The 288,358-nt window shown below is 37.8% G+C and overlaps 14 protein-coding genes and 2 pseudogenes across 24 annotated transcripts; 9 read left to right on the forward strand and 7 right to left on the reverse strand.

Moving 5' to 3' along the window:
* Positions 1-440: 440 nt before the first annotated feature.
* Positions 441-19,715, reverse strand: LOC120112775 (annotated as a pseudogene).
* Positions 19,716-25,761: 6,046 nt separating this feature from the next.
* Positions 25,762-33,243, forward strand: LOC103719319. 2 transcript variants are annotated; one of them, XM_008808513.4, is made up of 5 exons: positions 25,762-26,378; positions 27,136-27,895; positions 28,002-28,245; positions 28,466-28,528; positions 32,870-33,243. In XM_008808513.4, the coding sequence occupies exons 1-5, from the start codon at positions 25,913-25,915 to the stop codon at positions 32,957-32,959; spliced, it is 1,623 nt and encodes a 540-aa protein (XP_008806735.2). In that variant the 5' UTR covers positions 25,762-25,912; the 3' UTR covers positions 32,960-33,243. The 2 variants fall into 2 exon arrangements, with proteins under 2 accessions (XP_008806735.2, XP_008806736.2); XM_008808514.4 differs by having other exon boundaries at positions 27,142-27,895.
* A 3,525-nt stretch (positions 33,244-36,768) lies between these two features.
* LOC103719320 (heat shock 70 kDa protein 16) lies at positions 36,769-56,732 on the reverse strand. Of its 2 annotated transcripts, none has more exons than XM_008808516.4 (9): positions 55,231-56,732; positions 54,601-54,813; positions 52,591-52,686; positions 52,332-52,487; positions 47,116-47,319; positions 46,892-47,038; positions 37,628-37,756; positions 37,416-37,546; positions 36,769-37,269 (listed from the first exon to the last, which is right to left on the reverse strand). In XM_008808516.4, the coding sequence occupies exons 1-9, from the start codon at positions 56,401-56,403 to the stop codon at positions 37,167-37,169; spliced, it is 2,352 nt and encodes a 783-aa protein (XP_008806738.2). In that variant the 5' UTR covers positions 56,404-56,732; the 3' UTR covers positions 36,769-37,166. The 2 variants fall into 2 exon arrangements, with proteins under 2 accessions (XP_008806738.2, XP_008806739.2); XM_008808517.4 differs by having other exon boundaries at positions 47,116-47,316; positions 55,231-56,731.
* A 4,793-nt stretch (positions 56,733-61,525) lies between these two features.
* On the forward strand, positions 61,526-69,347 carry LOC103719321 (1-acyl-sn-glycerol-3-phosphate acyltransferase-like). 2 transcript variants are annotated; one of them, XM_026809341.2, is made up of 5 exons: positions 61,526-62,310; positions 68,232-68,381; positions 68,575-68,673; positions 68,754-68,846; positions 68,960-69,347. In XM_026809341.2, the coding sequence occupies exons 1-5, from the start codon at positions 61,984-61,986 to the stop codon at positions 69,206-69,208; spliced, it is 918 nt and encodes a 305-aa protein (XP_026665142.1). In that variant the 5' UTR covers positions 61,526-61,983; the 3' UTR covers positions 69,209-69,347. The 2 variants fall into 2 exon arrangements, with proteins under 2 accessions (XP_026665142.1, XP_008806740.1); XM_008808518.4 differs by having other exon boundaries at positions 61,530-62,310; positions 68,936-69,347.
* A 2,198-nt stretch (positions 69,348-71,545) lies between these two features.
* On the reverse strand, positions 71,546-79,553 carry LOC103719322 (polyadenylate-binding protein RBP45). Its single transcript, XM_008808519.4, has 7 exons — positions 78,896-79,553; positions 76,671-77,130; positions 73,338-73,393; positions 73,128-73,258; positions 72,941-73,037; positions 72,703-72,849; positions 71,546-71,871 (listed from the first exon to the last, which is right to left on the reverse strand). Exons 1-7 carry the CDS (start codon positions 79,286-79,288, stop codon positions 71,869-71,871), a joined length of 1,287 nt encoding a protein of 428 aa, XP_008806741.2. The 5' UTR covers positions 79,289-79,553; the 3' UTR covers positions 71,546-71,868.
* Positions 79,554-83,187: 3,634 nt separating this feature from the next.
* On the forward strand, positions 83,188-85,961 carry LOC103719329 (photosynthetic NDH subunit of subcomplex B 1, chloroplastic). The gene is made up of 6 exons (XM_039132235.1): positions 83,188-83,810; positions 83,967-84,157; positions 84,410-84,667; positions 85,129-85,234; positions 85,342-85,427; positions 85,563-85,961. Exons 1-6 carry the CDS (start codon positions 83,232-83,234, stop codon positions 85,726-85,728), a joined length of 1,386 nt encoding a protein of 461 aa, XP_038988163.1. The 5' UTR covers positions 83,188-83,231; the 3' UTR covers positions 85,729-85,961.
* Positions 85,962-111,252: 25,291 nt separating this feature from the next.
* LOC103719323 (protein EXPORTIN 1A) lies at positions 111,253-147,386 on the forward strand. Its single transcript, XM_008808520.4, has 32 exons — positions 111,253-111,584; positions 112,198-112,314; positions 120,980-121,072; positions 121,197-121,268; positions 121,601-121,708; positions 121,790-121,872; positions 123,748-123,886; positions 124,026-124,094; positions 124,427-124,504; positions 124,601-124,663; positions 124,847-124,891; positions 125,316-125,423; positions 125,513-125,611; positions 130,889-131,092; positions 131,489-131,548; positions 134,377-134,487; positions 135,845-135,942; positions 136,026-136,134; positions 139,465-139,530; positions 140,498-140,596; positions 140,700-140,780; positions 140,925-141,014; positions 141,844-141,929; positions 142,191-142,271; positions 142,386-142,568; positions 144,392-144,458; positions 144,549-144,659; positions 144,811-144,918; positions 144,997-145,134; positions 145,215-145,352; positions 145,425-145,529; positions 146,722-147,386. Exons 1-32 carry the CDS (start codon positions 111,489-111,491, stop codon positions 146,842-146,844), a joined length of 3,228 nt encoding a protein of 1,075 aa, XP_008806742.1. The 5' UTR covers positions 111,253-111,488; the 3' UTR covers positions 146,845-147,386.
* Positions 147,387-150,545: 3,159 nt separating this feature from the next.
* On the reverse strand, positions 150,546-177,405 carry LOC103703468 (eukaryotic translation initiation factor 3 subunit A-like). The gene is made up of 14 exons (XM_039132236.1): positions 177,168-177,405; positions 170,673-170,773; positions 169,784-170,265; positions 163,093-163,308; positions 162,634-163,002; positions 162,514-162,543; positions 156,705-156,932; positions 156,429-156,590; positions 154,727-154,948; positions 154,427-154,633; positions 153,580-153,786; positions 153,406-153,486; positions 151,513-151,714; positions 150,546-151,268 (listed from the first exon to the last, which is right to left on the reverse strand). Exons 2-14 carry the CDS (start codon positions 170,716-170,718, stop codon positions 150,838-150,840), a joined length of 2,883 nt encoding a protein of 960 aa, XP_038988164.1. The 5' UTR covers positions 170,719-170,773; positions 177,168-177,405; the 3' UTR covers positions 150,546-150,837.
* Positions 177,406-187,398: 9,993 nt separating this feature from the next.
* Positions 187,399-198,406, forward strand: LOC103703470 (derlin-2.2). Its single transcript, XM_039132237.1, has 6 exons — positions 187,399-187,790; positions 189,091-189,190; positions 194,742-194,956; positions 195,097-195,180; positions 197,084-197,137; positions 197,773-198,406. Exons 1-6 carry the CDS (start codon positions 187,692-187,694, stop codon positions 197,950-197,952), a joined length of 732 nt encoding a protein of 243 aa, XP_038988165.1. The 5' UTR covers positions 187,399-187,691; the 3' UTR covers positions 197,953-198,406.
* A 1,138-nt stretch (positions 198,407-199,544) lies between these two features.
* On the forward strand, positions 199,545-203,861 carry LOC103703471 (probable serine/threonine-protein kinase PBL23). The gene is made up of 5 exons (XM_008786324.4): positions 199,545-200,117; positions 200,871-201,058; positions 201,144-201,333; positions 201,421-201,812; positions 203,281-203,861. The coding sequence occupies exons 1-5, from the start codon at positions 199,997-199,999 to the stop codon at positions 203,656-203,658; spliced, it is 1,269 nt and encodes a 422-aa protein (XP_008784546.1). The 5' UTR covers positions 199,545-199,996; the 3' UTR covers positions 203,659-203,861.
* Positions 203,862-206,364: 2,503 nt separating this feature from the next.
* Positions 206,365-208,546, forward strand: LOC103703472 (annotated as a pseudogene).
* A 2,718-nt stretch (positions 208,547-211,264) lies between these two features.
* LOC103703473 (FHA domain-containing protein DDL) lies at positions 211,265-225,807 on the reverse strand. Of its 5 annotated transcripts, XM_008786327.4 has the most exons (12): positions 225,675-225,802; positions 225,459-225,592; positions 224,210-224,813; positions 223,098-223,129; positions 219,871-219,937; positions 217,908-217,974; positions 217,496-217,588; positions 215,924-216,038; positions 215,801-215,848; positions 215,632-215,677; positions 215,437-215,507; positions 211,304-211,681 (listed from the first exon to the last, which is right to left on the reverse strand). In XM_008786327.4, the coding sequence occupies exons 3-12, from the start codon at positions 224,786-224,788 to the stop codon at positions 211,642-211,644; spliced, it is 1,158 nt and encodes a 385-aa protein (XP_008784549.2). In that variant the 5' UTR covers positions 224,789-224,813; positions 225,459-225,592; positions 225,675-225,802; the 3' UTR covers positions 211,304-211,641. The 5 variants fall into 5 exon arrangements, with proteins under 5 accessions (XP_038988169.1, XP_038988166.1, XP_038988167.1 ...); XM_039132241.1 differs by lacking the exons at positions 215,437-215,507; positions 215,632-215,677 and having other exon boundaries at positions 211,265-211,681; positions 215,806-215,848; positions 225,559-225,592; positions 225,675-225,807; XM_039132238.1 differs by lacking the exons at positions 215,437-215,507; positions 215,632-215,677 and having other exon boundaries at positions 211,265-211,681; positions 215,806-215,848.
* Positions 225,808-226,930: 1,123 nt separating this feature from the next.
* On the forward strand, positions 226,931-233,518 carry LOC103703474 (tryptophan synthase beta chain 1). The gene is made up of 5 exons (XM_008786328.4): positions 226,931-227,341; positions 229,996-230,352; positions 231,055-231,497; positions 231,601-231,695; positions 233,099-233,518. The coding sequence occupies exons 1-5, from the start codon at positions 227,015-227,017 to the stop codon at positions 233,272-233,274; spliced, it is 1,398 nt and encodes a 465-aa protein (XP_008784550.2). The 5' UTR covers positions 226,931-227,014; the 3' UTR covers positions 233,275-233,518.
* A 2,934-nt stretch (positions 233,519-236,452) lies between these two features.
* Positions 236,453-241,613, reverse strand: LOC103703475 (glucose-6-phosphate/phosphate translocator 2, chloroplastic-like). Its single transcript, XM_008786329.3, has 5 exons — positions 240,603-241,613; positions 240,291-240,516; positions 239,457-239,679; positions 238,636-238,849; positions 236,453-236,803 (listed from the first exon to the last, which is right to left on the reverse strand). The coding sequence occupies exons 1-5, from the start codon at positions 241,125-241,127 to the stop codon at positions 236,792-236,794; spliced, it is 1,200 nt and encodes a 399-aa protein (XP_008784551.1). The 5' UTR covers positions 241,128-241,613; the 3' UTR covers positions 236,453-236,791.
* Positions 241,614-243,653: 2,040 nt separating this feature from the next.
* LOC103703477 (polyadenylation and cleavage factor homolog 4-like) lies at positions 243,654-258,493 on the forward strand. Of its 3 annotated transcripts, none has more exons than XR_005514317.1 (9): positions 243,654-244,247; positions 244,674-244,775; positions 245,163-245,426; positions 246,486-246,602; positions 248,045-248,863; positions 249,595-250,596; positions 250,704-251,240; positions 257,128-257,672; positions 257,928-258,493. XR_005514317.1 is itself a non-coding variant. In XM_026803113.2 (8 exons), exons 1-7 carry the CDS (start codon positions 243,729-243,731, stop codon positions 251,235-251,237), a joined length of 3,357 nt encoding a protein of 1,118 aa, XP_026658914.2. In that variant the 5' UTR covers positions 243,654-243,728; the 3' UTR covers positions 251,238-251,240; positions 257,128-258,493. The 3 variants fall into 3 exon arrangements, 1 of the variants encoding a protein (XP_026658914.2); XR_005514318.1 differs by having other exon boundaries at positions 258,094-258,493; XM_026803113.2 differs by having other exon boundaries at positions 257,128-258,493.
* A 2,724-nt stretch (positions 258,494-261,217) lies between these two features.
* LOC103703476 (homeobox-leucine zipper protein ROC2-like) lies at positions 261,218-270,598 on the reverse strand. Of its 2 annotated transcripts, none has more exons than XM_039132243.1 (12): positions 269,993-270,598; positions 268,747-268,982; positions 268,109-268,226; positions 267,625-267,813; positions 267,090-267,536; positions 266,908-267,009; positions 264,975-265,175; positions 264,461-264,635; positions 264,058-264,329; positions 263,007-263,102; positions 262,407-262,788; positions 261,218-261,654 (listed from the first exon to the last, which is right to left on the reverse strand). In XM_039132243.1, the coding sequence occupies exons 1-11, from the start codon at positions 270,092-270,094 to the stop codon at positions 262,423-262,425; spliced, it is 2,304 nt and encodes a 767-aa protein (XP_038988171.1). In that variant the 5' UTR covers positions 270,095-270,598; the 3' UTR covers positions 261,218-261,654; positions 262,407-262,422. The 2 variants fall into 2 exon arrangements, with proteins under 2 accessions (XP_038988171.1, XP_038988170.1); XM_039132242.1 differs by having other exon boundaries at positions 270,488-270,560.
* Between the last annotated feature and the right edge of the window lie 17,760 nt (positions 270,599-288,358).

Genomic DNA, 288,358 nt, shown 5'->3' on the forward strand with positions numbered 1-288,358 from the left:
ACATTGTATTGAGCAGTTCCGATTTCTGTTTTGCAACCCTATTTTGAATTTTATAGGGTGCATGAATTATAAGCCCATAAGCCCACAATACATGTAGATGTTTTTTATGCTTATGTCCACATCAATGCTCTTTATGGTGAATTTTGGAGAGTCTCTTATTTGTTTTATTAACTTGAATTGCAACCATTAAGTAAAACCTTTCTACCACCAACTGGCAGGTTTCACAACAAGCACCTTTCTTGCCTAACTTAGCATTGGCCTAGAAAACCACACCCATTTCCAGAGGTTGACACCAGATCGAACTGGTCATTAAATGTGCCAAGTCCTTGGAGCCTTCTCAACTGACAGGTATGCTTTCTGCTCCATAACTTACCTCAAATTCAACAGGAAAAGGCTTTGACAATAACATCTCCTGCTTTTATAGTATGAAAAAAGCAGATAACATAATGGTATACAGAATGTTATACACGGAATCATAACCATCAAGCCTTATGGCAAATTTCTAGGGTCAACAATAAATTTTCCCTAGGACTTTGGTAGCGAAGGATATATTGCAGTAAGAAACCCCACCACAAGGAATTGTTACCAACAAGCATTACCTTTTTATCAAGGGCACGCGACAACTCTGCAAGGACTCTTATGTCAGCTTCTCTTTCTTGTATTTGTGACAATGTACAAGGCTGACTGTACATTGCCTGTTGTGCAGCAACTGCAACTTCATTTACAGTAGCTTTAGCCTGTACAATGGCATCAATTGTGTCCCCCTGTCAGAAAGGTTCGCCCGTTAGGATACTCCTTTACAAACCATCACTGTTCAAAACAGAAAAGGATACAGAATGAAAAGCAAAAAACCTTTGCCTGCTTCATTAAAGTATGCATCGGATAACTAGAAGAAGCAATATTAGAAGACCCATTTGTAATTTCCAAACTCTCAGCTGGAGCAAACTTCATGGAGCCTCCAATCTTCCACTCCTTGGATCCATCATCTAGCTTTGTATCTGAGAAGCTGGTGCAAAACTTATTCGCAACAATATTCTGTCTTCTAAGAGCTTCAGGAATATTTTCCAATGGGTTCAGTGGCATGCAGTCGATATCCTGGAAATAGTATTGGTGATTACACAATATCCAGGAGCTTGCTATAAAATTCAGAAGTCACAAATCACATTGAATCTTTTGTCAATAAACAGCAAAAACATTCATTTGGTAACCAACCCTTAGAATCCAAAACAAAACAAAAAAAAGAAGCATCAAATTGCACTTGAATAGTAAACAACAATGATCAAAAATAAACTATGAAACCCAAGAAAATCCAATTGCTTCAATAAAAGAGCACTACCATTTTAGTATTAAGATTTTCTCCACCAAGAGTTCAAGCATCGCTGACATGGGGCATACCAGCCAGCGGCCAGCCCTAGCATGTCTTCTCATGCCTACATGTGCCATACCATACCGAAGAATAAAAATCAAGAAACATACATTTTGGTTCCTAAAACAGTTAATAGACTTTACTTAAAAAACAGATAATATTTGCTTATAAACAGGTAATATTTAGGCATATATATGTATGTGTGGGTATCTAAAATACATGTACATACTATATGAATTTTGAGCCAGGGTGAGTGGGGCTATCAAGCTCATAAATCAGTGGCCCAAGCTCAACACGGTTTTAAATGGGGCCACAAATTTGAGACCCAAGCTCAGCCAAGCCAAAGAAACATTAGCCCAACCTACTTACAATACAAGCTGGGTTGAACAGCCATTGGCTGGCCAAGCCCAATTTGCATCTCTAGGTCTACCATACCATAAGTCCATAACCCAACCATCAATGCTAAGGGAGTTACTTTATCTTAGAGATACGATCCCCTTGAACTTAAGGGACATCCCCACCAAGAATTTGACATAAAAGTGACCGATGATGAACAAACAATAGATCTGGTGATGAAAAAGAAGCTAAAAAGATAGAATGGAATGAATAAGCTACAAAAAGTTGTATATGAAGATTAATGGAAGACTTACCCTGTGTTTCGTTGGGTTCATGAGAGGGAGGATATATAGGGTTGGAAGGATGGATGGCCCCCATCCACCATTTGATTCAAAAAAAAAGTTAGGATGGATGAAAATGAGGGATTGCCCATCCATCCTGACCCACCAATTTGCATCGAAGGATGGATGGAAAATGTGAAGGTGAGATTCTACATTGCCAAAATTGCCCCTCATTAATTTTTGACAAAACTCTAACACTTTCACTTTTTCATTCATTTTATTTATATTTTTTTTGTTTTACCTATACTATTAACCCTATACTATTAAATTTTATTACTAATTATTTTAGTTTTAGTGCATAATTTCCATAATTATAAGCAAAAGATTAGAATTGTCTTCTATTTTTCTATTTATATTCACTTATTTTTGGTTAAATATTTATATAAAATTGATTAACTATTTTAATTAAATTATAAATTAATTAGCCATTTATATAATTAATATATAAATAAATTAATTCATATATAACTAATTTATAAAATCATTTATTTAACGAGAATAAATTTAAATTAAATATTTATATAATTTTTTATATAATTATAAATTATAAAAACTATAAGTTTATATATTGTCCTCCTTTAGTATAAATAAGTGTTATAAATTGATAATAATAATACTTTTATTAAAGGGTAGTTAGTAAAAATGTCATATACATATCATCCATCCTGTCTTTCATTCCTTCTACACCAAATAAAGGAAGGAATCATTCCTATGCATCCTTCCATATTTCACTAAATAGACGGCTCCCTCCTCCATCCATCCATCCTCCAATCCGTCCTTCATACCAAACAGAGGATTAAGGTGCCAATCAAGGATGTATCTAAATGCATGGACAGATGTATGTATGTATTGCGCATGCTTGCGTGCATGTATGTATGTGTGTGCACACTGTGTATGCCTCTATGTATCTGTGCATGTAAATCAGTAAATGCTTATATAAATATTCGTCTCCTCACAGCTACAAGTTCGTCCTCAAATTGTAAAACAATAAATTTGAATTAGGGAATTTAATGATGTAATTTCAAAAATATAAATAACAAGGTCAAAGATTCCAAAAACAATAAGAAAGAACAAAACTAATTAGCTAAGCAGCAGCTGTTTTATAACGCAATTACCATCACAAGCTCGACCCCTAATTCAGGCCGATCAAATTGAACTCTGCACCGGTTCCGGTCAACAGTCAGAATACTTCCATCATGAATTTCTCTTGTTTTGGGATGACAAGCGATAACACGTTGCCCAACTGATAAAGGCTGAGCCAGATCTGTTGGGAGTCCTTCTCTAACACCAGCTCGAAGTTCAGCATAATGCTTCCTTACTGATTCCCGATATTGCTCAAGCTTCTCTCTTTCTTCCTGCAAAAACTGTTTTGACAACCTACGTGGCTTTCCAAGAGAACTGCGATAATGAACAAACAAGCATTTAGGTAAACAGTCTCAATAAAACATAAATACGAAATATGAAAATACCTTCGTATGACACCCCACTCGATACGAGTTAGCCTTGGCACATGGCCCAATCTCACATGATTTAGGTACTCTACAAACTCACTTTTGGCAAACCAAGGATAATCTATCGCACTGTAAAACCATTCAAACATACACCATCTACGCAACATTCGAGAAGACAAGCTGTGAGAAAGTTTTTGCTGCAAGAAGTAACATCAGACTTTGTTAAAAACTTCTAGCTGAGTAACACTTGGACCATAGAAGATAAAATATATCAAACCTTGAGATCAACCACCCTGTTGATAGGATGTGAGTACTTATCAGGACGATTGCCTACAGTATTCTCATTGGACTTAAACTCCTTCGATCTCCATGCTTTCTGTAGACCTACCTTGCGGCGGCTTCTACTTTTGGTTAGCAAGCTAACAGGACAAGTACTAGAAGCCTGTACAATTGTTTCGTTTGAATCTGTGACTGGTCTAAGTAGATCAGTACTTGAAGAAGAGTTCTCCTGTGGTTTAACCAATTTTGCTTGCTTTGGTGATGAACTAACTTGACTAACACGTCTAGTTTTACTAATCAATCTCTTCCCTTCTTCTGGTGAGACCTGGAAAACAAGTGCATCAGAAGAAATATTAATAGAAATCCATAACTAGAACTTCGTGCCATCTTATTTTCAGAAGGAATTCATCTATCAATTACTCCATCAGAGAAAGAAAAAACACAGTCAGCATAAATTATTCTCAAATTGCAAATAGTAAATAAAGTGAAATATAAATATAAGGCAAACAAAGAAAACTAGAAAACTAACAGAAAAGATGAAAATAGATTGGCATGAAGAATTTGAATCAAAATTTTAGAAAATGAAGTTCTTCTTTTTTATATTCTGGTTTTTGTGTGTGCGTGCCTTTTTTTTCTTTTTTGCTGGGGGGGGGGGGGGGGATGCATCAACTTAAATGTATTATTTTAATCAGTCAAACCAGATATATATCAATTTTGAGCTTATTTTTGTGGTTAATGCTTAAACGTAGTTATGAAATGTTAGCTTGAGCAACAATTGCTTAAAATTATTTTAATGCACATTTTTAACAACAATAGATAAATATATCAAGGAAGACTGGTGTAATCCTAGATAAAAGCAAAACTAAAAAATAATGTTCACCAATAATAATTAATATAAGTTTATTAAAAAATATAAATATAGAATAAACCTTGACAAATGTGAATCCTTTTACAGATTTGTGAATCTTTTTGCAATGGGGTGTGTCAAGTATTAGAATCATATGGCACAATACCTCTACCGTGCCAATGTTTAGCTGGCACCTACATAATATGTAATACTTAATTACGCCTCCATGGCAATCGCTTAACCATGAATATGTGATACTTAATTACGCCTCCATTGACCTGAGTTTTGAGAAGTTCTAGTATACATGTATGGTTACTTTAGCAAAATTAGCACAAAGAGTTGTGCATCTCTTCATGTCTACCACTTTCTGACATTTAATTACTTAATACTGTTGTTTATTCTTTTTTTAATCATCGATTCTTTTTCCAATTTTTAACCTTCTTAGTCAAAACTAGCAAAAATAATTTAATGTCCTCTTTTGAATGTATTAGGCAGAAAGTATTAAGGGGAAAATGTTCCTCCTACTCCCCATCTTTACCACATGTGAATTTGGACCTTGTGATGGTTAAGAAGTCCACAAAAAAATTTCAACCACTAGCAAGACCATCGACCAAGACATCTGAGCCTTTTCATGAAAGAAGGGTACAAAGGCTATCCAAGAAGCTTTAAAAATGCCACGTCATGATTGAAGCCTGAGGGTGAACCATGGCCCAATGGCACCGTTCCTCCATGGTCGCAAGTTCGAAACACAGAAGCAGCCTCTCCACATGCAAAGGTAAGGCTGTGTAAATTTGAGCATCCCTAGACAAAACAATGGCAAGAGCCTTGTGCACTGAGCCGCCCTTTATGATTGAAGCCTCTTTTATAAAGGTTCTTTTTGCATTAGGATTTCAAATTGCTAAGTCTTATTATTCACAAAAAGACTGCACATGAACAAGCCTTGCTAGAAGGCCATAAGTAGAAGTCATCAATAATGGCAACGAGAACAGCATAGGGCTAATCAAATCTAACAATTATGAAACACACACAAACAAGACCAAGAGCTCATGCATACCAGGCAGAATCAAAGTTATCTCCTCACATTGGTGCTAACTAACAAAATAAGGTACAACCCGTTTTCATTGTACAAGAAAAGGGGGATATAATAGAGTTTATTTCATGCATTATATAATATATAGACTTACTAAAAGAAGCTAAATATCAATGTATCGATTTGCATATAGTACATTTGACAAGAAATAGCCAGCTGAAATTCAACTATAATAGAAAGAAAAAAAGGTCAATCAGAGTCTTTAAAACTATTCCAGAAACATTTTTTAGCCATCATAATAAGAAATCAAGTTATGAGGAAAAAAAGGAAGAAAGATTAAGGCACCTCTATCTTCTGTGGTTCACATTTCTGAGAATCACCATTAAATTCACCTTTTGAAGCCTGCAAATGGTAAAAATAAATAGGTAGAAGTCATAAAACAAAGGCAGCTCATATCCTGCCTGAAAAAGACATCTCATACACTGAACAAATGACGGTAAGTGCAAAAAATGAGATGGCAATATCATGTTTATCAAAACAGTTGCATTAGAATCTTACTTTTCCAGTCGAAGACTTCCGTTTTTTTTTCTGCATCTTACTGGTGCATGCACAAGTTTGCTGCTTCACTTCAGAAATGGCATTTACATCATGACGTAAACACTTTGCAGGCTTAGCACTTTTCCTGGTAACAGCATCAGTACCAACACTTGTCGAATACCCTGTCTCCTTTTTCACTGAAACTTTGGCCTGATCTCTCTCATGTGTTGTTGACATTGATTCAGGTATATTAGGCTCCTCAGCAGTGTTGATGTTTTTTTCTCTTCTTTAACTTGGAAAGATGATTCTAGAATTCATACGAGAAAGACATACATATTAGAAAAACGGAAGATCAGTTTTTAAATGAATAACATGTAGATAAGGTCAGAAAGGTGAAATTAAAAAACAAAAAACACAGTGCTAGTAAATTCATTTGGCTAATATCGACAAATTTCATAAATTAGACATTAATCCTTTAAACAGTTCATGATAACCTCTGAAGGAAAAAAAAGTACAGTACTCAGACATGTCGAAGCAAGATCATTTAGTCAAACTAACTAAAAGGACTTGTCTCCAGAAATGATTAAAGGATCATGTCTTGGTTTTTGTTCTTTTATATATGCAATGATATTGAGCAGCTAAACTCCAATCTGTATATGATGAATGAACTCTCTCACTCGCATGCGCATGCGCTCATTCGTTGCATTAGTATGTGGGTGCATCTGCAAGCACCAGCACGGAAGATAAAGGTTTTATCAGGAGTCCTACAGAGAGTGAGGAATGAGCAATTATCTTTTGTATCCACTAGTACTAATAAAAGTCAAGAAATGTTTGATTATATTAATATTAACTACCATTTACTTTAGACACAAAATGATCATTATTAGACCCCATAGAATCATCATCAAGAAAGTTTTAGAAAGAGAGAAAATTTTTTCCATGCTATACCACAAATAACCTCCTCAACCAGCCACCATGGAAATATCAGGCTAATAGAGAATCTTAGACATCATCAAAAAATAAAACTCTATTTACTGAGAATTTATACCTTATTAATCCACTTCAAGTTATAGAACTTCTTCGGTAATGTGCATGAAAGTTTAAGCAGGACTGACCAAAATCATGCCCAGTATGTAGAATTTCAAATGATTAATTAATACAATAAATGCTTAAGAAAATTTAGTGCCCTAAACTTCTAATAAACTAGAACTTAACATGCCTTTGGCAACAAACTCAAAAATTATTAGTTGAGATAAAAATGCAACGTTCTTCCTAGAGGTTCTGCAAAATAAGGCCTTTGGCCCTTTAGCCTTAGACAAGATAGGGTTTGCAAATGGGCTGAAATTGCCAAACCTCCAAAATCAAGGTCAAATTTTGACATGTTTAGACTGAAAATCTGAAAATTTAAAACCATGGATGTAATAAGATTATTGTGCCATGTTGATTAATGATAAACAATCTACGTTCACCTTATCTGGCATAACTTCCTGTTTTTCTGTATACATATATTTACAGATAAATGACAGTAAAATGTTCTTAGGCAGCTCAGATCTAAGTTGATACCAAACTTCAAAAACCAAAAGACATTGAATCCAATTTCCAATCCACAAATAGTGAGGTTTACAAGTTTAATTCACTTGAAACAAGTTTCCTGAACATGTTAGTAATGTAACAATTATGAACAATGACCCACTTTACAAATTGTAAATACATCCCAACAACAATTTCATACTAACTTTTGGGTAATAGTAGTTCTTCAAAAAAGATCTAGAATGAAAGGTCATGAGAATGTGCATTCTTAATCTCTGAAAAGGAAACAAAAGGAACCAAAGGAAGTACTTCAATAATTCAATACGAAAAAAGAAAGCATTGCAAACTCAAAAGGATGAACACTAATTCTGACAACAATGACTTGTTATGTATCATACTAGAGTAGTAGTAAAATTAAAAAATACAAAAAAAAATCTGAGACATATGAACAGGAAAACTAACCCAGATTCAACGGTAGAGGTAGGCAGCAAGATATTACAGACCAAATCTGCAAGTGTCTGTAGAGCATCAAGGGCGGAAGCTTCATCTACATGAACAAACAGTGAACAAGATAATATTTCGTAGGCATTGATGTAACAGACAACAAGACAAGATGGCATGTGCCAAAAGAAAGTGAAACAACATAATTGTTATAGCATCATGCACCAATCAATTTAACATATTCTCAATGTCAAGCTTGAAAGGAAACAAAATTAGCATTATGCACATTCCATAGAATATATTATATTATTCAAGCTGGAAAGGAAACAAAAGGTAAAAATCACATACAAAGAACTAAACGAGAAAAATTGAGAATCATGAAAATATTTCAATGACCAACATACCGAATAAGTAACCAAAAATTATTCAAATAATTCATCTTTAGAAGATTAGAATATTCAATATAAAAGATTTGGTCTATCACCAGAACTATGAAAGTTCTTTTTCCTTTTTGTGTGTGGGGTGGGGGGTGGCGCAATCTTGCTCATTTGTCTAGAAAGGGATCAAAGATGTGCTCAATGTCAATATGACACTTGACCATATAGTACATGGAATAAGCAACACAGTTAAATAAAAGAAGATGGTAGTAAAGAATTCAATTCCCAATTTGTACATTGTTAAGCTAGAAATAAAGGAACAAACAATAAAATGTCGTCACAGCCACAAATAAAAATATTCAAAAGAAGAAATGATAACTACCTTTTAATCATATTGAGAATCCTAAGAAAAAGCACAAAATTTGACACGTACCTCCAAAAAATAGCTGGCGGGCTTCTTTTCCTTGAACTCTTGGATCCTCTTACAGTTTTACCCTCCATAGTCTCTCCGTCAATTTTCATCTTTAACTTTTCTAATATTGATGCCTTCTTCAGTACCACTGCATGCTTCCCTGTCATCATCAAGTTGATCATTTTCCATGTCTGCTGCTGCTTTTTTCTCTTTTCCTGAAGTTTCTTCACCTTCCTTCTAGTTTCAACTGCTGCAGCCCCGTCATTTTCTATCAGACGAGTGACATCTCTAACAAAAATCTCCATTCTCAGCTTCTCTACTTCCTAAACTGCCTTCATGACAATCGCCCTCAATTTGAACACCAACTAACTTTGAGCTGTCCATCTCCGACTCGTTCTACATTTTGTATTAGGAAGAGAATTTTTTATTATTTATAGCATTATGGCAGAAGAAATAAAACTCCAGAACTTAAGATGCTCACCTTTTTTTCACCACTCTTAGCAGGAGAAGATCTCCTGTGATCAGCTCTTCTTCCAGGGGTTCTAGAAAGCTGCGGTGAGCCTCCTCTCTGAGAAGCCTCTGCTAAAGCCAATGCAGGCCACATGAGCACCTTCATCATCAGCAGTGTTTGAAACAGATTTCAATGCTTGTTTATTTGGGAAAGTATTTTATCCCCTGTCGTCTCTGCTGTACATATTTGAAACAGGGATGCGGGGAGTCCTTTCCCAACCGCACGAGGTCGGCTACCTGGAAATAGATCTGGCAATGTTTCAAGAACTCAATTTTATTCAGCTGAAAAAATAGAACATTAAATTTTGTGTCTGTATTTACGTATACAAACATCAGAAGCATGAGAACATCCACAACAGAGGTTGACTAAGTGAGACTCATGACATTCACATTAAACTGAAATGAATTAGATTCTAACATTGATAAATAAAAAAGCTTCCAGACCAGATGAAGTATAGTGGCAACTAACAAGAATTATAGGCAAAGGAATAAAGCGCAATGGTTAAAATTATGATAATGACAAGAACAATGTGAAATGAAACATAAGAATATCATAATGTACATAATTTCACCACTACTATCAATCCAAAGTCGGAAGCCTTGATATAAAGCTATACAAGAGGGTACTTGAACAACAGCCGAACAATAAGCCATGTCAAGAATTTCGGAAAAAACCAATCTGGCTATATGCACAGAAGCTCTGCAACTGAAGAGTTTCCTTCGAGGCAAGTCATAGAAAATTTTAAAGCAAAGACTAAAATTAAAAGATATTAATTTCAACAAAATTACATAAATAAATATAAACAGCACTTGGCAGTTGGGAATGATGATAGGCGCACTGCCAACTTAACAGATACTGCAGCTCTAGATATTACAACTGGGAGTTATAAAATATAAAATGGGAGTATTTGACACCAGTATTTCTGCATGTTTGTGCACATGTCATGGTTAAAAGTGCCAGCCAGCATATACCATGCTGGGTAAGTATCAGCACCCGGCAGGATCTGCGCTGCACCTGTTAAATCCATATTTTAACACTTTTTAAGTACTTTTAGTTTTTGCTTTAGCCAAGTAAGACAAGTGCAGGCATTAACTGGTTTAGAGTGCCAACCACATGTACCTTGCTGGATTAGTACCAGCACCCAGCAAGTCTGCACTGCACCTATTAAAGCATATTTAATATGTTTTTATTTTTTAAGTTTTCTAATATGCTTCAGCCAAGTAAGACAAGTTCAGGCATGAATAGCCATGCCATGCCAACTTCCGATTGGCACAGGTACTCACACTGATATCTAAAACCCTGGTGCATGTGCATGTGTGCTTGATTGAAGCATCTATAAATGCATATAACTGGCCAAAGCAAATGTCTAAGAAATTCATGATGCCAAGCTGACAGCCGACTAGCAAGGGTACTCACACCAATATCTTAATCCTTGGTGCATGTGAATATGTAATTGAAGCATCTATAAATGCAACTGCTTAGATGACTGGTCATCGCATATGTCTAGAAGAAAATCATGGGCATGGAAGAATCAATGTATTGTACTCAGATCCTTCAGAATTATATAAATGCAACCAGAAATGTTTCCTTTGTTTAGTTCTACTTTCATCCGCTGCTACCTCAAATTGATAGTGATAAAGAATTAAAAAAGTTCTTGGAAAGTCTAAATGTTGATTTCTTGAAACTAAAATAAGTAGGCACTTGGAGATGACAAGATCAATCTTCTGCATCTATATCTCCTGATCTTCTAAAATATAAATGCTTTGCAGCGAACTTTTCGGCCATATTAAGTCTCAGGTGGATTGTCAAATGAAGCAGCAATGCTTCCAATAAAGGTATTCAGAAAAATTCTACAGAGCCATTATGCTGAAACCTTGAAAGTTACCTCCAGATCGCTTCTTCTTTAATAATGACAGGCATCCTGATGTTGGACCTGACTGATACTGCAGTAGATCAGGATAGGGACCATCGGAACCTTTTGACATGAGTCGAAATTTTCCCCGACCACGCTTTTGAGTCTTGCGAGATGTTCTAGACACATCATTGCTTTCACGACCACTGTCGCTCCCTTCCTGTCAGTTGATAGTTCCTTGCTTCAGATAACAGCCAAGTTGTCCAACCAAACAGTAACAAGATCAAAATTAAGGTTGACCGTGGAAAATTTCAGAAGCACAGCCATGAGATATTTAGAGCATATTGCAGCACTGAAAGAACCAATTCAGTTGTAGCATAGAATATATCTTATAAGTCGAGCAATACCATAGCTGTCCAGTTAAACAGCCACAAACATTAGATATTTGGAAAATTATAAAAAGAAACAACTATACAATAAGCAATAATATCATACAAAACTTCATTCAGTGCATCCAGATAACAAGGTCATACTGATTGTATTACCATATATCACCTTAGAGCATCCAGCCTATAGATTTCTTTTCCTTTTTTACAACAATAGAAACTAATACACTGTTAACTTTGCAAAACTTATATCCCTAAATAACTAAAGATTTATCAGTGGGAGGTGAAATAATTTGTCAAAACCATGGCAAACATCTTTGCAATCCAACTCAATATGTTTAATTGTGAATGATAAGGAGGTCCTTGAAAACTCAAATTGCTCTCCAGGTTATGGGACCAGTGCATGTTAAAAAGAATTTACAGACTGAAGAATAATGGACATAGGGTGGCCATTTTAATGGAAACACCTTATCTATTGTTAGAAGTCCATTTCAAGTTGTGTATCAACAATAATATGACTTTTAAAGTCTAAGTACCATAACTGTGTTCTTCTTCTATGAGGTACAGTTCCAACAATTTGTTCTTGTGTAGTAATGAGAAGTTTTAAGCAGAAGATTTCCACCTATTACATAGTTTTAAGCATGAAATTTGGCAAATGAGGATCCATGAAACCAAACCCAACTAGTTCGAACAAGGCTTGATGTTTATGGTTATGGTACGTAATTTAATCTATCATCCATAATTTAAACTCAACTTTTTAGATTACTGGCATAGAGCAAACCCAGGAATTTTGACAGTGTTCAGCAGTGGGTATGGACTTTACATTATCAATGGGCAGCAATGCTTATCAGTACAGGCGCTTTGACAAATATAGACATTTTCATTGTTAACACGTTTTGTAATTATATAGACAAAACCAATTTTTAAATTTAAAATCCATATTATTTTGTCTATTGAAAATGTCAATTATTTTTAGTAATCTTGCCTTCATCAGTCTAGTTTATATTTCACCAAGTCCAATGACTTCATGAAGTTTAAAAGCAAAAGCAATTTTTTACTACGAAAGGAGATTTGCCAGTTGCACTTAAATAAAAACCTCCGAGTCTGGTGGAGATGTACGACACTTTTGTAGGCATAATTGTTATGGAATTATAAATCCATATAAACAAAGAGACTACACTTTTGTGTTGGAAACTTGGACCAGGCACATCCTTTATGGCACCAAGTACATGAAATATTTACTCAGGTGCTTTACCCAAGGTTTCAAAGATAGTGACCTTTACACTATCAACTTCACTATGTATAAAGTCGCTCGCTCGCACGCATGCATAAGGTTCCAGATATAGTGCTCTCTCCATGATCCAACTGATGCATGCACACACGCACACACCCACACATATATACACAAATACATGTACATATGAGTGCATATGTGTGTATACATGCATGTCCGTATGTACCAAAAAAAAAAAAGCAATTGAGCACCAAATAAGCCTATATAGTAACAGTAACATCAATATGAAACTCAATATCCAATCTCACCAGAATATTGTAGTGATCAGTCATCATTGCGATTAATCCAGCTGCAGTAGCTGTTCCTTCTGGAGGGATAAGTATGCCTGAGATTGCATAGTGACCAGTTATAGTCATGAAGAAAACACACGACTTATAAGGTCAGCTTTTTCTCAAGACATCATTATAAAAATTAAGAGAGTAAAACAACAACAGTGTACTCTAAAATGGTTATAGTAAAATTATTGGGGAAAAAAACATAAATCAGTAGTATGCAAGGTATGCTGATACAATATACATGTGATCGAATCCTGTACCTCTATTAGCCAAAGAAAAGAGTGCTCAACCATTCCATAGGTCAAGTCATGACACATAGCCCAAAGGCAATCAGATAAGGTTGTCAACTGGAATACTGGAAAAAAAAATTCTAAGCTGTTCTTCTATCTTATCTGCCACACTCTGATTTACCCTGAAGTACCCACATTGACACAGCATGATGTGGGTGTAAATATTACACTAGGAACGAGGCCACGAGAAAAACTCTTAGGCATTAGAAGGATCCAACACAGACACACACTCCAACCAGCATATCCATGGCAACATGGTTCATCATAACTTCAACCTTATCGGAAATAAATCAACTAAAAAATTTGATCTCGTTCTGGAAATTTCAAGGTTCAAGGTTGTTCAGAATACAACTTTGGGTGGAAGAATCAATAATCATGTGGTTAGCCTCATTTGCTCATCATTAACTTTGAATCTAGTGCATCGAAAGCTGACTACTAGCCATTATTGCAGTGTTCTGAAGTTCATAGCTGAGATATATGAAGAATTTTCATTGTTTGCAGGACTACATAATCATAAAACTTGTGACCTGTGCAACAGTTCAATCTGAATTTCAAGAATCCCAGAAGCATCTTGAAGATAGTGTTAGTAGGGTTTAAGTCATCAAGCTGTTTGTGCAGATTGTCATGTTTAAAGGTAACGCTTGATCCAACAAAAAAAAAAAAAACTTCACTAGGAAAAGGAAAAATGAGCTATCGAAATACAAGTTACAATAATATGGCTTGTACTGGTATTTGAGAGCATATAATGGTATATGTAGGGAAAACATTAAAGGTGAATGGTGACCAAACAAGAATGATACAACTAGCGAGAGAGTAACATAAAACTAGAGGGCAATAGATAAGATACTCCATGCAAACTACATGATAGTGTTAGTAAATACCAAAAATAGATACATCAAGAAGCCAAAGCCATTAACTTTATAGAACCAAAAGCTCACATACATACATTTAAGGAAAACTTAATTAAAAAAAGAAAGAAACAGTATAAAAGTGTTGAACCATATATTATTGCAGCAGTTAAGATAACTCCACTGATCATAACATGCAACTTCTATCAAAAGGTATCTACTATTTTGTTTCGGTATTAGTGTATGGATCATAATTTCTTCCTGGTCAGGATTATATTAGTTTGGAGAGAGGAAGTTACAGTAGTTTCGCAAAAATTTTAGGAAACAGAATAATTGACAGATTGTTATACGTGATAAATGTACTTGTATATATGTATGTGTCTATATGGAGAAGAATGTGAACATCATGTAAATATAAAGGTTAATCTAAACTAAGTTTATTAAAAGATCTATGAACAACATGCACAATCAAGCAAACAGATGTATGTGCAGGCAAATTGCACCCTTCAAAATGTAGGTGCATGTCTGTGTTTTTTTTACCTCTCCTCTTCAAATTTCTGATATGCATGTCTGTTTTCTGATAAGCCAGTAAATAAAATTTCATACTTCAAAGTTTTTTTTAGTTAACATTTATTTCAGAAGCAGAACCTAATTATAGGATCAGGAAAAGGTTGCACAAATTCAAGGAATAAAATATCACATCAAGAAAATACACTTTACCCTATTCATATTGTAAAGAGCTTCCACCATGTCTGACGATCTATTACGTACTGCACCAGCCACCTGGTAACCCAAAAGAGTCAATACGTTTAGAAGATTATTAATACATGCAGAGATTTTAATACTTCATAACTTGAGAAAAGGAAAAGGAACCCCAGTATCCCACATAACATCCATTTCAACAAATCAAATAGCAACAATTCATTTGTTCAATAACTACAGAACTGGGGTAAAACAACATATATCACAAAGAAACCTTCTCAAAAACAAAGCAAGTTCAGAAAACAATATAGGCAAACCTTTCTCCAGTCCTTCCCATATTTTCGATAGGCTTCATAGAAACGCTCAAGCTCTTCTTTGCTCCATTGAGTGCCTAACATGTCGGACAATTTCCTCTTCTGCATAGACATATTACCAGAAGTTTGAAAAAAATAATAACAAGTAATGTGCTAGTTCAGATTACAGAATAAATCTGTACTACTAGTTCAGTTATACAGACAAAAATCAAAAACATTGCATATGCACACTTCATTGCATTAAATCAAAATAACTTAGCTGCAATGGCATTAATGCCCACATATATCTAAAAATCTAAGAGCAAGAGTCTGATAGGCATCCATTTGATAGTCTATTTATACAATGAGTAAATATAATACAAAGATAAAGATTAACTATAAAAATTTATAGAGTATAACACAAGGTCCGCTGTCTCAGTACCAGACCCTGTACCAATGCTACACTAGCACAGTGTCGTACGATACAAAATGGATTTTTTTTTTTGAGCATACCGAGTGTCAGTACACCACCTATATTGGGTACCGGTATCGGTACGGAATACCTCTGTCTTAATCGGTAAAGACAAACCCAAATACTCATATTATGTCTGTTTCAGCAGAACCAAACATTTTCAGTGCATCCCCAATCTTCTTGGAAGATTTCAAAAGCAACCCCAAACACTTATTTTATGTACTAATTAGCAGCAGCAGCATTCAGTGCATCCCAAATCTCCTTTGATGATTTCAAAAGCATACAACTGGAATTATCATAGGTGACATCCTGCTCTATAACCATGTCATAATCCATCCATCCATGAGAGAGATGAAAAATTGAGCTAACACCAGCGTCTCACCTGACCAACAAAATAGAATTTGCGAGAGAAGAAGCTATGAAGTTTGCCAAGGCCACATATACTTACGCGTGTCTTACTTTTGTTCGCAATTGTCGCATCTTTATCCAGCCACTCATCATTCACTTTCGCAAAGCGCTTGTTCACATTTCTCGATTTCCTTGTTGAAGCCATTGAAACATCTATGTCCCTCCTGAACAAGATGAATGGGCAGAGTTTACCATTGAATAAATCTCAATCTATCACAAAGGCCCAAGAGAAATGAAGGGAACCATAAGAAAAAAGGATAATTCATGTGGTGATGATTAAAAGTCCAGTATAGCCTCAGAAAGATATGCAATTCAAGTAAATATAAAGACAAGCTAGTGAATTAATAATTGCATTCTAATAGTTAACACTATAGGTTGCCTCAAATTAATGACAATCATAAGAACAACCTTCAGAGAAGACTGATCAGGCAATCATTGATAATTGAATAATAACAAAACTTGATCATTACCGAATGGACCAAGCTTTAAAAACTCGGTTTCTGTTTCAGAGGCCAAGCCTGTGGAGTTATTGTGTTGGCAGTTTTGGTCATTTCTGCAGTTGCTCTCAAAGTATCAGAGTTTGTCAAAAAAAAAAAATCAAAAACAAATCTGAAAAGTTTGAAAAGTACAAGAAAAATAAAAGCCAGAAAAGTTATTACACAAATTTTAGAATATTTTACGTTACACAATTCTTTATGGGTGTTATATTGGCAATTCTATGCTGAAGTTGATGTTGTACATAATAAAATTCATTGAGCAGGCAAGTCATGGACTGCGATATCGTCCATACAATGCGTGCCATACCGCACTAGGTGAGAATTGGTACAAAATCAAGTTCAGGTAGGTGAAAACACCATCCCGTCCCATACTAAGGTGTATCGAGGCATATCAAAGTGTATTGAGATTGTACCGAGGTGTGTACCGAGATGTACCAACCCGCACCAAGGCAATATTTGAAACAACATGTAGGTAAAATAATCATAGTAATGCATACTATTTCATGATAACACATAGCAACCATCACGACAAGTTATGCAATTATGTTTTGAAAGGAAAATGGAACTGGGCATAAAGATGAGTATCATAATGCCCAAGAGCCTACTGTCTTTATCCAAAAGAAATTAAACAAAACAGTAATTTTAGAAAATAATTTTTGTAAATGAAACTAGTCTTTAGAGCCACTTCCAATTGTTAATCAAATCAGAAAAGTCCAATGAGTTAATGTTGAATTACAGTACACCTTTTTTTCGGACAACTGTTAGGTGCTCTGATTAGTCAAACCAGACTTCTTTTCCAAGAAACCGTTAGATGCTCTGATTTCTAAAAATTACTCCAGAAATAAAAGTAATTTAGCATTATTCTGAACCATATCCCACTAAGTTGAAATTTCTAAGCGATAATCATTTCATAAGAACAGTGAAGGGAAATTTGGTGTTAGACTACAGGCATATGATATTGAGATTACAGATTATTATTAGAAATGGTAAGAAAAATTATTGAAGCTTAATGAACTTTTGAATTCAGGAACATTTTCCCCTAAGATGGTGTTGGTTCAGTCCCCTCCTATATTACTACTATCTTTCAAATCAAAACTTCAAAAATTAAAGCTTCTACAGCTATAATCACTGTTCTCCAGCAAGCAATATGAAGTACTCAATTTTTAAGGAAATCTGAATGGAAACCTTTTTGTCAAGACCGGGTTCAACCGTCAAAAAAGGAGAATTCCATACCACATCCGGACTAAAGCAAGCTAGAGAAGGCTGAGAAGATCATAGATGATTTCAAGGTCAAAATAGAACAGCTAAGGGCTGATGAATCTCAGCTGCAGATCAAAATGATGATCTAAAAAATATCAAATGGAAGCAGTCATTCTGCAGCTGATCTGAACAAAGAAATTGGAGCTGGAAAGAAAAGAATATAGTAACCTCGCAGCAGGCTGAGGCTAATACTAACAAAAAAACGAAATTGAGCTGGAACAGCTAAGGAAAGAAAATTCCATGCTGGAGAAAAATAGTTATAACCCGCACAACCAAGATACCGATCTGGAGAGAAGACTGCAAAAACAAGAGGCAAATTGTCACCTCTCCGGCAAAAGTTTGAATAAGTATAAATTGCAGGTTGGTTTTAATTTTCTTTCAGAATACTTGCTGTAGTAGGTAGCAATTCCATGAAAATATCAGTTGGTTGAAACTTGGGACTGACTGGGATGACCCTAAAAAAATTATTCTAAGATTTTGATTTCTGCAACCTATCAATAACATCTCTCACAAATCCAAAGTCCTCAGTAATAACAAATTGCTTATCTCATCATCCTTCGTGGTCCTATGATTTGCGCCCATACGATGCAATTTCAAATATTTTTTTTGCTCAAGCAGTAAGCTGCTACATCTGATATACCTGCATTTCCATTCACATGAAGCCAGCGATATTTTTCACTTGTTAGTCAGGTTGTGTCTACTTTGTGTACATAACAGAATGCATTCTATCATGCTTGGACAGATCTAGCCTGCTAAGTGATACTGGGAAGGGGTAATTAATCATTATGATATATAACGTTTTCAAACCTCGGACGAGCAGAAACTCCAATACTCAATTCAAGAGAGCTTAGCGCCTAGAAACATGTAGCCTGCTCATGTTTCAGAGGAGATAGTTTATCTAGCAGAAGGATTTTGAACTGTGGCATAAATTTTAAAAGAAAAGCAAGAAGAACACCCACAGTCAAGTCCATTGTTAGCAGGTAGAAAAATTCAAGTTCATGAATAGTTGCTCAAGAAAAGTTTAAAAAATCAAGGATATTCTAACAGAGAAAACAGATGCAGAATACTCGCATTATTGTGCAGCAAGAAATCAAAGATAAGTGAAATCGTTTAACCAATGAGAAATTTGCAAGGGGCTGCAGATTTCAGAGGTCAACAACTTCTAAGGTTTTAAAAAAACCAAAACGAAAGAAGCAGAAATAAGCAAACATGACAAATCCAACACGAGATCAACCAGATAAAAACAAGATCAGAGCAAATCTAGGTATATGTATACAGATCCGAGCATGAAACAGGGTATCTGGCTTGAATGGGATTAGGGTTTGGGTGAGGGTTAGAGATCCGGCCAAATCATGGGCAATCTTCATGGATTCAAGCATCATAACCTTGCCGGAATCGAGGTTCCAGTGGAAAAGAAAGCTGTAGCGGGAGATTAAGACGGTAGCAAACAAGAGCGAAAAAAAAAATTTGCGTGGGAGGAGGGCGGGGTGAAGAGGAGAGGAGAGGACTTACCGAGGTCGGCGTCTTCGAGCCTCCTCCTAAAGGGAAGGATAGGCAGTAGAGTCGCCGCCCGTCAGTGTGCGGGAGCCGTCCGCCTTTTGGTGCCGAGGCTCTCGTCCGTCCGGGGGGAAGAGGGGAGGATGGCTATCGCCCCGCTCTTTTTCTCGAGCGAACTGGGGAGGGGTGGCGTGTCTCGAATCCATCGGCACTTGGCACGCAGATGGACGCGAGTCCGATTTGCTGAGCTGGCGGTTTCTTCTCTTTTTTTGAATTTCTTTTAAAATTTTTCATTCCTAGCGTGCCCATCAACCCCGCCAAGACAGATCCGTAAGTACCAATCGTGCAACGCCCGGCCGACTTTGACCGTGGGCCTGGGCCGTCTCCTCCTCAAGCTTGACTTTTTTTTTTTTTCTCTTCTTTTTTTTACCAAAGCATATGGCCTATACACATCTAGTATAAATAAACCCAAAATAGTTAAAAAAAAAAAGTAAATCTCGAAGTACTCTTGGCATCTTCTTTTTTTTTTTCAACCCACAAAGCTCCAAAGTGGTCGGCCACATACGAAGTCATCCAATCCGTAGCTCCACCGCTAGTCAAGTTCATTTAGTTTGCGAACTAGACTTAGTAGGAATCGAGATCGGACAAAAGGCTTAAATCCAACTTATGGAATACCTAATGTAACCTCTTTCTATTTCACTATTCATCCTTCTTTGGTTTAGCAGTCAGAGGCCTTTTCTTGTTTCTATCTAAAGTGAAAGGATCTCTTTATGATTTCGAGTTGACCTTGTGGTATTCTGTTTTAAAATCTCACGCATTGTAACGTCAAGGCATCTCAATTAATGGACCTAGGACTAGAGCAATCCATATGAATGCAAAAGAGAAAACCTCGAGAGAAGACCAATTTTGTAATTAGCTCTAATGCCAATAATATTCATCGCTTTAACTGGGTCGTTACTAAATTTATTTTTTTAACGTACTGTCGCTGGATTGATTGCTACAAAACTGTCGTGACGTTAAAAAGATAATGACGTAGGAAATTTTTTTTTGCCATAAATCGGAGGGTACGTAGAAGGTGGACTCCATCATCGCCAACTGAGCCACCGGCGGCCATGAATGCTGCCTGCGCCTCTTTCTATGCTCGGGCGACGACAGCAGCAGCATTCAACTGCAGCACTGTGCTGCTTCTCGTTGAGAATCGGGGTTCGATCCAGTTCGCGGAGCGAGCGAAGGCGGAACTGACGTTCTTGCCATCCGTGCCGCCAACGTCGTGGAAGCGGGCGGAGATGAAAGGGCACACACGGCAGTGCTGTCGTCGGTGCCGATGACGTCCAAGGGACTGAAAAGGGACGGAGGGTTATATGGCGTCTTCTCTTTCCCGTCGGCGAGCTTCTCGTTGAGGTTGCTTGGGTTCGGGTCGTTCTTCCGTTTTCTCTTTAGTTTGGTGTTTTGGAAGGTAAATGTTATCGTTTTGTTTTCTTGAGAGGATGATGGATGTACGTTTTGTTCATATAATGGTTTGGGATTTTTATTCTCCCTCAAAAAAATTTAAATAAAAAATGTAAGCAGAGAATTAGGTCCTGTTATGAATTCTATTTCTACAGATTATTGCCATCTAAAGTTTTGATCCTGAGATTAGATGTGTTTTTCACTGGACTTGGGTAATAATGTGATGCTATGTAAATCTTTGAGTTTGATCTTGTTTGCACATCTCTAGGCAGAATCCAACGCTATGGAAAAAAGTCGGTTCAACGACGCTTTTCACAAGCATCCGCAATTTTCGGTCTAGCGTCATAATTTGCTGACATTTTTAAAAGGCATCGTCAAAAGACGACGCTAATAAATATCGCCGTACTTCCGGATCTAAGATGACACTTTCAGATAGCATCGGCAAAAACTTTGACCACTCCTATATTACCGACGCTTCTGCGACGTTTTGTTTAGCGTGGGTAGAACTTTAACCGACACTTATAAGCGTCGGTAAAAATTGTAAAAAATGCCAAAAAGATGTATTTTTCTGTAGTGTAATAACATTCTGTTTGTTGCTATATAAGCGCCGGTAAAAGTTATAAAAAAACGTTAGAAAAAGTGTATTTTTCTTGTAGTGTAATAACATTCCTTTTGTTGCTTCTGCTATTTGTTTTTTCTTTTTTATTTATAGTTCATATCCTCTCATGCAAAGATCACAGTTGATACAAAATGTTTTTACCAGAAGCAATATGTTTTAATTGAGTGATTCATAAGCGCCATGTCCATCCCCATGCAGCCACTGAAGGTTAGAAAATATCAGCACGTATTGCATTATGTTTTTGCTTTTCAATATCATTTACTTTCCTCCTTATTTTCAATGTATGTCTTGGAGGTCGTTAGGTGTGGATTCTTCATCACAAGGGAAGGAATGATAAGACTGAGAGGGAGGTAAAAATCTTACTGAAGCCAAACAAGCCTGAAAGAAATTTGTTTATACAAGGATTCTAGTTATAACCTCTTTATTTTCTGAGTGTTCGAGTAAAACATTCGTAATATATTCCCTTTTAAGTAGTGCAAGTATGGATTTAGTGTTATGGTTTTTTATGTTTTAAGTATTTGCTTGAGATAAGTTGACGAGTATGGGCATTTGTGTCTTGAACGCACTATGAAGAGAACAACTTAGACCAATTTGCCATTCTGAAAAAAGATAGTTAAAATATTTGATCTTCAAAAATCCACTTGGAAACTTTATAAACTCCTTTATAACAAATCAGCAAGATACTTTATTGGGCAGGATTAGCTATCCCTCATAAGATTCCATATGATTATGTATGTTTTTGGTACAAGATCATTTATATCTTGTGTATAAAATAAGTAGTGCTTGACATGCAGTGGCACAACAATATACAAAAAAAATATATGTGTGCGCACACACGCACTTGTAAGGATCCGTGCAGGTGTGTGTTTAGTCTCACATTGTTTTTTATTGTGTGGATCTTGGGTACGTATATAGGATCAAAAAATTTAAATAATACCTTTCGGCTATGCATTTTGGATAAGGTCCTGACTTATTACAAAATGGTATCGGAGCAGATGTGGCCTATAACCTATGTAGACTAAGGGACACTATAGCACGGATCCATTGGGATTGTTATAGCAAGATCAATGCTTGCATGTTCTGAATAAATGTTGTTTATTAGATCAAGTAATATTTACAAGCTAGAGTTCAGAATTAGAAGAATTCGAGTAAAACAAAGGAGATGTCGGCATATTGACAAGAGACTCCATGAGAAATTTTATCAATCTAGATAGAGACCCAACCCCATTGTTTCTTGGTTATATTGTTTTTTATCCAAGTTTGCCAAAATAATGTGCATTTTTTTATATTAAAGTAAATGTATATAGAAACAAACAAGTGTTGTGTTAATTATATTGCCACATCCCTTGTATGTTTCCTAATGGCGCAAATTAGTGCGAAGCACACTGCCGGCATGGAGTTCCTTTTCCAAAATAAAAACAAGTTATGAGAGTGTAATGTTGAACTTTTAATGTGTTAAGAATCTGTAGGCTCAATTTTCACTGGTTATTCTAACTTCATTTCATAGTTTAAAGTCTAGCTAACCACAATCAGACGAATCAAAACATTAGAAATATATTTTTTTTCAAAAAAATTGAGGCAGGAGCCTTTGTATTTGATATTTGAATCAATTTTTTCTTTGTCGCTCTTGTGAGAATGGTGCTTAGGGCATTTAGTTATGCACCTTTCAATGTGATTTTCTAAAATTACATGAATGCGGTCGCGCATATGAGACATGCAAGACCATATGCTGTCGCATTTATGAATCAATTTGTTTGCAGTAGCTATATCTCGAGCCTATATCAAGCCACATACTAAGGATCCATGATTTGAGAAATTTGTGAGAATGTTGAAACCGTATTCTTCACTACTTGATGCATACCGATGATTATGGTTTTTATTTAACCAAAGGCTTATAATTTTCTCTTCATGCCTATTTCGACACCAATTGGGCCAGTGATTATGATAACTGGCATTCTGTAGGTGGCTTTGATATTTTTTCCCTAATCTTATATCCCAAAATGCTAAAAAGCAATGCATTATGGTTCATTCAAGTACCAAATCTGAATATAAATAGTTGGCCAGTGTTACCGCTGAACTAATTTGGATTCAATGTTTATTATAGAAGTTGGATATCTCACTTTCTCAACCCTCTATATTTTGGTGTGACAACTTATCTGCCATACATCTCACTGCCAATCCCATGTTTCATGCTTGAGCCAAGCATATTGAAATTAATTTTTATTTCGTTCGAGAGAAAATAAATATTATACTATATTATATATTCACGTCCAATTCTTCTCCTCCAATGACTAATTGTTGATAACCTCCCAACGCTTTCAATAGTTGCATTTCAAGCTCTCGACGATACCCATCTTAGCTTGTGGTGGGGGGAGGGTGTTGGCAGTGTCTCTATCTTAACCCTATATTGAGCCACATATCAAGGTCTTATGATTTGAGAAATTTTGAATAGCATAAATTCAGAATTGATCATGGAGATCCATTGATTATTTTTTTCTATCTCTATAGTACCCTAGTTGTAATCTCTTGCGTATTTTTAACTATAAATATATATGATAATCACCTCATAATAGTGAGATAGAAAAAGTTTTCCACAATATTTTTCTTTTTCACATATTCTTTCTTTTCCATGCAATTAAAGATTTTCCTTTCTCCTCGGTTGGACTGTGTTAAAAGTGAAAATGGTAACCAATTGAATAGACTTCTAATCTTTTGTGGTTTCATATTGACTAAGGACAACAAAGCAATATGACCGTCCTTATTGCACATATCGCTACAACACAAAAGAGGTTCATAGCATGCGGCACGTAAGCTTCTATGGTTAAATCTCAACAAAACCACAAAAATGCATAATTATTAGGAATGCACAAATTTTTCTCAAGCCCACTAATATTACTCAACCATTGTTTCTGTGCAGCACTAATTTCCATAAGCGACAACAATCTTTCTTTATCATTAAAAATTATATCCTGCACCGTATGTACCATATGGTCATACATCACGCCAATCACCTTCTTTTTATTGTAGGTTGGTCATTAAGATGAGCACGTGGTGAATCGAGCCCATAAGAAAAAAGATAAGGTGATTAGCATGGTGCACAACGATGTTAGTGCATGCAGTGTAGAATATAATTTCTTCATTATTATACCATATTAATTCTCATCATAGGTACCAACCTCTATATATCTCATGATGGGATGAAGTGTTGCATGCATGAAACTAGTGCCTTGCAGCATCACTCATTTGGATGCAATCCTTTCGGATAAAAAAAAAAAATCAAAAATAGGCAGTATTCTAGCGCGCGCAAAAAAAAAATGAAGAAGAAGATTGTCACTTGTTGGTCCCTTGCCATGATGGTCATGGTAGCATCACTCATACTTGTTAGTTTCTTTTACCTTCCAAAATCGAGAATTAATTCTGTTTTATAGTACAATTCATGTGTTAAGGCCCTATTCGGTAGAGCTACTAGCAATAGAGCTTTCGGAAGTAAAGATTTTATAAAAAAATATTTGCTGTTTGGTAACTATATTTCTAAAATATTGTGAAACTTTAATACGTGTTTGGTAATAAATTGAAAAAGTAATTTTGGTATGACAAAATGACCAAAAAGACATTGCATAGTATTATACAACAAAGCATAATAAAATATAATATTTATTAATACATAAATATATAATATAATATAATATTACTGTAATGTAATATAATATTATTATATATAGTAATATAATATTGTATACTATAGCGTAATAACATAACATAATATTAAATTATTTAATGTAACATATCAATATATTATGATATAATGTAATATAATGTTATATTTATAGTATAATATAATAATAAAGGTATAAAATATTATAATTAGGTTTTTTTTAACTTTTGCATATTTTTATAATTATAAAAGGATATTTTTGTAATTATAATATTTATTATAACTATTTTGATCAAAAAAAATTTATAACTCAAGATAGTTTTTCAATGGAAACTAAAAGTATTTTTTGTTCAAAAATCAAAGTTAAAATAGTGTTTTGATTTTTTACCAGATTACTTCGATTCTACCTTAAAAAAAAAAGAAAAAAGGAAAAACCCTAAAACACCCACCGCCCTCTTCGACAATATAACGGCGTCTATCAAAGCTTGATTTAAACCTCCCTCCCCCTCTTGCACTAATTTTCTTTCCCCATCCCAAAATCTTATTTTTCCCGCGCATACAAATTCTCTTCCAAATCCCAAAAGTTTTCTTTTCCCCTTTGTATGTAACTCTCCGCTTCTCCCTCTCGAAACCCTCTCTCCCTCTCTCAAGATTCCGATGGATGACTTCTCGGCTCCCTCCTTCTCCCTCGGACTCGATCTCGACATCGCCGATCTCCCCACCGAAGGCGAGGAAGACAAAGAAGAGGAACAACGAGAGCTTCCTCTCCCAACGCCGACGCAGGCAAGAGGATCTCCAACCTTTGATCTCCTCAGCGACGAAGAATTCGAAGAAGATCTTGGCCTACGAGAAACCCTAATTCCGAATCCTGACCAAGATCCTCCTCCTCCTCCTCCGGCCCTCAAGCGTTTGAGAAGAGGCCCTCCTGCTCCTCCTCCTCCGGCCCTAAAGCGATTGAGAAGAGGCCCTTCTCCTCCTCCTCCTCCTCGGCCTCCTTCGCCAGCTGCTCCTTGTCCTCCATGCGATGGCGGCGGCGGAGGGAACCGTGGACCCACGATCTTCACCGACGTCGATGATGAGATCGAGGAGTTCTCGCCGCAAGAGGAGCGCCGGCATAGCCAAGGTAAATGGTGCCCTATTGCAAGAAACTGTTCCTTAGGGTGCAAATGCCTTTGATCATCTTGGTTTGTTCTTCCGTTTGTCTATATTTCAGAGAAGGATGCACAGAAGGCTCGATTTTTGTATGTTGGGCTCTCAGACCCAGTATAAATTAAAAGTTACAATTTTCCCATCAAATGATGATTCTAGGGTAACTAATAGGGATGAAGGTATTCAGTATTTCAAGAATATCTATTATTCTGGGTTCAACGTCGGTTGTAGTAATATACCTCTGTGTGTTGTTTTTTGATTCAGTGTAGTTGGAGGTATAGTTCATGATGCCCGTGCTAATTTGCTTAAAGGAACATAAGTTCCTTCTTATCAGAAATCATACTTTCAAGTAATTTTGGATTTTCTGGCTTCACTAATTATTTGTTAATATTGGTAGAGGTAGTAAAATATGCATTTTTATGTTTTAGGATTTCAACTGGTGATCCCAGAATTTCTAATCGTAAACCACTAATTAGTTTGATAAAATGGTAATAAAAATGTAAACCATTCTGTTCAGACTTATGAGTATGTAGTAAATCTTATTTGGTAATGTTCTCAAATATCTATTTGGTACTTGTAAGTGAATTCTTGCTGAATCTGATTGCCCAATGGACACAGTTTGTAATGAAATGAACTTTGGTGAACTGAGTATTGAAAGGGGATCAAGGTAATCTTAATGTGGATCTTCTCCCTTCTGATTCTTAATCATCATAAGATTTTCACTGTTTTAGTTGTAGGTGGATGTTCATCAGTACAAAGCTGCAATACTCGTAGCAGTTCAAAGTTTCTTCTACATAACCGTGGGATCTTGACAAGTCAACAAACAAGCAAATTGAAGACTCCAAAAATCTCACCAGCTTCCGATGCCTCAACATCAACAATAGTAGAGCAAAGCAGCAATAAGAAATTGTTCCCAAAATTAACCATCAGCCCCCTTAGGAAAATTTATTTACTGGATTCAGATTCAGATGATCCATCTCGTGAAGATGAATATGAAGATGGAAAAGAAGTTGATAAATCTCAAGAAAGGAGACAAGCTACTACCATGACCAGGAATAGGCAGGAAAAGTCATCATTGCAAGCCAATAAAGTCCATGGGGAAAGTTTTTGGAAGGACTTGAGCTGTAAGAAGAACATGAACTTGGCAACACCTGCTTTAGATGAGATCTGTGAAGAGTATTTCAGGTCAATGAAGGATCAAAATTCAGTTCAGTCTAAGGAAGAGAATATGAATTTTTGCAGTTCCAGAATTCCTGATCCAGACAATTTTGTTGAAGACTTTGAAGATCATCATCACCAGAAACACATCAATGGAAGAACTCAGCAAAATAGGAACTTGCCCAATTCTCAACCTCCTTCATATCGGTACTTCTACCATAGCGATGCAAGTATCCGAACATTAGTTCAGAAACGGTTGCCATTCTTTAATCCTCTAGGTGCAGAAAAATATAGAGGAAATCAGGAGTCTGGAGCAGAAAATTTTGATTATATGTAAGACATATTATACCACATGCCTTGTGACTTTTCTTTCTTTCATTCATTCTTTTTTTATAATGAAATTCGCAAGCTTTTTAACACTGTCTTTTTGTTATTTCAGGGGTCAATTTGGCTCCAGAGATGTTCCCAGGCAAGCCCGCAGATCTTGCGAGGGGCGTTCTGAAGTAAGCTCAAAAAGCAGAAGAAAACCAAACAGTGATAATCTTAAGGAGGCCTCACATGCGAATGGAAGTTGGGTGAACCCTAGAAGCTGTGCTAACATTCCAAAAGATGCTGCAAAAAGGCGAGTTCGTGCTGATGGCCGTCAATCTGGTCATTGGTTTACTAGCGAGGATGGAAGAAAGGTAACAGAAAAGTTACATTCTGCCAAATTTTGTTGTGTGGAGCAGCTAAAAAATTTCTTAACTTTCATGTTTGTTTTTTCTCTTGAGAAATTTTAGTGGTTCCTTTTTATTTCTAAAATTCTTTCATGCCTTTCTGTGTCAGTCATGCTTGATTATGCCTCCCTTTATGATTGCTAATAGGTTTCTTTTCTTTGAACTTCTTTGGTTTTTTTTCTTGCAGGTTTATGTCGCTAAAAATGGTGAGGAACTGACAGGTCAAATTGCCTATAAACAATACAAGAAGGTGAGATGTCCATTTTTGATTAACATGACTAATTATTCTCATATTTCTTTATTTGGATTTTTGTAAGTAATGCAAATATTGTATTATCCCTGTTCTCATATCTGGCTGGGTTTAGATTTAGCTTTCCTAATTCTTACTTCTTGATGAAGTACCTGAATGAATTTTATCATCATTTCTGTATTATTTCGATAGATCATTTATGCATGTGTTGAAAAGAGATATGTTTTCAATGTCGTACACCATATTATCGTGCAAATGAACCTTAGGGCTTTACTGGATGGATGTCTGTTTTGTAGAATTGCATGGAGTACTATAGTAAGGATTTATTTGAAATTTCATTGTAATTTGTGGGACTATTAACTAGGTCAGTATTATGGTCTTAAATATGGCTATGATAGTAGCAGCGGCCTTGGCTCTATGCACATATTTTTTGGCCACATCAGTAGATTCTGAAATTATGAGAACCTAATTCCTACATATTATTACTTGTATAGTCTTTCGTGTGCATGGAATATAGCCCAATTATTGTTTGATATGTAAACCATAATGTTCTTTTGGTATAAACATCTATTTTCTCATAAAAAATGTTTTGCTGGACATAATTCACTCATTTGACTAAAAATAAACAGGCTGACTATTGAAATGCTCTTAAGAAAAAAATGTTGGATGATTGTGAGCTTCTTAGTGATCCACCTGCTTTTGTCAACTTTTTTGAAAATTTTCCAGTCTGTCTGTGATTCTTGCTAAACTCTTGCACCTTTTTCTGTTCTACCTACAAGGAACAATTAACTGCACTATCTGCTAATACTCTTTATAGATTTAAGTTGCTTTGATGCTGATTGGGCTGGTGGCATCTTGAATTGCCACATCATTTTTAGCAAATTTGCTTATTTGTGAATTATCTCCCAAACATAGTAACAAGTCTGATTTTTGGGAATTTTGTTAGAAGAAAATATTTGAAACCAGAAAAATATGTAAAATTTGCTAGAAGTTTGGAAAGAATTTGGACGGTTAGGAGTGAAATTTTTTTTGACAAAAATAAAGTATGTAAGATTACTGAAATACTTGAATAGCACAGGAGAGGCAAGAACATTAACAATAGCGAAAATGTCGCTCTTGCCACCAACATATAGCACGTTTACTCTGTAATTATAAAAGTTTCTTACATTAGTCATGAATTATTTCTTAACTGTATTGAACAAATTGTTACATCTATAAAAGATTTGTAAAAATAAATAATCCTAAATTAGTTTGCCTATCTAGATTAGCTCAGAGAATCATTTGGCCAAGGAAAAAATTCAGCATTTTGCTGTAGCATGGAGCATATGCTCGTGATAGGATGTTTTGCACTTGACTTTTCAGTTGTAGCATTGTGGCCTGCCTGGCCCTTAGTTTGTTGTTGTTTGAGTTTATGGCTTACCGAATCTAATTGGAATGGGCTTACCAATTTCTACTTCTACTCCTCTGTGCTATGACAAATAATATGTTATTGAGATTGCTGGCAATCCAGTGCTTCATAATTGCCCAAATCACATATGGATTGATAGCTTAATTGCTTGAGAACAATATTTATGAGTAACTCATTTCCCCACATCTCATACAATGTACCCTGCTGACTTTGTCAATATTCTCATTCTAAGCAGTGTTACTTCCTCCTTGTTCTATCTGTCTGATTTATTGGGTTTGAAGGTGGTGTTGGTGCTAGTGTATGGATGTTCCATAGATTGTATGTTCACATGCTATCATTGCATTCTTTATCCTTTATCCTTGTAATATGAGGTTTTCAAAATATCAGGCTACTGGCCTAATTATGGATTAATGTGCATAATCTTGTAAGGTAGGATCAAGCCAGAAATTGTAGAAGGGGTCATATTGGATCAAATGTGGATCAAATAGCAGATTGTAGGGTCCTTTCTGTTCTATTTAGAACAATAAAATTGTGAGAATTGAATAATATCAAAATACAACTAAATTTTAGATTAGATGATTGATTTTTTTTTAAATTCACATTTAAATGTAAGAAATCTTGTTTGCATTATGAAATGCTTATGCTCTATGATATAGACACCATATCTAGTTGTTCAACATCTATATACCACCATGTAAGCTCATATGCTTTTCTAATTTGTCCAGAAAAGTATGATGACCTGGGTCTGTAGAATGAATAAAAAAAAGCTAAATTGTTATATGATCATCATCGTCATCGTTAGAACTAACAAGGTAGAACCATTTCCTTTCCCTTTTCTTCTGTAGGAGGAAATATAAATTCCTCTTTCTTTTAAAAAATAGCTATAGTTCATTATCTGGATATTCTAATAGCTCTCTTAACACAGGTAAGCCCTAAAATGGCCAGATAAAGTTTTACTTATAGTCCTGACAACTTAATTTATAGACCTAATTAAGAAAAGGGATGCAGTTAATTTCTTATCTGAATTATCAGAGTGAGAGACACTTAAACCTTAAAACAAAGTCTTGAATTCAGAATTCATCACAAGACTGAAAACAACATCCATAAGACTCACAAATAGCACCTAAAATTGGCAGTTTTACCTGGATGCTTGGCACCCATGGCAAGTGTTCAAGTGTCCCCACATGTTGGATATATCTGCCTCTGAAACACAGGCACAGAAACAGGAACATGACATGTACATAATATACATGCATGCATGCATACACATATGTAAGTATTTATGTATATGTATATGTTGTACACAGATATGTATAGACGCAATACATGCATATGCACAAATACAACACATAAATACATGCACACATGATGTTAAGATATCTTGTGTGTATTTTAGATAAGTGAGTTATTTTAAGTTATTCGCTTAAGTATGTTTAAGATTAGATTGTGGTAAGTTAATAAATAGTCGTGATAACTTTGTATTAAAAACTTTAGTAATGCTTTGGTGTCAAACACTAAACTAGAGTTTTTTGCATGACACTCCAAAGAAAAATGAAGTGTTGGATGCTTCTTGCTGATTTTAGTAGTCTAGCTGTGTCATGCTATATCATATTGTATCCAAGTGCCCAAAAGTGTCGATGCTTCTAAAAACCTTAAAAATGAAGTGTGCAGTTAAATTAGAAAATTGGGGCCTTGTCATTCATTTTCTCTCTCTCTCTCTCTCTCTCTCTCTCTCTCTCTCTCTCTATGTGTGTGTGTGTGTGTTGACACTGGCTCACAAAACTCAAATAATTTTATAGGGTTAATATCTTGGACTAATGCTTCAAACAAATGCAACATTTTAGGGCTTTAGAGATCATAATATCTCAACAATGACCTAGAAGTTTCACTGGGTTGCAATTGTGGGAACCATTAGATGTGACCATGGTGAAACCAATGTTACTTAGTATTTTGTGCTAAGGTTGGCCATGAAATTATTGAGCTGGAGAAATACAGGTACAGTAACTTTTTATGGGTGAACTCTTGTAGAAATTTGGACTTTAGGTATTTTCAGAGCAAAGAAGTATTTTTACATCATGCTGGTTGATCACCAAAAATAAGTTCGCTACAACGTGTAGGTTGCAATTGGCAATGCTATTATAAATTTGAACGCAATTAATATTTAATTTGAAGTTATTTTCTTTTCCAAACATGAGAATAGAAATTCCAGCTCCAATGCTGATTGACATGGCCTCGTAATAACTTTGCTCTCTCTATACTAGATCAGCCGTGCAAATTATCTCAATGTATTCCTAGTCACCGAAATCCATTATCTAGCTGACAAGGGGCAATGTGGAAGGGCTCCAGCGTCGAGAGATTCATTTATCACCTAATGCAGAGATTATAGGTTCCACATCCTAGCTGATTTACCTTAGTCCCTGGAAATTACTGATTCCTTGTCCCAAGTTCTCCCCAAGATTTTCTTAAACTCCTCTATTCCAATGCTCATCCTCAACATAAACTCATGCTAATGGTACCTTATTACATCGGCAAGGTTTTCTGGCATCCAAACAGACCCTAAGGTCAAGGGTTTCTCGGACAAGATTTTTGTTTGTTCTCTAGAACATGCAAAAAGAAAACAGCAGTAGACAATCTTTCATAATGGAGCTTATAAATGAGTGAAATTTCTTAATAACACCAAATATTTGCTTATGTGGCTCGTGAGAGTGGGCAAATAAGCGAATTCTAGTCATCTTTGCTGATGAGTTTCTGCTTTGACTGGTTTTTTGAGAGAAGTTTCTGGCTATAGTCCAGAGGTTGGTTGTTTGTACTGCCTACAGACTTGTTACCCATGGCAATCTTCTACAAATTATTTGCGCAACAGTTTTGACAGATTGAAATGACAGCTAGTTATAGATGGATGAACCTCTGACAAAAACTATTGTCTGTTACAGGAGAGCGGTCTTGGGTTCCGAAACTCAAGAAAGAAAGGTGCTGTTAAGAAGAAAAAAGGGGACGTTGGACGAGTCAGACGTGGAAAATGAGTTGGTTTCTTCTGGATAATGTTGACAGAATTGTGCTAATGATGTTGTATGATGTAATGAAAATACCGAGTGTTCAGTGTATTCAAGTCCATGCTGCGGCTACAACAGAATTGGGCGCGAGTTTTAGTACATCCAAGTAGTTAAATTTATGGGGAAAATGTGTCACTATCATTCTCACCTAACATGTTTTTCTTTCAACTTGAAAACTCTGCAGGTTAACGATTATCTGAAATGTTTAACACAAATTAAATGCTATTTTGGAAATTAATTTTGTCAGATGCTAATTGGAGAGTAGGGCTGAAATTGATTGCTACGGATTGGATGTAAGTCTATTCATATTTGTATTCATATTTTTTTCAATGAATACAAAAATTGGTATTAAAATTTGTTCGGTATGAATACAAATTGGATATTATGCTATGCTTGTTTAAAATTCAAATATGGATATATGTCATATTATTGGGATATAAATTAGATTTTAAGTGAAATTCAATTATGAAATGCTTACATATTCATAAAAGATGAGAATAAAGTTTACCATCTAGAATGCATGTGATGCATAAGTAGCTAAGTAATAGTATAGCGCATAGTTATTAAATCCACATGGAGATTAATTTGGTCAAGGGTCTAGATAATTGGTCTAACAGGGTTTTAATTATAGTATAAATAAAAAATAATCATGCTCTATTTGTTTAGAGAACTTCTAAGAGAAAATTTATATAAATGTAGGATTACATTACGGTTTTCAAGTTGTCTATATAAATTAGAAGCATGATAATTGTGTGTATATGGGAATGTGATCATTTTGAATAAATCTCATTTATCATGAAGAAAGCAAAACGCTTGAACTATGCTTGAGAGTTTGTTTAAGACTACAGTAAGTGACAATTTTGAGTCGGTTGAGTCCGGGAACTTCCTAACCATGATTAGGACCTGTACGGGGTTCGCATGTACATTTTAAACCAAACCCTACTCATCCAAGAATTGGGTCAAGTGTGGGTTTGGATAGGATTAGGACAAATATGGTTGGATCAGGACTGGGTCTAGGTTGCAAACAGGTAATATTATTTGGAACGCGCTTCCAAATCAGTAACTTAGCCTAGGGATATAGTTGGATAGGCTTGCTTGACCCAGCTTAGCCTATACCCTTGTGGAGGAGGAGAGCTTAGCTCACAAATTTTGGGCTAGATTATAATTAGATTGAGCTTGGGCTAGCGATTTATGAGCCTGATAGTTCAATTTTGCTTCAGTCAATGCGTGCGTTGCATGGTTGCAGAGGAAAATGACAGGATTCATCACCTTTGGTTTGTTACTAAAACCAGAGATCTGGAGCTTTTGGTGTATAATTAATCTTTCTTGATGCAGGCATATAATTAATCTTGTATGCTATAATGGGTGAGACTATTTAATTTGTATAATTTAAATTGATCCAATTGCAATTCGGATAGCTCAGATTCATAAGTACTTTGCATTCCTCTATAAACCTTGTCTGGCCAAGTGGGCAGCCTGTCCAAGCTAGCATTGGCTAGTCTGATTTCAAAGTTAGGACTATAAAATATGGTTTCTAGAGCCTTGGATCGCAGACACTTAAGATCAGACCATTCCTCTCAAAATTAAGTCACTGTGGGGACTCCCATCAGCTACTTATCCAATGAGCCGAACACCCACAGAACGCTCTTGCAGAGCCAGTAGAGTTCAGACGCCCAATTACTTGCAACCAAATAGACCCCTGTGGTAATCCCTATATCACAAATCCTTATAATAATGCAATTAAAATTTTAATGAAAACATATGACTGCTTCCATGCGAGACATAGGAAGAATGTCAGATGACAAGTTGATGTATATTGGATTATGTTGTGTTAAGAAATAGAATTTACTTATGCAAAAAAGCGAGCAAGCTATGTTTTTGTGGCACAAACTATGATGGAGAGAAGTAGAAATTCGGTATATGAGTAAACTAAAGAACCTACACTAAGGAGTTGCATGGCCGAGAAAACTTTCAAGTATTTTTGGTTGGGATTGTTTCAGATTTCCGGCAGAAAACTTTGCTGAGTAACCGCCGATACCTCGCTGAGCCGTTGTATGGCCTATAGATCTTTTTCTCTTCCTCTTTATCAGTCTTCTAGTCGTCATCGCCACCTTTGTTCTTCTTCTCGTCCAACTGACCAATGTTGCTGTGAGATGTTGCCGCTTCTTGCTTTCTCTCTTGCTCTCTCTTTCTTGCTCTCTTTTTCTCTCTCTAGATGCTTTAATGGGCTTGCGAAAAGGACACCACCTTGTAGGGCGGTTGAACCTTGGAGGGATCCCAGGCTAACCATGTGCTACTAGGGGCTCCGAGCTGGTATTGCATAACCGAAGATCTCGTACAGACATTGTACGACCATTTATTCATCCATTTCTAATAATTTAATATTAACTATGTTTATTTATGATTAATCTGAGAATGAGATGTAATCTTGTATGAAAACAACTATCTGGGCAAGAAGGCATTGAATAGAATACCCAGCCTCCAAGTTCAAAGATCAAGTGGATCGGTATCCATTGTAATTGAGTCTAAGATTAGTAAAGATAAAAATTCCTACACACAATCACCCATATGGATAATATGCATTTTGTAACATGTGTCGATGATTGTGAATTTTGCATCATTTGTCAAATGATTGTTGACTAATTTCTTATATGAATATATAAAATTATAAATATATGTTTCTTTATTGTATGGGCGCATCAAATATCAATGATTTGAATTATTTGGAATATAATTTCGTTTATTTGGAGTATGATGATAATTATTTTGAAATTTGGCAAGCAATATAATATAAAATTATATTTTCTCTAATTAGAATGAAATTGAATAATTTGATTGTTGAGTAAAAAAAATTGACTAACCATGTTATCGATTACCGGTCATGGGCTGAATCATGATATATTGATTTACCACCGCAGACCGAAGAGCGGATATTACGGTTTGCCACCACGGACCAAAGCATATATATTATGGTTTGCCGCCATGGATCGAAGTATGAAATTATGGTTTGCTAGTCATCGAATGAAGTATCACCACGGATAGTCCAAATCAGAAAGATAATTGCTGAATGAAAATCTATATAATAGTGAAAGATAAGATCTAACAAAAGTTTTAGACTAATAATATATATAAAATTTTTTCTTGAAGCATTGTATATTAGATGGTGTACATTTATATATACATATTTATATAAATTTATTTGAGCTATGTCGAATAATCAGTATGAAGTTTTATGATTTTCTTGCATTTTGACATGATTTATAGCTAATATCTATTTTAACTTTACTTTAACTATACTGAAGCGAATATGAAAAATTATTATTAGATTATAAAGTTCATACCACCTCTTCTTTTTTTTTTTTTTCTCTCGATTAGATTGGATATAAAGTTCGAGCAACGGTGTTATTAATGTAGATAGTTTATTTTTTGGTATCAGATGAATGCTCAAATTTTGTAATTGAGTAAACTTTACTATTTAATAATGATGAATTTATTTAGTACATTATGGTTAAACTGTATGATTGATTATTCTAGTGTTATTGCATTATCTTATAAGTTTTACATGATTTCTAGAGCATTGCTTTAAGGTTCATGCATCTATGTCACGACCTAGATGATGAGTTTGGGGCGAGACCTTAATACATCCAATAAAAAGTGGATACAAGAGAAAAGAAGGGACCATTCGTTGAATGATTAGCATAATCAATCTAAATGATAATAAAATGACTAAATTTAAGCTGATTTGATTAACCGAAGCAATAAAATTGCCAAAGAAAGCATGCACAAGCTGTCCAGCTCTATGTCGACCAACTAGCAAATCCAAATGATGAACACACCCCATACATTAAACCAGCTATCTTCAACAAGAGATCTATTAGTTCTTATTTTTATCTGCATATGGAATAGGGTAAAAACTAAAACAAAATAGACCAACCATGTGGTAATTATACAGGACACACAAAAGATACAGAGAATAGTGTTAGGTATTTGGTAATGAATGAAGAAGAAAAATGCCTTTACTAGGAAACGAGCGGGCCCTGAAACCACTCGTGGAACTTGGCCCCAGGATATTTGTAAAGATTTGGAACCGTATACTCTGAAAAATATCATGTTAATATGACCACATAACCAATCATGACAAAAAATTAGAGTACACCTTACGGTAAAATGAACCAAGTCAATCAGTATGCATGTTGTCTGGAGTACTAGAGTGATCCGAGCCCCTGGTATCTTCCATTCTTGATGGAGAACCCTTGTGCCTCATTATATTTCTAAAGAATCTGGTAAACATCGAGATAAACATGGAAAGAATACATGAACATGAATAAAAGATAAACACAGAGAAAAAAAAATCTGAAAAAAATTATAAGAGCGAAAAATGATAAGTATATTAAATACAGTTAGACATTGGGGACAGAATACATACATGTCCAATTCTTCTGTCCTTTTTCTGATTTCATGGGACCATAATACTGGGTCTGCATTCTTCGGCAACGAGTCCTGTTGCTGAGACATCTCATGTAGCCACTGTTCAGCTTTCGTGCATTCATTTATGACCTGAAATGCCAAATAACAATAGGGTATTGGAACTGCAGCCTGCAACACAACCAACTATCGATTGGATTACATGGAACTTACAGCATCTCGTTCATAGGTCACCAATGATTTTACAGCCATTCTGTGCTCAACTATGCAGTTTAAAAGCTCCCTTGTAGCTTGAGCTCTAGCTTCTTCATCTTTGAATCGGTTTTCAACAGGATCTACCAACTATTGTCATCAAAATACAGGGACTTATGTAAGGTTATCAATGGCAAAACACCAATCCATGGAAGCATTGCACAAGTTTATACAAATGAATACAGACTAGATGATGACTAATAGAATGTAGAAAGACACACCACAAATATCAGTTAAAGAAGAACAGCACAACAAAGATATCGCTCAAACAGTGGAACCTATATCAACGAAGTCAAAAGAATTTTCTTGCTCAGACAAACTACTCTACCCCAGAATTCTAGTCTGTCTTGAGGACTATCTTACAACATGGGAGTGGATAGTTTCTTTGCTTATTTCTTTTATCATAAAACTGTGTCTGCTCAAGAGTATTCGTGTCTATGGATTGTATTTAGGGCCTATTCAGGTAGAGAAGTAGCTATTTATCCCATAAGACCAACATTTAAATATAATTACAGTTTGAATTCTAGACAGTAATAATATTGAGGTTAAGAATCAAATTTGACATTCTTATATATGCATTTGGAGTAGATTAACAGCATAACTCAAAGTATTTAAATATTGTAATGCTATAGGCTCGTCTTTCACATGGCTGGATGACCAACCAGTATGTTTTTTCCCTCTTTGAGCTGCTCCACATTTGTTCGTTCTTCTGCTTTTCTTCTTTTCCCTTTTTCTACATCCTTCAAAGATTAAAGTACCTGTCCAAACTTAAAGAGCTCTTAGCTCTTCCTGATACATGCTCATACCATATTGTTGATTCTCCATCACTTTGTCCCTAATTCGAGCAACTCCTACAGCTCCTTTTATTTACACACTTCTCATTCTTTCATAGTTTTTACCACCAATCCATCTTAACATTCTTATTTCCACTACACTCAACTTATTTGTTTGGAGCCTCTTTTCTTCACAATGTTCTAAATCATATATTGCACACCTTTTTCCCACTCACTAAAATTTCATTTGAATTTTGAAGGCATGGCGTTGATGACATAATACTCCAGAAGCTCAACTCCAATTCATCCAACTAGCTCTTATTCTACTACATCCGTTCATTCTCAGATAGTGAAACTAATTGCTTTGAGGTACCTATTTTCCAACGACCATGACTGAATTCCATTCCAGTTTATCTTTGTTCTTGCACCAATACATATCAAAGTGAAAATTAGATAGGAAAAGATGATAAACACTCCTATAGGCCAAAACAAAGCAGTAATAGCATTGGCTCTACTTTCCCATTTTAAACCATGCTCAATTACACAAAACAACAACAAAAAAAAAGTCAATTCCAATTGTTCAAAGGTGAAAGGACGGGGAAAATATAATAAGTTTCCCACACTACTACTAGTATATAGCTCCCTACAATCTAATAGTGTAATACAACCATAATGAACTTTTAAGATGTAAACATAGTTCATGTCCCCTTAGTTTCGTTCATGATCCTTTAGCTTGTTTATGTTGCTGATATGAAAAAGAAGTCGTATAATACAAGAATTTAAGTGTCCCTAGCACTGGACATTTTGGCTAGAGACCACATTGTGCTCTGCTATACCAAACCAAAAATATAAAAAGGGCTTGAGAGCCCTTTTATCTAGGTATGGAGCAATATCAAGATGTACCAAATTTGCACCAGTCACTACTGGCTTGATAATAAGTGGCTCGCTTGGTATCCATAGCTGATCAAGCACTAGTATTGGCTTGACATGTGCTGGAACTTGAAACCATATTATGATACTAATTTGTGAGAGAAATTACTTGAATCTAATAAAAGAATGTATTAAAAGTAATCAACTCTACTATGCCAGATAATTATAAAAATGTTGAATTTTAAAGATTAGCCAAACAATATTTGTTCATTTAACACAACTCTACTCACGAGTATAAAGTAATCGCATTCGATATACACTTAATATTGTAAAATAACTAGTGCATCTAAGTGTACTAGTTGCAAATCTTTTTATAGACTTGCATATCTTTTTGTAACAAAGGCTACAAAAAGACGAAAATAGAAAAATTGATTGGACATGATGAAATCCCTAATGAGTTTGGAAGTGTTTAGGTGATGTGAAAGTATTTCGGTTGACTAATTTATCTAATAAGATTTTGAAAACCAAGAAAAAGCTTGATGAATGGGAGAAAAACACTATTACTGATTTATAAGAATAAAGGTGATATTTAAAATTATTCTAAATATCATGGTATTAAACTCATGAGCCTATGAAACTTTGGGAGAGGGTGATTAAGCATAGATTGAGGTATGATACAAAAGTATTAGAGAATAAATTTGGTTTTATACCAAGAAGCTTTGACTTTGAAAACCATTTTTCTCTTTCGAAGGTCAAGGAAAAAGTATTGAGAAAAGAAACAAAATATTCATATGATTTTTACTGATTTAGAGAGAGTCCTTTGAGAAGTCTTATGATGGATTTTAGAAAAGGAGTTTCCGTTAGACATCAATGTGGTTAAGGCCATGAATGATGGAGCGATAACTAATGTAAGAATTACTAGCGCTAATACTAGTAAGTTTCCAATCACAATATATTTACATCAAAGATTTGCTCTAAATCCTTACTTTTTTGCGCTAGTTATGGATGGGCTTATTATAAAAATTCAAGATGATATTCTTTGGTGCATATTATTTACAGATAATATCGTTGTAGTGAATGAAACTAGGGTCGAGGTTCAACATAAGTTGGAATTACAAAGGAGTGCATTAGAATCCAAGAGTTTTAGGTTATGTAAGACCAAACATTGAATGTAATTTTAGCAAAATTAGAAATAAAGATGAAGATGTAGTAAAAATTGATAATCATGAAGTTCTTAAAAATAATCATTTTCAGTATTTGGGATCAATTATTTATATGGATGGATTGAAGAAGATGTCATCCATAGAGTTAAAATAAGTTGGATGAAATGAAAAATACAACTATGATATTATGTGATTATAGGATACTTGTCAAGTTGAAGAAAAAAATTTATAGGACAACATACGACTTAGCTATACTTTATGATATACAATGTTGAGCAGTTAAAACCATGTGCACAAGATGAGCATGGCTGAAATGAGAATATTGAAATAAATGCGTGGTCATACAAGAAAAGATAGAATAAAAAATGAAGTCATTTGTAAAAAAATGGAGGTAGCACCAATTATGGACAACTTCAGAGAACGACTTAGATAGTTTGGACATATACAATGTAGGCCGAGGGATACATCAATATGAAGAAGTGATTTGGTGCATGCAAAAGGAATGAAGAGGTTTAGAGGTAGACCGAAAATCACATGAGATGAAGTGGTAAGAAAGGACTGTTAGATGTATGCCCTAGAAGCCAATCTGGTGGACACATTATTAATTCTGGAACATAAATTTGTACTTGACTTTATTATTATTGAATAATAAATGAGCATCTTTTCATTTATATTGTTTATGTATCTATGAATCGTCCAAGGAATTAATAAGATGATGATACATATTCTCAAGAGTTGAGAATTTGAGCCATGTATTATTGGTGATTAATTTCTAAATGCTTCTGGTCAATGGATCATCACGAGGACGGTGATCAATCCGATCAGTGCACAGATCGCTTTTCTTATGGATGGACGAGACTCGAGTCCACAGTGTAGGGACACTGAAGTGATAGTGCAGGTGCTTGTTAGAGAACAAGGGTATTGAGCGTGACCAAGACAAGAAGTCACTTGGATGACTATCCACTCGTCAGTGACTTGCTTGATGTTGCAGTAGTGTGACTGGTCCTTTGACCTGCGGTGCTTCGGCTATTCACAGTGAGGTTATTGTAGTTTGACTGCACATATACATGGTCTCTAGTCATATGGATCCTTGTTGTGTAGATTGGCTGCAGTAGGTTCACTATATGAGTAGGATATGCACTTACATGGAATCTATCGACCTTAATAGAAGAGGAGTGATGATTTATTAGACTGAGTTCTAAGACCTTGGCCAAGGCAGTAATATAAAGTGGAGAAAGAGTTTTCCACTATCGAACTCAAGTCGAATAAATCTAGACATATGACAGACAACGGGGTTTGACGAGTTATCCATGACCTCCGGTCTGTAGGGATCCACGATAGAAGGACTGTATCATACGATAATTACACCTAGAGGTTCATCATTCTATTCTGCTGGGTAGCCACTATATACTGCTAGGTGTCACTGGTGGATGGTGAGACTCACAGGGATCATCTCGATGGTCGATAATCCCTGGTGAGTTGAGTTGAAATTGTTTCAACCCATTGAAAGGAGTTTTCAATGATATTGTGATAGAGATTGCAATATATCTCACTACCAGTCAGAATAGAACCTAAGGGGTCACACACATTAGAGGTATTGACCAATCCGATGGTTGAATTGTGATTAAGAATCACATATGATCAATTAGATTGATAAATGGTTAACCCGCTAAGAGTTAGTGGTTAGAAGAAGGAACAATTGCAATCGGATTGCAATTTAATTTAATTAATGGATTTAATTAATTGGACTTGATCATGAGTCCTACTTGGAGTGGAATTCATGAAGTCCTAATTGGATTAGGATTTTAAATTAAATTAGAGTCCTACTTGGAATAGGATTTCTAAAGTCCTAATTGTCTTAGGGCTGAAATTTGAACAAGTCCTAATTAGATTAGGATTTTGTCAAGTCCTAATTAATTTTAATTTTAATCTAATTAATTAAATGACTCCTAATTTGATGAGGATTGAAGAGTTCAATAGAGTCATGGTTCGATTAAATCCTAATTAGATTAGGATAAGGAGGAAATTGAAATGAGTTCATATAAATCCCATTTTGAATGGGATTAGACCCATGCATTAGACCCAAACCATCTTACCAATTAATTTGATTAAATGGCTAATTAAATGCGATATGAGGGAGGGGCATGGGCCCCTCCCCTTGGGAATTGCGTGGAAGAAAAAGGAGGGGCGTAAGCCCCTCCTTGCTGCCGAACCAAAGTGATAAGTGTGAGCTCCTAAAAAATAGGAGCTCATCCTTATCACGTTGAGAATTAAAAGGAGGGGTTTTGGCCCCTCCTCTCATGCTATTTCTGGGAGTTCACGGCAGCAAGTCCCCATCTCCATTCCTCCTTTCAGCCGTAAGAGCAAGGGAAGAAAATAAAGGTGGTTTCATCTCCTTCCTCTTCTTCTTTTGGTTCTAGCGCAAGGGAAAGTAAAAGGCTGCGAAGAGCCTTCGTTTCTTCTTTCTTGGCATTTCCTTCTTCTTCCTCCTCTCAAGCCAATCAAAGGTTGATTCAAAGGAGAGGACTTCAGCCATCAATAGCCTTCTCTGCAAGGGAGCTAGCACCCTGAAAAGATCCAAAGGCTTCGATCGACTCACTACTTCGTGTGGATACCTGTAGAGGCCGAACGCGTGTGCGGCTTCCACTGAACCTTCATCAAATACCACGTAAATCAGATTTGCGGAGACCATCTACCCGCACAAGATGAAAATCTGATCTTCTTAATCATGATTTTAAAATGATTTAATAAGAATTTAATCCTGATCTATCTACAAAAGGTTTTAAAATACGTTCATGCGATGAACGGGATATGCACATGTCTTTCCGCTGCATATCTGAAAATTTTTGAATTTTCAGCGGCATGTGACAGATCCTAACAAGGACTTGAAATCTAACATGTTTTATATAGTAATCTAATATTATTTAAATATTTCCTAATTACTCAAATTATTTCTTGAAAAGTTTTTTCAAGATTCTATCCCAACGTTTCTTTATAAAAATAAGCCATCATAAACTTTAGGCAGATTTAGCATGTATTCATGATCCTAATAAACCTTTCACAAAATATAAATAATTTTTCTACTGAATTCTGCTTACTATAACAAGAGGTTTCCAATATTTTCATATATATTTGTTCAATTAACCTATTTATCGCTGATATGCTTCTTTTAGTTTCTCTTAATTCTTTTTTTACAAAATCAAAACTTTTAACCCTAGCAAACAACCCATCTGTGACTTTATTGGGAATAAAGTAAGAAAGGGCCATGAATGATCTAAAATAACGAAACAATGCTTTAATAGAAATTTAGACGTTTGGAGCACAATTATAAGGGTGACACATGAGAATATGCCACAAATCTCAAATAATAGAAATTTTCACGCATCACTGGAACCAAAAACCTTGGTGTGTTTGGAAAATTACTGACGAACAAACCATAATGATATAAACTGCAAATGTGATAACACAAAATTAGTGTCTCACATGGTACATGAGGTGAGCCCTAGCAAAGCAAGAGAAAGTCATAAATAAAGCATATGCAGTATATGACCCTATAAAATGAGCAGAAATGAGATTAGAATACATAACCAAGTCACCAGATCTAAACAAAATAAAACTATGAGCACTAGAACCTGACTAAATATAAAATGCAACAATCTTCAAAGACAAAATTGTAGCATAAAAGGAAGAGAACCATTCATGAAAGACAAGAAAGGGGCGTGCAAATGCCTAAACTGATATTTACTAAACTGACATGACATCCCAGTAGTATGAACCAAACAAAGGTATAATAAACACAGGAAAAACATGGTGAAAATGACTTGTAGACTGGTTAATAGTGATAGGATAGGGTATAATGGAATCATATCAAGAGAAAGGCAAAAAAAACCTGTTAACAAATTGGCCACGTATAAATGAATCAGAAGCCATATGGTGGCTCGTCTCACAGTCATTATCTTAAGCTATCAAATCCATCTGTAGCTAGCCTTGAAGGTTTTGAAGAATTATAAGCAAACCTTCGGTCCAGTAGAAACCAAACGTGATTTTTCTCTTCCAAAGGGAAAAAAGAACAAAAAAAAAAGGAACAATAAGCAGATGAATTTAGACTAAAGTTGAACAAGACTCATAACATAGGGAAGATGAAAGGAAGAATTTAAAGGAGACAAAAGAGGGGTTTGGAATGTATTAGCTAGCCAAACACATTCATGATGACAAAAAATATCCTTTCATTAATGCTGGCTCCTAAGTGCTCAAAATGAATCAATAAACCTTGTTTGCATGTAAATAACAGTTCTGACCATTAACATTATGGTGCACCAAATAATGCAATAAAAAAATGACCTGAATATGACATACAACAAGTGCATGTATTATGGAACAACAATACATCATAATATCATACGGTGGTCAAACCTGGAGCCTTCTAGAGGATGGATATAATCCAAGGACAAAATTAGACATTGAAAATATACTTCATTAAAACTAGTGGTAGGATGGGGACATCGTATAATTGACAACAGTTTGCTCAATGAGCTAAGCACCAGTGGGTTTGAGATTGGTATGAGTGGAGCTCTAAAAGGTCATCTAGGGGTATTATCGGAACAAGGAGTCCCAAAGTGTGGGCTTGCTTCTCCCACAGCTTCTAGAAAAGCATCCTTATGAAATCCTAGGGATACCAAGAATTTGAAGGGGAAAAAGAAGTTATGAAACAAGAATAAGAGGATGACATAGTAGAGGTAAAGAAGCCTGATCAAATGCCATAATATGAAGGCAGGTATTTTTCAACTATGTACTTGATAACATTATCTCAGAGGAAAGCAGTTGTTTCATGTCTAGGACACAAGGTAAAAGGTGGACAAATAAATACTAGAGGTAGTAACATGTGATCTTAGGCCAATTAGTCATCTTTGCTAAGAGAATTCATAGTTATAGAATACCTACTACTAGCAACCATGCTAGACTACACGTAGAGCTTGATAAGAAATCTAGGTTCCACAATATCTGATGCCTAACAATTTCAAAGATGCATGGGCATAATAATCTATTCACTGACTGATCAGATGCCAAAGTGTTAATAACTAAGTAGCATGGGGAATAGCAACCTCGAATATTAGTCAGCACTCAGCACCACAGAGAAGGGGCATTAGACCAAAACCAGCATGATGGTTCTACCATTTTCATCGTTAAATGAGGCTTCAAAGGTAACAAACCATGCCACCTAGTCACTTGTACCAACATACCAATGTTTAGGAAGAAAAGGTATTCCTAAAATATATCATGATACAAGAAAGCAATGAGAGGAAAACAATTCCAAAGCCACTTTCGAAGGAGAAAAAGTCTCAAGGAGCTGCCACTAGAACAGTCAGTGACTAAAGGGAGCAAGAAGAAGCACTCAAAAGAGACTAAAGATGAGCAACAGAGAGGTAATAATTTCCAAAGAAAATCAAGAGACGGCATGCATAAAGGACTTAATTGGTAAGAACTAGCTGAACTCAATATAAATTAAAAAGGGGAACCATGAAAAAGCATAAGAAAAAGTAGCAAAAATAATAATCCATCACATCTCTAATATTACTCAAATATGAGTGCGCATGGATTACTGGAGAGCAGATGAGACTAAGGGAAAAAGGGCCTAGAAAAGAAAAGTTTGCTAAAATAAAGAAGAGACATTTAGGAAGCCAATAAAAGAGTTCATCGATTGATCGAGAAGACCTTAATGTACAGTGGATTTTAAGTTAAAAGATATTTAAAAGGCATGTACCACTTGAAATGCTACCTAGGATCTCTACAACCATCTCCAAAAGAACTGGCTTCCCCATGCACTATTCACCTACTTGAAGCTTTGGCTGAACTAGGCAAATAAGTCCAGCAAACAATCAAATAACACCAACAAAAACCTATCAAAACAAAACTAGCGGAATGCAGAATTGAAGTTTAAAATTAAAGTATACAAATGCAACTAATGCATAACCTATATAGGTCTCTAACAGAAAAGAACAAAAAAAAAAAAATGAATATTGATCTTTAATGTGTATAAGAATGCTTTGGTACAAGGATGATGAAATGCACAAAAAGAACAAAATGCAAATTTCTGGAGGAAAACAAACTCAAGAAAAACCAAAAGAGAGTATTTACAAGTTGGCACGGCAAGCACCATGTGCGTTCATGAACGGGTGAGAGGATTAGATATAAGACAGTGAGAGGTAACAGAAGGAAAAGAAATACTATGTTGATGCATATGGAGCATGAAAAAAAATTGATCAGCCACTTCATTTATGGATATGTCCCCGGAAAAGAATGAGTTGAAGAACAAGTTGTACTAAATTAGACAGTATATAAATATGCTCTTGGTTATTATTACAACTTGCAACTGTATAAGGTAGCAAAGAAAACAATCAAATGGAGGATGTGCTTATTACCTTCTTTAGTTCTTCAAGTTTGCTTGTGTAAACTTTTTCCGTCTCATCATCCCCATCCTCATATAGCCATTCTTCAGTTTGTTGTAATCTAACCGAGATTCCTTCCCTTTCTGAATCAGTTGCAAAGCAGCGATACTTGTCGAAAAGCTAGTGGCAAAAAAAAATATATAATTAATATTCTACCCATAAAGAAAGTTGAAGAGGTGCTCTGAATTTGATTTTACCTTATCACGAATCTCGTAGACATAAGCTTCCAGTGAATTCTTTCTATCTTTTGTTTGCTCCATAACTTTGTCCTGGTAGGCCAGTGCCTGTTCTTGCTCTTGAGCTTCTAATAGTTCTTCTTTAGTCATTCCACCATATATAGTCTCAGCAACTGCCAACTCGTTCCTTCTACGGGTTCCTTCTCTTTTTATTCTGTCAGCCTGCTATGACAATTGTAATCTGGGCATTACTACTTTTGATATAATCAACAAACAGTATTAGAATAATTTAGAACACACATTTACAAGACAATATATATGTTAACATCGCACCCTTCCATGCTTCATAGAAAACACAAACACTTGCCCATCTTGAATCAAATATTAGTGATTTGCAATTAAATAGTTATCTCAACTTTAAATTCTATACCAATTATGTACATGCAATTACATAATTATCTCAACTCTTAAATTCCATAACAATTATGTACATCATGTTAGTATTATTAGATTACCAAATATTCAAAAAAAAAGAGTAAGAACAATGGATGCTGTACATGAGAAAAACATTTTAACGTGAATTATAACTTATCAAACTTCATCCTGTTATATTTATTGTGCCAGCAGGTTATCAGCTTGGTGTAGGTATTGATACCTGTGAAACATCCATGCCAGCCTATAAATATGAAGCCCGGACCAATATTTATCACTCCAACAAACATGGCACACCCTAATTCATAATGATACAAGCTCATGCTCTGCTTTACCCTTTTTACCAATGCATGATCATCTTGATCAGCTTTTATCTAAGGCAGTTTAGATCCTTTCTCAATTGGAAATAACCTCATTTTGGAAGCCCTAAGGCCTGCTCCATCAAATGAATGCAGAAACAATGCAAAATTCCATTGTATATGAGATTAAACGCTAGAAATTAAGGTAACCATAAATATTAGCTTCCACAATACCAACAGTAGTGTAAAATATGCAGCATGCTGTTAATGTGTAACCATTATTACACATCTCCCCAGTTTTTATCATGAATTCTAAGCTTACTTGTTACTAATCTGTGATATTGTTTAATCATATTAGTTTGTATAATAAATACTTAAGATTGTGCAATTCAAAAATTAAAATCATTACATATAAGGTACTCAATTTCTTTAATTGGCCAAAAATTATAGGGGTGAGATCAATAAGAAACTAAAGAAACTGGAACAATGATGCAAACTTTTGGATAGACTGGTTTGCCTTTACATGATGATGCATGCTGAATGTCAGTGCAATATGAGACAATTCATGGTATTTAGGCCTTCCCCTTCAGTCCAAATATACTTATTTCCAACCCAGAACAACCAACCTCCCCAAATCCACTCATGAAAGACCGGATTTATGTCAGGGTTGCTCCAAACTGCAAAATTGACGTGAATCTAAACCAACTCAATTGTACATGGATTGGGTTTCTCTGTCTTCCAAATCAGGGGAGGAGAAAAAGAGGAAGGACATGGATGCAAGTGGAACAGCACTGGAGGTGGTGTAGCAGAAGAGATGCAGGAAGGGCACAAGGTCAAAGGCAGGTTTGTCAAAAGGAGAAAAAAGGGGCCAAGGCTGAGAAGCAGGTGCTGCTGGGGATAATGATCGAATAATAGGAAGGGATAATAAGGGGCTGAGGCAGACAGGCAGGAGCTAAGCAGCAATAGAATCCTTGATGTATGGAAGAAGACCACGGCCATCCTAGGAATTATTGGAGGGGGTACGGGACTTGGGAGTTAGGGCCTATGATAGGATTCTACGATGGGGGTAGCAAGGAGGGTTCAAGAGAGAAGAGGACCTGACTGCTGAGAGCAAGGCGGTAAGAATAGAGAGGAGGGCCTCACAGCTATGTTTAAGATGGGAAGGAATGAAAGGCGAGAGAGGGTTAGGGCCACACAATTGACTAGGAGTAGGTAGGTAAAGGACTTCAAAATTTTAAATTATTTTATATCTTTATTTTATCTTTTTTTATGGTAGATCGTCGACCAAAACCAACCAATATCCAAGCAAGTCAAGAATAGGCATGCATTATCCAAACTCGATCAAATGCAGGGAGGTGAAGGTTCAGTGGTTTCTCTAACCTGATCCAAAGTTCAACCAGTGTAAAATAAAACCTAAACCACCTGAATTGCCAACACTATTTTAATCAACAAGAAATTCCATGCTTCAATCAATACAAATGGCTGAACAGTGTTGAGCATTATAAAAGAAACTTTATTTATTAAGTTTACTAAGAAAGAAATATTATTTATCAATGAAGAAGTAAAGAAAAAAAGATATTGAAGCAATATGAGGCCACATCCCATTGCAACATGCAACTGTGGGCCCCAAAATAGTCCCACATCATAATCAGTGCAACCAACATCAAATAATCAAATGCTATCCCTACGGTCAGAATAATTTTGATGCACCCAAGAACAAAGTTAGATAGCTGACATCAGAATGGCATTAACAGTTCAAAGTTCAAGCTCAAAAGACATAGGAATTCCCTATGCATCACTTTGTGCAACAAAGTGATAAATAGAGTCAAATAAACTGTGCTTCAAAGTCGAAGTAGGATCGAAGGCACTGCAAAAATATTAGTAGGAGACCACTAAAAGTCTATAATTTCCTTCATAACCCCTCCTTTAAATTAATGTATCGATTTTATCTAACTAGTTTGCATGCACTCTTAAATTTTCTCTCTTTCGTGGTGCTCTAACTACCACAACCTTGGTGCAAATCTGAGGCAATATTCCAAAGAAGCGACTCATTGAGGCCCGATCAGTCTTGATCTCACTTTCTTCACTAGCTTGGAATAATGAGCAACTGAGTCCAAGAAGGAAAAGTAGTTAAGCGCTTGGATTCCACTTTTGATTTCTCTTGATCTGGATACTAAAGAACTAATGGCTTATGGATGGTAACGACGTTCTAGCTTCTTATGTCACTATTCAATCACTTTTCACCTCTCGCTTGCTTTGTTAACTCGCCTTTTTGTCTTAAAGTCATATTAAATTCACTTTTTGTCTGTCACCCTGGTATTGGCTATCCCCATTCTTTTACTTAATTTAATTCAATAACCTAGTTTCAAGATTTTGGAGACATTCTTTTAGCTTCCTATTTCATTATATTGCTTAAACCCAAATGATTCTTAATCCTAGTGGAAAATTGTGAAGAACCATTCAAGTACCTATATGAAGTAGTAAAAAAAAAAGACGTCCAGAAAAGGGAACCACAAGGCAGAAGTATAGCTTGCCATAGTACAAAGTAATATTGTTGATAATTTGATACAGACGATATTTTAGGAGCATGATGCATTTAAACCTTGACATTTTCTAACTGTTTTGAACCATGATAACATTACCGATATATTACTTTGATGATCATCCATGAAACTGACTTCTTCGTGTCCTTGAGAAATTGCTTAGTGTGCTACTCTATATTCCCGAAAAGGCCAAGATAGCCTTCCATATTAACTTTATTTAACAAAAGGTAGGAGAACTAATGTCAAAATAAAGTAATGAAAAAGGTTAGTTATCACCCAATTCATATTTAGTCACTACAAACCAGATCACGTGCTCAACATTTCGAAAAAAGTTGATTAGCCTCTTTACGACATCAAAAGCAGACACATTTGTTCAGAGTAAGCTAAACTAAGAACTAATTCATGACACTAATTAAGGCATAAGCTTGCAGAAGAACATTATGGTCAGAAAACCATCCAACCAAATGCACTCAATTTTATCCTAAACTAGATTGCTTGATTTTAAAATTCACTCTTCCTAAACTACATTCCAAGGAGCATGCCTTTAGACAGCTTTTAACAAGTATATTATTCATTACATCAGCTGCATACTTTCCTAAAACTTTTGGTTCTACTACTGCATGCTTTGAAATATCACATGGTTTTATCTACAAAACTCATCTCAAAACTCATGACCATTGTTTAACCAAATTTCTTACTACTCAACCTAGTGGCATGCCTATTGAGTTGTAAAGGGACATGATGTACAAGCAAGTCAAAGTTGACTACAACAAGAAAACATGCTTATACTCTTGTTTTTTTAAACAACTTCCTTCCAATATCCAAAATAAAATAAATCACAACCATTTCCCCTAACCTAAATAACAGCTCCTTATCCACAAATCCCATGAAACCCTACGAACGGGATGAAGAAGCAAGGAACAAGAGGAAAGAAGAGAAGCATACCACACTTAAAAAGCAATTTCTCTTGATCTACTCCTTTCATAAATCATAAGATCACCTAGTTTCCCCTAATATTGCCTTTACTTCTGTCAGAACCAATATTTCAAGGCACGCACTTGGTGTATTCCTGTCATGTATCCAAAGGACTCTATCCCAACATCGCTTTATGCATATGTTCTCAATGCAAATTCAGAAGGCAAGTGCAACCTCATTTTTCAGGGAAAGCCGGAATAGTCAAATGGCCCTATGCATCATATTCTCTTCTCGATGAATCAATAACATCATGTTTGTCTTAGCTGAAAAAACTACCACAATTTACGTGTTACCTTCAGCAAAAACTATTATCATGGCCTTAGTCACTACCTATTGGAGTTACTTTAAATTCCACTTCACAATTTTTATTAGTGCTACTAATATAGAGATTATTACAATAATGAGAATATATGAAGAAGATGAATCACATACAAATGCAGATACAAGGTTTGCCATATTGGTTTGTACTGTACAATACCATACCATTATCAAACCGGTATAGGGTATGGTACCATACTGATACTTGGTACGCTCAACTTTACTATACCGTACCACGTACTGATACTGTAATAGGATGGTACTGCTATGGGGTTTGGTACCGAAACGGCGAACCTTGTGTAGATTGGTACATATATGACATCAAAGAATTTTATTGAGAACAGCGAAAGATGTAATAAAATCTATTAATTTAGCCACGGGCATCTGTTAGTTCCTTGGTTTTCTAATTTGATAGGTGGTTTGATGCTTCCTGAGATATGATGAGAGCATTCTGTAATAAGAGAAACCAAACAATAGATATATAAAGAGATTAATTTTTTTTTCATGCAGCATAAACCAGGGCAGTAAGAGTCCATATTATTCATGTGAAAAAAATGCAGAAATGATGATAGACTTAAATATTTTACCATAAGAGAAAGAAAACAGCTCACTCTATATGACAGTAAAAATATATTTATACAAGATAATCAGGACAAAACAGAAAACTCACAGAAGGCCTGGATCCAGGTTCAGTCTCTGCAGATGTTCCATTTTCAACAGTATTTGCTGCCGTATCATGTGGGCCACCAGAAGCAATCTCAGGCTCCACTGTGTCTATGCGCCTAGTATCTCTTGAAACTGGATCATCTATGTCATCTTCAATCAACTGAAGCAGTTGAATTATGGCCATTGAATGTTACAAAGATGCAAGCTGATGCTTGATATATTTAACATATTTAACATAGCAACAGATACAATTCTATACTCACCGAAGCTGATTCTACAGAAACTATGCCATGAAGATTTAGCCGAACTCTAACTTTAACTTTGGGTTTTTCACTCCGAGAAGCTTGAAATGGCCCAACCTGCAGGAACATTATAAACCCATTCAGATGGGTCTTCAAAACTGATAGAACAAGAAAAGCCCCAAAGAAATATGTAACACAAGTTAAATATAAGCATTATAGCAAGAGAGATCTATCACAGGATTAAAATGTATAAAAATAGATCCATTGATCAGATGTATAAACAATGTGGAACCTATGTTAGTGCTTGAACTTAGGGTGATAATCACCATACCATTGTTTTCCTTCAAAAGTTCGCACCATAGCAGAAGTTTGCCCAACATTTTAGTATGATTCAACTTAATCGGACAACCACAATCTGGAGCTACAGAACTGCTATTTACCATTTGACATCACAAGAAAATGTTCCTATTTGATAAAAAATGTCTCCCATAATCCAGAACCAATCTCTCAAAGGATTGCAACTTGCAAGTTTGTCTCCAAAGATCTGATGATTCTGATCCAGTGGTATTAGTTTGTGTAACTGATTTACTTCTGCGACTAGTTGATATGGCCCATTGGTATGTCACAAGTTTCGTGCATCGGAAGCTATGGTTATAAGCCCAAATACACTAACATGGAACATTTTCTTTTCAAGTGAGATCCCTTAATTTCAGCATTGTGGAATATAGATTAACTAGAAAATTTATTTCATGTATACCAGAATGGAGAAAAAAGTAGTACATGCCAAATAAAGGACCTCCACATTGAAGGAATTCCATCCATTTGAGTTTATTAAATTAGTTTGCATGACACAGCACCTCTCTAACTATGAAGTTTTCACTTTCTACCTCTTCGTCACCCTGTGTTTCGATGTTTTAGAATTATCTGTCCCTTTAAAAAGTGGAAGAAGACTAACAGTGGAAAAGGATATGGGATTGAACTTGGTAGCTCTCAAGTGCTGGCTGACAAGCCTATAATGGTTCTTATAGATAATACCTTGCAACAAAGAGAGAATATAAAGATAACAACAGATTTATTAAGTGATGCACAACTGTGAGCTGTTTGGTGCACATCCATGTTGACAAATCCCCATTTATGAGTTGCTATGGTGACAAGAATGTCCCAGCATCAACTATGCAAATTGTCTAAAATGTTGGCATGTCATCAGAGCTCAAGTCATCCAAGAGTTCAAATATAGCAGTCAGAGAAGCAAATATAAAATTTGAATTTTCCTAAGACATTGTTGAACGAAAATAGTTTGCACATGATTAATTTCTAAAATATGTGTTAATTAGTTTAGTATTATGGTCATAAAAATGATGATACAGCACTAAAGTGATCCAACTACCTACATAAGCAAAGTCAATAGTCAATCTCGCTGATCCAGATATTCACCCCTAATTTCTTGTGTAAGTTTTCCCAATATATATTAATACAAGTTGAGGGTGATCTTGGATAGATCGAGGAAAAACTTGCCCTGCAAATCTCAAATAAACTTGTTAAAGCATAATAACGACATAATAATCTCAATAACAAATAAAAGCTCTTTTGCAATAATTGATGTTCAATGGGCACTAAATATATAGATACAAAGATAAGATGAGAAATAGATCGATTCATCTTGAATAAGAACTATGACTAGTGTTATCAAGGTGTTAAAAGGGATCACCACAACCAAGAATAGAGAATGGAACCTCTACAGCAAATTAGCTAATGAATGGGGAAGTCAAAACAAATATTCTGAATTATCATACCTTTACTTTTAAAACGTTAATGTCTTAAACCTAGAGAAATAAACAGGGCCAACTATTAGATAAAAAATTCTGCATGGCATAGAACAAATAGTTCTAACCGCTCACACATGCACAAACATATCTATTTCTATGTCGGTACAACTGTACAAGTGCTTGTTTATGTGCCAGTCCAACTAACTATCAAGCAGCATGATTTGTATGTCCTTGAACAAACAGAATGTTTCGAAAATAACCACACCTGGAAGCAGCTAATTTTTGGAGAAGCACCAGGTGGCAGTTCACTTTGGTTAGCATAAAAGGCTTCCAAAGTGAAGGTGTTAGTCCGGTGGAAAGTAAGCATTTTAACACTTGGGAATGGTTGGCCTTTCCGGAAAAGTATGTTACTTGACAATGTGGAAACAGGACCTTCATCTGAAGCAAATCCTATCGAAAAGGGAAATGAGTCTTGTACCTACAAAAGACGAGACACGATACCTTTGTGATTAATAAGATTAAAAGTACAAAAAGCAGTAATATGATGCAGAAAGAAATTTGCTAACACGCTTCTTATGCAAATTGCAATAAAAGCAGCAGAAAAACTGTCAGAAATCAAATCAAAATAAAAGGAGAAAGACACCTAAATGCCTATTCAAAATATAACACGGGATCTCAGAGCAGCAACAACAAAGATTTGCAAAATATGGTTTAAACTTTAAAGAATAAATTGGGGTGCAGTACTGATTGATAGGTCTGATAATAATCATTGCATCATTAGAACAAGAAAAGTTGCTCCTTAACCATAAGACAAAGGAGGTAGCAAGTTTTCATATCAATGAAGCACTAAAAGATGGCTGAAATCGGAAAAATAGAAGTATAGTAAATATCAAACCTCATATTCCCTAACCCTGAATACAGGGCTCAGCATGGCACACTGAAGAGCACAACCACGTGCAATGCATTCACTCGCATTGAGGGTCCGGCTTGGTTCCCTCCTGAAAAACCCAGCCAATATCCTCATTATAACCGGTATCCGTGACCCTGAACCCACAAGTTCTACAGAGTGCATCATATCCACATTCAGTCCCGCATCCATCAAAGCTTTCTTGCATGGTTCCAAGATCCTCTCCAGCAAATTCGCAGCAAGCTTCTCAAATTCTTCTCGCTTTATAAAACCCTTCACATCTTTCTCATCCATCAAGCACTCTATACTCAAAGGCGCTTCAGCATTTGCACTAAGAACCTTCTTCAGCTTCTCACAGGCCATCCTCAACCTCATGCTCGCCCGCAGATTGGAACCCACGTCAATCTTATACTGTTCCTTGAAGTGCTCAGAGAAGTAGTTGAACAAAACCTCATCAAAATCTCTACCACCCAAGTTCGCATCAAATGCGTGTGAGAGAACCCTCATTTGTCCAGACTCGAAGGCAGCTACCGAGACCTGGGTGTCGCAATGGCCAATATCAACAAAAGCAACATAAGTGGCAGACCCAGGCGGGGCAAGATCAGTCTTGTAGATGCCGTAGCCCAAAGCAGTGGCGGCGGAGTCATGCATCAGCCGCAGGGGCTTCAGCCCGGCGATGGCGGCCGCATCAAGATACGCACGCCGCTGGAGGTCAGTGAAGTAGGACGGAATCCCGATCACACAGTCCGAGACCGAGGTCTCGAGGCTCTTCTCGGCGACGTCCTTCAGGTGGGCAAGAAGCATTCCAAGGATCTGGACGGGGGTGAAGGTCCGGTCTTCGTTGAGGTACCGGATGTGGATGAGGATCCCTCCGTCGGAAGCCTGGGAGGTAGGGAAGGGGAGGCGGCGGAGATCGGACTGGACGTCAGGGTGGCCGAAGGCGCGGCCGACGAGGCGCTTCACCTGCGAGACGGTGGAGCGAGGGTTCATGGCGGCGGAGGCGGCGCCAGTGCTGCCGAGGAAGCGCTGCTTCTCGCCGAAGGAGACCACGGCGGGAGTCTCCCGCTCGGATTCATCGTTAAGGAGGACGTCGATGCCGCGCTGCTTCACGGCGGCGATCACGCAGTTGTCGTTGCCGATGTCGAAGCCCACCACGCTCATCTTGGAACCAAACCTATGGTTCAAATCCGGAGAGCAACAACCCTAGATACGATTGGATTAGGGATAAAGAAGCCCTAGGAATCGAGGTTTCGATCGGAGGAGGGGATCCGGAGCCCAATAAACGGCGGATTTGGGTAGATTTGGGGACCGGAAAGGAACCCCAGGAGGAGGATCGAAGAGGAGAAAGGGAGGCGGAAGAGAGCTTCGAATGACGAGAGAGAGAGAGAGAGCCGCGGGAGACGGAAGGGGCGAGCGGAAGAGTGGAGGGGCGTGAGTCGCTGAGCAGTGCGCCACGGCGCCCGTCCGTTCCGTTGCGGGAACCGCATCTGTGAAACGATGAAATAAGACCACCATCTGGTTTTTTTTCTCTACCTGCTACATTTCGGATTTACATGAATATCTTTTTAAAATTAATATATATATATATAACATTTATTTTATTATTTTTATTTATATTTATATATATACCAATGCAATCTAATGCCATTAAAAAATTAAAAATTTCAAATTAAAATAACTAAAAAAATTAAGAAATAAATTAAAAAAGATTACAATAAAAAAACAAATAAATAATTTTAAAATTTTATTTATTTTTAATTAAAATAAATAGGCATTTTGCGAAAAAAAGTATTTTTGAAGATATAAAAATAAATATAATTTTAGAAAAAATATTTACATAAACTTAAAATTTTAAAATGATATTTATAAAAAAACTTTTTATTTTTTTTTTTTTTGCTAAACCAAAAGGGGTAGGGGGGAGGAAGGGACAAGCCCACCCCCGCGTAGCAGCCCCCACTGGGCCCCCGCCCCGCCAGGAGAATGTTCGATGCGGGCAGAAATGGCCGTGTGTTGGGCACCCCGACCGGTTTTACTCATACCCTCCCCACCCGTGAGCCCGGCTCAGCTACTCCTCTGAGCTCTGGCTCGAGTCCCACGTGTGAGTACGTCACATCCGGCACCACCCCGGCTACTAGCAGTTCAAGAGCGGTCCTACACCACAAGTCCAAGCAGTGGCCAAAGTAGTAAGCTCCGGTCCACAATTTAATCGTCGCCGCAGCGATTCGAACTTGGGACCTTGTGGTTAGAATTGCTGCCCAGTACCACTAGGCTACCACCTTGGTGGCTAAATTTTTTATTTTTTGGAAAATGGAAGCTGTAACGTGGAAGAGTATATATTATTCAACTCAAATTTAAAGTAATATTATACCACGAATGCAGCTTCAAGTTTGCAAAGCTTTTCTTTCTCGAAAAAGGTTAATGACCTACCATCCTTGTAATCAAAGAGTGAATGAATAAACAAATAGATCAAAACCAGTTTTTTTTATTTTTTTGTAGGAATTGAGAGCATGCTGCAACGCATTGGGGCAAACCTGAACCAGGATCTAAAACTGGACAACCGAGACCCATAAACTTCTTCCACCATGAATGAAACCACGGCATGGCGACTTGATGGGTTGTGGCCCACCCTAAACCACCGGGCGGTAAGTAGCCGCAACCCCTAAAACATCGATTCAGGCGGAAAGCTATGACCCAAGTAAAATTTTTATTATGGCTTTCGGTACCAATACTAAGGCCCTATTTCTATTTGGTAAAGCGGTTGACAGTAAAATTTTTAGGAATAAAGTTTTTTTAAGTAAAATTTTTGTAAAAATTTGTTTGCTGTTTGGTAACTACATATTGTAAAACTTTAACATGTATTTTTTTTTTTTTTTTTTTTGCTAAGGTGGGTGGATTATGTCTGACGAATATGGATACACCGAATAAAATCGAAAAACAAAATACCTCGCAGTGCCAGGAACAACTCCCTATCTCCAGCCCACAGGGTACTACCGAAGTGATTGGCTATATAAGCAGCTACCCAGTCCATAGCCCCATTAGCTTTATAGAACACGCGCTTGGAAGGCCCCTCCAGCTCCCACCATTGTGCAGATATCCTGGAGCAAAGGGTGGGCACTACCATTATCCCTAGGCCCCTCCGGATCCAACTGATGATCGTGGCCAAATCTCTCTCTAGGACAATAAAATTGGCCCGTAAAACATACCGGGCGTGATGAAGGCCCGCCCAAGCGGCTCTCAGCTCCGCACCCAAGATCGATATGTCGAAGAGTTGACTGCCCCCTGCAACCACGATCTTGGCAGACGGGTCCCGAATAACAAAACCCACGCAACCCCTCATACCTCCGTTCAAGATAGATCCATCGAAATTGACCTTGAAGAAACTCGGGGGTGGGGGCTCTCAGGTGAAAAACACCATACGGGACTTTAACATGTGTTTGATAAACAAATAAAAAAATATTTTTTGTATGACAAAATGACCATAAAGGACATTGCATAATATTATAAAACAAAACATAATAAAATATAATATGTATTGATATATAAATATATGATATAGTATAATATTACTGTAATATAATATAATATTATTATAATATAGTAATATAATATTATATAATATAGCATAATAATTTAATATAATATTAAATTATTTAACATAACATATCAATGTATTATGATATAATGTAATATAATATTATATTTATAGTATAATACAATTTTTTAAATAAAGGTATAAAATATTATAATTATTAGTGTAAATTAATTTTTTATAATATAACATAATATTAAATTATTTAATATAACATATTAATGTATTATGATATTATATTATATTATATTATATTTATAGTATAATACAATAATAAAGGTATAAAAATATTTTCATGATTTATAGTATAACATAATATTTATAGTATAATATAATATTATATTGTTTGTTGGGACTCCTGCAGATTTTTATGATTATAAAAGAATATTTTGTGTAATTGTTATATTTTATTATGAATATATTGGTTTAAAAAGGAAAAAATATTATAACTCAAAATAGTTTTCCGACGGGGCCTAAAAGTATTTGTCTGAAGAAGCTCCTTAAAAGTTGTTTTTAGCTTTCTGCAAAAGCTAAAACAACTTTCCAAATTTTTTACCAAATACTCCTATTTCATCTAAAAGTGTTTTTGGAAGGGTAGAAAGTGCTTTTTGGCCCTCGAAAAGCTCTGCCAAAAGGAGCTTAAGTAGCTAACGACCGATTACCCTTTGTGCAATATATAAGAGATTTGACAAGCATGCTGATGAGATCCAAATAATAAAGATGCATTATGCGATATAGATCATTGGATAAGATTCAGATGTAAGGATCCGTGCGGGCATACGTTTAGTCCCACATCTGTTACTTGCCTAATAGATCTTTAGTACTTATACAGAATCAAGAAATCTAAATAATATTTTCCAACTAGCCATTTTGGATGAGGTTCCAGGTTGCTATACAAGATATAACTATTGAAGAATTGTCATCAATGTATAAATCAACCTTCAACCTGACTATAATCCATCACATTCATTATATTGGATGGGAATTCAAGGATTGTGACCAGTTGGTTAACCAGACCGATGACCCAATGATGCTCATTCTCTTATCTTAAATATTTACAATATTAAGTTCTACTTTCATTCTTTTCTGGACCATCCGTATATCTTAGGTTCTATTCTTTGGGATTCCATCTATTGAATGGGCTTTGTGATGTGATCTAGTGAATGTATTAATATAAGTTTTGTTTAAAATAACAGTGGTATATATATATTTTTGAGTTTTTTTTAATGAATATCTTTCTAAAAATTTAAATTTTTATGAATACCCTTTTAAAATTTATATTCATTTATGTACACTCATAAAATACTATTTTTAATACAAATGCCCCTAATATAACGGTTCTTCTAATACTATTAATAAAAATCATATTTATTTTAATTAAAAATAAAATAAAATTTTGAAATTACTTTTTTGATCTTCATCATGATTGTTTTATAAATATTGCTTTTTGCATATTTACCAATTAAAAATATTTTAATTATTTTAATTTGAGACTGTTAATTTTTTAACGGCATTAGATGGCGTAGATATATATACAAAATAAGGATAAAAAAACAAATATTGAAGCAAAAACAAATATTGTACAATGATATATATATATATATATATATATTATTTTTTGAAGGGTATTAAGGAAAAATTTGATATTTAGGGTAATATTTTTTAAAAAATAGCAGCTAGCCTCTGTTCTACCCAATATCTCGTGTGGGGCCCAAGGCGGTTTGTATGTCCAAGTCGTGGTCAAATTTTTTGTCCGCTAGTTGGTTCGCCGGACTTTAAGCCACATACGACTCCTCTAGATGCCGCCAATCCCACGCCACCCAGTCACTGCCTGCCACGACGACGAGGGGCCGTCGTAACGCCACCAAACACATGCTCCTGCAATCCACGTGGCGCTTTGACAGACCACAGGCTTTCACACACCCACAAAGGCCCGGAAAATTGGGACTGCAATTTTTCTACATGGCGTGGACACGTGGCTGTGCAGGCCACCAATCACGATGCACCTCGATCGAGCTGCTCATTAATCACAATCGTTTGTTTTTATAACGAGGCATTTTGATGAATAGCGGCCGTGGGCTCAACTATACGATCCCCTTAAAAACTAATATTTTTCTCAAAATATATTATTTATTAAATTTTTTTTTTTTTTGAAAGAAAGAGAGGAGGGGGCAGGAAGAACCTCCCCGCATACTAATCTCCACCGGAGCATGTTCGATTCAGATCGCAAATTTCTACGTGCCCTCTCCATTCGTGGTTACCCACATTTGAGTACGTTACTCTAGCACCATTTTGATTGCAGCGGACTAGTAGCACTCCCACCAGTGGCGTCCAGGCGTGGGGCATCTAATCTCCAAATTTAATCGACGCCCGCGCGTTTCGAAGCTGGACCACCCTGGTGGAAGACCGGCTTCGTTCAGCTACCATCTTGATGGTATTTAAATAAAAATAATGAATAATAAAAAAATATTATTATTATTTTCCAGACAGGCAACCATTGAAACAATAACTGCTATTTATGTTAGAGCCAACCAATATAATACTAGTCAACATATTATAACATTATTTTTCTTTCTTAATTACATTTAGTAACATAATAGAGGGGCTGAAACTATTATAATAGGCACTATAATATTATATCGGCTTTTATTTTAAACCTTAGTCGCCATCAGCCTTGGAAAGGGTGTGACTTTTGGTGTCGCTAAGAAAGTATAATTCCCATCTCACCCACTGGATTAAAGTGCAATTCCTTGTGCATTCGATCGCTGACCCAAGTCTTTCTGAGTCCCTACATATCAGTCGGAGGGTCTAGAATTAGAGTTGTCAGGGCGAGTGCGTCTAAAATTTTTTTTCCGTCTCAAAGGCAACCTCACCCTTCTACTTCCCCGTCCCTCTATCCTCTCTCTCTCTGTAATCTCCTCTTCTCTCTGAATAAATTTATCCTAGATTCCGATTTCCACCGATCCCCGCAGTTCCTTACTCTTCAACAAATACTTATCCTTGATACAGATTCTTTTTCAAAATCTGCTCTTTAACCAAGCATTCAATAGTTTATAAATATTCCTACTATCGGTATATCCGGTATATCTTAATCCTCCTCCTTTCTCCTTCGTCTTGTTGTTTGGTACCGGAGTGGTGGATGGTACTCGTAGATGGACGGTTCAGGGGGCAGCTCGTTCTTGCGGGGCCGGCGGCTGGAGAGCTGCTTCGAAGCGAGCGTCCGGTCGAGGGGACCGGCGAAGGCCCGACCGGAAGATGCGGTCGGGCAGCCGGGTCCCAGGCGGGCCGCGGCGGCTGACTTCGTGGATGATGATAGATGGATTACTGTCATCCTGTCGGTCGTTAGGATTGTCGTTTGCTTTCTGTCGATGGCGGTTACAACGGCCGTGTGGGCCGTGATCATGCTGCTGTTGCTTCCTTGGCCATATGCTCGGATTAGGCAGGGGAACTTGTATGGGCATGTTACCGGGAGGATGCTGGTAAAGAATCTTAGCTATTGTTTCTTTCAAGCTTCTTCTTTCTTTTTTTCATTATTTTGCTGTGTCTTGTTATTGTGTGAACGGTTTATTTAGTGATTTATATAACCGGGGCGTCCCGAGAGCCGTGCCGGCGACGGACCGGCGATGGAGGGGGAGAAGAAGGGGGGGAGGGAGGGGGAGAGAGAGAGAGAGAGAGAGAGGAAGATGGAGGCCAGCCGGCGGAGACCGGAGAGCCGCCGCGCAGAGGAAGCGGAGGCCGAGGAGCCGCGTAGGAGGGGCTCCGCCTCCGGTCTCCTGTTTTATTCGAAACAGGGACCAGAGGGGCCTTTTATTTTTGCAATTTTTAAGTGAAAGTCAGCAATGGAGCTCCCGTTGGCCGAAGGCGGAGCCCCTCCTCCGCGGCAGCTCTCCGGCGTTCACCTCCTCCGCGCGGCAGCTCCTCAACCCTCCACTGGCTCTCCGCCGGCCTCTCTCGGCCTCCCCCTTCTTTCTCTCTTTTCCTCTCTCCCGTTCTCCCTCTCCCCGCCTCTTCTACTGTGTCGGTACAGGTCTGGTACAGCATGACGCGAGCCCGTACCAACCCGTGCTGCGGGACAACCAGTCTAGAGTCCGGTACAGGCACAGAAGGCACTGGATATACCTGTCTGAGTTTGGGCTACAGGACTGTTGGGTAAATGAGAAAAATATATGAATGCAGTATGTAGTTGTGGATACATGGATATTTCACCACATTTTTAGAGCAGCAAATAGATATAAGTTGATGTTGTTTTGTTGGCTGATTATTGCTCCGTGAGAATCTTACTTTCAAATAACATAAATTATTGCTTCTTATCTACTTGTTTTTAAGAATAAAATCTTGATGTTTCTTCTTCAGAATGTTGGTTGGTTGGTGGCTGGTTGGTAATCTCATGTTCATGTGATGAGTTGTACTGCTCTGTTCATTGTTCGATGCTACCAAGTCCTGAGCATATTGCTGTGCACGCTGGCTTGGTAAACATTATGTGATCATCCTTTGTTGATTTTCTTATTGTGGAAGAATTTGCTAAAAAGACCCTAATCCGGACGCATCCTTCGTTTGCATTAGCAATAGATGGTATTCTTCTGCGGGGCTATATTTGTAGATAAATGTCGAATGGCAAAACTCTGCTTTTTAATTATTTCTGAACTTTTCCTAATTGGCCATTTCTTTTATATAATTGTAGTTATCATTTAGTTGATTTTCTTATAGTTGAATTGACTATGCAGGTTGGTCTCGTTTAACTAATTCACTTGCAGGATTTTCCTGTTCTATTTAATTTTCCCTTCATTTATCAACTAGAATAAAAAATGGCTTGCAAACTGTTTTAATTGATATTTGGCATCATTTTGGTGCAAATGTACACTTGAAGTTTTTTTTTCGCAAAAAATATTCTTGTTATTATCTTAAACCATTAGGTGTAAAGATTAAGATATCCTTGTAGAGGACTTCACCTCTGTTCTGAACACTATGCCTGCAATACCTCTTCCAAAATGTTGCCTGATTTTTTGCATTTCTGAATTTATAGAATTTGGTCATGCATACTATTTACATGAATAGAGAATTATGATACAGTTTGGCACTTCAGTATGTAAGTTGTGCCAGAGAGATGAATTTGATTCCATCTGTTGAACATGCCTTATTTCTTTTCGTATAGGCTCTTTCCAAGTCCATGAGAACCCTAGAGGTTTCCTCTTTTTTTCTTTGACAAGCTTAAACTATGTCTTGTTCACTTACTAATCTTTTAGCTTTCATATAGGCCCCACTTCTGCCTAGAGTTGTATTAGCTTGAAATTTGGCTCTGGTTTAGAGGGTCCGCATCAAGCTAACAGCTGGCCATAAAACTTTCTCAAACTTTGATGAATCGTTCCTTGGATCATAAAGTAATCCCATATAGAGGTGATTGTGCTTGCTCATCAAGATTAAGGTTATTGTTGGCACCAATATTCACTTCATGTTATCTGATCTCTCACTAAGATATACATAAATGAACTTACATTCTTTTTCTTGGCTGCCACAATTATATGCGGGAAAGTGGAGTGTGGTGTAAATTTCTTTCCACATTACTTGAAAAATGAATATCAATGGAATTTTGACGCCATCAACTTTTTGACGCTCTGGTCTACTTGAAGTCCCCATGAATGTGTTTCCTAGAGATGCTGCTGGCCTTGGTAGGGTTTTACATTTTTTATTGTTGTTTTTGTACTTAAGGTTTGCTACTTCAAAAAAGTGACATTAGATTGCTTTTGTATGGTTATTTGTTTCTGTAGTAGTTGCTAGTGGTGCATGGAAATATGGGGCAAAATATGAAAATACTGACAAAAAAATGATGGTTGATACTTGGTACAGCAAAGTTTGGCTTCATAGTCAAAACATGGACACACTGGCTTTAACAATCTCACCCTAGCATTCCATGTTTTGATGTAGCTTTTCAGCTCTACTTGTTATTCTTATTTCAAGTTTGAAGTCCTGTATATCTTTGTTTTTGAGAAAATTTAGTTTGTTGTTTCAAACATGAAAGTTGTTCATTAATGGTGCAACAAGTTGACCACTTAACATAAAGAAGTGATTTTTTTTCATTCTTATTTAACTAATAATAATGTAAGCAAATTCAGAATTACTTTATTTTGAAAGTTAAAGTTAGTTAACTTTGTGCAAGATTACATGCCTTATTGTCCACAATACACTTATACATATTTATTTTTAATCTTCAAGATCACATGGAAGATAAAGCTGGGAAGAAAGGCAAATTATCATCATCTAGATAGGAAAGAGTGTGTCTTGGAAAGAAGGTCGGCAACTTGATTTCCTCATATCCAACCATGCGAGACTCTAGCATCATCCAAGAAAGAAGCAATGCTCTCAACTTTCATAGAAGATTTTAAAATCTTACAAGGGTTCAAAGCTTATATTTATCCATCCAACTTTGTTTGAAAGTCCATTTCAAGCCGCATTCTGCTGTATTTACCCATCAGTTGAACGGAATGAAAAAGGCATTGTTGCTCCTCTTAGGAGTCCTCCTTAGCTAGCTCGATTTAGGCTGATAGATCCATCACTGTTTAATTCATTCCAACCATGAAGAGGGATAAGGAACTGAATTGATGGAATAATTGCTATTTTTTTCATCAATTTATCTGAAATCTCTGCTTTGAATTTATGTGCATCCAATAGATCGTAACATCTGCAACACTTCTTTGAAAGGAGTTCATATATGCACTTAAGTTTGCTCATTCCAGAACTACGAAACAGCAGATGAGAGAACGAATGTGGATGGGAGTAAGTCCAATCCCTGCATCTAAAATGAAGTGCTCATTCTCATGTAGATTATCTCAAGAACATCTTGGCCTCAAACCCATCTACAAGCAGCATAGCTTCCAGTTATGTCTTTCTAGGCAAGTTCTCTACAGGATCAGTACTAGGCAAGTTAAACATGAATGTCATAAGCTAAAAGGAGCTCTTTTCCATCTGTGGCTAATGAGAATATGACCACTATAAGGGAAATTTTTTGTATGGTCATTGTACTCTACTAAATTTAACTTAAACGGTCATCAAGCGTCTTTGGAAGGATCTTCTTCTTTCCATTTCTTCCTCTTCTGTTTGATTCTTTCCCCATGAAGGTGCAAGGCTTCTGCAGGAACTTTTGTTGTTATACCTTTAACTCCGTTGTAGACATATAAGAGCATAGGTAAATCTGATCTTAAGAGATGGACAGCATTTGATGGTCCAGGTGCAAATACTGAGGTTTTTCTCAGAGTCATTAACTCTCTTTTCCTAATTCTAGCTTACATGCTATTTGATGCTGAGAGCAAGTCACAAGTTGGTCATCCATAGATGCTAACCTTGATGACCTAGTGGCTCATCAATGTCATCAATGTCACCAACAAATGGTCTGTTACCAAGAATAGGTATGGCATCTTGTTCCCACATAAGCTAACTATAGGTCTCTCAACTCACTTTCTCAATCTTTGGTCAAGTGAAGACAGCAGATTCATGATTAAGCTTCTTTCTTAAGTTTTTCTTCTAAACAGGTTTAAATGAAATAACAAGTTTAATTGTAAATTTTGCTAGTTTATTGATCCATATTGACTCAATTAGCATCGGTACCAATACTGACTCTCCAGTATTGCACATCCATTAAAAATGCAACTAAAACAATCCTAATAGCTTGACAAGCCTTAGAAACAAAAAAAAAAGAAAAAAGAAAAACAAAAAAGGACTGGTGGCATCCCGATATGATACTAGGATGGGGTGCATCGGTACGGGGCAGATTGGTGCCATATCGGTCCAAACAAAAACTGGTACTAGCATCGGCGCCAGTTTTTAAAAACTTGATTTTGACATAGCTGTTGGAAATCTAAGAGATTGAAAATGTTTCAAACTTCGCATGGAAGTGAATAGGAAACGCAAAGGTATAATTTCCATTATCGATTTGTAAACAAGTGGGAAGCATAACAATATTTTGCCAATTATCCATTTGGAAATGAACAGGATATTTCTTATTACCCATTCGGAAACAAGGTCATTGCCATCATTCATGTGGAAAATGAATGGGGAGTGCAACATCATAATTACTATTAACCATTTAGAAATGAATGGGCCGTGCAACAAGATATTCCCCATTATTTAGGAAAGCTTGGGAAGTGGAACAAGACATTGGCAGTTGATGTGAATGAGGATGTATCGAGAATGAAAACAATTGAAAATGGCAGGCAATTTTTTTGAGAACTCATGGACATTTGGAAGATAGAAAATCATGAACGTGAAATTCTGTTGGAAAATTTAACATAATCAGTTACACCGCAATGTTAAGAAGTGAGTAATGCTCTATTTGAGACAAAAGAACAATTATATATGAAAAAGCTCCAAATATTTAGTGACCAGAAGATCAACTTGAATTAGTTTTGACAAAAAATATGAGTGCAACTGAGTACCTAAATGCCAACAATAGCGGAAACTTGTCAGGATCTTTGGAGAAGAAAGGACAACAATTGTAATAGAAACTGTTGTCATGATGGATAAATGATTCTTGCAATCAGTTGAGGAACTAGCTAATATTAGGATCCAATATCTGAACCAAAACTTGGTAGGCAAGATCAACCCCTAAGGATTCTTGGAAACAAATTACCAATTAAAATGTTGTCCAAGAAGCGAGGAATTGCAGACTAGACAAGGGGGAAAATGTGATAAACTATGACTAGGCTCTGGTTACAGTTAACAATAAATAATTCAGCATTGACTTATATCATGAGCAATTTATAGAAAAGTTTGGAAAAGGATGCTCCATCTATTCTTGATATCAAAAGAACAACAAATAAAAGGACTAATCTCTAGTACAATAAAGTGATGATGGAATGTTTGTGAAGCAGGAAAGGGGCTCTGCTTATGGCATCAATGACATCCTGTTGTACTTCACTTCCAATAACCGACTAAAGTCATTTTGGTTCAATTTCCTCAACCATCCACCATCTAATAGTATTTAAGATAAGAAGTTTCTATGCTTCTAAGACTGCTGAAATCCAGGTTTATGAGTCATCTTAAGCTATGTAGTATTAAAATTCAGTTAAGTACGATTGTTAGCATAGTTAAATGATTTTTTTTTTGAGGAGAAGTGTAATCAAATGGCCACCACAATATGTGGGTACATAGATACATACATGCACGCATGCATGCACATACATATGCCTATGATGGAATTAGAGGTAACAAACCTTGATTTGAAATTGCGATTATGTTTGTTTAGTCTAATATCCACATTGCAGAGGTATATAGCCTTTAGTTAGTTTATTCTCAGTGTATGGAAGTCCAGTTTTATCCAGCTGCTGCATCTATTTTTATTATTAGTGTTGAGTAGTAGATAATATTTGTGCATCTTTTTCTGGGACTTTGATTCATCTTATGTCTACAGATGTGGATTTTAGGGAATCCAATAACAATAGAAGGCTCTGAATTCTCTAACACAAGGGCTATCTTCATCTGTAATCATGCATCACCTATAGACATTTTTCTTGTTATGTGGTTGACTCCGACGGGCACTGTTGGCATAGCTAAAAAAGAGGTCAGTGATATACATTCACTCAACTGCTATAATTTCATAACCCATCTGCTTTTGAAGAATGTATTATCTCATATACCAGGCTACCTTCAAACCCTTATTTGTAATTTTCAAAAGAAACTTAAAAATAACTCTTCTCCGAGCACCATTAGCTTCTATTTGGATACTGTAAACGACAGTGATTTTACTTGTCCAGATCATTTGGTACCCACTCTTTGGACAGCTCTATATGTTGGCAAACCATCTCCGAATAGATCGTTCCAACCCCACTGCTGCCATTGAATCAATTAAACAGGTTATCTTCACATCTAACAGTCCCATTTTTTCCCATGTCTTTTGATATATTTCTAGCTAATTTTTTGTTCTTGAGCTCAGGTAGCTCGTGCAATAGTCAAGAAAAAATTATCACTGATCATTTTTCCAGAGGGTACTCGATCAAAAACAGGAAGGCTGCTCCCATTTAAGAAGGCAATGACTATAATGTGCTTGCAAATTTATATGTTCATCCATTTTATTTTGTCTGCTTGTTTTTGTCATTTCTTCATTTTCTGATGCAGGGTTTTGTTCACATAGCACTTCAGACAAGGTTGCCAATAGTTCCAATGGTGCTGACAGGTACTCATCTAGCTTGGAGGAAGAACAGTTTGCGGGTCAGACCAGCACCTCTCACAGTGAAATACCTCCCACCCATAAAAACAGATGATTGGGAAGCAGAAAAGATCGACGATTATGTAGAAATGATACATGCCTTGTATGTGGATCACCTGCCTGAGTCTCAAAAACCTTTGGTATCAGAGGGGAGAGATGTCAGCAAAAGGTCAAATTCATAATGTTGGTCTCCTCCATGAATTATGTTGGTTATTATATTTTTTTGGTGAAAAAATATGTTGGTTATTATATGCTGCAATGTAATGAACATGGTTGTAAATTTAGAAATATAACTGTGCCTTCTTTTTTTCCCGGGTACCACCATGTGGAGTATAGAGACTTGAATACTTCATAGTGTATGGTTGGCAGCCAGCAGCAATAAACAGGATTCAGATAAATATTTCATTTGAAGGTAAATTTTGTTAAGCCTTCATGCCAGACATTTTAAGATCGATGAGAAATTTATAATTTGCAGTTCCAGAACAGCTGATCCGTCTACGATAAGTTCATTGCAGGAGAAGACCATGCAATCATGTTTCTTGTGGACGTTGGGTTAGCATATTTGTAGAATTTTCGATATAAGAGATCGCCTAAGAGTCATCTTTTTCTCTTTTATAGCATAGCTACAACTTAACCATGATGTCTTGTCTTCAGCCATAGAGCCAGCTTTATAAATCTTGATGCGCCAATCTGTGTAGTTGCAACTTTGTAAGCTTTTCATAGTTCTGATTGATATTAGTGAACACAAGATGCAGATCAAACATTTGGCATTCCTGCTGATTTCTTTATCAGCACAAATATCATAATCCCGTAAGCTTTTCCTATTAGAAAGAATCTTAGATAGGATGGCACTTGCACCAAAATAGGAGTTGGTTTGCTTAAAAGAAATGCCAGATGTATCCAAATTGCTTTGAGGGATGAGAACCTAGCTTGTAAGAGATGAAATGCTGTTCAAACTCTTTAAAAGAGCTTTGTTTGGTTACTATAATTAATTCAATAATGACCCTTGCTGAACTATCACTTCCAGAAATTTTTCAAAATGAAATTACTAAACAAAATTTGAACTGTAAGTTTCTGTGGACCATGTGAAGTGCTACTTTCGGTCACTTGCTCAGAAATATTCTTCATACATGTTTTGGATATACTCTCAACACAGCCTCCAAATTATTAGTTAAAGGAAAAAGTTCGCCATTCATGGGTTGGTGAAGTGGGTCTGAGGGGGAACGTTAATGGCAAATCCAGCATGGCACTGCCATAGAGGTGGCTTTGGATCAGGTTGAAACAATTACGGGTGACTTTTTTTTTTTTGAGAAACAGATATGGGTGAGTTTAGTTACCAACCAAATTATAATTCTAGATCCTGTATTCATATTGTTTCTAAATAGAATTTGTAATTGCCTTTTCATTTGTTCTTTTGAGCAATCCTTTCATACTTATGGGTTTAGTATTAGAGGTTATTTCCGGCTTTAGTGTGTAATTGTGTAAAATTTAAGCTCCAAAAAATATTTTTTGAATAATCTTGCCATTGAAACCCATTTCTTCCAAATATTATGCTAATTTCTTAGGTAGAAATAACGAAGAAAAACTTCCCTATCCGTTTTTGTTTTATCACTTAATTTTCTTTGATGGACCATGAGTGAGGCCAAGGAAAAGAATTTAAACATGGAACATTCTCATGGATAACCAATAAATGTTAATCCTTGCTTGATGAGCATGTCTTAGTGTATGCTCGTTGAAATGGAGCATTGGTCGCAAAGCTGGACTTCATCGAGCACTTCTAGGATTAGCGAATCCTCAATTCCAATAAGAAAAGGAAAGCGTAAACCTCCTGACTGTGAGAGTTGACGTCCTCTGGATTGAAGAGGAAGTCCTAGACTCAACAAAAAATGAACGAACTTGCAAGGAAACATGCTCCAAACTGATAATTTAATTGAAGGTTAGATTTTTAAAATTGAAGATCGCATAGTTTAAATCTAAATATGGTTCACTTATTTCTGATGACACTGAATTTCTTTACAGCTCCATTTATGGAAGAAAAAGGATTAACCAAAGAGAACTAAAAAAATGTTGCAAGAACAAGCACTTACATCTTACAAGAACAGCCATCTTTACTGGATTTGCAGCAAAGGCCACCAAAAGCCCGGAAAAGGCAAGAGCGAGATGGCGAATTTCTAACCCTCACCACCATGTCATCAAAGAATACGACTATACGAGTAGAAGAGAGGGAGAAAATATTCAGTGCATATGAAATAAAACATGGCAAAGGAAACATAAAAGTATAAAAGAGAAAAAGGGAGAGAACCCTATTTCCACCGCCCCCTCCCTAAATGTAGCCACAAGGGAGAGAGAGAGAGAGCGGTTTAAATTTCAAACCGAAGAAGGGAGAGAGAACCCGATTTTCTCTCGCCTTCCACCACCGCCCTTCAATCCATCAACCATCCACAGAGGAGAGAGAGAGCGGTTTAAATTTCAAACCGAAGAAGGGAGAGAGAACCCTATTTTCTCTCCACAAAACAGACTAAGCATCAAAGATCACACAGATTCTATATCATAGTTCAAAATAAGAAATAGTCATACACAGCAAAGCATATATTCCCATCTAAACTTCAACAAAGCAGTCATCACAACGCCGAATGCATAGTCGTTCCACTAACAAAAGATCCCAAAGATTCAGCCAGCATTACAAAGTTGAAAGATGAAACAAAAGAACCGAATCGGTCGCATTTGTATATGAGAAACCTCATAAATTGCAAATACCAACCATCCGGGTCGAAGAAAAACTTATCCAATTGCTACCATCGCTAACATCCAGATCGGAACTCAGCTTCATGTCTCTGAAAGTTCACTGCAAAATCCAGATATGAATTGGTTAGCTCCAACATGTGCCAAAACATAAAAAACAATCATATAGACAAGGATGCAATAAAGGATAAGTATATATATATGTGTGTGTGTGTGTGTGTGTGTATGTGTATATATATGTATATGTATATGTGTATGTGTATATATATGTATATGTATATGTGTATATATATGTATATGCATATGTATATATATATATGTATATGTATATACGGCACCCCTTCAAGAATTATAAGGGCCGTCAATTTGGTTTTGTTCGTTAGTGAATGACAACCAGAAAATGGCCTTCCTTTTCCATGCATCCCTTCATTTCCTGCCTAAATAACAGAATCAGAATGGCAGTTCTGATCTTCAACTTCCAATAACCATTCTGAATTTTTTTTTGACTCTTACGAACCAAACATAGTGCAGGTGCTATCATGACATACGAGGACATCACTCTCGGAAAAAATCAGGGAAGGAAAACAGATATTCAGTTCCTATAGATATCATGAAATGCAATTCTAAAACATTGAGATGGCATTCCTGATCAATTAATGCCTAGGAAGCATTAAACCATGATTCTGAAATGGGTGTGCTGCTGCCGGTGGGGGCACGCACATTTGCATGTGCCTGCAGCGCATGGACGTGCATGAGCCTGTCTAGGATGCACAGGACCACGCTTTCTAAAGGGGGTGGCATGCATACTTGATAGAAGCCCAGATAAGGCATCACAAAAGAATTAAGCAGGAAAAGACAATATGCATTAAGACAACATTCAAAATACAGTCATATAAAAAAGGTCAGGAAAGTAGGCAGCAAGGAGCGCCGTTACCTGCTGTTGCTGATAGTTCCCGTACCCTGGATAGGCTCCATAAGCATACATGTTAGGATCTTGGGGTGGTTGGGCATAATTGTACGCTTCATAGCCTTGTCCATAGCCATAATAGCTACCATTCCATTGGTTGGGGTCCGGTTGTGGCTGAAAACATCCGCAAGACATGTTTTAAAACCAGCTAGATTTACTGGAACCAAAACAAATATGCTTGGAGGTGAGGTGAGTAACACTTAACCTGTTTGTTAGTAGGACTTCGACCCCATGAGAGCCGTATATTTTGCCCCCCCAACTGAGTTCCCTGCAGCATTAGCAGGGCCTCCTCTGCACATGGCCTGAGAAGTATCATAGAATATATTAAAACGTAAAACAAGCAGTTCTGATACTTCTAGCATGAAGTTGGGTCAAATTTGAATATTGCAAACCTGTTAGCAAATTGGACGAACCCACAATGCTTGCCAACAGGTATCTTTACATGGACCAACTCGCCATATGGGCTAAAAACCTGCCGCAAAACTTCTTCAGTAACATTTGAATCCAGCCCACCAACAAAAATCTGCACCCAGCATGGAAGCTTATCAGAATACAGGGAATAAGTCGCTGTTATCGCATAAAAAATAGCAAAAAGTACGCACGGTTGTATTATTTGGATCATTCTCGGACTGAGTTCCAGTAGCAGATTGAAAAGAAGCTGCAGAAACAATATAAGAAAAATGCCTACCGTAAGACTCTCAGAGAAAAAGTAGAGGTAGAATCTAATCGCACCTGATGGGTTCAGTATACAGTCTGCTTCCAAAAGGTGTAATAGATTTTACCACAAATAAAAAAAGTGTAACAGATGCAGAAGATCCGAGTTACATACTGGGCATCCTTCATTATAGAGAGGTCAAAAATAAAGAAAAAGCAAAAAATTTCAAATATAAGAGCCACCAGATGCTACTTTAGTTTGATGATTCCATTAACACAAATGCAACCAAATACAATACCATAGGCCATAAAATTTGAAGATAGCAGCAAATCACTTTGCACCTGTGATAATTTACCCGTAAGTTCGTTCTTAGAGATGAGATTCCCTGTTTATGCTGAAAAAGAAAATTGCTGGGGATACACACCAAACCACTCATAAAATCCTCTCCGCCTATGAAGAGAATGATATAAACAGCTGGATCAACTCATTACTAAGATATGAAGAGAATAATACACACCAAACCTTCTCCGCTCATAAAACCTTATCACATATCGCCACTAAGATATATGCTCCCTACTCCCTAGTGTGTTAAAATGTGGTGCATGAGGACATATGCAGCAGCATATGCACAGGAGGTCCCTTGACTGCACCGTGGTCCTTATATGCAGCTACTATATATAGTTGAGCCACATGCCACCTGAAAAGGCGGTTTGCTTAGCACTATGTTGATGCTTATGTGGCAGGATTATCATTATGCAGCTGTCTATGGGCTACCATATATATGATCACTCTTACACAAGCCCATGCTAAACCGGCTAGTTAATGGTTTGGTTGGATGTGTATATATTAATAACAACAATATGTTAACTATGTTATAATTATTTCTATCAAGAATTATGTACTAATTAGTAAGTTATTAGATGGTATTATTAATATTACTATTACTTTTTTTTTTTGGTGAAAAAGATATGGCTACTATCATTTTTTTCATGTATTTTATTTATTTTTAGATATTTAAAAACTAACTACATATGTCCACAAAATACAGCCCACATGACACATGCACAACACAGTGCTTGACTGCCTGCATAGCCATTTAAAACACTGATGTTCTCGGGTTAGATTTAGATCTCTCCACCATTCAGCAATCACAAAGACTATTTGAATATTACACAGGCTCCAAGAGTGTGCAACCTTCTAAGTTTTAAACAAATGAGTAACATTTTGCCCATCTGATACAAAAAATGTATTCGTCAATGGCATGTGGGTAACTTTTGCAGATGCAAGGCAAACAACCATTATCCATATAAGGGAGAAGTACTCAATAGAGCACTGCATTACCTTAAAATGCAGGCTTGAATATCATTCACCGGGAGATGAATGTATCCAATTCCCAAAAGTATAGTACCATCTGTTCTCAACAGTTTGGATGAGAAGTTACAGAACTTTCAAGGTTAGCTGATTTCTTTTATTCTGTGTCAGAAGCCGCAAAAGTAGTTCTAAAACCAACAATAGTCAAATTTAGTTGCTGCAAAAAGATATAGACTATAACTGGGAGAACAGCTTGGTTCAAAACAAATAAAATTAATTCATTCTTAATAATAGATTAAGGCAATTAAATACTCATAGATCAAGAAGAGTTTTCGCTAGAACAATCATGAGTAAACTGGATCACCCACTATGTGAAGATCAATTACAATGAAGAATTTCAACAGTGTCATTATTATCATGCAAGTCATACAGGCTCTACATCAAAAACAACAAAACAAAAAGACCGTGATCTTTTACATCATATGGTGGGGTCAAACAATAAAGATGAAGGACAATGGCACTTCTCTATGGAACATCTTTTCTTCATCTTAAAATATCAATTTACAGCATAACAAAATTTTTTCTTCCGCCTTCATTAGCCTTGAGAAGCAAATAAAGATAAACCAGCATGAGAAAGAATGCAGGTAATGTAGGGCAATATTTTGCAATATTACTGTAATCTGAATAAGAAGCTACGAGCAAATCAGGTGTAACCTGAAGTTAGCCTTCAACTCAAATGATGCTGAAAGCATTCGATCATGCTATCATCCAGGGCACATGCTAGATAAGTTCCTCATCTTTGCATGGGTGCCCAACAGGCTTAATTTATCAGCTATTGAATTTATAGTCATTCCGTCTAAAGACGTACAAAGCTTCATATAGAGAGCTGAATAAAAGATGGGGTAGATGCATATAGATCATCAAAAATAACTTTGTCCAGTCCCATGGAACAAGACTTAGTACAGTCAACACAAATAATGAGACTGCTAGTTGAAAGATCATGAAAACAAAAAATTCATAAAGGAATGCATAAACATGACACCAATTAAAAAGGGCTAAATATCGCATATCAGTCACTCTGGAGGCGACATAAAATCGATCATCAATCTTGAAGAGGAGCTCCCATAAAACCAAAACCTAAAACACGAACCCCAATCAACTATCAAAAACCCCAAAGGAAACAGTTTCCTGCACAGATACAGAGTAATGCAAAGGAATTTTCTAAAAGATCCAGAGCAGCATCTCAAATGAATTAATTCAAAACTTAGAAGGAGATTGAAATTGGAAAAAATATAACTTGGCTGGGAGCTCTTTAAATGTAACAAACTGGGAAAAGGAGATGAAATGAGGAGCAGACAACTCTTTAATTCTAAGGAACTGACACAAAGAATTGAAAGTATAGAAGCACTAAAAATGTAACGAACTCAAATGTTTAAGAAGAATGAGCAGCATTGGTTGCCACGAAATAGCTAACAACAAAATTATGACATAAACAATAACACTGACCTAACCGAGGCCACGCACTAAAGAAGATATGCATCTCAGCTGAATTCAGTTCCAGGCCCCTAAATGAAGAGAGCCTCTTGGCATCCTGCTTCGAGACAACATGAGTTTTTATAAGTTTTTTTTAAGTTTTATTACTCACAACTGCATTAAATTAGCCCAATTCACAAAGGAAATGATAGGAAGGAAATGACTTTGTGCATGCCGCTTATCTTGAAGTGTATGACTGGGAAATAAAACAAGCTAAGGTAGTAGATTCCGCTCTATGAAAATCTAAGAACTAAACATTCAAAGGATTACTCCAAATGTAAATACAGGATATATGAACATTGAATTGAATAATGCCTCAATGATTCACATCAGTAAGTGAACAAATTGTTACTAGTTCCTGCAAAACAGTCTCCAATTAATGACATAGGAAGAAATGTGTTATAATAAAAGTGAAAAAAAAAGTGTCTTTGCCTACCTTTTGGTTGAACTCCCATAGTTTTCTTGGACGTGGCAGGACCAATCCGCATAGGCCTTGTCGAACAGAACATCCCATTCATTTCAGCCATGGCACGTGTTTGTTCATTTACATCCCCAAACCTCACAAAACCATAGCCCTTTGACCGTCCAGTAATTCTGTCTGTTACAACTTTTGCCCCTTTGACAGAGGAATAGTGACTCCTGAATGTCTCTTGTAATATATAGTCTGTAACATCTGCAGCTAAATCCCCAACAAATATTGTATAATCAGGAGTATCATCACGTTTCTCTCCAGCACTAGCCCAGTTCAATCGGAAAACTTGCTCTACATTAGGCATCATTTGTCCATTATATGTCTGAAGAACTCGTTCTGCAGAAGCACGGTTTGCAAACTCGATAAAACCATAACCTTGCAATTGCCCAGTCAGCTTGTCGCGGATGAGTTTAACTGAAACAACCTGCAATGTTGAATAGCCATGGAACAAGTTGAAGAAACAAACTCATTCGTAAAAAAAGTACGCAATCAAAATGTTTGGAAGATTACATATATCTCGAGAAAATTAAAATACTTTTCATTCTACAAGTTCTGCAATCACATACGACCATGACCAACAACAATCTCATATACTTAGTACATTCGGACATAAATTGTCATCTTAATGAGCACAGAAGAGAGGCAAAGCACTTGCTCAAATAATAGAAGGAAAAAATAAATAACACACAGCTGGTATACAAGAGTGGCCAAAATTGTTTCTATTTATCTTAACAATTCCATCATATATTGGAGTAAATAAACGAACAAAGGAAACCATATAAAAGTGAATAGATATTAGAAAAATAAAAAGATAAACGGATCAAATGGGAAAATTTATATTAGAATAAATTTCTGAAAGCAACATAAAAAATGAAAATGAACAACAGCTCAGCTATTAGAGAAAACTTATTAGAGGAACGTAGAATAAGGTTGTGGACTTTTTATTGCTCAGAAGAGTAGTTCATCTATTAGAGGAAACTAATTTAGGATGCCAAACTATTCCTTTGTGTAGCTCTCTTACTTCCTAAGATATATTTTTCCTTTCCTCTTTCATCTACCTTTCTTCTGCTTCCCTCATCATTCCCCATCATTAATTCTAACTGCCTATATTTTAACCATAAAATATGGATGCTCCTTAAAGCTTTCCGTAGCCTACTATCTAAATCCTGAAGCAAGATCTAAGCATCACCTACCCTATGAATCTATAATTAAGAATTAAAATTCTCCATTATTTTCTTTCAGAACTTCTTGTTGGCACATCACACTGGTCATCCCTTAATATTTCAAAGCAACCCTTCATTCACAATTTTTGCACCTCCTGCCAAATAACATCGACTAGGATATAAAGAATTCATAGTTTTTTCTTTCCTTTTACTCTTTCCCCTTTCTAAAGAGAGGCCTAAATCTCTTAAAGTAACTTTTCTGGTAGTAAACAAATAATCTTTTCAAACCCTCAATTTCTTTGGCATAAAGCCTTCCTAAGTCCATGTGCAAAAGCCTTCTCTTAGGGATCATCATGGAATCATTTTCGATACGCCCTACAAGTGTTTATGACTTTACAGTGTGCAGCAATAAAATAACAGGGGTCTAAACAATTACTAGCTAGAGAAGCATATCATCTGAATTCAAGTGCATGAACCGAGATTTAAGAGAGATGAGATCTAGAACCAGATTGCTTTTTTTTTGAAATCAAGCAATCCAATCTTCAAAAATACCATTCTCAAGGAAGCATAATTCTTTTATAAAACAAACATACAGAAATCTCCAAGGAGTATTTCTAAAATTCTTGAACCAAAGAACAGGAACCCAACCTCGCATAGCATCCTTAGCTTTTGAACTCAACAGAAAACATGCACACACGCCCATGAAAAGACGTAAACATAGGCATGAAGCAATCTCCTTTCCAATTCGTTATCACAATCTCACAGATAAAACAGTATTGCAATATCTAAACCTTTTTACCCAGTTTACGCAACGAATTATACTAAGAAATATGTATCTCACTAACCAGAACAATGATCAGATGGTAAATACCATGAAATAATCAACGTACACTAATTTCGCATCAGAAATCCATATAAAGACGCCAATAAAAAAGACGTAAATTTATTGACGACTACAGGCATATATTTAACACAAGAATCACAGATGACAGCGATAAGGTAAAAAGAGAACTGATGGAGTGTCACCTCTCCAGTGTGAGCGAAGCAGCCGTGGACGTAGCTCTCGTCCATCCAGTACTGCAGGTCGCCCATCCAGAGAGTGCGGATCTCGTCACCGGAGGCTGGCTGGGGCGCCGCGACTGTCACTGGGGAAGGCGCAACGGCCGGGACGGGGGTCGGGACCGGGTACTGGGGCGGGGGCTGGAGCTGCGGCGGCGGCTGCACCGGCGGAGGGATCTGGGAGGGCTGCTGGTTCCACATGGGCTGCGGTTGGGCCTGGGGGTACTGCGGCGGCGGCATCATCGCCCACTGCTGCTGCGGCGGCGGCGCCGCCTGCTGCTGCGGCGGCATCTGGTGCTGCTGGGCCATCGGGGGCGGGACCATCGGCGGCTGCACCATTCCTCCGGCGGGTTGCATCATCTTGGAAGAAGGGGAAAGAAGGGAGACGAGATGAGACACGAACCCTAGGAAAGAGAAGAGAACAAACAACCCTAGCCCTAGCCTTGGGTAAGATAATAGGAGGGTAAAGAAGGAGACAAGCTCTAGGAGCGGAAACCCTAACCCTAGAGAGTAGGGAGGGATAGGGAAAGAGAGGGAGTGGATAAGGGCGGGGGAGGAGACAACCCTAACCCTAGATTAGAATCAGGGATCGAGCACCAGAAAAGAGGGATTTGGGATGGGAGTTGGGACTGAGACGCGGTTGAAAAGGAGAGGAAGAGGGTCCGAGATATTTTGTTGCATGTTAAATTACCTTGCTACCCCCATAATTGGTGCAAAATGGGAAGAGCTTTCGATAGAGCTCTCTTCCTGTTACCCTGCATTACATATCAATCCATACATACAAATACTGCTCATACATGGAGCAAATGCACTCCAGGAAAGAGATTGCCCAAGTATGAATGGCTCTTTTACTCTTAATAGAATTGTCTGCTTTGTGTTTCTCTCTATGATAACTTAATCTCGCAAGAGAATTGGTTGTATTTTGATTCATAACACTATTCTTGTGGCCATTCAATTAACAATATGTCTGAACCACTGGAGAATTGGATGGTCGACTATTGCTAATACCCACCCTATCCAATCTAGGTAGAACCTAGTAGAACCTAGACTCCTAGGTAGACCAAATCAAAACTCATGGAATCATCATGGCTATGTTTTTTTTTTTTTTTTTTGCTAGATCGGGTGATTCATACAACACGTGTATGGATGCACCCAATAAAATCAGAAAACAAAATATCACAGAACTTCCGAGGCAGCTCTCCATCCCTCACCCACAGGATGCTACTGGCATGGTTAGCAACGTACGTGGCCACCCAATCCGCAACCTCGTTGGCTTCTCTAAACACATGTTTCACCTGGACAACCCCTCTGTCCCTCATCATCATCATCCAAATACCGTGAATCAAGGAATGGTCAGCAACAACGACCCTCGGATCTTCTGGATCCAGCTGATGACCGTAGCCGAGTCACCCTCCAAGATGACTGAACTAGCTAAGAGCATACGCTGAGCGTGTCGAAGATCTGCCCAGGCAGTTCTCAGCTCCACACCAGAAACCGTGCAGTCAAATAACTGACAGCCTCCCGCTGCCACAATCCTGAAGTTCGGGTTCCTGATGACGAAACCCGCTCCACCCTTTGTGCCTCCATCCAACACTGACTCATCAAAATTGACCTTGAGGAAGCTTGGAGGTGGGAGAAGCTGCCGAGGCGGAATGGGAAAGGCTCTCCTCGAAGAGATAAGCCCTCTGCCCATCGGAGGAGCTCCCCAAAAATGAGATCACCGGCTAGAACCAGCTCATTCCATAAGATCATGGCTATTTTGATCGGAGGTCGAGGTAGGGGATGAATGCTATTTGAAATGGGAATCCCCATCTCCAGAAAATGTTTGATCATAAAATTGGAGAGCATTTTTCCTGAATGGAGATATTAGTTATTTCTTGCTTCAATCCTTCCAGGTATTGGATCACGTACAACTCTAGTAGCTCATTTTTCTCTCTTGTGCAGGTTTGTTGGGTACCCCCACCCCTTGGAACTTTGAAGATCGACTTTAATGGCTTCCTTAGAGGTAATCAAGGTGCTACTAGATTTCTCATTGGAGATCATCATGGCCATCTTATCTATGCTAGTACCAAGAGATTTTCAGCTATATTTGTCCCTATGATTGAGCTAAGAGCACCAAGCATGGGAAGGGTTTATGGTTGCAACTTTCACTCTACAATGCAAAAGTATCTTGCTTGAAGGTGACTCTGGTAGTGTCATTAATTGGACCAGTGGGAAGACTCCTACACCATTAAGTCTTCTTCTTGATATCCCCCATCTATCTACATCTTTGGATTTCTTTGTCACAGTTCATGTATTCGAAGAGGCCAATTTCTATATGGATTTGTTGGCAAGCAGAGATATTAATTATGATATTTCCTCAAATAATGATGTACATCCAGAGTAATCTTTGTTACTACAAATTGATTGCATGGGACTTTCTAATTTATGGTCTTGTTAAGGCCATTTAAAAGTACTCTTTCCCTTTTTTTTAAAAAAAAAAGAGTGAGAGATAGTCTCGTCCTGCCAATAACCATATCTAGAGCCAGCTAATTTCGATATGATTTCTTGGAGGAAAAAAAGGTTGGCCGGTTTGAAGGGTGAAATCTTGACCCTAGCAAGTAGATTAACATTGATTAACATGGTGATTAGGGCATTGCCAACATATTGGAGGTATGTATTGTGTATTCCATTAGAAGCAATAAGAAAGATAGAAAGAAAGAGAAGAAGATTTTGATGGAGGAGAAGCAAGCTATTTGTGAATAGTTATTATTTAGTTAGTTAGGAGTAGGTATGTCGCCCAAAAAGTCTGGAAGGGTTACGAATTATCAACCTAACTATTTTCAACAAATGTTTACTAATGAAGTGATGGTGGGGAATATTAAGAGAAATTATATGCCGTGAAATATGCTCATACAAAATCTGCAAATTAGGAGCAAACCTCCAAACCAGCAATTAAAAAAAAACTATGGAAGAGCATCGATGGTTTGGAGGAGTATTTTGAAGGTACAAAATTGGTTCTTTGTCAGCTTTATTTTCACAGTAAGAAGCAAAATGCAAACGGCCTTCTCGCACGATTCTCGGTTAACAAACGAATCGCGGATACATATATTTCCATCACTATTCCTCATTTATAAAAAATCAAAAATATCAGTGGCAGAATTTCTCTAAGCAATAAAAAATGGTTCGAACTTTATCGCTGCCCCAAACACTAAAGGTATGAAAGGGCGGGGGAGGACACAACCCTAACCCTAGTTCAGAATCAGGGATACAGTAGCAGAAAAGAGGGGCTTGGGGATGGGCCTAGAAGTGGTTTGAAAAGGAGAGGAAGAGAGAAACCGTAGATATGAGCTACTTTGTTGCATATTAGATTACATTACTACCTCTATGATGCTAGAATGGAAGGAGCTTTTAATACAGATCTCTTCCTGTTACACTATATCACAACTCAATATATACAAATACTATACATACCTGTGCAAACTATCAAACATCGAGCCAATGCATTCCAATACAAACAATATACAACAATCGATCCTAATAATAGGAAGGATAATATGAAGTAGTCATTAACCACTGGTTTGAGAGAATTTAGTGGAAGCAGAAAATTTATAAATTCATTTTGTTGGATCAATACCATCAAACCAAGGAACATTCATAGAGATAGCCCAAGTATGAATCATATTATTACTTCTTATCGGACGACAACCATCCTCTAAATTAATAGACTTGTCTGCTTAGTGTTCTTCTCTGTTATCACTTAATCTTGCAAGGGAATTGGTTATATTTTGATTCACAATACAAGATAACCCTACGATCAATTTCACAAACTACCCCATGATTATCCAATTTGAGTTCTAACATACCGCAATAAACTCAAATAACTATGGGTAAGAAACTAAGTAGAGTGCAACTCAGCTCCTTGGTACCAACCCTGAGGAAATATTTCAACCACACTAGTTTGGCACCTCAGGCAACAAGTCAGCAACTCAACATTGAACCACAAATAACACTGAACAAACTCCCAAACAGGGAAAATTCCCCACAAATATACACTTAATTAGAGAACAATAGTAGACCAACTCAAAGTTGCAATCCATGCCCATGCGAGATGGCATCACAACAAGCAGTGCAGCAGAAGGCACAAACCGAGTAATAAACTCAAGAAATGATTGCCGAATAAAATACAAAGTTCGGACCCCACACTTTTCATGCAAAGTTTCCCATCAAATCAGCGAAGGAGATATGAGAATGCTTTATCCCACCTCCTCCACCCATTCAAATCTGAAGCCTAGTTCTTTCAACGGTCACCAAGCTCCCTCCCATGGCTTCACCTCATCTCCTTCCCAAATCCCTCTCTTCCTTCCTCCCCTCTCACCCTCCAATCCCACCAACCCACCTCCCAAACTCCCTCTTTACCCCACCCCGCAAACCTCCCCATCCAAATAGGCTTACCTTCGCCACCTTCGCCAAGAAGAAGAACCCGTGGCTCGACCCCTTCGACGACGGCGAGGACCCAGGCGCAGAGTACACCTCCCTCTTCGCTGATGGCAAGCAGGAAGAGGACCCGAGGCCACCCGACGACCCCGGAAACCCATATGGCTTCCTCAAGTTCCCAGCTGGGTTCAACGTGGAGCTCGCCTCCCTCGCCTCCAAGGTGCGGGGGGATGTCCGGAGGTGCTGCTGCGTCATCTCAGGAGGGGTTTATGAGAACCTCCTCTTCTTCCCCGCCATCCAACTTATCAAGGATCGGTACCCGGGCGTCCTGATCGATGTCGTCGCATCGCCGAGGGGGAAGCAGACCTACGAGTTGAACAAGAATGTGAGATTGGCCAATGCTTATGATCCTGACGTTGATTTCCCCGAGCCAGACGAGTACGCCGACATGATCGGCATGCTTAAGGTCGCATTGTTATTCTTCTTAATTCAGCCTTTTCTAGCTTCATCATCTTATGAGACCTTACTACGTTCTTTGTGGTGGCTAGATGGCTTTGCTTTAACTGATCTATGTGCAGTTTTCAATGTTTTTTCCCTTCTCTTTCACTCTTCCTGCTGGCAGAATAGGTATTATGATCTGATTTTATCGACGAAGCTTGCGGGGCTCGGTCATGCGGCATTTTTGTTCTTGACATCAGCTCGAGACAAAGTAAGCTATGTCTATCCTAATGTGAATGCAGCTGGTGCAGGATTGCTTCTAACAGAGACATTCACCTCACCAGGGATGAACCTCTCGGAGGGTGGATATAACATGTGAGACCATCATTAGCTATACCTTATTCATTGGAGCCTTTGAGTTTTCTAATTGTTTGTTGTCTTCCTTTATGATTCCATTGTTCAACATGTTTGCTATGTTGAACAATTCATCTGAAGCTCTCCATTTCATGCAGCTCTAGTTATGACAATTTAATTGCACCATCTTGCATGACTTGTAAAATAAATCAGATGGAGAAAATCAGATTTCGTATTCTAATTCTGCTGCATATTAATGATAATATAATACAGGTACCATCAGATGGAGGAATGGTTGGGGAGACCAGCTCGTAACATCCCAAGGCATCCTGTGCCTCCACTGAGGGTTTCGGTTTCGAAGAAGCTCAAGGCTTATGTAGAAGAAAGATATAAAAAGGCTGGTGTGGAGAAAGGGAAATATATAGTTATCCATGGAATAGAGACTGATTCTGTGGCTTCAATGCAATCAAGGGGGGACAAAGATAGTTTGCTACCTCTCCAACTGTGGTCTGAAATAGTGAAGGAGATAAGGTATGCATAGCCAAGCACAGTAACAGAATGACCAAGAATTTTGAAATTGAGTGAACTTAAGAGAGATAAGAAAAAAACCTTATATTATCACACAAGACTGTATCTTTTCAGGTATTTAATTTTTTTTGGATATTTTCGGTGAAGTTTGCATTTTTACAATTTTGGATCACCTTGTCGTGTTTTTACCATTCTAGTGAAATCAAATTTAGCAGATAAAAATCTGGGTTCAAGATCAACAGGCAGAACATGTGTACATTAGGTGCTTAATTGGTAGGAACTAGTAAGGCCAGCTTATAAAAAAAGTTAACCTGGAAAATAATTATATTTGTTACACTAATAGTCATTAAGTAATTAATGCAGCTATAAAGATGAAATCAAATCATAGGCCTTGGTTCTAATGAATTTATGGCAATTAAAAGTTTTTGCTATGCATGATATATCTTTCTTGAGTATGGAAACAGGGGTGTGGAGCCTCTTTTTGTAATCCCACATGAAAAAGTGAGGGAAGATGTAGAGGAAACGGTAGGAGAAGATTCAAACATTTTATTCATCACCACACCAGGCCAGGTCTTTCTTCTTTTCACTCTAGTATCCACAGCTGTGTTCTGTTCTTGATAGATTAATCCCATTAGAACCTACATTTTTCATCTCTTCTATTTCAATCACTGCATCAGCTGGCAGCTGTCATCAATGACTCGGTCGGAGTAGTAGCCACAAACACAGCAGCAATCCCACTCGCAAATGCTCGTGATAAGCCAAGGTTCAATTTCTAATTAAATGCCCGAGATAGTGCGAAATATTCATTGTTTGTTGATTACTTTGCATGCTCTTGAGTAGCAAACCTCGGATATTTACTTCCATCAGGCTTAAGATGTTATTTTGGTCCTGTTTGCAGCATTGCATTGTTTTCTTCTAAAGAGAAGGGGAAACTTTTTGTTCCCAATGCAGAAGAAAAGAGATGCCAAATTATATCATCAAAAACAGGAAAGCTCATTGACATTGATGTTGAGGCTGTAAAGAATTCAGTGCAAATGTTTGAAGGATCTCCTGTGTTTGCTTAGAGAAGGATGGTTCTACTGCGCTTCATTTTTGATGAATCTGTAGATAGTATATTTCAGTGCAGCTATCTGAAATACAAATTGTTAATTAAGATAGATGATGTTAGAATTCGAGGCTTCAAGCTCTATCTACCACCATCTTTATGCTAAATCTTCATTTATGATGTTTGAAAAATTTGTATCACATTGTTCCCAACTATCTCAATATATCTAGTGCTCCAATGACTTCACAAGCATGTGTTCTATTGATAGCAGAAAAGCTCTACTGAAGTTTGATACATTTTTGTTAGCTGGATGGTCTCATGTTCCCATAAACAAGAAAATTTTGGTTGGGGAACTCCTGGAACGAAAAATGGATAATAAAGGGTGATCTCTTTGCAACTGTTGATGACTTGCATTCAGAATAATAAAGATTGGTTATTTGAGATTTCTTAGCACATATCAAACTTATTTTGTCAATTTTTTTTTAATAACCACTCCTCTTGGGCCATGGCTCAGGGGCCAGATCAGCATAGTTTTCTGTGAGCCAATGGTGGCTCCGATTGAACTGCAAAACGTTAGCCCGGCTTAGTCCAACAGGCTGAAGCTCCCTGACTGAGCCTGTCCAAAATCATGCAAGGATGTATCAAGATATCTTCATCTACCTTAATTGCTGCTCTACAAAGTAAAATAGAGGGAAGGATTACACAAGATAAATTCAATAAATCTGTCTCATTGGCAGCATCTAAAAGGCTAAGTTTGAATAAATACTTCTAAAGACTAAAATAAGGCAAATAGACTTCCATACTCCTAGTAAGAATCAGAATAAAATTATCATATGCGAATGATTTCTGTTTGTCCTGCAGAAATATAACAGAATGTTCCTACTCACTTGCTATTTGCTCTAGATCATTGTATGAATTACCATTTGTCCTGGTAGATAATCAACAAAGTAGGCCTCATGGATACCATTTATCATGCTATTTACACTGTTGTTGCATCTGTCCATGTTGCATATCAGCTAGGCAACTAGCCAAAAACAAAAGCTATCACTTAGAAGTATGGTATGCTATGCTGGCCCAAACCGGATGGTACGGAGCGTACCATACCATACCGGTTTAGTATCAGTATTCGGCATGGGTGGTATACCAACTCGGTATGCCTAAAAAAACTCCATATTGTACCATACCGATATTGTGCCAGTATGGCACCAGTACGGGGTCCAATATTGAGATGGCGAATCTTGCTTAGAAGTACCAGAAGGATTGAATATTAGAGTATAGCTTAACCTGTAACTACGCTGAATTGGGTATACCAATAACCTCTGAAAAAACTTAAATATTGAGGAGGTCATACCATGTGCAGCATATAAGCCATAAACCTTGCAGGCTCATCATTCAAACCATGCATCAAGTAAACTTATTTCTTTTATGATTCTAACTCTGGAACATTAAAAACAACGATAAACTATGACATAGGGGGGATGCATTAGGTAGATAAAGTATATAATAAACACACATTCTGGCATGTTGGAGGTCCTGGAGATTGTTCAAGTCCCTGTTTGCATCATCTTTAAAATATTTGAATGCACTGTAGAACCCTATGAACAGCCATAGCCAAAAGAAGGGGAAGAAAAGAAGATAAAAGGATCTGTTTAACCTTGGAATAATCACTATAAGGCAGTCAATACGGCGGATGTTACTTGATTAGAAGCTTCTACACCTCAGTCTGAACTTGGGATGCTATCATCCTAGCAGCTGTGAACTGAGAGGTTTTGTTGGTCCGTCTTGTTTCCCAATTCCTCAGGCAGCTGTCAATTTTTGGATGCTTGTGTACTAAGTTGCGGCACCTCACCTGCCGAATCCATCTCTGCACCTGTCTTGTTGCCCATCAAATTCTTATTGGATAGCAGCTTCTGGCGAGTAACATCTGAGCTGCCACCACCTTTCTCACCGTCTATCAAAGTCTTATCGGACTGCAGTGTCTGGCTGGTATGATTCTACTTTCTACCACTTGTCTCACTGCGTGTCAAGGTCTCCACTATGAGAGGATCGTAGCCTCTTGTTACCTCAACCAACTTCTCAGTTTTATCTCCTGAAGAAGCTTCAATGGTGGCTGGCATGGTCTTGTTCACTGCATGAGATGGGCCTGACAGAGGTCCGGTTTGCACACTCTATGCAAAGATTGCTGAGGCACAGCAGGTTGAGATTTCTGGGGGTCATTGTTTGCCTCTTTCCTTAGCAATGTATCCAGAAGTATGCCTTTTAAGTCAGTATGTAGAGCAGGGCGAGCATCCTGAGGGAGATGGTTGGCATCGTTCTGCACGACTTCCTCGGCACTTGGAGCAGTCCGAGGAGTACTACGTTCTCTTATCCGAAGAGGTTGTGCAGCTGCAGCCGTTTTCGATGCAGGATGGATTAGTGTTGCAACTGGTGCTGGCGGCAGTGCTTGGGATACTGGATGTGGGATTTCACTGCTTTTCGACATTGGAAGAAATGATGCAATATTGTTCTCCTTTGTAAGAAGAACGGCTCAGCGCGGATGGAACACCAAACCCCTGAAGACAGGTCCAGTGTCACCCACTCAGACAATGAGAAGATATCCAGCATCAAACGTCCCCTTTAGAATACCACAGAATTTCTGGCCTATGAGGCCTTGAGGACCATGACTGGAACTGGAAATTGGATCAGCATGCGGAATGGCTCGAGTTGCATTAGCTTGAGACGGTCAGTTCCTCCTACGTTGTGAATAATTTTCAGGGCCATCATGCTTTCGAGGACGACCACGCTTGTGCCACGAAGGAAAGCTTGCTGGATCAGCAGGGATGGTTTCTTGATTCCGCTGAGCCATACTGTCATTTCAGGTGAAGCTATGCTTGTTGCAGTAGAGGTGGTTAATTTATTACTGCAAGAGCAAAACCATTTTTTTTCTCCTGTCAGCCCCATTTCTTGAGAAAAAAAAAATGAAACTCAAATCTTGCACAAAAAAGAAAGCCAAAATTGATGATGGTGGAGATTCAAACTGAACAATGCCAATCGTAAATAGAGAGATCAGAAAAAAGAACATTAATAAACATAGATGCTGGACAAATACTTTGCACAAATAATGTGTCTTCAGTACATTCATCCATATAACTATAAATTTTGTAGGGGTTATTTTGTTAGCAGAAGAAGGTACATGGAGAGGATCCTTCCTTATAATAAGAATACCCCTATTAATTAGGCTCACAGAAAAGCACTCAATGATGTTGCAGCCACGTATATGGTTCAAGCTCTCTTCTTCTAGCGGTTGTTTATTTGGTTTCCCATTTGAAAAATCTAATACCGATAGCTATAAGACGAGATAAGAGATGACGGTACTGATGTGGTAACAAATATTCCCTTTTACCAAGCCACATACTCTCAGATGATTGCAGCTGATGATTATAAAAAGAAATCTTGTAGTAACTATAAAAAGTCCAGAAAGTGCTATTTAGGTGGTTATTCTAGAAAGGAGTGAGCTTTCCATCAAATCCCCATGTTCTCATTAAATCTTCTAAATCATAACAAAGGCCTGAGCATGTAAAGGTTGATAGAGTGGATTTAGAATTAAGATGGAGGACTTCATAAAGATGATTGCCTGTGAGGTGGTTAATCAAGAGGCAACTGTCGAACCAAGATGAAGGATCTACATCAATATTTCCTAATGATTTACCGGAGTCCACTCATCTGATGTTGATCAACAAAAGTCCACCACTCACAAAGACCAAGGCAAGGTACGCCGTCTTAGTATCGGGCTCCGTACTAGTGCCACCCTGTCACTATGTCGGTACGTCTAGTACAGGAGCCGATTTGGCACTGAGTATTGGTATGCTTTCCAAAATGTATAACGGTACCGAACTGATACGTTACGGTAAATGCCCCATAACACTTGGTTCGGTACGATATGGCATACCATGGAGGAAGGACGAAAACAAAGTCCAAAGAGTTGAAGTCATCAAGAAATCTCCAGATCAAGGATATGCTAGTTTAGAAAGATGACATACAACCAATGGGACATGAACTACAACTAGCGAACAAGCCAACCTTGGAAGAAGTAAAGGATTCAACTTTTAATGGGAATACCAACATCCCTTTAATGAACATAGTTGACATGATGTGCTGAAGTGATCCTTTTTCTCAACAGCTTTCAAAATTTCTGCAAAATGAAGTCCATTGACCAATCAAAACCATTATGAGTAAGATCATGGCATGTCAAGACAAACAGCGGACATATATGACTGCAAGGAGCAAGATTGGAGATCAACTCTCGATGATTCAATGATGGATTGGATGCATGAACATTGTTCAAAGATCACATGAGCATAATAACATGCAGCAGAAGTAAATTGATGCAATCGAAATCTCATTCAGATGGATAAATTTATTTAATTTTTTTCACAATACTTTCACGTTGTCTTTTTTATTCATTTTTCTAGGGGTTTTTGGAGTCTTGTTCTCGCTCAAATTCTTTATTATGATTAAGTCGGCTGTCATTAGTTGGTTTATTACTTGTTGAGGAGACAAATATGATCCAAATTTAGTTGATTGTTTAGGATTAGTTCAGTATGTGGAGTTTATTTTGAGATCACATTTGCTCTTCTTTTCAACTCTCTGCCACACTGTTTTTAGGCTTCTTGCATTAGATACTGCTGCCAAGCATCAGGGTTTTTGCTGATAAACAAATCTGAGATCAGATTAGGGTCTCTGATACAAGAGTCCTTCTAAACTAGCAATTGAGAAGAAAACTTCAGAAGTTCCAAAATTCATGCCTAGCATCAGATCTCGATTGAATTTTGTTTGTTTAAATCTTATAGACTCTTATCTTCCACGCAGCACTGAGAGGAGGGGGGATGTTAAGAGAAGGTTGTAATTGCAATAAAGTCTCAGTACATCAGCAAAGATTCTACCATAGATAGTCCAAATCTGCTTTCTCAAATCTTGTATAGTTTAGTTGTAGATAAGCCTACTTCCCTAATACAATCTTGGGTTGCCATCTCGGTACCAGACCCTATACCAGTACCATCCTCTTACAGTGTTGTTACGCGGTACGTATGGTATGCCTAGCATGGTACAATACCATACTGGCTGGTACAACAAACATTATAGAGAACCAAAATAGTCGATGCAAGTCATGTAATCTTCATATGCATGTAGTTTATTTTTTTTTTTTAAATGGAGGAATCTAAGCCTGCATATAAAATTTTCCCTCTTGAGTAAAAATATTATTAGACAAACTCCAACAAGAAACAGTTAAATATACATGCATTGTTTAGTTATAATCAACAAAATTGCGTAGGATACAAATTAACGACTAAAATGACCAGCAAACCTTAACACATAATCTAAGAATATTGAATCAGAGCTAGCTATATGGACCAGCAAGATATAGATTCTCATTGAGAACCTAAAACAAATCAAGAACTATAACAATACAATGAGAATAGTTTTTCACTAGAGCAACATCGAAGAAGATCTCAACTTTCAAACCAAAAAAGTTTAATCTGTGATACAGATGATACAAACCAGAAAAATGTGTTGCATGCCAGAACAAAGCCTCAAACACAACCTATATTCAAAGTCCAATTATCACGACATTTATGAAAAGAAAATGCACACAGGCATAGGAGCACATCAAGATCAAGGTCTTAAAACTCTGTTTCAGTTTCAATTTCAGTTTGCTAGGTAGAATTTTGATATGGGCAATTTTAGCAATTTCATGAGTTTCACTCTGAGTTTTAAAGTTTCAGTCAAAAAATTCAAGAAAAATCCAAAAAAAAGAAGAAATAATCAAGTTACTCCATCATTTCATATATTTTGAGTTATCCAAGATCATGGTTTGGGCGATTTGGGTAGTTTCAGGTCAAAACTAGATTGTTTTAAAGCTAAATGCATTAAAATATTATGCTTTTTTTTTTCTAATTTTAATAATCATTGTACCCTTTGTCCAATTTTTATAATTTTTCTACACTTTTAACTGATATTTATGATTTCCCATATTTTCTCTAATTTTTAAATTTAACTAAACTTTTCTCAAAGCATACTTCATTTATTCTCTAATTTTAATAACCATCCAAACAAGGAACAGACTATTAGACCAATTTTCATTATAATCCATTTTAACAATTCATATGAGCAAGAAAAGATGCACCAAATAAGAACCTATTTTATTTTAGTATTTCATTTTAATATATCATTTTATTATAAAAGAAGATAAAAGAAAAATTAATTAAATATAAAAAGAAGCACAGGAACACACACTGCTTTCTAACTAGTAAAGACCGACATTAAGATTGCATCTTGCACGCTATAATAACAAAGCATAGACAAAAATAATAGAAATTAGATCATTAGACCATCAGATCAATATGATATTGAATAATTCAACAAAATTTAGAAATATTTTAGAAAAGTATCAAGCATATATACCTGTTAAAACAAAGAAGATAGAAAAAAAATATCAGTTTCATTCAACTTTGAACCAGTATCTGCCGAAACAGACCTTATTCGGCTAAAACATCAAACCTTGATCCAGATCAGCATCATCAAAATAATCAACAGATGATATCAGCACTCAAAAACTACAGCATGTGCATGTTTGCTAGGTCCTTAGAGACATTGCAAATGCACCTGATATATATCAATAATTGGATGGGTATCTTTTCCTTGACAACAAACTTTAACATGTTAGTTTCATTTAGCACTATGGAATTACATTAAATATGCAACTCAGACATCATATCAACATGTCTTCCTGTCTCCAGCAAAGAGTAGATCTCAATTTCACCATCCAATGTTACAAATATCATAGTTGTATATCAAAAGAATCTACTCTTTTGACAATTGATAGAAAAAAACTAAAAAGTTTAACCATCAACAGCTTTTCTCTTTGGAAACTGAAAGTTCATAAAATCTCACCCAAGGTTCGCCGTACCGGTACCGAACCCCGTACCGGTGCCCACTAGTATAGGCATACCGAGTGTCGGTACGGTACCGTACGCTCGGTACCGATCGTACCGACATTGGTGTACCGATACCGGTACCCATCGGTACGGGTACGGTACGCTCGGTACCGACCGGTACAGCGAACCTTGAATTTTCTCATCCAATACTGATCTAATGAGCAAAGTAAGACAAGAACAAAATAAATCAAGGAACTACCAGCAAATCCTTCCTAACTTGCTTATGACACAATTTCCCAGTAAGTGGGAACACATTCCATTCGTATCGCTCTGAGTAACTAAATGATGAACCAACCTATAATCCTAAACTTTAGCTCAGCTCATGTATCAAGAACCCAATAGCAACTCAAGCTTTTTGGAAAATAAATCTCACTTTCCAAAGAGAAGTTTTTTTTCTGAAGGCATTGTATGTTCAATCAAATTGCAAAAATAAAAAAGGAACATTCCTCGAATCTTTTTAAATTGATTTCACAAGGCACTTCCATCTTTAAAGAATAAAGTCGCCTGATCTGTAATCCACCTCTTCTCTGCATCTCTTAAATTTTTAAGACCTCATGCACTCGGTCCATGGCATTCCTTCATAACAGTAGGCATGAAACCATACCATTCTCAGTTCATCACATCCATTGCTATCACAAGCTGAAGTACCTGACAAAAACCTCTTAAAAAAACCACCCATCAAACAAGTACTTTCACCAAAATCTCTCCCTCATGCCACCATTCTAAGTTGGCCTTCATAGTTAGGACATCTTCACCACTAAAGATTCCACTTTGAATAGTCAAAGCCCATTTAATAGGCTTAATGTGATGAAATCCATCCCCCTAACGATATGCACTCAAAATTTAACCCACTCAAGTAAATCCAATCTCACCAAAGGATTCTATATCCAGTCCTTTAACGATAAGGAATCCATGCTTGTGCTCTTTCAATGCCAATAGGGCTTAAAACTTCATCCCAAATGAGAAAAGATAATATCAACCGTTTATCACTTCTCCATCATGGAGAACAAGGTTAGAGGATCCTAATACATGAAAAATCAAGTAGTCCTGGTTGATAGCAGCTTGTATGAACCAGGATAGTGACCAGGACAACTAATATCCATTATACCAACGCATGGACAGACTAATATCCCAATAATTCACCAAGATGCCAGTTTTCTCTTCTTTTTTTCTTTTCTTCTTATTTGTTATTTGTAATGGTTGTTTATAGCCTTTTTAAGGTTTGTTTATGCCATCATTTGGGATTAAGGTATGTGTTTTAAGTAATCGTTGTGCTTACCGCACCAATATCAAGTTTTTCTTTTTAATTTTCAGAAATTACCAAAAAAAATGTGGTGGGGGTTATAATTTAGATTTGGATTTGAAGGAGGCTTGATCTAAGCAATAGAAGGGGGGTCTGCCTGTTCTCTCCCTCTGTTCCACTCTTTCTCCCTTTTCTCTTTTCTCCTCCCACCTGAGCAAACAAACAAAAGAAACATGGTTTCAATTCTACTAGTATTGGCCCCATGAACTCGCTTATTACATCGATACTTGCCTTAATCTTAAATTATGACATAAACAAACCATAAAAAGCCTCTAAACAACCATTACCACAACAAGTATGAAGAAAAAATTAAAAAGCAAAAAAAACCTAGCATCCCAATGAATTATCGAGATGCTATGCCATTCCAAGTGCCGGTATGGTATAGAACCTATAATGTGCAGACCCTCTACCCAACCGATAGAAGGTCCTAGACTAGGATTCGAAACTTTGAGAGAGTTTATCATTTTTCCTTAATTTTCTTAAGGCTACCTACCCTTCCTAAGGAAATATGCATATAAAGAAGTAATAAGCAGACTACGTCATGATTACAAAAATTAAGTTCTGCTTAACCTCCCTAATATTCTGTACCTCCAAAACAAAAACTTTCCTAATATTCTTCGATGCTGCTTGCAATGCAATTTTCTGCATTTACCAATACCTAAAAGCAGTATCACTTATCTTAGCATCGGTTTCTCTAATTTAAGCAAACCTAGCCTGTCAAGTTAAATCATCATTGTCAGATGCAATCTCATAGAAGTTATTAATAAATTTCGCATTCTAACCCAAAGGTAACTAGGAAGCACTTCTTCAAACCAAAATGTTACAAATGGACAAAAGTCATATGCATACAGAAATAAGTAATCATGTTTTTCCATAAAGATGCTCAGGGCTCATCACACATTGTACGTGATAAGTATAGAGGGAGAGGTGGGAGAGACGTAGAGGGAGAGAAGAGAGAGACATAAAGGGAGAGAAGAGAATCTCAGAGGAGGGAAGGATCACACATTGTACTTAATAAGCATAAAGGGAGAGGAGGGAGAGACGTAGAGGGGGAGAAGGGAGAGACATAGAGGGAGAGAAGAGAATCTCAAAAGAGGGAAGGATCACACATTGTACTTGATAAGCATAGAGGGAGAAGAGGGAGAGACGTAGAGGGAGAGAAGAGAGAGACATAGAGGGAGAGGAGAGAATCTCAGAGGAGGGAAGGATATGATCTTTATTCACTTACAAACAGTGTCATAACCCACCTTTTATAGTTGAAGGTGGCTATGTATAGCTCATATATAGCTCATGTATACAGCTCATACACAGCTTATATACAGGTAACATTTTTCCTCAAACTCAAGATGGTAGCGAAGATGCCAACTTGAGTTTGCTACCCAAATCACGATGACACTCCGGTAGATAGGCCTTCGTAAAAATGTCAGCAAGCTGATCCGCAGAAGCAACATGTATCAACTGAAGAGTGCCTTGCCTGATATGATGTCGAATGAAGTGATAATCTATCTCAATATGCTTCGTTCGTCCATAAAACACATCATTATGAGCAATCTGCATGGCACTCATATTATCACAATGAAGAGAGAAACTGCTAGTCAAAGGAACATCCATGTCATGTAGTAGCCATCGAAGTCATAAGAACTCAGATGTAGTATATGCCAATGCACAATACTCAACCTCTATATTGGAGCGAGAGATAATTGTATGCTTCTTGCTTTTCCAAGAGATAAGAGAAGAACTAACCAAGAAATAATAGCGAGTGGTAGAGCGACGATCTGTAGGGTCACCAGCCCAATCAGTATTAGAATAGGCCTGAATATCCAAAGTGAGTGGGTTGAGAAATAAATAAAGGTCGTGGAACAATGTATCCTTAACGTACCGGAGGATATGTAGGACTACTACATAGTGTATAGTGCGTGGTGCATGCATAAACTGACTAACCAGAGTGACTGCATAAGAAATATCAAAACGTGTAACGGTCATATAGATGAGACTACCAACCAACTGCCGATACAAAGTCGCATCTGTCAATGGTTCACCATCAATGGGAAGAAGCTTAACATTTATTTTTAGAGGACTATCCGCAGTCTTACTATCTGTCAACCCAACATGAGACAGCAACTCGGAAGCATACGTAGCCTGAAAAAGATAGTATCCATTTGAGTTGGATGTCATCTCAAAACCAAGAAAGTAGCTGAGGGATCATAAACCCTTCATCTTAAAATGCTGTCCAAAAAATTGTTGAAGTGCATGAATTCCTGAGACGACATCTCCAGTAATAACCATATCATCCACATGTAACAAGAGATGAACAACACCAATCTCAGATCGGCGAAGAAACAGTGTAGAATCATATGCACTAGAAGTAAAACCCTCCTGAGTTAGGACTGAGCTAAACTTAAAAAATGAAGCTCAAGGAGACTGCTTAAGGCTATAGAGAGCCTTACGAAAACGACAGACTTTCCCAGGTGGATGAACAAAATTTGGAGGAGGCTGTAGATATACTTCCTCAGCTAAATCACCATTGAGGAAAGCATTCTTAGCATCCATCTGATACATTTTTCATCGCTTAACAACTGCAACTGCAAGTAAAGAACGAAAAGCGGTAAGACATGCTACTGGAGCAAAGGTCTCCTCATAGTCAATACTATACTCTTGTGTGAATCCTCGAGCCACAAAATGAGTCTTATAGCATTTCATTGAACCGTCAGCACGAGTCTTGATCTTATACACCCACTTGCATCATACTGAATCTTTCTAGGAGGCAAGTCAATCAGATCCCATGTATAAGTTTTACTAAGGGCTTGGAGTTCATCAGACATGGCCTTCTGCCAAAGAGGATTAAAATTGGCTTCACGATAATTGCGAGACTCATAGAGGGTAGCAAGAGCATAAAAATAGTGGTAATCACTAAGATGAGATGGGGTGAATCTTATCCTACTAGAGCGGCGAAGGGTAGTATTGAGGATAGGCTCGGATGATCCGGTTGTGATGATCGAATCAGTGGATGATCTAGACCTAGTGGAGTTGGACATTGAGAGATTACCTGATGAGCTCCCATCACCTACAATAGAAAAGGAGTCTGGGAAGAGATCAACAATGGGGTTATTAAAGATAGGAGAATACTAAAGAGGACCTGTGAAGAGCGGAGAGATGCTAGTAAACATTTTGTGTTCCCAAAATTAAACATATCGAGATATACGAAGTCGCTTAGCTATAGGACCATAACAACAATAACATTTATGTTCGATACCATAACCAAGGAAGCGGCAGAGACATGAGCGTGATTCAAGTTTAGAATGCTCATATGATGGAAGCAAAACAAAATAGACACAACCAAAAATTTTAGAAAAGAGTAATCAGGGACCTTCTCATAAAAAACCTCATATGGTGACTTATTTGAGATCATGGAAGAATATACCCGATTGATGGTATAGACTGCAGTAAGAACAACCTCTCCTTAAAAGGACTCAGGTAAGGCAGCAGAAAGAAGGAGGAACTTGATAGTGTTGTTTTAGTATTTCTTTACTGTGATTGCTTTATTATTTCTTTACTATTCTAAATGTACCAAATCTAGTTTTTGCTTAGTAAGAGGTATTAAACTATATCATTGACCTAATACATGTCATTGGTGAGAGGATAAATAAAAATGATGCACATCATGGATGCAACCTTTTATATGAGATTTTTGTATTGCTTTAGTATTTTTTTACTATGACTTCCTACTACTCAGTACATGTGATTGCACTTATTATGCAAACAAGGCATAATATTAGTTTTGGGGCTCTTAGATAAATATCACATTTGGTCGATGAATAAGAAAAAATCTCAACAACTATGTAAAAATGTCAATGTCCCGAGTTTTTAAATCATTAAAAGGCATTAGCTCAATTCCAAAATACCCATAGTTGAATATCTTGGCATTGTACTTTTTTTTAACTTTTGACATGCTTTTTTTTATATTTTCAATCATATATCAGTTAATTTCTTTAGCTCTCCTAATTATATCTAAAATCTAATAAAATAAAAGACTTGATGAATGGTACTCTTTCATGCCCAATCTGTAACAAATCAGGACCACACCCAATATGGCTAGCCAGAAGATATTATTTAGGTTTCTTGATCTTGTATAAGTACTCATGATCTATCCGCAAATAACCGATGTGAGACTAAACACACGCCTGTACAGGTCCTCACATACTTCTCTCGTTTAAGCCCTCACGCCCTTGTTAGACTAAGAATTCAAATTCATTCAAATCTAATCACAAACACTATGATCGGCCCGTGGTCTGCCCCATGGATATGTGCTACAGTGTCCCCTAGTCCACATAGGTTATTACTAGGGATGGCAAAATATGATCCGACCCGCCAACCCGATCCATGTTTGACCCGCCATAAACAGATTTGGATTTGGCCTAAACAGGTTCGGATCGTAAACAGGTCGAGCCATCTAACCTGTTTATTAATTTGGTCAGATACGGGTTTTAGATATCTGATCCGTTTAAACCGTTTAACCCGTTTAACTGTTGGGCAGGTTCAACGGGTCTAAATAGGTTAAATGGGTTAAATAGGTTTAAACAAGTTAAACGGGTCTAAATAGGTCTAAACAGGTCGGGTTGGGCATGTTAAACAGGTTGGGTTGGGCAAACAGGTTAAATAGATCGGGTCGGGTTGGGCAAACAGGTTACCTGTTTATTAAACAAGTTAAACGGGTCGGGTTATTTGTTTATTAAACAGGTTAAATGGGTCGGGTCGGATTACCTGTTTATTGAACATGATAGGTTTAGGTTATAATTTCTGACTTGTTTAATAAACAGGTCGGGTTCAGATTTATGATTTTCTGACCCGACCTGCATGTGACCCGACCCGTTTATGACCTGACCTGACCCGATTGCCATCCCTAGTTATGATCCAGGTCTGCACTGCTACCATTTGTAACAACCCAGGACCTCATCCAAAATGGCTAGCTGGAAGGTATTATTTGAATTCCTTGATCATGTATAAGTACCCAAGATCTACCCTGCAAATAATCGTTGCGGGACTAAACACACGCCCGTACGGGTCCTCATACAATCTTTGTGCTCCTGAAGAGTATTCAGTTTAGGTTGGAACCTATTTAATCTTGCTAAATTTGTTCAAAAATATTTACATCATTAGATTTATTGGAGATCATCATAACATGTGAACTACACAAATCAATCTACCTTGGACATCCATTGGCTTGCAACCATTCAATAATAAATCAAACTTGGCTTTGACATTTGAGTTAGAGGAGTTTTTGTTAGAATTTTATATAATGGTTTCCTCATTTAATATTAGTCTACCATAAGTTTTTTTGAGCAAATTAATATACAAAAAGTTGAAAAGCAATCAAAATATGTTTTAAGGGAAAGAGTTTGTAGTTAAGTGAAATAAATAATATAATGTGATGAGGAGTAGCAATAATTGATATAGTTTTCTAGACCTGCCTCTCTAATTTAAAGATTTAATTGTAGTTCTAACATCATAAGGAGAATAGCTATTCAAATGAATCTTACATTGATAGAGAACAATTGCACACTTCCTAATCATCACTCCATAGCTATATATTAGTTATTTATTTTAACATATTAGGACAAGAAAAAAGAACAACCTAATTGTTATCGAAAATTTACCGTACCGAATAAATATGTTATTAAACTGAAACTTGATCAATGATTTACTTTTCACTATTTAATCATCTCATAATATCTTCTCTAAAGTCCAATAGTCTAGTTTTTGGGACTATATATTAGAACTTGTTAACAAGCCATTGGATTTCAAAAATGTTATTGGACTCATCTAAATATTCATTACGACCCTTCTACCATGAACCTGTCCCATTTAGGAAAACCATGATTTCCATTTGCAGGCAGCATAAAATGATAGTTCAAGGCAAAACCACACTGAAGTCTATCAAACAATTTCTACTCAAAAAGAAAAAAAGAAAGAAAGAGAGTTTATTAGATAGTAATCTAGAAGCACAGCATCGGAAAAGCTTTCCTCCCCCTCCTGATAAATTATACAATAACTTGGAACTATAACAATTGAGGATAAAAATTTCATAGCGTATCTATTATAAAATTTCAACATAGATACATTCACATACAAGGTGCAGAAGTGGGCCATGGTGGTTGTAACGTAATATAATGCATGAAACCAACATGACATAGTTTCTGATGCTACAATCTTATGGACTGTGAAATACTCTCTACTCCCATTGGCCCACATCAATAGCACTTCATTGTTAGTAGATTTCAGATCAGGCCTTTAACCTGGTTGAAGTATGCAAAGTTCCAGCTAAATTAGCCATCCTTTAGAATGGCTCGGCCAGAGATCACATCAATTGAGACTTTAAATTTTTGAGCAATGGGTGATCTCTTGTGGGTTATCCATCTATAAGTATTGAAGTTTTTGCAAGAAACATGAGAGTAGGTTTGGCATCCTTAAATTTTTGGGGTAATTGATGGGCGGTCCCGTGTTGGACCAGAACCTAAGGAAAAGTCCCTATTGGCTGGTGGTTTAACTTCTAGTCCTTTACGATTTTGGATTTACATCTGGAGACAAAATACCCTTTACTCCTCCTCGCTAGGTCAATCAATTCCCCCCCTTTTTTTTCGTGGGTATTCTCTCTCCTTCACGCCTAGGTTTTTTTTTGGGGCGTCCTCTCTCTCCCAAGCCCCTGTTCTCTCTCCACCGCCGGCCATAGCTCGCCCCCTCCCGAGCCCAAGCCGAGATTATCCGTGGAGGAAGGGCAAAACCCCGTCGCCGACCGGCCACGATCAATACGGAAAGGAGATCCACCACGCCGTCGTCGACTGCGCCCCGATCCGGCGGAGAGATGTCTTTCCCGAGCACGACCTGCCCCTCGAGCGGAGAAGAGGTTCGTGGCAGGATCCAGAGGAGGAGGAGGCCTCTGCTCGCCAACCGCGCACCGCTGCCGGCCATCGGCCGACCCCCTCCCACGGCCGCCACGGCCTGCCCTCCTTCCGGCGCCGCCGACCTCGCGGGAGGAGAAGAACAGAGGAGAAGAAGCGAAGAAAAAAGAAAAGAAAGAAAGAAGAAAAAGGAAAGAAAAAGAAGAAAAGAAAAAAAGAGACAAAAGAACAAAAAATAAATAAATAAATGCATAAATAAATATATTTACGAATGAATGAATAAAAAATAAATAAATAATTAAGATAATAACTAAATATATTTCAATGAAATAAAATAATAAATAAATAAGAAGGGAGGGGAAGAAGAGAAGAAAAAAAGAAAAGAAAAAAAAGAAGAAAAAGGAAAGAAAAGAAGAAAAGAAGAAAGAAGAAATAAATAAATAAATAAACAAATGCATATATAAATATATCTATGAATGAACAAATAAAGAAATAAATAAATAATTAAGATAATAACTGAATATATTTAAATGAAATAAAATAATAAATAAATAAATAAGAAGGGAGGAGAAGAAGAGAAGAAAAAAGAAAAGAAAAAAAGAAGAAAAAGGGAAAAAAAGAAAATAAAAAGGAAGAAAAGAAGAAAAGAAAAAAAAATAAATAAACAAATAATTATATCTACGAATGAATGGATAAAGAAAGAAATAAATAATTAAGATAATAATTAAATATATTTCAATGAAATAAAATAAAAATAAATAAATAAGAAGGGAGGAGAAGAATAGAAAAAAAGAAAAGAAAAAAAAGAAAGAAAGGGAAAGAAAAAGAAGAAAAAAAAGAAGAAAAAGGAAATAAAAAGAAGAGAAGGAAAGAAAAAGAAGAAAAGAAAAGAAAAAGGAAGAAAAAGAAAAATAATCACTGAGTGACAGCTAGGTTAGTAAGCTTGGTACACATGTAATATAGTATGATACATATTTAAGTAAGCTAAGCACACAGTTAGTCAATATTTGAATACTTAATCTAGTCTAGCACACAATTAAATCTTGCTTAACTGTGTGCCGAGAAGATTTAACTATGTGTCATGCTAGATTAAGTATTCAAATATTGATTAACTGTATGCCAAGCTTACTTAAATGTGTGTCATGATATATTACCTGTGTGCCAAGCTTATTTATGCATCACATTTCTTTCCTTCTCTTCATTTTCTTTCTTTTTTCTTCTTCTTTTTTTCTTTTCTTTTTTCCTTTTCTTTTTTTCCTTTTCTTCTTTTTCTTTCCTTTTTCTTCTTTTTCTTTCCTTTTCTTCCTTTTTCTTTTATCTTCTTCTTTTTCTTTTCATTTTTTCTTTTTTCTTTTTCTTTTCTTTTTTTTCCTTTTCTTCTTTTTCTTTCCTTATTTGCTTTTTCTTTCTGTTTTTCTTTTTCTTTCATTTTTCTTCTTCTTTTTCTTTTCCTTCTCTGCACACAGTTAAGTGTTCTCTGCATCACACAATTAAGTATGTATAGAGAAAATTTAATTGTGTACAGAGAACACTTAACTACGTGCATCATACAGTTAAGTATTTTTTGTATACAATTAAATTTTCTCTGCACGCACTTAAATCTTATATACACACAGTTAAGTGTTCTATGCATCACACAGTTAAGTTAAGTATTTTCTGTACATAATTAAGTCTTCTCTGCACACACAAAATCTTCTCTGCACACAGTTAAATGTTCTCTGTACACAATTAAGTCTTTACTGCACATACTTAAATCTTTTTTGCACACAATTAAGTGTTCTATGCATCACACAGTTAAGTTGAATATTTTCTGCATACAATTAAGTCTTCTATGCACATACTTAAATCTTCTCTGCATACAGTTAAGTGTTCTTTTTCTTTCCTTTTTCTTCATCTTTTTTTTCTTTCCTTCCTTTTTCTTCCTTTTCTTTCTTTTTTCTTCTATTTCCTTCCTTTTATTCCTTTTTCTTTTCTTCTTTTTCTTTCCTTTTTTCTTTTTCTTTCCTTTATTCTTTTTCTTTCCTTTTTCTTCTTTTTCTTTCCTTTTCTTCCTTTTTCTTTTTTTTCTTCTTTTTCTTTCCTTTTCTTCCTTTTTCTTTTCTTTTCTTCTTTTTCTTTTCTTTTTCTTCTTCTATTTCTTTTCTTCTCTTTTTTTTCTCTGCACACACTTAAATATTCTCTGCACACAGTTAAGTGTTTCTTTTCTTTCATTCTTTTCTTTTTCTTTCCTTTTTTTCTTTTTTTTCTTTTTTTTTCTTTTTTTTCTTTTTTTTCTTTTCTTTTCCTTTTCTTCTTTTTCTTTCCTTTTCTTTCTTTTTTCTTCTTTTTCTTTCCTTTTCTTTCTTTTTTTTCTTTTTTTCCTTCTTTTTCTTTCTTTTTTTTCTTTTCCTTTCCTTTTCTTCTTTTCTTTTTCCTTTTCTTCTTCTTTTTTCTCCTTTTCTTCTTTTTCTTTCCCTTTTCTTCTTTTTCTTTCTTTTTTTTCTTTCCTTCTCTTCTTTTTTTCTTTTCTTTTTCTTTTTCTTTCTTTCTCTACACACAGTTAAGTCTTCTCTGCACACACTTAAATTTTTTCTCAATACAGTTCAGTATTCTATACATCACACAATTAAGTTAAATATTCTCTGTACATATTTAAGTATTCTCTGCATACAATTAAGTGTTCTATGCATCACACAGTTAAGTATGTGCGGAGAAGACTTAATTATGTATAGAGAACACTTAATTGTGTGCATTGTACACAATTAAGTCTTATCTACACACACTTAAATCTTTTTTCTTTTTTTTTCTTCTATTTTTTCTTTTCTTTTCTTTTTTATTTCTATTTTCTTCTTTTCTTTTTTTTTCTTTTTCTTTCCTTTCCTTCTTTTTTTCTTTTCTTTTTTTTTCTTCTTCTCTTCTTCCTTTCTTCTTCTTTCTTCTTTCTTCTCCTCCCGCGAGCCGGCGGCGCCAAAAGGGGGCGGGCCATGGCGGCCGCAGAAGGAGGCCGGGGGAGAGGGCCCGACCGTGGCAGCTTTATTTATTTTTTTTATAATCATTTTATTTCATTAGAATATATAATTTATTTATTCATTTATATTTATTTATTTATTTATTTATGCATTTATTTATTTATTTCTTTTTTTATCTTTTATCTTTTTTTTTCTTTGTTTCTTTTCTTTTCCTTTTCTTCTCTTCTTCCCTTTTCTTTTTCTTCTCTTCTTTCCTTCTTCTTCTTCCTTCTTTCTTCTCCTCTCGCGAGCCGGCGGCGCCGGAAGGGGGTCGAGCCATGGCGGCCGTTGGAGGAGGCCGCGGGAGGGGGCGGGGCCACCGTTGGCAACAGCCGGGGCTGTCTAGCGGAGAACACCTTTCCTCCCGCGAGGCCGGCGGCTCCGGAAAGGAACCGTGCCGCGGCGGACGCAGGAGGAGGGCAGGCCGCGGCTGGCGACGGCCGAAGGAGGGGGCTCGTGAAGCGGCGGGGGCATTCTTGGCGGCACGGCCGTGGGAGGGGGCGAGCCGGGGCTAGCGGCGGTCACGGGAGAGAGCTCGAGCGGGGGCAAAACGTGGGAGGGGGCTCGGGAGGGAGCAAGGCCGCGGGAGGGGGATCGGGAGGGGCGAGCCAGGGTCGGCGGCGGCGGCGGGAGGGAGCTTGGGCGGGGATGGGCAATGGTCGGCGGCGGCCGTGCGTTTTTTCTTGTTCTTTTAGGAATGGGAGATCAAAAGGGGCGGAGGCATTTTCAGTATTTTTGGAAAAAAAGAAAGGAGTTAAAGGACCGGGAATTAAAGTTGGGGAAGATATTGGATGGAAGATTTTAAGATCGGTCAACAGGAATTTTTTGTTATAGGGCGGTCTTTTGAAAGATGGGGAATTAATTATCTCTAAATTTTTCTAGATGTAGCGGGAGATGGAACCCAAGAGAACAAAGAATGAGAGACTTGGGGTGATGGATGACAAGTTGACACTAAACTCAAGAACGTCATTTGAAGAGAACTAAGATGATGAAAAGAAGGACATGCCACCTCCCCAATGGCTATCAAATCAAGCTTTCATACTTATCTCTCGTGGACTCATCTACTGCTTCCCTGTGAGTCCTCTGAACAAGATTTCACCTCATCTTGTCTACTCCAATTCAGAGGCGATGGAGCTTAGAAACAAGTCCTCTGAATAGGTTCTTAGCTTATCCTATCTACATCAAGTTTTAATGCTAATCTAGGCTAATATCAACTGCTTCCAATGATAGATATCCTATCAAAATTACGTAATTTTCTCTAGATTGCTGTGGGATAATTGACTGGGGATTTCTCAAAGAGCAAGTGAAGTACGAAAAAGTCATATCCGAATTAATGATGGCTTGAAGGGGCACGACGGCTTTGATGGAGAGGATAAAAAAAAGTATTTTTGAGAACATGGGAGAATCCATGAAAATAAAAACAGGATGGACAAAACAGTGGGGCCTCTTCTCTTTATATGGTAGTATTAGTAAATAGGGTATACATTCAAAATCAATAAACATGGAGTAAGGTATGAATCTTAACAAGATAACACTTGAATTGAAAGTCTGATGGATCCTTTAAAATAATCTCTCTTTTTTTAAAAAAAATTAGGAGTAAGGCTTGGATCAAAATTTTTATCCAAAGATTTTTTTTAACTATAAATTATTTGAATTTGAGTTTGCAAGCTGACCTTAGTGTGACGATGTTCTTTCCATATACGAGGTTAAGGCTGTGTATAGTTTATACCAAGATATACTATTTTGGTATGAGGTTCTGTACCAATTCTATTCTATCATTGTGTTGGTATGCACCGATGCAGTGTATTGAGTGTCAATATGTCCTATATGGTACATCAATACTGAACCGATACAATATGCTTCATACCATCTAATTTGGTATGGTGTGATGTACCATATTTTATACTCTTCGGATATATAGTGGCCTCACTAGTGTATTTGAATTTGAGTTTGGGACAACACTTTTTAACTATTGAACTTCCCTTGGAACTGAGAAAGACCATGAACATGTTGGTACATTGGCTTTGGGCGCACCAATGCAGTCGATCATCCGAACCACCATTGTTTCATTTCAGTCCTCTCATTTGATATCTTCCTTAAAAAAAAAAAATCATGGTTATTTCAAATAACAAAACTAGCTAGGGGTGCAAATGAGTTAGGTCACATCGGGTTATGAGTGACCTGACCTAACTCGGTTCCTTATTTTTTATTTTTATTTTTTTTGCTGAAAGCGGGTGCTTTATACAGTGTGTGTACGAATACACCCAATAAGGTCAAAATACAATAACTCGCGGAGTGCCAATGGCAGCTCCCCCTCTTCCGACCAAAGAGCGTACCCCGAGTGGTGGGCCACGTAGGCAGCCACTCAATCGGCCGTCCCATTGGCCTCTCTAAATACACGCTTGGCCTGGATGGCCTCCCGATCTCTCATCATCATCACTATGTCGCGGATCAAGGGATGGTATGTGCTCTCACCCCTCGACCCCCTCTGAATCCACCCGATGATAGTGGCTGAGTCGCCTTCCAGAATAATCGAGCTGGCTCGCAGCACCACCCACGTATGTCGAAGATCCGCCCAGGCTGCACGCAGCTCTGCTCCTGGAACCGATGTATCAAACTGTGGAGTGATTGATTAAAACCCTATGTGATTTTGATGAGCTCGAAGCATTTGAGTATATCTTTTGTTTACTAATGAATTCAATTGAGTGTTTCAGTGAAAATCTTGTCTGAGTGTTTCTAGACTTGGTTCAAGATATTTTGGATAAGTTAAGAAGTCAGTTTGAACCAAAGTCTGAGACTCGAGTCGACTCCGGGATATTACGAGTCGACTCCAAGCGTATCAGAATCACTGGCACGGGCTCGAGTCGACTCCGGATCATTACGAGTCGACTCCGACTGAGAACTGACAGACGAACAGAAAGACTCAACTCAAAACCTGTCAGCGAGTCGACTCCTGAAGTGCTCAAGTCGACTCCGATGATTACCGAGTCGACTCCGGAGTAGTATGAGTCGACTCCAAGGAGTTACAGACAGAAAAGTCAGAGAGCGATTTTCGACCCTGAGATTCGAGTCGACTCCTGTGGAACGCGAGTCGACTCCGATGGTTGGCAGGTCGACTCCAAAGAAAGCGAGAGTCGACTCTCAGTGGTACACAAGGCAAAAGTCAGAGAGCAGTTTTCGGACTCTGAGATCCGAGTCGACTCCCGCAATGCGCGAGTCGACTCCGAGACAGCGCGACCCCAAAAAGACAGAAGACCGAATTATTGTCTCTGAGAGCCGAGTCGACTCCCAGACAGCTCGAGTCGACTCCAAGGCAGCGCTACATCAAAAAGGCAGAAGGCTGTGTTTCGGAAACTGAGAGCCGAGTCGACTCCGGAACAGTTCGAGTCGACTCCAAAACTGGACGAGCCAAAAGACAGAAGATCGGGAGTTCGGGCTCTGAGCGCCGAGTCGACTCCCAGGATTGTCGAGTCGACTCGAGTGGGCCAAGTTGAAAAATTAGCTCCATGGACTTCATGGGATGAGCCGACTCCGAAAATGGCAAGTCAGCTCCAGAAGTTGGCGAGTCGACTCCGGGTTAAGTCGAGTCGACTCCCAGTCGCGGAGGTCACTTTAATTCAAATCCGGAACAGTTGCCGAGTCGACTCCAGATCGCACGAGTCGACTCCGACCCCAACGGACATATTGTCAGGATGTGCAGAGTGTGCAGAACGGGCAGAAAAAGGTGTCTAACGGCTAGTTTCCGTGGGGGATGGGTTAAATAGCCACAGAGGACTGTAGCAAGGCAGAGAAGCACTCTTCCACTCAAAGAAATCAAGCATCCTATCTCTGCCAACTGGTTTTTCAACAGAAAAGAAGGAAGAGCGCCATTAACTCCATCCAGCTACCTCTTCCCAGCATTTAAAGAAGTCTCCTCCTGCCTTCAAGTCGACCAGACATTCAAGAGGAGACTCACAGTTCAAAAAGCCCTACTCTACTCCAACTCAAACGTGTTTGAGGGCTCTTAACTTCTCTCTAGTTTATATCGCTGTATATCTGCTTTTTAGAAGCTCTGTTTTTCGGTTTGTGTCTGTTCTTTGCATCTTATCTTTGCTTGATTCAATCAGGGGATTGAATCAAGAGTGCGTAGAGGTTGGTTGGTGAGCCGAGGGTAAAACCAACGTGTAAGGGTTTGATTGTGATCCCGGAAAAACAATCGGGGTGGTTTTAGTCGGTGAGCCTGGGAAAACCGACCGAGTTCGTTGTGAGCTCGTAAAACAACAAATTGGGTTGTGAGCTTGTAAAACAACCGGCTGTAATCCGAGGGGTTATAGTGAATTCCCAAGTGAGACTTGGGGAGTGGACGTAGGAGCTAGGGTAAGCTCCGAACCACTATAAACATTGTGTTTGTGATTGCTTGTGTCTCTTTCTCTCACTCTCATTTCACTCACAGCACATAGCAACTAATTATTCATCTTGCAAAAGTATTAATCAGTCATTCACAAACGTTTCAATTGCAAAATTATTCTTAAAACCCAATTCACCCCCCCTCTTGGGTTGTCTATTTGGGCAACACAAACAACTAGCAGTCACCTGCGGCCATTGCCCTGGAGTGCGGGCTCCGTATGACAAAGCCTGCACTGCCCCGCGTAATGCCATCCAGCACCGACCCATCGAAGTTAACCTTGAGGAAGCTCGGGGGTGGGGGCTCCCAGGTAAAAACACCATCTGAGGAGCTCCCGGAGCAGGGGGAACCTCAGGTGTCTCGAGCTGTCAAAGATCTATTTGAAAAAGGGATGGGCCTGATCTCCGTGGCCCATGCTTGAGCAAGCTCTGCAACAAACCTCGATGACACCCTGCGCTCGCCGAGAGTACGAGCATTCCTTGCCAGCCAGATCTGATGTGCTGTGCAAGTCGCTCTGATGCCCTCCTCATGAGTCCGTGAACTAGCTAGCCACTGTCGTATCACTCTAAGGAACTGTAGCCGCGCACTCTGAGCCTCCTGCGGGATTCCAGTCCACTGCCATGTCGACCTCGCCCATTTACACTAAAAAAGCACGTGGTCCATCGACTCCTCAGCTCCACACGTCCCGCACTCTGCGGGGATCCCCCAGCCACGTCTGCTCAGCACTGCTCTCGTCGGAAGGCGGTTTCAGAACACCTTCCATAAGAAGAGAGCTGCCCTCGGGTGGAGTCCGAACCTCCATATCCAAGTGCAATATGGCCCCGGCTCGTGCTCCTGCTGAATAACACGGGAGAGATCTCCCAGTCTAACACTAGCCCGGCTCGAGGTGCCCCACACCCTGACATCTGGCCCCCACATCCTGGTAACGGAAGGGACCGAATCTTCACAGCTAGGTGTACCCCGAACAACAGCCGGAGACTGGCCTTGTCCCACTCTGCCCCTCCTGGTGCTAGGAGGTTGCAAACCCGTAGCCCCTCCACTGCCTTTGTATCAACCATGGTCGACCAGCATCTCAAGGGAAGGGTATCCACCCACGAATCGCTGGTCACGTCAATACTCCGGCCATCGCCAATTAAACACCTGGTGTGTGCCGATACTGACGGTAGGTACCTTCCGATCTCGCGCCACATGAAAGAGACTCGACGATCCCTCCGTGCCACCTTTGAAGCCCCTCGATATCTGGCTGCCATCATCTGACTCTAGAGGCCGTGTGGCTCTAACATAAACTGAGCCGCGTGCCGAGCAATGAACGCCTCGCACCTCTCTATGAGGGAGTGTACCCCTAGACCACCCTCACTAGTAGGAAGGCAAACCTGCTCCTAAGCCACTAGGTGCACTCCATGGCCTCCACAAGAAGCTCCGAAGAAGGCACTCGATCCTCAATAGGATCGTCTTCGGTACCACTATGTTGGCCATAAGATACACCAGTATGGATCCCAACACCGATCTGACCAATGTCACTCTTCCCATCATGGATAGAGAGGACGCCCTCTATCCCTCCAACCTACTCTGGACCCGCTGCACCAAGCCCGAGCACTCTACCACCCGTAGCCTCCGGCCAGTGATAGGGATGCCTAGGTAGGTTAGCGTCCTCTCCTGCTCCGGTATCTGCAATATCCCTCTGATTTTCTATCTGACTCTGCTCTCCATGCTGGGGTTGAAAAAAATGACAGACTTAAGCAAGTTCACTCTCTGACCGGACGCCGCGCAGTAGTCCGCCCCCACCCTGCGAAGGATCTGAGCATCTGGAATCCGTGCCCTGGTCAGAAGAAGACAATCATCAGCAAAAAGTAAGTGGGAGATAGGTCGGGCCCCTGGTGCTGGGACATAGGCCTCCAGCTCCCAGCTGGCGCACACTCTCTGCAAAGCATGGAATAAAATATCAGCACAACCCGGTTCCTTATTCAAAACCTAATTTTGGACCCAAACCCAATCTAATAGAAAATCGGGTTGGGTCGGTTCAGGTCTATGGCTACAATTTTTAACCCAATGGGTCATTTAGATCGGGCTGGGGCCATGTATAGCTCGGACCCCACCACAAAACTTCGGATCCAGGTCAAAAACTGTGATCTCCTTGCATCCTTAGTTCCTGTGCATCACAACAAGGAGTCAGTGTCTATTATAAATGTGGGTTATGATATCTAAAACCTTTGAAGTTAGATAGAGAGGTCAACTAAAACAATAATATATGATAAATTAGAGTTTATGGAAGGTTAACTCGGTCTTCATTCCTAGTAAACCTATTAGAAGTTTGCCCACATTTTCAATTAAGATTCTCTACATGCTGGCCCATGAACTGAATGGATAAGCTCTATGATTAATAAATAATATACGGTTCCAATAGAAGAAAAATATAAATAGAATAAATTGATCAAAGAAAGAATTTTAATATTTGTTAAATAAGAATTGATGTGAGATATATTCTCTGTAGGTCCAGGCTAACTAACTTATTTGCATTCCTACAGGCTGCGGCAAGTGAGCCCAAATAATTTTACAGGTTCGGGTCGAAGTGGGTGGTAGGATTAAAAATCCAAAATTACCCAAATTTTAAATAGATCAAGTCAGGTCTGAATTCAATAAATCCAAACCTAATCCAGAAAATGGAATGGGTCCAATTTTAGGACCTAACCTGGCCCTACAAATCCTCCAAAATAGGTTGAGTTAGGTCTAAGTGGGTCGGGTCGGGTCATGGATCAATCCGACCCATTTGCACCCGACCTTCGTGAGCTTTCCTGAGATGATATTACCCGCCGAGCCAAAGGGCAAATTCGTCATACAGCAACTGGAGCCCGAACCAAGCGCCGTTTTCGTATTTCCCCCCAAAGCCTCAGTGGCACTTCCGAAATTTAACCCCAACACCGAGCCCCTTCTCCAATTCCCCTAAAACCTCAGGCCGGTTCCCTAATCTCTCTCTATTTCTTTGCCCCCTCGCATCTTCTCGCGACCTCCAAAGAGGAGAGAAAGCGAGACAGAGAGAGAAAGAAGAGGGAAAGGACGAAGGAGAGAAGAGAACCGCCACTCCCTTCGAATTCCCTTCGCAACCGAAAAGCAGAGGACCTAGGGTTTCCGAGGTCCCTGTCGCTCTTCTCCCCTTGTTCTAGATTGTTCGGCAACTCGAGAGCTGTTCGCCCGTACTGTTTCTAGGGTTTCTGAGCTTGATCTGAGGGGCCGCGCCATGGCGGAGAAGCTGAGGGATTTGAGCCAGCCGATCGATGTACCGCTCCTTGATGCCACTGTGGCGGCGTTCTATGGCACGGGATCTAAGGAGGAGGTGAGCCTCTCGCTTCCTCCGTCCCTCCGTTGGGTTCTTTTTCTCTCTCTTTTTTTTGTGGAGCTGGGTGGTATTTTGGAGTCTTAGTCTGTCTTCGTGCTTTGGTTTGGGCATTCTGGGCGGGAGCTTGGGAACAAGTAGGGTTTATGCCTGTTTTTAGATGGAAGAGGGAGTTTTGTTTCCTCTGACTTCTTCGTTTATCTTGCTTCAAGTATGAAGATAGTGTTTGGAGTTGATACAAGATTGTTTTGGGGGAGTGTAACTTTTTCGCTGTTTGAATGTTCCTCTTTAATTGCGATATCAGCTTTTCTTTCTTCTTTCTTTCTTTTTTCGAGTGGGATTTTCTGGAGAAACTTTCTTTCTTTCTTTCTTTCTTTCTTTCTTTCTTTTGTGTTGGATCATTTAAATGCCACTGGAGGGAAATTCTTTCACTTAGTTAAGCTGGTGTCTGATTAGGTGTTTGAAGCTCTTGACGGTGGCCTCACTTTTCTGGTTAACATAGAACAACGTGGCTAGAAGTAGTAGTCTTGTTTCGTTTGTAAGAATATCCCTGAATTTATTCGCACTTTCTTTCTTTAGGTGACCTTATTTACGTTTTGCTTATTGGTGGCAGAGGACAGCTGCAGATCAGATACTGCGGGAGCTGCAGAACAACCCAGATATGTGGCTACAAGTCGTTCACATTCTACAGAACTCGCAGAACTTGAACACAAAGTTCTTTGCGCTCCAAGTAAGCTTATCTTAGCTGTTTAATCTGTATTGCTGTAGTCACACAAACAAACAAACATTTGAATGAGAAGGTGGATCGTAATTTTTCATAGTCGTGCTCATCTTTTATTTGAAAGTGTGTCGATATTTTAAAATCCAAAACCATGCCAAATTTCAGTGATTGGAGGGTTGAGGTTTAGATGGTGGCATTTGCAGTTTTCCGGAAACTGTAGGCATTTGATTTGTGTTCTCTTTAAATACTCAACATGGTCAAGATGGAAAACATTTCAAATAGGTAATGAATTTGTGAAATCTTGTGTCTTACAATTAACTACATTAATTGACTAGTGTGAAACCAAACACACGTGGAGTAGAAGACAATTGCAATTTTTTTAAAAAATCTATGATAAAATAAATGTATATATTTCTTATCAAGAAGGATATATTGATTTACAATAAGTTTGCTGACTACTCTTAAATCCAAAGCTGATATTTGTTTTCTAGTATTATTTTGTGGCCATTAAACTAGGTTGATGGCTGAGATTTCCCATTCTGTATTTCTTGATGATTATTTCTCAAGTCTTCCTTTCTCCTTTGTTTTCTTGATCCTTTTTTCTTTTCTTCATAAGATAAATCATCTTTGGTGTTACTTCCTGATTGAAAAAGAAATAGCTGAAAAATGAACTAACACCTGATCTCTCTTTCTCTCTCTCTCTCTCTCTCTCTCTCTCTCTCTCTTTCTCTCTATCTCCCTTCTTCATCTACCTTCTGTAGTTTTGGTTGGGCATCTTTGTCATAGGTCTTGATTTATTGCCTTCAGGACAATTATCTTCCTTAACCTTGAAAATTTTCACCAACATACTGAGAAAATGAGGTCTAAATTTTATTTAAGATCTAGGTTTTCCTCAAGAGATCTAGTTGAGAAGATTACCATGTCATATATGCTAACTAGAGTTGCACTTCGTGGTCTTATGTGATGACATATGGAAGATGGTTGGGAGAATGGGAAGAACTTTTATCGGAATGGGATTGTGAATATGTAGTTTTTTGATTTGGACAGTGTATTAAATGTTTGTTTCTGTTTTAAGGGGTTTGCATGGTTACTAAGTGGAGAAGAGGAATTGAGTTATGTTTTGGGTTGGTAGATTATGTAGAAAGGTTCATTTTTAGGTATAGTTCATTTTTCACATAGCTAGCGATTAAAGTGTATAGCTGAAGGTTATTTGGTAACTTGGTTCAAGTGGAGCAAAGGTGAAGCTTGGTGTCCTATCTTTTGGTAGAACTTTTTCAGTAAGGAAGCTGTTGTGATGTCAATGATTCTTATGTTGATCAAGATCGGTAAATTGAGGTTTCATGGCTAAATTTGGAGATTAGAGTGCATTTGATCTTATTCCCTTTTTTTTTTGAGCAAGTTTATCTATTTTGGTAGGAACTACATGATTCAAAGAGCATTTGTGGAATCCAAGCCCTCATGGGTACTTATCTAGGAAGATTTTGCTAATGAAAATTATTGCAGAGTGATATACATTTGATATGAAAATGCTTGTTTTTAGTTACATGGAGGATGATGTGTGGATTAGCTTTACCTAGACACTTGGCATGCCAAAAGCGGCAATTTATGACCCAACCTGCCCACCTGACTAGCAATCGACTTGGTTTAAATGGTTTTTGGTTTGGCATAATTGGGGTTGGATCGCGAGTGGGTTGACTGTCTTGACCTGTTTATTGAACGAGTCTAGTTCAAAGAGCTCTGACCCGTTTAACTCGTTTTGACCCATTCAATAATTAGGTCGGATCATTACCGGACCATTCAATACTTGTTTAACCCATTTAAGACTTGTTTAATCTGTTTAATGAACCGGTTGGTTTATATTTTGACTCAACTTGCATTCGATCTAGCTTGTATCTGACCCAACTTGACCCTGATTACCACCCTTAGGCATGTGGGTGAAGAGTCTAGGCATCCCTTGGTATTTGACTCTTTGATTTTGGACACAAGGACACTTTTGTACCTTGTAAGTGTACCATCACCAGAACTATAAAGTATTGTCCCAACTAATTTAAGTTGGGTTTATGAATTCTCATATGTCAATTGTTCCTATTTAGGTGTAGTTGTCTACTTTGTTATTCAAATCATTTTGTTGACAATTTCTAGCCCTTCTAGCTTGTGTCTTCCCATCTTCTTCCTACATCCACAAAGGTTGGAGTACCTCTTGTTATTGAAGTCTCCATCATGGTCCACGTGTGGAACTTCTCCAACAATCACTTTGTCTTGAACCGGTGTAACTCGACATGCATATACTCATTCAATATTTTTTTTGGTTTTACCGCATGTCCCTCTCAACATTCCCAATTTTGTTACCTTCGACTTGTTTTCTTGGATTCTTTGTATTGTCTAATATTTTAAGCCATACAATATGTAATTGATTAAGAAAATTTAACTGTAGATAGATATATAAATATGTAAAAATAATTAAATATAAATAAAAGTCGTTGACCCAAATCGATAAGTCAGTGGTATATCCCTTTTTGAAAAACTTACAGGCATGCCTATAATACGAGAGACAAAAGAAGAAAAAGGTGGACATTATTGTGCAAGTTCACTTTTAGAGGTTTTTATTACCCAGATAGCCCAGACCTGCCAGAATTTACATGGAACTAGCTTTGGAGGATGCACCTGTTTTGTGTGGACATTGGATTTCAATGATCTTGGACTTGTTGGAAGATCTCTTTGAGATGGACAATTAATATTACATTGGTCCTTGGACAAATTCCAATGTTTTCAGTGCCAAACATTGGTGCTAAGCTACAAGTATAGGCCGGTGACAAATTATTCTGATTTCGTATTAGGAGTCCGGATAGGGATTCTCTATGGTTATTATTGTTGGGAATCTATATAAATAGCTTACCAATGGATTGGAAGATGTGATGTAGCCTTGCTGCTGATTCGGGGGCTACAGAAAAAAGTACCAGGTTTTTTGGGTCATGATCTAGGTGATTTTGGATAAAATCTCAGCTTTTCTAACTTCAAAGTAAAGTAGATCTATATTCAGATCTAAATTTCAATAATCTGCTGTTGTACAGTGTAAGTTTTTTCCTACATATCTACAGGCAAAAGGAAAAAGAAAGGAAATAGTGGAAGAAGGAGAAGGATAGAGAAAAGTAGAAGAGAGAAGAGAAAGGGGCCTGCAGTTATCAGATAAAACTCATTTACAATTGCAAAGACTGCAGGTCTTTCTACTATGAAAGGTTTTTAATAGGCTAAGCTATTTACATCTCCTACTCTAATTTGGACTCTTTAATAAGGAAATAATTCTAGTATAAATTAGAGAAAAAAATACTTTTAATAAATCACCAAATGACCACTCTTTTGACGAATTTTGGGCTCACACACATGACAAGCAAATAGCACACTTTTCTATCTAATTATAGCTTTATCTGGCCCAGTCCAACTTGAGTCCTTTTAGGATTCTCCAATGCTGAATCTGAGTTGTTTTGAAAAGCCTAGCAGGCCACCTCTTTGGGCTTTAATTACTTCTGTTGTTATATGAATCAAATCTGTTATATGGAACCCCTAACAATAGATCTAGCAGCCCACCAGCTAACTATCCTGAGACAAAAAAATTATATTACATAAACAAAACAAAAATCTATAATAAAATAAAAACATGGAAATACTTTAAAACTCTATAAAAGAAGCTCATGAATTCCCCAAGGATTGACCTATTCATTGACCAGCAATGACAAGCGCTAACACCCTATATGGTTGCTCCTTTACTGCCCCTAGATGGGCCGAAATGGTTTTGAGATTTGAAAATGATAAGATTTTAACTTACCATGGTGGGTTTGGCAATTCCTCATCTCTTCATTTATATCCTCTCCTGAACTCTTTACTTCTATCTTTTTTAATCTAAACTTCTTTCTTAGTAAAATTTTACATGTTAAAGACCTATTAGAGTATTATGGTTAATCACTTCAAATGTTAATGATAAAAGTGCAATCATTTAATATGAAGTTTCTTTTGATAGAACACTTTAAAAATCATTGGCAATTGCTAACAATTTTGACCTACTTAGCAATTTTGATTAATCTAAGCAAAATTGACCTGCGTAGCAATTTTGATAGGACACTCTAAGTTCCAACTGCCATGGCGAGTTTTGCAATGATATGTCCTAGTTTTTAGTGGTGTTGGCACTCTAGGACTTTAAGTGCCCAAATAACATGAGCTATATCATCTTGTCATGTGCTGCAATTTCACTAGTGCCTCGTGACACTCTAAGTTCCGACTGCTATGGCGAGTTTTGCAATGATATGTCCTAGTTTTTAGTGGTGTTGGCACTCTAGGACTTTTAAGTGCCCAAATAACATGAGCTATATCATCTTATCATGTGCTGCAATTTCACTAGTGCCTTGTGGCGATTTTCTCCAAATATTGTTGCCCATTTGTTGGACTATATGTGCAAACTCAAGGACTACAAAACTGAGTCGAACTGCCTAGTTTGGGGCATACTGTATCGAATCGGTACGGAATCGGGTTGGTTTGTTGATTCGGTACAGAAACGAGTTTATACTGGTCTAACCAGTCTAAGCCGAGCGGGAGCTATCTTGGTAATGTGGTGTGTACCATACTATACCATACCAAAATGGTAATGAGATTGCAGACCCTGTATAGACTTCTTGATGAGGAGTTGCCTTCTTAAAATTTGATGGCTTTGAGGAGTGAGATGATGAGGTTTCAATTGCTTATGTTGGTATGCCCCATTTAAGATAGGAAGAGGAAAATTATTGAACACAATGTTAGGAGGAAGTCCTAAAGAAGTCTTAGGACAATGATGGAGGGGGAGGAGGAGCTCGACAAAGATAAAAGGACAAGGAGAACTAAGAGAGAAAGGGGCAAAGAAAGAAAGAATAAATAATGAGAGGGAATGGGTAGGATGAGTGTGGGCAAGGAAAATAAAAACAAGGGAAGCTATGGATGTGATTTAACCTTAAGAAGGATTTTAGATTAGCTGCATTTTGAGAAGTAAATTCGTTGATGGACACATACACGCAGAGTTGGGCTTCAGTACACATAGTGTAATTTAGAATATAAGTCCTGCTATCACAGGACCTGTCTAGCAATATGGCCATGCAAAGGCTTTATAAGCACTCTACTAAATGGGCTCGATGCTCACCCTAGGTGGATTGGGGCCTTTGAGAGTCTTTCGTGCATGGCGCTTTTTAGAGGCCCAGTCTAAGGCAGGTTACTCGATGTGCATCTGCACTAAGTCATGTTTCCAGGTGGTCAGGTTGTGCTTTTAAATGGGTTGGTTACTCATACTTGGTACTTGACATTTGGTCTTTTTAGTTACCTAGCTCCAGTTCACTGTATTTTTGAGTTTTATACCCTGAGCCTAATTGGTTCAGAGGTATGAAGGGAGGAAACAAAGGGGATCACCAGAGATGCGGTGGTTTGTGGTCAATGTTTAAGGTTTGCCATGTTTAGCGGCCTCTCTCTCTCTCTCTCACACACACACACACAAAGCTTGTGTGTACATTGATTCATGTTTTTTTCCTCACATCTCTCTTTCATTCTTCTTACATATATGTTTTTTCTCTTTTGTTTGGGTTGTTTCCTTCCTGTTGGTGGTGTGCTGTGGGGCCGTCACCGCCAGTGGTGGTCATTTCTGCTGCTGGTAGGGCTGTTGTTGGCAGTAGGTGTTGGCATATTGCTGCTTTTGTTGCTAGTGGCCGCATTTGTCAGCAGGATAACTGTCCTGTGTTGAGACCACCAACTTGTTGCCAAAATGCCAAATTATCCATGAATTTGATTGTTTGTGATTTTTGTAAATGAGTGTGGTTCATATTTTAAAATCAAGTGCCAAGAAAATGTTGGAAATTGACTATCTTATTTGATTGTTTATACTGTATTACTTTTTAGTATTTGATTGAAGGGCGAATTGATTGTTTATACTTTATTATTTTACATTTCTTCACAGTTTATATTCTTTTTATTCTTTCTATTTTCTTATGGAGTGCCTTGAAGTCTGAGCACGTGCCTAGTGCCTATGCATTGGGCAGCTCTTTTATTGCACTTCTCCCATCTTCGGTTTCTTACCATATGCTTATTTGCTGTATTTTTTATGTAGTTGAGTAATTAAATAGTTTCATCTTTTTTTTCTATCTTCTCATTCTTTCTGTTTGCGCTACTTTCTCCATGTCCTGAAGGGCTCGTTGAGCATTGGTGTCTTGGTGATGGTGGTGTTGATGGTTGAAGTACCATTCAACTATGGTATACAGTTTTGAGGTGCAGGAGTTGTTGCCTGAATAACTGGCTGGGACTTCGGTGAGCTATGAGAGAAATGGGAATGAATGTGACTTGAGTTCGTTGTTTTTTTCGGTACACGTTGACTCGAAAGGGTGCACTTTGTTTGTTTCCCATTAGTTCCTTACACAAGATTGGTTGGTTTATAATAGCAGAGATTAATGATAAGATGGAGATGGCATAATTTCAGATAATTGTACTGGTCGATTTGGTAATGGTTGTTTTTTAGGGGTTCATGTTTATCATCATGATCATATGGTGTGAACGAATATATTATAAACCTGTAGCTTCAGTATTTTGGATCTCTCCCTAACATTTTCGAATGTTGACAATTGAAATTGCCATGATGCAAGATAACTCATGTTGTGATGATACTTTGCTTTAAATATCAAAAGATTCCTGATAGCCGAGTATGGTCACTTGCATGACTCTGCACTCTGCAGCAATCTTGGCCATGCCATTGATCAGGAAGTTTGATCACAATCTTATATAATGTTAAGTAACTGCTCTCCATGATACAACCTGTAGTTTTAGGATGTGTCTATTGCTTGTGCCTAATACCATATAAGTTGTAAAGCCGGTCGTAAGGATGAGATCATTTTAAATGAGATCATATAAGTTGTCTCGATGATAAATAAAATGGAGTTCCCTAGATTTTAAATGGCAGTTGCAGTATGTGAACTATCAGGGAGTTCATATTGTGCTTTGGCAGGAGGTGAGTGCTTAAATAAGCGCAGGCAGATTTTATTAAAAAATAGCAAATAGATGAAAATAATTCTAAAATTAGAGATATAAAATTTTTAAAGAAATGATTTTCCTTTTTATTTTATTCAGGGACCTGTCTCTGTAACATGTTAGGTAAAAGGTGACAAACTTCCTCACAATATTTTTTGATCATTCTGCACTATAAATGACTTTTCAATAACACAAGGAAGTTTATCTGACAATCAAGTCTAAAGATGATAATAATCAGAAACAAACATTAATCAATAATATGTGCAGCTAGTTCAACTAGTAAGTTTTATATAAGTCGTTTGGTTTTTGCTGAGAAAAACAAGGGGGATCAAAATATGCCTGCTTAAAATGTGTATTATCCTGGCTTGGCAACGTGGGCACCCTGGGTTTAGGAGGCTGTCTTTGATAACCAGTCGGCAATCAGCCTTTGTAGGTCTACTTAGGCAGTTGGGTCTTAGCTGTGTAGTTGGGGAACCACCTAAGACTAGGCAGCCTCGTTTAAGGACAATTGATTTCTCTAGTATTGTAAATTATTACTAAACCGACTCGTATCCCATTTATATTTAATGTTCAAATCTTTCCGAAGAACTTGATTTGTTGTGTTCCTTGTAATAAATATCCCAAATGTTCCTTATAGTAACTATCATCTTCTGATACAGAATTGTACATTTTTTGTAATTTCCCCTGTGTAAATTCCAACATTTTTTTCTACGTTATTTTAGTTGCGGGTAAGCATTTGTAGAGTTTGAGTTGGCATGATGTTGATTCAGATATTGCAACTGGAAATGCTATATATAGTTGTAATGTTTAGTTTTCACTTAATTTACTTGTGTGAGCCTCTGTTACAAGCTCAGAGGCATTTGACCATTGACTTGGTGTCCCAAGTCCCAATTAATGTTTTGGTTTGGAGAAAAGCCGTAAGATGTCTGGTCAGATTATTTATGGTTAGAGGACCTCTCCTAATGTCATGAGCATTGAAGTCTTTTCTTTTTTGTGATAACTAGGCAGTCACATTGATCATATTGATGGGAATCTTCACAAGGGACAGATATACTCTTCCCATATGCTCAATAATGAAAAATGAGCCCGCAGGTTCTATAGAAAGGATCAAGAAATAAACTTTGCTTAACCAAATGTGTTAAGCATATGCTTTCACTAATCTGTCATTATTTTTTTTGATTATTTGCTTATTTGCTCTTTCATTCTTTGCATATCCTGTAATTTTTTTTTTGTAATTTTGTTTTGAGATTAAAACAAATAATGAGTAAAACTTACATGAGATTTGAAAAGCTCCATCCTGATTTCTAGTTGGATTATATTGCTTGGGCTGCTTTAACCATACAAATTTACTGGTTGTCTATGTCACTTAATCATAAGATATAGACTTATGTTATTGATGATGAGTTTCATGTTGCAATGTAATTGAGCTTAAGTTTTTACATGTTGTTTTTTTTCTTTTTATCTTTTTTTTGGGTTTGGAAGTTGGGGAGAGGAGAGGGAACCTTTCTTGCGGTTATCTGTTTAATGTTACTGGGAGATATGTAAGATTGTAAATATAATCTTTTGTTTTACAATTTTACTATCCTCTGTTCTTTGTCATCTTTGAAGTCTTCTGACCAGTAAGATTTTTTGCCCCATCTCCTTCTAGGTACTAGAAAGTGTCATCAAATATAGATGGAATGCTTTGCCAGTTGAACAACGAGACGGCATAAAAAATTACATATCCGATGTTATTGTACAGGTAAAGAGTTATTCTCTCTCTCTCTCTCTCTCTAACCATTTCAAACAAATGTTCAATTGGTCAAGTTCTATGCACTCCTATTTATGTTGATTCTTTGCCCAATATTGCTTCTCTCTTTCATCAGCTTTCTAGTAATGAAGTCTCTTTCCGGCGTGAGAGGCTATATGTCAATAAGCTCAATATTATATTGGTGCAGGTAATATCCTGGTTTTCTGATTTTGCAATTTCTGTACTTCTTTACTTTGTACTCCATGCCTCTTAGGGTGCTATGGCTTACAACATCTGGAGCTTGATTCTTTTCTCTTTAAATTGCTTACCTTAAATTATATTCTCATCAAACCATAAATACAATAATACTCGGGTCCCTTCTCTCATGTTGAACTCTTAATATCATGTTAGTTTTTTCTCTAATATTTAGAGATAGTTACTTTTGTCGCTTATAAGGGGCTAGGTTTGAAAGGCTTGTTTCATGGGTTACTCATTTGCTATTCTATCTCATTTGACCACATCCATTTCCTGAAACAATAGGTTGTGAAGCATGAGTGGCCAGCAAGATGGCGAACCTTCATTCCTGATCTTGTTGCTGCGGCAAAGACTAGTGAGACAATCTGTGAAAATTGCATGGCTATATTGAAGGCATGTCTCTTTCTCCTTTGTAATGCTGGATCATCATTTCAGAATAGGTATTGTATTTTAACATAGCGTTTAATTGTTCAGCTTCTGAGTGAAGAAGTTTTTGATTTTTCAAGAGGAGAGATGACCCAGCAAAAAATAAAAGAACTCAAACAGTCGTTAAATAGGTAAGTTTGATACTGAAGTTTCTGCTTTGATTCTATAAAAAATGCTTTATGAGATGGATACTGATGATGCTACTGATCTTCTTTTTGCTGGTATTGTGTTGTAGACAGATATTCTCAAATCACCTGAATTTGTATTGCTTCTCATTGAATGCCCTTATTAATTGGAAGTGGGTTGAGTTATTTTTTTGTCCGTGTGCAACTTAAAAGGAAAAGTGTTATCCATGGATAAAATAAATTCTTGCGAACTGTTTGCTGAAAGAAAGATTGGCATCTTGCTGTTTCCATCATAATGTATATTACTTATGTACTTCATGGGTAACGCATGTGATCCATGACAGTTTCAAGCTTTAACCCTTTATGGTTTAAAGGTCCAAAGTATTGATCCATCAAGGTAGGAAAACATATAAAGACCGGCTCTAAAATCTGATATCTGCCTCTTGTAAGTTGGTGCCTTAATGTTGACCAACGTAGCTCCGGGAAGGAGAGGAGTCTGTAGGGAAGATTAAATCAAGAGTTGGCAGGAAGGAAAGTTAACCTTATTAAATGCAAATTAAGCTCAAGCTACTGGTGAACATCCCTTGAAGATTTATCTAGACTTGGAAAGAGTGGCAAACAGGCAGGACACAAGGTTTGATCTTAAAGATTGTATTCGTGTGAGTAACAAACTATAAATCAAAGACCTAGATTAAAACACAGAATAAACATAGACATCAAGCCTTGCCCCAACCTTTTGGGTTGGCTTTCTGAATCCTCATTTGCCAAGCAAATGTCAAATTTAGATCCATTTCATAGTTTGATTTTGTTTTTATAATCGGCTGCTGATATATTGTCAACCGTCCAGCTTTTTCATCTAGGCTTGGGATTGGTATAGGTGGTGTTGGGACACAATATTAGAAAAAAGTCCTTTTCTGGTAGGTTTTTTTTTTCTTCCTTCAGAAATTTGTAGTGTTTTAGTATCTTTGAGTTGCTTTATTGTTACATGCTGTTGTTCAATGATATGTTTAACATTTAGGAGGCTGTTTGAGCGTGCATAATCCTTTATTTATCTTTCTTTCCTTATTATTATTATTATTATTATTATTATTATTATTATTATTTTTTGTTTGGGGGGGGGGGAGGCGGCAAGGGGGTGGTCAGATGGCTTTCCAGTGCTTCTTAAAAGCCAAGCTGAGTTTTTTTAAATGAACTTGGCTATTGAATATCACCTTTATGCCTGTTTGGTTCAGGGATGGAAAAACTCCCCTATCCCAGTTTATTCATTCAAATGGCCATTTACACACCTGAGTTAAAGATGGTCGAAGGATTGGCATAAAGTGCACTTTAGGAGATTTGGCATGTGATCAACTGCCTTTCTTACCCACTTAATCTAGTTACCGAGATAAAACTACATGCCAAAAAGGTGGAGTTAATTTATTCTGGTTTATCTCTCCATTTGTTGCCTCGAAATTATTCTGGTCAACCTCATTAGCCTGGTTTCTAATCTTGAACCAGACACAGCCTCGGCATTCCTGGGTGTCAATGCAAATCTCATGAAAGCGGTGCCATCTACTATTTATTGGGCGTCCAAATTTGACATATGCATGAAATTTCAGTTAATACCATAATTCAGTAGTTCTCATCATATTTTGTCTATCTGATCTTTCTTTGCATGAAATTACTGAAGCCCTTATGTTATCTGTTCTTTGTAATGAAAGTAAGGTTCATCTGCTCTGCTGAGTACATTAAGCATAATTGATGTTAGTGGTCTATGTACTCACGCATCACGCCATCTTTATGATAATATTGCTGCTGTATGTTTTATTATTTTCGTAATTTCCACTTATGTATTTTTTTAACATTTGAAACTTAACAAAAGTTCACCTGAATATTACACAGCGAGTTTCAACTCATTCACGAGTTATGCTTATATGTGCTATCGGCATCACAAAGAACAGAGCTTATACGGGCTACTTTGGCAACACTTCATGCCTTTTTGTCATGGATTCCTCTGGGCTATATATTTGAATCTCCACTGGTTCGCTCTTTAGCGATCATAAGTTTGTTCTGTTATTAATTGGTTATCTCATTGCTCATTTTTTCAATGATTCAGTATATTTATCATTTGAACTTAAGTCTAAACTTATTCATCTATTTTTTTTTTATTACTATGTCAGCTGGAGACGCTTTTGAAATTCTTTCCAGTAGCATCGTATCGGAATCTGACACTTCAGTGTTTAACAGAGGTACATTTATGCTAATTGCTTCTTAAGCTTAATGCATGATTGTACATGTTTTCCTATTACTATTTGGTCATCAATTAATTTCTGCATGGACTTGTTTGCTGAAGTTCTGTGCATGATTTTCATGTCACCACTCACAAGGGGCACTGGTCTTTAAATTAGAAACTTATTTACTATTAACCACTTTTCTCTCCAAGATAGGCCCTAGGCTTATGTATGTCTTTGTGATTAGTGATTGTTGCATCTATTTGGTTCAGGGCCTTCGTTACACTTGCTACAACACTGGTTTCATATCCTTGGTATGTGCAGTCACTCTGTTTTCTGCTGATTGACAGGTTGCAGCTTTGCAGTTCGGTGACTTTTATGACATGCAGTATGTCAAGATGTATACTATCTTCATGATGCAATTACAGGTATATTTGTTATGATATTGTGTTATAGATTTGAAAATTAACGTAAAATCCGAGTTTCTTCTGCAATGTGCTTAGCCCATCTCCAATCATTTTTAGACTATTCTCCCACCTGGAACAAATATCCCGGATGCTTATGCAAATGGTTCGAGTGAAGAGCAGGTATTCCTTTTTTGATCTTCGTAAGTGTTTCATTCTAAGAGTTGGCGTGTTTTGTGTTGGATCATCTTTCTTTCATACTTGTGACTAACTGTGATGAAGGTTATCAATATCTTGTTTTCTATATTGCTTGATACCATGCCAGGGAACTCACTCTAACATTTCTCTCTGTCTCTCTCTGGATAGGCGTTTATTCAAAACCTTGCACTGTTTTTCACCTCATTTTACAAGGCAAGTTCTTTCCCGTCGCTTGTTCAACACCCTAAAAAAATGCAAATTTATGTATTCATAATTCTTAACATGTGGGATCGGTAATTTGTAGAAGAAAATGGTTATTAATGCATATCATGAATTTGGAAAGCTCTATAGCTTGAAAGTTGCTATGGCTACAGACATATTTTTCCATGTACAACATTCTCTCATGCTGATAAAAACTGTTGGTTTCTCTTTCATGTTTTTATAACTGAAATTTATTCATTTTTTCTCCCAAGCTTGATATACATGTAATATGGATCAGTCTTCCCTGTTATGTTGGTTTGAAATCATTGTTGGGCCACTTAAATCAAGTTCTTGGATAAGAATAGACTTCCATATTTGGGATTGAAGCCGCCTCATCCATCAAACATTGTATATCTGACTAAGACTTTCTGTGCAGTCTCACATACGGGTATTGGAATCTACCCCTGAGAATAGAGCTACATTGCTATTGGGTCTTGAGTATCTTATTGGTATCTCATATGTTGATGACACTGAGGTTTTCAAGGTACAGATGTTACTACATACTTATATGATGGGAACATAGATGATGCTAAATACTGTAATGATTTTTGTTTATGTTAAATCTGTGAGCAGGTTTGCTTGGACTACTGGAACATTCTAGTCCTAGATCTGTTTGAAGCACATCACAATGTGGACAATCCTGCGGCTACTGCAAGCATGATGGGACTTCAGGTATCTATAGTTTGACGCATCTGACTGCTATTTTAGAATGTCTCAAGTCATGAGTTGTTTTTTGTGTCTAATATGTTGCTTATCCAATTCTATAGCAAGTTTCTGAAGAATTCTTTATTTATGGTATTTTGGTTAAGCTGCATGAAGCATGTTAATCTATTTTTCTATTATATAGTTGATATTACCTAATTCCCTCTTTATTACAATATTATCTATGCCTTGCTTTCTACAGTGATAACAATGGGTCTGGTAAGATGTTCTGCTCTCGAAGGTCAATTACTACATCAGTTGTTGATATAGGTTCTCAAATGGTGCCCATCCTCAATTGTTGACTGAAAGGGCTTATGAGTGAGAAGCCTGTTAAAATCTTGCAGAACTTCTTAGTTTATAAGAGGAGGTGGATTTCATTTCCTATCTGATTTCCTATGTTACCATTTGCGATGCAGTTTCATGGGTAATAAGAAATGCTAATTGCTCATGTTCTTAGAAGGATGTATTGAAGGTTAAGTGGCTTTGGCAGATCAATTCATCATAGACTAACATTTACTATACTAATGGTTGATCATTCTGATGTTTAGCTTAGACCTTTCAGAGGTTTTTGTTCTTCAACTATGTGTCTTCGGCATTGTGGGGGAACTAGTAATTGGTTTTTGGCTAGATAGAAGTCCTGGTGGCTTTATGGTCACTCTTTTAAATTTTTTGGATGATTAATTCAATTTTTTTTACTGCAATAAACCCCTCAGGAGAAATATTATGTGAAAGGTCAATATATATCAAAAGGTCCTTTCAATTGGGGTTGCTTCATGCTTGTTAAATACGGGCTATCTACATTTTGAATGCATCACCATTGTCTAACATGCCCATCGTGGCGATGATTAGTGAAAACACTTCTTTAGTGAGGCATGGATCAAGACAAGTTGCATCTTTCTTGCGCAAGAGTTGGATTTGCAACATGTTAACAGACTACGAGCTTGTCACTTCAAATTTTAGAGCCCATGGCATTATAACAAGCCTCTTTCCAACATGGATATGTTATTTTGATGTTGAAAGTGCTATTAATTTATTTTCTATTTTCAAAAATCACTTCAGTTATTTCTAGAAAAAAATGAAAGTAAGAAATCTTTACTTTCATATTTTTTTTTGAATATAAGAAACTCATGCTTTTTACTATCACCACTAACACTACCTCCACCATTGCTGTCGCCTCCGCCACCACCATAATCGTCACCGCTACCATCACTGCTGCCACTGCCGCTACCATCTTAGTTGCCTTCACCACACCACGGTTGCCATCATCCTCACTTTCGTCATAACGCTGGCAACCATTACAGCTGCCACCACACCATCGTTGCTATTATTGCTATCTCCACGTAGCTAGCACCTTCACCACCACCATCACCTTCACCACCTCCATCACACCAATGCTGCCATCGCTGTCGCTTCCGCTACATCGTTGGTTCCTTTGCCACCATTACCGCCGCCACCACCATCACTGCCACCTCGATCATACTGCCATTGCCCCTGCCATCAACACCATCGGCACCTCCACTACCTCCATTACTACTGCAATCACCTCCTTCTTTATATTTTAAAAATAATTAATTATACCAAACATGTTTATGTTTTAAAAATTTAGAAAATATAATTGGAGTTTTTATTTTTATGTTTAAAAATAAAAAATGAAAGTTACGCCAAGTGACACCTAATAGTTTTTTTTTCATTTTATAAACTAAGTGCTAGCGGTGGGTTGGGAGGATTTAAGGTATCATCATTTGTCGTTAGTGGTTGAAGTTTCAGAAGTTGAACAGACAATTCCTATGATCAAAAGATGATGATCAACTTTGTATCCATGTGCTGCATGTGGATCACCGTTTGCTGCTCAAGTTGACTTACTTTTTTTTAGCTACAGGTTCTTGATTTTGGGTCATTTTAATGTAATCTAGATTAGATGGGCATATGTTAGGGTTCTATTACTTTCATGTATTTTTGGATCTCTTTTTCAATTTTTAGGAAGAGTTCTGAGGAATGAGAAAAGTTTATTAAGGTTATTGTTGCTCTAAAAATAATTATTGTCAAGGCTTGCCGAACCGGTATTGGCGGTTGTACTGGCCGGCTACTGATTTGGTAGGGCATTAATGCATATTGTACCAACCTGCGGTGTACTGGAAGTTTGGAATTGAGGGGAGGGAGAGGGTTAAGGAGAGCGAGGAAGAGAGTGGAGAGAGTGGGGTGGGGGCAAAGCTGCAGTGTCATGTCGTCTTCAAGTGAGAGTTTGAGAGAGACGAGAAAGAGAGAGCAAGGGACGATTGAGGGTTGTTGTCATCTTTGAGAGAGAGAGAGAGAGAGAGAGAGAGAGATAAAGAGAGGAGGAAAGAGAGAGAGGGGGGTGAAGTTGTAGGGGTCATTGTATTTGGGAAAGAGTGAGTGAGAGAGAGAGAGAGATAAAGAGAGGGAGGAAAGAGAGAGAGGGGTGAAGTTGTAGGGGTCATTGCATTTGGGAAAGAGTGAGTGAGAGAGAGAGAGAGGAAAGAGAGAGGGTGAAGCGCATATCTATGGTTGTCGTTGGAGGTAGCGGTGGTGTCGAAACCTTGACCCTAGCCAAATGTGAGGGGGTGGAGTCATTAATGGGCGAGGTGACTCGGGATCGGGTTGGGGGGGGGGGAGTCATTAATGGGGCGAGGCGACTCAGGATCGGGTCGGGGGGGGGGAGGGTGTTTATAAAGGCAGCGAACCATCCGGACTGCTCTGATCGATTCTGGATCTGCTCGGTTTGGGTCGGTTCAGACCAATTCGAGGCATGTTCTGAATGTATCTCGACGTGGTTTCCACTCAGAATAGGTTGGTATGCTTGAATTGGGCGCTTTCGATCGAGATAGTCGACCTTAATTACCACCAAGGTCCGTCGTACCAGTACTTGTCAGCGTATCGGTGGCAGCCCAGACCGGTACATACCGGTTCCGTACCGGTCTGTACCGGTCCATACCAATTTTTTAATGATAAGCTACCGATACCGGATTCCATGCTGATCCAGTACCGGTCCCAGGCCGGACCGGTACGTACTGGCCTGTACCGGACCAGTATGGTAGACCATGATTACCACAGTTGCTCTTAGGTTAACTCATTAAAGATATTTTAGGTGCGTTTTGGGTTTGGTTTGTATATAAACAACTGAAGGGATGTATGAAAATTGGTAGAAATTTAATTAAAGAATGTAGGATTTTAGCTTTTGTTTTCTTTCTTCCTCATCTTCTTTACCTCTTTTCTTTAACCTCTGAACCTTGAAATCTTGAATCAGGGATACACATACATAGGCTTTTTGTGTCTGAATTTGAATCCATTTTCAGAGTTAAGCTACATACTTAACCTGACATATATTTCAAGTCTCTGCTTTTGTGGAATCGACAACAAGTCATTTTCCACACAAAATTGATATATGATTTTGCTAAAATGGAAGCCAGGTTATGGCCCTACAATGCTATAGGTCCAATTATAGTCAGATATATGGGAAAATCAAAATTAATACTTTGTACAAAAAATGCTGGGTAACCCTAGATATGTAACACTTCAGAGTCTTTAGATGTTTAGTACGTTTTGCTTTCCAATCTTTTATCATAGATTACTTGTCACTTTGGTGACCACACTATCCTGTATCTTGTGCATGCACTGGGCAATTGCTTGCATTTGCATTATTTTAGGTTAACTCTTGTTCTATATCAACAGTTATTTGTCTTTTTCCTGTTAATTTTATCCATTTTAGTGTCAAAGTTATGAGAGAATTATCACATGGCTTATGTGAAAAAAAATAGTGTTGCATGGATGCTCACAAGAGAACCAGTTTGGGACATATGTCCAAGCATTTGACTTAGCAATAGAAAAAAAAGGAGATATGGGGAACACAAAAAAAAACAATACATATATAGTTAAAGAAGAAAATATAGAAAAATATTATTTGTTAACTGTTAAGGTCTTCTAACTTTCTAATTAGTTTAAGAACTTGAGAAATGGGATTTCATGAAGTTGTTTTAAAGTTTAAATGCCTGCATTCTTAACCAATCTCTTAAAGAAGAAAAGCTTACTTTTAACATTATCATAGTGAGTCAAACACATCATTGGAACTTGGAAGAGTCCAACTCTTTACTAGTCCTAAATCTGCACCTGAAAGAACTTCATAGCTGTCCAGGTGTCGGATGCATTTTGATGGGATACATATCTGACCTGGATTTCAGGAGCTGGACACGAGCATCCACATAAGGAAAAAATATGGGTTTGCACGTTTGAGGAGGTTGGAATGCAAGGCATATTCATATTATACCTGATGCATGTAATATTGTTTTTTTTTTAATAATTGAGGGCTACTTCCAACAAAGATGACTGTGCCACCCTTCTGTGTTGTACATATGTTATCCTATTACCTCATTAATAGATGATACAGTAGCATGTTTCTTTATATCTTTTGTTCTCCATGTAATAATTGTTTTTCTGGCTTGGTTCATTCTAGTAAATGTTGTCTTGTAAGAAGACCAGTTGGCTTACTTGAGGAGACTTGTGTAAGGCATTTCTTAGTACAATAGCAAAGTGGCGATAATATATATATAATGTGATTGGGGAAAATTAAAGGGTTGACTGGACTCTCTCCCTTTGTTTACCCAAGGAGTAATTTTTTATTCAGATTGTTCGTATGCTTCATATGATGGTTGAACTTTCAGAAAAACAAAGGTGCTTTTCAAGTTAATCTTTTTAGAGACCTGCTGCATGTCTGTAAACTTGTCTCTCATGGCAACTATCATAGCTGTGTCTATGATGGCACCTAATATGGTATTAGATGAGACTAAAGGGCTGCTTTTTGGGCAGTGACCTTAAGGCATGTGCATATTATCACTGTTGTTCGAGCAAGCAGGTACATCACCATGAAGTGTGAATACACTGAAATACTTTATTCTGGTTGTTAAAAGTGCAAGGTGAAAACACCTTTCTTCATATTTGAATTTATTTATTTATTTATACAAGCATCAAATTTTCGTGAATTGATTCTACTATGCCTCTCTTATTTGACATCTTTATGCAGTTCATCCATGGCATGTAGAATTTAAAGTGAATTTTCCACGTGTTAATCTGTATGTATGCATGCATTGATTCTTGTTTTTTATGTTTCTGCATCATACTTGATATTTGGGTTTTGTCAAAAAAATATTTTATTACCAAGTTTGTGCTTGAACAGCAATTGCTTAGGTCAGCTCTGATTGTTTCTGTTATCACATGTTCTACTGATTTCTTCAGACTCCATTGGTCCCGGGGATGGCTGATGGTCTTGGTTCGCCACTTCTACAAAGACGGCAGCTTTATTCAGGTCCATTGTCAAAGCTAAGAATGCTCATGATTTGTCGTATGGCAAAGCCTGAGGAGGTTTTGATTGTTGAAGATGAAAATGGGAACATTGTTCGTGAAACTATGAAAGACAATGATGTCCTTGTCCAGTATAAGGTGCGTGCTAGATCTCTCTCTCTCTCTCTCTCTCTCTCTCTCTCTCTCTTTCTGGAAAAGGTCATGGATGCATTCTGTTTTGTCAGCTCCTTTTATGAATGATATCGGAAACTGATTATGCCGAATCAGAGAATCCTATTGATGCATGAGCCCATAGATGTGGCTGTTTGATTAGTAGGTCTACTTTTACCATATGAAAAATTATAAAGTTGATCTCACAGAGTCTCTAGATATGATATTTATTAGTTTACTTTTTGAAGAATCAGCTCTGAACTATGCATTATGGAACATGACATAATGGAGATAAGGCAAAAGTGCTTGAGAAACTCTTACACATTTTTATTTTTTTAGTTCCGTTTTAAGTTGCCTATCTTTGACTTCAGTTCATTGCTGCAGATCATGAGGGAAACTTTGATCTACTTGTCACACCTTGATCATGAGGATACAGAACAGCAGGTATGATCTAATTGTTGTTCTTTGCTGATTTATTGTAACGGGAGTACATAGCTAAGAATACTAAGAAACATGCATGGCCTATGGTCTTCTCATGCCATTGTTGGATCTTGATAGGAATATTTCAAGTCTTTTAATCAATAAAAGTCATATAGTATGGTTATGGTGTTGCCATTATGTTGGGGGTCGGTAGTTTTAGAAAATAGAAGATGGTTTTGGACCTTGTTGTATACGTCATAACTCACGACTATTCGAATAAGCAAGGCAGGCCATGTTCATAACTGCAAAACCCATCTAGGTAGTTTTATATTGTCAGTAAGCTTCCAGTTGTAGCTCATATTCACCTTACTAAACATGCTACAACAGATAAAGCAGTCTTCTAGATAAAGGGCCTATTTTAATCTTTGGGGCATGTGCCTTCAGATCTTTGATTACTAATTTTACTGAGACATTATAAATATAATCACAGATTGGAGATTTAAGATGGACTCAATGAGGAAACAAAATAATATGGGAGAAGATGACATGGACCCTGTATAATGTCAGCTTAGAATGAGATATTGAGAGGAAGAAGAACTAGAGATGCTAGTATTGCACGTCATGCAAGTGAGAGGAAACATTTATGGCTTGATTCCCATCTATGAAAGATTTTTATTGTTCATTTCTCTTAATTAATGTACTCACAGTATTGACTGGTGCAATTCTTCAGTTCTCTCCATCTGAGCCAAGAGGATGTACTTGGTAAAAATAGAGTTGGTCACATGCTATGCATGTAAGAGGAAGTATGGACTGCTGTGATCCATCTGAATTGCCCTTTGTTTACGATGTATTCAATGTGATAATTACACTCATTTTAATTGGTATACTTTCCTTCTTGTTCTTTCGATCTATATTTTTGTATATATGTATGTTTGTATATGAGCATATATATATGTGTAAGTATGGAATGCCGTACCGGTCCGGTCCTAGACTGGTACCTGAACGACAAAAAAATCGGTATTTCCCGGTTTTTTATCCGAACCGGCCGGTACCAGCCCGTACCGGTGCGAACCGGCCGGTTCGCACCGGTACGATTTTTTTTTTTTTGAACCGGCGCTGTGGTTTTTGAAACCACCGCGAACCGGCCGGTACGGTACCGGTACCGGCTGGTACGTACCGGACCGGTACCGTACCGGTACGCCGCCGGTACCGGTACAACGGACCTTGTGTGTAAGTCTAATGCATGGAGTGCAATTTTCCAGGCATATGATTTTTTTTAGAATAATATTAGAGGGCATTCATAGTAGAGTGTGGTCCATGGTGGAGTCAGGATTGGGGGTGGAGAGCACCCTAGAGGGTCCATTATAAATAGAATATATATATGGTCTTATAGATGTAGATAGGATGGAATAAACAAACACTAAGTAATTAGTCATGACCTATTCACACTCACTGCAGACATATACAAAATGCTAGAATATGAAAAACTATATACTCACTAGATTCTGAGAAATGGTTAGATGCGAGCTTGAAGTTCGCCAGAGCTTTTTTTTGTTAAAAAAGTTAGGTTATGCTAAGCTGATTGTGAAATGTCCCGATCATTTTACTTTCATGATATTTTAAACATATGATGAGGTAAGATAATGTTATGCTTATCGGTAGCCAAACACATGTTACAATTATTTATGGTTTTAACTGTAATGACTGATCGATCAGTTTGGCATCTATTAAACCATTCTAGTATATATTGACCAATATATTCTTCTTTTGTTCCTTCCATTTATAATTTTTTGACAAGAACCTCATGGTTCATTAAGAAAACTTGTTAAAGTCGGTTTAACTTAGATTTTAAAGACATCTATCTTTCAATTCAAGTGAACCTTTTGTTTTGAATTTTGTCAATCATGAGATTGAGAAGCTGCGCTTCAAACATTTAAGATTCTGTTATGTGTTAAACAATACAATCAATGTATTAAACATTTAACATTCTATTATGTGTTCTTCTGGTGGTATTTCATTGGCATTAGATATCCAAAATCAATAGCATATCATGGCTGTCTAGAATCTTCTAAGTTATAAATTAAATTAGCACAATTTTCAAATCAATTTTTAGGAACTTATGTTAGAATTTTAAAACATGGATACTATTTTTTAATTTTGGTGCAGTCAAACTTTAAAAATAATATCTTAAATCTTTTTATGCATGGGTATCCTTTCCCATAGATGTTTGTTGGTGGTTATAGATTAAACTCTTGATGAATTTAAATTCAGTATGTATATACTTTAATATATAAAAGAAATTTATAGTTATTGGTTTCATCAAGGTTCGCCATCTCGATATTGGACCCGTATCTGTACCATGCCGGTACAGTTATGCCTTATATAGGGGTCGGTTCGGGGTATCGAGGCTCAATTCGATATTGGTATGGTATGGTTACTATGGTATGTCTAGTATGGAGCAGTACACATAGGTATGGTGAACCTTGAGCTGCATCAACTCGGTTACAATGTAATATAGTAAGTTGAGGACTAATTATATTGTTGTGTTAGGTGCCTTCTTTTTGGCCTCCAACATTGGAGTATTTTTTAGACTGTTCTAGCCGTTATGGTTATCTTCTCTATTAATTAAGCCTTTGCAACTTCGGTGCTTTTTCCTTTCTGTCTTTATACGAAACTTGAGGAGGCTATGTGAAGTTCTTATCTTTGATATTGTCTCTTTTATTTGTTGTTCACTCATATTGTTTAATGTTCTTGAATCTTTTTGATAATTTTCACATAATCTGAGCATCTTTTTTGGAGCAGAACCTAAGCTAAGCATGTTAACTAGTGCATGGTTTCTTTTGGTGATTTAGATGTTGAAGAAGTTGAGTAAACAATTAAGCGGGGAGGATTGGAGTTGGAATAACTTAAACACTTTATGTTGGGCAATTGGATCAATATCTGGTTCTATGATGGAGGAACAGGTAGTCTTTTGCAGTATCAAGCTAATTCTTATGTGCAAAAACATATGTAAAATATTTCAATTCATACTTTTAAGTGCATGTTGATGATGGGACACTTATTTTCATTGATTATTTGCTAGTTGCTTGCTGGACATGAGTGCTTTTTCTGTTTTTTTGGGAAAATGTGGGTATAAATTTTTCTGCTGTAGTTTGATTGCTAGGTTTTCATGTTGGTTAAATGGTATGTAATTTATAGGATCAGCTAATGACTAGTTGATAGCAAGACAATTCCAGTTAAGGCCAACCATTAGAATTCTCATGGATTAATAGAGGCAGAGGTTGCGGGTTAAGAGAACCCCAAAAAAAGGAAAATTAAAAAGGGGGCAAAGGAGTGAAACTACTATGAATGCATCCATAGAGCAAAAGAAATTTAAGGGAAAAAAGAGTAAAGAAGGGGCCTATCCCTTCTAGGCCTTCTTGGAAACCCAAGAACTAGGAAAATGGACACTTCAAATTACATGCCGTGTCCATATCAAATATATATCATATACCGATACTTACCGGATACGTCTTGGATACATATTCTATACTTGTGTAAGTATTCTATTTTCAATTTTTTTCTTTAAAAGCATATTGGATACTTTCCAAAGACACTCAAGATACTTTCCTAGTAACTCAAAATTAAGAGGGTAGTTTTTTTTTGTTTGATATTGACTTTTAATGATGAATAGTCATTTTTGTAGTCCACGCCTCCACGGTGTTAATATTTAAATATGAAGTGTGGATTGAGGTTGGGATTTGAATGATGACTAAATGACGAGCTTGTAGAAAATGGTGCTATCGTATAAACTACGAACTATGCTAATATGCTCTATGTATTCTTTTTACGTACATCTGATGTGTGTATGTGTGTAAATGTTTGTGCATCTTGGCATGTAAGAATGTATAGTTATGCGCACACACACACCCATACCTACACACACACACACACACACATATATATATATATATACATACATACCTACATATGTATGTATTTATGTATGTATGTATGCATGTATGTACATACAAATATACATATACATACATACATACCTACGCACGCACGCGCGCACACATACACATATATCTTTCCTTGTTTTATCATTATCTTTATTGAACTTTTAAACCTCTAAGATATCCAATGGCTGACGCCTGGCATCATTAAAACTTGAAACGTCTTACCTTAGCCACCGCCTCCGAAGCACTACCTTCATCTCCTCTAGATATTTTTGATTTATTTTGCTCCTTTTCACTTTATTCTATATCTTCAATTTCTCTTTTTTCATAATGAGTTTTCATGTGCTTGTCTCTGTGGTCTTTGATTTATACTTGGCAGGAAAATAGGTTTCTAGTAATGGTCATCCGCGATTTACTGAATCTCTGTGAAATCACAAAGGGGAAAGATAATAAAGCTGTTATTGCAAGCAACATCATGTAAGCAAACACACATCCTATTATTATATGTGTTTAATTAATCTGCCTTATAACTCTTTGACTGTTCATGGTGTGATTATTAGGTACGTAGTGGGACAATACCCAAGGTTTCTTAGGGCTCACTGGAAGTTTCTGAAAACAGTCGTGAATAAATTGTTTGAGTTTATGCATGAAACACATCCAGGAGTTCAGGTGATTAACTTTGCCTTTTGTTTCTTATTTTATTGTATAACTAGAAATACAGGACATTGTTGCAAGATCATGATTGAAAAGCTGTATAATTTAAGATTTTTTATTAGGGTTATAAATATCATCATAGCTGCCTTGAAGCACTCACTTCGTCATAGCTGTCATGAAGCACTCACTAAATGTTTTATTTTTAGCAAATATGGTCTGTAAATTTGTGATCTTTTTTGCTACTGTTGAAAACAATGTCCAGACATCTTTAAGATACATTATTAAAATGATCTTGTATTATGCATGCCTATTTGTTCAGTAATTAGTATCTCTAGAATCTAGGTGCCTGTATCCTTTAATGTGTCTGTGTAGTCTGGTTGGTGCTCCTTTTGTCTTTATGCTCTCAAATGATGGTGCATTTCAAATCTGGCCTCATTAAAGGTTTTTATTTGTTTACACTTCATGATATCAATAATCAATAAGTTACAATTCTCAAAAAAAAAGGTTATGAAAATCCTGGCATCTTTTTATTCATGTCTGGAATCATTTGCAGTCATTTATGTATTTCTGATGTTCTTGCACCATCCATAGCTATCATGGCTTCTGCTGTGGTAATAACTGATAACAGAGAGTTCAGGTTGAGGGATGTACTTTGCATAATAAACACCTTTTCTATTTAGTTATTAAGTAATTTTACATGGCAGTCTGAATGTCTCTGTAGTGTTCTTACTTTTTCCACTTTTATTGGAACATATTGTTGATTTTTTTACTGGGACTTCAGCGATGTTCACTGCACTGCCATGTAATTCCAGCCATAATCTTTTTCTTTTTCTTGTTCGTTGTGTATTGGTGACATAATTTTAATTTTGGATTAGACTGGTGAGCTTTGTGCTGTAACTTTGTGGTCATTTCCATAGTATTTAGTTGTCTTTGGCTTTTTCATTTCTTGGTTTGTAATCTGATTTTATTGGTAGCCATGATTGAGGCTGTAGTTCTGACTATGCATTGGAACAAAGGTAAAAAGATTTTTTGATTTCAACTATCAAAATATTGACCCTTCTCATTAAAGTTTCAATCATTGCTTTTGCTTGTACTCTTCCCTTGCTTATGTTGCAGAATAAAATATTCCGAACAAAATTTTTGTTTTACCAGGAGTTGCTTGTCTTGACTTGGAAGTTCAGATTATTTCTTGAATGATGTCGCATTCCTTTGTAGAAGTTACATCTGTTCATACACTTTGCATGGGCAAAATATGAGAGTAAACCACCACTTCACCTATAACTGTGAAACTGACTGATTCCTAGATCGCTGACATTGCTTAACGCTGTATTTTTCATCAAACCTTCCTGTTATGAACCCCTGATCATCATCCAAGATTTAATAATTCATCATTCTGAAACGATCCATAAACATCTTTTTACAGCTACGAGCATCAAAGGGCTGATATTGTGAGATCAGATGGTTACCAAGGCCCTGCTGCAATGAACAACTGTGAAGCGGGAGGTCATTGCAACCTTCATCCAATGACATTAATTTGATTGCTGATTAATTGGGTTCTGGATTTTATCTTTTAAACAGTGTTTTACTTGGTTTTGTGATAAATAAAGGGGCCTGTTACTGTTCGTTTCACCGCAGCAGAACAGTTCATGCTACAATAACCATGGTCGATTAGTTGCCTTAATGGGATTGAATAGTGGGATTTGAGGAGATTTGTTTTGATATCTGTAAGATTCCTAAAGAGCTCAAACTTACTTGCAAATAAATTCAAGTTAGGGTTCAAATGAAACCCTATGGGGTAATGTATGCTGGATTTTGAGGAAGAAAAGGATAGTTCAGTAGGCTCTCTCTTTTCGTCTCTCTTCTCCCCTCTTTATTATCCATTCTTCTCTTTGCTGGTTCTGTTCTTTCTACTCCTTGACTCAAACTTTCTTGCAAACTAATTCAAGTTAGGGTTCAAATAAAACCCCATGGTCAGCCTCCTAGGGGTAATGTACGCTGGATTTTGAGGAAGAAAAGGCTTGCTCAGCAGGCTGTTTCTTCTCCTCTCTCCTGTACTTCTCCCTTCTGTTCTTTCTACTTTTTTATTCCATTGACTTTTTGCTGCTAGTAGTACCTGATTGTTATCAGATTTCAGCTATCCTTTTAGAGCTCTATTAATATTTACTTGCTATATTGAAACCTGTTTTTCTTGATGTCTAAAGTTCTTCAATATCATCAGGGGTTTGATATTACTTATCCTTATAGATCTGTGTGCATTATTTGATCAAAGTTGGTGACAGGTTCATATTGGATTGTTCGATTAAGACCTGAGAAGCCTTAGATTGTAATCAGCTCATCCTTCCATATAAAGAAACCCTAAAGAAAATTTTTAATGCCTAATTTCAAGTTATGTTGTTGGCTATCTTCTTTTCAGACCCTGGACAGCAAGTAAAGGAAGTATTTGTCATCCTAATCCAACCCTATTTTGGGGACCTCACATCCATTCGGCAGAATCCCTAAATTGTCCAATTCACAGCAATTCGTTGATTTGAGGATAACTGAACCCACTTATTGGACCTGTGTTTAACCTGCAGATCGTACTTTTTTTTGACAACATAATGTTCTTATTCTTCTTTTCTATCCCCTTATACGAACAACATTGTCGAACTTTTTCGTCATCTATCCTCAAATAGAGAAAAATGAACGATGTAATATCCTTATATGTTAATTCCACCAACTCTCTCTCTTTCTCATCCATTACTTGCATCTATCCTTGTAGCATCGTCCATTGCTTGCATGAGAGCTTGAACTGTGATCAATATGGTAGATCTTCCTATCAGCCACAAGCTTTTCAAGGGAAGTCCTCCTGCCTATATTAGCCTTTGCAAGAAATTTATCCCTAGTTTTAAAGGATTGGCAGCAGGCTGAAAGCTGGATGTAAGATGTGATCAACTCTTCTATAGAGCCTTCTACTTAGAGTGGTGCTCGACAGCTAACCCCTTATTTGATGAAAAAAAGACTTTGATGATGATTGTAATGATCATATATGCATGCCATAGTGTCATGCTTGTATGCTGCTTGTAGTCAGTACTAGTTGTTTTGTGTTTTCTTTTTATACTGTTCTTCCTTTAATGTATATTGCTTTTTTCTTTCGAGAACTTATTTTCATGTTCCTGTCAATCAATGCTTTGTTTTTGCTTATTGTTTCATTTTCCACTTACCTTTTGTTGAAGCAAAGTTTGTTTTATATTGTAAGCCATGGCTGCATTTTGTGATGCTGAATATGATGTGGAGTATCCGAGCTTATAGTAAAGGATGGACTGGGACTGCTTATTTCCATGACTAATGGTTTATATCTTTTTCCAGGACATGGCTTGCGATACTTTCCTCAAAATTGTTCAAAAGTGTAAACGTAAATTTGTAATTACACAGGTAAAATTAGTCTTTAATTTGTTGTTATTAGAACTTTGCTGGCTAATTTAACTTGGTGTTTCTGTTTTTGTGGGAATGCGCATGTGCATTAGTAAGAATAAACATTATCAGTTGCATATCATGATTCCATTCATTTGAAATGATTGTTGCTACCTGAGGAAAGATCTACATGCCAAGAAATATTAGAAACTTATTATAACTCTATCATTCTAGTAATAAACACATAATAATCACCCTAAATTAGGATGATATATTTGGACTCAGATTGTCAGTCCGACATCCATTTCACTGTAAAAGCTTGGTTGTGCAGTTTGTCAAGGACTTACGAGGAGCCACAGGAATTGTCAGTAATTGAATACTAACTTATATTACATTGCTCATACTTCAGAATAATTGATTATTTGTTGTGATCTGTCATCTCTAAGTTACTGATAACATATGTAATGTAGATTCGACCTCAAGCCATCGATCAACTTGAAGGGTTGCATCTAGAGTCAATCTCTGGCAACACTTCAACCATGTGGAACTGCTGGCAAGACCATTTTGTATATGTCTACAAACTAGTTGCACTTGAAAATAGTTAGACCAATGTCATATTGTAATAGCTCGAGCACTTCTAATATCATAATTTCCAAATTATTTCTTCACCTAAGCGTAAAAAATGGCATCAGAGTTTTAGCACTGCCCTGGGAGTGGGTATCATCAAGGACCTGTTTATTTTTTCCCTATTACCTTTTGATTGCTTGTATCTTGATAGGCAAATTGCTGATGTTGGTACAATAGGTTTTGTCGATCAAGTCATTTTGATAAATTATCTGTAATCAAGAAAGGAATCTTCTCTTTGTTTCTGGATCAACGACAACTGAAAAATGCTAGTCTGGCATATTAGAGAATCAAGTAGATCAATATGAACGATAGTCAAGTTATCAGCATCATTTGTTGTCGACAGTACCTTTTGATGTTTCAGGTAGGTGAGAATGAGCCATTCGTATCTGAACTTTTATCAAACCTTCCCAGCACAGTTGCAGATCTTGAGCCTCATCAGATTCACACATTCTATGAATCGGTAAAGAGATAGATCTTATTATGTTAATATCTGTTCTTAATTCATACATCTTATATGATGCCATCTCTTGGAATACATTGGTCATTACTTCAAGTTCCTGCAGGTTGGTAATATGATTCAAGCGGAATCTGATCCTGCTAAGCGGGATGAGTATCTTAAAAGGTTAATGGACCTTCCAAATCAGGTAGTGTATTTTGCTGTAGTATCAACTCTTGTGCTCTGGCTCTTGTTAATGTTCTTTCAATCTTATCTGGTCATCTGTTATACCATATGCTCGACATGGCTTTACTTGCTGATGACTTTTAATGGGTATTCATAAATTTTGCAGAAATGGGCCGAAATCATTGGACAGGCAAGCCAAAGTGTTGCCATCCTGAAGGATCAAGATATCATAAGAACTGTTCTTAATATATTGCAGGTAAACTTAGCAAAGATTGACTAAAAATTTAAAAAAAATCAAAAGAACTTCTGATTAATTACTCTCTTTTTTATCACAACAATCGGAAATTCGGAATTGTTCTGCTCAAGTCAGAGCTTGCTATATTCTGCACTTACCTGTCATTTTTATATCAGCTAATTATTGTGTGTGCACACATTGGTGTGTGTCTTGTCATTTTACAAAGCTACCTAAAGATTTGCGATGCAACTTCAGGTGGATGTAGCACCTGTTGGCATGTAGCACCTGTTGGCTTTCTGGTGGCTTGGGTGTGGGTGTGTACAAGGTATGGGCAAATTGAAAAGGAAGGGAAGGGAAAGAGAGAGAGGGGGGGGGGGGGGGGGGCACGTTTATACTCAGTCTAATTTCCAAATTGCATCCTTACATGTGTTCATAGCAATTATTTTATCTCAAGTAATTGACATAAATGCTGTTCCTTTTTTTTTTTTTGCCATGCAACTCATGGCGGACATAGCATTTGTTTGCTTGCTGGTGGTTAGGCTTCAGGTGGGTATGGGCAACATGGAGCACTTTTGTGCTCGGTATGAGTTTTAAATTGCTGCCCAAATGCATCCATACATGTGTATAGCAATTATTTTATCTCAAGTGTATTGACATAAATGTTGCTCATACTTTTTTCTTTCTTTTTAAGTCTGGTATGATGGGAAATTTTTGATTGGTAGTGTATCAACATTTGATGTAGCAGTGTTGTAATTGTATTGTATGCATCTTGTTTTCTAGTAATATTTCTGACTTATTTTATTTAATTCAGTATGGATACTAAGTGGTTCTGGTTGTTGATATTTGGCAGACAAACACTAGCGTTGCTAGTTCACTTGGAACATATTTCTTTCCGCAAATATCATTGATATTTCTAGACATGCTTACGGTATACAGGTATGCTTGCAAACAAACATCTTTTCAGTTCTGTTTAGTTTATCCGAAACTAAGAGACAGGAAACAAAATAGAGGAAGTTGGTGGTGGAATATTATTTATTTAATTCCCAGCCTCCTTTTCATCCCTTCTCTCACATCAATACAGGATCCAAATGTAGCCGTAGTGTTTGGAACTTGTATGTCCTGAAGATTTTTTTTTCTTCTTAATTTTCTTTTTTTTTGGCGGGATGCTGATTTCATTATATATGGTTCTCATAACAGAATGTACAGTGAGCTTATATCTAGTACCATTGCTGAAGGAGGGCCCTTTGCTTCAAAAACATCTTATGTAAAACTTTTACGGTAAAACTGTGAATTGGCATTTCCCCCCCTTTTTCCTCTATTTTAACATATTTCTTCTAATTGAGGGTTTGAGGAATAATTCTAGCAGTATTATGTACTTGTATGCATTAACAGATCTGTGAAGCGGGAGACTCTCAAGCTAATTGAGACATTTTTAGACAAGGCTGAAGATCAACCACATATTGGGAAGCAGTTTGTTCCACCAATGATGGATCCTGTGCTTGGTGACTATGCTAGAAATGTGCCCGATGCTAGGGAATCAGAAGTCTTATCACTTTTTGCTACCATTATAAACAAGTATGTATAAATTTTTCTATTCTTTGTTCTGTTATGCCTTATTCAGCATGTCACTGATTTCTGCTTGACTATTTTATATCTGATTTTGTTTATTTTAACTTCTCTATAGAATTAATTAATCATAAAGTATAGCCTAATTATCTTTATTTCTCCACCCAAAAGGGTCAAAAACCTAGCCCCTTCTAGTTTTGAGCTAGTCGTAGCTTCTTCATGAAATAAGTCATAACTTTCTCTCTCTTTAAGAAATAGTTTGTACTATAGAAGATTGTTTAAATTTTTTGCCTTTAGATAGCACCTACACCATATATTCATTTTCAGAAAAGCCTAAGGTATCATAAATAAACATGTGATGTAATTAGTGATAATGTTACATTGGTGTGTGATATCATTAGTGTTTATGGTCATGACACACGAGGAAACTTTGCATTTGCTTTTAGTGATCATAACAAGAGATCATATTTAAATAGTGCCATAATTTTAACTTTACTGATGTTCAGATGTTTATCTGTCACCATTTATGCTATCAATGGTTAAATTCCCAATAGATGTCTCAGTTCTCAGATCCTCATTTGGATAGTCCATTTTGGTACTTTTTAGGCCTTGGTTCTCACTTCTTGATTTTTATTGAAATTCAAGATTCTTGTTGTTCAATCTTTCAATTTATATTTTTTTTAGACATGATAATATCATCTCAATGTGTTTGCTGGTGTGCAAATTCACATTAACGATCTTTTGCTTTGACTATTGCATCTGCCCTTTGTGTTGCTCAATCTTTTGATAAAAAACTCCCTTCTTAATGCTTTATGATAATGAAAGAGCGCCACAGTCCATCCCACTTAAGTTCTTTATTGATTTTTGCGAGTCTGAGATAAAGCGCCGATGAAAAGTTGTCAGCTTTGAGACAATTAAACTAAAACTACTTTCTGTTAATCTTAGGGATAAAGTTTGTTCTTGTTGAAGTCAGTTTGGAAAAGGACTTCTGTGCAACTGACACCATGATTGCGAACTGATTTTATGTTTTACTAACCAGTTGTCATACCAAATGAAACGAAAACAATTAGAAAAATTTGCAACCATCCTTAACTGAGCAGCATCCATAAATGAGACTGTCGACATTCACATCACCATCTTGATTGTCAATAATCACTCCTAGAAACTGTTGTAACTGAATCATGCATTAGTTGTTCAAAAAGTGATTCTGCGATCATTCATTCTTGACATGCAGATGGTTAAATTCTATCACCACCTTGAAAAAGAAGCAACAAATATCATTGTTGGGCTTGAATGGACCATGATGATATGATTACGATGAGTGTCTGACATGTTTGTTGGACCACGCCCCAGCATGTACTTGCCACATTGTAGTTTATGTTTCATGGCATTTGATAATTTTGAATATTATTACGTCACTTTTCCTTGTTTCCTTATCTGTAGAATAAACCCTTTTCCTTGATTCTTTATCTGTAGAACAAAATTACATGATCCCTTGTTTAATTCCGGTATGTCTGATAAACATTTTGTGGCATGAAGAATGACAAAACAATGAAGAAATCTTTTGTTGCTAGCTAAAATCATTGTAAATGGGTCCAATTGAATTTCTAGGTTTTTGCATTTCGTTAGAACCTAAGAAGCCAGCTGTTTTTCTTCAATACTTTAAAAATTTTATAGACATACTTTGGCATAGCAGCGTGTATAAGGTTTGAATCATTGCCATAATTTTGCCAGTTTTGGTTTGACTTGTCATTACTCATGGTGGTGTTTTCAACGTATGGTTATATACAAATCTATTATTTCTTACCATATGATGGACTCTATGCATGTAGATATAAAGGTGTTATGTTGGAGGATGTGCCTCGCATATTTGAAGCCGTTTTTCAATGCACTCTTGAGGTAAGGATTATACACGCTTTATGAACAAAATGTCTGTCCTCGAATGTTTTTGTCTGATTGTATTATGGACTTCACTTGTTTATACTGCAGATGATCACTAAGAACTTTGAGGATTATCCAGAGCATCGTCTCAAGTTCTTCAGTTTGCTGCGTGCAATTGGTACCCATTGTTTTCAAGCTTTAATTCAGCTGTCAAGTCAGGTTAGTATTAAGATAATGCACTCTGGCATCGTATGTAATGCAAGTGCAGTGAGAAAACATGCCATATTATATAATTTCCTGAGTTATTTTTTCTTTATATATCAATTTCTTTATTATTAATAAACTGTTCTTTTATTTTTGTGTATGACAGCAATTGAAACTTGTCATGGATTCCATCATCTGGGCTTTTCGGCATACTGAAAGGAATATTGCAGAGACTGGTCTAAGTCTTTTGTTAGAGTTGCTGAAGAACTTCCAGGTGTGACCTCAAATGCAAACCTTGGTTACCTGCCATAAAACGTGCAATGTCTTACCATTCAACATGGTCCATTGACAGGTTTCGGAGTTCTGCAATCAATTCTATAGAACCTACTATTTAACAATCGAGCAAGAGATTTTTGCTGTCTTGACAGACACATTTCACAAGCCAGGCTTCAAGCTGCATGTTCTAGTGCTTCAGCATTTGTTTTGCCTGGTACGAAGCAAACACTGCTTATTTTGGCTAATCCATTGTTCTTTCTATGTGCTAAATATTATGCATCGATGAATATTCAGGTAGATTCTGGTTCACTTACTGAGCCCCTGTGGGATGCTGCTACGGTACCTTATCCATACCCAAATAACACAGTGTTTGTGCGTGATTACACCATAAAACTTTTGGGATCATCATTTCCAAACATGACAGCGGCAGAGGTAGGAACTTGATTTATCTAGTCCTTTCTTTCATCTAAAAGTTGGCTTAGTATTAAACTTTACTTTCTCCAGGTGACTCAATTTGTTGATGGATTGTTCGAGTCGAGAAATGATCTTCCTACTTTTAAGAACCATATACGGGACTTTCTTGCGCAATCAAAAGAGTTTTCAGCTCAGGTAATGCAGTTGATTTAATATGCTTCTACTTTTCAGTTTGTATGATCTAGAATCATACCATGTGCATATACTTGATGGTGGATGGCCTTTCAATCTGGGTGTTAAAACAACAAAACATGACATTATCCATCTGCCTGAAGTAGCAACCTTGTAGAGTATTTTATGGGATACTGCTAAAAAAATGTGGCAACAATAGGACGACCTTCAGAGACAACCCTTACAAAACTGGGTAAGTTTGTGAGTACCTGCAGAAAGAGATGAGTGTTTGTATGTCTGGGTGGGTCATCTATCTGCAGGCTTTTTGGGTAGGCAAACCTTGTTTCATACTTTCATATGGGTTGTCTTTGAGGAATTTTTTGTTTGTTTAGCATTGCCCAGAAATCAAGTCTAAGTTTCCCTCGAGGTCATCAAAGAACAAAACTCTTATATATTATTTTCAATTAAATTCCATTTTCTTCCAATCTCCAGAAAACTGCAAAGTTCTTTTAAAATCTTGAACCACAGACCTCCTTAAGTTTTATTCTTTATGTTCTAACTGTGACTTCTAGAGCGCGCATCTTTATTTTGAGGTCATTGAAAGTGGATGCCTTCAAGTCTTGTATGACATTGTAATGTAAATGCTGATGGCATCATGGTCTCAGCCTGGCATGCATTAGATGGTTTGAGTCTGATGTTAGGTTGGGCCATCTTCTTCTAAGAACTGGGTGCATTTGGAATGTACGTTTTTTATTTTGATATAGAGATGAATCATCTCTTTTTTTTTCCATTTTTTTGGAGGCAGCTGAAATCTATATTATGAGGGAAAGTGAAATACAGTATAAGTAAAAATATATTAGTTGAAATCAAATACATCTTATTATGTCTAAATTGAAAGCTGTTACATGCAATTATGATCTTTGACTATCTCTGGCATTTTGAATATGGTGATATCTGGGAAAATGAGGGGAAGGTTGTTTGAGATCTAATTGGATAAGTAGTAGTGTCTCCATTGATATAGTTTTAAATGTTCATATATGGTTTACCCTGGGTGGTTAGCACTAAGTTGATTGACCGTATGCTTTCAAATTTGAACTACCCAAGTTGAAGTGTGAATTAGTTAAATGGGTTGGTTAAGACTGTTGGATGGTATATATTCTTTTGTGGTGAGCTTTCAGGTCTAATCTAACTACAATGCCTTACCACTGATCTGCAGGACAACAAGGATCTTTATGCCGAGGAGGCTGCAGCCCAGAGAGAGAGGGAGCGCCAACGGATGCTCACCATCCCTGGGCTTATCGCCCCAAGTGAGTTGCAGGATGAGATGGTAGACTCGTAGCGTTTGATGACGTGCAGTGCTAATTCCACAGTTTTTCTTTCTCCGGCCTTCTAATTCCAAGGGGTGCTTCACATCATTTACCAAAGTTTATGGAGCGATAGGAGAAGTCCCTGCTTTTTATTTTTTCATTTTTATCCTGCTGCTGATTTTTCTAAATTTGACCGGAAGATGGTGAAAGGCGACCGGTCTGTTGCAAGAGTTGTTTGGACTGCTGGTGATACTTGCGGGGTTGTGGGATGTCTGGTTGAAGTAGCAGCAGCTCTTGTGCAGAATGTATTTTGCTGATACAGTGTTGGTGATGTGTGTTGATCCAACCAGATTATATTAGGGCTCACAATGTTTTTATCCTTGCACCTACGGAGCAAGTTTCAGGCAGCAGCACTCTGCTGATACTGCCCATCCATCTTAGAATGAACAATTGCCTGCTTACTGTATTCTAACTTGTGCGCTTTGTGATACAAGTGCTTGTTCTGTTTAAACTCTATTCGTGTAACTTGATTGTGGAACAAGCTTATTCTTTTTTATCTCATTCTTTTCCTTCACCATTTTGAGTTTGATGCTGAGAGCCTAAAGCTCTATAATTTGCTCATACTAAATGAAGAGCAAGGTGCTGGAAGAATTGCAGCTGCAACACAATAAAAAGCAGTATACGATTTTTTAGCTGGACTTGTTTTGGAGAACCGTACGTGGTGGCTACTTTACCATATGTAGATCCCATGGCTTTACTGGATGCACCATTCAGTTACCTTTTTTTTTTCCTCTAAACTCGTTTATTAAAATAAAATGTTTAAGCTAAAAAGTATCGTTACAAGATTCTGTCTGACAAAAATTTGGGGAAAAAATATATTTAGACCTCGCAGTCATCTATCTTGCTGCGTGCGTGGGATGGGCTTGGTGTAAAATTTTTACTGTTGCTCCTTTGCCTCTTGATCCATCAGGTTGCGGTGGAGAACTAGATGTCTGTTGGCAATGCTGGCAAAAGGAAATTCGAGCTTGAGCTATGCGTGGCATTAGCTTTTTAAGCTGAGCCCGCCAAGATTGGTGGGAGATACAATTCTACCCGACGTGATCTGAATTTTTTTTTTTTAATCTTTTGGTACATCGGCTTCTCACACCATTAAGTATAAGTATCCTCAATAAAGAAGCTGGCGAAGAGAGTAGAAAAAAACGAGTGGCGTGCTGGAGAGGGAGTGAAATAAAGCTTCTTTAATCCGCGCACCAGGATTCACGTGTAGCCAATCAACCTCTACGGTGACAGCGGTGGAAAAGAGTGGCGCGCTGAAGTTTATTCCCCCCAGAAAAATATATATTCTGAGGGAGAAATAGATACTGGAGAAATAAGTAAAACCACCTTTTCACATAGCCCAAAGCAAGGTATTCTATTATTTAGAAGTCAACCTAGGAATGAAATCACCTATTTAGACCGAGCTAGCTTACTTTGAAGCCTTGTACATCCTAATATTTTAAGTTTGATCGACTCTGTTATCGAATCTGCTCTAAGATGATCACGAGAAGAAGTCTCTTCTTCGTCCATTCTTCTCTGTTAAGCTAAACTTTTTCTCCATATTTTATTTTATATACCGTATATTGTCATTTCACTCCCTCTCTCTACCCATATTATCAAGTGACAAGTTGAGAGGCATTTCGGTACTTTCATTCTTGGGTCAGGTAAAGGGAGGATCCGATACGACTTTCATTCCTTAGTTCGGTGGTGGAACTTTAGAGTTAGTAAAGAGTAAAAAGATATTTGCAGACTGCATCCTTAACAACAACTTTTTAGCTTATAGTGTATAACTTTAGGTAGAATTTTTATAAAAAGCTATTTGCTATTTGGTAACTAAATTTTTAAAGTACTATAAGACTTTAACATGTATTTGGTAAACAAACTGAGTAATTACTTTTAATATGATAAATGACCATAAAGAACATTTCATAGTATTATACGACAAAGCATAATAAAATATAATATAAATTAATACATAAATATATAATATAGTATAATATTATTGTAATGTAATATAATATTATTATAATATAGTAATATAATATTATATACTATAGCATAATAATATAACATAATTTGATTTTATATAATATAATAAATCAATGTATTATGATATAATGTAATATAATATTATATTTATAGTATAATACAATAATAAAGGTATAAAATATTATAATTATTATCAATATGTATTAATATTATTATTTTTTGTAATCATTCATGATCGTGTCATGGAACATTTTGTCGAGCCAGAGGTATTCGATCCTTTGGGAGTCTGTCCAAGCAATCGAGCAATTACACTTGCAGTTGGTGTGAGCGCAATTGTCCTCGCACTGATGCTTACGGAATCAGTCACTCCGGAGGGCATCATCCTCTTTTAAAATTGGCAAACAAATACTTTTTTTATATATCTTTCCCATTTATAGACAAGTCCGATTCCCCCACCGTAGCAGCTCTTCAGCCGTTTAACAAGCGTCATAGAGATTCCCCGATATTCGAAGTGAGCAGGCGATTAATCAAAAAAGTACGGGACCTGCGCTTGGAATAGTGGGTTTCTTGTAGTAAATGAATCAGAACATATAGGTAGCAACTATCTCGAAATGATTGTAATTAAGCAATCATTTCTTGCGTTATCCGCTTTTTGCGTATAATAATCGCTGAACGTACGGCTTGCGGTACGGACTGCTCTTCCTGCTGTTAACAGCGCTTTCCTTATTATATTTTTTCATGGGTATTTTGGTCCAAAGAGAAAAAAATATAACTTGAAACAGCTTCCGATAGAGCCTAAAAGTACTTCTCTCGATAAGCTCCAAAATAAAGCTTCTTCCAAAAAACTGTTTTAGTTTTCTCATAAAACTAAAACAGTTTTTTGATTTTTTTATCAAACTCCCCTATTCCATCTAAAAGTGCTTTTGAAGGGCCAAAAAGTGCTTTCTAGCCCTCCCAAAGCCCTATCAAATGGAGCTTATAAAAATTATCAAAATCAACTACAAACATCAAAGTAGCTATATAAATATGACTATATTTTTGTTGTTTCTGATACTTATTCATTCTTTTTAGATAATGAAAAAAAAACAATAAGAGGCTCGTGTACTTTGAGTTAATAAAACGCAAGGCAGAATAATATCCCACCCACAAGTAATATGCTATCCACAAAGCTCATCTATCTAATTTATATGCATTTGTATCCATTTCTTAATATTTGATTTCTATCTACATTTTTTCTATATATGTTTTATTAGGAAAAAGAAAAGACACCGCTTCTTGGCTACCTTGATCTACCGTTGCTTGCCTATGCTGGATCGATGCTTTGATTGTAAGGTTTCGGGGACGGCGGTCTTCAACATTTTCCAAGTTAAAAAAATAATAATAATAAAAAGACCAAGTTTCCAACAGCATTATTTGATAGGATGACAACGAAGAAGTTTAAAGCTGCTGTGGCCTTGTTTAATTAAAAATTACTCAACTTATTAATATGTTGAGATACACCGTCAGCGTAGGGCATAACTAGAGACGTATCAGAGTTTTAGAACTAACGTCAGGCTGTGAGAGGATAGATTACATGATAAGGATTGGCAATATTAATTTTTGAGAACAAAAAGTAAAGAGCTTTCAGAATTTGCAACAAAAAGCCTCCAATATTCTTCTGCAATTTTAGAATGTCAGCACGAGAAGTTTGAGACCAAGAACTTTAGAATGTCCCAAACAAAGGCCATTAGCTAAACCAGAGTTCATTCAAAGGGGGCTACAAAAAACAATCAGCATATAAATTCAGTTGGGTGCAGCTTAAGGTATCAATAAACAAATTCATTTAAACATGATTGCAAAAATTAGCGGCAATATAGATAGCCTCCAAATTCAACTTGCCTTTCTAGATGATCCGCACTTTTTAAGTTATGATAAGATGCACAACCTCGATTCCCACCAAAAACTTAAAAAAAACATCTAGTTTCACTCCTTCAGCTGGCATGCACCTAGGCTCAAGCGCATCAACTGCGCGACCTTGATGAAGACCAGGAAGACGATGAGGACGGCAATCTAGAGCCACTGCCACCAAATGAGGGTCGACGATCATCACTCCGCCACCTATCACTGAGGTGGGGTGGCCGATCATCCTGCCTACCCCATCGGTCGGCCTCCGGTGGGGCTGCTTGTAGGCTCTCGGCCCTCTCGCGTCGGAATTTTGGCACATACTTCCCGGCACTTGATGCAGCGGCGGCAGCAGCAACAGGCTCAGAAAGGCGTGGCCCAGAAACATGATCAGTTGGTCGAGATGGCGGCTCAGCAGTCTTTCCCAGTAGGGCATCTCTTCTCAACCTTTCTTTCTCTTCCAATTCCCTCTCCCTCTGCTTCTGCTTTTCTACAATTGCATCTAGCTTCGCTTTCCGCTCTGCCTCTTCCTTCTTCTGCCTCTCCTCTTCTGCAAGATAAAGAATAAGAGAATTCAGAGCCAATCTAACAAAGATCCAAATAAAAAAGCTTTCTTCCCCATTTAAGCTCAGCCCCAACGAGATTGTTGACAAATTCTAGAACATTAAAACATTGTTTTACCAGAGTGGTGTTTTTTGGGTACACTATCTTATCCAATGTGCTTAAATGATGTTCATGAGTCTGACATGGTGTTCGGTCATAGGGGCTCATGTAGATTGAGCAACAACAAATACCTTCACGTTTCCGAGCTTCCTCCTCTTCTTGCAGCTTGGTCAGCCTCTCTTCCTCGGACTTAATATAGAAGAGCAGCTTACGTTTAATCTCCTTTTCACGTTTCCTCATTGCTACAAGCTGGTTGATACGATCCTCCCCCTCTTTCCTTAATCGGTTATATTCTGCTTCACGGCAACTAACTATTCTATCCCGAAAGATAGCCTGGCAACAAAAAGAGCAAAGTATTTGCAAAACAGTAGATAGAAAAAGAAAAGGAAAAAAAAATTATAACATCACATAGACGGAGCAGTTCTGAATGTTTCCTCCGACAAACAGGAAAGTTATTTGCTATTACAACAAGTTATTTTCTATTACATTCTTCATGGCAAGCAAGATTGCTCGATGATAAATGAAGAAAAAATTTTAATCTCTGCCCTAAAGCACAATTGGAGGAAATTAGGGCTTTCTTGTATAATGTATCTAACATTTCTTCAAATTCTTCTAATAATACAAAACCTTGATAGTCCGCCGTATCGGTACCGGACGCCATACCAGTACCAATCGGCGTACCGGTGGCAGCCTGAACCGGTACGTACCAGTTCCGTATCGGTCTGTACCGGTACGGCAGTCGTACCAGCCAATTTTCAATGAAAAACTCCTGATATCGGATCCCATACTGATCCGGTATCGGTCCTTGCCCGAACCAGTTCGTACCGGCCGGTACGGCATACCCTGCTTGATACTATTGTTACTTGTCAGGTCCCAACTGATATCTCCTACTGGGTACCCACTATGTAATGCAATATATTACTGGGCATCAAACCGTAAAATCCCCAGTTATGTGATAACTAAGGTAGGAATATTAGTTGCTCAATCACTATAAGCAACATACTAAATATATATTGATCAAGAAATCCAGCAGTCAGGATAAATCACCTCTGGCTATCAAAATAGGGTACCAGCAAAGAAATAGCAGATCTGCATTATATTATATTAATTTAGAGACAGGATATAAAAAGTAAAATGATGATAAATTATGGTAATATTTTTCGAACTGCTATGCCTGAAGGTATTCTAGTATTAGAAGTTTAGAACCACAACCATCAAGCTTTGGTCCCAAGATCTCGGTATGGTGAATCCTCATTCACCAAGCATTCCTATTAGTGCTACTTCTGAACTTGCTACAAGATACTATGTGGTGGGACATCCCATCAAACAAGGATGCCCTAGTATTCACACATAATGAACTTGTTTTTGTTAACATAGTTTAACAAGCTTTTTATAAATGGCTGTCAACCTATACAGACAACCCCCATTTCGGACAAGCTTCGGAGGTGATGACTCATGGCAATCCTACGAATGCCTACAACTAAAAGAACATTTTGAGCAATTCCTTGATCATTCAGTTAGATGTAATCACAGTGTCAAGTCATTGATCAACCAGCAAGGTCCATTTCATAGAGGGAACAGGGTATGTATGATGCTTAGTAGACCATCAGACAGTAGAAGACAGTGTTGGCCGTCCATCCTGACTAAAGATCTGCATGATGCAGGAAATATCGAAAGCTCTAGGAGAATGCCGGACACATATCATGCATATCATGTATCCCAAGATGAGATGGCACAGCCAACTCTTGTGGTGGAACAATCAAATATCCAATGAACATCAGGCCTTGTTTCTTATTATGGATTGGTTTTAAACATCTCTCTTTGCCATTAAAATTTATAATAGCAAGACTGGAAAAAGGACAGAAATTCCCTTTATTAATTTTATCTTTGAACATGAAATATTAATTTAGTACTTCAAAAATCCACAAATTGGTCTAATATCATTTCCATGGAACACAATTTTCTAATTCAAGAGTTGCCCAAGAATCACAAAGCATGAGGATTTCATGGTAGGATAAGCAAACCTTGTTGTCCAACATCCTCGAGAGTCTGTTCTTCTCTTGGAGATCACCTGCATGGTGCTGCCTGCTCAGCTCTATCTCTTTCTGCAAAAAAAGCAATATATTTTCATAAACAAGAAGAAAACTCCGAATATAACCTATAACATAGACCACAAGAAAAGTTATTGCAAAGCAAACCAGTTGTTCATGTTCATGAAGAATTTTCTCCTCCACCAAGCGTTGTTGGTATGTCTGCTCAATTAGAGGGGTCTCTTCTTGTCTCTTTGCCCGCTCCATGTAATCCATTGTTTTTGCTAGTTTCTGCAGTTTCTTCTCCATCTCCTGACGCCCTTTCACTTGCTCACTCACAGCATACTCAAGCAAGTCTTTCTTTGTAAGCTTATCCTGCAGGTCATAAGAACATCTCAAAACTTTCAGAGAAAAACCAATAAATTTCATTCACTGTCACGCGCAAATAATGCACAGGCGCGCACATGCACAGAGAGAGAGAGGGAGAGAGAGAGAATGGAAGAGGGCCAATCAGCAATAGAAAAACACGCATAAGCTATAGTAGACAAACAAATTGAAGAATAAGCCTTGTGAGGCAGAGAAATGACATGACAAATATATATAACAGAGATTTCGTTTGAGTTCTAAAAAAATTGAGGCCAGAATGGCTGCTCAATAAAGATAAAAAGAAAGAAGTTCTCGTTTTAAATACCAATTAATCAACAATGGCTGGAAAATATATAAAATAACAAAGGAAAGAGTAAAAATTAAACAAGAAGGAAATTTAAAACAGCAAACAAAAAGATCAATCATCTGGTGATGTCACAAACATTAGCCAGTCCACCTTTTGCCTCCTTTAGCATGCAAAGTTTTGCATTATTTAAAACTAGCATAATTGTTATGACTTATTAGAGTTTCCAATAAATATGATCAACAATTAGTTATTAGAATTAATAAGTGTAGCCCGCAAGTCGCAGGATTCCTGGTAATTGTATATTTTCTATTGTACAAAAAGAACATGGACAAGCATATATACCCCTTCAAGCAAAGGTTTCTTTCCCTTCCTTTTAGCAAGTTTTCCCGTTTCCTGAAGTAAGACCTGAACTTCTTGAGATTCTCTTTCCTCTATTTCACGGCGAATCCTCTGCTCCTCCCTTCGGGAGTACTCAGTAGCAAGCCGCTGCTGTTCTGCTTGTTCAGTTTGCTTCTGAAGTTGTAATCTCCTATATTCTTCCTCCCGTTCCTTAAAAAACAAATACCATCCATAGCTATATATTAGTTATTTGGGCATCATAAGAATAGATATTTATTTGTAAATAAATCATCTGATATATACCATTTCCAGCATATGGCGTTCATGTTCTTCCTTGCGTTTCTCAATTACTGATTTTCGGGCAAGAAGCCTCTTGTGTTCCTTATCCACTATTTCTGCTAAACCATGTAGATTTGCACCCAGTTTGGATTGCTTTTTCACTGGTGGATAAATCAGGCTCCTTGCTCTATTAAGAGAATCAGTGAGAGTGGTCAGGTGATCACAAAGCCTGTCGGATTCAAAATCCTGGAAGGATGGAAAAGCAGGTCATAAGTTCATCAAATCAATTCGTATGAATAACAGTGAATGCACTTAAGTTTATGAACGTACATATGCTCAAGTTTATTCCAAGCATCATAACAATTTTCTTGTCAATGGAGAATATACATGCACAAATATGATGTTAAACATAATGTAAAGCATAATGCAACATGCTTATGTTTAATGCAAACTGCAAGCATTTCCCAGTACCTGGAAAGTTTGAAAATTCTAACTGAAATATTATCAAGGATCATATAACAAGATTGCACCTCAAAAAGTTCATATGAACTGGGCAAAAGCAAAGCATAAGTCCAAAAACATCGGTCACAGCAAATGCTGGTCATAGTAAGAAACAGAAAGAGTGAGAGAGGAGAATAAAGAGAAGAGTTGCAAAACAGTAGTATCTAGAAAATGTAAAACATGCTTGAATCAACAGTAAGGCCATATGTAATAAGTGCATAACAAAGCACATGTAGAAGATGCTAATTCCACTGCCATAGATTGTTGTTTCCAATGACAACACAATCAAGATCCATAAAGCACAAAAGAATCACTGAAAGATGAAAAATACATTTATTTATTTTGTATTGCACCATGCAAATGCACATCGATAAGTGTCTATATAAAAACTATAGAAACATAACTTCACATCACCGCCTCTAAGTTCTGCCTATGGAATCAATTATGTGAAAGAAATTGGAAAGCAACTATACAGCAAATGCAATAGAAAACTAAGTTTAAAGGAAGTAATCTCGTATAAGCATCCACCACCTTAAGACTATTGGTTTGTACAGAAGATATTCATAAGTCAAGCAATCATGCTCATAGGCATAAAAACAAATAGATTTAAGAATCATGAAATTCATGGCTGCTGATAAATAAGTTGAATACACCTAAAGAAACATGAATAATACCTAACTCGGACGACAAATTGGATAGGGTAAGGAACCAATTTCACATAGGGTCTGGATCATGCAAAGCCTTGCAACTCAAAGCAAAATCAAACAAAATCATATTCATGCCCTTAAGAAAATCAAAATAGTCGACAAAAGAGTGGATTGGACACAATTACAACAGATTAGAATTGAATCAAGAACTTTAGAACCAACTGACATATCTGGTGCTTTCTTGCAGACAAAATGTGCATGCATGATGAAAGAACCATAACAAGAATATGCGAGAAAAAACATAAGACTTGTGCATGTGCTGAAGATGTGAGGTAGCATGCCAAGACAAGATACTACCACATGAATGTGAGCAAAACACAGCCTATCAGTAAGAAACAAAAACATATGGACAGCATAAGAATATCGTAGATATTCATATCCAGAAGTCAATTGCATTATGAGAAAAAGCAATTGCCACTCGTAAAACTTAGGGTGCATCCAACTATCCATTAATGCACATAAGAGAGCTAAGCTAAACACCACATGAAAGAAAAATTTGAAAAAAAACGTGCACATACCACATTACCAAATAGAACAGCATCCTTCAGGTGATCAACTTTCACAGCAACAAAATTATATTTAACAGCATCAACTGCAATCTTCTCCACAACTGAGAAGTCAAAAAAGGGTATCATCTTTGATAGCATCTCAATTTTCATGGATTGATATACCTGAGAAACCTGAAAAAAATAAAGGCAGAATACATATAATTATATACACGGATTCTGACATCATAGTAATTATAGAGAAGGCACTAATAGAAGCAGAAAAAACAAAAACAAAAAAAAAAAAACCTGCTGCAGTGCTCTCAATGTAGTGAGCTTTTTGAGAGAAGGGATATATTGTGCTAGTTGCACTTCTGGAACAGAAGAGGCTGACGATAGCTTGCCCCCAACTTTGGAAATTTTAGTAAGCAACGGCTGAACTTTTGATGCAAGGTCCAAAGGAAGGAACTCATGCTCCAAGAGATTGTAGAGATCCTTCACTTCTTGGGAGACACATGTCATTACACCTTTAGTGACCTGCAGCAAAATATGTTTACTAAGCTAACAATATGTTTACTAAAAAATCATACTTGGTTATAAAACACATGCTAATCAAACAAATGACACAGTCCAGTCTAGTCCTGCGCTTAATTTGCTTAAACACCAATACAGTAGGCTTTGATGGGGACTTCAATGCTCTTTGTGCCTCAATGCTATAGGGGCAAAAAGAAATCCCACAGCCAAGAAGACCAATGCTTGGTCTATAGCAAGGAAAGCCGAACCGAGCCGACCTGATCTCCGCAATAAAAAACAGTTTCGATCCCTAGGGGGCCAGAATCTAATTGGCTCTAGCCGAAACCGGCTAGAACGGGACGGTTCCGTCTGGTTCAACGCAGTTCAAATTGGTACCGACCCATACCGGATGTCGACCGATACGGGTCTCAGTACCCGTTCGGCCAACCTTGGTCTGCAGGCTGAGGCATTTTTATTGAAGAGCAATGAGCAAAGCAAAATCTAAGATTATTTCACCAGCAAACTATAAAATTACTTCCCCTTGAGTTAAAGAGTTATATGATAGATAATGACTGCTGCAGGTAAAACAATATTTATTCCACCCACTTTGAGCACAAAGAAATTTATGTAAAACAAAAGAGTAAAGCAACAAAGTAATGGCATCATATGATCCAACTCATCAATTCCAACATCCAGCCTCCAAAATTACAAGCAGGTAATCCAGGTTGATGAATCTAAGAGTGTTAGTGAAGACATCAGCCATTTATCTTGCAAAAGCACAGAAATGTCTAAAAAGGTATTAAGTTGTAGCATTTGACATACGACTTCGTACTCCCATGAACAACAATAATCTGCATGTCATCAATATCATTGTTCAAAATTCAGCCACTACAGCAGCCATTATAGTGGTTTCTACATGACACCACTACACTAAGCATCCCAGTGGTGCTATATGGCGCTTCAGGATGAAGAATCAGGCAAAAACCCATTATAGCAGCTGCTAAGCTATGAGTTCAAAGCAGGCAATTTTTTCCATAGCAAGCTGGACTTGTTTCTAATTGGACCAATCCAGCAATCAACCGGTCCAAAAGGTTGTTTAAAGCACGGATCGCTCTAGTTATATCATGCCCTAGCCAAACGGAGCACGGGAGAAATGGGAGAAAGAGAAGTGAAGGAAACAAGCAGCTCTCTCCATGCTACTCCATCTTAGATGCTCCCCTATCAATGTTTTGCAGTCTATATACCACCATGGACACCAAAGGAAGTTCGACCTAAAGATGCTAGAGTTGCTTCATCTTCAAAGTCAAAGAACCACAGAATCAAAATATAAATGCTGATAAGATCTGAGTGAGTCATCAATTTGTCATTGGACCTTTTTGTCCAGACTTTAGAGGAGTCAGTTATATATTGATGATGATGCTTTGTTTGGTAAATTATATTATATAATTCTGGACATTTTTCTTCTATGGTTAATATCATGTAATTGTGAATATCTTTGTTTTATTGTTGACATTATGTGATTGCGGACATTTTCATCTTATGAGCAAGAAATGCAATACTGCATGCACCGCCATATCCTACCAACCACATCCGAGACTATTCATGGTCCCACTATGGGATTTTGCCCAAACTGGAGTGAGCCCATCCTTACCAAGCAGAAATGTTTGGTTCCCAATCGAATTGATAAGGCTCCATATGGTTCAGGGCCTCCATAATTGAGGGTGAAAGGGATCCAACACCCTTATCTCCCTATGTTTCAAGGTAAGAGAGGACGAGAGGATAAAGAATGAGAGAGAGTGGAAAGGTGAGATGTTCCTTCATTCCTGGTTGGGCATAATACTAGGTCTAGAATCAAGACCCAAGGCCCAACAAGGAACGTGACACAGACATGCATGAGGGATATTGACACTTAACTTGGAATTGGACAGATGCATACATGCTGCATTTCCATTCCTTTAATTAAAAATATTTTACATTTTCAATGTCATATTTAGTTTAACACAAAGAATGCAGAACCGTCCAGTTCGGACGGTTCCGCCCGTTTCGAGCCATACCAATAACTTACCGGTACGGTTCCGGCATAAAAAAACGGTTCGCCGCCGGAGACGGAGAAGAAGAGAAAGAGAGAGAGAGAGCGGGGACGCCCCCACGGCCTCCCCCCCCCCCCCCCCGGGCCTGCGTCGGCCGCCGGTCCTTCTTCCTCCCTCCCCCACTCGATCTCTCTCTCTCCTCCTCCGGCAGGTTTCCTCTTTCGGTATGGGGTCGATACGGCCCGTACCAACTCGTGCCACCGGACAACCGGTATCGTGCCACCAGGCAACTGGTACAGTGCCCAGTACCGGCACAATAGACCTTGGTATAACATGTATTATATAGTAACACCATTCTTTAGCCCTATTTTCCACTCAAAGCCAAACAAAGAAAGCCTAAAACCTTGAAAACAAAAAAAATGGTGTACATGTACAATTCGGTATTGTATGATAAGGCACTGGTACTACCAGTATCCGGTTTGGTACCAAGAATGCGAACCTTCATGTTTGGCGAATGACATTTGTCATTAGATAATGAATCTTAACATTATATGTATGTAATGATGTTATGATGTTGAAGTGGTATTTTATAGCTTTGTCCTTGATGTTTTTTCATTATGCTTTACATGAAATTGACGTCAAATATTGATATTTAATAAGTAGAAACATTGATACACTTAGCAACTTGCTTAGGGTGCATAATGCCCGATATTCGCTATGAAACCCCCTAACCACTATGTGCTTACTATCCACTATTAATACATTGGCCATATTTTCAATAATCTCTTTGTTAACAAAGTAATTTTCCAATTTTGTTACCATTATATTCATTTAAATTTATTTTTCCTGGTTCAAGACAAATTTTGTACTTCTCTCATTGATGAAAAATTAATATATTTATCTAATTAAAGTGTGATTTTAGATTCTTTTAGAGAAGACTAACCAAAACATGTTGGTTTCGTCATCCAAAATGTTTTCACATATTAAAATTTTTAGCAAAATTTCCTTATATCTTCAATAGATAAGACAAATCCACTTTATTTTATATTGATTAAATTTTGCGGGTCATCTTCACCCTTTATGCAATTATAGGTTTTAAACATCTGACAAATGACTTAGTAAAAAATTCAAACCCAAACATATACTCTCTTCAAATGATCATTCATATTGCACTCATGACACGTATAAAATTGTTTAAAAAAGGCCAAAGGACCAACGCTAGGCCCATCCTCAACTGTCACTTACTAGAGAAGAAATATTTTATGGTTGTTAAGGAATACTTAAGCCTTTTACTTTCTTCTTAGTTCTTCAAATTTCTACTCATTGCTAAACAATAAATCCCCTTTAGCTTTCCGTTTAACTTCCTCACCAATCAAAGAGTAATAATTTCACAAACAAACACTAGTACTCAAATCAGGCTTCTCAATCTCTATATACTGTTGGTTGGTGCTTACCAGAAACTATGAACATGTCTATTTCGAAGAAAAGAAGATTTTTAAGATATATTGAGGCTGCAGAATCATCTTAGTATGATATCAAGCCCAAGTACATAATACACGGAAGGTCATCTATATACCAGGTAACAAAGATATAGAAGCCAGAAAGCTATGTTGCTGAATCTTTAAAAATAGCTAAATGAATCCTATACATGTTAGTGCCACGAGAGACAACATGAGGTTTTGAAAAAGTAAGGATTTCAAGAACCAAAGACGTTCATGGTGTGCATCAATTACGGGCCAAATTAGATGATTGATTTATAAAGCACAGATTTGAACAACCAAAGACATTCCATGAATGCATCAATTACTAGCCAGATTAGGTGATTGATTTACAAAGCACAGGTACACATGTTAGCAAATTCAGAACTTGAATGCATACAAGTTCATCACACAAGAGAAGACCATCTGGTTACTATATATTTCTAAGAGAGCTGCTCTATTGGAGCAATTCTCATCCATTTCTTACTAAAGTTGTGCAATGTATACAAGAACAAAATACATACAAGAAAAAAACCTCTATTAACTTGACCAAAGCAAATCAATATGATAAAGGTTTGTTGAACTGCTCCGAGCTACCCATTCAAGGTGTACTAAACTGAACTAGAGCAAACCCGGATGGTTCAACCTTTCAAAATAGGAAACAGGCCAAACCAACTACTTCCGCATAGTTTCGAGCGGTACTTGTCCAGTTCTCCTAGCAAAACAGTATTCCCATAATAAATAGCCTCCCCCTTCCATCTCAATCCCAACCCACAACCCTCTCTTTCCTCTGATCGCTCCACCTCACCCTCTTCCTTAGTACCTCCTCATCTTCCAACGGCAATGGATGACGATGCTCCAGTGCCCTTCTCTCACCCCTCGGATCCCTTCACCTCGCCCTCCTAAGTCCCTCGTCTTACGATGACGATGATGGACAATAACACCCTCGTGCCTCTCTAATCTCTCCGATCTCCACCTCGCCCTCCTCTTGAATGTCTCCTTGTCTTCTGGAGACGGCACGAATGATGATGCACCGGTTCCTCACTGCAGTCACTTCCTCACCATCATAGCAACCACTAAGTCCCACAACCCCAAAATAACCTGCCTCCCTCTCGACCGCCTTATTCAGACTCTCTCTAGATTTGGACCGGAAATGGGCATACCAGCATTAGACTACTTACTGTGTATGTACAGTATGGTACCGTACTGTACCAACCTAATATCTGACTCGGACAAGTCATGGAACCGATAGAACGTCATGTGAAATAGGGTATCAATAACTTAGCATATGACATCCCCCATTGATACACGAATCCTAATAAGGTGTGTGATTCTAAATGTTACACGTGGTGATCTTAAAAGTTTTGGCACATTTTGTGCTCCAGCAAGTACTATGAAATTTTCTAGCACAACATTTAGCAGGGGCTGTTAAATTTAACCAATGCTTGAATGCCCTCTTAATAGTACAAACAGCATTCAAATGGGTAATCTACATCGGAGCCCACAACCTACTGTTTTCCTATATAAAGGCTCAATTAACCTGCATAAATATAGATCAGAAGGAAATAGATAGCAATTCACACAAAACTTAGTCCAGTTCATTGATAATTTTGGTCTTCAACAGACAAAATGAATGAATGTTTATAAAAAACTTAATAAAAAAAGCAGTAAATGCCTGCAACTTTTAAGGAATTTCCAGAGATGACAACCAATTATTTCTGTGAAATACAAGTTCAGCATGAAAATAATTTCAGATAAGGACAGAAATTACTGGACAGGTGCATAATCCATCATCAATTTTGCCCCTGCGAATCATGTATTTACCTGTGTTTGTGTCACACGTGTCACCAGCACAGACAGCACAACATGCACTGAAGTGAGATATTCATACGCAATACATCAAAATTAGGCTTGTACAAAGTGTTAGATAAGAACAAAGCAGCCATCATATAGTTAAAATGCAAAATCAAAAAGATCAGTTGCCCCTCAAATTAAATGTTTGACTATTGTACTATCCAGCCTGCTTATAAACACAAGGAAAACATTAACAAAAAAAATATCTAAAACATCACTATTACATGATGTCTCAAGTCATACCAATTCCATGAGGAGCGATGAGCGTGAAAGCTGCAAAATTTAAAAAAAAAGGTTAGGATCTGCAAACTACACTATTTGCAAAACCTGGGAGTAAAATGATAATTAGTTAAAAAAACATACCATTTCTCTACTCTCTCGTTTAGGATCAAGAGTGAAATTGATAAGGCTTGCCATCTGTAAATTGCGCTCCTTTTCATTTTCAAGCTCCGAATGGGATGCACCATACTTACGGTCATAAGGGGCCACTGAAAGTGCAGCTAACAGAACGGATGATGCTATCAATTGCAAATCCTTTTGTGATAGGTTCTTATTGTAGCTCTTTTGCAGAGTGAAAAGTCTAAGCCATGCATATGCATGGTAAAGATGACTTTCTGAGACCCAGAATATCTCTGTTAATTTGGCATAATATACGACCATCAAGGATGGCTTTGGACTTTTCTTTACCATGCTCATTAAACCATGGATATCTTCTACCGAACGGAAGGCTTCCTGTAACAACACATCACAGAAGACCATGATAAGAAACCAAAGTGACTGAATACAGGTGCAGACAAGGATGCAAGTTGCTACATCACAAACCTGCCACAGTTCAAGATCAGTTGCAATCTTGAGCTGCTCTACTCTTGTATCCAAGTAAAGCTGCAAGCTTTCAGGAGCAGTGAGATCAGGCCTATCTCTCTGATCACGGTATTTGTTTAGATTAGCAAGATGGTTCCTTATTATCTCGCATAACCTACGAAATTCGGTGGTCCTCTTATACTGTTTGCAAAATTGGAAGGCCCGGTGTGCTGTCATCTACATAAAAGAAGCGAAGAAACAGACATAAGATAACTGGTAGAAGTGATGCTAAACAAATATATTAATAACTCTTAGGTCATGCATGTCATCTTAAAGTTTGATGTTCTATCACTTGTAGATAAAAGTACATCAATAAACAGCTTATCTGAAATCATCTATTGGTAATTCGCCATAAAAGAACAATCGTGCCGAGATTCTAAAAGCAAATTTCTAGATTTCACAGAGCTACAGTTTAAGATACACAAATAATCATATCATCATAACATCTGAACAAAAAATTATAGTCGGTAGTGTTCATTATTTATGCATTCATTTTCAATTGTTTATTATGATAGACTGTATAAATAAAACAACACCAGAAGGTAGAGCAACATCAGGAATTTCGTGCTCCACTTTTTATCAGCTAGATTCCAAGATTTGGTCTGGATGCATCATTATTGCTCCAGGTTTGTCATAAAGGAACATACACACACAATACAACTGGTGCATGGGTCTAGACAAATTGAATTATCATACATTAGTATTACTGTATCAGGATTCAGGACATGTATCATACAATCAACTGAGATAGTAAAATCTACAAATCACTCATACAGTTTCTCTTGCAATCTTACAACGCCATTCCACTAAAATGAAAATGCGAGGCAAAGCACATAACTTTGGTGTTTTCAAAAGAATTTTTGCAGATCAATGCATTTCTTTATCAGATTAAGTCCCACGCAACATGCACATGGTGGTCGTTGTTCTTGCTACTCTGAGCAAATAACATATTTAGGCATTGACCAGAGATGTTATGGTAGAACAAAGGAGCAGCACATACATAAGTACACCACAAAACAAACAAGATTGAAAACATCGTGGTCTCATATGATCCATGCACTGGGCCATGAGCATAGGGGAATGAAGACAAGCTTTGGTATATTGACAAGGCTGTATAGCACAACATAGCATGCAAGATGCACCTTGGACAAGCCTAACAAAGAATCCTTGGGTGCCCAAAGTTTTGCTTGGCAACAGCAAGGTTTTGCTGCCTTTTTAATATGGTAAACCACAAAAAATTATGCATTAATAGCCGAGTGCTGCGTAAGTATATATAATTTATCCAGTTGCACACCAAGGCTCACATGACAAAGAAGCAAAGAAGAAAGAATAAATGAAAATGAAGATGAAAAGGAGTTTTAAAAGGCGGGTGAGCCAAGCATACATGTGGTTAGCATTTTTAACTATTTAAAAATAATAAAATAGATTAAACACAATAAAAACAATATTAATTTTTTGGATAAATAATAGCAATACTTATATTAGTAACAGCTAACAATAGTGCTTATGGTACTTAAAACTAATAGCAATAATTGTGGCATAATTAACATATTAACATTATTATTACCTACACCCAGCCTGCAAAATCCTCCTCCAGCCTAACCATCAGCTTGAAACCACTTTATGGTTATAAAGGATCACAGGCAATGTTAAGCAGGTTGCATGTACAATTACAAAATTTCAGCTAGACATGAATGCAACCATGCAATGCTACATAGACTGCCTTTTTGGTCCATATGTGATATGACCGCATATAAACAACACGGTGCAGGCAAGGGACTGCATTTGCATATGCTGCTGCACACACCACATTTTAATACATTGAATAGAGTATATAGGGGGGAGAAGATAGAAGAGAGAAGAAGAAGAAATAACTAGTTCAAGCCATATCTAACTGATTGCTATATATAAAAATTGTAAAATCACACTAAACCTGCAATCATGATAGTGTAACAACTCACCTCAATAGTCAATATCATCTGTGACAGGAATAAGACTTCAAACCTTTACCTAACAACAATTCCTACAAAATCATGAACTGTTTCTTGAACAATATAAACTCAAGAGTTTCTATGAGACTAGAATATAAAAGACAAAATGTTTCATGCTTAGAAATCAAAATTAAATTTAATACAAAACCCCCATTGTTTCATGCTTCCACTTGTTAATATTTCAAGTTAGTATTCTTTGCAACCATAGTATTTTTATGAATGTGTTGCTCGAACAGATTTACATATAGGAGTATGAAACGACCTTGCATTAACTCCAAGTTGATGCAGTCCATTGTTAACAAACAATATGCGAGTTGGCGGACAGAAGTAATGCATGAAGGTGAAAAGATAGCTTTTTTCACTCAATATGTATTCCAATTTTACAAAATTTGGGCTGACGAGAACATTAAGCATAAAAACAACTCGACCACTCAAACTCATGATCAACATCACTCTAGTGCTCCCTTAACCCAACCTACAGCAAAATAGGATTCCAATACTAAAACCTAACAACATGTTTAAAAAATGGGGAAAAATAAATACCTTATGTTGAGAATTTTCTAGAAAAAACTCCAAAAATTCATCTTCCCATTTTTAATTCTTAATATTCATTAAAAAAAATTAAATCTAAAAAACTCCCTTATGTTGATAGCTTACATCAAAGAAATAACAATAGACTGAAACAATGAAGAATGACTTATGACAACCATGATGAGAATGCCCTAGTCAAATTTCCAGTCTAGAAGATAAAAAACGAAAAGACTTGCTTTATATAGTGACAGCCACATGATCTAGATCTTTTGTAATAGGAATATACTGTAATGGACTCTTTAATCATTCGAAATTCTACAAGATTATGCCCATTCTGAGTTACAATATAAAGTACCATGTTCATTACTTGATTATTAATAGGTTCAAAGAAATAGTTGCACATTTTATCAAGATACACAGGCATATAAAAATGTGTAAGCATACTGAAAGATACACTGCAGATTAGAAAATCTGCTTGAAAAACCAATTGTCCTCTAATATAGAAAACCGAATGCTTCATCAGAACAAATGAGCATGTCAGGTATTAAACTAATCCAATAGAAAACCACCCCCTAAATCATATTTGCCCAAGCATATCAAGGTTGTGAACATACAATGAAAAAAATTAATACTCTATAAATAAATCACAATATAAAAATATTGCCCCTAATGTATTTTCATCCATCAAATTATATAACATGAAAACATCTATCAAGAAATCTCCACTGAATGCATTAAAAGTGCCAAAAAAACATTTAATCATACTTAACATCTTCATTGAATAAATTATAATAAAAATGGAATTATTGATGATAAAAATGTGCATCCATTTTAAGATTTCATAAAAATTAGCATTCAGGTGAATTAAAACAGAAACATCAGAAATATAACAAAAACCCATCTTTTGCAAGATCAATTTAACATTTTTTGTGCCATTTGGTGCAGCAAGAAGAGTTTGATTGATAGATTATCCAAGAACAATTTGATGCCAAACTTTGAAGTACTATCAATGGACATTTATTGGCATTTTTATGGGAAAATGAAAAACAAACATCATTTGGACATAGTTCCACAAATTGGCAGTCACATGCATAAACTATTTGACCAAATTAAGCAATCTAAAAGCATTTTAAACAAATTCTTTTGCATTGAAAATGAAGCATTAATTTTTTTAGAAATTTGCATATTCAAAGATTTTAACCATCCACAGTAGTGTCAACATTGCTTTGGCTCAACCCATTTTCATTATTATATAGTTATGGGTCAAAGAATAAAAAGCTTTCAATCATCTTGAACTAAAAATATTCATATTTTAAAGTCTGTTCAGGATAATTGATTATGCACAAGTATAAAATCATGCTAGCACATATGAAAGCAAGGTTTGCGGTACCGGAACCGGCACCTATGCTAGTAGGCTGGCAGTACGGTTTGGCACCGTATAGTGCTATGCCGTCCCAGCATGGACTAACAAAGACAAACCAGCAAGGGAGGGAGAGAGGGAGAGGGACCCCCGTGGTTCCAAAACAGGGGCAGAGCACCTGTTTTCAAACAAAACAGGAGCTTCAGGCCCCTTTTTTTCTAATTTTTTTTACTGGCAGTCATGCTCTAACCCTCCCTCCCTCCGCCTCTCTCTCTCTGTCGCCCTCTCTCCCTCTTTCTTTTCCTCTCTCCCCTTCCCCCTCTCCCTCTCCCTCGCCCTCGCCAGTTTCTTGGATCGAAATGCAGAATTGTACCGGTCTGCCCCATTATAGCTCAATATGCCCCAAACCGAGAGGTTCGGGACGATATCGCCAACCCTGCATAATAGTCTACTCCATAACACTTCCAATAGTTGTCAACAAAACATGTAACATCTAACAATATGACACAGGCCGGTGCCTTGATATGCTACCAGGAATTTACAAACAAACAGACCAACTGCCCAGGCAAGGTAGATAATATCTCAATAAGGCCCACAAGCTTTTAATATATGTGATAAAATACTAACTAATTTTTCAGATTTCCTAATTCCATATATTTTTCAAGATTTTCTTGTATCTATTGTGAACTACTATTGCATGACTGTAGAAAGAAAACCTATTGAAGATGACCACATATAACAACAAGGTCAAGTGGCAAAACAAGCAAAATAAAAGACAGGACTAGAATAAATCCCATATAACTCCTACCAATTACTTTGACATAGCTAATGCTAGGTTCGCCGTACTGGTACGTAGTGCCCTATACAGTTTGCTGCAAAGTATCAGTATTGAACCAAGACACAGTACCAAAGAGGGGTATCAAGTCTCGGTATGCCGAACTGAACCTAATACCAGGTGAACCAACATTGTATCAGCATGGTACCAGTACAGGATCAAGTATCGAGATTGCGAACCTTGCTTGAGAGTTAAGATATTTCCTATCATATATCAACCTCATATGGAGAAGTTAGAAAAAGAAAAAGATCGGGCTCTAAAAAGGTTCTAGAGATTGGCCATGATATATGACCAGTCAGTGTACCATAAAGTACCCAGTTGATATGCAGGTACCTTCATAGGCGCTTGGGCAAAAGAGGAGAAGAAGGAGAAAGAAGTGGCAGAGGCAAAGGAGAGGAGGATAAGGCAAAGGACTGAAGGAGGGTGAGCAGGATAAGAGGCAGACAAAGTGGAGAAGGATGGGGAGGAGGAAAATAAGAGGGAGGAAAAGGAAAAGTGAGCAAGAGATGTATAGGAGGGAGTAGGAGAGCACCTGGAACACTACAAAACATCTTATTCCACCTAGGCCTTATATGCAGACCCCGCTTAGGTCCTCCATAGCAGCCAGGGGGGTCACATATGCGTATACAATGACACCTCAAACAATGGAAGGACATCATCACCATCTTTAGATCATCCATAATATTAGAACAACTCCAATTTCAAATTAACATGGAATGGAAGCCAAATCCAGCAAGGTATTAGGAGAAGTTTCACAAAGCACATCTCCGAGACATCTTAGCAACTTTGCATAAAGGACTGTACATGAGAATACTTTTCATCCATCTTCCAACATAATTCGCAGGTACCACAAATATTCCAACCACCTCTAACATTAAATTTTCATGTGTAAGAATTTGAAACTTAGCACGGAAAAAATATTGGGATATTCAACAAGCATCAAGGTCCCAAGTAACTTTCACACACACAAATATTAATTTAACATAATAGATGAAGTTACGAATAGTCTTCATAGATAATAAAATGTTCACTTCTCATTCCCATCACATCTTTTACCAGGAAGATAAAAGGCAATCCTAACAAGGACAGAATCTTTCCTCAAGTTTTTTTCTATTCTTTTTTAGAGGTTCCTTTCAAGTTTCAACAGGCTATCAAACATCACCCCAACAACACAAAGAATAGGAACAGGGAAAAAGAGAAAAGAAAAAGAAAGGGCAACACAAACAACAAAACAAAAATCAAAACAAGTTGAAAAATATGAAACAGATAAGAATTTAAAACACAATAAATCAAAATTTCTATTAGTTAGTGCATGATTATATTATGTTTTTAAAACTAACAAGGGACTTAACGACACATGCTTCAGCAGCCACTGAAAATCAGAATGTAAGATCTTGATAAGAAAAATAGTCAAATGCATGACAAATATGCTTTAGATTTGTGCAGAGTCCAAATAGACAGTTCTGACATGGAGAATACATTTTGAAATAAGCAAGTTCAACATGAATAGCTGTGAGCATGCACGTATGGGTGGGCAGAAGAAGAGAAAAATAGTCAAATGCATGCAAACATATCTAAAATTCATGCAAAGCCCAAATAAATTGGCAGTTCAGATATGGAGGATAGGTTCTCAAGAGAGTAAGTGAAACATGCACAGTAGTGCACTATGCATAGCAATAAACACCCATGTGCATGCGCGCAGACAGAAAGGGCAATGAAATCTAAAAGGGAAAAAATAGAACTAAAGAAAGATTGATTTCAAACTTCAGAAACACTTCTAACAGGATACCGAACAGAATGTAGATATAAAAACCTTTGCCTTCTAGCCAATGTCTCAAAAAGAAAAGAAGATTGAAATGAAAAGGTGACAAATGATGAAAATTTGTCTACGCAACTTAATTTTTCATGGATAACTATTAAAGAAAGCTGACTTACTGCATATAGAGCTTCCAACTTCGAATTGTTCCGCAGAATCTCAAGCACTGTTCTATACGTTTCCCACAAAAATTTGAACCATGGAGTCACAAGCTCTCTGTCAGATCTGTCCTTTCCTTTCTCCCCACTGACATAACTCAGCATCAAGTCCTCAGGCCTCTTATCTGCTTCTAGATCCTCCACATCCAGAGCATCTTCCAGGGCTTGTGCTTGGCTCCTAGCTTGCTCAGCCCTCTCAGTGGATAACTGCATGAAATGTTTTATCACCTCCTCCAAAGAGCTGACATTTACTTGTTGGCATATAATACGGTATTGGATAAGCCCATCCTTTGCAAATCTGCCTCTTCTCATGTCCACACAGAGTTCTACATATTTAAACATGATTCTTTCCATGGTCTTCTGCCATGCTCTGTACCTTTTTGAAGTGATGAGGTCATGGAGGGCTTGTAAAGCTGCTTGCTTTTGGCCAACATTTATTAATTCTGGTTTCATGCAAAAGAGAAAGTGAGTAATTTTCAAGAAAACAGCATGCAAATAAATTTTCCACGTCATCAAGCAATTATTGCAAATACAACGCCTGAGTATAAAGACCCAACCAAAAAAAATCAACCAGACCACAAAAGACTAACAATAGAAAATAGAGAGAATGAATTCAGAGTAACATAACTACAATGCCTCCAAATGAAGGTAAAAAAAAAGAACAGACTTTCAATCATGTAAAACCACTGGTCTTGTAAATCTTCTTGATTGGACTAAACTCTATACCATAAAACTCTTAGCAACACCATTTGCAGATGATAAAAGAATAAGTTGAATAAACTGGCAAATGTCAAGATTGAAACAGATTAACAGCATCAGCAGAAGAGAGAGTTAATCAAAAGTCACTTACCCTCAGCACGCTTCAAAGCATTCTCTGGCTTAGCGAAGGTAGCCATGATTAGCAAAAAGATTTACTAATGCTTACTTCCAAAAAGCAGGCACAAATGGAGCCTGCATCACAACAGACAATGGCACATTAATACCCGCAAACAAAAAAAAAACATAAACCACTGGATACACTAGAGAACACCAAAGTTTTCAAGAAAAAACTGCTGGATATCAAAAGACTACACCAAAGCATACAAATTTAAAGAGCACTACATGTTTATAAGTGCCCATTCTAAATGCTATTGAATCTTCAGCATGAGGCAACAGAGAGTGCTAGATTACATAAGGGAGACCACTAGCTAAATACACAGCCAGAAAAGATTACTTTTATCTCCAAGAATTAACTATAAACAACTCACATAATGTACACTTGCCAGAAAAAGCAAAACATAATCGATGTCTTCTGAATTATTATGTACTATAAAACCTCCGATGTTTAAGGTAAAATGATATATATCAATGAACCACGCACTGTATGAGGGAGAATAGCAAAAAATGTCATGGGCTGTAAACAAGAGAATGAAAGATTGAGATCAATGAAATTTTTTTAATCCAAAAGGCATCTCAAATGGCTATGTGATGTTAAGATAAAAGCATCAAATGACTACATAATCTAGCCCCTACTAGCAAGAAGTTGGGTCAATACAAAATTTAGACTTAAGAGGCATTTGGAATAGTTTCTGGACCTAGCACGCATCATCCAACTTGTTACTCAGTCCCAACCTGGATGCTGTCAGATCCAAACTTGATAACCAAGTAGTTTGCTCAGAAGTATTTAGCATATATAATTTGTGCAAGTATACTCCCAAATAAACATACATGAGATGTGACATAATGTGTGTATAAAACATCATGTGCATTTTTGGTTTTATATCGAACAAATGTCATTTGGCCTACTCGTAATCCATGAATAGTCCTTTTTTGTTACAAGAACATCCAAAATTGCATCACAATCCTAATATAAAGTTGATGGTAAGGAATGCAGAACCGTCCCGAACCGCCTGGTTCAAGGCGTACAGAGCCATGCCGGCGGCAGACCAGGACGATTTCGGCATTCAAAATGATAAACCGGCAGATGGGGGAGAGAGAAGGAAAGGGAGGAAAAGAGAGAGAAGGAAAGGGAGGAGTCGAAACAGGGGTCCGAAGGGCAAAGCCCCTACTCCGACACTTCGGGGCTCCTCTGGTGCCACTCCCTCCTTCTCCCTTCCTCCCCCCTCTCTCTCTCTTCCTCTCTCCAATTCTCCCTCTCTTGCTCCCTCGCCCTCTCTGTTGTGTCGGTATGGGCCCGGCACGGAATAGCACAAGGGCATATCGAACAGTGTCACCGGCTGACCGGTACAGACTACAATACTGGACGACAGACCTTGGTTGATGGCATGTCCTCCCAAAATTCCCTAGGAAAATTTCCATCTCACCATGAGTACCAAGTCAGACTTAGCTATAGGGCTGCCAACGAGCCGAGCCCGAGCCTGGGAGAGCTCGGCTCGTTTCACAGAAGCTCGAGCTCGGGCTCGGTAACGAGCTCTATTTTGGGCTCGAGCTCAGGCTTGCTTGGCAAAGCAAAGGCTCGGGCTTGAGCTCGTAAAGCTCGTTTCAATTACGAGCTCTAGAACGAGCCCGAGCTCGGGCTCGAGCTCCGGCTCGGGCTCGATAACAAGTTATTTTTCTTTATGTGATTAGATTTTTATGAATTATGGTGCTGAAATAAGATTTTTCAGTAGAAAACTAGAGCTCGTTTGGGCTTGTGAGCTGCTCGAGCTCGAGCTCGGGCTCGGGCTCGAGTGTAAACGAGCCCTATATTGGGCTCGGGCTCGGGCTCGTTTGACTACCGAGCTTTTACCGAGCCGAGCCCGAGCAGCTCGGCTCATTAACAGCCCTACTTAGCTAGCCAATTTGCAAGAGCATTTTCTTCTCTATAGGTTCATTTAACTCTTCCATTATGATTCTCACCTAGAAGACAAAAGATCCTTAATGAAAATCTCCCACGTACTCTCTCTTTTACCTCCCTTATTCCATGCAACAATAATCGATTGACTTCCAATCTAAAACAACTCTATTAAACTCAATAGAATCACACAACCCTTCGGTATTACTCGAGTAGCCCAAAACCCATTCTTTGTGCACATACATTGCTTCAAAATATCTCTAATCGAGTTCCATCTAATTACACAAAACTATTTACACTTACCTAACTTCTATAGCAGTGCAAAAGCTGGCCTATATCTTCCTAATGCCAACCAAGTGTTTGGCAAAGAAATGGTCAATGGTCAATGTTCATGACAGTATTACACACAAAAAATAAATTAAAAGATAATTTTTTTATAACAGAATTGTATTTTCTAAAAATAGATTAGGCCTGGAAAAAATTGGTTGAAAAACATATGATGTAAACCTTCTTACATAATAAAATAGTGCAGAGATCTAATTTGGTCTATTAGCATAAGCAATAGACAACATGAACTGTTAAATTGGCATATTCATCTAATATAGGTTCAAATCCAAAAGTTTGAATCCCAACCTTGTGATATTTTTGAATTTCTACATTTCTTTGATCTAACATTTTGCAAAAAATGGCCAAAAAATATACGGCGCAGCCCTTCTAACGTGATGCAACAGTGTCAACATCTAATGTGGCTGTAAGTAAAAGAAATACTCAAGCTAACCAAACCAGCATATTAGTTCAGTTTGGGTTTGAATCTGGAAAAAGATAAACCTCTCTACTAGGTTCAGATTCAAGGTTATATCCGATCACAATATTCTTTTGGATTTGAGTCTTCCTTCAATCTGACTTGTTTGTGTTTTTAGTTAATGACCTATTAGCACTGTTATGAAACATAGCCATGCAAACGAAGTGCATTATGGCTACAGTCATGCTAAAGACCAATAGATCCATAAGTAACAAGAACATAAGAAGAGACTGCCGAAATTTTTTTAACATCGGAGGAAATAACCTCTTTCTTGGAAGAACCCTCCCTCGGGAAGGGTCATAAGAAAAAAATTTCCAGATATTGCAGCTAAAGCAATGTAGGAAAAACATGCGAAGAACCCCTTCTCTTTTTCTGCATTCCTCTTCCATAACCTGTCTCTGTTGACTTTCAACTAGCCCCTTGCGTTCTCTACATGTGAGCCCATGGCTGTGTGATGCCAAATTCTGATTGCAAGAAACCCAGTTGTAAATATGAGTTCCTCTTTCATCATCACATAAGCATAAATCGCCACTTTGGTCTTTTTTTTTGAGAGAGTATTGCAGAGATTCCTCGATCTCTCATTCCTTATAAACAGGGCCCAAGTCCTTTTTGCATTCCATGGCAACCCCTCCTCTTACGATCAAATTAGATTCACCTCTTTCTGAATTTAATACCTATTTTGCTCTTTTCCAAAAGAAAAGAACACTATCACTTTCTGACAATCATCAATTTGGCTATTTTTTTTTAAGCCAACATCAGAATTCTTTTCTGTCTTTTGTAAAGATGCCCCTTCAAGTGGCATAAATCAACTAAAGTGCCTGTTATTGTAGGGCAAGTAAGCTCACAGACTCTCCATCTTCTTCACCTGATGACGTCTCTTTTTTCTCCAATAATTGCAATCTTATCTTCTGCGGCAAAACTAAATTTTCAAGATTCTCTCTAACGAGAAATTCCAGCTTTGACTTCATCTAAATATATAACTTTTAGATCCTCTAGTACATCTGGCCTCATGAAAGCTCCACAAACTTTTGCATTTCACTAGTAGGATAGAACATGCTCTAGTTCCAAAATCATGCCTTCCCTATGCATTGGAAATCCTTCTTTAGAATAAAAGGCACCATCTTTCTCCTTTGGAGATTTACCATTGCTCAACCCCACATTAACAACACTTATTTTCAACCAGTATATATTCTTAACATCATCACCTCCCATCACCACAAAGCCCTCAATGATTTTTTTTATAAGTAATGGGCAAGCCCTTAATGACTTTCAAAACCCCACATATTGCATTGTAATCATAACCTATGGAGGTTGGTGAAGCGAGCAAATTCATGTTCATTTTCAGTCAATCATGCCGTCTCAGCTCCGAACCCCGTATCAGTGCCACACTAGCACTATATCAGTACAGTATGGTACGGAATCTTTTTGATATACCGAGTGTCGGTACACCTCCCATACAGGATACTAGTACTGAACAAGTACAGTATGCCCTGTACCGCCTGATTTGGGCCGATACGACAAACCATGCAATCATCTTTAAACACTCTCCTTTAATGGGTACCATTTAAGGGATATTAATCAACTTAACATGCCTAAGATCATAGTATTGTAAGCTCCAGGACTATCCATTCTCTTTGCCTCCAAAAGCCTTTTCTGTCACATATAACCATTTTTTTCTACTACAAGCAAACACCTAAAATTTCAATTTTTCCCTCAGAAGACTCCATCCTAAAAAAACTCTTATGGAACTATAATATCTTGTTCTAGATATCTAGAGCTTTTTTTTTCTTTTTCCCCTGTAGAAGGAAGAAAGAGCCTCAAGAAATTTGATTTAGCATCTATGGAAAATAAAACCTTTCTTTGCTTTCAATTTGGGATACAGTGTTTTGAAGCTGCAAGAAATTTCATGCTAGTATGCATTAGGTATATTTCCTTTTGGCATTCTTTTCCTTTTCTATGATATTTATTCGTTTGTTTTCATGACCCAGAGGATATGCGGGTTTGGGTTGTCTTCCAATCTGGTGCAATTTCCCTCCATTTCCGCTTGTTTTTGCATTCAGGTTCTCCATTCAAGGGGAAGAGAGCAGTCAATGGATTGCGGCAATGACAGCAGAAGCACTATGTTGGATGTCTTCAGTCCAACAAGAGATTAAAAAAAAGGGAAGAAGTATAAAGGGTACTTTTGGTATAATATTACTTTGCTAAGAAACTATAACAATCAGATTTTCTTGACATGGGAAGCTCGCATGTGAGAGCAGGTGTGGCTGTCTAGCTTCTCTCTATTTTAAGTTAATGAAAACAATAGAATATATAACAATGCCGCCATCTCATAAGAAACAACAGAAAAGATGAACTCAATTGCAACAATAAGTGGGTATCATAGGCCATATGGCAGTAATACGAGCAAATCTATGAGCAAAGCAGCCTCTGGTGGTCCAAAACACAAACAAATAAAGCCCTCAGCCGAAGAGCTAAACTCAGAAAGAAGCTCTTGTATTATATATTTCAATGCATAGAACAACAAACAACAGATAACTACATGAGCAACAAACTTTATATGTTTAGCACTTTGGCCCTTCAGCGCCACCTCTAGACTCTTGTGGCTTTTGAAAATCCACATGTTCCCTTGTAACCATAACAACTTGAGGATGCTGCACTTAGCAAACTCAGATTCATTTTCAGCTCCGAGGTATACCTTAAGTTCTATTCAAGTTCATAGATAAATTTTCATCTTGATGAGCCTTCTTCCAAATTCCAAATGATTACGTATAACTCATTGCATTCCATTACTACGTTCACTATAAGGCTTGTGTGTCCCAAACCATCTAATGAAACACTTGTTTGGACCAAGTACTTGCCTTTTCACTTTACAAAACTTGTTTCCTGTTGAAAGAGTTCTTTGCTTGATATAACCATCTCCCTTGCAATAAAAACTTATCATCTTGCCTTCGCTCTTAACCATGTCCTTTGTCCTTAAAACGAACCATTCAGCAGGAATGCTTCACACATTTCATCAGATCAATGTTCCCACAATAATCATATGTACTTTCCATAGGGAAGGGGTCACAACCAGGATGTCATTTACAGAGGTGACAACAGTTTTGGCTTGAGATTGGTCAGATTCCAGAAGGACTAGAAAACCCTCAACCAAAACTCAATTGTTTGTAATCCGTTCATGGAAAAAAAATATTCAGCAAAGTCCAACACACTTATATTATATGGAGCCATACCAATTCTGAACCACAACTAATGCTTCACTTATCAATTATATTTTGAACAAATGCCAAAGGATATATATTTTATATAGATATATAAGAACAGAAGTACTAGCAAAAATGCCTCCAAATGTACATACAACAAATATAAGCCCTGAACTTGTTGGCGGAACACAGAAGGCGCCTCTTTTATACAAATCTTAACGCGTAGAAATCCAAGAAACAGCAGACAGCTGCATAAATTCTAAATCAGATGGTGTTCGTTCAATTAAAGATAAAAATCACAGGAAACCAAGAAAAAAAAATTACATCCACGCGGGGGCTAAAAAAAATCGCCTAACAATTAAAAAAACAAACTTCAGCAAATTAAAAGTAACGGAGAAACAAAAAAAAAAGTCTTCTTGCAGTTAGACCCAATAAAATATCATCAAAACCCCGGCATCTCAGGACAAAAAACAACGTTAATTTCAGCCTCGGAATCTATTCCCTGCCCTGACGCATGGTTAAGAGCAGAAGAAAGAGGAGAATTTTAACGTTGAGGCGGAGGCTACTCACTTTGTTGTAGGCGTGGAGAAGATCTTCTCGGTGCTAGGGTTTTAAGAATGTGAGTGGAGAGATGAGTTTGAGACGCCGATATCTTGCGTCTTCTTCTCCTCCTCTTCGAAGTCTCAAACCCCGATCCCGCGGCCGGAGCTTGGGATTAGGGTTTGCCTTCTCCAGCGGCGGCCGAGAGAGAGGATGGTCCGATGGTGAGAGAGTGGAGGTAAGGGCGAATAGAAATAGACACCGGAGAAGGAACCGAACTTGCTTTTCTAACAGGCGGACCGCTCCAAGGCTTTCGGTTTATTTGATCTTTTTTCTGAACCGAACCGTAACTCAGGTAGAGTTAGATCGGGCCTAGTTCCTTAAGAAGTCTATTCCAAGAAAGCTCTATTTTGAAAGTTTCTGAAAAAATTATTTTAAATTTTATCGAAAAACTATTTTTTTAACCAAAATATTCATAAATAAATATAATAATTATATATTTTATTTTTTTATAAACCTAAAAATTTGCTGAAGCCCAAAAAATTCTAGTCGTGAATCGAACTCTCTTCCGTACAAAAAAAATATTATAATATTTATATCTTTATTATTATATTATACTATAAATATAATATTATATCATAACACATTGATATGTTATATTAATAATTTAACATTATATTAAATTGTTATAGTATATAATATTATATTACTATATTATAATAATATTATATTACATTACAGTAATAGTATACTATATCATATATTTATGTATTAATATATGTTATATTTTATTATACTCTTTTGTATAATACTATGCAATGTCCTTTATGGTAATTTTGTAATACAAAAGTATTTTCTCAGTTTGTTTACCAAACAGATACAACACTTTAGAAATGTAATTACCAAATAGCAAATAGTTTTTTATAAAAGCTCTACTTCAAAAAGCTCTACTTCCAATAGCTTTACTTCTAAAAACTCTACTATCAACGGCTTTTCCAAACAGTGCCTTAGTAGCTGAAATTTAGACTCTCACCAAAAATACTTTCCGATAAGATTTAAAAAATAATTATCAAAACTTATTCTAACTTTAATGAATTAGTCTAGTAAAATTTTGTTTTAGAACAGGCTTATCCTGGATTCTCAACCATGTATAGGAAAAATATCCTCTTCAAAAAGTCTCAAATAGGCCCGTCAAGTAATCTTTCCATTCCAATATGACCTCTCCATCCAATTAATCTATGATGTTATTAATGGATTTTTGCAAAGGACCTTTGGGGCCCTTGATGAAGTATGTAATTGTGAGATTGATGGCCAAGTGCTCCACCATGTAGTGAGGACTTTGTGATTATCTGGCCCATCAAAGAATAGGATGATGATGTTATGGGATGCATGGAAATATATACCACCATCAAGCGATCAGTTGGCAAAAATAATAATGGGGTAAAAAGGTCAGCGACGATGTTCATGCTGCTAACATACATGCTGGCCTTAACCCTGTTTCCTTTTTTTTTAATTATTATTATTATTATTATTATTTGGTGGTGAAAACGGCAATTCATATAGCCCTTACGTGAGTACATGATATCAGATCAAAAGAAAGTAAAGAGTACAAGAGAGGAAAAATGTTCCCCAAGGAAAGTCCAGATGATCTTCCCAAAGTGCTGGGCAATAAAGAAGGTGACCCAGTTTGCAGCACTGTTCGCCTTCCAGAATACATGCAGTGCTTGAAAAGAGCTCAGCTCTTGAATCAGTCTACGGATGTCGCGGATAAAAGAATGACCATCACCATATATGTCCACTTTCAGCACTCAATCAATCACCACTGAAGAGTCTCCTTCGAGACATATACACTCAACACCCAGTACCTGCATCGTAGAGGAGATATCCTCCCAAGTCGCCCGTAGCTCAGTTTTAACTACAATATGATCAAGCGTACGACGACCATATCCCTATAATGTCACCAAATCCCTATGTGGGGGCAAACCAACAAGGTTGTGGAGTAGAAAGATATTGGAGTCATTTTCCTAATAAAAGAAAGAAAAATTAGAAAACCCTATGCTATAAAAATGGAAAATGCCAAGCCATGGTCAAGGGTACAAAAGGAGAAGAGTTACCACTCTCTTGCTTCTCCTAAAAGTGAAGGTTTGTACTCTTTTGTGGGGTTGATATCAAGGGTCACTAATAAACACTGTTCTAGGTAGCATTCATCGGTGTATCTATGTAGATGAGTAGGTTTAGCTCTTAATCAAGCTTTATCTTGGTGGCTAGAATCTAGGTTTTGGATAGTGATATCTTTAGACTACTAAGATGGTAGGGATCAAAAGGATTTGGCTCTATCTAACTATATAGGAAACAATTTGATGTAAAATGAAGAAAAATAGAGCATAAAGCAAGTATATTTAAGTCGATAGACCAAGTAAAGGATTAAAGTTAAAGAAACGACACAAGATCTATAAAAAAAAAAAATCATCCATTAAAGCAAAATTTGTATGCTGTAGACCAGCGGTCAACAGCATAAATGCACTTAGCACTTGGCCATCAATCTCACAATTTGACACTTAGCACTCCAATACTTCAAAAAAAAAACGTATATTAGTTTGAATTAAAACTTATAGAAAGTCGATTGAACTTTACAAATATAAATGCCCAATTTGTTGTTTTTCCTTATTCTTCATTATCTTTCTAGTTTGAATAGAATCAAGTTTCATGAGTTGTATGTTGCTTCTAGAAGCATCTTTTGGATGTCCAATAGCTTTCAGTGGCTTCAAGGTTTAGATCTTTTATTTCTAGTAAAAGCTAGGAATTATTGTTTATGACCTCATTATCTATGTTGCTTCATGTAGCCTTTTAGATGACAAGTGAATCAAAATGTAGGGTTGACCTTAGTCTAGATCTAATTAGTAATTTAATATCATGTAAATACTCATAACTAGAATATGGGTCCATATGAAAATACTCATAATATTGGCTTTCACGATCCAAAATTTGATTTGCAAATAGAGACCATATTTCTGCAAATAGGTACAACAAATTATTTAAAAAATACACAAAATTACAATTTTAAAAGCTACATCTTCGAACCTCTAAAATCGTATAAAAAATCCCACCTAGCTTTAATTGATGCCAGACCAAGTTTTAAATGGAAGAAGGAGAAGAGGGGAAGAGAAGGAGGAAGAAGAAGAGAAGAAGGAGAAGGGAGGAGAAGAGAAGAAGAGGAAACGTGGGGGAAAGATATCTTTAATTCTTCATTAAACCCTAATCATGAAAATAGTTCCCTATATATAGGGCCCAAATACACAACTTGCATAAACCCCCCTTACACAGAAATAAATCCTAATAAACCCACAAATAACACAAATAAGCCCTAAAATGCAAATAAGCCCAGAAATAAAATAAACCACAAATAAACCCTAAAATGCAAATAAGCCCAGAAATAAAATAATAAAATAAATATGCAAATAAACGGGTCTGACTCAATTCGGGGGCTCAGGATCATCTGGATGAAGGGCTCTGATGTCCCCATCAACTCCTCCCGGGTGAGAAAAACTCGACCCCGTCGAGTACAGGTCTGGCCGGCTGTCGTACTGCTCCAGAAGATCGGGGTCAAGGCGCTGCAACTGTGCTCTGAAAATCCACGTCACATCAGACTTTGATCGACCTGTCCACCGAACAAGGTAACGTTGGTAACCACCATTCCTGGTTGAAATAACCTGCTCATCCAATATATGTTCTATTTGTTCTCTGCGTGCATGAGATTTGGGAGGTGGTGGCTCAACAGCAGGTAAGAGGTCAGGGTGTCCAACATGGGTAGGTATATCAATAAAGGGGTCAGAAGGCATGAATATTAACTTTTTGTATGGGACTAAATCTTCAATATTAAATGTCGCACTAATCCCATAGTCATCAGGAAGATCCACAACATATGCATTCGAACTGGTTTTCTTTAAGATTTTGAACGGTTCTGCACTACAAGTTTGCAATTTCTTAAACGTATTTGAAGAAAATCGTTCAAGCCTAATTCTTATCATGAAGTAATCTTTTTCACTTAACTCTCTATAACGTCTGTGTAAATCAGCAAGGGATTTATATTTTAAGTTATTAAAGTGACTAAAATTGCTGATTTCTTGATGCAATGAATGTGGATGTGATGCAATTGATTGTGCAGACTCAAAGACTCTATACTGATGAGACATGAAAAATAGGTCTATGGGTTGCCTAGGTTTGTAATCATGCATCACTTCAAACGGATTTATGCCTATGGACTTATGAACCGAACTATTATATGCAAACTCAACTGTCGGTAATATTAAATTCCAGGTCCTAGCATATGCATTCGGTCTGAGCCTATGATGTGGAAGGTTGGACAGAGATGCTCCGGGAACTAGATCGATTGCGCGTTGGATATCACGCATTGGAGACAGTGCATCCGGAAGATCATCAGGGAGTGCATCATGAAACTCCTCTAGAAGAGAAACTACTACTGGGGAATGTTCAAGGTTGGACTTCGCATGGGTATCTTTAGCTACAAGTGCCAATTCAGGTGACTTGCTCTCAATATCTGTCACTACCTCTTCCACAGTAGTGATGTGAAGTGGCTTGGTTATACTTAGATCAATAGTCTCCCTTTGAAAATCATTTTGGACAAAGTCTAATTCTGTAGGTTCGTCATCAAAGTCTTCTTCATAGTCTTCTATATTTGGTTCATAGACTTCTTCGACATATTCGGCCCCTTGGTTCCTAACTTCTGGTTCAGTAATCGGGTAGGTCTTAGTGGAACATTAGGGCGCTATATGGCCGAATTGTTGACACCTAGAGTATTGGGTTTGGTGCCTAGGAGAATGGGGAAGGACTACAGGTGGTGCGACCAAGCCGATTTTAGGTTGGGCTGTAACAGGGGTTGGCGATTTAGGGGTCCTAGAATTTTGCACGAGCTCACGGATCTCTTGTTTGAATTCCTTGTATCCAGCCCGCATGGCAACGATCTGTTCCTTGATAGACCTCAAGATGTCGGAATTCATGGTAGCTACAGGAGTTTTAGGTTGACTGAGATAGTACTCCATATCACTACAGGTTGACATGTAATGATGACACTGGGTGATGATGTGAAATGCAGTGTCACTAATGAAACCCTAATAACTATGATGTAGGACCAAATTTGATGCAGGACAACCTACTAATGCAATCTATTATGATTTCAGAAATCAGCAAGTCTTCACAAAAATAACTTAAAATTTAAATATTGCTGATTTTTACTTCGGTTATTCAGAATTAAGGATTAAGATTATTCAATTTAAGAAATTAGATTGCAATCAAGTAGTACAGTTGTTCTGATCCTAAGTCAATCTGATCAAAGAATATTGAGAAATGTCCAGTTGCTAGGGTGTGCTAATTTAATATCTAGATTTTAAAAAGCGAATAGGATGGGTTTGAAAGTAGATGTTCTAGGTTCTGCAGTTTGACAGGAAAGTAAGTTTTCAAAATAGGACTGTCATGCAAGAGAACTAGAACATAATTAGATAAACAAGCCCAAGAAAAGTAGAAACCTATCACCTGTCGTGAAGTAGTCGACCAAAATCGTTTGCTCGTGGCTTCCCAAGCAGTGGAGACGATGACACAGTGCCGACACTCAGTGGGGGCTGATTACTGAATCCGAGCTGTTGAGTTGAAATGGACACTAAGAGGATACTGCTGTGAGCCTGTAGTAGTTGTACAGTGTGAGCCTGAAAGGTCTGCGGGCCTGTGGCTGCAGTTGGGCCCGTGTAATGAAAAGGGGAACAGGCAGCGAGGTTGGCGCGGCCCCAAGGAATTAAGCCCGTGAGGAGGGGTGTTACTGTGGTGTTGGGCTTCGGGTTTGTTGGGCCTGATGAATGGCTAAGCGGGTGGACCTGTGAATATGGGGTAGCTGGAGTGGAGTGGGGGAAAAGAGGGGCTCTGGTGTTGGACTCGGGTGTAGTCTAAACGGGAGATGGTGGGGGGGGGGGGGGTTGGATGGGAGGAACACAAAGGGGTGGTCGGCGGCGTGGAAGGGCCGGGGAAGATGGCGGAGCTTTAGAAAGGAGGAAATTTGGGGAAAGTGAGAGAGGGAGAGGAGATGAGGGAGGTGACGGCGGAGATGGTGGCCGAAATCGGGAAGATGCTGCGGAGGCGTGACGGCTGGAAACAGTGCAGGAGGTTCTTCGGGCGGCAACGGCTCAGGTGGATGCGTCAGAGGAGCGTTCGGCGTAGGCGGCGTCCGGACGGAGGTGACACGGCTCGGCAATGGCGGCGGCGACTCGGCGATGGTCGTCTGCGGTCGACCGCGAGAAGGAGGCGGCCGAGGAGGTGGTGCACGGCGGTGGGTACAACGGCGCAGGCGAGAAGGAGACGGCCTCGGCGACGGTGGCGGACGAGGCTCGGTGGGGACGGAGCCCGGCGGAGGTGGCGCAAAAAGAAATAGAGCGGCAGCAGCAGCGGCGACTTGAAAGAGGAGGCGGAGCTCGGCTTCGGTGACGGCGCGGCGAGTCGTGCGCAGACGGCGCAGATCGGCAGTTGAGATGGCAGGGTGGCGGCGGCATAGGCGGTGGCGAGGAAGCCGCGGCGGAGGCCTCGGCGGCGACGGGAGAGGCGGTGCGGGCGGAAACCCCCAGAGTTTCCTTTCGGCAGGAACAAAGGTAAGCAGTTTTTTTTTTTTTTTTTTTTTTTTTTTTTTTTTTGAACCTTAACGGGTTCGGATTAACGGGTACGGATTTTCGGTTGCAACCCGCTCCGATAACCGTGAAGTGAACACGTGCGGTCACGTGCGATTTTTTTTTTTTTTTTGATTTGTTGGGGCCGGACTCGGGCTAGCGGGTAACAGGCTAATGGGTTTGGCTCTTACCCGTTAACGCCAGTCTTCTTCAACCTCCCGACGGATTCGGGAGGGCGTGCCGCTCTTCGCGGCGGCGCTTGCGGGCGGAGCGGAGATCTCGGCCGCGGCTCTGCGGCGACGGGGGCGGTCGACCTCGGGCAGGCGGTCACAGGCGCGGACGGCAACCGGTCACGAGCTCCGGCTGGTGGCGGCTGCGGACTTTTGGCGACAGATGGCGGCGGTGGTGCAGAAGATGAGGCGGAGCGCGGCGGGCGGCGACGTTGACTGGGACATCGGCGAAGGCGGTCGTGGAAGAGAGCGGCGGCACGAGCAGGTTGCACAAGAGCTCGGGTGACGTCTGGAGCTCGGGTGAGGTCGGGCGGTGGCGCAGGCGGAGGATGGAGGCGGTGCGGCTTGACGGTGGAAAGGTATTTTCCTTTCTCCTCTGGTTTGAACCGAGAGAGAAAGAGAGAGATTCTTTTTTTTTTTTTTTTTTTCTCTAGTGAAAACCGGCAGAGGGGAGGGAGGGCCTGGTGAACACCGAGAAAGAGGGAGAAAAAAAAAGGGAACGCTGGATCGTGGCTTTGGCAGCAGTGGCAAAGCCGAGGCTCTGATACCAAGTTGATGCCGGACCAAGTTTTAAATGGAAGAAGGAGAAGAGGGGAAGAGAAGGAGGAAGAAGAAGAGAAGAAGGAGAAGGGAGGAGAAGAGAAGAAGAGGAAACGTGGGGGAAAGAAATCTTTAATTCTTCATTAAATCCTAATCATGAAAATAGTTTCCTATATATAGGGCCCAAATACACAACTTGCATAAACCCCCCTTACACAGAAATAAATCCTAATAAACCCACAAATAACACAAATAAGCCCTAAAATGCAAATAAGTCCAGAAATAAAATAAACCACAAAGAAACCCTTAAATGCAAATAAGCCCAGAAATAAAATAATAAAATAAATATGCAAATAAACGGGTCTGACTCAATTCGGGGGCTCAGGATCATCTGGATGAAGGGCTCTGATGTCCCCATCATTAATATTATGTAAAATAATACGATCCTAGGTAGGAAGTCTATTCGATGCCCAAAACTACAATGAAAAAACGCAAATTACAAAAATATTACTACAAAAATAATATTAGAAAGAACTGAATAATCTTTTATTATACGAAAACTCACAAGGCCAGAGTTTGCAACACTATAATAAACTCTCTCAAACTTTGAAGCACAACATGATATACTTCATGGGTGGACTTCACTAGAGGCTCCACACCTTAATCAAAGGATGCCCACTTTTCATGGGAGACCCAAACCAATGGATGTGAAGGCTCTTATAGGAGGTGAAGACGCCAAGAACTAAAGCACTAAGCTTACGCTTCTCATTGATACCAAATCACTATCAGGACAATGCTTGGTAAAAGATATGACCAAAGTAGTCACGAACTCATACCTAACTAGCATTATATGAGGCAGTTTACCAAGACACTCTCCACAACTCCAGTATAGTCATGTATTGGATACCTAAAGGACTTTTATGGTACCTATACACTCATAGTTCCATTCATCTACATACATGGGTTTTTGATAAAAAAATTTATTATGATATGGTATGATTTTATCAAAAGAATGCCCAATGTAACTGAAGCGCTTGGTGCTGTAACCTAAACTCTATAAAAATCGACCTTAGAGAGAGTAAAAAATTATCTTTTCCAACCAATGCTAGATTAATTAGAAATAAGAATAATAATTCTAATAAAGTTAAAATGAGTTTTGATCTTCAATACTCTCTCTTATTACAAAATTTATGATTCCATCATGTGAGCAACTCACTTCTCACAGGCTCATCACTTTTGATGTATATATCGAAGTCCATGATGACTTCCTTAAGTTTGATCCCAAACAAATCAATGCTCCACTTCAAGAGGATTGGCTCTTCGTGAAGGTTGGACAATACGAGATTGAAGCAGAAAGGCCTAGTAGTAAAATAAATTTTTTTCACCAAGAAAAAGAAGAGGGTTTGGCTCCTAATTCAGTGCTAACTTTTGCAGCTCAAGCTATTAATATTTCAACACTTGCACTTGTATAATTTGTCTTTTTATTTTTTTTTTGGATTTGCAACATGTCCATTCAAAGCAGTGTTTCTGGCACTCTTAGGTATTTTATTTTTTGATTTTATTGAGTGTATCTGTACCCATTAGGAATGATCCACCCGCCTTAGCAAAAAAAAAAAAAAATTAGTGTCCCTCGCATCTTTCGATGTCATCTTTTTACATATATTTCTTAATCAATCTGAGCTGGAAATTAAGCGTGTTGATTCCATATATAGTTGATTCAAGAAATGACGGTCCACTACCATAAATCGATCAAAAAGAGTACTATAATATAATTTTTTCTTATCAAATTATTTCCATTTTGGTCTAAGATTTTTTTTACATTGAGGTACTATGTAAATGTTTTCTACATACTTTTATTATTACTAAAAAAATGCGCATGCTACAAGCTGAAGCAGAGCTACTCTGCCAATTAAAAATGAAACATTAGATGCAATATCACCATCATAGTTTTATGGAGGTTGTTCTCAACTTAATAAACTAAAACCACAGAAAAAACTTGAATTAATTCAAGAAGAAGCTAGTGGCCAAATATGATGATGCTTTTTGTCAAAAAATTTGGAATGGATAAGTAACTTATAATTATCTATATCTATATTATACAAAAGTATGAATAATTTCTATCGGCAAGCATTAATAGCTCTTTGATCTCATTGAATAAATCTTCTCGGGTTAATTATAATGGTATTCTAGGATACTTCTAATTTTTGTCCATAACTACTAAATAAGATATATTGTACCGGTCCGAACCAGACAATATGCAGCATACCATGTCTTACCGATTTGATATCGGTACAGATGGCATACCGATACTATATTAAAAAAATTATGGATCGTATCGTACTAATACTGTGTTAGTATGGCACTGGTATAGAATCTGGTAGTGAGATACGGCGGACCACTAAAAAAATATGGTGGAAAAAAAAAAAAGGAAAAACAAAGGCCCTGCACGTAGCGTGTCTGCCATACTTTTTCCTTTTCCGAAATAGTCTTAGATGTATCAATGTCTGATAGTGTGAACTGCCCATGTTCACAAACAACAACAAATAGGGAAGGGGAAAAGAAAGCCGCGTCAGCGCTTGGATTGAGATCTGAACTGAAGTGCCATCAAAACCAAATCACAGCGTCACTACAAGATTGTTAAAAAACACCAGAATCGCACCCGATGAGCTCCTCATGTTGCTGATGTGGAGTCCGTCTCTTTCTTGTCCCCCGCCAATGCTACGTGGTCACATGGACCCCGTATAAAAATCCACGTGTAAAAACGTAATAAGTCGGAGTCACATCACACGGCCATCTCTGACGTGGAGCTCTTCGGAAAAGCGTTGCAGTTCCGGCGCGACAAATGGCGGTGCGAACCGCTCTTCCCCAAAACCAGATCGTCGTTTCAAAGCCCTCCTAATATAATCTACCGAAAAACACCCTCCGAGTGCAATTTAGCCTTTCTTACCCCCACCCGCCTCTCTCTCGCTCTCTCTACTTTCCCTTTCTTTTCCTCTAAAGCCCAGCTCCATTAGTTTTCTTGGTAGGATATTAGGGTTAGGGTTCTTCTTCTACTTCTCTTTCTAGAAATCTCTGGTTGCGAACAAGAAAGGAAGCCTCGCTGGTCGGAGATCTCGTGAATGGCGCAGGCCGTGGAGGAGTGGTATAAGCAGATGCCGATCATTACGCGGTCTTATCTCACCGCTGCCGTCGTGATCACTGTCGGTTGCTCTCTCGAGGTGCACAATTTTGGGCATTTCCTTAAGATTTAGGGTTAGGGTTGCCAGATTTCCGTGCTTTCTCTTCTTCTTCTTGATTCTTTCAAGAATTTACGAAGCTCTCCGAGCTGCATGCGACATCTTTGCTTGGTTCCAACCCAAATCTTACTATTCCAAGCATTTTACTTTTCCTAAATTATGGTTTTATTGGATATTTGGTGATTTTTCGATATATTTACGAATTCTTTAGTTAATTAGTTTATCGACATTACTGTTTAGTTATTTATGTGTTAAGATTTAGGGTTAGGGTTGCAAGATTTTCGTGCTCTCTCTTCTTCTTCTTCTTCTTGATTCTTTCAAGAATTTACGAAGCTCTCTGAGCTGCATGTGATATCTTTGTTTGGTTCCAACCCAAGTCTTAATATTCCAAGCATTTTACTTTTCCTAAATTATGGTTTTATTCTCTTTTTTTTGGGGGTGGGGGGTGGGGGGTGGGGGTGGGCTTTTTGTAGTTACTTTCTTGGATATTTGGTGATTTTCCGATATATTTACGAATTCTTTAGTTAATTAGTTTATCGACATTACTATTTAGTTATTTATGTGTTAACATTTAGGGTTAGGGTTGCAAGATTTTCGTGCTTTCTCTTCTTCTTCTTCTTGATTCTTTCAAGAATTTACGAAACTCTCTGAGCTGCATGTGATATCTTTGTTTGGTTCCAACCCAAATCTTAATATTCCAAGCGATTTACTTTTCCTAAATTATGGTTTTATTCTCTCTTTTTTTTTTGGGGGGGGGGGGGTGTGGGGGGTGTGGGTGGGCTTTTTGTAGTTACTTTCTTGGATATTTGGTGATTTTCTGATATATTTACGAATCTTTAGTTAATTAGTTTATCGACATTACTATTTAGTTATTTATGTGTTAAGATTTAGGGTTAGGGTTGCAAGATTTTCGTGCTTTCTCTTCTTCTTCTTCTTCTTGATTCTTTCAAGAATTTACGAAGCTCTCTGAGCTGCATGTGATATCTTTGTTTGGTTCCAACCCAAATCTTAGTATTCCAAACATTTTACATTTCCTAAATTATGGTTTTATTCTCTTTTTTTTTTTTTTAGGGGGGGGGGGGGGGGCTTTTTGTAGTTACTTTCTTGGATATTTGGCATTTTTTCGATTTATTTATGAATTCTTTAGTTGATTATTTTATCGACATTACTGTTTCGTTATTTATGTCGGTTTGTGGCTTGAGTTTTTTTTTCCAATAAACTATATGATGGGTTATAAGATCTGGGTACTTAGGTTCAGATGTATGGGTTCATCTTCTTGCAGATCATTTCTCCACATCATTTGTATCTGCACCCAGAGCGTGTAGTTCGGCACTATGAGGTCTGGCGCCTAGTGACAAACTTCTTGTATTTCCGGAAATTGGGTAAACATAAACCTTAGATCTCAATTGCAATTTATGCTTCATTAGTATATAGACATTGGTATGATGATGTTAAAGTGATTCATGAGTAGGTTTTGATCAGTTATTTTTTGAGGGCCTGTCAAGATAATGCACAATGTGCTTTCTTTTACCTTTTTTGTTTTCATAATTTTCTATTTTTTCCATTGCTTTCACACATTTCTCTCAGTTTCCATTCTAGTTGTTGAGCATTTTTATATACAGGTAAGTCTTGAAAATTGTTAGTGTATGTGATCCTCTTAAGATTTCTGCCTCAGTTTACTTGAGTTTAAAATCTTGGCATTTATACTAGTATGTGCTGTATGGTGCTTTATAAGTTGTCTATTTAAAAATCTTAACTCTTAACAGTGCACTCATAAATTAAAAAGGCAGAAAAATGACCAGTGTCATGGAGAAATAAGAAAAAAAAACATGAAGTTCAATTCCTTTCTTTCTATAGTCACCTATTGAACTTTAAACTGCCTCAAAGAGATACAATTTTGAAAGATCAAATGTTGGTATATTTCACCTCTTTATCAGCATGGTCTCCCATCAAATTTGGAAACTAAAATAATGGAAATATAATTACAGTTAAAACAGATGATATGTTGGTAATGCATTTCTATGCACTGCTTAATTTTTGAACTTTTGCCATCGCATTTTTCATATCTTAGGTTCTAGTTATTCTTTTACATGTATCATCAATTCATTCAATTTTTAATGCATGTTGTAGTTATAGCCCATATTTTCCCAAAGAAAATTATGTTAGATTACCTTCTCAAAATAGCAAGTTCATTTTGTGTTTCTTACATTGTTAATTCTTTCCATTATAGGAATTCAATAGTAGATTTGGGATTCTAGTTGCCAGTGATCTTTTTGAACTTTTCACCTTAGGGAGGCAAGTGGTTAGACCTTCAAGTTGTAGTCTATGTAAAAAAGTGCAGAAAGGATCTATGGTTAGTGGAATTGTAATGGTGGAATAACTAATAAACTCGTGGTACTTGAGCTATTACTCACTTGCAATGGGTACGCCAGGCATCCAAGTTGCCCTGGTAATAGGGCTTAAATGCTGGACCAACATGATATCAGCTCAGAGATTTATGTTCAGACCAGAGATAAACAGGAACCTAAAATAGCCTCTGGTTTTGTTGTGAAATTGAAGCTCGATCAATCCATGATCTTTATGGGCAATTCTCAATAAATAATTTAAGTAAAAGAAACAAAGCATAGAGGATACGTGAGAGGAGTTTTTGACTTTGTTCAGGGTAGGCATCGTATGACAATTCTTTCTCTTATTTCTTTGATTCAACTATTCGTTTATAGGAGCCCCTAATTTAAAGAGGTTGGTTTCACTTATGTTCAGATAAAATTATGATGCACACAACTTGACAATTTGGTAAAAATTACATATAAAGGTCCATCATGGCTACAACATGAACCATGATCAAAAACTTAATGAAACATCCTTAAGGCTTGTTTGTTCAGACCTTAGTAGCCAGAATCTTCTACCTAGGGGAAAGCACTCAATATTCGCTTCCCTACACCTGCACCTGCTCCTGATTCTAGCAACTAAGATTCACAAAGTGTGGTAAAAGCAGATGATAAGCATGTATGGCTGGTGGGTCGCTAAGAGATATCAATGTTTTTTTTTTCTTATTAAGTAGTCAACATCCATGAATTTCATGCAAAAAATAATGGAAAAAAATCAACGGCAAAGCCAGAAAACATTGAAAGTATGAACGGTGAAAAAATAGTGATGCATAATTTAATGCAACACCATCCACCTTACAGTATAACATCATGTCAACTTCCATAAACTGTACAGGCCCACTATCTAATATTTGATCATCCAGCAAACATAGTAGCATCGTTCTAAAATAAAGATGTGCATGATCATATAACAACAACCATGAAATGAAGATGCCTAGCCGAAAACACATAATACCAACTATAGTCACATAAAAAAAATGACATTAGTCACATAGCCCTAATTTGTAAAAGTTAATTCTATGTTAATCACAATTCATGAATCACTAAGCTTGAGCAAAGAACTTGGTAAATTATCTAGATAAACTTGGGCCAAGACTTCTATCTGACGGTCATATTCCTCCAAATCATCCCATAGCATTCATGTACAAGTAAATCTCCATTGAAGTTTCATCGTTCAATTTTTTTTTTTATTCATTGGGTAGAATTTTAAAATGCATTCAATTAGCTCATGCTTAATTTGCCATCATTTTCAATTTATTCTTCTTGAAATAGTAAAACTAGGGGTTCAAGAAGTAGGTTGCCCTATGCAATGGGCATTTAAGCTTTGAGTCTTATCTTGATTCTATTATTCCCCAAATTGGAAGATACTTGTTCTCGTTATGGTTCAATTAGAAGGCTATTTCCTTCTTAGCATTCTCCGAACCACCCCATATATAATTTATGTCTGGGATTCTCTTCACCATCTAAAAACCGAAGCACCTAAACCAAGGGCTTCATTTTAAAGCAAATGATACCAACCTAATATTTGAAGCACAAAACTATCCCTTGGATCCTCCTTATTTGTTATTTGCTAGATTGTTTACAGGTCTACTAATTACTGAAGTAAACATGCTTGTTAACTCTATCCTCTCACTCATACTCTGCAAGTTCAAAAAGGAACTAGCAAGTTGAATTTTTTTTTACTCGCATCAAATCCCTCCTATCGTTGAATTTTCTCATCATATCTTCATGCTTCCAATCTTTCCAATATCTTCCAACAGGAGATCCATACAATGTTCAACACTACTTGTCCAAAATATGTTAGGATGCTTTATGCTTAATACAGTTGCTGCCATGTTAGATGCATTATCAGAAATGTTCTGTACCACAAGTTTCTCAACAATCTTCATAGTACACATATCCACCAACTTGTATGTGTAGGAACCATCATATGTCTCAGTGGAGAGTGTTGAATATATCTCAAAAATGAAGTCCCAAGGTTATTGTTCACAGTAAGGTTCATCAAATTCTAGCCTCTCCAAGAGGTCCATGCATTGGTCTTAGTTGAACAACCACTAGATGCCCATGCATCTCTATGTTCCCATAATGATTTTCAATATCTTCTTAGCTTCTTTCTTTAGACATTTTTTACTGAATTCATATGGAGTAGGAGTTTTCAACTTTCGACCAAATAAATCAATTGATTCTAGCATTAGACTACAGCTTTCGAGGCACAGAATACTGAATGGATTCTTCCTTCACATAAACCTCTTGGCTTTGTGCTGAATTTTTTAATAACTCTCTTTCTTCCTAAAGTAATCATTGATTGTTGTTTTACCCCTTTTCTGCATGAAAAACTTGTCTAATGGTTACACCATTGTCATGAGTCAATGGATGACCAACATGGGGGTGGCTTCTTATATGAAACTGAGAGCGACTTATTATAAGAACTGTTGTCGTAGATCCTTGATGAAAATTAGTAAGTAATTGATGTGCATCATAATTAATAAAATCAAAGCCTTAGATTTTAGGAAGTTCATATTGTAGCTAAGCTTGAGCTTGTTTTGGAGTAATTTTCTTGGGAACTTGCTGTCGATTAAAGGCTAGAGATGACAAGACTGCATCAATGAAATCTTTGGCTTCCAATGCTGTTGCAATTAATTTTATCTAGCTTTTATGGTTACCAGATTACTTTGCATATATACATTCCTGGTGTTGATTGATATCAAAACTTGTGTATATCTGCTTGAAAGCCTCATTTTGGTACTTTATGGTTTGAGAAATGATGTCAATCTTGCTTAATTGTGTCTAAGGGACATGTTGAGAGAGGAAAAAAACAAGGGAAGAGAACCTGAAGGAGAGAAGGGGGTACAGAGAGGATTGGTTTTGATATGTTGAAGAAAGCACGATCTTGTGCTTTGGTACTAATTTTGCTGCAAAACCAAGTAGGCGGGTCTGTGCTTATGCAATGGTTGACCCAGGGAGCTACAAAAATTTTGGGCTTAGCCTAAATGAGATGTTGGCTATTCAGTTTCAGAGAAAAGGATTAAGGAGGATTAGTCCATAGGTTGTTGAAAAATTGATGGGTGTCCATTATATAGTGTTAATAATAGCAAGGTAATTCTGAAAGTTCTGGGTCTAATTGAGGTGTCCAATCTGGATTTCGTGTAAATTCAGATTGTAGAAAAGGTTTTTGTAGAAAATCAAAGATGATGCATATGGGAGAAATCAATGATTATTTAGGAGGATTATAAGGTTGTTAAGAGGTTTGTGTGCTGTTAAAATTTATTTAAAGCTATAGAAATACTCATACTAGATGATAACTGAAAGTCTGATTGGTTATTCTAATCAAGTAGGTTTGATGTTAATCATTTATATGACAAACTATAGAGATGAAGAAGTGTATAATATAAAATATAGAAGAATGTGTGATATAGAAGGATTAGAAAATAATAAGAGAGCAATCAGGGACTATGAGATAGAAAATAACATAAGGGGAAAGAGTCAGGCCTGGCCAAGGACCTTTTCTGTTTCTTAATACAGCAAAAACTATGATGCGATCAACTCCTTTCGGTCGGCCAAAGGTTTTTAGAAGGTTCTAGCCTGGCCCTTCTTCCTCTAAGTTTGGGTCATTTGAAGACTTTTCTAGAACAGGAAGTTGTTCCTTAAAATATTAAGGTTTTAACTACATTCAAGGGCAGAACTTTAAGGTATTGTGCCTGCAAAATTCATGCCCTATATACACATTTGAATTTTCTTAAGTTTCGGAAAGCTTCCTCAACGATAATGGTAAATTGGTAATAGCCTGTATTTTTGGGGCAATCTCACATGCAACTGATCTCATTTCAACGTTCTTATCTTTCTGTAAAAACTGCTCATCATGTCCCATGTATCATTTCTAGTCTAAAACTAGTCACTTCATCTTAGATAGAAGTCTTAAGCTCCATTTTTTGAATATGTGCTTCCACTTTCTCTGATTGCTTCCACTTTTTGATTATTGGTTTTTCCCTTCTCTGATTGCCGAGCTCCTTTGTGTAACATAATGGGCTTAACTTCTTCATGATTTCATCCTCATTTTCTTCGCTCTAGTGAAGGCAGTAGATCGGACTAAAAAGGCGATGTTGAGGAAGAAACCATGATTTTTGGAAGGGTTTTGATCTTAGCCCATATACCTATTACTGCTATTTGACAAAACCTATTTCTCTGTTGGATTTGAATATAAATCTATTTGTGCTCCACTTATAGTTTGCCCCAAAAACATGCAGAAATGAATTCTGCTTTGAAGCTTGTCTGATGCTTCAGCCAATTGCCTCTTCTTAACTTGTAATATGACCATGTGATGGCCTTTATATAAGTGGTTATGTTTATGATTTTCTGACTTTCTCTACATCTTGAATAATTCTTGGCCTTTGACTGCTATTCCTCATAGTTGCATTTCTTTTACATGATCTGTAAATTTGCATATTTTTAAGTTTCCCATTTAGCTCTAGACTATGGTGCTGTTGGTTTCCTAAATTTGTTCCGCTCTCCAGCTCCTCTTATTGATATTATTTGTTTATATTGACAGACTTGGATTTCCTATTCCACATGTTTTTCCTTGCTCGATACTGCAAGCTACTTGAGGAAAACTCGTTCAGGGGACGGACTGCTGATTTCTTTTACATGCTCTTATTTGGTGCGACAGTTTTAACTGGGATTGTTCTCATTGGTGGAATGATACCTTATCTATCAGAGAGTTTTGCAAGAATATTGTTCCTCAGCAATTCGTTGACCTTCATGATGGTCAGTAATTATGACTCTTCTAATTTGGTCTTAAACTAAATACTGCTTGTATCATATTAGGTGATGAATGGCAATCAGATTTAGTCATAGTTTCCTTGTTCTTTCAAATCTCTACATGCCTGATTTTTTTCTTTCTTCAGGTCTATGTCTGGAGCAAGCATAATCCTTTTATCCACATGAGTTTCTTGGGCCTTTTTACTTTCACAGCAGCTTATCTGCCATGGGTGAGTGTTTGTGTTGATTTTCCTTGTTATGTAATTCACAACTCAATGCACTGTCATATTATTAGTTAAATGATCTGAGACTACAAATTGTCAACATGAAAGTCAGCCATACAAGCACTATATCTAATGACAAGGAAATCTAATATCTTCTACGGTGGTTTTTCCCCCCTCATATTTTGCATTTCGAGATAGCAAACAGCCACCCTCAGAGGGTGGCGTCAAATATTGGCTACTTCTTTTACGTAATCAAAAATGCTCGTGTGACTTGTTAGATAAGCCAGGACTGCCTTTAAATCACCTAAACTTTTCCTATTTTGGTAGCATATCCTTTTTTCCTAAAAATGTATTTTTACTCCTGTGCAATTATATAGAGAATTTAATAGGAAGCAGAAGATTGCAGAAACAAGGAAACAATTCTGAGCAGTACAGTGAGTTTGTCCAGTACTTAAGGGAAGGAGAAAGGATATGAAGAGGTCAAAAATTGGATTCTCCTTCAAAACAATAGTGACAACCTTTAGCCTATCAAATCTGGGATTAACTCCAATCAATGTGCACTTGACACCCCAATTTTTCCCCCTTAAACTTCCTCCTAACACTGCAAAGACATTTTAAGTTCAGCAGTAGGGAACTCTGTTGAAGATTTTCATAAGAACATAACGGATGTGCAAATGGGTAGTAACAACAACAGCTGTGGCATGAGGCATTATATCCAAGAATAAAAATGATGCCAATATCATGAAACAGCTAGTGCATGCAATTTTGTTTGTGAAAAAACCAAAACATGTCTACCCAAAAATGCATTGATAATATAGTGATAAATAGCAAGGGTAATAGGGGAAGTCTATAGGAAGGTAGTGGAGTGTGGTTAATAAAATTAGTAAAGGTGACAGTGGCTTTAACCTGAACAACTTTGGCATTAATGCTGATAAGAGGTGCTTAAGCAATATTATGAATATGATTGTGCTCCTAGTTGCATGTTTTGCTCACATGTGGGTGTGATTGCGGAGTAAGGGTGTCTCGATATAAAATATTGTCAATGAAATACAAGTCAGCACTACTTGAATCAAAGGTTTCATCAAATTTTCCTTATTAATTTAGAAGTGTAATAATGTTGTCATTAGAGATTTTACTATTGAAGTTGTGGTACACAAAGGTGTGATTGCCGCAATCACCACTTGGACTTTGAATTTGGTCTGGTCTTGACACGAACTCATCAAATTAATTTGTGGGTCATGTTTGAGTCCTAGCCATAAGCCTCTCCCATCAAGTTAGTTAAGGGATCCAACTGACCTGACTAAACCTTGTAGAAGACAGAATGGAATATTGGATCTTGCCTATACAAATTGAGCCCAATGCTTATCCAACTCAGAAGAACTGATCGATCTGAACTTGTTGGGCACATGATCAGGTCTTATTCATATTATTATTGCAAAATGTGAGTGTACAAAATGGATTTTGTTCGTGGAGATTTACACGGGCCACCGATCCTACAAAATGATGGTGTGCAGTCGTAAGGGTGGGTTTGAAGCATTTGCATAATACAGTAATGGGGGTGGGTTTGAACTTTGAAGCATCTACAACGGTTGTTATTTATTAAGAAGAATGGATCCATGTTGGATGGTTTTTGTTTAGAAGATCTGTAACTTTGATTTGGCAGGTGGTTTAGATGACATCATAATGGAAATAGATCTATACTATTGAGTTCATGTTACTTGCTGTTAATGGTTTCTTTCTTTCTTTTAGTCCACTAAATTTTCCCTTAAATTTCCAATTTAATTTTTGTTTTCCTATATGTTACTGTTATTTCAAAAATAATAATAGAAACTGATTGTTATTTGTTTGTTATAGTTTCCTTTTTTCAATGGTCAAAATGACTTTTATCCAATTTTTTCTCAATATACAGGTTCTTCTGGGGTTTTCTATTCTTGTTGGGAGCAGCACATGGGTGGATCTTCTGGTATGCTACTTGATATTCAATAGTTTTGTATTCATGAAAGTGAAAAAATATGCTGACTCCACCGAACTGTTTTCTAAATGCTTAGAAAATGAAAAAAATATTAATATTCTGTGACAAGTGAAATGGGAATAGTATGAAACGTCAACCTAGTTCATGTCACCAACTTTTTGGCCCCCAACATTTAGTAAGGTCTAGCTTATTCTTGTTGGCTATTTTCCCTCAGTGCAATGGAGATATTTGTAGGATGCAAAAGTCCTCTTCAGTTTAAGTCCACCGTTGGTTTGATTTATTTAGTGCGACAACCCAAGCTCTTGGCAGTTTATGTAAACTAGCAAGTTGCAACACCTTTTTAATATGGGAGGCTTTGTAAAGCTGATAAATTAAGCATGCCGTTTCCTATTTGTTTATTGTGCTCGAAAAGAACAGAAGGCACAGGTCTAGCTGTTGACAAATCGCCTAATCATGAATGGGCTTCATATTTTTCCTGTTTACGATAAATTTGTTTTGCCGTCTTTCTTGACTATGCATTAACCATCTGCTGCAAAGCTGCCACCCCCCTTTTCATATGTAAGTTAACGAGAATATATTATGATGTTCGATCCCTACTTACAATGGATACTACTCTCTGCCTGCAGGGTATGATAGCAGGTCATGCTTATTATTTCCTCGAAGATGTCTATCCAAGGATCTCAGGCCGTCGCCCTCTGAAGACCCCTTCATTCATAAAAGCACTTTTTGCAGATGAGACTGTTGTTGTGGCCCAACCAGCTAATGCATGGTTTGCCCCTCCAGCACAAGATTTTCATCAAGATTGATTGTGAGGACCAAGCTGATACCTATGAGGTTTTACTGCGATGCTGTTCCCACCATAAACGAGGGATCTATCACTAATGTGAGACATATCATCCCTTTACTTTGACAGATAGTATATATTGAAGAGGCATGTTATGTAACTCTGCTATGTTTGCACAGAAATGAAATTGTGAAATTCAACTCTTGGCAGCTCTGTCAGTAAATGATTCACTTGGTATCTCTTGTAATTGCTATAGTTGGTTTTAATGGCCTCGTGCACCGTTGGAAGTCCATGGCCATTGCATTGTTTCCTTGTGAAATCAAAACATACTCATGTTGTTAGCTATGGCATGACTGATGAGTACCCAGCGGTGAAGCAGAATTTTAGATACAAGTGCTTTAATATTCTCAAATGTTGTACATGTAGTATAGTGTCATGACTATTCTCCAATTTATACTATTCGCACGTGTTCTAAATGTACTGTGATAGAACAAACGTATGCTTCTCTTTCGGGCAGGAGGTAACTCTTTAATTGCAATACATTCTGGCCTGGCATTGTGATTAGATGTGTGCGTGCTCATTGCCTCCAGATCAAAGTGGTGATAAAAACAAGGTTCTTTTTATTGTTGTGAATTGTGATGTAATTTTCCTTGCCTTTTGGTTAATTAGAATGATATCTAATTGATACAGCTGATGAAATGTCATGGAAATGGAGTCCCTCAAAGATACAAGCATTAGGCTACGAAGGAATATGTGAAGGATTCTGATGTTGTTACCAAGGAATGCGGCTACGAATAGACAAACCAAGAGTCTGATAGCTCCTGGTTTAGTTGTGGGCCTCACATAAGATAGACTTCATGCAACTGGGTCCAAATCAAGCTAATTAGAAATAACAAAGAATAGTCTCACAAATTGGATCACATTTTGATCTGGATACAGAATTTCTCTCTTTGTATTACACAAAAATATTGCTACTAATCTGTAACATGCAACCATAAGTAAAAGATACCAGCAATAAAATGCAGAATAATATATAAAAATCAGATATATTTTCTCCCAATTATCATGATAACTCTAATTAAATTTTTTCCTTAGATCCTAAATTCTAGAAAACATGATTTTAAAACTATTAAACTATGAGGAGGAGTCCAAGGGTGAAACAAGCTCCTTAAGTTGGGATTTGCATGGTTTTTATGCATAACAAGTAAAAATGCAAATTTATATCAATTTATCAGCCAACCAAAATATATCGATTTCACGTTGCAATACTTTATTGATGTGGTTGGTAGTGTAGACCAGGGTTTCAGTCGTCCTTGATGTATATTTCATGCAATATTCTTTTATTTAGTGGGAGGTCAGTTCCTCTTTTACTCTCCCTCTTTCATCACACCAAGGAAATGAGTGGTGGCTAGCCACCAATTTCCTAGCCTAATTAAAAAAAAAAGGGTCATACATGATGACTAGGTGTTTAGAAGTTGGATGCCCCCCAAAATAACAAGCACATCCCAACCCAAACGTAAACCGTGTTCTAGAATTAATTCTTATTTTTCTTCCTCTTCTTTTTTTCTTTTTTTTTTTCTGAAAAAAAAAACACTTCATAACCTAGAATAACGGTAGCCTCCTCCACTTGTACCGGCGATCATTCCACCCAACCGAATTTCCAGGCCAGCTCAATCCAAAAATTCGTAAAATAAGCCAAAAAAACAAAAAAAAGAAGCCTGTGTTATCTAAATTTAGCTGTATCCTTCCGTATTCGAGCAAGACAAACCGTTTCTCTCCATTGGTAATATTGAAGGAGGAGGAGGAGAGAAGACCAACAAGAATAACAAAAGATCATTTGGAACCTACCATTTCTTTCAGAACTTTGCCTTCACAAATTCTTCCGCCATTGCTGCCCCGAGTGGACCGACTCTCGGGTCGATTCACGAAGGCACAGCAGACATCTCGTCATTCCAATTCGATTGGGGTGGTCGAGAAGCTAGCATTTCATTTTTCTTTTCTTGCTGGGTTTATTTGAAGTTTCCAGGATTGATAAGTTCGACTAAGGAGGGAAGGAGAAGGGTGCGATGGGTTGCTTTTCATGTTTTAGATCGTTATATGTGAAGGATGAGTCCCCGAAGAAGTCCGAGGTGCCAAAAGAAGGGAATGCGCTGGCCTCTCTTGTTCATAACATCTCACTCGAATCAGGTATGAATTTCACTTAAATTCATACGCGTTATGATTAATTGGCTTCATGTTGGTATTAGAAATTCTAAATTTTTCTGCCATTAATTTATTGGTTTTTGCGTGATTGTGCCTAATGACAATTTGAAATGATGCTTTGTCATTTGTGGTTTAGTATTTCTGGATTGGATGGCTTGATTTGGTTTTATAATCCATGGAATATGCTTAGAAATTGAAATGAATTATAGTTTGTTCAGCAAGTTGTTATTACTCTATTTTCTGCAAAAAAAAAAAACAAATTAATCTGTATCGTCGTGCTGTACTATTCCTGAAATTGTCTTTATTTTTCTGATTACCATTACAATGATCTATGAAGGGGATGTATGTTTTCGGGTTCAAACCTTATCATCAGATTACTAAGATGAGCACATGAGTATGCCTTGTTGCTTTTATAGCAATTTATCATGCGTTTTTAGATCTCCACAAGGGATAGCAGGTTTTGCCCTGGTTTTCTTATTCCAGATGGATGTCTTTTTTTTTTATAAAAAAAAAATTGCTTCTGGAGTTAATGATCCACTTCAGAGTTAAAAAAAAATTAAGCTTTTGCAAGTGAAAAATTTATCTACCACTTCCTTCTATTAAATTCTATGCATAATAAATTAGTAAAACAAAAAAATCCTTTCTGTTGCAGAACCAATTTTTAACATCAAGCAGTAGAATATGTGTCTCCTTCTACATTAAAACATCAACATAAAAGTGCTTACACTTGATGTATAGATGCCAGCCAAAAGCATAGGATTGCAGCTGAAGAGATCTTAAGGATTGGCAACAATGGGAATAACTCAGCTCGGGTTTTCACATATGCTGAACTTCAAGCAGCAACTAAGAACTTCAAAGCTGAATGTCTTCTTGGTGAAGGTGGATTCGGAAGAGTGTACAAAGGGCACCTTGAGGATACCAATCAAGTAATGCCAATTCTAGTTTTTGCTCATTTGATTCCAACTAAGTGAATTAATTGGGCTGCTCTAATGCTCATTTCACCTTCCTCAGGATATTGCTGTCAAGCAGCTTGATAGGAATGGCTTACAGGGGAACAGAGAGTTCCTTGTTGAAGTACTGATGCTTAGTCTCCTCCATCATCCAAACCTTGTTAATTTGATTGGATATTGCACCGATGGTGATCACAGAATTTTAGTCTATGAATACATGCCAAATGGTTCATTGGAGGATCATCTTCTGGGTAAGCCTCCAAGACTTTGAATTTCCATTTTATATCCATCTAGTGAAGATTTCTCCGCTAATTGAATTCATGTAATGGATTTTACAGATCTTGCTCCAAATAAGAAGCCATTGGACTGGAATACAAGGATGAAAATAGCTGAAGGTGCAGCAAAAGGCCTCGAGTATTTACACGATATTGCGAATCCACCAGTAATCTATCGAGATTTCAAAGCATCTAACATTCTTCTCGATGAAGACTACAACCCGAAATTATCTGATTTTGGCCTAGCTAAGGTTGGACCTGTTGGAGATAAGAGCCATGTATCGACAAGGGTGATGGGTACCTATGGCTATTGTGCTCCAGAGTATGCATTAACAGGTCAATTAACAACGATGTCCGATGTGTACAGTTTTGGGGTTGTGTTTTTGGAGATCATTACAGGAAGGAGAGCCATAGACACATCGAGACCATCAAATGAGCAAAACCTCGTCCAGTGGGTATGTCTGGTGAATAAAGTCTTTAGCTAAGTAGATAATACAGCATGACACCTTTGCCTTGGTATTTACCTGCACAGGGCTATCACAGCATTCTTCCATCTGCAGCTTAATTTACTCTTCTCAATAATTTTCATAAACCATCCAAGATAGGCATCTTTCAAGAAACTTTTTTTTCAATTTTGTGGGCATGGCTATAAAAATTAATTAGCATCTCCTTGTTTCAGAATTTTTCATATGAATCATGACATCAGTCTAAAGTTCTTTATATTCTCTAAGCTGAAAATTAAAGTATGCTGTGTATTGATACCTACATTATTTTGTATCTTATCCACCTTGATGTGTGGACTTGGATCAACTTAAATGACATCAATCTACTCTGAGTAGAACTTGGGAATTCCATAGGATACAAACCTTTATGCAAAGATATACTCGGTGTCAACTTGATACTTGATCATGGATTTGTGCAAGTACCTTTATGGTCTATCACCTGAAAACCATCCACCTGATTAGGTACTGATTAGAAGGTGCCAACTTATCACTTGGTGGCTGTACCATTGACCTAGATTCATATCTTGCCTTCACCAAGGTTTGGGGCTTAGAGGTATTTGGGGAGGGACTTACCCCCATTATATAGCTTATTTTCGACAGGCCTCTGCTATCCAAATTATAAAAGCATATGATTAGCAATCAATTTTTTTGTCAAAATAATAATAATAATAATAATAATAATGAAATTTTACTTAAATGGCTTCCTTGTATAGGGTGAATGACAAATTTAACCATGGTGTGCAAAACCTGAGATATTTCTGATTTAGTTGATTAACCAAGTAACCTCATCCATTTATTTTTAAGGTGGTCATGTTCGTCTAAGTCCACGGAACACAATTTATCAATTTATGATAGAAATAGATGACTTATGCTGCGAATTATAAGATAAATCAAGATCTTATTTTAAGACTCCATTGACTATAGTCAGAATTTTTGTAATTTTCTATTTCAGCATTGAAAATTTGTAATAGATTTCACCAATTATGTGACCCTATCTTGAAATAGAGACCCTAATCCAGCTAATTATATTAAAATGTCATGCACAATTTTTCCAAGTATCTTGCAATCATAGTACCTTCAAATTTCAATAATGTCATGTTTCAATATAAAATTGCATCTCTCTATTCTCTTGCATTACTAGATTTGTTCTTTTGCTGTTTTCCTCCTTTGACATTTTGCTGTTTTACTTTTGTTTGGTGATGATCTTATAGCTGGTATATTATTGTGATTTGGGCTATAGTTTGCTTTCATTCTTTTTAGTTGTTTTCTTCTGAAGATATTTGGAACTCTTTATTCGCTTTGCTGATTTTGCTACCTCTTGTTCAAAAAAAAAAAAAGAAAAAAAGATGGTCATCCTTTTTTTTATTTAATTTATTTAATTGAAAAATATTTGACATATATTATTAATAATATTTTACAGGCAGAACCACTCTTTAAAGACAAGAAGAGGTTTGTGGAAATGGCTGATCCCTTACTCGAAGGGAATTACCCCCTAAAAGGTTTGTATCAAGCTCTTGCAGTTGCAGCAATGTGTCTTCAAGAAGAAGCAAGCTCCCGCCCACTAATCAGTGATGTTGTAACTGCTCTTGAGTATCTAGTTGTTTCATACTATGATAAAAAGGAAACTATTCCTCGGAGATTGCTCTCTCAAGGTTCAAAGACAGAGGAAAATACTTACAGCAGCAGTCAAGAGGAAGATCTTAGGCAAATAAACCATGAGGAGGAAGTGACCGTACAAGTGCAAGAAACTCTTTCATCTTCAAGAAGAGAAGAGGAAGGAACTTTGGAAAGGTCTTAAGATAAGACTAGCACGATAGTGCTGCAAAAACAAGACCTAGTACTGCTTCGATTTATTTATGCTTTGGAACCTTTTGAGTATAAATCCTTTGGAACTTGTAATGTAATGGTTTCCATGTTAATGTTTCTTTTGATGAACCTTGCACTTATCTTTGACTTCGAGCCACTCTTTATATGGGGAACTTTATGCTGCTCAAATGTTAATGAGATGTTCCATAGGATGATGGACAAATATTTAAATCAAAAAATTTAAATATTGCACATATACTTTGACCCTATGGATGTGTGTGATTACTCAATAGGAATTTATGACATGGAAAGTAAAAACCTTTAATCGTTGCCATGTAACCTTTATATGCAACAACTTGGTTTCGCTTATTATGTGAAACGTCAGAAGATCAGGAGACCATATAAATTTAAACTCACGAAGGAAACCAAAGATGAGTTCCACATTGCATTTGATAGATTTTGTAATACTAGAAACAAATCATACATTTAATTAGATTTTTTATGAAGCATTCAACTTTTATTAGTATGGTGGAAACACTCACCCAGTCTTTGATTAATAATATTTAGCAAGATTTACCGTTTTGGTATCAAAATCAGTATCGACTGCTGCGGTACCTAGGTCTTGGTAGTATTAGTGATTCTTAGAATATTGAATTTACTGTCATTAGATCAAAAAAGAAAAGAAAAAACATTTTGTTCTTAAAGAACAACTTCCGCCTATCGATTATAGTGCAAACTGTTGCCTTGATCTTAATTTTCGGTGCAAATTAGATTAGCTTCTATACAAACTGAACCAAGAAATAGATCAAAAGACACATAAATAGCTAGATTTTATCTTCTTATTATTTAATTCTGATCTTAAATCGTAAATGCCGGAGATATAATAGTATCCAAAACAACACCTAAATTCCATATGATTATCTTGCTACTCTCCTCCTTAAACTAATCTATTGACCCTTTTGAATGGCCTTGAATGATCTTTGCTCAACACTTGGTTCTCCTCCCAATAATAGCGACAGCAGCAGCAACGACACTAGTTCTAGAATCGCAAGAGATTTATCTGCAGGTGCTAATAATAGTAATGGTGACTCAATCTCTTTGGGCCATTTTGTAGGTCCTAACTCTTGGTGATGATATCAAAATTTGTATACTTTTTAAAATATATTTAAATAAAAATAGATATTTTAGTAGGCTTATTATGTGATTAAATGAGATGGTGGCTACTGGCTGGCACCTGCTGGGAAAGGATAATCCGGCTGAAGGTGCCTCATGCTTTCATGCAGAAATGGTTGCCATCACCTCGATCGGTGCATGCATCCACCCGCAGTGGAACTCCGGCCAGGCCGCCTCATCCCAATGCTCCCAACCGAGACAAGGTAAGAGTCCTGGATATTACTTTAATGGAGAAAACCTCCATAGGTGCCAACCCTTCGGCACCTGGGACGCCAAACGAAGCTTCCCCTTCTGGTTTCAAGACAACCAGCCAAAATATCAGCCAACCATTACTCTACGTCCCTTCAAAGCTTTACCAACCATTAACACTGCTTCATCATGTGGCAGAACTCACAATGCAAACACAGCGGGGGCAATGCGAATACGATGCATCGGAAACTAGCTTACAGCATTTATTGTAAGATCCCGAGCAATTTATAATACAGCATCCTCCATTATTTTTACTGCCCATCCCATTCTATCTCCGTACCAACTTGGCACTGACCAAAACCCCTCTCTACCAACCACTACGCCCCCCAAGCTTAAAGACGGGATGGTTTCTCACTTTCTCTCGAGCACCTACCGCGTGCCCAGTTTCTTAATTTGTATCCTCCCCAATGGCTATCTCCAACCCCTCCCTGACCCCGCATTTAAACACAATAAAAATTCGCTGCATTTAGCTGGCGGATGTCTCTCGTAATTCGCTCCCCATCTCCTCTCCCCTCTTATACGTACGCTTCACATATAGCTCCGCATCTTCTTCTCCTTTTGGCATTTCATATTGCTCTTAAATGTGTACATCCAGCTATATGTACAAAAAAGGCAACCGAATTGGCCGCTCATTTTACCTTCCAATACACATGCGCCGCATAAAAGAAATCTATCTCCCTAACTAATATGCAGATCCCTCAAATCAATGAATGGTCATCTCCAAATCTATCCATTCATCGTATCCAGTCAATCACCATGGAGGAGTCACCTTCCAGATAGATCCCATCTGCACCAAGTACCATCCTTATATAGGAGACGCCCTCTCAGGCTGCCCAAAGCTCCACCTCAATAGCGGTCAAACCAGGGGTGCATTGCCTCCTGCCACAATCAGCCTGCTCTGGAGATCTCTGATCACAAAGCCTACTCCTCCGTAAACTCCATCCGCTGACCTGCCGCCATCGAAATTAACTTTGAGATGACCAAGAGGTGGAGGCACCCAGAAAAATAGGACGAATCTGGACGCTGTGACAGCAGAACGGGTACCCCAGATATCCCTGGCCATCTCATAGGATCTCGACGCAGTTGCCATGATAATCTCCGCAGCATGCCGAAAAGTTCTGTCCACCACTATCTGTCTTCGAAGTTGACCGACTGTCCTTAAAGAGACATGCATTTCTATCCAACCATGTGTGATAGGCCAAGTAGCTTCACTCTCCCTTATTTCACCTGTACACTCTTTCTACTTCCTCCTTGTATACGACTGCTTACTCCTACTTCCACTTCCCTTCTCCTAACTCCACCTTTATCCACTCTCCCTTCGCTCATTATATATACCACCGGCTCTCCAGTTCTCCTCACTGCTTCTCTTTCTCCATCTCTCCCCCCAGCCGGCCCATTTCACATCTCTAGTGCTCCTCATCGAGTTGTATAGTACCATCCATCCCCTCCTTCCTTGGAAACCATTAAAACTTCCTTCCTCTCTTCCCTGCACCACAGCTACTACTAGTATCACTTTCACTCCGCTCCGTTATAGTAATTCTCATTTGTGTCCTCGTTCGACCCCCACCACCACTTTGACTAGAGCTACGTAGTACGTACTACCACCGCCACCACCTTTTCTATTCGAGCTGCTGCTACTATCACCAGTCTAAAGCCATGGATCTCATCGATCTCCTTGTAATTCTCGCCACCTTCCTACTAGGGGCGCTGTGGTGGCGGCGGTGGTCGCGCAGCGGAGGCAGCGGTGCGCCCGGGGAGCTCCCACCGGGCCCCCCGGGGTGGCCGGTGGTGGGCAACCTCTTCCAAGTGATCCTCCAGCGCCGACCTTTCATGTACGTGGTGCGCGACCTCCGGACGCGCTACGGCCCCATCTTCACGATGCGCATGGGCCAGCGCACTCTTATCATCGTCACCTCCGCCGACCTCATCCATGAAGCCCTCGTCCAGAAGGGCCCCCTCTTCGCCAGCCGCCCCTCCGACTCCCTCACACGCCTCCTCTTCAGCGCCGGCAAGTGCACCATCAACTCCGCCGCGTACGGCCCTCTCTGGCGCTCCCTCCGCCGCAACTTCGTCGCCGAGATCGTCAGCCCCGCCCGCGTCAAGCAGTTCGGCTGGATCCGCGACTGGGCCATCGCCAACCACCTCGCCCGCCTCCGCGCCGAGTACAAGCGGACCGGCGCCGCCCAAGTGATGAGCAATTGCCGGCTAACCATCTGCAGCATCCTGGCCTGCATCTGCTTCGGTGCCAAGGTCCCCGAAGACCACGTCCGCGAGATCGAAGCTGTTCTCAAGGACGTCATGATGATGACGACGCCGAAGCTCCCGGACTTCCTCCCGATGCTCACTCCGCTCTTCCGCGGCCAGCTTTCGGAGGCGAAGAAGCTAAGAAAGAGGCAAATGGACTGCCTTCTCCGTTGGTGAGGGCCCGTAGGGCGTTTGTGAAGAGTGGAGGGGAGAAGGACGCCAACTCTCCATGGGAAATGGTGAGCCTGGTCGGCGAGGCCTACATCGACTCGTTGTTCGCGTTGGAGCCGGCCGGGAGGGGCCGGCTCGGGGAGGAGGAGCTGGTGACGCTGTGCTCGGAGGTGATGAGCGCCGGCACCGACACCAGTGCAACCGCACTCGAGTGGGCATTGCTGCATCTGGTTCTCGATCAAGCTGCTCAGGAGCGCCTCCACAAAGAGATCGTCGGAAAGGTCGGGTCGGAGAAGGGGAAGAAGATCACGGAGACCGACGTCGAGGGGATGGGCTACTTGCAGGCGGTGGTGAAGGAGACGCTGCGGCGGCACCCTCCGAGCCACTTCGTGCTGTCGCACGCAGCGACGAGGGAGACGGAGCTGGCGGGGTACCGCATCCCGGCGGACGCGAGCGTGGAGTTCTACACGGCGTGGGTGACGGAGGACCCGAGCGTGTGGGAGAACCCGGAGGAGTGGCGGCCGGAGCGGTTCGAGGAAGGTGGCGACGGGCGGGAGACGGACGTGACGGGGACGCGAGGGGTGAGGATGATGCCGTTCGGCGCCGGGAGGAGGATCTGCCCGGCGGCGATGCTGGGGTTGCTCCACGTGCAGCTGATGCTGGCGAGGATGGTGAGGGACTTCCGGTGGGTCGCCGTGCCCGGGGAGCGGCCGGACCCGACGGAGACCTTTGCGTTCACTGTGGTGATGAAGAATTCCCTAAGGGCGGCCATCGTGGAGAGGGACTGATGGCAGCGTTACGTTAATTACCACTCGGAAGTCGGAACCTACAACTACGTAATTAGTTTAATTTGCCGCTTAAATGTTTTAGTAACTCAAATTAATATATTCTAAATGAAGAGTCACTCAGCTGCTGCATTGTGTTCATGTTGCTCCATTTAATTGCTTCATGTATTTATATATCATGTCATGAGGCAAGGTGAAATATTAATCGTTGTATCCCGCTTTGGATATTCCAATCTGGTTCACTGCCATTTTCTTTTCTTCTTCTTCTTCTTCTTTTTTATCTACAGACTGAATTTTTTAGCTCAATGATGGATCGTAGTTCTCTGCTGGCCTTGAATTGGGTGGGCAAGGAAGAGAGAATTTGAGTTAAAGCCCACAATTTTTTGGTAATGATCTTTGCCTCATCCTCTTCCCCGTCCTTGCATGCCCACCATCTTGTCCACCTCCACCTCCTTCTTCCCCCTCCATGGAACCCTGCCTCCATTCCCACCATTTTCTATGCCTTCATGAACGACGCCATGCACCCTCCTCTGTTCTCTGCAACACCTTGCTGCCTTCCTCTCATCTTCCACTTCTCCCTGCTGCAACGTACACGTTGCAGTCCTCGTATCGATCATCCTATTAAGAAAATATATTGTTAGATTACTCACGTAAACCTGTTAAGATCCCATGGGACATTAAGACAGCTCCGAGCATTTATTCTAGCACGCGATCGTCAGACCTGCATAAAAAGGAATAAAAAGGCTCAATAGCTTTGATGGGATGAACTCCACAAAGTGAGTTAAATGCTCCTTGCAGCGGCAGCTGATGGTTGCCATAATGAGCATTAAATTTCCTCCCGACCATCCTGTCTCCGTCGCCGTGGCCTTCGCAGAGGCGTTGCATTGGGCTGAGAACCAGTTTGTGATGCAGCGGCCCCACGGGCATGTGCTGGTTTGAACAATAGTTGGACCAAATCATTGCCTGGACGACCCCTGCATCCCTCCATGCCGAACAGCTTAAAAGCAGCTGTGCGGCAACGATATGGACGTCAAGAAGGCTGCAAGTGGGTCAAGTCAATTGGTGAACTAGATCAATGGAAATCCAGCCCCTGCTCATGTCTTTGTTTTTTTTTTTTTTTTTTTTGATAAGTTTTTGGTACCCATGTTTGATTTCTTGACTTGGCGAGTTTGGACTAGAAGAGTGGCCTCCTGTTTATTAATTAAATAATTTAAAATTTTGATATTTATGACATTCCCATATATAGACAACTTGATTTTTTGAGTAATAAAGTTTGACTTTAATCTTTATTTCTATCTCATCTCTAAAATCCAATGGGACAGCGCAATATTTGTCAGGATTTATGAAAGAGATGCATTCTTACGTTAGAAAAAAGAAATTTTTTATCCATCCACTTTGCTCAAATTTGCTGCTTCTTGATTTCGCTAGTTTGATTAGAAAATATTCCAAGAAAAGCATGTCAAAGAGAGATTAGACTCAAATATTTGTAGCTGGACAGAACAAATTCTACTCTAAGAAAAACATATTCTATAGCGCACCTGAGATTAGATAATATCTGTAACTTATTCTATTTTATTTGATCTATATATATATGCATAGGATGCTATTTATTAAATAATAAAAATAATAATATTAAATTAAAAGATTTTCTAACACTGCATTGCTTGTAAGTTTAAGTAGCTTAGTTAGATTTTCATTTTCATCCAAACCTTATTTGATTCAACTCCGTTCCATCATTTTGTCCATGATTGAATCTGTTGAAAGTTGACTTTTGAAGCCGTAATTGATGCATCGTTTTGAACTATAGGCATCCCCAACTCAATTAGAACTGCAAGTCAAATCCTGGTTTCCAACCAATCGTGAACCTTTAATAAGAGAGCATGATACTTGGGTTTGTTAGCGACAAAAACAAAAGTTAGGTTTGCTCAAAAAAAAATCTTGGTACCATAATATTTTATACATTTAATTTTGTGCTGTACAAAAAATGAAAACTGCAAAAAATATCTTTTAACATTTAAGTAGCATTTACAAAAAATATCTTTTAACATTTCCATTTAATACTTAGCATACTACTGATAACTGCATTTTTTTTCTGTACAAAATAATAGATGTATTTCAGTCTTAATATCTTTACGAATTTGTAAGATAACCTTGCACAACTAAATTCACTTACAAAAGGATCATACGCACACTAAAATACTATAATTTGTCCACTTCACTTAAAAGTATTAAAAAGTTAAGGTGTTGCATACACCCTTTGTCACACACTAGCTAATGAATAGCCACTAAAACAGCAGAAAGAAACCAAACTTTTGGTCAACATACTCTAATCAATAATTTGGGCAAGAAATTGAGCTACCCATAATCCTAAATCAAATCCTGTCAAAACGGATAACCAACATGAAATTCATTAATTAGAAAAGTTTTTAAAAATTAAATACACCACACAACATGCCAACAACCAATCGTTAAGACAACCACGTTTTAGTAAGCAAATACACTTCCATAATGCCACCATCTCCAGATTTGATCTCCATACTTGCAGATCAACTATTCTTTTCAGCAAATTTTAAGGCTATGAGATAACATCTTAGACCAGCTCTGCTGGAAGATCTACACTGAGAATTACGTATATGGAAATGGATGGTAAGATTCACGTCTCCAGTTTAATGCAGGTCATAGAATCCCATGGCGTGGGTCATTCACGTAGACCAGCCAGAAGGCTCAGCCTCTCAGGCTCAATCTGCTGCAACATGGTATCCTATACACTATTTTTCGGTTCCAGCATACAGTAATTGAGACAACCCTGAGAGGCCGATAACCTTCTATTCTTACATCCGACCAAGCATGAGGAAAAACAGGAGAAGCACACCTCCTGGCTTCAGCTTCTATAATTTCTAGAATTGTTTTCATCAAATTAAGACTGCATTGGTTCACAATCGATATTGTCAAGGAAAACAAAAGGCATGCAAGGGAAAGAAAAAAGAAAAATCACAAGACAAGTTGCATCAAAAAGAGGAATGCTAATATTACTAGGGAATGTGCTCCAGTTAAAATTTTGGCAGCTGACAGAATAATCTGAAAACATCGGTACATTTCATCAAAAACAATTAAACTCGTACATGAAATCACCTTTTCTAACCTCCAACAAAATATACTTCCATAAGCCAGAGAACAAGCAAAAACGCATAACAAAGCAGTTGGGTCATTTATGTAACAAAGAGTAGGCACACTGCAGCGGCGAGCCAAAAGCAGCATCTTCATGAAACTGGTTCTTGAGTACCATGCGTTGAAATTCGATGGGGAACTGCAAAATAGCTGGGCCAGGAATTCTCTTCCTAAATTGAGATAGCTCACCCAGCTGAGTTCTCGTGCAATAGTACATATTCTCGGCTGCAAAAACAAGCAGATTAACATGTTTCAGACACGCTGCTTGGCAGCTACCAACACAGAATGCTTCTAGTAATTGGATTTATTTCCCTTCCATCTAAAGTGTGGATTTAGGTGAAAAATAAAAGGATAATATGCTCGTGCTTCTTTTGCAAAAATGGGACGACAATGCACAATGAATCAACAAGCATCTTCCGATCAAACCAACATTAACAATGATTAGTGAATATTCCATCATTCCAACATGTAAGAGGACAACCAACGATCTAAGCATGCAGAGTGTATCTCTGCTTCAGAGATGGGGTGCTATTTTTATCTGCCTCACTGGAGCATTCCCATAATTTAGATTTGACATTCCCAAATGTTCATTATCACAGAATTTAAGTCTTCAATCAGTACCATTCAAGACATACATCTAGTGTCCACAAATGCAGCATCGAGATGTTTGTTACCACCAAGAATAATCTCAAGGAAAAGTCATGCATCATTCAGAACATACTCAAGTCTCTATTATAAATATTGGCAGGCCTTCCCAGAGTCTATAATACAAATATAGGTTTCTCCTCTTATTCCATCACAGAGAGAAAAACATGTAGCATCAACAGCAGAGAAGTTCTTATAGCATCACTACGGGTAATTAGAAAAGCAAAGTGATGGATCTACTGAGCATTCAATGATTTCAAAGGGACTCAGCCAATCAAGGCATTATCTTCATTCATGGTAATCATATTGCAGATGAGGCAGCATATCAACTAAGAAATGACAGGATAACAAGATGCTTTAATGATTCAACAATTGGATTTAGGAAGGAGAGCAACTTTTCTTCTAATATTCACGTCCCTGTCGAAAAATGCCCCATCCCCTCCCAACTCTTCTTTTATGAGTTGAGAAAATTGTAACAAATTAAAGGAGGTACGCAGGGGAATCAGCAAGCTCCAAACATCCTATGAGACTTTCATTTGAGTCCCATTTATATTTAAGACGGCAGCATAAGGCACATTACCATAACTTGATAAACCTTTTTTTTGTTGGAAGAGTTTGAAATACAATTGTTCGTAACCATTGAATTAAAGGTGAAAAAAAACCATCTCCATACATCTAAATGGTCCACTCCACCCATCTATAAATACATCCATATTTAAGAAAAAGTACTCTTGTTTCCATTCTTGCTCTCTCTTTTTGACAAAAGAAACAAAATGGTGGACCAATCAGAAGCTGAAGAGCATTTTAGTTATATGAATGACTAAGAAAATTTACAATCAGATAGCAATCACAATTAACCATGCTTCATCTCAGAACCATCACACCTGCCTTAAACTAGTGATACATAAAATTACTTCACTAAGATGGCAGTATGATGCTCCACTCCACTAAACCATCTTTGAGAAGTATTCGCAATTAAGCAGCCAAACAGCATGTCTTGCCATAAGTGCACAAGAAGCTAGTGAAGCAAATTAACAACATGAACAATAAAGAGAACAAGAAAGAAAAAGAAAGAGAAATAGGTCCACTTTTATCTCCACAACTCCAGAAGATCAATAAAAAATGATGACATTGGGTATCTCTTAGCCATCAATTTAATTGATAGTTAATATTTTTTAGCCTTTCAATAAAAGCATCAGTTGTACCCAATTTTAATTGTAATGATTTTTGGACCCTTACCCTCCTACTTTTTCCTCAATTTCTGAATCAAAATTCAACTCTGCTCTCGTCACACCACCCAACACTATCATATTCAGATAACAAAACACCATGATACCTCCGTTTAAATGTTGACAATAAATTCATCATCGAAGAATAATGGGCTCACAGTCGAACATAGGTGTAGCTAGGGCTTTAATCAGGACGGAATTGGTTGGTCCATGCTGCATTTGCATCCGAACTTGATAAGACAAATCAAGTTCAGATTCAGGTTCAGAACCATAAAATGAGTAAGCTCAAAACTCGAATCCAAGCTCGATCAATAGTCAGATCCGAGTTCAAATTTGAGTTTTTTTGGGGTTCAATTCAGCACGTGAACTTGTTTTCTTTTGTTTGTTCCTGCTATTACTTTTTATTTTTGTTCTTCTCCCACTTATTAGAAATAATATTTAATAAAATTATGACTTGAAACATATTATCTATAACAAACAAGGTACGCCGTATCGGCCCAAACCAGGCAGAACGGAGCACATTGTATCGTACCAGTTCGGTACCCGGTATCCGGTACGAGTGGCGTACCGACGCTCGGTACATCAAAAAAAAATTTCATACCGCATCGTACCGACACCGTGATAGTGTGGCACTGGTACAAGGTCCGGTACCGAGACGACAAAGCTTGATAACAAGCATAACAATAAATATGAGTAAATGATTGGCTTTGAAAAAAAATCCTATTTAAGTTTCTATGTATGTTGATGTGATTGAAATGAAATTTAATCTAGGTCAGCTAGGATTTGGGAGCTGAAACGGCATTGAGCGAGAGTTAAGGTGAGCATGCATGAGAAAAAGCACAAATCCAAATATCAAGAAAAGTAATAATGCAAGTCAAGCAAGCAAACCTCTATATTCCTATATCTATATATCTACATATATAGCATATACGTATATATATGTATTCATATATACATACATATGTATGTATGTATGTGTGTGTGTGCGCATTGACATATACGCACTGATTATCAGGTTTTTTAAGATAGCTAGATCCGAGTTTGATCAGATAAGGATTCGGATCCGATAAATAGAATCTGACTTCAATCAATGAGGTTATTTGGAAACTTAAACAGAATCTTTGTATTGTTAGGAAACTTCAATCATTCATTGTCTTAGCAATGATCTTTGAGGGGCTGCTTCTTTGTATTGTTAGGATAGGTAATCATGATGTTTTATTTAAAACAAGGGACCTGCTTTTTATAAAACTCATTTTCAGGTTTCAGGAACTGTCGTTTGAGAAAAAAAAGTTGTCAAAGGCAAAAAAAAAAGGCATTTTCAAGAATCTTTTATGATTTATATCTTGAGGAATTCATTTAAATATCACAACACATTAATGGTCAAAGAAACAAATAACATGATAATATGCCTCAAAAGGCCTGTCAAGTCATTGATATTACGAGTCATAGTGGCTCAGGCAACTAACATATATTACTCTGTATCCTATGTTTGCGGGGATTCAAACCCAGCACAAACACCTGAGAATGTAACCAGCCAGGGCTGACTTAATCACTATGTATTTTACAAAGTTATTTGACGAACCGTTCTGCAGGGGGAAAAAAATCTGGCAAGAGCAGAAGAAATGCCTCAAGATATATACCAGTTAACACATGCTTTAGGAGCAGGATGCTCATAAATTTCTGTAGCAGCTCGGGAAATCAATGAACTCCCATGGAAAAAAATTCCCATATATCAGACTACAGGTCAGTGGTTACAAAGTGAGCTAGATGTTTTTAATTAGTGATAAAATGAATGATAACTGCATCACCAATGATATTCAGGACAATAGAGCAATTATTTTCAGACAGCACAAATGAAAAAAAAAAGTTCATCAAGCATGGTGATAAAATTATGCAAGTAACGTTTATTGCATGACAATGAAATGTAAAGCAGCACAGTGACTACGTCTGATAGGAAATAATTAGCAGCAGAAACAAAAACCAAGGGTAAGCATTGATATATTAAGAAGAAGAAATTTCATATTAGCTCAAGACCTTTAAAGGGAAAAAGAGAAAGGGCAAGTTTTCACTAACTAAAATTGTTTCCTCATAATCTTTATTACTTACCTACTATTACCAAATTTAATAGTATCTTTTTCAAAAATTTCATAATATCGTTGTGGTTCAATGCGGTTATCCTGCAAAATAAAAGCGATAGTTAAAAAGAAGGAAAATATATGAATTAATAAAACATCAAGCCAAAACACTCAAACAGCTCTTTCGCTATAAAAGGAAAGAGAAAGAGTGGCCATAAAATCTTACATTAATAAAAGTTCCATTTGTACTTCCAAGGTCCATCAGATAAGGACTAGCAAAATACAAAATTAAAGAACCATTGTTAGCACAGTGTATATTTAGTAAATGACCTAATGACAATATAAAAGAAACAAAAATAATGGACATAAACCAAAAATATATGTCATTCAATTACCTTACTTCCTTTGACAGTAAGCCATCTGGTTGCTCCTTTTCCACAAGCCTGAAAATATTGAAACAAATGAATCGCAAGAAAGTCCTAGGGCATGATCAACTAATTAAAGAAATACAAATCTACCTGTACTGAAGAACGGCATGTTGTTTGCTACAAGACGGATGATCCGTAGGAATATCTGCGACCCTCCTTTCTCTTCCAAAAAGATAACAGCTCTGACGGTGTATATAAAGGGGCTCTGTTCATTAGACATTTCCTTTGTGAGCTTTTCTTTTAGAAGAGTTTACCCTAGAAATTAACTACAACAAAGTAATGTCAGGAAAAAAAAAGAAATTGTAGTCAATAATCAGGCAAACCAAACATTATATCCTCTGCTAAAAACGGTACAGAAAATATAAGTTCTCTCAACATTTCAATGGGTAACATGATATTTTGGCATTTCCAATAGGTTTTCTGTATATTTTCATACTTTTAATTTTCTATAATTCTCCTTTGCTCTTCACTTCATTTCTACCTTCCTTTTAATATTCTGCCCTCCCATTCTTTTTGGTCCATCATGCATACTTTTTTTGCCATATAGACGTCAGTACCATTTCATCAGAAAATTAAAAAAAGGTGCATTAGGATATTCGTACTTCAGATCCTTAAAGTAGCATATAGAGAAGCAACTTCAGATTCAGTGAGCTCAAAGAAACAAGCAGGTATGAAGCGAAAGAAATGGGTACTGTAAAATCGTAAATAATTTCAGCATTTTAACTTATGGTTAAGTAACCAAAACAGATATAATGTCAGATTCTTTTGAAGATTAGTCCCTAGAGAAAATTTCCTTAAAAAACGAAAGATTATATGCATCTCTGTTAATAGAACTTCAGCCAAGTGAGTCAGTCTATGATCTAAGATACTAAGCAGAGCACTTATCGAAATGAACAAGGAGCAGCAGCAAGTTTCTAGCATGGAAGTACCCCATCAGATGGAAGGATCCAACAACTAAGCCCATTTTAGAAGCATCAAACTTTCCAGATGAAAAATCTTCATTGTCCATCACATCTTCATTTCAAATTTAACTGTCATTTTTGTTCTTCAGATACTTTAGATGCATTTACTAAATTGGCTTTTCTTTCTGAATCAATTTGAAATCATAAAGTAACACCCTACAGTAAGGGTTCAGGTACCGTTCACGGCCCTTCACCACTCAACAGGCTGGGGACCAGTACCCAGCACCCCTTGGGACCATTCTTCATGCAAACCATTTCATATCACTCCGAACCCACCTCCAATGCATTCAAACAACCCTCTTTTGTAAATTCTAATTGTCTTAACAAAATTTTCATGATCGAGCGTTCTCAATTAGGTGTTCAGATGGTCCTCCAAACAAATTACATAGGATGCTTACCAGGGTGACCCTAATTGCTGCAATTAAAAATTTGAGAATTCTATTATTTAATTTTTTGGTTAAATACATTTTTCTTTTGGGCATTGAATTTCATAAATTCTATTAATATTTTCATAAAGTATAATACATGAACTTGAAATGGCATCGGAGGCAAACCTAAATAGGAAGGCTCGGCAAATAAGAATTCATAATGTTGACTCCAAATAGTTGTGCAATGTTAGATGGTCATGGTTATGGTTATGCATGTGCTTCTAGAAGTATATGATTTGATTTAAATAAAGAAATGTATTCATAACAATTACCATTTAGCACTTCACCAGCCTTGAAAACATACAGCCGCCATCTTACATCTGGTTTACGGGCATCTGGCGGTTCGTTAAATAGTAAAGTTACACCTGTAACAAACATTAGTTCATAACACCACATAAATAACAGTGCCTTCTTCAGGTAAGCTGAGGAAAAAAATTCTGCAGAATGGCAATGTTCCTCCTGCACTGACATTTGGAAGCAACATGTTTTCTAATATTTGTCCATGAAAATAAATAAAGATATTAATCCATTATTTTAAGCAGTCTGACACCCCCTCCAAACAAAAAAAAAAAAGAGAAAAAGAAATAATCATCGTTCACATTTGTGAAGAAAGTAGCCTTCACAATGTACTAGCTAATGAAAAATGCTTGCTAACAAACAAAGAAAAATTAACGGAAATCTTACCTCGAAAACGATTTGTCTCCTCGGCAAGCTTCCCAGAAAGTTCAAATGATGGCTTTTGCTGCACTTGCTGCACTACAAAGATGACCATATAAGCAAGAACACAAACTATCAAATAATTTGAGGGAAACAAAAAAAATAACAGGTTTTTGTCCTATGGCGAGTCAGCTCAGAATAGTGTCACAATTGACAATATATTCATACTAGGAGTATAAAAAACATTAAATTTGCTTTCAATAGGAAAGGCAGAGTTAGAATTGCAGACTGTATACCAGGTCATACCAACAGAAATCCAATATCATAGACTAGGGGAGAGAAGGAATATGAATCATATCCACCCAAAATTTCAGGTCAGATACTAGATTTAAAAGAACTGCGAGAACATGCCAAAGCACCTCAAGGTGTAGAACCAGGGAAGTGAAGCTATCAAAACCTTTATGTACCCTATCCACCAAAAAATTCGAGTCAGATTCTTGGTTTAAAAAGTATTGATAGAACATGCCAAAGCATCTTATGGGGTAGGAATAATGAAGTGAAGCAATCAAAAACTTATTTACCGAAAAAAAGGTATGAAAAACTTTACGTATATAAATTCCTCTTAAATGTTGTTAGACAACAAACAGTACGCAAGCAGACACAGACACATTAACTTTTCTTATTGCATTTTAAAGCTATGATGTTATAGGGATATCAAGGATGATTGATGATTGGTATTTTTTCTGGTTAAAATGACGCCCTGCCAAGGTGCAGCCGCAGGTCTGAACCTCGTTCTTACTGAACTAAAATCTGATGAACCTATCATTTCATCAGTCCATCAGTCCATTTTCCATGAAACTAGGAACAAGATGCAAGATCAATTGAGCTAAATTTGTATCAATAAAATAGTATTGGTATCAAAAAAAAAAATCCATGATAAGGTGGAAGTCTTGAACAGTAAGCAAGAGAATGACTGCATGAAGATTCGGAGTACCAAGGTTGGACAGGTTCAGGATAAGCATAAGATTTTTTGACCCATCATCAAATGCTTCAGCTATGATTCAGTGGAAAACAAATTTAATGGCTCGACATCAGGAAACGAATTGTAACCCATTTGGATTGGATTTCAGATAATGGTTACCATCAACTGTAGGAGGTTCACATGATGGACATAGGCGTGATGTTGTCACACAAGACAGCAGCAAGTCTCAGCATGTTTATAACAAGCAAAGAGAGGATGGTGGACAGAAATGTCTCGATTGAAGAGGCGAAAATTTATATGTCGCACTTAAGAAACCATAGAATATGCAGACAGAAGAGGTTGACAAGGAGGTAGAATCTCGATTTCTTTCAAGGCCACTGGTACAAAGCGAGGGGAAGAGAAGGAGAATCTACGAAGTGACCAAGAAGGTGAGGCAAAGAAAAGAAAGGAATGATGGAACAAAGGGGAAGAGCAGGGATACGCTCCACATATTTTTTATTTTATCCAGGATGAGATGGTCAAGGAGGAAAATCATTACCATTCCCAAGGTCCGCCGTACCGGTAGCAGTCGAAGTACCGGTGGCAGCCCGGACCAATACGTACCAGTCCGTACTGGCCCGTACCAGTCTTATACCGGTTCTCCAACGATAAGCTACCGGTACCCGGATTCTACGCTGATCCGATACCGGTCCCAGACTGGACCGGTACGTACCGGCCCATACCATACCGGTTCTCCAACGATAAGCTACTGGTACGGCAGACCATGACCATTCTTGCCTCATGCTAGATCTTTGATAGGGTTGAGTACAGAATTCTACACATATATATGAACCATTCCAATATCTAAAGCCTGGCACGATCCAGTCCAATAAGGATTTACTTTTTCTATTATCCACACTCTTTTTGTTGAGTGCAGATGCAAGTCAATCTGATCCACTTGAAGTCCTCTCCTTTACTGATAATGACATATGCATGATGAAATTTACTGTAACAGAAAGTATGTGTAACCTTTTCTTTTGCTTCCAGGGCTTCGGCAGCTTCATTCATCTTAGCAACAGAATCATGATCAACATCACTGCATTAAAAAAAACAATCTTTATAGAAATGATTGTGTCAAGTGCCAAAATTATTAAAGTACTAATGGATGACAACACAGTCTAGTAAAACAAAAATAGATACGCAGAAATGGATGGCTCAAGAAAACTGACTAAGCCTTTAAATGAGATAGTAGGTTCCCAAAGATTTCATATCTCAGACTTGCTAGATATTGGGCTAAACCTTATACGCCTCTATATGACATATATCTAATTATACTTTTACTTTAAGACTGCCTAGATAACAAGTTATGTGCTGTTACTTGGTAATACATATGATGACAATCATTTTATTTAGTTTATGTTCGTATATAGTGCCATGCAATTGCATTTTACTTCTGTAATATGTATTTTTAAGTTCTTAAAAATTGATTGCAACGGAACATGAATAGGTAATACAACTCATTTACATTTGTATTACATTGAGAAATTTTCATCCAATAAACACTAAAATTAAACTTTTTCATCCAATAAACACAAATTATCATTCAAAGATTTGAAATAGATTTTTTTTTTTTTGAGTACTAGGGTGGGAGGAAGCCCAACTTCAACCAAGGGTAGAATCGGACCTAGGTCACTGGTATCCAACATAGAGAGGACCTACCAACTCAACTAGTATATGTTTACTGATTTATTTTTTTTCTCTAAACTTAGTTCATTTTGGCATCATTTTTATTTCTTGTTTTCTATTTTAAAAATCACAAAAATGTAGACAAAAACATGTTTGATTCTATTGTTTTATTTCTAGTTTTCCAAAAATCACTTTTATTATTTCTAAAAAACAAGAATAAAAATCCTTACTTTCAATATTTTCTAAACGAAGAAACTCATGTTTTTTTAGCACTAGCACCATCATCGCCTCCACCACCACCGTAGTCATGCCAATACCGTCACACTGTCACCAACCCCCCTCCTCTGCCTTCACCACACCGCCAACATTATCATCACCTCCCCCATATCACCAACACCCTCTACACCATTGCCATCTCTGCTACATCGCCAACACCCCCATCACCATGATTGTTACCACCACCTTACAACCGCCCCCATCATCTCCACTTCCATTGCCACAAAGCCAACACCCTACTTACTACCTCCACCACACCATTGTAGCTAGCGTAGTCATCTCCGCCACATTATTGGTGCCCCCTGCTACCACCATCGCCACCTCCACCATATCCCCGCCACCAACACCACCGGCGGCTCCATTGCCTCTATTGTTATTACCATCACCCCCACCACCATTGCTATATTTATATTTTTTTAAAATAACTGACTATGCCGGACACATTTCTATTTTTTAAAAAATAGAAACATGTGGAATGAAAATTTCTATTTTTCTATTCCTAAAAATAGAAATAAAGAAAGTGAGGCCAAACAGCACCTTACTTGCTGTGTTTTCATTAATATTTGCTATTTTTTTAGGCCAAAATATTAAATGAACCAAGTGGCGAACATAAGTTATGCATATTAGACCAGACAGCCCATTGCTCAACCCATTGCTCAGGACAATTAGGTCAAAGCATGTTTGAACCTTCAGTCAAATCAATGATTTATGACAGTCAAACCCATGGCTCAGTTCTCTTTAGTTTCAGTTCAAATCAATGCAAAAATAGGATGGTTTCAAAGTTTCAGTAAAGCCAATTTATCAAGATCAGCTGGTCATTTATATGTATCTGTGTTTGTTTGCTGTTGTGTCCTCATAGTTTTAAATTATGAGAAACAATATATCTAATTAAATTTACATTGTGCTGCCAAATGTAGCCTTATTTTTCGCAAATATCTTGAATTCAACATGTTAAAACTATTGTCAAATCAACCAATGAGATGTTACACTTTAAATTGATAATGAGCACAATTGCATCTTCCTTTGATGTTTCAGCATGAACCACTAAAGAGGACATAACCAGAGGTCCCAGTTATTAAAATGTATTTTTAAAATGATCTTATTTATTTTATCAATTTTTAAATTTCTAGTTTTTTAGTTATTTTTCTAAAACTACCTAAGTTAAAGCTAATAATTTATATGGTGGCCACATCAAAACCAAAACCGAAACCAAGTTTTCAAACCTTGGGAGACAGCATCACGAGATGAGGACGATGTTGGACCTACAATTTCTAGCCCAACAAATTAGGCCAGCACTGAATCTAACACTTCCCAACTCTGCCCCCTTGTAAATGCTAATATGTGCATAAACTTATTGTTACATTAATTAGCTACATGGCCCAGCTAATTTCATTTTATTACTATACTGATTTCTATACTGCTGGTTTAGTCTACATCAGGTTGTCCAGTTATACCTAAGTTAACCCAAGCTAAAATCATCAAACCTAGGGGAGCTCAGGACTGGAGTTTGTTGTGTCAAGTGCCAACCAAGATGAGACCACCTCATAAAGCCTGTCCACCTTATGTGCAAATGGGAAAATATTGCTTGTTTTGAAGATAATTTATGTTGAAGAGGACAAACCATAATATCTTCAATGTTGTGCTCCATAATGCCTTTAGACTTACTTGTGATTGGATATATACACCTCGTCAAAGAAATAACTCTTGCCTTTTTTTCTCTTCCAAAGAAAAATGATGATCAATTTATTTTTTATTACAGGTGACATTACCATGGTAAGACAGTAAACATCATAGCCATTCCTTTTAGAAAAGGCCTCTAAATGTATTGTCTTGGATATCAGGTTCAGCAACCTTCTAAGTAACATATTAAACTAATGATGTTTCAATAGTTAATTTCAACACAACAGGCAACCAAATGACCAAGTTACCATGTATAAAAGAACAACAAAACATCAAAGCTCAAAAGAACATTTCAAGTCATTACAATGTTAACAGTGTCTTTTTTCAGGCTTCCATATGTTAAATATGCATATATGTACTTTTAAATTGTCAAGTCCTCGCAATATCATTCTTTCTCTATTATGATGACTCAAGCAAATGTTCTATAAGCAAGAATATCATAGAAATACTATAAATAAAAGGATGATTACAATAAAAATTTGTTCCAATGGTAATACCAATATATACAAGCTTCAAATAAAAAGATGCAAAAAGCAAAGAAATTCCAAATATGATATCAATAAATGCAATGAGGATTTAAGGAAGAGAAACAGCTCGCAAGCATGAATACTCACCTAGACTGTTCAGCAGCTCTTACATTCATTGCCTGAATCAACACAAAATTAACCGTTAGAGTAGACAGGAAATTCTGAAGCTAATCTAAATGTATTTGCAACTACAATTGTCTAATGTATAATAGCTGCAAAGGGATACACATCATGAGATAACTAAGATATAAAAAGTAGTGTTAATTATGAACATTAAATATTAAGTATAAATAACATCAGGGATTTCAGTGATATCCTATATATGAAAAAGGGCAACAGCATACTCTGTTACAAATTTTTTAGTGGATCAGCAAGCACCTGTAGGTGCTTTACTAAAACTTGTCAAACAAGATACTGCAGTGAAAATACTCATTCTAAAAACTTATATGCATCTCAGAGACAGAACAACTATACATTCAGATCCTTGATCATCATAAGTCTTCAACTCCACATAACCTACCTTCTGTTGTGTTTGACATTTTGTCAAAGGAACATTTTCTCAACACTAGGTTCAAGTAATGTCATAACAAGTTCACAATTAAGGCACATTGCAATTCCCAAAAAAATGAAGCTGACAACACAATATAAAATCATAAAGCTTGCTATGAAAATTAGAACACCATTTAGCAATTCTTGTTGATCATTAAGAGTGATGGATTGCACATCTTCGCTTAAAATCAAAAGCCTCACTTACAACATCAGACTTGAAGAAAACTTAATTAGATAATAATGAATTGACTAAGTCTAGCATACAGGTACCACATTTTGAATTAAGCCAAATTTTTAGGCATACAGACAGTATCCCAGGTGTTGTCAGCACAACAGAGTGCTGCATGCAATATCAAAGATCTTCATAAACAGGTAATGGGTTAACGACCTCCTAACATTAGGATGGATGTTAGTACAAGGCCCACTTGAATAGATACATGTAACAAAATTCTAATGAAACATTTTAATGATAAATGTGATTGCTCATTCTTACAACAGTTTTTGTCTAACAGACAGAATGCATCAAAAACGATTCACATTTGCATATTGACAAAAAAGATGATGCAGTATAATTATAGATAGGAACAGAAACAGCTAAATATAAGCTTGACCACCAAAATAAGTGTCAAGGATTAGATATCACCAGACACCTCATCACGTGCCCCGGCCTTGGGAACCCTAGGAGGCGAGCGGGACCTCTGTCTGCTCCTGTGGCTACGCTCCTCTGGAGATATTGAGCGATCGCGCCTCGATGATTTCATTAAGCCAACATCACTTTTCTCTCTCACCAATCTTCTGTCACTTGAAACATCCTTTTTGTCCCCATGTACACTGTGCCTCCCCTTATCACGTCCCTCTTTGCTAGCATTCCTCCCACGGTCCTTGTCCATCACCTTCTCCACCTCCCGCTCTGCTCGAGACTGCCTCAAGCGTTTTGTACGTGGTGATGGTGAACGGGAAGAACTAGTCCTGGCAGGCGATCTTGGTCGCTCATGTTTGGGAGACCTAGCTCGATCAGACAGCTTTTCTTTTACAGGCGATCTGATCTTATGGGATGAGCTGGTTCTAGCTGGTGATCTCATTTTTGGGGAGCTCCTCCGATGAGCAGAGGGCCTATCTCTTCGAGGAGAGGCCTTCCTATGTGGGGAATGCCGGTCCCTGGTTGGAGAATTAGACCGATCAGATGCATATCGCCTCACATGGTCTCTTCTTTCCACTGCTGGAGCCATCTCCACGACAACGCGGCCAAAACTCCTACAGCCAATACATGTAAAAAAAAGAAATGCAAACTCAGTAAAATTTAAGCTTTCATAATCAACCCAAAAACATCCGCCATGTTTCCACCAAGTGAATGATAATTTGAACAGAAATCTAATCTTGGAGAATAAAAAACACATAACACCCATTATCCAGTGGCAGAATTTATGGTTCTGCAAAAATCCAAATTTTCTTAAATGAAAAGCTTAAAATCTCGACCTCAATCAAAAAGAATGTTTTTAAAAAAAAAAACAATTTGGAGTTATCTAAATATTCAAAAGAAAATAAAATCTAGAAACAACAGTGCAAAGGAAGGGTTGCAGACCCGCTAGATTTCGTGGAGCAACTGTATAAAGTTCATGAAAGTTCCAATATTAGCACAATAAACATTGGATAATTTCCAACAGAATATCAAACTTTATTCCAAACCAAACTCAAGACTATTGAGGAGCGGCTGCAATTTTTAACACATCAAACACAGCAACTTTTAGCTGGCAGAATCAATAGGTCGTACAATTTATTTTCAAGGGAAAAAAATCAATCTTTCTTGGATAAAGAGATTCAATTCAATTTTAATCAAGACAACACAATACCCTAGTATTCTTTCTTTGAAAGAAAACAAAAACCCGACGATTGAGATACCTAAATATCACTATAGCGGAAAAAAATTGCTTCTCGTCACCATCTGAAACAACTTCAACATTTCTTTAACATGGCCCCAGTTAGAGGAGAAGTAACAAACCGAAACAAGGGACTGCAGCAACGGGAGACGAACCCTAAAAAAGCAAGATTTCTCGGTGAAAAAGGAAGGAAGATTCAAGTAGCAAGGAAGAAGCAGCAACCGACAAGAGAACTCACTCGAAAAGCGTCTCGGTAAAAGGTAGAAAGGAAACCCTAGGAGGAGGGTCGAGTTACGCCGGAGGCCATGGGAGAAGGTTCGAGAGCTGCAACACGGATGGACACCCTAAATAGTAGATCGGAATGGCGAGTCCAGGCCCGGTCCGGACTCCGTCGAGTTTAAGGCACGACCCGGTCGGCGGTTCAAGCGCGATCGAACCGGGCTTAGGTGATGGCTTTGTTTCATGAACACAACCGACGCCATTTCCTACGCAGCTTCATTTCCCTCGTCCCACTAGCGGGCTTTTTGGCGGGCCTGGGCCAAGATTTTAGGGCCGGCAGACTGGGCCGTAGGCCCGTCTATTAAACAGGCCAAGCTCAGACTTGGAATTAAGGCCCGCACCACCCTGGCCACAGCCCGAATTTTTTTTATTTTTCTTATATTTTTTTATTCATGCTTGATGTATTTGCATATTTAATTGATAACTGTTGTTGAAATGTGAACTTAATAGGATAATGGACATGTTCTAAGTTGTTAGCAATATTTAGTTATCCATGTTTAGCATTCTGATATATTTTAAATTATTTTTAAGTATTTTTTTAAAAAATAAAAAAATAGCCTAGAAGCTTGAGATCCAGAGTAAGGGCTGAGCTTGGGCCTTGAAAGTAGGCTCAAAGGTCGGGCCAGGCTGGGACTGAATTGACAGGCATTGATATGTTGGTTGCATGAATAGCAAAAAAATTTTCTTTTTTATTAGATAGTACATGGTTATAAACCACAATACCACACCACGACAAATAGCCATTAGAGCCACATCATCCATACATACGTATATGTATACACATCAAAAGTTAAAGTTTCATGGGAAAATCCACAACCCATTTGGCATTGTGGTTGGGTTAGTTCTATATTAGCTAGCTTCAACCTCATTTCCTTCAATATATAGGGTATATTTTGTGGTCCTATGTCTTTTTTGTTTTTTGCCAAAAAATAGAATATCCAGCACAATTGGTCTAATTGACTAAGGGGATTGGCTCGTTCTATGTCATTAAATCAGAGTAAGAAGATTATTTTGAACAATTAACCTGAAAAAACATCAATATAAAGTGCCTATGCGCAAGCCGGCTTGTTTGTCTTTTGACTATTTCTTGGTCCAAAATGAAAAGAAAGAAAGAAAAAAAAACCAAGGCCTGGTGGGCGGGGGGGTTGTATTTGGACTTTATGAACGGCGACATGATACCCCCTGATTTTTACTTCAAATGGATTCAATGGATTTCAGTTATCTAAGAAAGGAAAAGTAGAAACGCGCATCCAAAGGGCTCCCTTTTATCGAGACCGCGACGGAAGCCCACCAAACCCCATGGCCGCACCCCCTAGTCGTCCGCTCGCCTCTTCTCTCCCCAAGCCCTCTCCCTCCTTCGTCGGCGTCCGAATCCCCCTAAAGCGCCTGAAAACCCGGCCGAGCACCTCGGCAATGCCGTCGCCGGCTCCAGTGTCCTGTGCCCTAAGCCGGGAGCCTGCCGCCATGCAGGCGGTGGAGAACGGCCGGCTGACGGTGGCCCAGAGGCCCGACTCCTTCGGCCGGTTTGGGCGATTTGGGGGGAAGTACGTCCCGGAAACCCTAATGTACGCCCTCACCGAGCTTGAGTCCGCATTCCGGTCCCTCTCTCACGACGCGGAATTTCAGGTCATCTCTCTTTTCTTTTTTGAATTTTGTGTTTTCATAAAGTTTATGATTGAATATTTGATTGAGTGGTTAAAGATTTGGTTTTGACTCGCTCGATCTTTTTGCTTGTTCATCTTTAACATTTCTAAGTAGGTTGTGTTTTTTGGGGTGATCTTAGTTTATATTTGATGCCACCCAGATATATGAAGAGACGGATAATTTTAGAGGAATAAAAAGCATTCCGTCCCATTAAGGCTGGTTTGGTAGTTGGAATCTTTACGGTGCATAAGATTAAAAAACATTCGGGTTTTCATCCCATACGGGAAGAGACCTGATATCCCTTGGATGAAAAGCCACATAGGTTTTAAATCCAGTTCTATATCTGGACGCAAGAAGGAAGAAAAACCTGAGAACTAAAATCTGTCACGTAATAGTCATTTTGTATGGAGAAATGCAATGATTTAAGTAAAAACTAATGAAAGGAGATTAAGTTAAATATGTACAATAATTAAATTAAAATAGAGTAATATGATTTAAATATCGAATGAGAGTAAACTTATGATATAGAGACTTAATCAAATCTCAAGTATTCAGAAAAAAAGGGGGGAAGGGCCAAAGAGAAGGTGGTAGATTTGGTGGGAGATAGTAAAGGGGATGTGGAAGAGGAGCTTGGATGATGATTGTTGGGTGGCCTGGCTATGATAAGAGATGGATAACGGGAAGTAGAAGACAAAGGTTGGATGGTGGTGGATGGCACCAGAAGCGGGAGAGTGAAAGGGAAAAGTAGAGGAGGAGGTGCGAGTGGTGGGAGGCGGTGGTCAGGTGGCTGTCATGGTGGGTGATAAAGAGGTGGAGGATTAGTGGTTGAAGGTTGTGCTGGTGGTTGGGCAGTGTCCATGGTGAGAGGGTGGGAGGGAATTGTTGAACATGCCTCGGATGGATGCATGGAGGTGAAGCCAGTGCGGATGAAGAATGCCCTAGAGATGAGATGAAGGGAAGCAGAGAAATGAGCTCAACACTTGCAGCCTTAAAGAAAAGTCCCCAAGGGGAATTCTTCTTAAACAAGTGGATCGGGTCTTTCCTCCAAGTCTTTAACCCCAGGTTTGGTGATACAAAGAATCAAACAGGACCGCATGGACTATCCTCAGGTTCTGGAAACACAGTGGGATTCAGTCGCTTCTTTCACTTCCGAAAGATTCTTTTAGTGAATAGGTTTTCCTCTGTAATGCATAGTTTCATTAAATCCCAAACTGAGTATTTCCTTCCATTTATGAAATTTATGTTATAATTTGTTTTCCATGCCTCATCCATTGTTGCATAGTGATTAAAAAAATCACACTTTTGGATATTTTTGATTAATGATTGACTGCTCATGTGTATTAATCTGAATATAGATCTGTAAGATGTTATTAGGATCATTTGCATTTCTTTGATGATTTTTTAATTGGTTTGCATGTATCCATAGGCATTGTTTTGATGGTCACTGATTCTCTGAACTCTTTCCAGTGTGATTGCGCTACTACATGTCTTTATAATGACTATGGAATAGTCTTTGTGTATTATACAAATAATCTGTTGATCTATAATGAACTGTAATTTGTCTTATTCATGAAGATTTTTACATGTGTTAGTATGCCAGAACTATTGGGCTCAAGGTCTACTGTACCAGTACCGGCCGGCGGCATGGTTTGGTACGCCCCCATGTCATTCCATGCCGAGCCTATTCCGACATAGTAGAGAGGGTAAGAGAGTGGGAGAGGAAAAACAGGAGAGAGAAAAAGAGAGAGAGAGGAGGGCTGGAAGGGAGGAAGAGGGAGGGTCGTCGAAGGCCTACGGAGCCTCCAGAGGGTGTCAGAGGGGCCCCAAAGGGCTGGAGCAGGGACTCCGCCCTCCAGACCCCTGCTACGGCTCTTCAGGGCCTCTCCGGCGACCCTCCCTCCCTCTTACCTCCTCCCCCGCTCTGTCTCTCTCTTCTCCTCTCTTTCCTTCTCCTTCTCCCTTTTCATCCCTTTTTTTGTTTAGGTTGCTAGAACCGTCCTAGTCCGCCGCCAGTACTGTTCGGTATGTCCTGAACCGGGCAGTTTGGGATGATTCTGTTGAAGTTGGTTAGGCTTCTATATAGGTCAGGCTTCTGGTAACTCTCTATTAGGAAGCCTAGACTGTTAAAAGAATTTATATTAAGGCCAAAGTTTTATGAGCATTTTGAAAAATTAAATTCTGATTAGTCAATTGTTAAATACATGTATCCTTCTCCTTCTTAGTTCTTTTCTGGTATGTTGGTTGTTTGGAGATACATTGGTGATACCATGGTAGGTTGACTTCTATACATTCTTTCTCTGTAAACTCTCATCTCTAGCCAATGAATCGCTGATTTGCTAAAATTTATATGTGCCCGATTCCTGTGTATCCCACTGGTTTAGCACTTGAACATCTTCACTGAAAGCAATTTACTTTTATAAAGAAAAATGATTTGTGTCAACGAGAGAAAATCCCCTTCTCTTTAGCATGAATATTTATCAAAATTGATGTCTAATGTAATTTTTATACTTTTCCATATTTTTCATTCATGAAGTCATCTTGTATGTAAATGCTCCCTTCCCTGTCCTTTTTGCTATCTTTATTTTGTTTATTTTATGCATTCTTCTGAATATTTTCTTTGAATTCTTCTCTTTTAGAAAGAATTGGATGGGATTCTTAAAGATTATGTTGGTCGTGAGAGTCCACTGTACTTTGCGGAAAGGCTTACAGATCGGTACAGACGCTCTAATGGAGAGGGTCCACACATTTACTTGAAAAGGGAAGATCTTAACCATACTGGCGCCCACAAGATTAACAATGCTGTTGCACAAGCATTACTTGCTAAGCATTTAGGAAAGAAACGCATCATAGCTGAGACTGGAGCTGGTCAGCATGGAGTTGCCACTGCTACTGTATGCGCTAGATTCGGTTTGCAATGTGTAATCTACATGGGTGCCCAAGATATGGAGAGGCAGGCACTCAATGTTTTCAGAATGAGGCTTCTTGGGGCTGAGGTTTGTAGGAACATTCATCTTGTACTGTGTGAATGATTACTTTGAGAAATCTGTTTTTCATTAAGACTTATCTATGTTCTAGTATGTTATGCATAGCAAGCCGTAATTGATATATTTCTTTCATCACCATGCATATGCATTTTGCTGCATGAACCATAAGGGCTTTTTCCTTCCTCATCTTCCCCATATCCAAAGCAGTATATTTGAATTTGGAGATGCTTCATGTTGGACTATGTTTCATTGCTTTAGGACTACCACATCAACCTTCTGTTGAACTTTTTTTTTTGTACATCTATCTTTTATACACTTGTCTTTTCAAAGATTGTACTAACACAGGGGACAATTTAACACTTGGCATAAGTAACAAACTTACGCCCTACTAGGAACCACTCGTTGAGTCTCTCAGATCAATACAATTAAGCAGATGAGTATCTCTGGATCTGTAGGTGATCAATGTGTGTTTGAATGTGATAGAAAAGTTTCTTCTTCTTATTCATCTTGAGTCTTGCTGATCTATAATTCTGTTTCATCCTTGTGTTGCCAACTCTGTCGTAATATGTAGAAATGTGCCTTTTTTGGGGAAGGACATGACATGGAACTTATTAAAACAAGAAGTGTTGTTTGACTTTTCTGTTTAGTTACTACCTTTTTATGTATTGCACTCTGCATTTTATGACTATGCTAACTATTGCCCTTTTGCAGGTAAGAGCTGTCCATTCTGGGACTGCGACACTGAAGGATGCCACATCTGAGGCCATTCGAGATTGGGTTACTAACGTTGAGTCTACGCATTACATTTTGGGCTCTGTTGCAGGGCCACATCCATATCCAATGATCGTTAGAGAATTTCATGCAGTGATTGGCAAAGAGACAAGAAAACAGGCAATGGAAAAATGGGGTGGAAAGCCAGATGTTCTTGTTGCCTGTGTTGGCGGGGGTTCAAATGCAATGGGACTCTTTCATGAGTTTGTTGATGATGCTGATGTAAGGTTAATTGGTGTAGAGGCAGCTGGTTATGGGTTAGACAGTGGTAAGCATGCTGCAACCTTAACAAAAGGAGAGGTTGGGGTTCTTCATGGGGCCATGAGTTATTTATTGCAAGATGATGATGGACAAATAATCGAGCCTCATTCCATAAGTGCTGGGTTAGTATCATGATTCTAATAATTGGTTTTCAGATGGTTTTCTGTGACATGTTGATCTGCCATCTCTAGATTAACTCTGATTATTTCCTGTTTGATATGTCAGCTTGGACTACCCCGGTGTTGGACCAGAACACAGCTATTTGAAGGACATTGGACGTGCTGAATACTATAGTATCACTGATCAGGAGGCTTTGGAAGGTAGTAGAAGTTACGAATCTTGTCGATATTTATTTGTGATTCCCATGTTGCTCTCATACTGGATGATATACTTTATGATAGGCGAATATGCCGATTTTCCGCTCTGCTGGATTTAAATGTTTCACTTGTTGCTTTGTGAATATTTTTTGATGGTGCATCTGGACTACGTCTTAACATCTCTCAATTTTAGTAGATCTTTCAAGGAATAAATGTTTTTGAACATCTGGTTATGTCACCGCCATTTTGCTTTGCAAATATAACTCTGCAATCACAAGATACATAAGTCATTGCTAACAAGGAGCTTGCAGGTTTGTATGTTTTAGATGAGGTTGTCTAAAAAGTGTTTTAGATGAGGTTTGTAAGCTTATATTCAAGTTTCTGTGAATGCATGGGTTTTAGCGGATGGATGAAGATTAACATTGTATATTCAAATAAAGAAAATAGACAAGATTTCTTGTAAAAGAATGCGTGTCTTCTCTTAGAAGTCTAGGATATGAAATAAGTTTATTTGGAAATAATAAGCCAGAATCTTTGTTAAAAATTTAATATATTTTAAATGCTAAGCAACAACAAGATCTTTGACATCTTGTATAATAACCTTTTGTTTATTGACTTTTAAAGAATTATGGCAGAAAGTTTTAATTACGCAGCAGGAAGCAGATGCTCATAGCACATGTAGTAGAACCCAAATATTGTTCCAGTAAAGGTGCAATAGTGATGGTATTCCTTAATTATCCTATTGTAGTCATTAGTATTTGACAAAGGAAGACAGAAGGAAAGAAATATTTTGGTGTTCTCAGATAGAGCCCATCTCACTCTTTGAAGAATATGTTATGGGGATAAAGCTCATGTCAGTCATTGAAGAAGAATACATAGCTATATAATATGGTCAACTGCATTTGTCTATTTAGAAATAATTGTTATATCTCTCAACTTTGTGCATTTGTGACTGAAAACTAACTTAGCTAGTGTCACCTTCCATGTATGGCTAAGCATCTATTGCAAGAAAAAAATTGTGAAGCCTGCATCCATATATAGTTCATGATCAGTTCGTCTTTTCCCCAACAATCTTTAATATCTCAAAATTCCTAAAAAATTCTTCCATCAAATATGATAGACTCAAATGTTCATCTGTTATAGACATTGATAAACAAGTCTTCTCCGTCTCTGTGTGCGTGCCTATGTGCATCCATGCTTGTGTGGGTGTCCTCTTCTTGACTTCTTTTCTCCCGTTTCTACTGCTTGTGGGATGCTTATCCACCGCTCTTTTTCGTGGGGGATGAGAATATAACTAACTCTTTACTGTCAAAGGAGTAAGAATTATTATTACCATAAAATCATGTTATACGTTATTTGTCTTAATTTCCTGGTGGACTCTCATCATACTGATTCATTATGCACAGCTTTTAAGCGTCTATCTCAGTTGGAGGGCATCATCCCAGCCCTAGAGACTTCACACGCATTGGCCTATTTGGAAAAACTCTGCCCAACACTACCCAATGGCACAAAGGTGGTGGTGAACTGCAGCGGCAGAGGAGACAAGGATGTCCAAACTGCTGCAAAATACCTTGATCTCTGAAAGATGATCAGAACTTTCCATTCTTCATGGAGATAACAGGAGATTTGCCTGAACAGTTTTGTTATGTGTACCTTGTTCTGAATGGAATGAATGATCACTAAAACCTTTGCATTGTTTTATTTTTACATGGCATCTAAGCATGTTATGCCTTTTTTTTTTGGTAATGACAGAAGTATGAGAAAATAAGGGGACACTGCTAGCAATGAAGAGATGACAAAAGGTGCACTATCCATTGGTGGTTGTCCATTGTTGTTATTATTGGAAAAAAGAAGTGTGTCACCAAAGCTGCCATTTTTTACTCCCCTCCTTTTCCCTTTTTTTTGTAAATAAAGGTGGCAGTTCAGGTGATGGATTTAAATAGTGGATGATGGGCAAACAATGAACTATTGAAATCTTTCTCCCTCGGGCCAGATTAAAAGTTATTGATTGATATGTGTTTCATCATTTCAGGAACATAGCCTTGTTAATCTTCGCATAAACTAGCACATACCCTGTCAATTAAAGAATTTGGTGGAATCAAAGACAAACTTGTCATTGTATTCTCGCTAGCCTAAATCTAACTACATCTCTAACCAAACATCAAAATTCAGTTGTTAATCCATGCCATAAGTGCATTAATTTTTGTGCAGAAGGGAAACAAATTATGGTGTCAGCTGCAGCACCATACTGTGTCTATTTAAATTACAATTCTCTGGATTTTTGTCTCTCTTGATAGACCAAATTTTGGTGTTTTTCTCACGAACTTCACTGTCACAGCCCACTCCTAATAAAGCTTTGAAGCTCCATCCGCGAACCTCAATGTGCAGGGCCTCCCACTTTTTGGTGGAAGGACATTTTGGAACTGTCATCAGCTTGATATGGCCCTTTTTGCTTTTGCTTAGCGTCCTTTTCACTTGTCATATAATACTATCAACTATTTATTTTCTAAAAAATATAATTTTATTTTAAAAATTGCACAAGTGCTTGATCTTTAGTTCCACCAGCCTAATGATTGGCCAAGTGATTGGTTCCTATTTGTATCTTGAGGTCCTCTAAATTTTCTGATTACTGCAAGTAGAGCTCCAACATTAGGTGCACTTGCTGCCCCCAATCCTCCATTGTAACTTAAAGATAGATGCTATTTAAATAACACGGGCAGCAGGTCCCATTTGCTTTTCATGCTAAATCTCATGACATGGACCACCAAATCTCGTGGTAGAATTGAGCCTCAATGTGCTTGTATGTTGCAAGCTCAACACGACACAAAGCTCGAACCCTTGAGCTAACCAGGTAGCATGGGCAAGTGCCATTTTCCCTCTATGCTATAGGGGTAGCAATTGATTGGGAGGTCAGGATAGGACATCAACATACAAAACCTTGATCCATACATGAACAAATACAAATTTAGGTTTAGACCACTCAGCCTATATATATCCACACCTCGATGACCCAATTTGACTGATTTGAACTGTAATATAATGTAATTTGCAAGTGTCACTCCATGATAACCCAACCTAACCTATCTTATATGATCCTTGCTGCTCATAGTGATTGGTGATGGCAAAATTGACTCAATATGAAAATTTGACCCAACCCAATTTTACCCTATTTAGGCTAGGTTTGAGTCATGTAGTTTTAGCTATAAATAGGGTATGGGTCAATTTTTTCTAAGCGGAACTTTAAATAGATCGAGTATCGGTTGTGTATAGATCAGAATTTTGACCTGACTAGGAGCCAACGTGATGCAATGGCTCAACAATATAAAAGATAGTTTGAGCACAAATTCATGTGCTTAAGAGGATGGCATATATGAGAGGTTGGAACTGCCGAATACTATTTATCCACTTGAGAATGCTTGATCAGATAGCATTTTTCCTTTGTAGACATCCATTGGAGTTGATTGGGGTGGTCTATCACGTTCAATTAAAGTTCACCAAATTAGAAACCATAATGGAAATTAGAATATTATATTTCTACAAGAGGTTTATGGGATTTCTCTACCAAATTGTCATGATTTCCAAAATAGGGGCTCTCATCAATCTAATAGAATTAGGTCTTTTTCTTGTTGGTCAAATAGTAGCAAAAAATATGTAAACCGTACGAATAGAAACAAGTGATCCATTTAATAAAATTGCCACAATATTTTTGCCAAAAATATGTGAATATTTTTTTCTATCTATTTCATTTATTTATTATTTTTCTTGCTTGAAATTTTTATAGGAATTCAGTTCAGTTCCTACCACTATCTTTCTGACTTAAGAACATCCTAAACTTTATGAAATTATGCACTAGGACGAAATTGGTAATGCCTATACTGAAATTAGAAAGAGAGTTTTCTGAAACTACATCATTGTTCTGTGTATTGTTTGTGAGCCTCACTTTGTGTGGGCTTTTTAATATACCCGTACAGGTCGATGCCAAACCACAATTTTGCCTACCATAAAAGACAACACTTAAATCCAAATAGAACTTTCCAAGTTTGCCTTCAGATGGAGGATCAGGACCCTTTTTTCCTCTCTCTCCTTCTAGTGTGGAGTAGCTGAAGAGGTGTGGAGTGCAGTTCAAAGAGCATATCCTAATTTACCATGCTTCTCAGATGTTGTTTTCCGATAGACTTAACAATTTTGGTATCAAAACTAGCAGGAAAAAAAAATCATGAGTCATGTATCATCATCATCCGTTTCGGTAGTCTCTGATATTCTCATGATCCTTCTCATTTTCTTGGCAGCAATTACCCTAACCTTAACAAATGGTTACAAGTTGTTTACCTAGAGTTTAGATATGAATATGGCAACTACTAAGTTTTTTGATAACCAGTAGTTGTTTCGCATACTTGCTCTTAGCTGAGAGAGGAGTTCTGGTTTCACTGATGCTTCTCCATTTCACTCCCAGATGCTTCAAGCTCTTCCAGTTCTGTATTTCCACAATTCTGATATCAAGATGCAACTCTGAACAACTCTCTGTGCATGCATTGTGTGCCATTTTCTAGTAAAATATAAAGAACAGGAAGGCCCCAGCACCAAGTTCAAAAGTGATCAAAAGTTTCTCCTCTCTGCTGCAATGTACTAACCATGAAACGAATAACTGATTCGATCCAAATTAGAGGAGCAAACAGCTCATCCTTGGTGAAGTGAAGTACTCGGTCCCCTTGCACTTCCTGCTCTTTAGAAAGGCTAGGGCACAGAAAGCAGTATCCACATGGAAGGAAGAATAAGACAGTTGTGCACGCAGAGCTGTTCGATATATAGTTTTACCTCACAACAAACATTGTCAAATAACTTTGAGCCATTATTTCAAACGACACTTGTTTGTGGCTCAAATGCAAAAAAAGTAGTTTGCGTATGATGATCATACCAATGACTCTCGGGGAAAAACAGCACAGGTCTTCATTCTGTAATTATTAACTATATAAACTATATCTACAACAAGCTGATGCTGAACCCTGCCCAAAATCGAGTCAGCCACCACCATATAGTCACAGCAGCTGTTGCGTACATGAAGTCGACCTTGTTACTGGATCCTCCAATTCCTTCGAACCTTACTGCTTTGCCTGTATCACAATACCAAAATTTGTTAGTTACCACACTGTCTACGACATCTAATAGCAAGCACTATAATTCTGAAGCCTTTTACAAAATTAATGAATCCACAATGTAGAGATATTATACTAAAATATACTTTTGTGCCTGAGATATCACAAGCTACCACTAATACTTGCACAACAAATTATTGGTTCTCCCTGAATTCTTTTAATGTATGTATAATGCCCAACTTGCAATCAACCGTGAAAACCTAGCATATATTGAAATCATGCTAAATTCTTTAGCCCCAGAGAATCACAAGCCATCATCGACAGCTGTTGCTCACAAATCATCGGTTCCTCCTAAATTCTTTAACCAAAGTATAATGTCTGACTTGCATCATGACCATGATTTCCTGCAAGATATGGGACTGGGGAGTGGGCAGGGAAGGAAGAGAAGGGAGAAGACGCGGGGCGCGGCTTTCATCAGAAAGCTCGGTTAAGCACATCATTTGGCTTCTGCAGAAGAATATTTTAAGGTTTGCAGTCAGTAGAGGTCTTGGGGCCAACTCCAAATAGTCAGGGCAAAGTTGGATTGTTGTTGTTATATCAGCAGTGATCCATGGGCTAAATGGCTAAAATGCCTTGTATGTGCCAATTGTCTTTATTATCTGAAAGGGTTAGAAGCAATAAAATTTTCTCAAATACTCCATACTGGAATCAAGATCCTGGACAGCTTACTAGAAAGGAATAGATTAGAAACCAGTTGTATGCGCTAATGTCATCATATAACATGTTAATTCCTGAGGTGATGTATCTAACCAGCCATGCTTGCATGCAGCATAAATATTTCACCCTTCATCTGTAAAAAATCTAGCACTCAATTATGATCGATATAATTCTCCACAGGTTGATTTGTTTTCGATATCATAAACTTGTAACAATATTATTAGGAAAAAGAAGTGTTCAACCGCATTCATAATTTTTGCACAAAGACTGATTGCAGCTGGTCACAAGATCAGTCACATGGGGCCTAAATTAATGGCATGTGCTGGGAGACAGAATGTAGTGGCTATTATAAAATATTATTGCATCTAATTCCTGATCCCTAGAAATGTTTCTCAAAGAGTATAATATCCTAGTGTTTCTTTCTTCTTTTGCAATTTCTAGGAATAAGTTTCTTAGAATGCACTCATGAATCTTTAAATGCACTTTTCTGGTTGATTGTTTTATAATATAGATGTCACAGAAAGTAATATTCTGAAAAACAAATTTTCCACAAGAAAAGGTTTATCAATTAATTTTCTGCATTCATTGGTTGCGACTTTCTTCAAAATGAAATCATGAAAACAACAAAACAGTGATAAAGTCCAACTCATTTACTCGAATGTTTTGTACAGACCTGCTTCCAGAACATTTGCCAATCAAACGGACCTACACAACTACACGACATGGATGATATTAACTTGAGGACCAATTGTATTTATTACTACTTCCCATCCAAGCACTAAATTAAGCATGAAACACTAAGGCTTAACTCATTCAGATTTTCATAGATTTGAGCAATCTGTATCTTGGTTCATACCATAATACTTTGTGAGAAATCAGACGTAGTTCAATTTTCTTTTGAAAAGTGATGCATACAGACAATCATCAAACAAAAATGGACAAAATGCACATTTTGTAGTTTGGACTATTCAACACCATGCACAAGTGTCCAGCTCATGCCATACAAAACATATTTACAATATTTCTGTTCAGGGTTCACTAGTAGTCCAAGCAAGGGCTTTCCTGTCATCTCAAAAAAAAAAATAACGCTACCATATCCCATTTTCAATAAATATCAAAAAATAAAAGAATACCTGAGAGTATAAGAAAGTCCCAAGGATGGCGATGGCAGCTCCAAGTGCATTGATGGGTTGGACAGGTGTGTGGAAGATTATGATGGAAGAGACAATGACAGAAATCCGCTTCATGGTGTTACCGATACTAAATGTCAAGGGAGAGATTTCGTCCAAGGACATGTAGGAAACCTGGTTGTACAAGTGGTAGAAGATGCTCTGGGCTGCAACCCACCTGCCATTTGTGGTTTCAAAGCCACCTCATTTTCATCATTAACCAAAACATAATAAAGAAAATGTACACCTAATATTTTACTTCCTAATATAGTGGAAGTAAGTTCAAAATTGGCTTCAACAAAGCGTATTCTACACGTCAAGTGCAACGATAACAAAATTTTGCCAATGGAATCAGAAAGTCAAAGAAAGAAAAGCAACTGAAAATTGGTCAATGGTGTAATTCGATACGAACCTTCTAACTAATAAATACATGACAGATTAGTAAAATACAGATTGGAAGACTTAGAAATCAAATTAGAAAACCAAAGAATCACAAGAACCTTCCTCATCAAGTGAATAACATGAAACATTTACTGCAAGCGCGCAAAATTAAATCTTCCAATTACGATAGATCACTGGGAATTTTTATGACTGCATGACAGTTAACTAATTTTAATCATTTCCCATCCTGACGAAGACAATTTGGAAAATACAAGTCCTTTCAACTTCAGGTAACAATAGCACAGGTACAACAGGTGAATGGTGATAATGGGCACTCTAAATTACTGTCCTGACAACAAAGAAGGATTTGACAAAGAAAGGCCAAGAAACAGGGTTGTGCTTACCAGATGAACTGGGGACCAATCTGTGAAAGTGCCGTCTCCCAGCCAGCAGACCACATCTGGGGGCCTTCGATTGCAACAGCAAAAGGTGTGAGTATGAAGAGCGACAGAATTGATAGGCAAGCATAGTAGTTCATCCCGCTAACCGACTTCCCCGTCATCCCCCTCTTGGAGAAGATGTTCCGGAACACAAATGCCAGGTTGGATATCATCGCACCCATAAAACCTGAAATCACAACAAACATCCACCATGAAATAAACCAAAAAAGATGGTTACTTTGAGAAGTTCCCATAATAGCCCTCAAATTTTGAAGTACTCAAATTGCCCCTAAACTCCACCAATTCAACAGTATTGGTTTGAAAGGTAAGTAACAATGGACCCAGTTTAGCTAAAGTGGTTTGGAGGCAAGAAAGGAGCTCTGAAAGTGAAAGGGTCATAAAAAGAAAATGGAGAGTGTATCTATACTGATTTGAAAGACAAAATCGTCAACTAAACAAATTTTCCAACTTTTCTTCTTTTTTTTCCTGTTAGAATTTTGACCGGATATAAAAGGTTGAGAACACAAAAAAGACAGAGTTGAAATGTCCAAATCAATTCTTCAATAAACCAAAAAAAAAAAAGTTACAAAGTTATCTAGGTTCCTTTTAGCATCAAATACATAAAATTTATTTTTCAATTGGTTTGCGAGCTTTGATCCATAAAGCCAAAACCATGTATTATTTACATCTAAAGTCGCATCTTAAGATTTGTAAGAACATTGAAACAGCAATTTAAAACAAATAAACACAAACTGCATGATCTTTTCTAAACAAAATTCTTTCAATTCCTCTTCATACCAATCATGTTAAAATTGAGCTCCGTGACCGCGGCAAGAGCACAACCCCCTATAATTGGCACAAGAGACAGATAAACCGGCACCGGAAATGTCTCTCCCAGCAGAAACCTCGACACCAGCACGCTGAACGCTGGCTCCCCGCTCTTAATTATATGAGTAAATGACACCGCCACCTTCGACATGCTCACCGTCGCCGCCACATGCCCGATCGTATGAGCCACTGCCACCTGGTGCAAAGAAAACCAATCTTTAAGAACGCCAATGAGCGGCGATACAAACCCTAAAATCCAACTAAAGATTCGATTTTTATTACCGGGAAGAGGACTTTCCAGAAGTTGAAGTCGGTCTTGGGGGCCTCGGCGATCCTGGTGGCCCAGGAGATCAACATCATGAGGGAGCCGGTGGCGAGGGAGAGGGTGGATGTGAGCCAAGGGTAAGGGAAGGCATTGAGGACCTTCTTGTTATAGATGTTGAACACCACGTTGAGAGCCCACCAGGTGGCGAAGTAGATCCCGATCTTTACCTTCTGGGCGGCGGCGGAACGAGTCTCCTGATGGGAAATCTCCACGTTCTCCGAACTATCGGCCTCGTAGGCCTCGCGCTTGAACCCGAGTCCGCGGGGCTTCGCGGTGGAGAGGAATCCATCGCGGGAACTGAAGCCAAAGCCCTCCGGAGATGCGAGGTACAGGGGTTTCCGCGAGGAAAGGGAGAAATTAGGGGTTTTGACCGCCGCGATGGATGGAAGGACATCAAGCTTAGGTCTTGGAGCTGCCGATTTGGACCGGACGAGATCGGCGACGCCGAAGGCCGCCGCGGGTTGCGTCAAAGAGGAGATCATGTTTCCGAGCGATCGGTTCGAATGAGGAAGAGATCCAGAACCGAACTTTAGGGTTCCCAGAGGCGGACAACCCGATGGAAGACTTTAAAAAGGCGATTCGATCGAGCTCTCTCCGGGCGATAAGAACAAGAGTAACCTTGGAACACAAAAAGATTCCTCTTTTCCTCGTTCCGGCGCCTAAAACCCTGAGAAAACCCCAGAAAACCCGCGGCTTTCTCTGGTTTTCCCAGCAGAGGCGCCAAGAGAAAAAGATCGAAAATGATCAAGCGATACTCCTCAATCAACCAAGCTCAATAGGGAGAAGAAAAAAACAGAGGACGAGGCACCGGGATAGGGGCGACTGTAAACCCAACTCTAGGATTTTATAAAGCCCGAGCCCTAAAAATCTGGGGGCTTGGAGATCTCGATATGGAAGGGGAGGGAGAGACAGAGGTTTCCCGAGTAGAAGGGAAGGTGGGTAGGTGACCGAAAGAGAAAGGGAGGAGAGGGAAAAGTTTCGCACGGAATTTGCCCATTTTATTCCTGGAATACCCCTAGATGGCCTTTGTGGGGAAATTAGGGGCATGAACGACCTGGCGGCCCCTTACCGACCCAGGAGGCCAGCCAGGGAATATCATCAGCATATGCGCATAATAAATTGACTGTGTAATAAAATAAATTAGATTATATTTTATCTTTCTTTATATTTTTAATTTTATAATATTTGTTGAAACTATGGAAGGTGCATGCACAGGAATTTTCCATAGCTGACCTTCTCCCAATTAGATGATCCAGTTTTTTTTTTTAATTATAATGACAAGGCCCTTGTTATAATTTAAACTAGAATAATTTGAAGAAAATGTAACTAGCATGTAACGAAAAATGGCATAGAGTTTGTTAATGTACTGGTGCAATTAGAAAATTATCCCGTGGCATAGAAGGGTTTTATCTTTGTTATCGACCGCTGATCTCATAAGAGATAGGAAGTAAAAGGAATGATGAAGTTAAAAAGATCAAATTATAATCAGATACATGTCCGTTGGATCTATTACCCAAATTTTTTTAACCAAAAATTAAAATAAATTACTATCCATTTTTCCATCATTTTATCTCCATTAGATATGTATATCACAAGCTATTCTAAATATGCTAATCCTAAGCAATTCGGTTTTCCATCTCTATCCTATCTTCTTAGCATCCCTCCTCCTCTTGGTTGGTTCCCATGATAGTTACACCTCCTCCGGCCTCCATCCTTACACGGCTATGCCGGTATATGCCACCGATAACTATGGTGTATTACTATGAATTTCATTCATTGTGCGCTTGTCTCAATGATGGGCCTACAGTAATAGGCCGCGATGATTGGTGGCGCACACCAATGCGGCTATGTATATAGTGCAACCAATAATTCCCTCCCACTTCTCTCATCCTCCTCCTCATTTTTCTCTCCTCTTCCTCCTCCTTTTTTTTTCTTCATTGTCATGGACGTCGTCTTCTTCTCCTCCTCCTTCCTTTTTCTTCTACTTCTTCTTCCTTCTCTTTTTCTTTTTCTTCATTGTTGCCTTCTTATCCCTTCCCTTTGAAAACAACAAAAATGAAAATAAACAAAAAAAACTCATTTGTTTTTCTTACCATATGCATTGCACATGTAAGATAAAATGATTTTGAGCCTTAGTAAAATAAGAGGTGCAATATTTGTTGGTTATGCATGTAACATAGGAATGGAATGGGCTAAAACATAATAACTCGAGCTCAAAATAGGTTGAACTTGAATTGGCGGCTTAGGCAGTGTGATCCATCTCCATAGTTGAGACTATAAAATCAACCTAACCTGACTATAAGCCATATCTTATTGAACTTGTTGCCAAAAGCAATGTGATCAGTCTGATCTAGCCTAACAAAACTTTTTATCTTAAGAGTGCCATCAACAAGATTGACCAGTGCACCATGTCTCTTTAGAGCTCTGATATTTCAAGCTGCTAGATTCTATCACCAGCATCTACAAGTCAAATAGCCCCGGATTATGTTTTTTGAGTGCAACCCTCCAAGGCTTCAACTTGGTGTGCCACTACATGCTACATGCGTAAATATATCTGTATACATTCTTTTCAAAAGAAGAGATTAGGACCCGTACAGACGTACGTTTAGTCCCATATCGATAATTCACTGGATAGATCTTTGGTATTTATATAGAATAAAAGAATTTAAAATAATATTTTATGGCTAGCTATGTTGAGTGAGGTCCTGGATTGTTACACTTTATCAACTCAACCAATTGGCGCTTCATACTATCACATGGTTGGTGGAGTTTTATACAAAGATGTTTATGGTTGAGGTTGATGAATTCCATTGGGCGTCTACTTATCAGCCCAACATAATTAGGCCCAACACTGTTCCTCAGACTGTGAGCCCAAAAAATTCACGCGGGATGCAATAAAAACCCAAGATAAGAATTCCGTATTACGAAGGTTTATAAATCTACCCCCATCTTTTGTACTCGCATCATTTTCCTCCGCTCTCACGACTCCGAGCCAACTCCCAAAACGAGAGTAAGCTCAGAGAAGTGGACGATGAAAAACCCTGGAGCTGCAATATCAACCGCGCTGAAGTTCTTGTCCCCAAATGGGACATGCGCCCGTTTCCCCCACACCGAGCGCGCTCGCGTTTTCCCTTCCCCTTCCTCAGTCCCCATGGCCCCTCTCGATCCAAACCCTAGCCCTAGCCCCTGAAGTCCCAATTAAAGGGGGCAAGAAAGCCGAGAGAGCGGGAAGGATTCGGGCTTCGATGGAGGATGAGGGGCTCTCCTCCTCACGGGGGAACCCTAGATTCCCGCAGGGGGACCGCCCCCCGCGGACGGCGCCGGCGGCGGAGCCGCAGCCCGCGACGGGGCGCCTACTCCAGCCGATCCTAGACCGGTTCCGCGCCATGCTCCGGGAGAGGGAGGAGGAGCTGCGGGAGGCGACTGGCGAGGACACACCCCCGCCCCCGACCGCCGGAGAAATCGTCCGGCTCTATGAGGAGCTCCTCTCGGAGCTCACCTTCAACTCGAAGCCCATCATCACCGAGCTCACCATCATCGCCGGTCAGCACCTCCAGTTTGCGGAGGGGATCGCTGACGCCATCTGTGTTCGGGTTCTCGAGGTCTGTCTTTTGAATTCTCCGTGGTCTGGATTCCAATTGCTGCCTTTCTTATGGTTTCTTTCGCTATATGATAACGGTATTTTGTCCGGATTCGTCAATATATATGGCATAAAGTTTAGATTTTTGGTTTATCGTAGAACTTATGTATTGGATGGAAAACTTATGTATGCGGATATTCAAAGCATACAAGCAATGTAATTGTAGTGCTAGACGCTCAATTTTTTAGTCATATGTATGAATTTATCGATTATAATGCTGCACTGAACTGTAAAATTAGCATGCATTATAATTTGCAGCAACCATGACATTTAGATTTCGAGTAATGTTGGTATTTTTTCTGAGTATGAGTACAGCTGCTGCTGTCCTCTCTATTTTTTTCCATTGGTACTAATATGTGACGAGGTTCTTAAATTGTTATATTTGCAGGTTCCTCTGGATCAAAAACTACCCTCCTTATATCTTCTGGATAGTATTGTGAAGAACATAGGTCGTGAATATATGAGGTATTTTGCAGCTCGTCTCCCCAAGGTGAGCATCGTATTGTATCGTTCTGATACTTGAAATCCTTTTGCCATGGCCAATCTGTTCCTATGCTAAAAGTTTGAACATTTTAGTTAGTTACCAACAGGAATCCAGCTCGTGTTTTTAATGTCACATTGTGGTTATTTTCATAAGATTCTTTTTGTTTCTTTGATCCAACAAAATCCTTTATAGTCAATATTTTTAAAATCCCCAAACCTACTTAGTATTAAACTTATGTATTCCCTAAATTTTCTTAATTTATTATTTTCAATCATAAATTTTTGTTCGTTCGCTTTGACTGCATTACTTCTCTGATTTTTTTTCCCACTCATGATTGGAATCAAGAGAATCTTATCATGTAATTCTGGATTTTTGTTTTTTGTTTACTGCAAGGTGTTTTGTGAGGCATACAATCAAGTCCATCCGAACCAGTATCCTGCCATGCGCCACCTTTTTGGGACTTGGTTCCAAGTCTTCCCTTTATCAGTACTTCGCAAGATTGAGGATGAACTCCAATTTTCTCCTTCTAAGAGCAACCAGTCATCAGGAATTACAAGTATGAGGCGCTCTGAATCTCCATCTCCTCGTCCATCTCATGGCATTCATGTAAATCCTAAATACCTAGAAGCACGACATCTCTTCAAACATTCAACAGCGGTAAGATTTAATGTTGCTTATGCCAGCATCCAGTTTACTATTGCGCTTGGGACATATGAACTTAGTCTACTCCTGCTTAAATAGATGTAAAATGCTCTAAATTTTTTGATAGTCAGAAATGAGTTTCTATCTATGAGCTAGGGAGCTAATTAGCAAGTAATTGTGCATAGGATTCTTCTATCATTCTTTAGCAGTAGATGGTATATTGGTAAGGGGCCACTCAAGGTGAATTATGTTAGGTCCAAATCCTCAAGGGGATAGGGGTCTGCTACAATGAAAGAGGAATTATCATTCACTGTATTAATGCTGTTTCTTCTGTTTCTTATTCTCCTTGAGTAATACGTAAATACTTGGGCCTTTCCATGTCAAGCTTGCTTTGGTAATACTTGCAATTTTGCTACAAAATTAAGATTAGTCAAGTAAAAGTTAAGGCAAGTTCAAGGGGATAAAAAGGTGATTGTGCAAGGTCTTATAAGTGATATAATGTGTTACATGTAGAGCTGTAGACCCTATCAAAAATAGTAGCAGGTGCTGAAAGACAAGTAGGAGCAAAAATATGGGATGTGAAAACTATGCTCTAGAGTCCCATCTTCAACTAGGAGATGATGAAGTAGGATATGCAGAGCCAATCATTATAGATGAAGTGACACCCATTCTTTACTCTAAAGCTCTATCCTATATCTTATTTTTCTGATTGTTTAAAAAAGAAAAATGCTAAACTTCACTGCTGCATTCCTGACTGCTGTTGGGGTGGTCAATGTGATGTGGTGCACTGGTCCCTCAGTGTTGCACTGGGAATGGTCCGATTGCAGCTGACTCTCACCTACTCCTGAGTGTTGAACTGGGGAACTAAGCAGGGAACAGAGTGGAGATGTGTAGCAGTAACCTAAAAAATCATCCTTAATGTTCATTTATCTCTTGATCCAAAAGTTTTATGCTCCCAGCTCTTAACATGGAAGGCCAAGAAATATCCGAATTCTCACTTTTTTTTCTTTGGGATCTGCAACCATTATATTCAATTTTTTGTTAATTGACTGAGTATAAGGTGTCATGATGCAGGTGCGTGCAGTAGAAAGTCATGATAAGGTGCATATGACTGATTTTAATGGGGAGCAAATGGAGGAAAATGCATCAGAGGGCCTTAAAGGATGGTCTGGAGCTTCTCCAAAATTTCATGTGCAGTTCCAAGCCTTCTCTTCCTAGTTCTCCTTATGTCTCGCAACAAATTGTTGAAGTTTTTTGATATTCATCATTTTAAGCTTGAAGTGCAAAATGATAAAGGGAACTGATGATGATTTATAATTATTGTCTGTACAAGTGCTTGAAAGTCATCTTTGCCCTGCAGATGCTTTTTTTTTTCTCTCTCTCTCTCTTGTGTTAATAACTTGATATACAGCTTAATCACTTCTAGAAATGCAAACGATGGACATGACTGGGGCAAAGTAAGAAGATAGATGAAGGAAATGGGTGCCCCTCCTATAGCTAAAGCAATAGAAGAACCCTGCAAAGTTCAAAGTCAAAACAAAATGAGAAGATTGTAGAAGGAAATTGATTCCTTCACAAACTTCAAGGAAGTGGATTTCCCTTAGGGCATAGTAGGAAGTGCTTGAAGACTTGTGTTGGATAGTTGATTTCTTTCATGCCTGGTTTCATAAAGTCATGGAACAAGTTAACTTTGAGTTGTGGAAATAGTATAATATACAATGCATTCATGATCTCTGTATTATAAAGCTCAGTAATGGAGTGAATCTCACTGAAATCATTTCCAATAAGTATAATAAATTTTGGAAGGAAGTATTATGCTTGAAACCATTGCTTCCTTGACAGCATAGAGGTACAAACTCCTCTAAACATTCTTTCACATCATGTTGATACCACATAGTATGTTTTATACAATAAAAATGAGGTAGCTGCATAGAAGAGGTGAAGCTTTACATGAAAACAAGCTTGGTGGTTCTGTGAAACTTGTAGTACCAACTACAGAAAATTGTTTCAAATGATAAGGTCAAATAGGCCCCATTTTTATTTTTGATAAATGATGGCAGAATAAAACATTCAAAGCAGTTGACATCTGGAGACCCTTTTGCAACTAAATATTCTTTATCACTTACTTTTGTTATTGCATTCATCTCATCAGGATCACTTTTTGCTTGGTGATGCATCATACTTTTTAAGAGAGGTTTGTTGAATGATCTGAATTAAATAAAAAGAAAAACTCCAGCAGTTTTGGCTGAAAATAGGAAGAGGTAGAGAGGTGCAACTGCGAGGAAAGAAGACCAAGTGGAGTCTGCATGAATAGCAGGTGGATAAATGCAACAGATAAGAGAGGAAAAGTTTTAGCTTTGGCATCAATGCAACCTACCAAGGAATTTTGTGAAGCAACTACTTAACTTTTTTTTTTTTTTTTACTTCTTTAATTTCTGAAAACTATTATTTGATATGTTCTTTTCTGTTGCTAGGAATTTTTCTCTGTTTGGAATTCATAACCCATGAATATTTCATAGTTGGAGTCTTTGAAGTCCTGCATAGAAATGCATGGAAGAAGTGGGTCTTTGTTGTTTTATTCTTTGAGCCCATTGCAACTATAATATAGTGTGAAGGCATTGTAATCTGCGCAGGACATTGAACATGCCAGAGGAGTTTCTTCCAGTTTACAAGTTTATGGGCGGAAATCTTCCATGCAATGTAACAAGTACGATATTGATAATCCTGAGGTGCGTCCTTCACGAAGAGGGATATTAAGAGCAGGTTCACCACACACTGCAGCCACACAAGCATCCTCTATGGTTGAAGTGGAAGGTCCAACCCATCATTCAAAGAGCAAGTTTTCAAGGTTTTCACCTCCTCCAATAATTGGACCACGAAAGTCTATATTACCTCTCACTGACAGATTCTCAAGAAATACTTCCCCCAGGAGGGTGCTTGAAAGGGCTTCTCCATCTCATTCAGGAGCTGGCAGAGGGACTAATCAGAACAGTTGGTTTGAGAGGATCTGGCCTTTTGACGATGTTACCCAGCAAGTAAAATCTTCCATGGCATTCAACCTTAATAACGGATATGCCGAGAAGCACTCGAGAGAACTAATTGATGCATATGGAAATTGTAGTGGGACAAGCACTTCTCTTGAAAAGCTTCCAAAGGTTCAACGACTTGATGTAAATGGCTTAGCCAGTGAGGCAGCCAATATAAAATGGAAGAATTCTGAGGAAGAAGAGTATGTTTGGGAGGATATGAGCCCGACTTTATCTGACCGAAGCAGAAGAAACAGCCAGCCACCCTTAGGGCGCAGTACTGGAAGCTTAAGCATAAGGGGTGGTTTAACTAGACCAGATGCTTCACTGCTGGAACATGATTTTGGAAGGCACAGTTGGCCTGGCCAAGCTCAGGCAGTTGATGATCCTGCTTATACTGTTGAAGATAGGATACCTTTGTTTGGTGTATGATTCTTTGCCTTCTCTTCTGTATTGTTATTTTGGTATTGTTGCCATTAAAATAAGTGTTGAGGCCTTTATTTGTAACTATGTATTCAAGCCTGCCCATCATTATAAATTTTGAGATTTAATAATGGTAGATAAACAACTACCATGTACATCCTTAATATGGTCAGATCGCATGGTTACTTGGTATATTTGCAGCATATAAATATTCTTCTGTAGATTGGAAAGGACATCTAATGCAGTTTCAATCATGTGACAGAACTTGCTTTTTTTAATGGTTTGATTTGGGTCTCTTTTATTTGACCAGGGACAAAATGCTGATTTTCTTTACGGACAAATTCTGTAAACTAAAGTAGAATCATATCTGTATGCATCTTTTAGGGTTAGGCATTTGTTGTGTTGGTCGTGTCAGATACTTGACTTATGAGGGATATTGTATGCCTCCTTTTATTCTTTTTCTTTTCTTTTTTGCTTTATGCAATGAAAATTTAGAAAGTTACCATCATTCTCGGACATTCTGTGGCTTTTTAATCTCATCCTAAGCATCATAATTTTGTGATTGATTGTTATGATTTTTTTCCTTTTGTTTTTTTTTTTTCACTTGAATATCATACTGGTTGTAAGTTCAAACTTACTGAGTTCTTTTTTAACGCCTTTGACTGATTTAGCTATATTAATAAACCATCTTGAATAGTTGGACTGACAGTTTTGGAGGTAACACTTTCTTGCAGTCTGCTCATGGATCAAGGAATAGGAAGAATCTGGATAGCATAGTAAATCAGAACAAGTTGTTGCCGCACAGTCAGGGTTCTCACCACACTCGTGAACCTCGGAAGTTGCCTTACGTGTTCCCACAATCTTCACAACAGAGCCTTAGTCCACAGGCGCGAGGAAGGGCTCCTCAGATGCCTGTTGCAGCAAGTGGAATAACACCTCCAATTGGTAATAAATTGCCCAATCTATATGAAAATACACCAGATATGGAAGTGGCATTTCAGGAATTGTCAAGCTCTCATTCTAACCCTTTCAATGTGGACACATCCACATTAGAGATATATTTGCCACAAATACCACATTCACCCCCTCCTGCTCCAATTATATGGCCTCCCGTTCATAAATCTGAGGCGCTGCCTTTACTACCTATTCTTCCAAATCAAAAGCAGTTTAAAAGTCCTTTTGATTTTCTAGAAGCTAGCAAGCCTTTACTGAACCAAGGCTTAGAATCATCTTTCTATTTTTCTCAGCATCAGGATGACACTGCTGATACAAAAAACTCGAACTCAAATAAGTTGCTTCAAGTACCATATCAACAGCCTGGCTTAGCTCATGAAAATCGTCAGAGTCAGGAACGAGGCACTAACATGCAAATTCAGTCTCAGGAGGCTCACAGAGGCTTTATTCCATCTGCACCAGCTCAGCTTTCATTTCAACCCTTAAATCATGCACAACCATCAGGACAGGGTGTCGCCATGGGTTCGGTTTTGCCTAATCCATTATCTCGGTTACCTTCTTCTGCAGCGGTGAACAGTATGCCTGATACCTCTTTGCATGTGCATGCCAGCATTTTACCTCCTTTGCCTCCAGGACCACCTCCTGCCTCATCACATATGGGACCTGTTTCTCAAAATATGGGCTCTGTGGTATCTTGCTCACCTGCCAGTGCATTTTCTGGCCTGATCAGTAGTCTTATGGCACAGGGTTTGATATCATTGACATCACCAGCCCAATCACAGGTGCTGCAATTTGTGATTTAACTTCTTTATTTCGTGTATTTGCATGATTTTCCCTAATTTAGGGTAAATAACTGTTAGGTTTTTTGACCATAAAATTAACTGTACAGGATTCTGTGGGGGTTGAATTTAATGCTGAACTTCTTAAGGTGCGACGTGAGTTGGCAATTAATGCTTTGTATACTGATCTTCCTAGGCAATGCACAACATGTGGCTTACGTTTCAAGTGCCAACAAGAACACGGCAGTCACATGGATTGGCATGTGACTAAAAACAGAATATCTAAGTATCGCAAGCAAAAGCCATCTCGCAAATGGTTTGTGAGTGCAAAGGAATGGCTTAGTGGGGCAGAAGCACTTGGAAATGATGTTGTTCCTGGCTTTTTGCCAACAGAGGATGTTACAGAGAAGAAGGAAGATAAAGAACTGGCAGTCCCTGCGGATGAAAATCAGACAGTGTGTGCATTATGTGGGGAACCTTTTGAGGATTTTTATAGTGATGATGCCGAGGAGTGGATGTACAAAGGGGCAGTATATTTGAATGCTCCAGAGGGATATAGTGAAGGTTTAGACAGGTTACAGTTGGGCCCCATTGTCCATGCCAAGTGCAGGTCTGAGTCGACGGAAGGATCTGGACAAACTTAAGGGGTAAATGATTTTCTTTTTTAACTCTCATGTTAGATGGACCATTAGTATTAAGCTGGCATAGCTAGAAATCCTTGGTAGAAATAAATAATGTGTATGGATTCTTACAACTGATCTGGGATTTGGCATGTTGATTATGGTTATGATTATGCTCATTGCTTATTTCCTCATTGAAAATCCTTGGTTGAAATAAATAATGAGTGTGGATTCTTAAAACTGATCTGTGATTTGGCATGTTGATTATGGTTATATAAGCTCTTTGCTTATTTCCTCATTTTGATTCAAAATGGACTTGTGGGAATCTTCTATCTCATTGATTAAATTTTAAAAAAAAATTCCAAAGAGCATACATAAGTTATGTAATCACTAGTTCGAGAAATGAAAATCATTTAAAATGCTTTAGAGTCACTGACTTATGGATATCTGTTTCTTTGATTTTGGATGAACTAACATGGGAATTCACTATCTGTAAATATGTGGAAGTTTATGTTTTTTTTCCTGAACCAAACTAATATCCATGACATTCTATGAGTTTTAAAGAATATATTTTTTTACTGTCTATAATTTTTATTTTTTTGTTGGCTTTTGGTTAACCTTTTTGAAATGTTATATCTTTTACTTTATATTCGCACAACCTTTCAAGGTAGTTCGCAGCGTTACCTGGATGCTCATGTCCATCTTGGAAAATTCGTGTGAACACATATCTACATGTTGGATACACATTAGACACTTTCAGTTTGTATCAGATTCTTTGATTGTGGCTAGTTAGGACCAATAAAGACTGGCTCTTTCAAGACCGAGTCAAATGTAGCTCCCACAAAGATCTCATGATAATTGGAATGGGCTTCATTTATTCTTGGAGTTTGCTGTGAAGTTTGTGGGAGGACGGAAGCATTAAAAAGTTTGTGAAATATCTGATAACTTTTGTGCTTGAGCTACATTTGGATGTTCGATTAGGAAGATGTGTTTCCATAAAAGGAGTAAAGAAATATATCAACCGATCAATCTTATAACTCACATTTATATGGGCGATCACTTTTTAAAATCTATGAATCATAACCAAATTTACTAGCACTAGACCTTCTTTATCATAGCGTTACTTGGACATGGCAGATTTTAGGTTTTCTGTCATATCTTCCCCTTAATGGCAGGAATAGGTTTCTGTCGTTAATACTATGTTAATTGATTTGTCTGTAGACAATGAAAATGGGAAAAATAGCTATTTTTCTTCAAGCACCACATTTCTGTCTTTCATAAACTTTAGGAGCACGGGAATTGTTTGTTTGTTAATTACTTGTTGGGAGCTCATCATTTCTTTGACTTGTCTAGAGCTCTAATGATTCACTTTCGAGTATTTCAAGTCGAGTTCAGCATGCAGCTTTACAGTGTGGCAGAAAGTTAGGTAGAAACTCAGCCCATGAATCATGAAATGTAAGTCAGGTTTTGTGCACAGTTTGCAGCAATGGCAGAATAAAGAGGTAGCAGCATCTTGACTATCCTTTCTACTTTTATTCTTAATGCACACATCTGAGGAAGCAGAATAGGCAAAACAACATTCATTATTCTAAGTTTTTCGAAGTTATTTGCAGCTCTATTTGGTTGGAAGGAGGACGTGAATTTATGTGAGGATGATATAGTTCATGACCTGGATCTTACAGTTGAGATTCAAATGGCCCTAAACCATCCTGATGCTTGGATCAGGTCTGATCATGAGATCTAGATTCCAATTATGAATAATAAGGTCTTTTAGAACTCATATCATTCAACTCACATTATTCATACTTTGAACCAAATGGAAAGCCCAGTTTTTCTGTTTAATTTAATTTTTAGATCTAATGGCATACAACTAGCCTCTGGCTCCAGTTAATTATTTGTTCATTTGGGATTTAAATATGTAAGAGTGAAAAAAGGACATTTAGGGGGGGGGTTTCTTGAGAGCTATGAGCTAGACATAATTCGTTTACCAACCAGAGTTGTAGCTTGCAATAATTTATTTTCATGCCCGCCTCCCCTCTCTTTCCCCAACTAAAATTAAAATGGGATTGGTGCATTTGTGTTGGTGGTCATGCTTTATTCAAGTGTTTGGGCATGGTGGGATGTACATCAGAGGAAGCATGGACAGCTATGATTCAGATCTGATTATTTATTCATTTATTTTTTGATATTTATAAATACAGTCCCACTTTTGGCTGAGAGCTTATATTGTTTCCATCAGAGTGTAAATAGATGAGCTTCTATAGAAATTATGGTGACTGGTGACTTGGAGATGGTCGTCCAAACCAAGGGGTTTCTGTAACAATGGTAGAGATAAATGCAGGCTGGGCATTTGATTTTTTTTTTCTTCGTTTCTTTCCTGTTTTGGGAAACATATACATGAATTTCAGTGGATATGGGACACAGCAAGGGTGGAGACATGGAGTTGTATGTCCAGGGATTTTGCATCATAATAATAGAGTTTATGCTTTACTTTGTCCATAGGAGCGAGAAGTCTCACTTTTATAGTGCCATCATGGTTCAACTAAAGAATGAGGAAATTCTGTTTCTTCTTCGGATGATGGCGATGGCCATGTCTATAGAAATAATGTTTACTATATAAAGGATGCTCAATTTATTTGTTGCCATTGATGGTCTCGCCACTTGCCACAGATATCTTGCATTTGTTGGAAAGCAATTTTTGTGGCTTGTCCTTTTCTTGTACACTAGTGAATCCAGCAAGTGCCATGCACGTCCAAGGATGTGTCTCGTATTACCTCAATTATTGAGCAACTTTCCTATGGTTTAATTATATAAAGACTTCTGATTGTTATTCTAATATTGTAATAAATTGAAAGTGGAATTTGTCTAAGTTCTTTGGCAATATTTTTTGGATTCAATAATTTAGATGAGTAATGATCCAGGTCCTAATCCTGTTACCAAAAAAACCCATCATAGTTCACAGCCACAGCTGGCATGCCATGTGACAAGGGGGGATTGATTTGATTCTCATGGTTTGTTTGATTCATGATAGATTTCTGTTAGCATGTTGTTACAAAGGCCGTTATCATAGTCACTATTTTAATAATAAATAATTCCGAATGAGATAGGTTAGGGCAAATAATGGCCAGTGCAACCATTATTACCGTCAATAACACAATAACGCTGTTAAACCCTGGGGGAAAGGAAGCAGCAAAAATAATGCCATTATTTCTCAGTTGTTGTCTGTTATTTTCTGTTATAATATTATTATAATGACCATTACTAGAGCCATTATTTTATTTATAAATAACTCTAAATCCCATAATTTGGGGTAAATAATGGCCTTTATAAGTTTCAGTAAGGTCTGTTGTAATGGAATAATGCTGTTACTAAAGCCTTGGGGGAAAAAGAATTAAATATTGCATTGTAATTTTAATTATTTTATGCTATTTTTCATTATGATAATAAATAATTCTAAATCAACATAGTTTGGGTAAATATTGGTCTTTACAATTGTGAATAATGTTTTCGATAAGATCTATTATACCAGAAAACATTGTTATTGGAAACTCGGGTGGAACTGATTAAGATAAAGTAGTGATGGGGGATAAATAAAGGAGAGAGAAAGAAAGGAATAAAATAAGGAAAAAATGATTGGATGGTTCCACTTTGAAGGAAAAAATGAAAGAGGTAAAAAATGGCATTTTTTATAAAACTTTATTAAACAATGGTTATATAAGTGGATTGAGGGACAAAAAGGATGAGTGGAACTTTGGCATGCTTTAGACCTCAGACTTTGATACGTGGTAAGATATGAAGGCCGCTAATTGGCATTGGATATATTTATAATTGATGATTGATGGTTGATGACACTTAGATTGGCTTCAAGTGGTTTGGTGATGTAATTGATTTGGTGTTTTAGTGGTGATAGGACCCTGCTTTACCTTGAATGGACTTTGTATTGGGAAGACTAGTGAGTGAGTTTGTTTTGGAGGGAGGCCTGATTGGAACTCCATAATAAAAAATTGGTGTCTTACATGATGCCCTGTTGATGAGATCAGGTGGCAGATTTTCTGGTGGTAGGAGGAGGTTACAAGGACAGTACCACATGAAGCTAGGAGGCCAGATAAACTATTAAGGTTCATGTATTGTGCATCATGCTTGCATCATTTAACGCAGTCAAGAGGGAAGATCATGTATTAACAGCTGAAAGTAGGATATTTGGGTGTAAGAAAGACCTAAATTGGGTCTTTATTTGCTGATTTTAGAAATTTGGGTTTCAATTGAGAGGTGGTAAGTTATTCAGTATCAAGGATCAAATTATCAAGGTACACGCTTGTACTGGTCAACTGTGGTACGATGTTTTACTGACATGTAGGGGCTGGCATGACTTTTTTCAGTATGGGTGGTAAGGGTTGTGAGGACTCGGTATGAGCTGTATGTACCAAGCAGTGCACCCCTGTACTGCAGTGCTGGATTCCTGACACCTTGTTTCTATGCTCTTATAATCCCGGCACTCAATTTTTTGAGCTATTCTTTGGTGGTTTCTTGGTCATATGTGAAACAGCAGTACTGCATGGATGCGCATGCCAGTGCGTGAGAGGCAATATGAGATAACGCATCCAACTGCCATCTCATTGCATAAAGGGCATGCATCAGCAGATTATTGTATTTTAAAAAGGATTATTGTTCAGAGATCCTACTTTAGGTATAATACATTCAGTTAGGAAGGGTTTAGTTTTTAAGCTTGTCTTTTAAAGTGATTTGGTGGCTTACAATGTATTATGTATGAGCTTGCTAAGTTTAGAAATTCTTCTTTTTAGTCAACTGTTATTATTATGTTTCGTAGAATTATTTTTGGTAAAATTGAATTATAAAAGGAAGAGGCCTTGTTCTCTTGAGTTATATTTTGGAAGTATTACCACTATTTGAGCTCTCTTTTGCACAAATGAAAATTGAGGATCGTCCTGTTGTTTAACTTCTTAACTATCGGTCAGTTTTGCTTCATTCTGGGTTGAGAATTCATGCCTTTTGGTCATTGTTTCAACCCTGAATGCTAATCTTTATCATAAGAATAAATATTTTATTTCTAGTTTCTTTCTCAAGATTTGAAATAAAAATCAGATCTTAATTTGTAGTACAGAAAGATATAAAACACTTCTTAAAGATATTATGAAAGGAGATGCATTTGGAAAACCCAATTTCGGAAACTAGACTGTTTTTCATTTGTTTTGCAGTAGCAGGTTGACTTACTCTGAGCTTTCAAATAATAATTTTAATACATCTAAATAAATCATCAGTTGTCTTAGACGTGCACTGTTTCAATGTACCAAAAAATTGCTGCAATCACTGTTTCATTGCTTTCAAATGTTGACAGGATTCGAGAGATGTGCACAATAGTTAAATAAAAACATGCCATAAGAGTCACCCTTAATGTTAGTCATGTTAGTATGTTATTATCATAGATTCTGAAAAAAAAATTTCTTCCCTGGACGAAGTGGGCATCTGACAGTGCATTCTGTAGATCCTTTTTATAAAAGCCTTGTATGAGACCCATAAAAGAAAGTCAACATATTAAGCTTTTGCCATGGTTTACTACATTAGAATGAAGTGTTGCGCTGGATTCATCATGATGTTGCTGTTGTGATTGAACATGCAACTTCGTGGTTTTCCATCCCATAAGTGCATTTCAGAGGCAAACTGTACTTCAAGAAATGCAGATATGGGTCATGTTTTATATGTTAAAAGGTTTCTATATTTTCTTCAGTATACACTACTCTCTCTAGCGGACTCTTGATGACACATCAACTGTTTCTAGTTTGAGCTGAATAATGCTTTAGTTTTAGAGCCTGTCTAATGTGTTGTCAATCATATGGTGGTCAGTTTGGCAATTGTCCAGGTGGTTAAATTTATTTTTGTTTCTTACTGTCTGCAGGGAAACAAATCTGGTTGGCTTAAAGAATTGCGGCTTAAATTAACCTGTAGACTACTTGGAGCATTGCAGGCCATTATGGTATGCACCGCTTTATCCCGCCGCCGCCCCCCGCATAATAAAGCCTGTGTACCATAGCATCATGTTAAATATTGTGCATGCAAACTGGCTTTCTGTAACTTACTCTGTCATCAAGGTCTACATTTCATTCATCTACTGTTCTTCCTGTACATTTTGCTTTTACATCTATGGTCATTGCTGCAGTCATTAGATTTTCAGCCATGGGGTTTAGAGAAAGATTCCATGCATCATAGGAAGTCTTTATTTATAATGTGGATCCTTTTCTGCTATCAATCCTCTCTATTTAGGGAGGTTTACTGCTGCTCCGTTTTCCCCCTTTTTCCCTTTTATTACTGTGATTAGCAGGGGAATCAATAATTTTCAGAGCAGGTAGCCTTTCAGTGCCCTGTCAATCATTGATTTGGTGGGGCACAGATGCTGGAAGAACAGGCAGCGCATCTGCAGCCATGCTAGCAGTAGCCGCCATGGTACTTTTCTAATGTGCCCTTTTTTCCTTTTTTTTTAACCCTTTTGCTTTCTCTGTTTTTGTTTTCCCTCGTCATTTTTGTGCTGCAACAACAATGTTTTAACTCTTGTTGGCATGGTATATACTTTATTGTGTGCGGTCTATGAGAGGAGCTGATTAGTTGCGCTTTCAATTTGCTGTATTCTATGTTCGCATAAACTGGAAGTATTCCTCCCTAGGAGTGTCGATAAACTGAATGTTCCCATTTTAATATCAGACAACATTCCATGCAAAGCTTTTGGGGCCCTAAATGATCATGCAGTGTGTGATGACCAAGGTGTAGTGCACTGCTGGATAGCGATCTCCCAAAGCCGGTGTTAGATGGAAATCTTTGCAGGTGATGCGCTTATCGCCTGTGTTATAAGAATTTATTTCCCTTCCAGATTGTGAGCTTGGTTGGAGTCCGGAATTTCTGCTTGATCAATTCAGATTGTGTCTGGTCTGAAGGATGAGGTGATCCGGTCAGATACCACCTTTCATGATGTTGCGACAACAGTCTGTGATTCATGTTGAAGGATATTCCACCTCAAATCCTAGCAACTTATTTTTAATTTTATGCTATGATTGTGTCTGATTGTGTGGAGTGACAGAGATCAGAAATTTGGCCACAATCTTGAAATGTTTGGTTATCCAATAGCCTCCGGAGTAGATGTTCATTCTGGTTAGCGTAAGCAAGCAGAAGAGAATGAGATGCTCGGTCGGTGATGGGGTATGATAGTCTCTGATGGCGCTTGTAAGCTCATTTTAACAATTTTGAACAAATAAATCTTCCAAAAGTTATGCCCATTTTGGTTTAGTTATATTCTCTGTTTTTTTTTTTGTTTCAATTCGGCTTATTAACGGCCGTGTTTTTTTTCCCCTTCAATGGATGGGTCTGAAGTCTAATAACCTCTATATTTACTCAACTTTGGGAGTGCGAGGACTATGCCTAATGCTAATGGCCGGGAATAAGGTTGGGAGTTTTGTACACCGTCCCCAGTCCTAGTAAAATCAATTACAGGTTCAGCATTTGAGCATTATTTGGCTAGAGGTAGACAACGGAGTGTGCAGAAAAATTCGTTAAAAATTTACAAAGAATTTGGATATCCAAAAGAAAAAGAGAAATAAAAGAATTCATTTTGACAAAAATGCCATTTAATTGCACAAATGGTTTGTTTTTGAACAATGGATCATTTTTCCCCTATTAAATGAATGCACAACATTGGTTATTGGTGCATGTGTAACAAAAGTAGATACCACATTCAAAAATTTTCTTCTTTTTTCAGAAAAATAAAGGATTCATCGGTTCTATTAATTATCTAAGCCAAGTTTTTGAGAGGTGCACCGTCTAAGAATAAGATTGAGAATTTTTAGTTACTAAGTAGCAGGGTGTGATCAATGAGCCGAGCCTTAATTCAATGTTTTTATTATTTTGCAATCATTTTTGTAAAAAAAATAAATATGACTGTTCTCACCAAATAACTAGGCGTACATTCTTGTGCAAAATTCCCAACAAAAAATCTAAAATTTTCAAAATATTCATATATGGTATAAATTTACCAGAGGGAAGATAAATATCACCAACACTAGTCTTAGGGTTCATCGTCGCTCCAAACATTATTTCATGCTTATGAAATTTACCTCTAGCATCCATATGCAGTCTACCATTAGGCAAGCTATGATGTCCCCATCACCTACTATATACGAAAGTTAGGTCCATCTATGTTTTCTTAGTAGCTGTGATGCTCGTATAAAGGTTGAAATATGCCTTGGTGCAATCGATTAATGTGAATTGTTGATATACTACTCCACATGTCATTTTGCAATTTTAAAGATGAATAATTTATTGAGAAAATAGAGCTTTCTTAGCAACATAATGCTCATATAAAGGTTGAACTTCCAAATACCGGTAGAGAACTTACGAAGTACTCATCATGGTACAGGACACTGCATTCAAAAAGATATGCAAAAAAAAAAAATATAAAGATATTTAAATAAATAATAAATTTGTGAGGATAAATATGTAAATAGATAATTGACAAGGATTTACATGTAAATAGTAAATTGGCAAGGATATACATACAATTTTAGATATTTATAAGGAGATATATATATATATATATCTATCTATCTATCTATATATATATATATATATATATATATATATATATATATATATATATATAAAATAATGTTATGCATGACATCTTAGGGGTTTCTTGAATGTAGTATAATTAAAGTATCTGGTGGATTTTTCTACACACGGTGACCATCTATCGATAGGAGGGTTGAAACCTTCTCACTCAGGAAAATTGATACAAAAAGAATAGGGACACCAGAAACATATTTCTTAGTGGAATCTGGTATCCTATTTCTGGGAATTACAAACTCCATGGAAGACCAGAGCACATATATTCCTTCTCAATTTCTTCTTTCCATTCACTTCTTCTGTCAACTTTGCCGAAATGCCTAATTGTCCAAAGCCAAGCTATGCCTACCTCCAAATAGGCCCTAAAGTAGAAAAGCCGCAATCTGAACAAATTCACAGCAGCAGCAAAAGAGAAATAAAATAGAGAATGATAAGCTGCATTTGTTACAGCAAATATAGACCAACAAATAAACGAATTCTTAATTTTCATATGCCATAATGCAAGGACTGATGCCTTGAGATTCAGCATTACTTTTGAACAAATCAAAAGTTGATTGCTTGGATATGCTATCACTAGTCTAAGCCACAATCCCAAACTTGTTGTGCTGGCTATATAAATCCTTTTCCTCCATTTCGCTTAGTTGCAGGCACAAGATCTACAAAAAATTCAGATAGTCCTTCCTTAATATTTGATCCGTATAATTTTTGGTCTATATGCACCCTTTCTTTGTTTTTGCATGTAATTAACTCACTCTTTCATGCCCGTGTATCCCTCAAAACCATGCCATCACTAGTGACTGATAAGTTTCTCTAAGACCCTTGCATTCTCGATCAGAGATTTATGTTCAAGCTTGTTTATACCTTCAAATTTCATCTCAGATTTTTTAAGCTGACACAACCCACATCTAGGCGGTGCCTTCTTCGCAGTTTCTTCATCTGAAGCATGCCGGGATCACAACAATGATGGCATTGTCTTCATTGCAATAATAAGCGTAGTCAGAAATAGTGCTTCTGTTCACATTTCAAATTGAGGGATTAAAATGCCAAAGATTGAGACATTGCTCACAAGATTGAGATATTCCTCAACCAAAAATATTGGATCCCTCTCTCGTTAAATTTATGAAGTATAGAGGGTGAAAAACAAAGACATGCTACGAGTAAGATAAGGTCTGTGGAAAGAGCTTTAGTGCATGGTTTGGCAGATCCCCATAGCCAACAATATTGAAGGCTGAGTGCAACAACAACCCATCAACTCCCCAATCACATTTTGATGACACCACTGGACTTGTGAAAGCAAATCACATGGTACTATCACTATTATTATTTTCTTGGGGTGGAGGAATGGGAAACAACCCATCTGAGGCTTCATTTCAAAGGGATAGAGAGAAATTAAATATCATACCAACATGGTCTACAGAAACTTTTTATAATAGAAAAGGAAGCAAGGTCACTTGGCGGAGTTGGGCATTTCATTTGACTAGAGCCACCAACACAATAAAGAGGGATGAAACTGACTGAAGAAAGAGACACAGAAAGCACGAAGTGCATCAAGTTTGTTCACAAATGGAGGAGGAAACACTTGAAATGAGAGCATTACAAAGAAAACTTAGGGTGCTGCAAAACTGGGAGAGGTACTAGTGATCAGCCAAGGGTAAGTCAATACCCGAACCAACCCCCCTTGCATAGTGGTGGCGGGGGAGTGCTTGCAATTGAATTGACCAACAAACAAAACCACCAGCACCACATGGCAAGGAGAGTCTGAGGTGCGTTCTTGACTTGCCACAAATAAAGCTTCCATTCTCCTCTCCTTCTTCTCCTGCTCATCAGGAAAACATGGTTAGAGCACAAATAGACTCAGTTCTTTACTAAAGGAGATGTCAATTACCAGGAGAGCAGTGGAAAATTTTTTTTTGAAAAGAGGGATTTGAATGAAAAGTATAACTAGCAAAACCAGATGGTGCAACTAGTTTTAGGAGTAATACAAACTTTTGAAAAACGGGTTACTGTTAATGAGACAGCAAAATTTTCAAAAAAGAAGACTAAATAAGTTCATACGATAAAAGTTAAAATTTTTGCAATCCTAAGAAACACAAAAGCTTCCTCCTTTAAATTCTCACTGCAGGCCTTATTCAAGTAAATTTTGCAAAGAAAATCAGATTAAGAAATAGAACATGTTCAGGTCCCTATGCCACTACTTAGAAATTCATATCCATAATGTGAAAAAAAAAATACCCTAACCATAATGCATGTATACCTAAGTTTCTTTAGCTCTTAATTTCCTCTATAGAACGCAATGAAGATTCAGGAACCACAATAATTTCCTCTATAGAATACAATGAAGATTCAGGAACGCATGTATACCCACCCCTTCTGCCACTTCCCTTTGCTTCCGATCCCCAGAAAAAACTACCTCAAACCCCTATCCAGAAGCATTCAAAACCTTCAAAATTCTCCTATCTTTAATACCAATAAAAGAACCTAACTTCAAGACTAGAAGTAAACCTTTCTTGAGGTGGGAAAGAAAGCTCAGTGAAGCTTCCTCCCAAGTTCTGGAAACGTTTAACTCACCTTTATATTGTAGTCTTTAGGCTTGCTGGGCATTTTCACCCGAGACCGCAGCCTTGATTCTTTCGACAGTGCAGGCGATGAGGCTGTTGACGGTCGCCACTGAACCAAGGGAGAGTTTGGCAGTTGGGACTGAGTCGACCAGGATTTGGAACGCAACGGTCAGGAGGGATCCACCAGAACCAACCTCCCCTATGCTCCCAGTAGGGCCATCAGGGAGGATGGCGAAGCCTGATGGCAGAAGTGCAACATAGTTGGGGTCACCACCATTTAGAACCACATTCATAGCAGCAAAATCTACTGGTGCATAGATCACGTAGGAGCCCGTCGGGTCGGTGCAGCTCTCTTGTAGTATCAGCATGTTGCTCTGGTTTGAGTTTGCGCTCTATGATCGAATGAGTTATGTTTAGTACATTTAATTCAAGTAGTGAAAAATAAGGAAGTATGCACTTGAGATTCATAAAAGCAGATAGATGATAAAAATGAACAAGAGTTTGGTTATTTGAAATTGGACTAAATGCATGCATGATGACATGAAAGTGCAATCCAGTTACAAAAAGTAAGACAAGAGACTGAACAATTTTTTGATAGTTCTGAGCTTACATTGACGCGGAGGAGGGAGACGCAGTTGCCATGATCTCGGCCGTTGGCGATGTGAGCCATTTCCTGAACCACGCCACCATTGGAGAGGATATCCCACTGTAAACACACCCATAATCCAGAGAGAAGTGAGAATATTTACGCATACAAATCCACAGTCCAAATACAAATACATCATTTCCAAAGACTTGAGATAGATGAAGTGGTCCTAGTAAGACAAGCAAATACTTTATACCATTCTTTGCTTAGGAGGTTTTGTAGCATGGGTAAATACAACTAAATGTATCATATGACATAATGAAGTATAACGAATAGAGAATAAGTACCAACTCACGGTGAAGCATGGTTCCTTCCCAAATGAAGAATTGGATCAATCAGAGTTATATATAAAATATTATCTACTAGAGAGACTGGCAAATCAGAAGTTCAATAACATCTCAAGGGATCTTGTAATTGTTTTAGTAAACAGAATAAACTTCGGTGTTCTAATATAAGTAGTCAGCTAATGAACATCTGGTGTTCATAGTGATAGTTGCCATAATGTCATCACCATAATGTGGTAATTTACTAGATAAAGGCACTTTGACTGAATGTGTTACATAGGAACAAAGCAAACTCTGCATAGAAAAATTTTATCCCAGCACTTAAAATTCACCAAATATACTCATAATGGACGTACTATGACAGCTTATTTTGCTATTAATAACTGAAATGGGACTACTAGAATTTCATGGCAATGCTCATGAGAACTACTAAGAAAAAGGTTAAAAAACTGGATATGACTATTGGTAGCTTGAAGGACTTTAAAAGAAGGTATTGTTATCATTAGTAACTTACATCACATACAATCAAAAAAAATACAAGTATTGTAACTGTAGCAGCAAATTATATTAGTCCAACGAAGAGCTGTCTTTATTAAAATAAGAACTAGCTAGGTCTCAGGTCAGTAGCATCGATCACTTATTCTACTGAAATTTTGAAATGAAATCTAAGCATATGTCATCCTCATGTTGAACAAACAAAAGAATATATTCAGCTATTCTGATCAATATACCTCACTACGAGAGCTCTCATCACGGAGGAAATCGAAGACCCTCTTTGGTGGAACAGGAAGCCAGAAGGAAGTGGCAGCATTGAGGACGATACCAGGCGGCCTGCCGGGATCATCAATGCTCTTTCTCGTCATAACCCTAACATCCTCTGCACCACTACCAGATAAAGTAGTCCACTGATGTGTAGTTGAGGCAGTCACACCACCACAAAAGCTCATAACCATCCTCTCAGCTAGCTTCAACATGCTCTTCCTCCCTTCTGGACTAGTTATTACTGTGATACCAAATTATTAAAACAAAAGTATATTAATAATTCATCCATCTAAGAGAAAATCATATACCTTCACAACATATTTCAGATTATTACTGAATTCAATTATTTAAAACAAAGGAGTGGTTAATTACCACCAATGTCCCCAGAGGGGATGTTGCTAGCCATTACGCTTGCTAGGCGCTCACACTGCCGATCCAGAGTACTGACCCACCGTTTCGCACCAAACGCTAGGCCTGAGTTAACCAAAGGCTTGTATATATTGTGAACAGACCTATCATCTACTTCAACATGTTCAACCCAAATCACCTGTGAAATATTAAAAGAAAAAGAAGAGTGCTGCATTAATGTCAATGAGATAGAGATGATATAATATAAGCCAGAGGTAAATTTGATATTATCAGGTGGCAAACAAGAACTCATAGAGCCGATTACAGATAGTTGGGAAAAGACTTAACTGATATGGTTATGATCATATGAATTTTAGATAGAGATGATATAATGTATCCAGAGGTAAATTTGATATTATCAGGTGGCAAATAAGAACTCATAGAGCTGATTACAGATAGTTAGGAAAGGACTTAGACGATATGGTTATGATCAGATGTGAATTCAACATGACTAATCTATTCATATGTGAATCTTTACCTTTGAGTAACCATTTGGCATTTCTTGAATCAAGCAGCCTGATGGCCTTCTTCGACATCTCAATACAGGGCTGGGGCGTAAGCTGTCCAAGGAAACATCAACTACTGCCCAGGTTCCATCGGCATGTTGCTTGCAATACCTCACAAATAAACTCTCACGAGTTGGAACCAGCGGAGACGGTACTTGAAATTCTGCCGACATCTGACAGTTTAGAATGTTAAGGTCATTGTTCTCGTTAAACTGGAAGAAAAACTTATCAAAAAAGCTAACATTAGATATTCTTTTAAGAAGAAAGGAAGCTGCAAATGAGTTATATAAGCAAAGTTTTAGTGCATGATACAGATAGTATTCTCCCAAGAGAACACTCTGGAGTCTTTTCTGATGTAGAGAGGCTACAGAAATTTGAGTACATAATCTCCAAGGCTGCATTAAGCTAATTTTGGGTTTTAGCCACACAAAATTTATATTATTGTGTTTTCTTCTCGCACTTACGGATCAAAGAGGCATGGAATCAAGTAACAGGAGTGTGTAAGGCTATCACATTTTGTTGGTGTCGAGTTAAGAACTTGCCATAAAAAATATAAAGGTGAGAAATCAGAAAACAGTCTTGTGAACAAAAACGTGATTAACTGGGATTTTTTTTGAGCAAATGAAAGTCATTTAAAGTAATTTAACATCAAACTTTAATTTATTGCGCTCGGCTTTAGTGTTCCTTGAGGTAGATGTCTCACATAGCTCCTCCATCATACAATTTCTATTTCTTCAGCTACAGACTGATAGGAAAGAGAAAAGCTATATGCTCTTTATTTGGGTTACCCTATGACAATAAGAACCCTCTAGTTTTCTTCAAGGTGGATCTTTGCATATTTATACATTTCATATTATCTTTCTTTGCCTCTCTCTATGATCTGTAATAAATTTGCAACCTATTACTACTAGTAATTCCATTATTTGAAAAAAAAACAATCTTAGAGCATATATAAGTTTGTATATAGTAGCATGGTTTTGCAAAATGTTAAGTAATTAATTACTATCTGCAGATTCTTGAAACAAGAAATTGATATTAGTAATGTTTAAATGCATCCCTGATTGCGGGCATAGATGTGTTAATGTGTTTAACAACCTGATGGACAGATTTTCATCTCATTAGCATTAAATAATTGAAACCAAATTTCATCCAAAAGAAATTTTAAACCTATCTTAAACAAGGCTATCTTCTTGTGGTTGCACCCTCCTCCATCAGGAGGAGCTTCTATCTTGTTGTTTCCCAAAGAGTTTGACGTGAGTAATTCTTCCACCATTTCTATGAAGTAATTGGTCGTCCCCCACCATTATTCTCAAGAAAATAAAATCATCAATATTTAATCTAATTAACCATCGCATCTATCACATAAATCATGCCAGTTAAAAAAATACCTTTAGCTTAGTGTCATATGCCTTACTAAGGAAATTGTGGAACATGAGATTAATTTCATGACGTATGTGGGCCTAGATACATGCAATTTAGAACAAGAACAGTTTGGAAAACTAAATATTTTTAAAGGACTGTTTTCAGAAAATTAGTTATTGATACAGAACACAAAACATTACGAAGCTCTATCATATCAGAAATTAGTCAGAATTACTTATCAACAAGCCACTGGAATAAAAAAAAGTCGACATATCACTTAAAATAAAATGTTAGCCTTGAATACTGATTTCTCTAAACTATTCCCATAGAGCAGCACAGAATAATGTCCCTCTCGAAGGAAAAAAAGAAATATTGTAGTTTGCCAGACCACGTACTGCTTCAAGGTTTTTGAAGCTATTAACATTACGATTACTTCAAGAAAAGAGAGCCTATATACACACACATACACACAGGGAGAGAGAGAGAGAGAGAGAGAGAGAGAGAGAGAGAGAGAGAGAGAGAGAGAGAGAGAGAGAGAGGTACCACTTGCAGAGCTCCATTATAGTTTCCTGCTACTCCGGTTGATAGCACTTCAAAAGTTAAAGCTCTTGACACAATGCTAGAAAACACCGAGGACCATTGATTCTATGAAAGATTAAGTAGTTATATAATTAAATACAAATCCATAATCAAAGAAGAAAGCAATAAATCGATAGCTATCATACCACATCCATGAGTATCTCAACGAGATTGATGTGATTCATGATGACCACTGCAGTCTCGCGAGAGGCCTCTGACTTGAATCCAAATGGTTTCGGACCGATACCTCTCGGAAACGTCCTGATGTATTCCTCTTCATTTAGGGTTTCAATTGGGTTTTCGAGCCCCGGGGCCCAAAGTGGCTCACCAAGCTGTGCCATCCGAATAAGCTCCTCCATTGCAGCCACCGCGAGCTCGATAACCATTGGCTTCTCGAACTCGGGCTGGCATGAAACACTCCTAAGCAGCTCCCCAGCTCCAAATGTTTCACCTCCAATGCCTGGTTGGACCCCAAACGCCCCGCTCACCACAAGATCCAGCGGCGAGCGTGAAGTTATTGGAGGAGAGAGCAGCGGGTACGACACCACTGGCTTCCCAACGTACTTCGCAGCGATTCCGGATATGCGATCGATCTATTTAAGACCACAAGAAGAGTGTTAGAAGTAATGCAACTAAACCTAAGCTCTTTAATCATTTGCTGAGATGATATGAATCACTTACCTCCTCCCTTAACCGAGCATTCTCGATCCTCAGATGGTGTTCGTCGAAGGACATCTCCCCAAGAGCAGCGGGACCACCACAGCTGGGGCATGAGGCGTTGCTGAGGGCTTCCTTGTACCTCAAGTTCTCAGTCCGGAGCTTCTCATTGTCGGCCCTTAGATGAGCGTTCTCCTGCCGCTCATGTTGAGTCTATGAGGGAAGTAAAGAGAAAAAGGAGAGATTAGAGGATGACATAATTCTAGCAGAGCAAGCTAAGAGTGATTACTATGAATTCCTACCCAACATAAGATAGACTAATACACTAATACTGTGGCGCAGGAACGTTTACAGTACGTCTAAAAGTATAATTTTTTTTAGCAAGAACGTCGTCGGTGGCTGATATGCAGCGCAATGAGCTAAAAAAGTGTCGTTCTTTTTTTTTATTTATTTCTATTTTTCCTTTTGCAATTTTTTTTTTCATGTATGTGTGGATGGAGGTTTAAACCTTCATTTGGGTGCGCTTGTTTTGGAACCAGAACTTGACTTGGAGGGGCTCTAACCCAAGCTCTCGGCTCAGCTCCTTTCGCTGCTTGTCATCAGGGTGGGGGCATTCCTTGAAGAAACTGAGAGGAAATAAAGAGTAAGATTAGAGGATTCACATCTAAAGAAGAAGAAGAATTAAAAGTAGGCCTCCTTGTTTTAATTTTGTTATGTTGAGAAAACTGCAGAATAATTCACGAGCCAAGAGAATAAGGATTTACAGAAGAGCAAAAATCCAAGTAAAGCTGAAATCGGATATCTCTTGTTTTCTAATTCACTTTTTTCCAACTAAAAAAAATGGGAATTTGAATCTAAAAAGGAAAAAATAAGAAGAAGTTTCTCTTTTCATAGTAGTTCTATGCATCAAAAATAGATCATATCGAGTCCAAGGGAAAATGTGAGTTAAAGAGAAAGAAATGATGGAGTTGTTGGGCGTGAAGTAATAAATAGATAGAAGTAATTTTTTTAAAAAATTTCTTTGGAGTAAAAAGAAAACAATCGAAAATGAGATTTTGGAGAGTAAAGTGATGAGATATTAGTAATCAACATCATTTTTTTCCCCTATGATTCCTTTGGTAATAGGAATAGGAGTCAGAAAATTACGCTTCCATCTCCTGGATCTGATGCTGGGTATGGCGGTGGTAACGCTTCTTTCGCGGCCGCTGGTTGGCATCCTGGTCATCACCGGATGCCCCCTCTATATTCTCACTTCCCGACTTGCTCTCGAAGTCCTCTTCCCGAGTCCTTACCATCTCGCTCTCGGCCGTGGTTGTCTGCGGGATCTCCACAAGCTGATGCTGGTGTTGGAGTGGGAGTTGCTGCCCTTCCAAAATGCTTGGCTGCAAATATTTGCAAGCAAAAAACAGTATAAAACTTCATTTTTTTTCCCAGTGATCAGCTTACCTTCAAAAGACAAAGAAAGAAACCATGGAAGGAAGAAAGAAAATATGGGTAAAGGTATATGTTTAGAAGCATCCAGAGGAAGGAATAGCCTTTTAATGCCAACCTCGGATAAATTTGAAAAAGAAAATGGAAGCCGAAGATAAATCCCCTACCAAAACAGCTTAGATCTATCAAGAATGCTCCCGAAAGATTGACAGTTTCACAATAAATTTTGAAAGTGGGAGAAGTAGTAAATCTATAAAGTGAAAAGTGGGGTGGAGAATGAAGAAAGACTGCACAATTGAGATCTATGTCTTGAGAAATGGAAGATATAACAAGAAAGCTCCGCTCCCCATTCCTCTCTCTCACACACACACGAGATCAAGAGGAAAATAAAGGAGGATAAGAGAGTATAAGTCTTTCTGTCTTCCTCTAATATATAGAAGGTATGTAAGGACTCTCCTCTTGCTCTCTATAAGTACATGCATGAAGGGAAGAGTAGAGAGAAGAATGAAAAAAGACTGCCTTTTTTTTTATGAAAAAAGGACTGCCCTTTATATTACAATTGAGATCTATGTATAGAGAAACGGAAAATATAACAGGTTTGAAGGGTATGCAAGGACTAGCCTCTTGTGTTCTGTATAAGAGCAGTATCAGACGATTCACCTCTCACTTTGCTTCTCAGAAACCGAGGAGGATTTAAACTCAAATGGCTCAAAACACTCGCCTAATAACAACCAGCAGCCCCTTAGAAAAACCCCCTAAAACCCAAAAGATAAAAAAGCAAAAAGACCAAAATCCAAGCAAAACAAGGAGGAATAGAGCAGTCCCCACTGCAAGCACCGATATCAGCCTCACACGCTGCATATTCTCTCAACATAGAGACCATCTATACCCCACTTCGGGGGGAAGGGAAAGAAAAAAGAAAAATCTAAAGTAGAACTCAGAAATGTTTGTACATGCAGACCTGGCCAAGGGACAGTGCTGATGAGGACCCATAGCCAGCACCGGTATTCCTTCCGATCATCGACGGCACATTTCTTGCCGGAATCATGATACCTGTAGGCATATTTCTCTCTACCAAACCCTAATTCTACTCCCCCTCACCTTCTCTTTCTGCATATCTCTACCTCTGTTGCTCTTTTCCGACTTCTTTTCCTTTCAAATGGGCTTCGGCTCGTGGGCAGAGCTATTCAGTGGCTTACATGTTGAGAGCGACGAGAGGTGAAGCTAGGCTTTGGTTTCCAAGGTACTCACTGGACATAGAAGGAGAAAGAAGAGAGAAAAGAGATGTATAGAGCCTTTGACACCAGATAACTAGACACAACCAAGATAACGGGAGGAGAATAAACAACAAATCTCCGTGACACACACACACACACTCTCTCCCTTTCTTTTTGGAAAAAAAAAGGATTTAGTGCATGCAAGGAAGACACTAGAGAAGTTTTTTAGGAAGACGCACCACGAGAGAAGCCATTAGAAGGCTGGAAGAAGGTGAGGAGAGGTGGAGAAGGGTAAAGGGAAAGGGAGGAAGAAGAGAAAGGAGAAAGGGGAATAGGCGGAAAGGATGCGGTGAGGAGGAATTATTGCAGCGCGTATTGAGAGGGTGCAATTGCATTTATTGAGAGAGGGTGGTGTTATTGCTTCATCCACAGAGAGAGAGAGAGAGAGAGAGAGAGAGAGAGAGAGCGTATTTGCTTTAAATTTTTCCACAAGATGGGTATATGGCGGAAGGGATGACGGCTGCCAAACTCCAAAGTTTACTGTGGTTCTGGATGAAAGATACGCACTGTGTACATAGAAATATACATGTGAATCCAGCTGAAGTACGTATTCACCCTTTGGGGGTATTTGTCATCGGCTTCTAATTGATAATAGTTACAAAGAAAAAGAAGGCATTTTTATATTCCATTATTCTATCCTCTTATACTTGTTAATATTATTTCCAAGCATACTTTGTGACAAAAGCATTGTTGACCGAATGAGAAACAAATATGGATACCAGGTCTGAGACGGAAGTGAGAAATGTTTCATTTGAAATTATTTGGATTAATGTATTGCAAGGGCTGAGTAAGAACCAAATCTAGGAAGTGGTTCATTTATATAGAGAAAGGATACACATGATTCCAAGATATAATTAATTACACTTTGAATGATTACAATTTAATTATCTTTATCTGAGTTGCGAAAGAAGATGGAGCGGCCTAGTCCCAATTGATACTAAACATTCATAAATTTGAGAAACTACTGTATATCAATTAGTTACTAAATATGTCATTCTGTTTGTCTATATGACAAAAAAAACAAAATGCTCTTCTTCTAATAAAGTTAATTAATAATGACAATCATGTTTTTTTATAAATAAGGTTCAAATAAAGTTGACCTTATGTGGAAGGGTTACCTTTAACCATGATTACCATGCCACTTTTACAACTCCTGCCCCCTCCAAACCTCAAATAAAATTAATGAAAATTTAATATCTATTTGTTTTTTTGACAGGACTCTAACAAGCAGTCTCTTCATCACCACTAGCATTTAATTTTAAGTCTTGCACAATTGCACATATTAATACTTATATTGCACATATCTATACCAGTTCTTGCATACGGTAACATTGTTCATGCACACATCTATATTATCTTTGCACACACTTATATCTGTGTATACATAATTATTTGTAATTGTATAATAGACTATAAATATGTATAGCTATCAGAGATGGAGAATTAAAAAAACTTTGAAATTTATGGCAGGACAGAAACTAAAAGTTATATTACACTAAAATTGAACTATATATGAATTTTAGTTATTAACTCTTATGGTGAAATAAGTATCATAAATAAAAGAAAAATAATCTCATTCAACGTAGTAGTTTTTTAAGCTATTTTCTCAAATAAATACTTTAATCTTGAATTACATCAAAAATAGATAATTATTTAGTAAGTAGTACTGAACTAATTTACAAGTGAAATAACAAGTGTATAACTACTATCAAGATCCATAGCATATTAGCAACAATTATTATCAATTCAAAGAGTAAATTGCAAAGCACCTACATGAGTGAGATGCTACCATTCAAGGTCCTAGTAAACCCACACTCAAAAGGTCTTTTATATTGTTATGACACACATAATATGGCAAAATATAATCAAAACAGCATCTTTAATTTCTTAAGTGCTAAATCATAATAGCCATTACGAATTACGATGGCATATAACAACTCATAACAACAAAATAATATAGTGATTGTGCTAAATCATAATAGTTATGTGGCATGTGCTAAATCATAATTTAGGAAGTGTTGGGGGAAAAAATAGACCACCCCACACATACAATTAAAGCACCCAAATCTCACAACAAGCCTGAGCTCATCATGCAGGCCGAGCTCAGAGAGCCGAGCCGAGCTCAGAAGACTAAGGCCAGAAGGCCGAGCACAGAAGGCTGCCGAGCTCATCCAGGCCGCCGAGCACAGAAGGCTGCCGAGCTCATCCAGGCCGAGCTCATAGGCCGAGCCGAGCTCAGAAGGCTGCCGAGCTCATCCAGACAGCCGAACTCAGAAGACTAAGGCTAGAAGGCCGAGCACAGAAGCTGTCGAGCTCATCCAGGCCGCCGAGCACAGAAGGCTGCCGAGCTCATCCAGGCCGAGCTCATAGGCCGAGCCGAGCTCAGAAGGCTGCCGAGCTCATCCAGACAGCCGAACTCAGAAGGCTAAGGCCAGAAAGCTGCCGAGCACAGCAGACCGAGCACAGAAGGCCGAGCACAGCAAGCCGAGACCAGAAGGCCGAGCACAGAAGGCCGAGCACAGCAGGCCAAGCACAGAAGGCTGCCGAGCACAGAAGGCCGAGCATAGAAGGCCGAGCACAGCAGGCCGAGCACAGAAGGCCGAGCACAGCAGGCCGAGACCAGAAGGCTGAGCTGACCTCAGAAGGCCGACCTCGTCGTCTATATACTGCGGCCATCCCCTGCAGCAGCCTCACCGCACCATGCTTTACTTGCCGGCCACGCCACGACATATTAATCAGGAACCATACCCTGCTACGACTGTCAACGCCTCACCATTCCCAAGAATGTACTGCACTGCGCGCCACAAGCAAGCTCTGGCTACGCGCCATCTCCTCCCATGATGGGAACGGGCCATCCACGGCAACTCATTACTTCACACGCCCACGTTCAATCGTGACGGTAACCCATCAATTCGCCCAGTCACATCACATGTAACCCTGCCACTCTCCCTATAAAAAGGAAGGCTTCTTCCTCCCAAAAGGGGGCTTCGGACTGGAAAAGACAGTCCCTCTCCTTCTCCAAAATTATGTCCCCCTCTGACTTAAGCATCGAAGGGCCCGCGCCGGAAAAGTCCGGCCACCGGCTTCTTGCAGGTCCCCCGGAGGACGCCACTCGCCGACGGATCGCCGTCCGCCAGTGTTCGCCGGAGCTCCTCCTCCTCGGTTCGCGGTCGCCCCCGGGTCCAATTTCCAGCAGCAGGAAGAATTAGATGGTGTGACAGAAGATAAAATTAATATACAAATCGAGATTTAACTTTAAAAGGATTTTAGTTTTTCATAATCGTTTTCACTAGTCATGGTTATTTACAAAAAGTTGTAACCTCTTCTAATTAGAAGATGAATCCAACCTAGATTATATAACTATAACTTTACTAGTATAAGTAGAGGAATAGTGTAATAGTTTTATTAATTTTTAATGAATATAAAAGAGCTCAAAATCTAGCTTCCTAGTTCCTAATATTTTCTAATAGTTTAATTTTAGATATTCGAGTTGAGTGGGTTGAAAAAAATTCTTTCTTTTTTTCTATTCAAATCAGATGAAAGTCCTATCAATTCGTAATTTATATAGTATATATGATGAAGAATTGTTAGGACAATTATTATCAAGTGTTTGTAATGTAACTGCCTTTGGCTCTATGAGGAATTAGGGTTGTTGATTTGGACTGTTATTAAAAAAAATTCATCCAGGTGGAAGGTGAGTTTGGCAAACCCGAACTGGGCATCGATGAAGATCAATGGAGATAAAAGTGCCAAACAATCACAAAAAAAGGAAAAAAAAAGAATAATTTTGTGATGGCAATTTTATTATTGAATTATTATACTGAATAAAATCCATCTATCTTATATTCGCCCACAAATCGGAACTTAGAAAAATCTACCACTAACGAATATAAGAGGATTCTTTAGTTCCTAATGCGCATCCAGGTCAGCCACAACTTACCAGAAGGGCCAACCATTTAGAGTTCGCCATGACGCCAACACGAGGTTGATCGGGAGTGGCCACTTGGCGGGTCTGACAATGTGCGATCGAATTCACATATCATGATTTCTCCACGGTTGGCCACATCCTAATCGGAAGGCTCTAGTGGTTATCGAAATCCTACCGATGTAACAGGCAGAATGTCATCCGCATGTGAGACATTCACGTATAATGTTCAGGCCGTACCGAGGCCAGTTACTTCTAGTCGGCCCGCACGCCCTACTTCGGTGGCAGGTAAGCTCCTTCATCCCGACAATCAACAAAAGAGGAAAACTCAGGAGGTAAGTGTTCAAGACGCCCTAACAAATTGCAAGAGAACCTCCTTCTGTTCTCTGAGCACTATACTACCTTAGGCATCAAAGGGTCCTCCATCGGGCCAGATGACTTCTTCATTTATGCTGTTTTACATTGGAGTGCAGCCACCCAATAAGGATTCCGATAGCAGTCCTATGCTGCACGCCCTTTTCGATCCCGATCAAAATAATCGACAGCTGAGCTCTCCAGCATCGCCACGTCTCTCATCACGATGCCTAAGATGGGTCATTTCTCAATGGCAATAGTCCCCAAAAAAGAAGAAAAAAAACAATAAAGTTAAGCTACAGTTCATCAAGGTAATTTCTCTAAAATAAATTAGGGTTTTGGTTGGGGGCAAACGCGGTTCCAGCTAGCTGGAAACCTAGGGGACCCGAGTCTTTTGAACGGGTGGGGTCGCTTGGGATTCCTATTTGCCTCTTGAGAACCCTCAACCCCCCATATTAAATGAGCCTGAGCCCTATTCCTGCGTTCCATTTTCCAAGGAGGCCCCCCAACTCCCCACATTTAATGTCTCTGAGCGCCATTGGCGTGGGGCGAAGGGAGCGACGAACCTCCCGCGTATTAACCACCGTCATGCCCCGCCCGCACACCCATACGACAACCCTCCTATTTCTTTTTCTTTTTGTGTATGCGTGTGAGGGTGCCACAGCCTACAAGAAGACTCACAAAAAGGACCGCCATTGTGAGCCACACGCAGGGGGGACCGTCCATGGAATGGAATGGTCCACTTCTGGGTTTATGAGGTTTAAGTGTCTTCGGCAATAGGCAAGCAATAATTTCATTTTCGCTTTTTAATTTTTACTGATTTAGTTGGCCATTCAGCAGCTTTCCCTCACGTAGAAAATATGGATATGTTGGATGGCAGGACCAAGAGAACCATGGTTTTTTTTTTAACAAAAAAACTATTTTTTGATATTTAGACTCATCCTAAGGATAAAAGACATGGAAAAATATTTTATCTGTATTCTGAATCTTGAAATGTACTCAAAATCTCTATCGAATTGAGGGCGACAATCGGTTGATCGGTCGAACAAAATTCAGATCTGATTTGATATTATAATAGATCAAAAATCTATCAACTTAAATTTTATTTATTTATTATATAATTAAAAATTTATATCCGAATTCGATCGTTGAAATAAGTTAGATGGGTTAAATAATTAAGTATTGCAAAATTTGAGTTTCGTCGATAATACCATTGCAACTATAGGATGAAAAGTGATGGATTAATCTAAAAAATATAGCAACTTTATTTGTTAGAAACGTATTTGCTTGCAGATCTATGTGGATTTCAAACTCGAGCTTAATTCAATACGGTTCCGTCTGCATGACCTGTCTCCACCTTTAAGCAAGTGCTATTATGCTATAAAATAGTAAAAGAAAAATATCAATAATTTTTAACTTTCTCAACAAAAAAAAAATATCTCTGATTTCCTATTGAATTGGTCTAATAGCCCGATCTGACATTATAAATGTGCATGCTATAATTCATAAAAGTCCAATGAAAATACGAAGAATTTAAGGAACATTATGAGTAACATTTACGCTAAATGAAAAGCTCTAACAATCGAACAGAGCGGTTGATTGGATTGCTTTTTTTACTGCCTATCACTTTATAGAAATCTTATGGATATAGACTGTTATTGTACCCTATTTTTATGCCACGTATTGTATTTGGACTCAGTTGATTACACTTATATCAGACTAACACGAACGATCGTTGTATAAAATTTTTTTTTAACAATTTAGTAATTTTATTTAATCATGACCGGCAAAAGATTAATCAAATATTTTAGGCACAGAAAAAAAAAGAAATATTAAAGAGTTTAACGAAAAGTGAGAGAAAGAAATTCCTGAGCCTTTCTTATGTGTGATGGAACTTGAGATTTTGCCACGATCTCGTACGAACAAATGCATGGTGTCAAAGTGACAGACGAAGACAAGCAAAAATGGCCCCATGATGGGGTCCACAAATGTGCCAACCGTCCAGCTCATAGTTGACGGCTGTGATTGGGCAGGACCGCAATTCATTGCCCTGGAGCCGGACATGACTCATGAGAGAGAAGGAATAACGAGACTGCCTCTCTGGAAGCATTCTAAGAGGGGTTGATTTGCAAAAAAGCGGACTAAATAATTCCTACGAGGTCTTCCTTAAAATAGTGCAGTTTGACTTTTTGTTTTTGTTTTGTTTTTTTTTTTGAATCTTTCTCCTCTTAAGTACAACGCGCAATCCGTACCGTCCAGATCAACCTCCGGTCTGGCCTCAAAATCTCTTCTTGTCTTCAAGTGTGAAAGTAGTACATCCCCTTCCCTTTACACCCCATCCTATCACAGAAATGGCAAACATGTCCTCCCATGCCATTTTAGTCCCATAACTCGTCTTTGGTACCTGCAGCAAGAAATGGATGGCTGTGATTTGTCAAAGAAAAATAGAGTTGGAGACGGAGAACAAGAGTCTCATTCTAAAGCTTGGCTATGAAAATATCCAATACTATTGCTTTCCAGATCAAGAATATCTACAAAAAAAATAAAAAAGCTACAAATTAGGTCATCTGTAGATTTGAAAATGAAAGCTGCTTAGAGCACTCCAAAATTTGCTTTTTTTTTTTGATCTTTTTGAATGCATCCATGCTCGATATGTATGAGTCATCTGCACTAAAAGAAAAAAACCCGATACTACATATAACGAGACCCTAATATTTTTACCATTATAATGAAACAAGTTTTTGTAATCAGACTTATTTTGTTTAATCCATATGCCTTTTTGTAGTTGGACTTCCTTAATTGTTAGGGGACAATTTGCAATACCTTCAATGAAATCATAATATAATTAACAGAAAAAATAATTAAATAAATAGGAGTCCTAATATAAAAATTTATTTGATACTTGAAAAAAATCAAAGAAGCAGAAATCCAACAGGCTTTGATCCACTTTTGTGTTTAACTTTATATTTTTCTCCAACAAGAAAAAGGGTTACAACCGACCTGCTCCCTTCAATACTATTATAATTACAAAAAATATATAATGTGGGAGCACCATATGCTATGTTTGAATATGAAATTACTTTGTGGCACAAAGGCTATGTAAAAAGGTTCTTAAAGGTACCAAGGTCCTCTTAGGATCAACTTGAATCATATTCAAAGTCACAAAGGGTTTGCATCATCTTACTAAAGATCCATTAAAATTACCTTTTCATGGAGGGCAGCTTTGTAGTACATCTCCATGACATTCTTCATGTGTGCTGAAGGGGCACCTTTAATTGTTGTTCTTTGGGCTCCTCTTCGTTTGACCAAAGAAGAAGTATGCTTATTTATTGTAATAATTTTTAGATTTTGAATAAATAGCATCCTTATATTCTATCATCGTTTTTTTTAATTATATAAGAATTCTCCATGCTAATTGATATTTGAATTGAACATGGCTCGTAAACCACCGAATATCTATAATATTGCTGAATCATGGCTTAAAATAATTGTTCTTTTTTTAAAATAAAAGGGAGGCAAGCCACCTTATTTTTTGAAGAGTAAATGAGATACAAAAATGAGTTTTAAGGCCTGGACAATGTCTAGGCTAATCTGATTCCATAGCTTGTTGAACCCTTTTAGATCATCCGAATTATAGAGCAAAGAAATGTCACCATGGAAGAGAGAACCAACTTGAACACAGAAGATTTGCTAGCATCTTTTATTCAAAAAATGGGCCGGGGTTGTTTCTTTTCTTCCGCCACATACAAAAAAATATGATCACAAGCAATCTAGAAGAATTATCAAATCTGATGTCAGGGGAGGTGCTCCACTAGTATATTAGGAAAGATGGACAACCATTTGCTGTTTGCGAAAACTCTATCTAGTCTTAACCAGATATAAAGAGTCCTCTTACGATTATTACACCACGGGAAAGGCCAATAAGTCAACGACCCAACTCGCAAACTACGTTCGGCTAGAGGGAATGACCCCCCAACGGACAAGCGCCTTTATTTTTATTCTATCTTCCCGGAGTTCATTCTCCGGGGAATTCTGTTAGGTCAAGACTCGGTCAGCAACAAGATCACCTCCTTTTGCATCTGTCTCCCAAGCTGAGCTTCCCAGTCAGTCGGTCAAAGACAACTCAAGAAAGACTGCTCTGCTCCCGAAAAGAAAAAGGAGACTTATAGAGACTTGGCCTTGGTTTTTCCAACTAAAGTCTGATGGGAGAATGGCAATCACTTTGACTACTACAAATAGGACCGAATAAGGTCTAAGAGTGAGATTCGTCACCATCGTGAAGCCAAATCGTGTGCCAAATTTTTGGAAGCCATAATTTGATCATACGACGTCCGATTAAGATAATCATTTTTTTTAACGGGTAAGTTGTCAACATTTTCAATATAGTGCCAGCTTTCTATAGGTTAAAATGGGCTGAAATTTCATTATTTGTGTCCAAAATAGGCTTTTCAGTCTGATTTTTTTTTTCAGAAAAGATTTTGACCATGCGTATTTCCAATTTAGGAAGAATTCAGTAGAGCGACGGAAGGCAAAATTGATGTAGGAGTCGAGATCTACGTCCTATAATAGTTTATTTTTTTATATATTTATTTCTATTAGTCATATTTATTTTTGGAAAACTAGCACTTACCATTATAAATAGAGGCTATATACCTTAGTTTTTAAATTATCAATTGATCAATAAAGAAAAATAGGGCCTAAACTCTACTTTTGTCAATTTTTTCATCTTATTTTTTTTTAAGAGATTAAAGTTGAGTAGGTTGAAGAAATTCTTTCTTTTTCTCGATCAGATTAGCAAGTTCATTAAAATCTGGTGGAATATCCCTAGATACTCATTTCGTTCTCCAACTTGATGTCCAGAAGGCGATGAATTAAGAAAGTCGGATATGATTGTATGTTGATACTTTTGGTGTAGTGGCAGTTCAATGAGATGTGATCTAATACTTTGAGATGGATTGTTACATAAGTAGCATCCTCCCAGATTTGCCAAGCATATTCTGATATGTTTTAATCTGTCACCTGTTACTTGAATCCAATGCTTATATCGTTTATATGCACACTTTCAATATGAGCTAAACACATAGACTCCATGTTGGACTCTAATTCCATTTGATCTGTTCCCTGGTTGTATTTTAATGGCTTGCTGCTGAACGCTAAATATCTTTGTCATCAAGATACTTGGAAGCGGAGCACTTTCCTTGTGGAGATTCAACCTCGGCATGAAGAGGACAGGCGAGGGTAGAAATGGAGTAAGGATGGAATGCTTTTCATAATTTTCTGAGATATATTGAGGGCTATTCTCCTTTTGGTTATCATCAATGGAAGTCAGGTGTCTGAGAATGTTGTGGTAATTCTTTACCAAGTATTCATAATAAAGTCCTTATAACGGAAAACTTGCTTAAGAGATATTGGATTGGACCATCTCCTTATCTAGTTTGCTTACTAATCCACGTTCTTGCTCCAGTTCTTGCTTACTAATCCATATATCACCTATCTGTTCAAGCTCCAGTTCGCTCTCTCGTACTCAAGTGAGAGGAGATATTGACGAATAGTCTCACATCAATTAATTTAGAAACTTTAGTTGGTCCCACATACTCGTGCACCTATATATCTTTCTATTAGCTTAAGTTTCTGGATTATATTCTTTTAAAAAATGTGTTTGGATGGATTTTAGCGACCTCCCATTTTCTTGTCTTCCTGAGTTTATCCTCATGTTGCCGCCAAAACCTGATCCGATGGAGTTGACTAAATTGACAAACATCTACTGGTCTGCTTGGAGAGGAAGTTCAACCTACAAAACAAAAAAAAATTGAAGGTCGCTGGACCTGATCTCGCGAAGAAATTTCCGATGCCTAAGTCGAAAAAAGCTTTGATGAAATACAAGAGATCTGACGGTTGGAGAGAATTTTTTGTACTCGGAGATCCCCGAGCTCTGTTTATATATAGATGAGGGCGTAGTACCGTTTTGTTTTCTGATTTGCCCTGGCGCCCGACGTGCACGACACATGGTGCTTTTCGATGGGCTGATTTGCTTTGGTGCCAGACATGCTGGATACATGGCACTTTGTCATTGATCGGAGGGCTCGAAAGGTAGCTAGGGCACACAACGGTGAATTCAGACCATATTATCTTGCTCATTTGCTTCGAAATATTGGCCTGATTTTCATATGTTTCCCACTAATAGTGGGTTCCTTTTTTTTAATAATTTTTGTTAAAAAAAGAAAACTGACACATATGCTTTTAACAAGATAAGATATCATTATGTTGATTGTACTATTTGCCGTATAATCCAGTTTGAATGTTACGTGCTAGACTCTTCTTGATGTGTTAGTTGAAAAAGAAACAATGTAGCTCTAGACTAGGCCTAGATTATTGAATTTGGACCATGTCCAGTCGTACCCATGGTTTTACTGTTCTACGTCTACCCCACCCACCCATTTGCATGCATGATTCTTGTCAATTTTTACGGAGATCCCAATCGACCAAGTATAACTCTGAACAAAGCTATGAAAGTCGACTCGAGGCCTAAACGTAGAAAGTGGAAGCATGACTTCTACCGTTCTCACAGAACGCACGGAGGGAGTCCAATCCAAAGTCCAACCCAAAGTCGTCTCGCGGCTCTCGTCCACACACATCCTTTTCCCTTGAAATAGAGACCAAGGCGTTTTAGTCCGGTCATCTACCATGTGGCCTGTACAAGGCTTTACGGGAAGCATTCATCTCTTTTGGGTACAAGACTTTAATATTTGAAATTTTTGTTCACATCGAACAATAAATTTTAATAATGGTCGAAAAAATTTCATACTTAATACTGATGTCCATATGATAAAAAAAGAATTCCGTATAAGTTGTGCCTCAATTCAAAAGGTCCTACTATTAACATCAGCTTTTTTATTCAAGTAGAAATTGTCATCATTAATACTGACATCCATATAGTGAATGAATAGCTCTATAAAGGAGCCTTGGTGATCAGGATACTAGCATGATTAATATTGGTCTGGCACGATAAGAACATATAATTTTCTCTTTTTTTTGGATTATTCGTAAAGTATAGTATAATTATGCAAGGTTTTAATTGCTAAATTTATATTGCATATTAAGCAATAAATTTAAATGATAATCAAGCATATTAATATTAACATCATTAATATCTGTTATATATTATGCATTAAACTTTCATAATGACCCTAGTTTTATTAATACCAATGCCCAATGAGCAAAATCTTTATTTTAGTTATATGATATAGATTAAACGAGCTTGGGCTTGGATTTTAAATGTAAGATCACGGTGGGTGGCAGGAAGCATGAAGAGGAATGGTGATATTCGATATAGAAACATTTATATCTAAGATATCGAAGCATTTATGCTTGAAGTAGGCTTTTAATGGTTTTTCCAAAGATTTTTGCCCAAATCTATTGCTAGGCACGCCATACTAAGCCATTTGATTCAAGAAGTTAATACCAAAAACAAGCAATGAGACATCGATATCTTTCTGAAAGTTGGCAATATAATTTGACACTATGATGGCTTACGACTTCTTGTTTGCATGAATAGGTTATGTTACATATAATTAAGTTGCCAAATTACACCTAAGAGCAAAGCATATATATGTTGCAGTGAAAGCATATATAAAGTTGGTTAGTAATAGTTGCCCAAGGGCTCTAAAGTTATAGCACTTCTTCATGGATCACGTTGAGGTTTGTAGAGTGGATCCTAGAGTAGTCTCTCACTTGAGGTTTGTACATAGTGGACTACAGAGGTAGGACTGTTGCTTAGTCTCGAGTCTAGAGAGGTGTTAACGAGCCAAAGTCAAGCACTCGGCCAACCCTCAAACCTCTTCATTTACTGCAACTATCTGTGGACCCATGGCAATTCAGCTACCAAATACCATGGGAATATGTGAGTCTTGACGTTGACAAATTAATAATGGCATATTAAAATATTAAAATCACCAGGATTATCAATAATGGCATCGTGACATCGACATCGAGGCTGAATTCATACGTGAGCCTTCTTGGATCCTTGCCTTTGCTGATGGGAATATGCCATCCATTTATGTGATGCAACCTTTTTTCTCCAAAGGAGCATGGGCATCCACATCATTGTGGGTGCGCAATAATTATGGTGCGCCCTAGAGAAGAAAGATGGTTAGAAATTGGCATGTCATCCCCTTGTCTCAGTCCTACCTTTGTGGGTCTTATATTTACGCCTCATATCATCCACATCTGAATTCAAGTGGGTGGTGGATATATTCTTCTATTATCCCTCCTTTTGGCAATAAGTAATAAGAATTTTTAAGCAACCAGATGATACTCTCATTAATATGGATGTGTGTTTGTGTGTGTGTGTGTGTATATATATATATATATATATGATGGCCAAATGTTAAAATATTAAAGAGAACACTGGCAAGGAATGAATAGTTTGATGGTACAACCTGAAGTTGTATTAACTGATACTTCCCTCTTCCTTTAGTCCAACTATAAAGTATCCTCAGCATTTCTTTTTAAGAGGCCAGGATGCTTTTAATGCAAACATGTATCCTAGCCTATGCATATTTAATTTCATATTTTCTAGCCTACCAAGATTTTTTTTTTTTTTTTAATTTCAAGGTGAAGACCATGAAGCCTTTTTTTTTCCCCCAGAGTACAAGAAAAATTGTAAATTTCTATAAATAAGCCAGGAGCTTGAATAGCGATTTCCAAATGCGAGGTCTGAGAAATTGTTGATCAGTATGGGAGTGGCTGAAGAGGCAAGGTCATTGAAATGCTCGCCTTGGTTTATTCCCTCATGGATGATAAGAAAGGTATTGTTAGCTTGCTTGAATGGTTTAATGTAGAATCATTGTTTCAAATAATGTGGCATAGAAGTTCACAAAATCAAAAGAATTTACTCAAAACTAGGTCACACCGATTCAAGCCGAATCAAGATTTATATGAAGCAAGTGGTTAATTCTTCCATCATCCGTTTGGATCCACTAGCAGCCTCCTCTGAAATGGATGGTAAGCAGTCATTTAATTGCAGTTGCTGCAAAAAAAATTGATTCTTGGGTTAAATCCTCCCTTTTATCAGAACATTTCCAAGTCATTAAGCACCCGCGAGTCCAGGCATCTAAGAACTGGCTGACAGAACCTCCTCCTCCATGGTAATAGTCATGAAGAACCAATCCTTGGATAATTAGGTTAGTTCTTGGCGATTAAAGAACATATGGATCTTTTTCAGGAAGTGAAATTTGTGCATGCTCATTAGAGAAGCCAACAGGGGTTGTTGTCTAGGAAGCTAACTATGATTTAGATAATGCTCATTATAATGTTTTAACAGCCACTATAAATGTTTATGAGGACCATTACGAGTTCATTTGGATATAGATATGGATGAAAGTTAGCATATTTTAACCATCTAGATATAGATATGGATAAAAATTAGGTAGGATCTAAATCAAGCATAGGACTATACACCTACTTGCTTTCGACTCAAGGTTACTGAACAAGCTTTAAGACTCTTGGGATGTAATTGAACTGTACCATGCTATATTATTATGATCCAAACCATATTGAACTATGCTTAAAACTTTGTTTAACATCTGCATTACTAACAAAATTGTACTAACAAATTACCGGAACAATCTTGACTGAGATTCTCACAATCCTCCAAAAGATCTGATCACCTAACCTCCTTGTATGCAAGAAAGGTTGAACTACCATGTCGTTGTCCTATTAGCACTCCATGTGCAATGTTTTCTACTCACAGTAGCATATTTGATTTAGTGTCCATGCTCTTGAAACTTTATATTTTCATCTATCACCTGTAAGTTTTTGATGAGATGCATGTTGGAATATTTCAAAATTCCAAGTCTGCCCTTCTTTGTCTTTTGTCTTTTGTCTAGTGTATAAAAGAAATCTTATCTTTCTCTCTCTGTTTTCTGTGTTCCTCTCCTGAGCGGTTCTGGGTTGTTCGATAGAATCACTACATCTGCGAGTGTACGCTTGAAGTGATCCAGTTGTTGTATCCTGGAGGATAGGCCGCCATTACCTGCTACACCGAGATTCATTCTCCGAGGGGCGCGATCTATTCTTAAGGACAGTGAAATCACGCCTCAACTGATAAATTCTCCATTCTTTCCATCTATTATTTTTACAACAATGCACACTGCTACTTAGAATGTCTTGAGATTTGATAAGCTAAATCAAACATTAGTTGGCCAAGATAACTTGTTTCTGTGTCTTTGGTGTCTATTATATCAAAACAAATAAATTCCATATAAACATGCATGCCTTTGTGTCTTTGGTGTCTTATATATCATCATCATCATCTAATTTCACTCTCTACTAAATATTCAAGGGCAACGAAAACCTCCACACTGCTAATGATGACAAAATTTCTTTAACTAAATCTTCATAAATTTTAGAAGACAAAGCATTGGAAAGGAGTAGAGGGTCAAAAGAGGGTGCTAAATCTCCAGCAACAAATCTTATTGCATTTAAGGCTGCCCAAGTAGCATCTTCATAGAGATGTTGCAGAGCTCACCCAACATTGGAAGGGAACTCCTACCCAACTTGGGACCATGGACACCATGGTCCTGAAGGCTTAGTGTGGCATTTATTAGTCCTTTGCCCTAAAACATAATTGGGCTACTCCTAGCTGGTCCACTCTGGTCTTTGATTGGTCAAATACCTTGTAGCGGATGAAAGCTTATGATCTAATTTGATTGGAGGAAACCAATAATTCCATCAATGAGGCTTGTATTATTGAGTCTAGATCCTCTTTGGTCAACTGGAGAGGTCCAATTTAATCACTTGTTGTCGCATGATGAACATATATATCACACACCCATCAAATCAATCACTATCATGGAATACCTAAATGGTGGATGATATGGAGCTGGATTTTTCTAGTTCAACAATGAAGTGAAAACATGTAAGCCCCACTAATATATAATATAGCCATAAATTAACAATTTCTTTCAAAAAGATTCATATAACCATGACAAAGGCGATAGTTCTGATTAAGAATGGAATTAGTACCAAAGCAATCTTAGCTAGGGTTAAAGCATGTGACTGGATTGCGAGCCCTCCTATAAACAAATATTTTGATTGATGAATCTAGATACGGAGTGATGGTCATAGCATTTCTCTCCCTCCCTCCTAGCTATTGTAACAAATCATATGATGTTGGATACTATAAATTTATTCCCATAAGATAACCTTTATGCTCAAGTATTCGAGGCTAATATTATCCCCGCTAATATTATACATATACCTTGAGCGTCTATCTGTCTTTGAATCTTGATTCACCTTTTGGCAGGCGTCGTATGCAAATAAACTACTGACACCATAGAAATAAGTGTGAAAGCCGAGGAAAATTTGCCGACACTAGAAATTAAAAGTGTCATTAAAAGATAAACTACACCAAATTTTGCCCACGCATCTTATTAGTGTCGTCTTGTTATTAGCTTTTGACAACGCTTTAAAGTATCAATAAGTTGGAGTGGATTTTTTCGACGCTTTTTGTTAAGTGTCATTACGTTATGATGCTTAAAAGCATCATCGAAAGCCAATAACAAGACGATGCTAATAAGCTTTGTCTTGGTATTGGCTTCAGATGAAGCTTTTAAGCGTCGACAAGTTTTACCGAAACTTTCTATTAAGCATCATTATTTTATGATGCTTAAAAGTGCTGTCGGAAGCCAATAAGAATCTATATTTTCTAAATCCCCAGCCTGACCCAGCCATACCCTTTCCTTTCACCCCTACCATCGATTGAGCTCTTCCTCCTGCTCTGTTGCCTTTATCGGCTTCCTCCGACCTGATATAGTGGTGGACTTTGACAAAAAATTTTCTGATCTTTCTGAAGGATTCCTCTTGAAGGCTCGTCCTTGTGGAGTAGGAATTTAGGGTGGCCAATCTAGTTTATCACTGTTGGCTAGATAGGAATGCCTGAGATTTGGAGGACAGAGGAGCGCATCCGAGGTTGGTGGTGGACATGACACTTCTTCATGCGGCGGAGGTCCTTGGCGTCATTGTGTCGTCGTCTCTTGGGCTGGTTAGAAAAATCTGGAGTTCTCATTCCGCTCTTGTAGCGTTCAGGACTATGCTCATCTCTTGGGAGCCCCCACCCTCTGATTTTCTTAAGGTGAACTTCGACGACAGCGTTAGCGAGGGAGGGGGCGGCGGTGCCGGATTTGTTATGAGAGATCAGGAGGCCAGATTTGTGGCGGCTGGGGGCCGACGGATCTTCGATCAGATTGTGGTCGATGCCAAGATTAGAGCCGCATGGGAGGGCATCTCCCATGCAAGGCGAGTGGTGGGCGTGGACTGTATTGTCCTGGAGGGAGACTCAGCCACAGTGATCGAGTGGATCCAGGATTCGAATCGTGCTACCGATGTGATGCGCCTGATATATGACATCCGTAGTTTTTTGGAAGAGTGTGTCTTCCATCGGGCTACCTATGTCTTCAGAAAGGCAAACTATATGGTAGGCTATGTGGCATTCTTTACGGCTCATCACTTTAGAGATTTTATTTAGGATAATCACGTTTCGGTCCCGTCTCCTATATATTTTTTCCTTCTTTTCGACTTTATAGGCTGCACCCACATTCATTATGTGTGAGTCGCCGATGTACCAAAAAAATAGCACTACCGAGAAGACTGCTAGGTACATTGCTTCTTAAGCCTCGACAATCCTCATAACTTGTACATTCAAAGCCTTATGAACTCAAAAGTTCGAATGATTGCCAGAACAAGCTAATACAGGTACAAACAAAAAGCTGATCTAGACAAAACCTGAAACTAGCAAGGAAAAAAAAAATAATTTCACAACGTACCATATCCCCTAAAGCCAACTTTGAGGTCGCTCCCATATATCCTACGTACTAAACTAGCATGAGTTGATGAGGGATTCGACTCAAATCCAAGGGCCACTGAGCAGCGGCCTGGAGAATGCCGCATCTCCAAACATCTCTATCAAATCTGAACACTCCTCCTCCCCCTCTCCCTCCGTCATGAGCTCCAGGCCAAGCTCCTCATCTATATCATCTGACGCCGATATGAGCAAGAACTCGCACCCTTCATAATTCAGGAAATTCGGGGGGTCCGCCGTGTAAGAAAATATAAAATATATAAGTAAATTTACCTCATTCTATCAATTTAAGTTTTTAGGACAAGTGGTGATTACAACTTGGTATAAGAGTAGATGTCTTGAGTTCGAACCTTGTCTTAACCCCATTATTTTGCTTGGGCTCCCTTATTTAACCCCGACGCTCTGTTGTGCCTATGCTTCCCGAGACTGCTTCCACACCTGCAGCTCGTGACGCATCTCTCAATATCTAGGCAAAAAAAAAAGCAAAAAGTTTTTTCCCCTAGGGTTGACTTGTAGAGGTCTATTTCCACATCATTAACTGTCCATGCATTCCAATGGCTGGTGATCGGACACCATGGCACATATATGTCTTGACCCACTTAATCACCAGCCATTGCGTGCAGTACATGGACAATGTGAGATGTAAAACTAAGTCTCTCCAATTCAACCACAGGTGAAAATGGTCCTGATTCAAAAGTAAAATTGCAATGCCTAATACTAATTGAACATGAATCGAAATTAGAAATTTCGTAGTTGCATCAATAGATAACTGAAGATCCACAAAATCATGCATGGAAATGGACCACAATACCCGATTATCATATAAACTAGAACAAATATAGATAAATGGAACAAGGCTTCTTAGTGATTGTAAAGATGAATCATAACCTTCTGGCTTGTACTTGGACCTTA

Source organism: Phoenix dactylifera, chromosome 12, assembly GCF_009389715.1.
Source record: "Phoenix dactylifera cultivar Barhee BC4 chromosome 12, palm_55x_up_171113_PBpolish2nd_filt_p, whole genome shotgun sequence".
Taxonomy (NCBI): Eukaryota; Viridiplantae; Streptophyta; class Magnoliopsida; order Arecales; family Arecaceae; genus Phoenix; species Phoenix dactylifera.

Coding starts and splice junctions, on each gene's coding strand:
- LOC103703474 (XM_008786328.4), top strand. CDS start 227,015: ATGGCCGCACCCCCTAGTCGTCCGCTCGCCTCTTCTCTCCCCAAGCCC. Junction 230,353..231,054: donor TGAGGCTTCTTGGGGCTGAG/GTTTGTAGGAAC, acceptor GCCCTTTTGCAG/GTAAGAGCTGTCCATTCTGG. Junction 231,696..233,098: donor TGATCAGGAGGCTTTGGAAG/GTAGTAGAAGTT, acceptor CATTATGCACAG/CTTTTAAGCGTCTATCTCAG.
- LOC103719329 (XM_039132235.1), top strand. CDS start 83,232: ATGGCTTCACCTCATCTCCTTCCCAAATCCCTCTCTTCCTTCCTCCCC. Junction 84,158..84,409: donor TCGGAGGGTGGATATAACAT/GTGAGACCATCA, acceptor AATATAATACAG/GTACCATCAGATGGAGGAAT. Junction 85,428..85,562: donor AATGCTCGTGATAAGCCAAG/GTTCAATTTCTA, acceptor TCCTGTTTGCAG/CATTGCATTGTTTTCTTCTA.
- LOC103703476 (XM_039132243.1), bottom strand. CDS start 270,094: ATGCCTACAGGTATCATGATTCCGGCAAGAAATGTGCCGTCGATGATC. Junction 268,983..269,992: donor CAGCACTGTCCCTTGGCCAG/GTCTGCATGTAC, acceptor AAATATTTGCAG/CCAAGCATTTTGGAAGGGCA. Junction 267,010..267,089: donor TTGAGATACTCATGGATGTG/GTATGATAGCTA, acceptor AATCTTTCATAG/AATCAATGGTCCTCGGTGTT.
- LOC103703470 (XM_039132237.1), top strand. CDS start 187,692: ATGGCGCAGGCCGTGGAGGAGTGGTATAAGCAGATGCCGATCATTACG. Junction 189,191..194,741: donor CTTGTATTTCCGGAAATTGG/GTAAACATAAAC, acceptor TTATATTGACAG/ACTTGGATTTCCTATTCCAC. Junction 194,957..195,096: donor ATTCGTTGACCTTCATGATG/GTCAGTAATTAT, acceptor TTCTTTCTTCAG/GTCTATGTCTGGAGCAAGCA.
- LOC103719322 (XM_008808519.4), bottom strand. CDS start 79,288: ATGATGCAACCCGCCGGAGGAATGGTGCAGCCGCCGATGGTCCCGCCC. Junction 77,131..78,895: donor GCTTCGCTCACACTGGAGAG/GTGACACTCCAT, acceptor TCAACATTGCAG/GTTGTTTCAGTTAAACTCAT. Junction 73,259..73,337: donor ATGATCCAAATAATACAACC/GTGCGTACTTTT, acceptor TGCTGGGTGCAG/ATTTTTGTTGGTGGGCTGGA.
- LOC103703468 (XM_039132236.1), bottom strand. CDS start 170,718: ATGGCTACCTTCGCTAAGCCAGAGAATGCTTTGAAGCGTGCTGAGG. Junction 163,309..169,783: donor AGTTGGAAGCTCTATATGCA/GTAAGTCAGCTT, acceptor TCTTTTATGTAG/ATGACAGCACACCGGGCCTT. Junction 162,544..162,633: donor AACGAGAGAGTAGAGAAATG/GTATGTTTTTTT, acceptor TAAATTTTGCAG/CTTTCACGCTCATCGCTCCT.
- LOC103703477 (XM_026803113.2), top strand. CDS start 243,729: ATGGGACATGCGCCCGTTTCCCCCACACCGAGCGCGCTCGCGTTTTCC. Junction 246,603..248,044: donor GAGCTTCTCCAAAATTTCAT/GTGCAGTTCCAA, acceptor TAATCTGCGCAG/GACATTGAACATGCCAGAGG. Junction 248,864..249,594: donor ATAGGATACCTTTGTTTGGT/GTATGATTCTTT, acceptor ACTTTCTTGCAG/TCTGCTCATGGATCAAGGAA.
- LOC103703471 (XM_008786324.4), top strand. CDS start 199,997: ATGGGTTGCTTTTCATGTTTTAGATCGTTATATGTGAAGGATGAGTCC. Junction 201,059..201,143: donor ACCTTGAGGATACCAATCAA/GTAATGCCAATT, acceptor CACCTTCCTCAG/GATATTGCTGTCAAGCAGCT. Junction 201,334..201,420: donor ATTGGAGGATCATCTTCTGG/GTAAGCCTCCAA, acceptor TGGATTTTACAG/ATCTTGCTCCAAATAAGAAG.
- LOC103719321 (XM_008808518.4), top strand. CDS start 61,984: ATGGACGGTTCAGGGGGCAGCTCGTTCTTGCGGGGCCGGCGGCTGGAG. Junction 68,382..68,574: donor TTGGCATAGCTAAAAAAGAG/GTCAGTGATATA, acceptor TTACTTGTCCAG/ATCATTTGGTACCCACTCTT. Junction 68,674..68,753: donor CCATTGAATCAATTAAACAG/GTTATCTTCACA, acceptor TCTTGAGCTCAG/GTAGCTCGTGCAATAGTCAA.
- LOC103719319 (XM_008808513.4), top strand. CDS start 25,913: ATGGATGACTTCTCGGCTCCCTCCTTCTCCCTCGGACTCGATCTCGAC. Junction 26,379..27,135: donor GGAGCGCCGGCATAGCCAAG/GTAAATGGTGCC, acceptor TCACTGTTTTAG/TTGTAGGTGGATGTTCATCA. Junction 28,529..32,869: donor CCTATAAACAATACAAGAAG/GTGAGATGTCCA, acceptor TGTCTGTTACAG/GAGAGCGGTCTTGGGTTCCG.
- LOC103703475 (XM_008786329.3), bottom strand. CDS start 241,127: ATGATCTCCTCTTTGACGCAACCCGCGGCGGCCTTCGGCGTCGCCGAT. Junction 240,517..240,602: donor TCTGGAAAGTCCTCTTCCCG/GTAATAAAAATC, acceptor TCTTTGCACCAG/GTGGCAGTGGCTCATACGAT. Junction 239,680..240,290: donor GCTCAATTTTAACATGATTG/GTATGAAGAGGA, acceptor TTGTGATTTCAG/GTTTTATGGGTGCGATGATA.
- LOC103703473 (XM_039132241.1), bottom strand. CDS start 224,788: ATGGCTCCAGCAGTGGAAAGAAGAGACCATGTGAGGCGATATGCATCT. Junction 223,130..224,209: donor AGGCCGGGGCACGTGATGAG/GTGTCTGGTGAT, acceptor GTGTTGATTCAG/GCAATGAATGTAAGAGCTGC. Junction 216,039..217,495: donor GGCTGGTGAAGTGCTAAATG/GTAATTGTTATG, acceptor TCTAATGAACAG/AGCCCCTTTATATACACCGT.
- LOC103719323 (XM_008808520.4), top strand. CDS start 111,489: ATGGCGGAGAAGCTGAGGGATTTGAGCCAGCCGATCGATGTACCGCTC. Junction 134,488..135,844: donor GTTCTATGATGGAGGAACAG/GTAGTCTTTTGC, acceptor TATACTTGGCAG/GAAAATAGGTTTCTAGTAAT. Junction 139,531..140,497: donor GTAAATTTGTAATTACACAG/GTAAAATTAGTC, acceptor TTGATGTTTCAG/GTAGGTGAGAATGAGCCATT.
- LOC103719320 (XM_008808516.4), bottom strand. CDS start 56,403: ATGAGCGTGGTGGGCTTCGACATCGGCAACGACAACTGCGTGATCGCC. Junction 52,488..52,590: donor TTTCTGTAGAATCAGCTTCG/GTGAGTATAGAA, acceptor CAACTGCTTCAG/TTGATTGAAGATGACATAGA. Junction 37,757..46,891: donor AACTTGAAGAACTAAAGAAG/GTAATAAGCACA, acceptor TGATGACAATAG/TTGGTAGATCCTGTTGAAAA.